This window comes from Tachypleus tridentatus, chromosome 13 (assembly GCF_004210375.1).
Source record: "Tachypleus tridentatus isolate NWPU-2018 chromosome 13, ASM421037v1, whole genome shotgun sequence".
NCBI lineage: Eukaryota > Metazoa > Arthropoda > Merostomata > Xiphosura > Limulidae > Tachypleus > Tachypleus tridentatus.
Genome location: NC_134837.1, coordinates 131,547,389 through 131,835,746, shown reverse-complemented (window position 1 = coordinate 131,835,746; position 288,358 = coordinate 131,547,389). Strand labels below are relative to the sequence as shown.

General features: G+C 34.3%; 3 protein-coding genes and 1 long non-coding RNA gene across 6 annotated transcripts in view; all 4 read left to right on the top strand.

The window, feature by feature from the left end:
• LOC143236299 (muscle calcium channel subunit alpha-1-like) overlaps positions 1-87,090 on the top strand; it is a 100,144-nt gene extending 13,054 nt beyond the window's left edge. Inside the window, exons 2-10 of the mRNA XM_076474569.1 lie at positions 25,268-25,377; positions 33,554-34,025; positions 71,594-71,699; positions 81,016-81,155; positions 81,569-81,675; positions 82,291-82,449; positions 85,400-85,599; positions 86,200-86,303; positions 86,943-87,090. Of these exons, the coding sequence (XP_076330684.1) occupies positions 33,565-34,025; positions 71,594-71,699; positions 81,016-81,155; positions 81,569-81,675; positions 82,291-82,449; positions 85,400-85,599; positions 86,200-86,303; positions 86,943-87,090 (1,425 nt within the window). The 5' untranslated portion in view covers positions 25,268-25,377; positions 33,554-33,564. The remainder of the gene's footprint in view (positions 1-25,267; positions 25,378-33,553; positions 34,026-71,593; positions 71,700-81,015; positions 81,156-81,568; positions 81,676-82,290; positions 82,450-85,399; positions 85,600-86,199; positions 86,304-86,942) is intronic.
• Positions 87,091-97,942: 10,852 nt separating this feature from the next.
• Positions 97,943-124,281, top strand: LOC143236298 (muscle calcium channel subunit alpha-1-like). The gene is made up of 9 exons (XM_076474568.1): positions 97,943-98,030; positions 99,085-99,195; positions 99,580-99,673; positions 105,155-105,315; positions 110,597-110,822; positions 112,238-112,448; positions 113,030-113,174; positions 114,079-114,164; positions 124,144-124,281. Exons 1-9 carry the CDS (start codon positions 97,943-97,945, stop codon positions 124,279-124,281), a joined length of 1,260 nt encoding a protein of 419 aa, XP_076330683.1.
• A 7,173-nt stretch (positions 124,282-131,454) lies between these two features.
• Positions 131,455-231,090, top strand: LOC143237828 (voltage-dependent calcium channel type D subunit alpha-1-like). Of its 3 annotated transcripts, none has more exons than XM_076477470.1 (29): positions 131,455-131,546; positions 131,993-132,077; positions 145,784-145,985; positions 146,377-146,506; positions 147,293-147,352; positions 151,959-152,065; positions 153,798-153,885; positions 159,211-159,318; positions 168,143-168,195; positions 174,166-174,312; positions 175,896-176,097; positions 176,709-176,867; positions 177,487-177,597; positions 179,758-179,841; positions 186,215-186,337; positions 186,912-186,977; positions 189,506-189,597; positions 192,019-192,175; positions 194,151-194,278; positions 194,628-194,724; positions 195,366-195,468; positions 195,865-195,966; positions 196,136-196,260; positions 198,747-198,857; positions 199,755-199,975; positions 200,636-200,956; positions 201,381-201,727; positions 203,981-204,054; positions 212,913-215,574. In XM_076477470.1, the coding sequence occupies exons 1-29, from the start codon at positions 131,526-131,528 to the stop codon at positions 213,228-213,230; spliced, it is 3,942 nt and encodes a 1,313-aa protein (XP_076333585.1). In that variant the 5' UTR covers positions 131,455-131,525; the 3' UTR covers positions 213,231-215,574. The 3 variants fall into 3 exon arrangements, 1 of the variants encoding a protein (XP_076333585.1); XR_013020281.1 differs by lacking the exons at positions 131,455-131,546; positions 131,993-132,077 and adding exons at positions 132,682-132,758; positions 225,022-231,090 and having other exon boundaries at positions 212,913-213,977; XR_013020282.1 differs by lacking the exons at positions 131,455-131,546; positions 131,993-132,077 and adding exons at positions 132,692-132,977; positions 225,022-231,090 and having other exon boundaries at positions 212,913-213,977.
• Positions 231,091-261,563: 30,473 nt separating this feature from the next.
• On the top strand, positions 261,564-277,096 carry LOC143239041 (uncharacterized). Its single transcript, XR_013020987.1, has 3 exons — positions 261,564-262,068; positions 268,667-268,898; positions 276,124-277,096. It is a non-coding gene; the product is annotated as an uncharacterized LOC143239041 (long non-coding RNA).
• The last annotated feature ends 11,262 nt before the right edge of the window (positions 277,097-288,358 follow it).

Genomic DNA, 288,358 nt, shown 5'->3' with positions numbered 1-288,358 from the left:
TAGAATTGTATTACTGACCTTCACTTACTTACTTGTATGTAACCCGTTTAAACAAGTATTTATATAATAAAATATATATCCGTGGCGACATGGTGAAGGTTTGCTATCACTCTCATCTTTGTACGTAATTTTCACTTGTTATTTTACAAGAAGATGGGCCAGTGATTAGCGTTCTCAACGTTTAGTTCTTTCGTCTTTGTCGGGATTCTGACCATGTTTTGGACCAGGAAGGGTCAGTTTCACTGTAATCTTTCTCTGGAATTGTTACTCTGCTTGGTTTACTACTGAATCCTAGTTAATAGCCCTTGTTACGTTGTTGTTGCATTGCTTACAGTATGTTACATATTGTCCATTGTCCACAGTTTCAATTAACTCGGTTCATGGTTCGCGCTCTATTTCTGGAAAATGTGCCTTGGACTTTGATTCAGTGGATAATCTATAAGAGTAACGGTAAAATTCCACTATTCGGTCATGCTAGAGAAGCCCAACAGTTGGCGGTGGATGCTGTTCACTATTTGCTTTCCCTCCATTCTATCAGTTTAATATAAAGTGCAGGAATATGTGGATAGCCATTGTGTAGCCGTTCGCAAAAGTTTCACGTTGAACGACAATAACGTATTTTGTTTGCTCCGAGGTTGAAAAGGAAAACCCACTGAAAAAGATGTACTGAAAATAATATTTAAGCATTATGTTTCATATGTTTACATTCTACGCATTTTAGGGCTATCGTCCATCCTAATATACGAATTAAATTTTAAAATAAGTAAATTACTGAGACCGAGAAAAGGATGACTGTAAACAATAACTATGAAAAGGATGACTGTAAACAATAGCCGTTATACTGAAAAAGTATGACTGTAAATAATATAAACTATACTGATAAGAGTAGGGCTGTTTTTCACACAGAAGGTGTTTTTGATTAAATATCATGACGTTTTCTCAATACACACGAACAAACTACATCAATTAAGAAAGTGACGCTCGATAGTAACCCATATTTGCTGTAGGATCGCAATCATGTTTTTTGGAACAGGCTTTCACTTCACAGAACCAACCTGATTCTTTAAAATATATATGGTGGTAGTTTTCTCTTTAAAACAGTGTTAATAGCTTCCTTCATAGTAACACAATGGAATTTAGATTAACAGTTTCTTGTCATTACCAACCGTGCAATCGGTATAACCATATCAAACATTCTCATTTATGCTAATTGCTTAAGCTAATATCATTTGGTGCCAAACGCTCTTTAGTTAAGATAATTTCATAAAATTTAGTAAACTGGTGCTGAAAAGTTGACAATCAATAATAACCGTCCACCCATATGATTCTTCTGAAAATTTGAGCTAGAAACTCCTAATCACTTTACTTGGCCTAACCACTACTTATGTATCAGCACGTCCTTTCACCGTATAATTTTGCTGTTATAAATAATCCTTCTTTCATTCGAATGACAAAAAACAACAACAACAAACTAAAAACGGTCCACATTTACTCTTAGATGAAACTCTAGTAAACATTTTAGACGATAGCTCATGTGATTTTTTGCGTAGGCGTGCGATAAAATGTGTCAAATTTGAGCCGTTTTTTTTAAATAACTTTGCCCATATGGCTATACTTACGTCAAATGAGAATTCTAATTATAGGTTGAAAAATTTATTAGCGTAACATGTTTGAGAAATAATTCATAAAAGTCAAGTATATTTTTCTAGCGAATAAGATTTCAATACTTTTGGTGTGAAGGGGGGGAGGAAGAAATTCGATCAAAATTGGAGATGTTATATCTTGGTTATTTCTCAATAGATTGACTTGAAGCTTGGTATATTTAATAGATTGACTTGAAGCTTGGTATATAAAGTAAGAGTTTAGCAGATCATATCCACTAAAAGTATTCGAAGTTTAGATTATCACAGTCTGAGATATGGAAGGTGGAACATTGTTAAAATTCACTCCTGTTAATAACACACATTGTATTTTGCAGCAGGCTGTTTTATCCTCATGACACACTACTGTTTATAAACAATAGCAAATATACTAATAAAATTATGACCGTAAACAACAAGTACTATATTGAGGAAAGTGTGACTATAAACATTAATTGAAGAAAAGACGAATATACATAGAAGCGAATAGCTGTAAAAACAGTTGCTATACAGAGGAAACAGTGATTGTAAAGAATAACCGAAAATAGGGTGTACGTAAACAACAGTTGAGGAAAGGGAGGCTTGTGACGAAATTACAAATAATTTACCAAGTACACAAAACTTTCTGACTGACCACCTCTTAAAAAAACAGAGCAAAAGCGTCAGTCGAATTATCTATAGTGTGTTAGGGTGATAAACCTTAGGGGGTATTTAATAAACTTTAATTTTTGTATCAGTTTTTCCAACATCTACAGTTACGTCAGAACGTGTTCGTACCCCTGCGTCGTGAGTAGTTTTTCTTCATAACTTAAAAAGTATCACGATAAGGTTAATGAAAGTATAGTATATTATAAATATGATATTAACACACATCTACATAAATTTTTATGTAAGTTGAACGACAAATAAACTGTTTATAAACAAATAACCAAACATAGGAGGAGCAGAAAGTATTCGTGTCTACTTTAATGGTCAGTTGTGTAGCCTTTCAGGTGAATTACTTGGCGCAATCTCTCCTCATAGCCCTCTATGATCGTTTGACAGTACTCAGCTGGTATTTTCTTCCATTCTTCTTTACAGAAGGCCTCCAACTCTTGCAAGTTTTTCGGATGACGCTGATGAACCCTGGTCTTCAACTCATGCTAAACGTTTTCAATTGGGTGGAGATCGGGTGTGCGATGGCCACTCCAGAATGTTTTATGGTTTCTCTGCAGCTAGGATTGCACACATTTCGATGTGTGCTTAGGGTCACTGTCGTGCTGGAAGATCCAACGACGCCCAAGGCGCAAGTTCCGAGCATCATTCTTGATATAAGTGCCTAATATATGAACCTACTCTTCGTTTTTCATGATTCCGTTGACGCGGTGAAGGCTGCCTACACCAGAAGAGCTGAAGGAACCCCATAGCATGATCGAGCCACCTCCGTGTTTAACTGTAGGGACGATGTTCTTTGGAAGATTTCGTTCCCCCTTTTTACGGAAAATACAGCGAACATCATTGTGGCCGAAAAGCTCGATTTTAGTCTCATCTGACCAAAGAATACTCTTCCAATAGGTAAAGGGTTTATCTACTTGCTTTCTTGCATACCTCAATCGTGCTTCTAAATGAACAGGCTTTAAATATGAAGTTCTACGAGGACGGCATGCTTTGAACCTAGAAGAGCGTAACATGTTCGCTTACTTCAACCCCAGTTTCCCTTACCAGTTTCTGTATGTTATTACGTGTTAAAAGAGGGTTCCTACTAACCTCTCTGGAATTTTGGTGGGGCGTCCGGAACGAGGGAGGTTAGCAGTTGATCTTGTAAGCTTGAACTTGGCAATTATGCTTTAAACAGTAGATTTTGGCACATTAAGTTGTGTAGCAATACCGGAAAGAGACACATGAGACTTGTATTTTACAATAATTCGGTTTTTTAAATCACTGGATAGTTTCCTGTTCGTCATGATGACCAAGCAGATAATGACGGTGACAGCGCTAAATTTCCGGAAGTACAGTTTATGCTGGCTAAATTCCAATAATTATGAACCCAGTGTCTAGTTCTGGAATAGTATAAGGTAGTTTATTCGCCAAACTAAAATTTTTTTACGGGAATATCAGTATTTTGAAATGTACGAACACTTTCTGTTCCTCCTATTTTTGGATATTTGTTTATAAACAATTTATTTGTCGTTTAATTTCCATAAAATTTATGTAGATGTGTGTTAGTATAATATTTTTAATATAATGTACTTCTATTAGCCTACTCGTGATACTTTTTAAGTTATGAGCAACAAACCATTCGGGACACAGGGGTACAAACACTTTCTGTCGTAACTGTGTATCCGATGTTATTTTTGCTTGCAGTTGATGGTTTTGCAGAAAGTTGAAGCAAATGTTTTTTAACCCTTGTTAAGAGGGCGTTTAATACAGATACAACAGATGCATTTTCCACTGTTATAATTATTCACGCTCATTAATGAAAATGAAGCTTACAAATAGAAACGACCAAAGGACGAAGAGGAGAAATATACCAAACATTAGGTAAGAAACGAAGACCATGTCATCTCAGACCGTCAAAGATTTATGGTAAACCAATATACACAAAGCAAGAGGGCCGGCATGGCCAGGCGGTTAGGGCGCTCGACTCGTAATCTGAGGGTCGAGGGTTCGAATCCCCATCACACTGAACGTATTCCCCCATTCAGCTGTCTGAATGTTATAAAGTTACGGTTAATCCCAGTATTCGTTGGTAAAAGAGTAGCTTAAGAGTTAGCGATGGGTGATGATGACTATCTGCCTTTCCTTTAGTCTTACACTGGTGAGTTAGGGATGACTAACGCAGGTAGCCCCCACGCAGTTTTGTGCAGAATTTAAAACAAACGAAACAGATGTTTGAGATCTAAGCATCGTTTCATTGATTACCTTTTTATATTTTTAAATTGTATATGTATTACTTGTATGTGAAGTAACTGACTTCATTACCAGTTTATGTATGTTTAACAAGTTTGTAAATCCATGTAGGTAGACTTGAATGATGATCATGTCTCTATATTTGATGGGCGCCTTAGAAACAATATATGTATGATCTCGAGATTTTCTCGCACGTTTTGTTTCTATTTTTAATTTTTTTCAGTTAATATTGGTATTTCACCAGATTAAAAACACTCTTAAAATCTGGAAGTCTTGTAGGTTAGTAAAATCTGACATTTTTAAAATGGTACTTCAAACTGGAAATTTCTTTATACATCAATATATCCACGTTTAAATGATATTAAAACCAAAATGTTCACATTCTATAATGAAGAGAAGGTTGTCAAATGCTATTATAAGAACCAGAATTTTTTACACTTACTAACGAAGAGAAGGTTGTCAAAAACATATATTATAACCAGAATTATTCCCACTGTCTAATGAAGAGATTTTAAATACACATAAAACAACCAGAATTACTCAATAATCACTAATATAGAGAAATTTGTCAAATACCATTATTACAACTAGAACTGTTCATACTCATTAATATAGAGGAGGTCATCAAATACATAGTAAACAACCGGTTTTTTACACTATTAGTTCGAACACGGATTGCAGAGATAGCTGGGCCGATCGAAGTACCAGCGGTTTATGCACCAGATTGTGGATCTGAAGATATGAGGCTCGAGTCCCATGACTGAAGAATAAAGTTGCGCTGCCTACTTTGGGGTCGTCAACACGTTATTAGAGTGATGGTCAAGTCGCTCTGTTCGGTCTGCGATCTGAAAAAAGTATCATTAGAGTTGGGTACTGCTGATTTGGAGCTTTTTCTGTAGTTTTATAATTCAAAATTAAGGACTGCTAGTACAAATAGTCTTTTGTGTAGCTTTGCGCGAAATTTGACAAAAACCATTGCTAAAACAACATTTGTTCACACATATTAACGAATAGAAGGGTATTATATAAATGCAAAACAACCAAATTAATGAATAGAAGGGTATTATATACACGTAAAACAACCAAATTAATGAATAGAAGGGTATTATATACATGTAAAACAACGAAATTAACGAATAGAAGGGTATTATATACATGTAAAACAACGAAATTAACGAATAGAAGGGTATTATATACATGTAAAACAACCAAATTAACGAATAGAAGGGTATTATATAGATGTAGAACAACCAAATTAACGAATAGAAGGGTGTTATATACATGTAAAATAACCAAATTTTTAGCGGCGTTATAGAGGCTTATAGAACGGCTTTGAGCGTTTTTATTTTTTAAAGTACAAACTTTTAGCTCATAACTCCGTCATCTTTTGACCGATTTGAGATCTAATTACACTTTTGAACTCAGGAGGTAAAACCCTTTTGATTGATGTACTTGATCATGCCCAAAGTCTTATAAATTAATTTATTCTAATCCTGCCTAAAATAATTTCAACTTGATGGTAGACTGGTAGAGGTCCTGATGAGTAATCGAATCTGGTATACGCGCACCCTACGCTTTTTTATTACTAATGCATAAAAATATTGCTAATAATAGGTTTTTGTTTGTTTGGAATGAAACACAAAGCTACACAATGGGCTGTCTGTGCTCGAGCATTGTGAGTTCGTAGATATACCGCTATGCTACTGGGGGACTAATAATAGGAAAAGAAATGGTTTCCTAGATTAATTTACACCAATGCTACCTAAAAGAATCTCAAGTGCCGCGGCTATTGAAAATCCTCTTTTGTTACCTGTTAGTCAGAACTAAGCTTGTAGAAACAGCTACAACAACAACATTTTTGCACATTCATTTGGAGATTTCCTGTAGTGTTAACTCAGATAAATCGATGAGCTTAGAAGTAAATCAATAACGACTTCAGTAGTGCAACCTTTCAAAAGTAAGGGTCTGTAGGTCGTGGTAATTCTAACAGCTGTTAGATTATGATTTTTTATATTTCTATAACGCGTAGAATGTACAGGGCTAACAATTCTAGCTTAGGAATCAAAGTAGGCTTAGACTATCATTGAATGAACTGAATATGAGGCGTTGACACAGATAATTTGAAAGAATACTAGATAGTAGGTAAGACATTTTTTGTGCTACATTTTCATGTTAGTACTTATTTATTTTAAGGTACTTGTTTGTCTAAAATAATTTATTTATTATTATTAATACGAAATAATAACTATACATAATTAAGAATACGTTACTGAAATTTTTCAGATTTTTTTTGTACTCTCTATTTATGTAGTCAAATGAATAGATGATTTCTTTGATGTGTAGTAAGAAGTTCTACAGTGTTCGATCTGTGACGTGAAAATCGATCTTACTTGCTGTAGAGTGTTCTCATTATGATGACGTATCATGAAAAAGAACTAATTCCAGTCTTGCTTTGTGAAGTTCTCTATTCTGTTACGAGATGCAACGACCATTTAGATTCGTCATCATCTTTTGTCTTTGTCTTTATCGACCAATGAAAATTGTTTTCAAAATTAGATATTACTGTCTTGTAAAACGCACAAAACAACTTACAGTTTTTACACAAGTCTGTCTCCCTGTATTGTTTCCGAAATTTAAATAAAAAATACATTAATATATAGATAATATAATAATAAAAACTAATCCAAGTTTAAGAAAATACTGCAAAATGTTTTCTTGGATATATGAAAAATGTGAAGCTGTTATTTAAGTCATATGAAGAACTAATTGTGCACCAATAAAACGTTTTCATAATCACCAGAGGCATGCATAAATACGGTTAAAAATAAACTTTCTTTAATTTACTTTAAGTGTAAAAATCGAGCATTTGAAAGGGTTTAGTTTTTTTATCAGCATTTTCCTTTGTGTTTGTTTTGATTGTGTGTGTTTTTCGTATAGCAAAGCCACATCGAGCTAGATGCTGAGCCCTACCGGGGAATCTAATCTCTGATTTTTGCATTGTAAATTCGTAGACTTACCGCTGTACTAGCGGGGGGGCTATTGTTTTGATTGTTTTTTTGAATTTCGCAAAAAGCTACTCGAGGGCTATCTGCGCTAGCCGTCCCTAATTTAGCAGTGTAAGACTAGAGGGAAGGCAGCTAGTCATCACTACTCACCACCTACTCTTAGGCTGCTCTTTTACCAACGAATAGTGAGATTGACCGTGACATTATAATGCTCCCACGACTGAAAGGGCGAGCATGCTTGGTATGACGGGGATTCGAACCCTTGACCCTGAGATTACGAGTCAAGCTCCCAAACCACCTGACCATGCCGGGCCTACCCGATTTTTAGCGTCGTAATCCTACAGACTTACCACTGAGCCATGTGGTCTAATGATTGGTTTTACTAATAGAATAAATAGGGTCTTTTTAATCTTTTGTCCATTCACATATGTTTTCAAATTGTTACAAAACCAGCTACTTATCTTGATAATCGCTGTATTTTTTTTTTTAAATATAGCTAGACAATGTATTAATACACACACGGTTTGCCTTAATACATTTGTTTCTATTTTACTTTTCTGAATAAATTCAGAGCTTCATTGGAATGCAAACTGTTTTACGTTTTGAAAAAAAAATATATAATTATGAGATTATGGTATATTTCTACAAGTTCATATTGTATTGAATACTACTATCGTGTGTTCATACTCCACAAATTCTTATGGATACGTCTTCCATACCGAAAACTTGTATTATCACACCGCTACTTTTTGTTAAATCTTATACCACTTTTTCAATGAATATTACACTAATTCTTCACTTAATATTACATAATTGTTTCAACGAATAATACTCCAGTTATATGTGTGCATTTTCTTATAGCAAAGCCACAAGACGCTTTCTGCTGAGTCCACCGAGGCGGATCCAACCCCTGATTTTAGCGTCATAAATGAGGAGACATATCGTTGTACCAGCGGGGAACTACGCCAGTTCTTTCTTGAATCTTACATTATTTCTCTAAAGAACATAAAACCTGTTCTTCATTGAATCCTTTATCACATCTGCAACGAATATTACACCATTTGTTTAGAACTGACTATCTTCTATGCGTGTTTTTTCCTTCGGTGATTGAATAACACTTCCAGATACGATATTTAAAAAAAAATAAGGTAGTGCATTTAAATTTTTCTTACTATTTTGTGCCTTTGGCCATCTTTTTTTTGTAAGATATTACATTTTTATGAAGTTTCTGAGCAATGGCGCTGACAAAACGTAAAAATTATAAATGTTAAGAAACTGGCTAACATTACACTACAGGGAAATCAGCGTTTGGAAGTAAAAGAGTATAAATGCATTTCAGGCTCTACTAGCTGAAGATATAAAAATCATTTCAAAGATTTTTGTAACTTTCTTTACAAACCTTTACAGCCACTGAAGCTTTTCTCAGGGATGTGAAATAGATATCGATTCAAGGTCTTACTTTAGCAAAATGATTAAATAAAATCTCTTTCTATCTTTCTGTTTTTCACTATTCCTGATTACAAGTAGCAAAATACAAAATTTTTATGACAAGAAAGGAATAAGCTTGAATTCAATTTAAAAAAAATCTTTATATTTTATATACTAATAATTTATAGAAATTATACAATACTTTTGTTTATTAAATATATGTTTATAGCCTTTAGTGTAATTAAAATCGTATTATGAAAGTGCTCACTGTGATTGCAAAATAATTATTTATTGATTTCGCTGACGATCTGCGCAAACTCAGAAGGTGAATGTTTGCGCAACTGTATACGCAGACTCATTGCGCCATGCTTTAAAAGCATTCTCGAATAACAGTCGTGTCTGGGTTTTGAACCAGAAAGTTTACGATTCGAGTCCCGTTATAACACAAACGTGCTCCAGACTTTGGGGTCGTGGGTGTGCTATAATAGTGACAGTCAAATTCCATTATTCGGTTAGACAAGAGTAGCTCAAGAGTTTTGGGTGAGTGCTAAGAGATAGCTTCCTTCCCTCTAGTCCATCAGCTCAAAATTAGGGACAGCTATGAACAAATATACGGAAAATATTTATTATATAAATAGCTACTACAGTAGCTCCACAGCGAGTTAAATTGAAAATAAGTAGTCGTTTATTAAAAAATTGAAGATTAGAGGCGTTCAACTCGTAATCCGAGGGTCAAGGGTTCAAATCCCACTCGCACCAAACATGCTCACCCTTTCAGCCGTGGGGGCGTTATAATGTTACGGTCAATCCCTCTATTCGTTGGTAAAAGAGTAGCCCAAGAGTTGGCAATGGGTGGTGATGACTAGCTGCATTCCCTCTAGTCTTACACTGCTAAATTAGGGACGGCTAGCGCAGATAGCTCTCGTGTAGCTTTACGCGAAATTCAAAAAACAAACAAAACGAAGATAAGAGGTCGTTCACGATATGAGAGGAATAATATGTCGTATACTCAACTTGAGAGACGTAAAAGATATACTATAAAGTGCAAGAAAATTATTTTGAAACGGTGAATAGTTTGTTATGTTTTCGAGGGCAGAGCTAAGAATGCCCACACCTACTAATGTTATTTACGGAGATTAACCAGGTCATTTTTTAAGAAGCCAGGTAAGAGCTGAATTAAAAAAAATCATTATAGTTCTAAGCAATATATTGTCGCAACGGCATTAAATAGAATGTTTCACCTTTAATTTCGTAAGAGACTAAATAGCTTTTAGAGTAGTGTTTTCGAAACATTCTTTTTACAGTGAAGTCTGTTTACCTATGCATGTAGGCATTTCTAAAAATTAATGTAAATATATAGGGCATACAGGAGCGTTGGAAGCACTTTAAATATATTGATAGGGTGGGGAACCATTATTGCTATTTGTAATTTAATCTTCATATGTTTTTAATTTTTTGATTTCATCAAGTAAAAAAAAATAAATCCATTTCTTTTACTCCTTTCTATACCCCAGTGACACAGAGGTATGTCTGCGCTTTTGCAACGCCAGAAACAAACAAACAAACAACAAATTTTCTACGTATATGTTTTGGATGTGGTATAAATATTTCCAAGATGTGTTTTGCAATTACTTAATTAAGCTTATATAACTCGAAGTAAACAGTATAAAAGTTGTATTTTATTAGTTTTTAAAGCTCGAGTACGAATAATAATTATTATTGATGGAAATAAAAGATGAATTAACTCAAGGTTTACACTAAAAAATAAACATGCTTACTGTTGATTACCACTTGTGGAAAAAAACTCACCGTCTAGCACTAGAGTGAAAACTCATTAAACTAAGGAAACATTTTTCATTATGTACTGGGATACAAGTATTATACACGTATTTTAATTTATAAAAACAGTTTATAGCCTATTACGTTCATTGCTGAATATGTAATATGTGACTCACAATAGGGGCATATGACATACAAATTAACAAAGACCAGCCGCAGCACTATCCCTTGGCTTAAAAATAATTTGTCAGTTGTAATGTACAGTAAATAGTAAAGGTGAAGGTACAACGTTATGAAAATAGTTGTTGAGGGAGCTTTCTGTCGTATATATATATATATCATCATCATCATCATTCACAACTCGATTCCATCAAGGAACATAGGGCCGCAATCGCTTGCGGATTCTTCAACAGGTATTTGAGTGAGTAGGTTGTTAGCCCACTGCACCGAGCCGTCCCTAATTTAGTAGTGTAAGACTAGAGGGAAGGCAGCTAGTCATCACCACCCACCGCCAACTCTTCAGTCGCGCTTGGCCATGCCGGGCCCATATATATATATATATACAATTATTAATTCCTTAGTACGGAAGCATGTGACTTTCAACTCTACACACGTGTTGAAACGGCATTATATTAATACATGAAGTTGTAGTAATTTTCAAATAGACAACCTGCCGTCACACCAAACATGCTTGCCATTTCAGCCGTGGGGGCGTTATAACGTGATGGTCAATCTCACTATTAGTTGGTTAAAGAGTAGTCCAAGAGTTGGCGGTGGGTGGTGATGACTATCTGCCTTCCCTCTAGTTTTACACTGCTAAATTAAGGACGGCTTGCGCAGATAGCCCTTGTTTAGCTTTGCGCAAAATTATAAAACAAACAAACAACATGCAACCAGGAAAGAAGTAAAAATAAACACGCTCCAACATAAAATTATAGTTCAGCCGTAGTAAAATAAAAGTGCGTAACAATAAGATAGAACGTTGATCAAACTTTATAAACAATAATAATAAATTTAGAGTTATTGAGAAGGTGAACCACGAACAAGGTGACCACGAAACTAATGTTCGTGTGAGTAGAAGGATCAGGTCCATTTGGAAATATGGTAATTAAATATTTATATAAAGATGACGCAGAATTAATATTTGTGTTTAAAGTTGCCCAAAGCAACGAAAGGAAGACTGAATACTTAGTCTTATAAAGGTATTTCAACAAATTACATTCTATTTATAGAAAATTTCTAAATTTTTAAGATGTATAATTCCCCAGCACACTGACCAGTACCCACTAACGTGTCTAAATCTCTAGCAAAAAGGTACAACAGTGACCAATATTAACTACCTTTTCTATATCTCCAGCACAAGATAAAACACTGACCAATATCCACTAACTTGTTTAAATCTCTAGTAAAAGGGTGCAACACTGACCAGTATCCACTGACTTGGCTAAATCTTTAGTAAAATGGTACAACAGTGACCAGTATCAATTACATTCTCCATATTTCCAGAAAAGGGTTCAATAGTGAGTATGATCAATATCCACTAACTTGTCTAATTCTTCAGCACAAGAGTATAGCAGTGACCAATATTCATTAACATTTCCATGTCTCGAGCACAAGGATTCAGCACTGAACAGTATCCACTAATGTGTTTAGGACTCAAACATAAAGATTCAGTTCTAATCAATATTTACTAACGTGTCTAAATCTCGAGCGCAGTAGTCTGATACTAATTAATATTTTCAAACATGTCTAAGTTTCCATCACAAGTCTAATAGTAACCAATATCACGAGCGTGTAAAAAGTTTCTATACAAGGGGTATACCAACATTTACTTATAAATCAATAATTAAAAAAACAAAATGAAGTCCTATTTTACTCCCTAAAATAGAATTGTTTTTGGTTATATAAGGAAAAATAATTAATAATAAATCTTTAGGTTAATTCAGTTGAACAAACATTTCTTATTTTTGATTGGTTGGTTTGGTGTTTTATGGCGCAAAGCAACTAGGCTATCTGCGCTTTTATTTTTAGTACGAAACAGGAATTTCTATGAGTCACAAAATCTGTTATTTCTCGTGCAAAATTTTGGCGCTTTGCTTTAAGAAACTACGAAGTTTCAGAACCATTTGTAATAAATAATAATAAAAACAACTTCAATGACTAAGAAACGTGTGGCAGACGATTTATCCATTTGGTTGGTTAGTCAATAAATAAAGAATGCTTTAAAAAATCTCCAATGATTTATTCATAGGCTCAACACAATAATTTGTTGGCTTGCTATTCTTGCATGTAGGTGAGTTATTGCGAGAAGTTTGTCAGAAAGCGAAAAGTTTCTTCTGGAGGATGATAGATTGTTCTTTTATAACAACATATAAAAAGAATCTTGAGAAGTTTAGAAATTTCTTATGCGAGTAAGAGTAAAATTTTTGCATGTAATAAATATTATTAAGTTTTGAAATAGGTTATGCTCATTCCAAGCACTTTTAATGCTGTAAAGTATTTGGTTTTGAGCCACTCCGACTTAATATTTACAGATGCAATTCTTCTTTCCAAATAAGTGACTGGAAATACTTAAAATTTGGTAAAATTCATTGACCCAGGTTCCCATAACAATTTGATTTTTCTAAACTATGAGGCCGATATGGTTTGACATAATAGTTTTCTCAATGTGACACGCTCGTCGCTTCTTACAAAAACAAACTGGATGATGATGATTTATACAATGTTGGATTTAGATTTTTCGTATAAAGCTACATAAGCGTATCTGCACATTTTGCTTCCTAGCTTTGGACTGATAGACGAGAGAGAAGACAGTTATTCAATGACACTCACTACCAACTCTACGGATTCTCTGGTGAGGCCAAATAGTAAGATTTGACCATCATTCATATAGCACCCATGAAGCCAACGTGCGGGGTGAATTTCTGTGCTAATAATGCATGAACTACGAATCTTCGGACCCATAGGCTAGGATTCTGATACTTAGGCCACACCCGAGTCCATGTAGGAAAGAACTACTAATTACAAAATGAAACGTTTTGAATTGTGAAGTTTTTCATTTCTACAAATTTAGTTAGTACCACATAGCGCTCGTTTTATTATATCAAAATGACGGAGTTTCAGAGTTGTGGTACAACAATGAACAGAATAAAGTATTACAACACTCAATTTATGTCTGTTCTGAAAATGCGCGCGCACCTTACTATCTAAGCGCGCTTGTAATAGGCGGATGTAAATATTCATTAGTAGACATTTTGTACATCAATATATCAAACTTTATTGAACTTTTTAAAGAGGTCTAAAGTTAGGTCGTGAAATAACGCTATGAGCTTATTTATTGAATAGCATTAAGCACAGTAAGTTTAGTCCTAACTAAACTAAAAACGTTACAACGTTGTCTCTTTGTCGAATCCCCACTGGTATAGCGGTAAGTCTACAGATTTATAGCGTTAAAATCATAGGTTCGATTCTCCTCGGTGGACTGAGCTTTGTTATAAGAATAACACACACACTCTTCATCGAATATTGGCTGGCCTAAAGGCTTAACGAATATTAGAGTTAAGACAAGATTTTGGTGTCTGCGATTAGAATTATTTTGTATCATTCTGTAATTCCTGTATTTAAAGAAGTATTGCTGTAATAACGATACTAATTTGACCACAAATATTTTACGTGCCTCTGCTATCAATATAATATTACACCAACGAAGTAGAAGTCGTTTAACAATGCTATAATTGTGTATTAATACTTTATGCAAAGTTGCGTTAAATGAATATTGAAATACAACAATAATTGAACATTCTCTGACAATGCTATAATTATTTAACGATTATACCTCATGCACATCTGTTTTCGTGGCTTACAATGATACGAGACGATATAGAACTACTTGTTAAAACAAACTGAAGACGTTTACAATGTAGAACAGACATAAACCTTGTTGATTATTCTTATTTATTTGGGTTTAGCATTATTTCTAACCCAAACCTAGAATTGAATAAATACTTAAATGAAGTAAGCGGTATTTGGAAATTCGTAATCCATAGCTATACATTAATTAGAGCAGAAGTAGATTGTTCGTTTTTTGCTGGATAAGTACCCAGGATTTTTCTAAGTTTTTGAAACCAGATACTTCATCCGCGAGGACTATTCTTTTATCATAGTTATTTAGTTGTTGCTTTTCTATTCTGTTTCACTCAGAATACGATCGTAAGTCTCGTACGTATGTTGAATTTCTTTAACTTGACGTAGACTAGAATAACATAAAGAGTGAATTTTTTGAGAGTTGTTTTCTTTTTGTGTGTTCCACATCAATAAAAGATGAACAATGAAAAAGTGTTCGACATTTTACCCAATCTTGACGATTCTGTATACGCCTTTCTCAAGCATCAGAGACGACAACTGTGGTTTGATGAATGGAGAACCAGAGGTGGTTATCGTGCCTAGAATTTAAATCCGAGTGGGAGTTAATGGTTTCCGTCCCATTGCTGTAACACCTCAATCCACACTTTGGTACCATGGATGCGCTATAAGAGTAACAGTCAAATTCTACTATTTCATCACACTGGAATAGCTCAAGAGTTAGAAACAGATGCTGTAACTATTTGCCTGCTCTGTAGTTTATTAATTGAACGTTTGGGGCTTCTGTGCTCATTAGGCCCGGCATGGCTAGGTGGATTAGGCACTCCACTCGTAATCTGAAGGTCGCGGGTTCGAATACCCGTCACACCAAACATGCTCGCCCTTTCAGCCGTGGGGGCGTTATAATGTTACGGTCAATCCCACTATTCGTTAGTAAAAGAGTAGCCCAAGAGTTGGCGGTGGGTGGTGATGACTAGCTGCCTTCTCTCTAGTTTTACACTGCTAAATTAGGGACGGCTAGCGCAGATAGCCCTCTAGTAGCTTTGCGCGAAATTCAAAACAAACAAACAAACTGTGCTCAGACAGCTTACGTAGCTTTACACGTTAATTCTATGTAAAGGAAGTACAACAGCACCTTGTCATTGTAGAAAATTACAACAGAGTTATTTCACTCGCTATTTTATATAATTATCTTAATTTGTTTCATGGTTAAGCAGGATCACACGTTTCTATATCGGATTTACTAAGGAAATGTGTGCATTTAGAAGTTCAAAGGTAACCATATAAGATTTTACATAGTAGGAAGTCTGGTGGTGGTCATATAAGATTCCACCAGTAAGACCTACAATAACAAGTTCAATGGTAGCCATATAAAATTCTACAAAGTTAGAAGTACAAATGTATTCATATAAGATTCTATAGTAAGAAGTCCAATATAGTCTTATAATATTTTGTAATAAAAAGTCCAATATAGTCTTATAATATTTTGTAATAAAAAGTCCAGACGTTATCGTATACAATTGTAGATACTAAGAAGTCAAGAGGGCAGTTGGTTTACCGAGGAAAACTGGCACAACTGAAGGATAACTGTCGATCTTACAAGAAGAAATATTTACCTCTTAGTGACAAGTATCTGTAATGTTACAAACTTAACCTTAGAGTTAATGTGTCTGGCCGTGGATCGAAGATATTAGGGTTTAAGATTCGGTGTTATTAAATTCGCCTTACACTTTAAAATAAAACTTATGGCAGCGGGTTCTACTGACTGTATGTTCTTCCCTCTAGTTAAAAGTTCGCAATGAGGGATGGCGATATCTGAATCCGAGGGTTTTTTTTTTAATTGGTTGCTTAGTCCATACGAGCATAAGGTGTGCGTTCATGTTGAAAATCCCATTTCTCAGAAAAATACATTTTTCATAATTTACCTGCATGCCATTAGGAAACCGATTTTTAGTTGAACTGATAAACATCTAAGTAATTAACACTTGTAAGCTATTAATATTTAAAACCAGGTCAAGCAGTATCTTGATGTTGGTAAGGGTGATTTTGTGAGATATTATTAAAGAAGAGTTTGAAACAGCCGCACGATTACAAAATAACCTAATACAGGTGTTCAAAATATAGGGGACGTAGACCACTCGAGGCCAGGGGAAGGGGAGTCTAAATCAAGGACATATATATATATATATATATTATAACCATAAAATATTCAAGCTATAAACCCAAACAAATTAACGTGAAATTTCTAATTGTCTTATGTGAGACTAGCGAATTGGAGGCTAAAACTGATAGACGGTGTACCCCTACTGCAATGTGGGTCCTACTTCTTCAGTTACCTCCAAAACCTTGGATACATTTTATAATTCCACGTTGTAGCTTGTATCCTAGGGTCTCTTTTTAAAAATGTGTAGCATATTTTGTTTAATTTTAACATGTTTTGTTTATGGCTTTAAAATGTATGGCTGGTATATGTGTATATTTTGAGCGATTATCAGACGGACTGACAAAAAAAACAATTCTCGAAATTGCAACTTTAAACTTATCTCACTGTACGCCTTCCATATACTCGTAACTTTGGTTTGAATTTGCAGTATAAACTTTGTATTTCAGCTCTGCGAATGCTGTAATGCTTCGAAACATTATTTGAAATGAAACTTAAAAGTAGGGCGTGTCAAATAACCATACAACAGGCCTGTTTGCTCGTCTAGATATGTTTAAGAGTCGAATTTCAGTGAGTGGTATATCATACTTCTGATCTAAGTAGACTGTTGAGGGCCAATGTTTGTGGAAAGCGGAGTTTTCAGCTCGTTACAATATGGATTTAGATTCCATCGAGTATCTTTCTTCTGTTTATTGTTCAAGAAAGTGATTCCGTTTGTTGTAGTTCAAGATAAATATGATGTGACCTAACTCTTTATTTTTTCACTTTGTTATACACCTTAAAAACTCTAAACGATTTAGAATCACGTGAAATCGATGAGCTTCAGGATTAGTAGAATCGAATTATTATCTGTGTTCTTCCCCAAACTTACCACGAATGATTTTTAATACTATAAGAAGGAAAAGTTTTATAATCTTGACTGGTAGTAGATTGTTCTAGACAATTTTAGACAACAAAGATTTGAAAGTCGACAACAACTTTGAACATTTGGAATCCATTAAATCTTTTTTTTTATTATACTAATAAAACTCTTACCATCCTAAAGTAAGCATTTATTAAAACATGTAGGCCCGGCATGGCCAAGCGCGTAAGGCGTGCGACTCGTAATCCGAGGGTCGCGGGTTCGCGCCTGCGTCGCGCTAAACATGCTCGCCCTCCCAGCCGTGGGGGTGTATAACGTGACGGTCAATCCCACTATTCGTTGGTAAAAGAGTAGCCCAAGAGTTGGCGGTGGGTGGTGATGACTAGCTGCCTTCCCTCTAGTCTTACACTGCTAAATTAGGGACGGCTACCACAGATAGTCCTCGAGTAGCTATGTGCGAAATTCCAAAACAAACAAATAAACAAACAATTAAAACATGATAAGAATTTGGTTTGTTTTGAATTTCGCGCAAAGTTACTCGAGGGCTGTCTGCGCTAGCCGTCCCTAGTTTAGTGGTTTAAGACTAGAGGGAAGGCAGCTAGTCATCACCACCCACCGCCTACTCTTGAGCTACTCTTTTACCAACGAATAGTGAGATTGACCGTAACATTATAACGTACCCATGGCTGAACGAGCGAGCATGTTTGGTGCATAATAAGAAAAAGCAATTTAACAAACTGTGTAAAAAAATCAAAGCTATTTTGTTATACCATTTGTTTTTGGACTTCTACTTGTGAGAAACGTTACGGGACATCAGTGTATTTTTCGTAAAGATAAATCTACCCAACAGGCTATTCAAGTTTTATTTGAAGATATTATTAATAAAATGTGGAAAAGTAAATTTGCCATAATTATGACATAACAGTGTTTTTGGACTTGTTTAAAGCATTTGATTGTGCAAGCCATAAATTATTGTTAAACAAAAATAATATATGGGAATAAGAGGTAAAATGCATAATTAGTTGGAGTGTTATCTAAAACACTGAATCTCAACAGCTAATATGGGTAAAAACTATTCTGTTGAATTAACAAATGTAAGAGGTATTAGTGAGGGTTCTGTTGTTTTTATGATATGTTAATGATATACTGGATTTATTGTATGATATAAACTAAACTTTATTTGCAGATATTGCTTTAGTTTTAACTCATAATAAGATTTAGAGAACAGGCGGCACTTGCGCAATACACATTTAACGATATACGTTACATGCATTAAACTTAAACAAACATAGATATTAAAATAAATGTTTAACAGTAAATCCGTTACACATCTCACTTCAATCTGGAGTACGGCACATTTCACTTCAGTATGAAGTAAGTCTTCATTTTGATCAGTTTAACACAATAGGAGTGGGTAACATCACCTATTCGATTTAAACCAAGGTCTATTATACCAACGTAAAGAAACACCAGAGGGTTGTGTTTTGTGGTCCCTATGAGGTGTGACATTAAATTAGTATACTCCTTATATTTAGGGACGGGGTTAGAAGAACATTATATTACATGTTGCTGCTCCACTGGATACACTTAAGTGGGTTTGTAAAGTTTGTTTCTAGCCGTCTGTTTCCTGTTGCAGTTCCAAACATTTTGTTGAATCTCGAAGGCCAGAATTGGTGGATATCAGTGATCTGTTAATGGTTTGACTTGTTCAGGTACACAGAGCAACCGTACAACTGGTTTGGAAGAGGTTATACATCTTTCTAATGATACTTTAAAACACATGTAGACAGTTCCCAACATCCTCTGATTGACGTCTTTCCGTTCATCAGATGGAACTCCACGTGAGTACTGTCAGAGATCTAACCATGGTTCAACAGCAGTCTAGAGTAAGTTAAATTTGGTGCCTAACTTTAAAGCAACAACAGATACATACTGTGCGATGTGAGATCATTACATACGCCATTTGTATTTAAAATCACGTGACTGACTATTCAATGAAGGGGCTGACATCATTTTGTAATAGGGCAGACTTTATCAAGGAGGCCAAGTATGCAGATGCCTAGAGTGGTAAAAGTGAGAGGGCTACAAATTATCTTACAATGTTCGTCCTACTTTCATAATATTACTTTCTCTAGTTGAGGGCAAGTGTTCATTTACCATTGCTATGCAGTAGAAAGTTTTATTTTTTTTGGGGGGGGGTATGTACATTCAAAGCACAAAAGTAGAAACTAGATCACTGTGGACTGTCAGCGTGTGTTAATAAAAATATTCTATACAATAGAAGAAAGTACAGTAATTTTATGAGGAGATGAGATGCAGACCGAAAGTGAAAACACATGATTATTTTATTTGAATGATCCGGTTAAATGGTTTCGACTTATAGATGCGACAACTGGAAGTATAAATTGGTCAAGTAGACCTAAATAATTTGACTTTTTCAGAGAAGACAAGGGAGAAAACTTAAAACAAATTACAACTGGCGACAATTTGTAAATCGCGAAAATGGTACCAAGGCGATGTTTGTTTTGCCACAAGACTTTTAGCACGGCTGAATTTTCACTGTATTCAAGGAGGAAGGAAGAAAAGAGAGCGAAAACGTTTGTCAGCACTTTTAAATCCACACGGAAAGTTATCAGATCATGTGGAAGAGTTCCAGAAGTGGACAGAATTGGAATATTGGCTGAAAATGAACCAAACGATCGACATGAAAAAATCTGCATCTCGCTAAACAAACAACAGAGTGTTAGCAAGCTGCAGTTAGTCATCACCACACACCGCCAGCTTTTCGGCTACTCTTTTACCAACCAAAAGCGGGATTGACGGTCACATTATAACGTCCCCACGGCTGAAAAGGCGAGCATATTTGGGGGGTTCGGGATTCGATCTAGCGACTCTCAGATTGCGAGTCTAGCGCCTTAATCACCTGACCATGCTGTAACACTTCTTGAAACTTTAATAAAAAATTAAACTTAATTTATTTATACTTGTAGCCCTAAATGTTTTGAATGATAGGAGCAGATTTAAAGCTTGTTCAAAGAGGTAAAGTATCGAACACTGGGTCTGTTTAACAATAATGGTTGTATCTCGGTCTAGGGATTTTGTTTATAACGAGTTTGTTAGTCAAATGTTTTATTAATGGTCTATCTAGTGAACTGTTTCTAAGATCGAGTGATGTAATATGTTTTATTCCAGGTAATACATTATCAACAGTACAGTGTAATGGACTATTGCGAAATATGGTGAAAAAGAGTCTGTTTATGAATTTTTATTATTAAAACGTGGGAGACACTTTGTCAACAGTCTAGCATAGTGCTTCATTATTAGCTTGGTGAGATACATAATCGACGGTCTAGTTTAGTGTTTCATTAGTAGCTGTGTGAGAACACTTCAACCGTCTCGTGTAGTGTTTAATTAGTAGCCGTGTGAAGCAGTTCATTGACAGCTTAATGTAGTGTTTCATTAACAGCTTTCTGAGATACAAAACCGATAACGTAGTGTGGTGTTTCATTAGCAGCCTAGTGATACATTTCATGACAGTCTAGTTTAGTGTCTCATTAGTTTCCTTGTGAGACACTTCATCGAGTCTAGTGTACTTTCATTAATAGTCGGGTGATACAAGTCATCGACACTTTAGTGTAGTGTTTCATTATTAGATTTTTGAGACATGGCCAACGACAGTCTAGTGTACTGTTTGATATTTTCTGGCTCGTGGATTTATCTTAAGTTAGTGCGAATTAATTTGATACTCGAGGATATTGAGCCACGGTGCTTCATTTTATTCAGACTCTAACTGGATTCATCGTACACTAATAAAATAAAACAACACGACAGTAAAACACAATAAAATATCAAAGAAGAATATGTTTTCCTGGACGTGTAGTGCTGGTTAAAGTTGTATGAATAACCACCTTTAATAGTTTATTTTCTAGTTAGAATATGATTCCTCGTGTAGATTAAACCAAATATATAATTATATAAAATCGAATTGCAAAACAACCCTGACAAGTTGAAAGAAGACAGAGTAAAAATACAATCCAAGTTTTTAACTTGGATTTACCAAAAACTACACTTAAAGTAAAACCAATACTAAGCCGTTTTAGTTTATACAAACTTTACCTTTCTCGGAATTAGGGTCTATGCTTAATTCTTGTAAATAATCGCTATTTCCTTTCAGGTTAATGATTGTGTAAATCAGTAACTGTCTTAACTACTAGCTTTTTATCTCAACCAAGTTATCACCAATCACTTGATCATATTAGTCTCTGGGTCATACAAATTCAGTTTCAGTGATAGTATTGCCAGCTCACAAATGTGTTTATTCATGCAGTGGCATGTCTGGAATCATCCACAAGTCTTTAAATGGCTTCCCTTTCACCTGCTGGGGGGGATAATTATACTTCATCTCTACCATGGACTCACGTGGTTTACGTATTGATGTATAGAAACATTCAAGTTATCAGGATCTGGAAGTCACACATTCAGATAGGTGTCAGCTCTTGATCCCTGGGTTAACAAACAATGGGATATGGACCACTTCTTTTTCACAGGTTCTAATGGGCCCATGTTCGTCCTACGGCCTGTAGTTGTCTCAGAAACTCACTCTTTCTTTAGATATAGGAAGGGCTCTCCTGCACCACCCTTTTACCTTATCATCTGCAGGTACTCACTACATCGTAGTCTGGTGATTCAGTTTACATTTGCAAATATCATCCACCAGTGGTTCTTTACTCTTAATTATCGGGGTAACTGGGTACCTATTTTCATGAAGAGACTCTCTGCCTGCCCACCAGTCACTATAATTATTAGTAATGGCTCACTCTCTCATCTTATGATGTTGATGACTCTCATTTTCCAATGATCTCTCACTTATTCAAGGAGGGTTCACATCTCACACTCAATCGTTGTCTTCATCTTCTTCCGTGCATAATTGCTGTCTCATTTTTGGTGAAGTGGTTCACATTGGTGTAGCCCATCTTGATCCTAACCCTAGGAAGGGCAAGGCGCCACCTTTCATGGAGAATCGTCCTATTATTCTAATGACCATCAGTCTTTTGTATAAGGGTTCACATTCTTGCTAAACAGCTCCTGTCTGGTGTAACTTATCCACCAACTGTACATTATGTCTTGATCTTGGCTCGGCTAAGTGCCTCACCTCATGAAGAGGCTTCTTTGCATCTCATTGAACACCTGTTTTTTTGTTAAGAGCTTCATGTCTCTTCTGCCAGTAAACATCTCAAGTTAGAGGAGCTCCTCCACCACTAACACTTTTCTCCTGTGGGTAACATCGATTAGAAGTAGAGTTCTGACAGTGTGGTTGCAATACATGTAAGAGTCATATAGAGAATGTCCCACTAAGTTTCAGTGTTCTTCCCTTACTATTCCTAGTCGTTCAAGTTCCACTACCAAAGTTTCACTTAAGGGTAAAATTTTCATCAGTCCTTTTGGTTGCTCCAGATAGCCCTCATTCTTCGCTCCATGCTTGCAGTTGCGGTGTGATGATTGCCAGGGACCTTTGCAACAATTGAAAATACTCGAGGTTTAGAAGAAGGGCTAGCCCTAGTTCTGACCATCCTGTCGTGGCTCATGAACCATCATCTCCCAGTTCCTATGCCTGTTGTCCTGTAGAAAATGACATTTTTATGTAATATGTGTACTCACTGGAACGCTTACAAGCCTGGTCATTCAACTTTTTCAGGAATACCACAACAACTCTGCAAATATGACATATCTTGGTCACATCCAACTTTGATATCCCTTGGTCACAGCCAACTATGACATCTCTTAATCACAACACCAAACTTTTCTTTTTACTCTTCAACATTTTCTAGTTCATGGATTGACCTCGTAGCCAGTTACGATCTGCTAACTGGAGGCTCAAGGAAATCGAACTGTGACATGGGGTACTCTCCGTACTCAAACTGAGATAGTTGTGAAAAAGAAAACTAGAAAACAAATTTAAAAATCTAAACTGTATTTCAAATAAAAGCAAAAATTAAATAAAAGGGCAAGTGTTTCTCGTACATCTGTAAAACTGGTAAGAGGTGTGCGAAAAGGGGGAATCCTTCATTAGCTTATTTTACAGGTTCAAATGCGACCCCCCGTAAATTAAACTAAAAACGAAATGAGCTAAAATTGAATTGAAAAATAATCTTTACAAGATAAAAGAAAATATAGTAAAAGTAAGATTCAAATCAAGCTTGGATTTTATTAAAAACTACATTTAAAATAAAACCCTTGCTTAAACTTATTATTTTAAACATACCCTATCCTTCTTACAAGCCAAAGTCCATGTTAAATCTACTCATTTGTGTTAAATCAGTCCAAAGAACTAAACGTTAATTATCTAACTTCCGCAAAAGCTAGCTCTCTTTATGGAACTTGTTATATAGAATATAAAGCAACGTCTGTCAAAATTCAAGATTCACGTGGTAAGACTAATTTTAAATAATAAATAAAAAAATAATAAATCACTCAAAGCCAAGTTTGCACCTGACTATTTTACAAGTGTTTTTTTCTTGTAAAAGAACAGGATAATAACATATTACGAATATAGTTGTAGTTCTAAATGCTCCAGTGAAAGTAAAAGTCGAATAATTTTCGTGCGTGTCTCACTGTATCCAAACCAACGATGAAAAATGCAATATTATAAGGATATTTACATAATAACTCAGAGGGTAAGAAAAATAATATGGTTTCATACTTAAAGTATTTAATGAATAGAAGGATTTTCAAACACTATATCGACAGCGTAGGTAAGTGTTTCATAATTAACCATAAAACATGCCATTGACAACCTTGTGTAGTATTTATTTGGTAGTTTTATATGTTGTCTAGGCTATTATTACAATCATATTTCATTATGCTATAATAGCCCAGTGAGACATGTCATTGACAGCCGATGAGTGGTTTAATTAGCATATTCGTAGTGCAATGTGTTGTGAGTTCGCAGATGTGTTGTTGTGCCATTCGGGGGGCCTGTGATCTAGTTTAACATGCTGAAGTGTAAGCAGAGTGAGCAAAAAAAATGATTTTAGTGTTGAAAATAAAATATTGTTGTAAAGGTAGCACATGGAAACATTTTCACAATCATTCGTGAATATTCGAACCAGCAAATGCTTGTTTCAAATGAAAACTAATATCTTACACGTTTGATATTTCTAGTTATTTTTCTATTTCTAATTATCTGACACAACGTACACTTTAGGTATCTGTAGTTTATTTTTATTTCTAATTATTTGAAGCAACGTACACATTAGGTAGCTACAGCTATCTTTCTATTTAATATTGACATAAATAGGTGCCATTTTGGTTCCCATTACGGTACCGTTAATTTGAAAGTAATGTTCGTTGTTGAATCCTGAGTTATTTAGAGATAAGATAAGACAAGACCCTCAGGATCGGTTAGTTTCTTAGATTCTGGGAGACTGGAAATGTTGTTTGGTTTAAGATCCTTTAAAGCAGTTCTTCTTCTTTTTGGTATAGATTATTTTAACATTGCTTGTATTTTAAGTTAACTATTATGTCATATTCTACGATTTAAAAATAACTTTCTGAAAAATTGTCTGATACGATCTACACGTTACGTATCTCATGATATATTTGTCTGTTTAAATATCTATAGCAAGTTTTTTTTATTTTTTAGATACAATCACTTTGGGCAACCTGCTGTGTTCGTCGTGGGGAATCGAACCTTGGATTTAATCATTGAAAGTCCGACGACTTACTACTTTCTCATTGGGTGAACTGCTAAAGGTATATTTTAAGTATCTATAGATGCCTTTTTTTGTGTAGTTATATCTGACAAAACGTACACATTAAGTACTATTGAAACCTTTCTTTCTCTAATCAGTTGACTCAACGCACATTTTATTTACCTCGTAATATCTCTCTCTGTCTAATTAACTGTCACAACTTACACGTTGAGTACCTCTTTATATATTTTTCCTTCTAATAATCTGCTGAAAAGTATACGTTAAGTGTCTAATAATATTAGGTTGAGGAATAATTCGTGAGCGTTTTTAAATAATTTCATTCAAGCATTACATGCAAGACTATACAATACTTCAATGCATGAACACATTACACCCAAAACATTTATTATGATACTTTATTTCATGTAATACCTGGGTATATAGTATGCATTGTTTTAAACGAAATTGCAAGAAATTAAATGCGAAAAGTAGATGGTGTCGAAAATGCTCGAATTTGTCCACTTGACATTCCATTTAATGAGCTGAAAATGAAAGCAAAAATTAAAGACATATGAAAATCAAACACACCATCTATTAGAGCAAAAAATTATCTACCAAATGACATGAAATATTTTGCGAAAGCGTTTCATTTATGAATATATTTTGTTAACTTGAAAAAACGCTCACGAATTATTTCTCAACCTAATACATTTCTCTGTCTAATTAACTGACACAATGTACATATTATATATCTATTGATATTTTTGTTTCTATCTTGAGTATTTGTTTTACTCAACAATCTAACTGTGCTGGTTTAAACTCTAACTATGCAATTATTGTCACATTTAATAAAAACGGAAAGAAATACGGTTGTTATTGCCATTACGGCTTCTGTTTTTTATTTTTAATTTATTTGTGACAACGTATGTTTCCACAATGTTTTCACGAATATATATGCCGGAGAGTGTTAAGGTATCACTCTATTGTGTTGATTGTTTATTGTTTGATATTCTGATTGTATAATTTCATTATCAACATTTATTTTTGATGATAAGGCAATTATTTACCTTATTGGTCCGATTATAGGGCGATCTCAAATATTAGGTGACTCCCATTTTCAAAAACCATGAGAAAGAAAACGATTAGAGTTTCGTAACGTTCGTTTTAGGTATGAAGAATCAATACTGTAACTGAACAGTCTGCAGGTGGATTAGTTTAAATAAATGCTGATGACCCTGAGCAAACATTTGGTGTGCATACGTAGACGGATGTGATTTAGACATCTAGGAAATGTGACAGGCTAGAATAGGGGGAAGAAACTTGTAGTCGGCTGCGATTATAAGGCATCTATGAATTTCTTAGTGTAATTATTAATCTAAAAAACATCGCCCTATAATCGGACCAATATATTTGTTTAAGTTTTCACACGTGATAACTATGGAGGAAGGATTTAAAATTTTTCCCATCTTAACACGTTTAAGAGAGAAGAAAAAAAGAGTAACAGGTTTGTCTTATACATAGCTAAAGGTACAATTGTATATAAAAAATCCATAAATGACATATTTAGCCTAATTTTACAAATCAAACAGCATTTCTTCCTTAGACCTCTTGTATAGTTTATATTACGGCTACTTTGCACGAGGTTCATTTTATAATAAGCGAATTGTTGTTTTTTACCTGGTTGGCCTCCAGATTCCTAACATTTTATAAACTTTACTGAGTACGTACATTATTACCATTTCACGTTATCACTTTCCAGTATCTTGAAATTTTGCAAACTTGAATTCAATGTACACATTTTTGTCGTTTTACCTAAACGTTTTGTAGTTCGCTGACGTTTTAAAACGTTTGTTGAATATCTTCGCTGTTGCCATTTCATATAACTGGTGTTTAGTTTCTTAACATTTTACAAACGTGTTAAACATCTGCGTTGTTGTTTATTTAACAAAATAAACGTAGCATACCTTTAGTTCTGCATCTGATGCAAGCTATTAGTATATGGAATTACCTCATTCTTAAACCTTATAATCTATTCTGTCATTTATTTAAATTGTCTTTTGCGTTTGTCTGCTTGGAACTTTTCTCGCGCATTTCTCCGTTAAACGCCGAAGCGTTTGGATTGCCTACTGGGTTTTCCACTCAGAGTCACCTTACCTATATTCTTGGTTTTTCAGTTTTTTTAAATGTAACTGGTATGCTAGATGATGGTAGGATCTCATTGTCAACGCATGATGATTGGCTTCGATTTCAACTTTGTTTTTTTTTTATTTAAAAAGTACTTCAGGTAGATAACACTTAAACCCACGTGTTATTTTCTAAGAAGATGAATATTACATTAAATACAATTTCTTTGGGTTTTCTTCATTTATTTAGATCTAAAGTACGCGTGCGCAGTTCGTTGAAACCATATGCTTATCACTCTGTGACAGGCATTCAGACATTTCTGCATATTCAGCTAAGTTAGCCTTCATTGCAACCTTACATTTGCTTTACTTTGCAAAAATTTAGTTTTGGTTCGTTTAATATACTGCTATAAACACACTTTTAAGCTTTTTTTTTCTTTACTACGTCTTTTATTTATCGTTTTCGTGAATTTCTTGTTTCAACTTATAAAACCTGTCATATACTGAATGCTCATAACTGCTTCATACTATTTTCACTATTATGCATACCAGTATTTTATTTTGTTGTTTACGTTCAATTTTATTAAATTAAGTTACATCTACGTGTAGTTTTATTAAATGAAGTTACGTTTTGAAGGCAACATGTGTTGATGGGAGTAGTTCAGTTTTTTGATAGTTGATACGACTGAAAACAGAATATGTTGATAAGGGAGTTTAGTAGTAGGTATGAAAAAGGTGTTACGTAGGTACTTGGGTTTAGCACAAGATATGTCGAATTTTTTGCGTTAATGCTCGGGTTTAGCACTAGATTTATCGAATTTATTGATGGGTGTTTGAGTCTAGGACTAGTTTTGTACAAATTTTTGCGTAGGTATTCGGGTTTAGCACTAGATTAATCGGATGTTTTGCGTGAGTACTTGGTGTACCAAAGGTGTTGCTTAATTATTAGGTTTATAATATATATATATATGAGAAAAATGCTGCTTGGGCAGTTAGCTTTAGCACCAGATATGACAAAAGTGCTGCTTGAGTAGTTAGGTTTAGCACTAGATATGACAAAAGGTGCTGCTTGAGTAGTTAGCTTTAGCACCAGATATGACAATAATGCTGCTTGAGTAGTTAGGTTTAGCACCAGATATGACAATAGTGCTGCTTGAGTAGTTAGCTTTAGCACCAGATATGACAATAGTGCTGCTTGAGTAGTTAGGTTTAGCACCAGATATGACAAAATGTGCTGCTTGAGTAGTTAGCTTTAGCACCAGATATGACAAAATGTGCTGCTTGAGTAGTTAGCTTTAGCACCAGATATGACAATAATGCTGCTTGAGTAGTTAGGTTTAGCACCAGATATGACAATAGTGCTGCTTGAGTAGTTAGCTTTAGCACCAGATATGACAATAGTGCTGCTTGAGTAGTTAGCTTTAGCACCAGATATGACAAAATGTGCTGCTTGAGTAGTTAGGTTTAGCACCAGATATGACAATAGTGCTGCTTGAGTAGTTAGCTTTAGCACCAGATATGACAATAGTGCTGCTTGAGTAGTTAGCTTTAGCACCAGATATGACAAAATGTGCTGCTTGAGTAGTTAGGTTTAGCACCAGATATGACAATAGTGCTGCTTGAGTAGTTAGCTTTAGCACCAGATATGACAATAGTGCTGCTTGAGTAGTTAGCTTTAGCACCAGATATGACAAAATGTGCTGCTTGAGTAGTTAGCTTTAGCACCAGATATGACAATAGTGCTGCTTGAGTAGTTAGGTTTAGCACCAGATATGACAATAGTGCTGCTTGAGTAGTTAGGTTTAGCACCAGATATGACAATAGTGCTGCTTGAGTAGTTAGCTTTAGCACCAGATATGACAATAGTGCTGCTTGAGTAGTTAGGTTTAGCACTAGATATGACAATAGTGCTGCTTGAGTAGTTAGGTTTAGCACTAGATATGACAATAGTGCTGCTGCTCTATCAGTTATTTCAGTGTAAGGTATATAAAATGTAACTTTGTGTTAGCTTCTGCCAGGGTTGAAGTGTTTTATTGGTGAGGCTACAGATAAATCAAACAGATTATGAAAGAGTTAACAGACATGCCTGCCTGTACGTTGAACTATTTGTTTCTTTAACATAAGTTTCAAGATTGTGATCTTAAAAAGTAACATTTTAGAAACACTTCTACTCTACTATTGTATTACTTCGTTGACCTCTCCACATTTCCGAACGTTACAGCAATACTTGCAGAAGTACGCAGTAATAAAAGCTTATCTGTTAAAGAATTTAGACATCTGAAATAATTGCGTTACAAGAGAAAACGGAATTATGTTACTTAAAGCATTCTTCGTCAATAGAACATTAAGGACGTACCTCTCCAAAAACATATATTTCGTCATCAGGACCTTAAGGAAGTACCTGTCCCAAATCTAAATTGTTTATGTAATAATTTATAAAGAACGGTTAGAAATTCTTAACTAGTTTCTATAAAGATTCCTTTTGTTCCTTGTATTCCAGCATTATTTTTCTTCTTTCACCTACTGAATTGTACTGTTATAAAACTTACCTTCTGGTACATGTTTACAGATTACTGAGACGTATTGTTAGATATATGGCATAATTGTTTTGTTGTGGTTTGTTTGAAGTTAAACACAAATACCTGTGTTTTTCCAATCACGGATATCGAAACACGTTTTCTAGCGTTGTGAGGCTTCAGACATACCACTGTGCCATTAGGGGATGGGGCAAATTTGTTGTGGTTGATTGGAGCCACAACGTAAACAAATTATTTAATTAAGACTATCAAAAAAAAAAAAAAAAAGAAGAAAAAGTTCCACAGTTGGTTAGCGGTAAGCTTATGGACTTACGATGTTAAATGTAGGACTTGATTCCCCGCGGTGGACACAGCAATGTGGCGTTACTCTAAAACAACTGAACAATAATCAAGACAAAAAAGATCTTTAAAGAATCTTTAAATATTCAGCTTTATAATTAAGTACCTGCAACTGGATCGAGCATGGCCAGGTGGTTAGGGCATTCGACTCATAACCTACTGGTCGTGGGGCTCGAATCCCACAAAACATACTCGCCCATTCAGTCGTGGGGGCGTTAGATTGTAACGGTCAATCACACTATTCGTTGGTGAAAGAGTAGCCTAAGAGTTGGCGGTTGCTTTACCTCTAGTATGTTACTGTTAAATTAGGAACGGCTAGTGCAGATATCTCTCGTGGAGCTTTGCGCGAAGTTCAAAACAAATCAAACTTCCTGCAATTAATTTTTTATAGTGGGTATAATGTTATTGTAACAGGCAATATATTTGTTTAAGTGAATAGACGTACTGGGTAATTCAGAAGTTTAGTAACAGGCAGATTATTTACGAATGAAGAGATAGTGAAAAGTAACATCCCCGGAAGGGGGTTGAAGGCCATTTGGAAGGGTCACCTGTTTTAACCATTCTCACCACAATACAGTAGTATGTTGTATATCAGTCAGCCAATAGACATTAAAATAACGTCACGTAAGATACGTTTAACGATACAAGTTGTATTGTTGTGATGTCAGTAAAAAATGCATATGTCATAAATCACGAGAAGAATTATGCATTCAGTAGGCTACAACACAGCTTGACATATGAACTTCAGAAACACGGTAATATTATTACAAAATGGTGGCAAGTAACTATGTTGAAATGTTGTCCAAATGTGATAACTACCAATATGATGACTACATTGTCGATACTGGCTACTTGATAACTACCAATATGATGACTACATTGTCGATACTGGCTACTTGATAACTACCAATATGATGACTACATTGTCGATACTGGCTACTTGATAACTACCAATATGATGACTACATTGTCGATACTGGCTACTTGATAACTACCAATATGATGACAACATTGTCGATACTGGCTACTTGATAACTACCAATATGATGACTACATTGTCGATACTGGCTACTTGATAACTACCAATATGATGACTACATTGTCGATACTGGCTACTTGATAACTACCAATATGCTGACTACATGTCGATACTGGCTACTTGATAACTACCAATATGATGACTACATTGTCGATACTGGCTACTTGATAACTACCAATATGATGACTACATTGTCGATACTGGCTACTTGATAACTACCAATATGATGACTACATTGTCGATACTGGCTACTTGATAACTACCAATATGATGACTACATTGTCGATACTGGCTACTTGATAACCACCAATATGATGACTACATTGTCGATACTGGCTACTTGATAACTACCAATATGATGACTACATTGTCGATACTGGCTACTTGATAACTACCAATATGATGACTACATTGTCGATACTGGCTACTTGATAACTACCAATATGATGACTACATTGTCGATACTGGCTACTTGATAACTACCAATATGATGACTACATTGTCGATACTGGCTACTTGATAACTACCAATATGATGACTACATTGTCGATACTGGCTACTTGATAACTACCAATATGATGACTACATTGTCGATACTGGCTACTTGATAACTACCAATATGATGACTACATTGTCGATACTGGCTACTTGATAACTACCAATATGATGACTACATTGTCGATACTGGCTACTTGATAACTACCAATATGATGACTACATTGTCGATACTGGCTACTTGATAACTACCAATATGATGACTACATTGTCGATACTGGCTACTTGATAACTACCAATATGATGACTACATTGTCGATACTGTCTACTTGATAACCACCAATATGATGACTACATTGTCGATACTGGCTACTTGATAACTACCAATATGATGACTACATTGTCGATACTGGCTACTTGATAACCACCAATATGATGACTACATTGTCGATACTGGCTACTTGATAACTACCAATATGATGACAACATTGTCGATACTGGCTACTTGATAACTACCAATATGATGACTACATTGTCGATACTGGCTACTTGATAACTACCAATATGATGACTACATTGTCGATACTGGCTACTTGATAACTACCAATATGATGACTACATTGTCGATACTGGCTACTTGATAACTACCAATATGATGACTACATTGTCGATACTGGCTACTTGATAACTACCAATATGATGACAACATTGTCGATACTGGCTACTTGATAACTACCAATATGATGACTACATTGTCGATACTGGCTACTTGATAACTACCAATATGATGACAACATTGTCGATACTGGCTACTTGATAACTACCAATATGATGACTACATTGTCGATACTGGCTACTATTTTTGATCCGTCTACACTTGTCTATGTGTAAATTGGCCTGTACTACACAAGTGACAATATATATTTCCTATCATCTGGTGTGATGAATGACGTCCATTTGGAAACGGGACATCTTCGTCATTCAACATGTTCACGCTTTCAACTCTGAGGGCGTTATAATAATACGGTCAAAATCATTATACGTTGGTCAAATAGTATCCCGAGAGTTGAAAGTGAGCGGTGTTTCAATATCTGTCTTTTCTCTAGTCTGCCACTATTAAATCTGTGACGGCTAGCCTTCGTGTAGCTTTGTACGAAATTAAAATCAAATTAAACGATTTGGAAACCATTCAGAATACAACCTGTCAGCAACCTGGACATACTTGTAACACTGCCCATACAGTAGAACCATGCTCTTTAACTGGTGACTTGGAAACAGCTGCACCACAATGTTTGTGTGCTACCTTACATTATGTTATTATAATATTTTTTAATCGTTTGGAGCATTCAAAGATTTATTGACTAGCTCGTGCAAATTCTGATACTTAGGTTTGTATAATAGTCTTTACTATAGTCGGATTTCGATATTCTGTGGTCCAGTTTCACATTTATGGGTTCCTTTATAGGTATATATTTTGGTGTAAAAAATTTCATTTGTTATTGCTCACTCCAGTGTCATTGACATTTTAAATATACGATGGATATTGATAAAACTTAGAAGGTTGTCATGAACATCGCTGACAAATATTTCTCTATACCTCTCAGGTTTTGTATTGTTTGACTTTCAATAAAATTCTGATTCATTTTTATATTTCTTGTAAAAGAAAATGGTGAATAATTTCTTTTTTTTTTCTGCAATTTTTAGACGAACAACATATGGATGAGCCGCTGACACAATGTGAACTTCCACCTAGTGGAGAATATTGGAAGCACCACCAAGCATCTAATGGACGTTTATCGTCTTCTGCCTCCTTACCAGCTCTTTATGATTTTTCTTCAGAAGACGTTACTGTTCCTATTCCAGAGTTCAATCATTGCCAAATTACCCCATCTGGTGGTGAGGCGCGTTCACCTTGTAGCGTTGGTTACTCACAAACTGGTATAGGCATCAACACTGGAACCGGAAGCATCCATAGTAAAGGAAGTGACATCAAACCCCTGTCTAGTGCGTGGAAAACAGCCCTTGGTGCAGCTTCAACCCAAACAGCTCTGAATCGTGAAAGAAGAAAACCTTTCCGAAAAGGCCTAAAAATAGTAGAGAGACCAGTCCGTGCACTGTATTGTTTATCGCTTAAAAACCCCATAAGAAGAACGTGCATTGACATCGTGGAGTGGAAATATCCTTTTATGAGAAAACGTTTTTTTTTTAATTAATGTTATTTAAATCAGTATATCTTCTCTAACTAAATGTTAAGTAAGGAGGCCCACGATTAATTATTGATTTTACTATAAGGATACAAATAATTTTTCTTACTACACTGTTCTAAAATGTGGGATCTAATGTAGAAAAGTAAAGATGAAGTGTTTATTGTTACTTAAGCAAATAGTTTTTGATTTTAATTTTAATCTGTTTTTAACTAAAAACACACGAGAAAATGTATTATTCTCATTCAGATTTATCTGAGAAATACAAGAGTATTTTAAGGAATAAAAGTACCGAAATCGATGGTTTGAACTTGAGACCTGGAAACTAGGGTATAAAATAGATTGGTAAGAAATTTCACATCCAATCAAGACACACGGTAGTGTGATTCAACCAAAACAAATGTTGCTGTGTTATTAACGTGAGTGACAATTTAATGATTTTCCACCTACAGAATCTCGGACTTGGGTGATTTAAACTCTCATATGTTTTCAGTGGACATGCTGTATTTGTCTCTTTCTTCATATACTAAATTTCAAGGCAATCCGTTAAGAAATACCTGAGGTATAACATTTCAAATTTTGTTTGAGTTTATTTGTTTATTTTCATTTTCGCACCTAAAGTACGGAAAAACGGAAAGTAGAAAAACATGCTTAATTTTATGGATTTTTTTCAATTTGGTTACACTGATAGATCTTTACAGCCTACAGTTAGGAGCCTCATTTAGTGTACATATAAGCGACACGTGCAAAGATATTCAACAAAAACCGTTCATAATGAACGATAACTTTGGCGCACGTCTACGCAAAACGTTGGGTGAGCGATCGGTTTAACATCGTTATTAGAGTTTCACTTAAGACGGATTAAAGACATCTGATTTAGAGCAGCAAAATTTATAAGATGAAAGATCGTGCAGATATTTATATAAGTATTGGTTAAGCCAAAGAAACTAAATTACCAGTTTCTAGCTCAAGTTTCAAAAGAATCGTACGGGTGGACGATTATTTGTTATTGCTTCCTTTTCAGCCGAATTTGCAAAATTATAATGAAGTTCTCGTTCGTTTGTTTTCCATTTTCACGCAAAGCTACGCGAGGGCTATCTGCATTAGTCGTCTCTACTTCAGTCATTACCACCTACCGCCACCTTATATGCAAAAACGGCTCGTTTGGGTTGAGAAAATATTTTACATAGAAGAGCGAACAACGTTTCGACCTTCTTCGGTCATCGTCAGGTTCACAAAGAAAGAGGTAACTGACCGGAAGCTGACCACATGTTTGAAAGAGGTTGTGTAACTGAGTGTCGAAATGTAGAGGGCGATATTAGATGTTTGAATATATAATTTTATTTATTTTATTATATTAATATAGGTATAAAGGCGTTCCTTTATATTGGTTTATTTTGGGTTTAAGTTGTTGTATAAGTAAGGCTTCTTTAATTTTGCGTTTGTTTATGTTTGTTTCTTTATTTATTATTTGAGTGTTTTCTATGGTTATGTTGTGTTTATTTGACTTGCAGTGTTCGAAAACGTGTGAAGGTGACTTTTATGTTCTTTGAATCTGGTTTCCATTTTCTACTTGTTTCTCAATATAGAAGTCGTGGCAGTTATCACATTGTATTTTATAAATAATGTTGGTGTGGTGTTTGTCAGTGTAGTTTTACATAGTATAGACCTCAGTTTTGTGCCTGGTTTTGAATAAATTTGGTATTAACTGGAATGTCATATTTTGTTACTAATTTTTGCCAAATGTTGGTTATTTGTTTGCTGATGTCAGGAATATATGGTATACAGCAGTATATGGTTTAAACGATTTTTTCAAAGAATTTTCTCACAAAACCATCAACATAATTTCACAAAACAGAAAACTAAAAACAACCTTACAAAAAGAGACATTAATTCCATTAAAAACCTAAAACAAGACAAAAACATAAAAATTCTAAAAGCAGATAAAGGTAACGCTATAGTAATAATGAACACGAATGAATACATCCAAAAAATGAATAACATCCTATCAGACACGAACAAATTTAAACCAATGCACACAAATCCAACAAAGACACACGAGACGCAACTGAACAAATTACTACTACAAATGAAAAAAGCCAACACAATTTCACAAACACTTTATTCCTACCTACGTAAAACCGACTCACGCACACCGCAAATATACGGCATCCCCAAACCTCATAAACCAGATTGTCCATTACGACCAATAATGTCCGCATATGAATCGTTTAATTACAATCTTGGTAAATACATAGCATGGGCATTCTCCAAATATGTAACATCAGCCAGCTCATTCATCAAAGACTCTTTTAAATTCAAGTCTAATCTAAATCAACTTAATCATAAAGCCTTAATGGCCAGTTTCGATGTTATATCCCTCTTTACAGAAGTTCCAACCACTGAAGCCTGCAAGATAGCCTTAGAACTCTATATCCGAGACCCTAACCCAACTATAGAAATTCCCAGTAACCAGCTAGCAACCCTCATAGAATTCACCTCGATAAAGACAAACTTCATGTTCAACAACCAAAACTATATGCAAACAAATGGCCTAAGCATGGGCAACCCAGTATCACCAGTTCTAGCCAATATTTTTATGACACAAGTTGAAACACAAGCAATTAACACAGCATTACATCCACCACTATACTGGTACAGATATGTAGATGACACGGTTGCGGGATTCAAATCTACAGAACACATACTTAATTTTTTTCAATCACATTAACTCTATACATCCCAACATTAACTTCACATGTGAACAGGAAGAAAGCAATCAAATATCATTTCTTAACCTCAAAATTACAAGAACTGACACACAATTCAAAACAGAAATCCACCGAAAAATCACCCATACTGGACTATACATTCCATGGGACTCAGCACATGAAACAAAACAAAAACTCAACATACTAAGAAACCAAATAAACACAGCCATAAAACTATGCTCACCAGATAAAATTAACGATGAATTAGACAAAATAAAACAATACTTCATCAACATCAATAAGTTTCCTCCACAAACCGTAGAAAACATTATACGCACACACCTAGACAGAAAGCAAAATCAACCAACTAAAGTAAATATATCTCACGAATCGAAAAACCACGAAACCATATACTGCTGTATACCATATATTCCTGACATCAGCAAATAAATAACCAACATTTGGCAAAAATTAGTAACAAAATATGACATTCCAGTTAATACCAAATTTATTCAAAAACCAGGCAGAAAACTGAGGTCTATACTATGTAAAAACTACACTGACAAACACCACACCAACATTATTTATAAAATACAATGTGATAACTGCCACGACTTCTATATTGGAGAAACAAGTAGAAAAATGGAAACCAGATTCAAAGAACATAAAAAGTCACCTTCACACGTTTTCGAACACTGCAAGTCAAATAAACACAACATAACCATAGAAAACACTCAAATACTAAATAAAGAAACAAACATAAACAAACGCAAAATTAAAGAAGCCTTACTTATACAACAACTTAAACCCAAAATAAACCAATATAAAGGAACGCCTTTATACCTATATTAATATAATAAAATAAATAAAATTATATATTCAAACATCTAATACCGCCCTCTTCATTTCGACACTCAGTTACACAACCCCTTTCAAACATGTGGTCAGCTTCCGGTCAGTTACCTCTTTTTTTGTGAACCTGACGATGACCGAAGAAGGTCGAAACGTTGTTCGCTCTTCTATGTAAAATATTTTCTCAACCCAAACGAGCCGTTTTTGCATATAAATTTCTCTACAAGTGGGTTTCTCGACATCACTGATTACTACCGCCCCCTCTTGGGCTATTCTTTTTACTAACGAATAGTGGGATTCACTGTGACATTATAACGCCCCCACGGATGAAAAGGCGAGCATGTTTGGTGTGACAGGGATATGAACCCACGAACCACAGATTTCGAATCGAACGCCCTAACCACCTGGCCATGCCCGGCCTATTCTTCTAACTAAAGAGCGTTTAGCGTCACGTGAAATTAGCTTAAGCAAACAGCATGAATAATAATGCTTAATATGACTGTACCAATTGCATGGGGGTGATAACAAGAAACTGTTAATCTAAATTCAATAACGTTACTATAAAAGAATCTATTAACACTGTTTTAGAGAGGAAAACTACCACCATATATTTTAAAGAATCTGGTTGGTTCTGTAAAGAGAAGGATCTGTTCTGAATAATAGGATTGCGATGTTAAATCTAATGTGGATTATTATACAGAGTCACTTTCTTATTTCCTGTGGTTTACTGGTGTGTATTGACAAAAAGTCATGATATCTAATCAAAAACACCTCAGGTGTTAAAAACAGTAGGTGAGGCCAAAAAAGGATTGATTGTGTGACTTGAAGGAAGGAAATCAGCACTGGCGATCAAACCGTTAGTTACACTTATAACATTGATAAACATTATACAGTAAATATTCATTCATTAGTTAGTCAAGCCGCGTATCTTGTTTAGCCCACCATCATCCAAAGGTGAACAAAAACGGCGACCTGGCTAACCAATGAACGAATATTTACTGTATAATTCTTAACAGTAGTGTAAATGTGGCCACCATTTTAGCTACCAATTTTGATTTAATTTCTTTAAGTTGCTTACTAAATCTTGTGTTGGCTATACAATTTTTCTAATGTCTTTTTGATTAGATATAATTTACATGTATTGGTCATGATTCAGATTCACTGGTATTTTAATTCTTAGAGGCATAAAATTGACAGGAAAAGTGTTGTTATTATCGTAAATCGATAAAGTATCGAAAAACTAACTATTATGAAACGCACTGTTGCACTCATATCGAAGTATCAAAAAATATCAACATACCGAATGTTCTTCATTCAATAAGTTTTAAAATGACTGGTCTTGTAAAATATCGAGTAGTAAATGATTTTTCGCGGAATTATGGATATAAAGGATGTAAACATATTCAAACCGAAACATCCAAATTTAATGAATACGTGATTGTAAACATCAACGTGAACTTTCTTTTCTAAGAAATGTTTTTTTTTAGTTGTGTACAAAAGTTAAATCTGCCCCATTCGATAACGAAGCGCTGTAATAATAAACTTTCCACAATCAAGACCGAGTTATTGAACTGATAGTACTGGGATACTGATATCTCTGGAAAAGAGTTTCTGTGCTGACGAGCAGAATTACTGTGTATTTTGCCTTTCTGTAAAAGTTATCAATATTTATAATTTATTTTTGTCTAAAGCTCCAATTAAATACCTTACAGAACGTTGTAAGGCTTAGCTGTAGAATCATGTGTATTGAAAATCGTATTGATTCTTGTTCTGCTGCACTTATATTGTGATGAAATAGACCAGCCATTAGCGTGGTTCGTTTCACACTTCAGTTCCTTGTGCCAAGTGTTTTGGCACATTGCAAACATTTTGTTTGAAATTTCTGCACATGCATGATCTGCTATTAAAATGCAGTCCGAAGTTTACATATATATATATTATGCCTGGTATTAGTAGGACTTTTTTTTACATATATATATATTTTATGCCTGGTATTAGTAGGACTTTTTTTACATATATATATATATTATGCCTGGTATTAGTAGGACTTTTTTTTACATATATATATATATTATGCCTGGTATTAGTAGGACTTTTGTTTACATATATATATATAATGCCTGGTATTAGTAGGACTTTCGTTTACATATATATATATTATGCCTGGTATTAGTAGGACTATTGTTTCTCAAAATATTATTATACAGAATGCATTCCTTTTAAAAGTTGTTCTGTCACCACTACTGTTTTCAAACATTTTCTTCCCATTTAGAATCTGGCAATGGTATTGGCACTGGTACCGGAAACATTTGTAGTGAGGGAAGTGACATAAAACCCTTGCCCAGCAAGTGTGAAACAGCTCTTCTTATAGCTTTAGCCCAAATGGATCTGAAACATGAAAGAAGAAAGCTCTTCCGGAAAGGCCCATAACAGTAAAAAGGCCAATCCATGCCCTGCATTGTCTATCATTGCGTTATTTACATTGTGTGTGTGTGTGTGTATATACAAGGAAGTGCCAGTTATAAAAAAAACATTCAAGAAGAAAGGTTTATTTCTTCACCATTACTCGCAGTTTTCCAAAATATAATTTATTTCTTGTTTATACGTTACACATGGAGACCGATACAAGAGAGCTGACATTGGATGGGATTTTATTCATATTTATAGCTATAAGTTCCTAAGTACATCGAATTCTTCTAGTAATTTGTTTCGGTGCCATTGAAACTGAGTGTTAAACGTACAGAATAGTTGTGAAATTCTAGAGTTGGATCACTTACTAATTAGTTATGTCGGTTGTCGTGAGTATTCATAGCGGATCCAGTTGACGATCCGCATGATATGATACTATTAAAAAAACTCTGTGGCGTGACTTACAAACACAACTCATGGGGTTGGATCAATTCGTATTTAGTTACGTTTGTTATCGTTAACATCCATGGGCGATATACGTGATTATTCAACACGCTGGTGTGACTTACGTTTTCAGCCGGGTGCTTTTGTACGTTTTACTGTTATCCGACTTAGCGCTAATCATCATAACTTCAGTTATGCTCAGATATACGTAAGAATGGTTTGGTTTGTTTTGAATTTCGTGCAAAGTTACACGAAGGCTATCTGCGCTAGCCGTCACTAATTTAGCAGTGTAAAACTAGACGGAAGGCAGCTAGTCATCACCAACGAATAGTGTGATTGACCGTCACATTATAACGCTCCCACGGCTGAAAGGGCGAGCGTGTTTGGTGGGATGAGGATTCGAACCCGCAACCCTCAGATTACGAGTCGAGTGCCTTAACCACCTGACAGCCGAGCCAGTAAGAAGGGACAACTGAAGGTTGTTTCAAGTTGAATATTACCGGATAAATGCAGCCATTCCCGAAAGAAGAATATAATTGTGATAAGTTAAGTGTTAAAATATTTAGTGTTGCAATCTGTTCCAGTTTTAACATCTAGTTTAATCAAAGTGTTTTAAAAGAAATCCTATATTTAAACTGATGAATAAGATAAAATATCGTTTCAGTGGCACAGCTGCACGTCTGCGGGCTTGCACACTAAAATCGTGTTTCTATACCCGTCGTGGGCGGCACATATATTCCTTTGTGTTTAATTGCAAACAACCACGATATAAAAGAAGTTTTAGGCAATAACAAAAATAATATACTGTTAATGGTAAAACTGGAATTTATGAATTTAACGTAAGTATTGAAATATTTATATCGGACACATAAAACGTAATTTAAAATATCGTTTAGCAGAACGTAAGGGATGTGTAAGAAATGAAAGGACTGAAAATTCAGCCATAGCAGAACATGTAGAAAAAAGTACAACATACGATATTATGGGGGGAGAGGAGTAATATTGGCTCAACATAAGGAAATTATAGACAATAATATTCGCGAACCTTGAGAAACAATACAGTTAAAAAAAGATTATAAACTATCAAACAGATACGGAGGTTTGATTAATGTCTGTGTAAAATGATGATGGTAATTTATTTCAGCACAATAAGTTATATGTGCTCTGCCCATCACATACCCGCTGTACCACTGGGGAGTCGTCCGTGTAAGAATGTGGCGAGAACTCGTCTGAGGTTCTTGCAGAAATGTATGCGTGTGTCTGTTGTGTTTTAAACTTTTGCGCAAAGCTAAACGAGGGCTATCTGCGCCAGTCGTCCATAATTTAGTAGAGTAAGACTAGAGGGAAGGCAGCTAATCATCACCACCCGCAGCCAACTCTTGGACTGCCCTTTTACCAACGAATAGTGCGAATGAACGTCACATTATAACGACCCCACGGCTGAAGTGACGATCATGTTTGGTAGGCCGGGGATTCGAACCAACGACCCTCAAATTACGAGTCGAGTGCCCTAACCTCCTGCCCATTCCGGGTTGCAGAAATGTAAACTTGCACACAGGCCACATGATCTAGCTAAGAAGAAATAAATATAAATACACCTTACAAGTTCATGCCTGTTGATAACATGGTGAACGTCGAAATTTGTAGATCCCACAATTAAGAATATAAATGTTCTTAATTGTGTGCACATTTAACATAGTGCGTTGTTTATTTATAAATATAACATTATACAGAGATGCCAATAAAATAATGTGTAAGTAAAGTAGATAAGTTTCAAGTACCTGACACTGTTTCAGCTGAATGTGGTATAACTTATAACGATTTACACAGTTACAATTAATCATACGGTTAGCAACAGAGGATACTAGTCACTAAAAGTAACAATAATAGAGACCTGTGTGCTTATTTACTGACTCATTCGAACGATGCAACGTCAGCACGAGACTGTTATACATAAAACACTTAGAATTTTAATGTAGGGACGTTATAATGTGAAGGTCAATCTCACTATTCGTTGGTAAAAGAGTAACCCAAGAGCTGGTTGTGGGTGGTGATGATTAGCTACCTTCTCTCAGGTCTTACACTGCTAAATTAGAGATGGCTAGCGCAGATGGCCCTCGTGCAGCTTTGCGCGAAATTCAAAACAATCAAACAAATTCAATGTGCAACAGGAAAGAGGTGCTGTTACAAAAGTTCTCAAGTCGCCACATTGAGATTCATGTAAAACTGTATGTATTTTTCATATAAATGCATCACATGTCATTTAGGATATACTTCCCATTAAGACTTCTTTTGTCACCACTAGAGGCTGTATATCAAATATTTAATTAAAATAGCTCTAGAAACTAGTTCGTAAAAGTTTTAGTAAGTTTTTTTTATACGTATAAATCATAAAAGCATATTCAATAAGAACATAACTCATAAAAACGTATTGAAGAAGAATCACAATTTTCCAGGATAGAATTTACTGCTACTGGACTGACAGATTATTGTTATTATTTTTTGAAGAAAAGAGATCTGACATTGAGCGGGATTCTATGCCACGAATATACTATCCAAGTAGATGTAACATCTTGAATTACGCCACTCTAAGGTTTCACCTCATTGGTTAATAAAGAGGAAACTTCTGAATCTTGTCACTAGGAAGAGACATAAAAAAATGAAGAAGCGACTACGTTAAAAGTTCAACATAACTAAGGCGATTATTGATCGAAAAGTTGTGATTTTTGTTCACACCAGTAGAAGTTGACTACTAAGAAGTAGTGAATAAATGTGTGCTGTGATATTGGCAACATTTGAATATGCGTGTGTATATATGTATGTATGACATCGTGCTGAGGTATTGATATTGTTTGTATGTGTACGAGAACGTATTGCGATATGACTTATGCCTCTACACTTTAATTAAATCATTATTAATAAGTGGTAGTAATTGAACCTACGAATCATGACCTTGATGGTTCAATAATGATTTATTTTAATTAAACGCCCACTGTCCTTCCTACTAATGCAGAAATATATCGTTTTTATTTCTGATATAAGGTTATATAAGGTTAGCAGTGTAAGACTAGAGGGAAGGCAGCTAGTCATCACCATCCATCGCCAACTCTTGGACTACTCCTTTACCAACAAATAGTGGGATTGACCTAACATTATAACTTCTCTACGACTGAAAGGGCGAGCACATTTGGTGTGACGGAGATTGGAACCCGCGACCCTCAGATTATGTGTGGAGTGCCTTAACCACCTGGTCATGCCGGGCTTTTATGATTTGCTTTCCACAACTGGCTGCATACAGTCAAAGGCACTAGGAGCTGTGGGTTGAATACTGAACTTCTAACCCCAAATTTGATCTTCCGTAATGACTACCTAGTTTAACATTTATGTTTAGATCGTATCTAATACATGGATGCCAGGTTTTAAGTGTGGGCCGGCTTCTTCGCAATAGGTGTCTGTGACCTGTTGGCCTCAAATCTCAACAATAAACAAGCAGCACGCAATGAATTTTTTTGAAATTATATATTAAGACAAACCAAATGTACATACAAATGTTCATTACACCGTTGGTTATCACAGTCGAATCTAGAGTTTGAAATAACTGTCTACTTTTCGTTTGGGCCCATACAGACTTATTCATTCACTTTGGAACGCAATTTGACAAGACGAATTATTCTTCCTTTTCTGCTATGACGATACAGTTTATGATAATTTATAATTCATCTTATAAATCGCCAGTATACACTTTTTGTGGTTAAATTCACTTTCATGCAGTCTAGATTTAGCTATCTATCGAATTAAAATTTTTAACGCGTATTTATATCCCAACAGAGGTCTAGTACATTCCATACATTACGAGATAATATGATGCAATAATGCTCAACTAAAATAATGAGAAAAACTTAGAATGTTATATAACATTACAGAATAATATAAACACCACCAATTCATAACAGTTTAGCTACACAACATATAATTCGTAAAGAGTTACATTAAACAAACTTGAGATGAACCATTGATTCTGAAAGTCCACTGCTGGGACAGTGGTAATTTTACAGATTTACAATGATTTACAATGCTAAAAGAAATGACGGAGCTATGAGATGAAAGTTTGCACTTGAAGAAAACAACAACAACATGAGGGAATCTGCAATAGTCGCGGCAAATTAATCTATGAGACTAAAACCAAGCGGGTTTGTTTTTATGAATGACTTCATCATGAAAGATACACTTAATATTTATTTTATCTTTTTTTGTAAAGAAAATATTTGGAATTATGTGCTTGAAAGCGTTGTTTGTAAAGAACGAACGAAATTTAAAGAAAATCACCTTTTGATTCATTTGAACACTGTTTGGCCATTGTTTTTTTTTCTTTAAAAGTATTTTGGGCTTTAATCTATCGATGATATTGAAATGTAATATATACAGATATATTTTTTAAGTATTTGTGTTTCAAGAAATCAAAACCACTTTCCAGGCCGAAGTAAATAATTTTCATCGTTGTTCTAGTTAGAAATTTGGAGTTACTTGTGATAGCTGTTCAAAGACAAATTTAATAAATACAACTTGCACATATTCTTTGTATCTTACAAACATGATAATCATGAGTTTGCATTATCTCAAATAATGTGAATTGTAAAATATTAAAACAGAGGAACTAAAACACATTATGGAATGAGCTAAAATACGTCTAGTGCAATGACTAATCACATTGAAATTATCGCACACCTATTGTAAAATATATAACAAATTAGCAGAAACCTGCGAAACATTTGCAGCCAAATTAGAATATTAATTGCAACAGTACGTCTTTAAATAGAGGATTTCTAGAATAATGCAAAATAATTTAATGAGTTCACTTTCCGTAGGCCCAGGCCCGGCATGGCCAGATGGATGAGGCACTCGACTCGTAATATGAGAGTCGTGGGTTCGAATCCCCGTCACACCAAACATGTTCGTCCTTTTAGCCGTGGGGGCGTTATAAAGTAACTGTCAATCCTATTATTTGTTGGTAAAAGAGTATTCCAAGAGTTGGCAGTGGGTGGTGATGACTAGCTGCCTTTCCTCTAGTCTTACGTTGCAAAATTAGGGGCAGCTAGCGCAGATAGCCCTCGTGTAGCTTTGCACGAAATTAAAAAAACAAAAAACAAACAAACCATAGGCTTAACTTTAGTTAAGCCTTTATGAAGTTCGGCTTTTATTCAGTAAATATCACGTGATAGAAATTTACGCTGTAACTTTTGTGTATACGTTTTTCGCTTTAGTATAGTTAGGGCTAAACTTTACCGTACTTAATACTATCAGTAAATAAACTTATAACGTTATTCTACGACCCTTTTTTTGGCCTTTTTTAAAAACCTTGATTAGCATTTAATATGTTGTTGTACAAAATGTCTGTTAAAGTATAATTACGTCTGCCTTTTGTTTACATCCGTTGAACTGAAGTACGCACGCACACGTATATAGTTTACAGAGTCATTCACTGTACTAGTTTTCCGAGCCACTCACCATCCTGGTTTACTGAACCATTCACTCGACTGGTTTACCGAGTTACCTACTCATTGTACTGGTTTACTTAAATACTGCAAAACATGAGGTATATTTATGAAACTCTCGTCAACTGAGTATCTAGACATTCTGAAGGTTAATTTATTTGTAGTGTATCAACTTTTCTCACTGTATTCTTACTACTTTCATGTAAAAAACCCACAATCCTCTCTATTTTTAACCTGAACTGTTACGCGTATTGCTAGTTTGTACTCTCTCTATAAATTTACAAGAAATGTTAATCGTTTTTTTCCCCATTGTATGAGTTTTTTCTCAGCTCGACATTTCCACGAATTAAAACTTTTATCTTTTCGAAATCATTCTGTGATGATATTTTATTATTCCTTATTTTATTTAAACTAATAATTGACGAGTGTACGTTTCTGTTAACTACATAATCAAACAAACCAGGAGCATATAAAAAAACACATTTTCAATAGGTAGGGCCTGATAAATACAGCTTTGCGTGTTTTCCCAAAAGCAGAAGCTGAGTATGCTGCAGAGAGGAAAATCGATTTCGATTTTGAAGACATAAATCATCGGCGATGCTTGTGATTTTCCATTATGGGAATCTAAGTGTAGTAAGTAATGGAAAATCAGTTGAACAAGTTTTCCATTGAGATTAGCGCTCCTTTTTTCAATGAAGCTCAACCAAGCTATACAATCGGCTACACGCGCCGTCCGTCCACCATCGGGTCTCAAACCTGGGATTTTAGAAATGTAAGTTAAACGTAATGCTGAACAACTGGTGGATAAAATTCAGCGATTTAAAATATTACTCAGTCCACGTCCGGTAAACAACAGTTGGCCCATACTATATGTTGTTGTTGTTATTATTATCTATTCACGTGCGAAAAAAGTTAAGCCACATAATCCGAACCAAATTATGACCACGTTAGTTTAGGTTAACATGAGCTTTTTTAGGTATAGCGCTAAACGGATTTCAATTTTTTGCGAGTATTTTGGGTAAACATGAAAAATATTATTTGTAAGCATATTTTATTGACGACGATATTATGATAGATCTACATTGATGTATTCTAGTCCAGCTTTATTAGACGTGGACGTCCTGTTCATAAACGTGTTGAAGTATTCTAGTCCTTATTAGACGTGGACGTCCTGTTCATAAACATGTATTGAAGTATTCTAGTCTAGCTTTATTAGTCGTGGACGTTCTCTTCATAAACTTATATTGAAGTATTCTATTCTAGCTTTATTAGTCGTGGACGTTCTCTTCATAAACTTATATTGAAGTATTCTAGTCTAGCTTTATCAGTCGTGGACGTCCTGTTCATAGACATGTATTGAAGTATTCTAGTCTAACTTCATTAGTCATGGACGTCCTGCTCATAAACCTATATTGAAGTAATCTAGTCTGACCTTATTAGTTGTGGACGTCCTGTTCATAAACGTATATTGGAGTATTCTAGTCTAACTTTATTAGATGTATTCTAGTCCTGCTTTCGTAGTCGCTTTAAAGAGACATTAAGAAACAGTTTTCATAACTGGGTTTTGTAACACTAATTGTTATATATTCAATTATTTCTATGAAAGGGGCCAAAGGCCGTCTGGAGGTGTCATCTGTTTTAAACACTCATTGCAATAATTTAATTTTTGTCAGTCAAAAGACTAAAATGACGTCACGATGCGATTTGTACTGTTGTGATATAAGATAAATATGCTCTTGCCATGAATTACGAGAATAATTATGCAACACCACAGCTAAAACTAAGCATGACATAAACTTCAAAAGTACTCTTAATTTTAGTGTTATTTACTCTCCAAACATAACATTTTCGGGCAGGGGCGTGGTTTTTTTACACCCGATGGGGGGATGATTTTTGCAATCACTTATGTGGACTGTTCAGTTTGCAAATTGGTAATCTATGATTATGTGAACCTGAAAGCTGTAAACATGCAGTCAGAGTAATCTTGTTACCACGATACATGGATGTATACTTAGGCCTACTAACTGATACATACGAAGTTACGAACTATAACTTAGATCGAAAAGCTTAGAAGCATGCCCATATTAAAGATGCACATTTCGGCTACTGAAAAAGCCTACATCTAGGGCCAATTATGTAATTCGATTGGTAAGAACACGAGAATCACAAGAACAAACACAATTTGTAGGCCTGTGATGCAATAAAACAATTCAACAGACCAAACTATAGGGGGGATGATTGTATGCACCATACCCCTCACCTAAAATGAAGGGGGGATGTATACCCTCCATCCCCTCCAGAATCTACGCCCCTGCTTTCGGGGACCCTGCGAAGGTATAACTGTTTCACAGACACACACACACACATATATAGTACTGTATAAAAGTGTTAGTAAAAGATAATACTTTGTGATTCTTTCCATTTTATGGAGCTGATTCTTCCATGGCTTTACAGAATATGAATTTTGACACTGTGGTAATACCTCACTAATCCATGTTGACAACTGAATGAGTTAGGGTGAGAATACTTATCATTCTTTAGAATTTTCATGTACTTGTACCAAGGACATGTCAACATGTCATAACGGTTTTACTTGCATGAGTGGTTTGGTTTGTTTTGAATTTCGCGCAAAGCTACACGAAGGCTATCTGCGCTAGCCAGCCCTACTTTAGCAGTGTAAGATTAGAGAGATGGTAGCTAGTCATTATCACACACCGGTTACTCTTGAACCACTCTTTTACCAACTAATAGTGGGATTGACCCTAACATTATAACGCCCTCATGGCTGAAAGGACGAGAATGTTTGGTGTCACGGGGATTTACTTGAATGAACATACTGATCAAATTTAGGGTCTGAAAGAACTGTCATGATACCCCATTCAGTGTCTTAACTATACAAAAATAAACTAGCATATGGTACCAGTATATGCTAGAAGAAATCAATTTAATAGCACTTCTCAAATAAGTCTTGATAAAAACAATGTTTAATATTATATATTAAGTTTTGTTGTCATGTCACGGCCCAAAAAGCATAGAGGATTGTCAGTATAGCAGAGAATTCACATAAAAGCTTTACATGGTGCTGGTTGGACTCTCCAACTAATTGCTGCAAACTTGAAATGGTTCCTAAACACTGCCATGTACATTGTAGATCATGATACCGAGGCAAGTATATTTAAAAATAGGAAAGGAAAAGGTAGAATATTTAAACTCAATGATACTGATGTTAAGTATCTTCGTTCATGTAGCCTTCAGGACAGAAGGAATACTGACACTGATCTCAAGTATGACATGAACAACCATACAAGACTTCTGTAGTGAGGACTTACAACACTAGAATTTGGATTTCGATATCCGTGGTAGGCAGAACATAGATAGCCCGTTGTGCTGCTTTGTGCTTAACTTCAAATAAACCTCAAATGACAGAAAAGTGTCCAGATCTACAGAATCAAGAAGACTTAACAGAATGAAATATTTGTTCGTGCAGCTGTTTAAAAACCTCTATTTCGATGTTTATATATTGGCAATAGACTGGAATTTGCTAAAATTGTTGATGATTGGAAAATGGTGTTATGGACGGATGAGTCCAAGTTTGGAGTATTAAGTTCAAAGTGTAGATTGTACATCGAACGGAAGAAAGGTGAAAGATACTTACCTCAACGGGAAGCAAGGTGATGGTTTTAAGGTGTTTTTCTGCTGAGACGACAGAAGATACTTGCAAAATAGACGATATAACGAACCAGTGCAAGTACCATTAGACATAATCTGTCATGATCTACCCAGTGGTTTGCGTACTATTGGTAAAGGTTTCTACTGTCAAGAAGATAATAACCCCAAACACCCATCCAACCTATACAGAAATTACGTAGTTAAGAAAGAAGCTTTTGAAGTTATTCAAATAGTGCAATGACCCCCACTCAGCTTCAATCTCAAACTAATTGAGCAGATCTTGGATTTGATGGATCAAAAACTTGACAACTCAAAAGTTTCTTCCAAAGAAACTTTATGGGAGTGCTTTACACATTTAGAGTAAAATCTCAAAAGTCGCTTTGATTAAATATACTGCAACAATGCCTCAAAGACTGTCTACAGTTATTCAAGCAAAAAGGGGACACACAAAATATTAACTGTTTACTGAATTCAAGCACTTTCACTGAGATTCTGTTATACTAAATATGAAGATTGATTAAAGTTTGATGTTTAACCTGTGATTTACCTTCAATTGTTTTTTGAAAGTAACCTGACATTTAATTTTTGACTCTGTCCTAACACTTTTGCACAGTGCTGTGTATATAAAGGTAACTCAAATCAAAATTTCGATCTCGATTGTTGTTGAATTATCTATGGCAGATTCAACTTGCACGCAGTATCAATCACATGACTGTGAACCTGCTCATTTCGTCAGCTTCGAGTGACAGGTTTGTTTAAGAACAAAACAATGATTCTTTGTAACCTAGTAATGCCCATTTTAGCAAACTTAACTGGGTTCTGGTCCTATTCAGCAAATAAAATGATTACAAGGCGCATAAACAGAGGTTGCACTAAAGGAGAGAGGGCTTATTGGGGCTGAATCCACTCTAAAATGTGCCTTAGCTTCTCCTGGAGCTATCACACAAAAGTCCTTACTGATAGAGCTAGTTCACATCCTAACTACTACAGTATGTATGTCCCCTCATTTGACTTTTTGCAACCCACCTCAGTCCCTTTGTTGGCTATTCTTCCAAATAATATAAACTTTAGCACAAAAACTGCATTTCAGTGTGTTTATTCAGAAGAAATTAGTCGCACATGCTATTTTTGTTCAAGATTTTCTTGCATAATATTATTATATTAGTGAACCAGTGGCCTATGGTCCACATTCACGCGAATTTAATGCTTAAACACACGTTATGAACGATAATTCGTAGGCCTACTCGTTTAGGCGCTATAATGTAAATCAATGCGAAGTTTGGAAAATGTTTTCGTGAAATATTAGGGCTCCCCAAAGGATTGGGTAAAACGTTTTTCCTTTGTGCAAATCTATGGGCCGAGACAAGCCGTTTGTCGACATTTAGAAGTTTAGTAGAAGGGGTTTTCGAGAAATTCCCGGGTTCCCTAAAGGGGAGGGAAATCTTACCTTTGTGCAAACCTCGGGATTAAGACATTTCGTTCGGTACCACTTACAGGTTGTTGCAATCAGCGAGGCCCGGCATGGCCAAGCGTGTTAAGGCGTGCGACTCGTAATCTGAGGGTCGCGGGTTCGCATCCTGGTCGCGTCAAACATGCTCGCCCTTTCAGCCGTAGGGGCGTTATAATGTGACGGTCAATCCCACTATTCGTTGGTAAAAGAGTAGCCCAAGAGTTGGCGGTGGGTGGTGATGACTAGCTGCCTTCCCTCTAGTCTTACACTGCTAAATTAGGGACGGCTAGCACAGATAGCCCTCGAGTAGCTTTGTGCGAAATTCCAAAACAAACAAACAAACAAAGCAATCAGCGGTTTAAGAGGATAAACATGATACACACTGAATCTTATAATTATATGACGTAATAAAATTATATCTTTTCTGGGTGGTGTTATTTTCAAATTAAATTAAAGTTTATAACGCTAAAATTCGAGATTCAAATCCTGAATGGACACGACAAATAATTTGACCTACTGCTTAGAAGGGAGGTAGCTAATCAGCAGTTCCCAAGCTGCTCTTAAAAATTACAGCTTAACGTCAGATTAAATGTTTTGTACTATTGCATGCATTCGAACCTAGTTTACCAACCTCAGATTTCAGAGAGCTCTACCCAAGTGTCTACTCGTAAATTACAATATGAATGAATATGTAATAAATGTGCGGCGTTTTGAAACACACACACAACGAAAACAACGTATAATTTAAGCCTATAAATTGCGGTTACCAACAGGCTTAACGCTTGGTGTACTATGTTAAACAGTGAGAGATTGGTGTAGCATATTAGAGAGTGAGAGATTCATATTTTGGTTGTGTACAACATATTATATTAATTCATGTTATGTGTTTGTGTACAACATGTTATATATTTGTGTATAACATCTTATATCACGTTGTGTCTTTGTAAAGTTGTTTGTTCACGAACTCCCGCCACGGTTTTGCAGCTAGCAGCTCTACTCTAATAACTGCACTCACGATGACCCGGGAGTGTTCTTAAATTTATATGGCGTAGCCCCCTTCCAAAGTTGGAATAAACACTACTCACAGTATCACCCTGGTATTAAGAGGGAGTACAATTGTGTTTTCTGTTAGATGACGCTCAACGTGTTGTTTATCCACCAAATATTCTGTATAGGAGGAGGTCGTGGTCTAAACTGTGTTCATACACCAACGAATAAACTAGGGGGACCAACCATGGGACTAGTACTCAGGTACACGATTTAGTGTCCTAACGGAATTTTAAATATGTGCCCCACACCCCTCGCTTAAGGTTAGCCATAAAAGTACTTGGAATTAATGTAAGTGCTTGATCGGTACGTTGGGGCCGCTGTGAGTCATGGAGGGGCGCGTTGGAATACCACAGCAAAGTACGGGTATTTTATGCTAGTTAAGTTGAAATCAAAGAAAAAAAAAAGGAGTTAGCATTTTGTACGTGTTAAAACTTACTCTTTGACAACAGGGAAGAACATGGCAGACGCAGACAAACAAGAGTGTTCATATGTATGACAAACACATGGCCGACCAGAGGTAAAACTTCTGCTCTCTATTATCTGTTGTTCAGTCATTCAAATGTTCGTAACAACTTATTATTCTCGCACGTAGAGGTGCTTATGTATATATTTATGTATATACGATTTAGCCTTGCGAGATCTGTCAAAAAATAACTGGTTAGAGTTTTGTAAAACAAAAAAAAACAACAACACACGAACGAAAAAGAACACCCAAGGTTTCTCGCTCTTCCTTCAGTGAACTTTGTTCACTAAACTTTCGTCCTTCATCATAAAGGAAAAAACAAACATGAAGAAAATAAAAAAATATTTTCAAGTACGCTTTCAAAAACCCAAAAAGAATGGTGCAACTGAAACTAAATATGACGAATCGTAGGATCGTTACTCACAAATCAAAAATAACAACTGTTTTTTTTTTTTACATTTATATTATCTTCCAATCAACGGGAAAAGAGTTGTACCACACCACAGTTCATGACCTTTATATAAATTTATGAAAATCTTATAAATATTTTATTTAATTTTTTTTTTCAATTTTACTTTATTCACTACATAACTACTATATCAATCACGGATCCATCAACATTTCACATATGGTAGACGTATGTTTCTAATTACGTCATATAACGTAAAAATGACCGTTTAAACATCGAAACAAGATAAAGTACTAGAGAAACAATTTAAAGTTTATGATCAAAATTCCATGAAATTAATATTAAAAACCATCATTAGTTAAGACTAGCGGCAATACGATTGGGAGGGAAAGAACGAACACAAAGTTTTATCCATAACAAAAATAATAAAACTGAGAAACTTCACGAAAACCTAATAAAATCATAAGAATTACGGTAACTAACCTCTAGCGTAAATGCTCTTTTAAACCCGACAAGAACTTCGAAATGTTTATGCCAAGCTAAAACGTAAAATGGTCTAAAGAACCATTGCATAATGTCCATCATACAAACCGTAAAACTATCCCTTGCTAAGAATCCAAAGTAGTGGCGGTGCATTATTTCTGTCACTTTCGGTGCTTTATGAAAAATGTTCAAGGTGTTTCCTATCTTGATTTGGACCATTTAAGTTTTATATAACATTTTACCTGTAATTACGTGAGGTGTTAGAGGATTATGTTGTTTAGAGCTGATGTATCGGTGTCTAGTGCAAGTCTTAAATGGGAGTAATCGATCTGTTTTAGCTTATTTGAATACAACGTTTATATGATTTTGTACTTACAATCTTAATTCTTTTTATCGTGTATAACAACCTTAATCTCTTTTATCTATGATTTCCTGTTTGTCAAAACTGGATTTCACAGCTGTTAGTTATGTGAACTTTTACCCGGCTAGTTTACGTACGAAAAAATGTCGGTCTTCTTAATGTTTATAGCATGCGGTTTCCATAGTGATTAAAGGTAGACCTTTGATCGTAGTTGTTATAACCAACAAAAGGGTATGATAGCTTGGAATACTGCATATGTAGTCTCTTTTAATGTAGAAACTTTTTTGTCCAGTTTTCGTAGAAGACTCCGCAGTTTTTAATATAAGAATATATGTATGTGGCGCCATCTAGTTTTACATATTTAACAACAATCTAAAATCAAACTTAAATTCACTACTACTATTAAAGCATGAGTTATTATGAATATAACAAAAAGTTTCATATGGAAGAATAATCTATACAACTTATTGTATAACGAAAGTTTTAATTTGCTTTAGGGTATGAGGTATCAGAAAGAGGAACAATTTAAATTGGCTTTCATTGGATTTAAATTTGTCAGTCTTTGGATTAGTCAACTTTTTGCAATTATTCCTTTGACGTAATATTTAGTTTTATTCACTATTGTACCTGGTTTGCAGTGGACTTGGTGATCAAGATTCTTCATTTGAAAAAACACAACAGTAATCGTTATTTGTTTCACCATTTTTAACATCCTTTTTCTGCGAATCTGGTATCCAAGTTTTTTCATGTGCGTTTCACCTAAAAATAAGGTTTTTCTTACGCTTGGCACCATACTCAACCCCGGATTAAGGCATGGGCTTATCGGGCTGAAGCCCAGGGCCTCTCACTAATTAAGAGGCCTTAAACTATGACTGTAAATGTATTGCACGTAGAGGTTCTGAGTAGAAGGGGTCTCTATATGTTGAAAAGCCTAGGGCCAATAAAACCCTTAATCCGGCCTTGACAGTACTGTATAGGTACCCTACTCTTTATCTTGACTTATTAGAGGGTAAGAAGGTTTTTTTAATAATATTGGGATAGTTATGCGAAATCGCTGTCTTCAGATATTATTTTGTTTTCTACTTTAATTTATATATAGAAACGTGGTTGATTCTTATTCTTATAAAAGAATTAACACGCTTTCAATTTACTATTCCCAAAGTGATTAAGAACAAAATTTCCTTTAGAAGTACAATGCTAAAAAACAAGTTTCGATACTCGTGGTGGGCTTAGCACAGATAGCCGTTTGTATAACTTTGTGGTTAACTAGAAACAAACTTAAGTATTTTCGCATAAAAAAACAGCATTTTCTAGATTGTTTAAATTGGATCAAATATGCGGTTTTTACAAGTTTTCATTCTAAATATATGTTTGATTACATTTTTACAGTAGATTTTCTTGGTTCTCACTTTAATACATGTGTTTTTAACGCTTTACATATAACTTATACTTATCGGAAGTTATATATCAGGACATCCCTTAAGTAATGTCCGATTTTAGGTTCAGAAAAAGAGAAAGGATTTCAAACGCTTTTAATTTTATTTAATCAATAATGTGTGTTCCATCTTTGTTAATTACTTCCTGCCAATAATTCACAAGCTTCTGAATGTCACTTCTATATAAAGAGGGTAGTTTTGACATCTTCATGTGTTCCAATCTCCTTTCCATCAAGATAGTTCTGCAAACTTCGGAATAGATGATAATCAGATGGGGCAAGGTCTGGAGAACAAGGAGGATGTGGAAGTTTTTCCCAGTCTAGGTCTTCAGTCTTTACAGATATGATCCTTGCTGTATCTGGTCGTGCATTGTCCTGGTGTCACACCATACCTCTACGATTGATCAAAGCAGGATTTTTTCTTTTAGTGCAACATTCAAGCGATTCAACTTTTTGACAATAGAAGTCTGATGTCATCGTTACATTAGGCGGATCACGCCAACAATACCCCACCAAACGCCTGACAAGACTTTCCTCTGGTGGAGGTCCTTTTTGGGCTGTGCTTTAGCCAGTTTACCTGTACTGACCCATTGTCTGCAGCGCTTAACACTTTTACAACCTATACATTTTTCATCTCCAGTCACTAACCTGTCCAAAAAAGATGAGTTACGTTCACGAGAGTTCAGAGAAGTGCACATGTCCACTCTTGCCCTAAGGTTGGCTTCTGTCAATATCATGGGGGGACCGCTTTTTCCAAGTTTTGACATCTTTACAAGCTGTTGCAGATGACGGTTAACTGTTGAGTAGGTTGAATTAAACTTCTATGCTAGTTCTTTAACTGTTACAGCACAATCGTCATCAACTGCAGCTAGTAGCAACTCTTCATTAAACTCAACAGGATGACCTAAACGTGGCGTATAACTTAAGCTGAAACCACCTTCGACATTTTCTTTCACCGAGAGATTCCGCACCACAACATCTTGAATATTTCGTGTAGTTTCTGTTGCACTGTTGCCTTGTTTAAAGTCATAAAGCATTATGTGCCTAATGTGCTCCTCAGACACATTCATCTTCATGAGAGTTTATTTGATTAATGATCTGAAAAAGTGGAGTTGGGTTAGTTTTTATTTGTCTGAACATTTTATACACGTCCTACTACATAGTTTAATCATTAAAGCAATCTACAAAGACAGAAATAATGATGCTCTTTCTGTATTAAATTTTCGGACATTACTTATAGGATGGCCTGATAGATTAGACTCTTAAGGGGTTCTGGACCTCCATCTGATTGAATTTTTTGCATATTATGTTATTGTTGAATGTACCTTAGTGCCCATCCACGTTCGTTCTTTAGCTTAAGACAGTCCTGTTGTACGTATTATAAAAGTTGTGTATTAAAGAGCAGTTGGCCCAGGAGCTAATAATTTTTGTGAGCCCTACATGCCATGTAATTTCAAGTGTTAGGGTTTTCTAACATGTCGCTTAAGAATCAAGGCAGTTTTTTAAAAATAATTTTCCAGTTGTTGTTTTTTCGTTAATTGAAAATGATTTCTATTGATTAAATTTAAAACATTTCTGGACCAGTTTTTATTCCAGCGCCTTCTGGCGTGCTCATATGACTACAGATCGACTCCTGTACTGCAGGTTAATCAGGTTATGAACTTTCACCACAGTGAAATTTACTGAATATAATAATATCTAAAGAATAGTTAACAGCTCTGCTTCCATTTGTTCTCGTAATGTTTGCTTGTAAGTTCATCTGTCATACATCTACTCCACATTTTAACTCGTTTGTTGTTTTTCTTACAAATTTAATTTTTAAGTTGTTAGAATGGCAGGCGCTCTAACAATCACGAGCTGCTGGACAAATCCGCTCTTCAGGCGTAATCATTAATTTGATTTCGCTCATCCTGCGAAAAGTTGCTCTGCTGAAAATCTCGTATTCTTCTCTAAATCAACCGAAAGGAGCTTGATTATTCACGAAGAGATCTGTACCGTTTGTATTCTTGACTAGAGAAGACAATCCACTTATTTCTAACGAGACCGTCCTTGGTCTTACATTCAACTGCTTTCAACCTTTCGTATGTGTAGGGCAAACATTAATCATTGTTGCTGCAAAACTAAAAGGTTTCACTGCTTAAATTTAATCAGTGGTGAAAAAACATAACAAGCGGTAGAAATCATAACATTTGAACGCAAACACTGAAACACTCGCTGTTTCAGATTTGACATTAACGTCTCTTTTTTTCTACTCTCACCTTGAGATATAACTGAATCAATGTTGTTTTTTTTTCATCTAGATAAGATACTCTAATAACAGGAGGAATTAAAGGGAGGTTTTCAGTGTAACTGAGCTTTTAGCACTATTCTACACCTCCGCACTGGATTCCATATCTTGTATTAAAGCTTCAGGAATTCGAACTTCCTTGTTTGTAACATTGCTTAACTGTGTATGGGATCTCTGTAACTCTGTTTATATATATAAGAAAATTGTGAGTTAACAGATTTGATTGAAAATGTTAGGTTAATTCTGTAACGAGTGTGACTTCTGTAAGGCATGTAGCAAATCATATAATTACATTAAATAGTGATTTTGTATGAGATCTATGATTTCTTATCGTATCCTTTCTTTTCATACCTTGTTTATATGTGGTTACTGTTTGGAAACTTGAGGATGTATTTTTTTCTAAAATCTTTATTCTGTGAACAAAGCTGATTTTGTTTGGTTGAGTTTATGTAAAGTAAACTTCAACGTAAACACGTAAGTATTACTAAAAACGATGCATTTGTCTGGAAAAGAAAGACCAACACTCACAGAACATACATTTCAAAACATAATCATTTCATTCATAGGTCAGATGTAGATAATTGGTTAGGGTGTTGGACTGGGAAACCGAGAGCTCGTGGCTCACTTCCCCTTGCCACAACACTGTTCTCCGTGCTTTTGGAGTTATAGTAGTGACGAGCAAATCCCACTATTTGATTAGAGTAACCCATGAGTTGGCGATGGATGCTATTGACTGTTTATTTTCCCTCCTGTCTATTAGTTCAGTACTAGGGACAGTTAGTTCTGTGTACTTTGCACGAATATGAATATCCGAAACAAAAAAAAATGAGTTGTAATTTCTTTTTCTTTTTTTAACTGTGAGTCAACTACCACCGTTTTATATAGGTCTATAATATCCGATTGGACATCTGAAGAAAACAACCCTTAAACGTCAGTTCAACCATACTAATGTCGGACAGAACAGCAACTTTCTGGATTGTTCTCAGTACAGAAGAATACACAGCAACCAAACCATTACACAAAATACACGTTTTGAAAACAACTTTTGTGTTGAATTGCCTAGGATAGCTAGGGTGTAAATAATTTCTTCTGATAAATTACAGAGTATCTCATGTTCTTGGCAATTATAAACTTTTTTTTTTTTTTTTTTCGAAATATGTATCTGCCACACGCTCGAGTTCTGCCGAGAAGACGCCATCATGGCTATGTGCGTAACGACGCAGAACTCGTGAACAGACTAAATTGTTTACTGGGGTTTACACGAACAGATTTCGGACAGCGGGAGTTAATTTCCGCGGAAGTAAATGATAATAAGAATAAAGAAAGAATTAACAACCCAGAAGATGCCCTAAATCTCTACTTTCTGTGTAATATGATTTTGGTTATGTGTAGAATAAGTAAATATGCTCTGAATCACTGTTACTAACATTGGTTCCTCTCTACGTTGTGTTAAGAAAGATGAATGGGACGTTAAGACAATATTTTGAAATATTAGAAGAGAAACATGTCAACAACAATGAAAATACAATTAACTAAAATTAGTAGAAAAATATTATTTCAGCAATAGTATAAAACGAAAAAAGAGAAGTTGTTGGTAATAAAAGAAATAATGAAAGTAAAACCTGATCATACTACTAGAAGAGTAGAGTGTACAAAAAATAATTACAAAAGAGTAGAGGATAGAGGAAAAGAAAGATAGGAATAATAGAGTAGAGAAAAATAACGAGGTCAGTAGAATAGAGCATAAAGTAATGACAAGAAGAACAGAGTATAGAGAAAATAGAATACAAAAATAGTGGAGAATAGAGAAAAATAATATTAGGAATAATCAACTATGTGGATTGTTTGTTTGTTTTGGAATTTCGCACAAAACTACTCGAGGGCTATCTGTGCTAGCCGTCCCTAATTTAGCAGTGTAAGACTAGAGGGAAGGCAGCTAGTCATCACCACCCACCGCCAACTTTTGGACTACTCTTTTAGCAACGAATAGAGGGATTGACCGTAACATTATAACGTCCCCACGGCTGAAAGAGCGAGCATGTTTGGCGCGACGGGGATGACTCAGATTACGAGTCGCACGCCTGAATCCACCTGGCCATGCCGGGCCAAAATTAGGAATAAATAAAGCAAATGATAAGAATAAAGGATACATTGAATAGTCAAATAGTTACGTTGGGATGTTGTTGAAATAGAAAATGTATATTTTGTGTAACGCACCGAGAAAAGTGGTTTGAATGAATAAGTGAAGATCGCCCTGACCAAAATATTTCAACAGGAAGATTCTCGCGTGAACCAATGAAAATAGAAAGCTTAAAAATACGGAGAAAGTGAATGAAGTCTGTTTAAAGATAAGTTGAAAGTATAGGGAAAACACGTAATTTGTGACATACTGTTATAATTCATTCTTACACACATATTTAAGTCTTCCTATATATGTAAAATGATTCTTGACGAAATATATATGTTCTGATAAAGATAAAGATTGGAATATCTGTATACATGCTTAGATCGTCATCGAATAAAAATATCAACTCTGTTGTTACACAGAGATGCCAACCATTACGATTTGAGCGTAATCATTACGAATTTGGTGTATACATTACGACTATACGCTCATACAGACAAATATTACGACTTGTTGCAACTCCCAAATTGTTGTATATTATATAGGCCTATACAATAAAGTGATAAATTGTTCCCCTAGGGCTTGAAAAGGGTGAAAAGAAAATTTCTAGTGAGATACAAATACATTTTGATAATAAATAAAAGACACAGTCCAAATGGCTACTTGCGATAATCATGTTTGTGCTTGAAATAATAAAAAATATTTGTATCTTCGACGTCTACCAATAGTTTGTGTGCGGTGCTTTTCCATACTGGGTACGAGGGAATCCATAGTTACGTCATCAGTGCTTGTCAGCCAATCAGCGCTTGCGTAGATGGGTATTTCTCGTTTTCTAAGCGGCATAGAAACACCAATGCGATCGTTCACAAGTTGGAAAAAAGAGGCCTCGTTCACCAGATTGTCTTGTTTCTGGCAAATCTAAAAGGACTAAACTGTGAATCAAAAATTTAGGAAAGAGTATAGTGCAAAATATGCGGTCATTGCATCAAAATTCAGTGACAGTCATGCGTTTTGTACAGTTTGTCACATCGATTTTTCTTTGGCGCATGGTGGGATAAACGATTGTTCCAGACATACAAAATCGGCATCTCACCAACAAAAGGCTGAGGCGAAGACAAAAACGATGCAGATAACGACACTTATGAGTAAGAATTAAGAATAGTTAGTTATCACCATTAGATTCCATCTAGGAACATAGGGCCGCTATCGCTTGCAGATTCTTCAACAAGTATTTAAATGAGTAGGTTGTTAGCCCACTGCACCGAGCCGTCCCTAATTTAGCAGTGTAAGACTAGAGGAAAGGCAGCTAGTCATCACCACCCACCGCCAATTCTGTGGCTACTCCTTTACCAACGAATAGTGGGATTGACCGTAACATTATAATGCCCTCACGGCTGGGAGGGCGAGCATGTTTCGCGTGACGCGGGCGCGAACCCGCGACCCTCGGATTACGAGTCGCACGACTTACGCGCTAGGCCATGCCAGGCCAAGAATTCAGAATATGAAACCATAAATGCAGAAGTGATGTTCACGCAATTCGTCATTGCTCATAATTTACCTCTAGCTTTAGCCGATCATGCAGGACATCTATTCTTACTAACAGTGTTTACAGTTTACCCACAGATGGATCCACAGGCATGGATGACTCAAAACTGTATCCAGTTGTTGTACGATATCTTGACTCTTTGCTTGGAAAAATTGTTTGTTCTTTTTTGACAATGGTGGAATGCATAGAAGCTTCAACGGGAGAGAATATTTTCAAGCTTTTGGACCACAAACTGACAAAGAGGAAAATTCCATGGGAAAACTGTTTTAGTTTGTCTTCAGACAATGCCTCAGTTATGTCTGGTATGGGTAAAGGTGTGATGGGACACATCTCAAGATGACAGCCTAGCATTTACTTCATGGACTGTGCCTGTCACCTCATAAATATTGCTGCCCAGAAAGCTTCCAGAGAACTGCTCTGCCCAGTTTCTGATATATTGATAGATATCTACTATTTTCTGGACAAAAGTACTAGCAGAAAACAACATTTCAAAGAGTTTCAAGGATTGTATGACAAAGAAACAAGAAAAATTCTACAACTTTGTTAACACAAGATGGCTATCACTTGGGGTGTGCCTCAACAGAATAATTGACATGTGGAAGCCAGTGAAGAAGTATTTTCACTGTGAAAAGGAAAAACTAGATTCAAAAGGATCTGAACGTGCAGCTCAGTTAGGCAGCAAGACTGTAACAGTCAGTATATCCTCTCAGCCACACAGGGACACTGTCAAGACATCCTTTCAGCCACACAGAGACACAAGACAACAGTATCCAAAAGCAGACAAAGAAACATTTGATGTAACTCAATATATGTTTATGCAGTCTGACCTTGAACTAAAGAAGAGACAATCAGTGAGAAAAGAGAAGAAAATGAAAGGTAGCAAGGAAGTAACCAAGAAAAGTTATGTGCAGAGCAAGATAGATAAGTTAACAGTTTTCTTGGACAACAAAATGAACTTGTTATTTTGTCTTTTTCTTCAGTCTGCAATTCTTCTATTTGAGCAAGCCAATTTGATATTGCAAAGAAAAGAACTTTGCATACACATTATGCATAGAACTCTGATTACACAAGTTAAAAATATACTTGTCAGATACACCAAGCCAAAATATCGTGAAGGCAACATCACTGAACTTGACTACAACAATGAATCTTTACACAAATCTGATGAGGCGGTTTCTATTGGAAATGCTGCCAAGGAATACATTGTTAAATAGGAAAAGGATCTGGACCTGATCAGTTTCTATACCAGTGTCAAGAAATACTATATTGCAGCTACAAATTACATGATGAAACATTTCCCTCTAAATGATGAACTTCTGATTCACGCAAAGGTTGCTGATCCAAAACTGAAAGTCAGCAAAGATTTCTCTTCTCTACGCTTCTTCACAGACAGGTATGTTGTCCTTGTCAATACACATGAGCACAACACTATTGACAAGTTGGAAGGGCAATATTTGAACTATCAAATTGACACTTTCTCAGAAACTGTCCTTCAGTTGAATGTTGACAAGTTTTGGGTTCAGCTGTCTACAATTAAGGATGGAAATGGCAACCAGAAGTATGACATTCTGTGTAGGGTTATGCTTGAAATTCTCACAATCTTCCATTCTAATGCTGACAGTGAAAGGATATTTAGTTTAGTGACTGGAAACAAAAGCACGTTCAGACGAAACTTGAGCACCTCAGTTTTGAGCAGTATTATAACACACAAGATGTGTATGCAGTCAAATGGACAATGTTGTTATAACTCCCAACCATCCAGATACATTCTCATGAAAGCAAAGGCTGCAACAGCTACAAAACTATTACAATAAGTGTCATAAACATGATATAAACTAGTCCTTACACAAAGGCTTTTTTCTGTTTACTGTTTGTGCATGTTCAATATTGTTTTACTAGTATGTTTGTTACTTTGAACTAAATAAAAGGTATAATTTCAAAATAATTTTTTTTAAATTTATTTATTAAATACACAAAACACAGTCATAAATGAGCAATCTATAGCAGTAATAAATGATAATAGTTATTATAATAATATAATAATAAACACCTTAGAGACATTGGTTAGGCCTAGTAGCCGCAAATGAAAAAGTGTTTTGTCTACAATCATTATGCTCAGTCATTTGAAATAGTTGGCATCTCTGGTTACATGTGTATCATTGTTAAATGCAGATACAATGCGTTGTTACATGGATTAAACTCTTAATAATACGGATGTAAACCGTTGTTATATACATTATGTGTGTAGTGGTATAAATCGTGGAGTAAAATACTTTAATCTTGGTAATATTATTTTATTACAGAATATTGACATCACTTCTCGGTGGTTTAGGATTAAATTAATGGGCTTAAAATGCTAACATCAGCGTTCGATACCCGCAGTGGCCAGAGCACATATAATCTATTGTGTAGCTTTGTGCTAAATAAGCAAACAAACAAACAAACAAACAAACACAGCTATTTTTACGTGAACCTTTAAGAATTTATGTTCGGTACAATTGAAGCGAGATGCGACTATAGCCTGTTTTACATCGCTGCTGTATATGTATGTAGTAATACCTCGTTATTTTGAAAAATAGTTTATTTTTATTACTTTTATTCTGCTTTGTTTATACATAAAGTTCAAATGTTTTTATGTTGTTTTTTTTGTAATCAGTAACCATGTAATTTTGAACAATAGTGTTAATTTTAATGTAAAAAGAAGTGAAAAGTGAACACTAGGTGGCCTGAATCAGACAGTTACTTAGAGAGGTTTCTCCCTAACTTCCGAGATTTCAGAAATATGCTGTTTTTTAAATATTTGTCTTGGTATCGCATAGACAGCTTGGTGCAGATATGCAATAACTCTCGTTAATAGCCTGGTTAGGAAATTTGTTCCATTTCAAAGATAATGGTATGTGGAACACTGTTATTATTATTATTTGTTTACTCATCCCCTGCCATAAAACAAAATAAAATTATTCTGGTCATGACATTGCTCTGAAACTTGTGTTTTTATGTAACTTTGATTACAATTCATCTTAGATTTGCACCCATACAAGAAAAGAACTTGTACCTTTAGGCTTAAATACACAAAGTGTATCAAAAGTTATAGGTCGACGTTTTTTCACACCTTTACAATAAAAAACTTGTACCTTCAAGCTTAAATACACTAAATATATCTGAGTTTATACGTTTTGTTTGTTTAGAATTAAGCACCAAGCTATACAATAGGCTATCTGTGCTGTGCTCACTACACGTATCAAAACCAGGATTTTAGCAATGTGTGTTTGCAGATATTCCGCTATACTACTGAGGGGGGCGAGTTCATAGGTCAACATACATTCACACCAAAACAAGAAACTGATTGCAGTGTGTTGCTAGTGGTTCACTGAAGACCAGCGAAGTTATAGTTGGACTTCCAAGTGTAACGACTACTGAGGTTTTACAAACCCAGTATTCATAATTCCAGTAGTTTACTTAAGAATATTATAAGCTGAGTGTGAAACAGATGCTTCTTTAAAAACAATATTTACATATCAAGCTGTATACAGATTTCATCTTATCGTGAAGCTTCACTAAATACACAGGAATATGGTAATAACTTATTTTGTTTTGCTGTCGTTGTTGTTTTAGCTACAAAATGAGCTATCTGCGCCTTGTCCACCGTGATGAGTAGAATCCAAGATTTCAACGGATCTATTCTTGTTCAAAAAGAATTTTTACGTGAATTATCTTTTGTGCACACTTATACAGTTTCGAATACAAAATTCTTGAATTATAGCTAATTTAAATTGAAGACATGACACCAATTGATGTAGTTGTCCAACGCTGTATCGGCGGTAAGTTTACAGTTTCAAAACGCTAAAATTTGAAATTCGTTCTTCACTGTGACCAGAGTGTAGAAAGACCACTGTGTGCCTTTGCTTTAGAATATACAACTATGATGGCTGTCTGGTTATTTTTTTATTTATTTAACTTGCATCTTTTTTAAACAAAGCACTTAAAAATATAACCAATCATTATTAGCATAACTGGATGAAACTAACCGATCATAACTAGAACACCTGGTTGAAACCAGTTTGTTTTTTGTTTGTTTTGAATTTCGCGTAAAGCTACGCACATGAGGGCTATCTGCGCTAGTCATCCCTAATTTAGCAATGTGAGCCTAGAGGGAAGGCAGCTAGTCGTCACTGCACACTCTAGAGCTACTCTTTTACCAACGAATATTGAGATTGACCGTCACTTATAACGTACTCATGGCTGAAAGGGCGAACATGTTTGGTGTGGTGGGGATTCGAACCCGCGATCATCAGAATACGAGTTGAGCTTCCTAACCACCTGGCCATGCTAAGTCCGGTTGAAACTGATCAATAATCACAAGTATAAACCAATCACCTATATTGGTAAATTAAAGATTATCCAACTGATTCGTGGTTTTAAGCAATCAGACAAAAATGTAATATACACACTGAAACAACGAATCACTGAGCAAATACGATAAATATGAGCGTACAATTTCACGATCATAGCATGTCACCCTCTCTTCATTGGAAGAATAATGTTGGAACGGGTTTACTCGATAATAAAAAATTCTTGGTGAGTCCATTAAATGAGTGTTGTAAGAGGGAATACCGTTTAAACTTATATGTGGACCATTATCAGTTAAAATTGATTTGAAAACAAATTAATGTTTAACAATGAAATATTTTTACATATTAAATCACGCCTATTGTAATATATATATTTACCTATTAAATAATGCCTGTTGTGTTTTGACTAAATAATACTTCATTAACGCCACGAAACTCCATTCGAACCGCTGTCTTCAAGTGCAAGAGTGTTTATCGGTGAGAAATTTGTTAATCGGTTTGAGGCGGATATTGAAATACGAGGTAAAGCAATTACATCATAGTACCAAATTATAGTGGCTGTAAACTGATGGATGTGGAAATATAAGGAAACATACCACATGTTTTCGTTAGCGCTATTTTCTCAAATGAAGCCTTATTAATTAGTGTTATTATCGGTGAATGAAAATTTTAAAATGTAATCAGGGACAGAGAAATCGATGAAAAATTTGTCCTTCATTGGTACGTGTTTTATTTAAAAGAATAAAGATCTTATTTCTTTATTTTTAATGAGCTGCGAGAATTTTAAAATGTTCCAGTTTTCCACACAAACTCTGAGCTTTCTGACTGCAGATCAGTTTAATGTTTTTTTTGTTTTGGAAACTGATTTCTTAATTTACAAGCGACGTCTGATGATTGGCAAGCTCAGTTTATACGTTAGCTTTATTAAATACTTACACATCTACGCTGGTTTGTCAAATCCAACGATTTTGCATTACAGCCAGGAAATGGAACAGGAGCAAATCGGTTACTCTTGTTTCTCGAGAGAATTAATTTAAGAAGTAAAAAAATAAAAAACTAATTACCCATTTGTGTTTCTCGTTTTTCCTATTTGCATTTCACATCAGATACGCTATTTTGAATGCTATTAAGCGAAGACAACACGACCGCTTTTTTAAAGAATCGCGTATTGTTCCAAGACCACGATCACGTTATGGAAATTCGTCTTTGAAAATGACTTCGTTTAGACTTTGTGTGTACTTTCTCTGTAAAATGTTTTAGCTGTAATCTTCTGGTAGATATGTGATTATGGAATGCCATATGTTTGGGCAATTCAGGGCTAACGTATGTTTCATATAATGGAGACTTTATAAACATTAACCATCAGATAAAACAAAACAGACCTTTTTCATTACAGGACGGTTTCTAACTTTCGATAAAGTTGAAATTAAAGTCCTACTTTTTATCCAAATATCTGCTATAATGTAGGCTTCATTTTCATTCAGTTATTTCAGTACTCAGTATTTATGTGGGATGATTATTTGTTTTAGTAGAAGGATACACAACAGGCTTCCTGCGATACGTCCGCACCAGAATCCATACTTGAATTTTAACATTAAAATCCTTTGAAAATGACTGTTGCATCACAGGAGGACAAACGTATGTAAAATAAAAATATATTAATCAAAAATGAATTGGTAATTTCATCAGTATCTTGGGCCACTATGGCCAGGTGGTTAGCGCACTGACTCGTAATCTGAGGTTCGCGGATTCGAATCCCCCTCACACAAAACATGCTTGCCCTTTCAATCGTGAGGGCGTTATAATGTAACGGTCAATGTCACTATTCGTTGGTAAAAGAGTAACCCAAGAGTGGGTGGTGATGATTAGGTGTCTGCCCTCTAGTCTTACACTGCTAAATTACTGACAGCTAGCGCAGGTCGCCCTTGTGTAGCTTTGTGCCAAATTAAAAAAACAAAGATCAGTATCTAGAATAACTAAACCGACTGCTTTATTATTAATTATAACTTAAATCTTTTATGTAACTGGTTGACTTTATATGAAGTAAACTTTATGAAAAAACCAAAAACCTTGGACTTTTCGCTTAGCAAACAAAAAATTTAACCACCAGGATATAAAATTTCGGTAAATTTGCAAATTTAAAATATAGAAGTTACCCCACCCCTACCCCTTACCAAACCCCACACGCACGTATACACGCTCGAGCAAAACCATGTAAGTTGTTTTTTTTTTGGGGGGGGGATATGAAAATTAAATATCTGGAAATATTTTAAACACAGATACTAAAAGATACTCCAGTTACTCTTGACCTAACATAGCCAGATGGTTTGGGCGCTCGACTTGTAATCTGAGGGCCGCGGGTTCGGATTTCCATCACACCTAACATGCTGGCTCTTTCAGCCGTGGGCACGTTATAATGTGACGATCAATCCCACTATTCATTGATAAAATAGTAGTCTAAGAGTTGGCAGTGGGTGGTAATGACAAGCTGCCTTCCTTTTAGTCTTACACTGCTCAATAAGGTACGGCTAGCGCAGATAGTCCTCGTGTGGCTTTGCGCGAAATACAAAAACAAACAGAACCTCAATACCCTAAGAACGTTGAGGTTGGCCTAAAGGATTTGCACGATAGCACAGAACAAGAGCTCAAATCCTGATGATGTGATTGAGTTACCTCAACATACTTCGTCTTTCTCCAAGACACCTTGCATTCTGCTGGTATTGCAACATTCGATTAAACATAAATCCCCGGAGCTCGGTTGTTTTGTCAGCGGAGGAGACTGGAAATTACTTTTCTGAGATTGCGAGCTGGAATTATAGCTACCTTTCTCACATAACAGCAGCATATTAAAGGAAGCGCTTCGTACTATCTAATTCAACATTGCGTTGATGTAGAATGAAACCCAATAAAACTTTAATGGTAGAATATCAAACCTTTCATAAAATACCATTTGTTCGTTTGTTGAATTTAGAACAAATCCCCTCGAGGGCTGACTAATTTTGTTTGTTTTGAATTTGAATTTCGCGTAAAACTACGAGAGGGCTCTCTGCGCTAACCGTCCCTAATTTAGCAGTGTAAGACTAGAAAGAAGGCAGCTAGTCATCACCATCCACCAATTCTTGGGCTACTCTTTTACTAACAAATAGTGGGATTGACCGTCACATTAAACGCTTCCACAGCTGAAAGGACGACCATGTTTGGTGCGACCGGGATTTGAACCCGCAACCCTCGGATTACGAGTCGAACGCCTTAACACACTTGGTCATGCCGGGCCAGTTAAAACTCACTGGTGTACAAGGAAGACAGATGGTCAACACCACCTACCGTCAGCTTTAGGACTACGCGTTATGAACGAATAGTGGGATGGACCGTCACGTTCTAAGGCCTTAAGACTCAAGGAGCAAGTGTGTTGATGAAGGTTTTCGAACCTGCGATCTGTGGATTGTGATTCGACGGCCCTAATTACTAGCGCATGTCAGGTCACGTTATCAACGTTCTAAACAATTTCTGCAACGACAACAAAACTATCCGTTCTGCTAATTTGGAAAACTACTTCGTGTACAAGTTACAATTATATAAGTGTTCAGGTTGATATTACATTTTCAAAGCATCTTTAAAATGAATATTTGAGATATTAACTTCCAATGTAGATTATAAAGCTGAATTTGTTTCGCAGTTTAAATTTTATACATTAGAAGTGAGAACTAAGACTGATATATTGTAGTAGGGGCTCAAACCAACCAAACTTTTCGAATACCGCAAGTCTCGTGTTTTCGCTTCACCGGTTTTGTAAGGACGAAGTGAAGAGAAAACTGGAATATGCGGCGGCCACTTGCCGGTTTAGTACATCAACCGCTCGATATAGAGACTCGTGGGTTTGGTACGCCCTCTCGCTGTTGGAGGTTATTCCTTCCTTACAAGTGTATTTTAGCATATCGAACATTGTCTCATTATTACAAGCAATTAGTGGTACGTGGTAAAACTCAACTCCTTTGCTCGTGGTGGGCAGAGCACAGAGAGCTCATTGTGTAGGTTTGTGCTTAGCTACACACAAACTTAAAGCTTCATTAATTTCTAAACTATTGTAATATGTCGGTGGCTCAACAGTAAGCAGCCATATAACACTAAAATTGGGTTCGATTCCTGCGAGTGAGAACAATGTAGTTAACCCGTTGTGTAGCTTTGAGCTAAAACATGCACTTGCACGTGTAAATTAAACTCTGTGATTTGTATTTTATCTAATATTTCTAGTATATTGTGCGTCATAGATATGTTATTTTATGACTTGAAGTTAGTTCCGCTTATGCACTTTTGTTTGTTTCAAAAAGTTTGCACAAAGCAACGTCTGCACATAGCCGTATTAATTCTATTTCTTTCTTTTAAATATCACTCAAAGCTACACGAGGGCTATGTGCGCTAGCTGTCCCTAACTTATTAGTGTAAAACTAGATGGAAGGCAGCTAATCATCATCACCTTCCGCCAACCGTAGGACTACCTTTTTACCAATAAATAGTGGGATTGGTCGTAACATTATAACGCGCCCATGGCTGAAAGAGCGAGTATGTTTGGTGCGAAGAGGATTCGAACCCCGACCCTCAGACTACGAGCCGAGGCGCTCTAACTACTTAGCCATATGGGTTATCTTTAATTTTGAACTGATAGATAAGAGGGAAGGCAACTTGTCAATACCACCCACAGAAAATGCTTGAAATACTCATGTCTTGTAATATAATGGGACCAATGATATTCACTAAGCCTCATCCGGCTTGTGTATTGGTTCAAATTACAATTATAAATACATATACATAATTAACCGCATAAACAAAGAAAAAAGATATCAAAGTTAAATAATAAGTATTTTTTACATGCTTATTTGAAATACTTGACGATTGTTTTGCTAATTTTTCTGTTTACGAACTACGATTAGCTTATGATTACATAAGATACGACCTGTACTGATAATTTTCATTAATTTCCCACGGCTTAGTTTTCACTCTGCTCAGTTTTGTGTGAATAATGTTCATAAGAGTAAAGAGTGAAGGTTCATTTTTTGGTTAAAGAGTTAACATAAAAGTCATTTCTACATTCGGACATAGTTTATTTTACAAGATGTTTAAATTTTAATGATTTAAAACGGGTTTTCAAAAGTGTTGTTATTGATATTGTAATTAAGAAAAGGAAACACATTCTTAATTAAAGACATTGCGAAAGCAATGTTTAAAGTCCTATTTACATTTCTATATAAAGGTATGTGTATGTGCTTTTCTTTTTCAGTCAATGTTCACCTATAAATAAATAACGTAACAAATCTGTTTTACGGTTTCACTGGGTACATTTCAACCGACAAACTTATTTGTTTTTTGTTTGTTTTTGAATTTTGCACAAAGCTACTCGAGGGCTATCTGCGCTAGCCGTCCCTAATTTAGCAGTTTAAGACTAGAGGGAAGACAGCTAGTCATCACCACCCACCACCAACTCTTGGGCTACTCTTTTACCAACGAATAGTGGAATTGACCGTTACATTATAACGCCCCCATAGCTGAAAGGGCGAGCATGTTTGGTGCGACGGGGATTCTAACGCCTTAACCCACCTGGCCATGTCGGGCCTCAAACAAACTTACCAGAGTTAAGAAATTAAATACTTAACAACTGAGTTTTTAATTATTAACACCTATAAAGCTTAATTTCTGAAAATAAATGTTATGCTTATGCAGGCTGGGAGAAACTATTGCGTGTTTTTTTAACTTTCTTTATTAACATCGCATTAACATACTGCGTATGTCGATTAACTCTTGTTGTGAATCCAAAACAAAATTAAAACTATTCTAATTTTGCTTCTAGTGTGTTCAAAACCTTGAAGTTAAGCCTTTTTCGACAGGTATGATGAAGGAGGGACGAATAGATTTTTTTTTCTTTTGGTGCTTCTCCTGGGTTTATTAACTATCCACGTTTACCAGTCATAATGATTTACTCTTGCTCGTGATGCCTTAACTATTTCCACACCGTTTGAATACCTAATTCTTCTGACAATCTTCGCCAACTGTGTAGCATTGGCTGTGTATACTCCATATCCCAACAGTGACTCGAATACCATCAACCATTATTTGGTAAGTATATATCACTTTGAAATATATTAATATTAACTTCCTGTCAGGGCAAGCTACCTCGACTGTTTTATATGTTTGGAATATATTAATATTAACTTCTTATCAGAACAAGTTACCTTAATAGATCGAAACTTGCAATGCGTAGAACGAATTAAGAATGCTGTTCTTAATTATAAACGTTAGATGGCGTTGTTTCTTCAGATAGCTACACCTTAATATTGGGAATATTTTCCGCCTTAGCTCAGTAGTATCTCACGATGTTCTGTCAGCTTATGATATTTAGGTTAGGCCTGAATCCATGTGCCAAGTTAGCAATGCAAAATAATCTTTGTAACAAAAATATAATATTAACAATAGATATACTGAATATTGTAACTAATACTGTTGATGAAAATTACGCCAAAGAAAAAAAAGAGTATATTTATCTATTTATTCACATATCAGACAAAAGCTTTTTCCTTTATTTCTGAAATACTGTGAGTCGTTTTATACGACTTACCGAGTGCAAATTTTCTACTATGAATGTCGAAGAGAAGCTATTAACTAATTTATTACTTAAAATGTCAATAACTTAACATTGCTACTAATATAAACAAATAACGCTTATCGGTGAAAGTAAATATATCATCTCACGTTACTAAGGTGAATTTGAAAAGAAAAACAAAAACTCTCAACAAGTCCTAAATCAAATTGAGTTACGATCGTATTTGTAATTTAAAACATCCAGAGTTCGTGATGTCAATGAGTTGGTTCGTGAAGATAGTTTTTGGTCAGACCCACTCCACCAAAAATATCCACAAGATCCGCAGAGGTTGAGAGATTTATGTCAGGCTTAAGTCAGTGTAAGAAACGTTGTGAAGTGATATAAGGTGTTGGTATTATCCACCTGAGCGGCGATTTATGTCACAAACCTCATGGTTCAGAGATAGCTACTCCTAATCGAATAAAAAAGTGGACTTTTATAATGCCCTCACAGCTGAAATTGCAGAGAGGTTTTAGCTATATATCGTGATTTGAATCTTGGACTTTCCGATTCACAATCCGACACACTAAACACTATATCAGTTCCAGGACCAATATGGTGTAATAAAAATAGAATTAATAGAGATTTTAAGAATATTTTTGTTAGTTTATAGACAGTATGTCGACCTTTACTGGCGAACGATTTTATGGCAGTTTAAGCCTACAATATACCACTATATTCTTAACAACTGAAATCGAAGCTCACGGCGCAGTGACCGAGTTGTATTGACCCAGAATATTTTGGTCTTACGCCAAGTCTTTTTTCCTTTATTTATCTTTTTGACAGTAACATGGCAACATTAGCCAAACAAACAAACAGAGAGAGGGACTGGCTTTAGAAGTTGTACATATCGATTTGTAGAACAAATGGTATCATGGGCTTAACTGTAGTAGACAGAAAGATACAGACAGAATATGACACATGATTGACCTGGTCACTAAAAGTTAGATTGTAATATCTCCTGGGAGTTAGCGTCACTATTAGCAGCTTTATTCTGAAAGAGCAAGGAATTTATCTTAGTATTTACAAATTCAATAGGTTATTGAACCATCTTGTTTCCTCTTTAGATAAGTAATATAATCATTTCATTTCATCAAAAATAAGAAAGGTGATAACAAATTCTTCTATTCAACCATTGGTAGTGAATCAATTGTTATTGATAAATCTTCTGTAGACGTCGGAACCATCCTTCTGTCGGTAATTTTACGGACTTGCAAGTCTAAAATCTAAGGTTCGATTATCCGCAGTAAACAGAGTAGATAGTCCAATTTCGCATTCTTTAATAGTCTCAAGCAAATAACCAACGATGAAAACAAGGAGGAACGTGACCCTTAAATAATTAAATTCAGTTGCCCGAACATCATCCCCCCTCAATAATTTTTGGACTACATTTTTTTTATTTAGTATTTTTCTGTGTAGACGGCTGACTTTGCCAGTCGAAATAAACAAAGGCTACAAATCTTTGTTTAATTCTAAATATTACGCTGATAATAAACTTTTGTATCTTATCCGTAAAATGTGTATACTGGTTATTTTCTAATACATTCTTATTATTTTACTTACAATGTTTTGGTACAAGACAAACAGTTGAAACGTGCCATACAGCGCTTATTGTGTAAAATTATGAAAATATTTTAAATCTTTCTTATCGATTGTCTGACAATTTTTATTGATTTATGACATGCTTGGCTGTGAGTCGTACGTTTCGTTTCGACATGTCTGTCATCTTGGTTTTTTTTTTTCTGGGTAAGATAGTAATGAAGTATCTGTAATCATTTGATTTCACTAAAACTAAGAGTGAACGTAACAAAATACATACGAATCACATGTTTCCACTTTCATTACTTATAAATCAATGGTATTTGGTCTTTTTGTTATCGGTGCTTGTGTCTATATTGTTTATTGTTGTGTGAGTGTTATCATGAAAAATATAGACATGCTTGAGTTGCTTATTATATGTTGTTATTTTTACACGTGCACGTTTAGTCTTCCTTAGATGGTATGTTACACTTCTTGTTATTGTATAGGTAAACCAAATTAATTATATCATAATACTGGAAAAATAATCATATTCTGACTATCATAATAACCTCAAACTAGGTTAGAAAAGAAAAGCCATTTAATTCTCACAGGTGTAAACTAAGTAAACTGTTACGTCATGTCATGTTATCACTATAACGAACAAACTACAACTGGCCATTGTAAAACTCAGCAAGTGTAACCTAAATTTATTTAGTTGTGCTTGTAAATGAAACCAACTTGTTGCTTGCTTGTCAGTTCAGATGTGTAAACGGTACAACACACGTGAGGAGTCCAATATTTTTCTTTGTTATCAGTCTTACCCCCAAAATAGTAATAGTTAGATACATTTACCACATGTGTGATGTTCTTTCTTTGTAAAACTGTAATATATTTTTCACAAATATATCAGAAACCGTTTGGAGGATTTTTAACTTTCAGACTTTACTTGAACTGGAGGCACTTTAAAATTAAAAAAATGTATATGTGAGATGGTTCAGGAAATTTTCATTATTTCACAAACTCAATGTATAACAAATTATTTTGAAATTTTATATGTTTTCTCATAATTTTTATATAATTTTAATGCATACCTACCATAACGGTTTAGTAGCGGCAGGGTGATAATTATTTATAAAGTTAAGAGTAACCAAAACGAAAGTGACAGTGCTTAACATTACAAGCCCCCCCCGCTATTACAGCGGTATGTCTTCGGATTTACAACGCAAAATCAGGGATTCGATTCCCCTCGGTGGGCTCAACAGATAGCCCGATGTGGCGTTGCTGTAAGAAAACACACACTAAATATCATGACTTATCTGTGATGCGCCCTCTACAGGTTTAAAAGCTAAGGTTTTAGCATTAGAAATCCGCAGACATAAAGCTGTGCTATTGAGGTGCTTCTATTTTATAAATGATAAGATTCCGAGTTATTGTAATATATCAACATTCTTATAAATTCTGACTACATTTTTGAAATCAGCACCAACAAATTACCCTAAGCCACTTGATTTTTTTTGTTTGTTTCCAGTAGCATACAGCTGTGTCAGTGGGGGCGCTTCTAAGGAAGTCAGTATATTTGATTTTGTCAGGAATAATAACAAATTTTAAGCAATGTTGAAAACACAATGGCTTATCTGTACTGTGTCCACTACGCAGGGATTTGTTTCTTTCATTTTCCAGACCGCTGGCTAATTTCAGGTTTTTATTGTCCAGTTTACTAAACCTTAGGATTATATTTCACGCTTTAACATGCAAATATGAAGGACGTAATTCAGAAGATTTTCATCATTTCAGAAACTCAAGATGTAACAAATTCTTTTTAAATTTTATATATGTTTTTTCAACATTTTTATATAATATATTTCAATATTTTAACAATTTTGGTTACGTATTTGGAATCAGCACCAAAAATCACCCCGAACCACTTGAGGTTTCACCAGTTTATGTTATTATAAACCACACAGAGACATATAAAATTAAACAAGCTAACTTCATTCCCTTCAAATGCAGCAGTGTATCTTCAGACCACTTTGAATATAACAAATTCGTTTGAAAATTTATTTATGTTTTCTCAGCACTGCACCTTCTATGCAAGATTTTTCTTTGTTCAACAAACAGTTAATATGTTGTGTGCCCCCTTTAACTTTAATAACTGCAGACAGTCTTTCAGGCATTGTTAAATGATATTTAATTAAAGTGTCCTTTGATATTTTACTCTAAATGTCTCTAATAAACTTCCATAATGTTTCTTTGGAACTAACATTTGATTTGCCAAGTTTTGATCCATCAAATCCAAGATCTGCTTAATTGGGTTGATATAGAGCTCTGTGGGAGCTATTGTATCATTTGAATGATTTCAGAAGCTTCTCTCTTAGCTAAGTAACTTCCGTATAGGTTGAATAAGTGTTTGGGATCATTATCTTTTTGGTAGTAGAATTCTTTAACAATAATATACAAACCACTGTGCATACCATGATGGATCAGTATCTGGCGGTACCTGTGCTAATCCATTATTTAATCTATTTTGTAAATATCTCCTGTTGCTGTAGTAGACAAATCACACCTCCAAACCATCACACTTCCTCCCACATGCTTCATGGTAGGTGCTATGATGTAAGTACTTAGTATTTTTCTTGTGCCGGACGTACAACCTACTCCTTGAACTATATCTATCAAACTTGGACTCGTTTGTCTATAACACCCTTTATTATTCGTCGACAATCCAGTTTTTGTACATTTATAGGAAATTTCAGTCTCTTGACAATATTTTGAGATTGGAGTAAATGTTTTTTAACTGCTACAAGACTAAATATTTCATTCCGGTTGAGTTTACTAGATACTACTGTATATCTGGACACTTTTCTCTCATTTGGTACATGGTTGTTTATCTCATGCTTGAGATCAGTGTCAGTCTTTCTTTTGTCCTGAAGACTACATAAATGAAGATACTTAACATCAGTATCATTGAGTTTAGGTGTTCTGCCTCTTCCTTTCCTATTTTTAAACATACTTGTCTCAGTCTCATGATCTAGGGTGTACATGACAATGTTTAGGAATCATTTCAAGTCTGCAGCAATTAGTTGGAGAGTCCAACCAGCACCATGTAAAGCTTTTATGTGAATTCTCTGCTATACTGACAATCCTCTATGCTTTTTGGGCCGTGACATGACAACAAAACTTAATATATAATATTAAATATTGTTTTCATCAAGGCTTATTTGTGCAGTGCTTTTAAATTGATTTCTTCTAGCATATACTGGTACCATATGCTAGTTTCTTTCTATACAGTTAAGACACTCCATGGGTACCATGACAGTTATTCCAGACTCTAAATTTGATCAGTATGTCCATTCACATAGAACCTTTCTGACATGTCTTTGATACAAGTATATGACAATTCTAAAGAATGATAAGTGTTCTCACCCTGTCTCATTTATTTGTCAACAGAGGCCAGTGAAGCATTACCATAGTTTTAAAAGCTACATTCTGTAGTGGAAGAATTAGCTCCATAAAATGGAAAGAATGACAACATTTTCTCTTGTCCTAACACTTTTTACACTGTAATGTATATGGATTGGTTTAAATTTCGTGCAAAGTTACAAATGGGCTATCTTTATTAGCCATCCATAAGGTAGCAGTGATAGACTAGACGAAGGCAGCTGGTTAATGCCACACTACCTATTCTTGGGCTACTCTTTTACCAATGAACAGTGGGATTGACCTTTACGTCATAATGTCCTCACATTTGAAAAGACGAGCATGTTCAGTCAAGGATTCCAACCTGTGACCCTCAGACTGCAGGTCGAACGCTCTGGCCACCAGGTCATTCATTGATGTGTATACCAAAATACACAGTTTTTTTGCTATCTTTCTTTGAATTTTACTTTCTGCATGCTGTAATCATCATTTTCGTGTTAGCACATTGACTTACTGGCAGGTTATATTGGATCATGGAAATGAAAAAAAAATAGCTGAAAAGACAATTCTACAGGATTCGAATGAAAATAATAATGCATATAACGCTGATGATTAAAATATTGGCAGGTTACTGGATATGAAGGAAAACTGTGAGAATGGTTGGAATACACATAAGTGTACTTTTAAACACTACTGTTGAGCTCTTTTATAGGGAATTAGCATGTAAAACTGCCTTTCTTAGTTTTGTTCATAGCCTGATTGTTGACAGTAATCTGAGAAGAAATGAACAATCATATTATGGAAATAAATTTCTCCTACTCGGTCAAATTAAGAGAAATGTTAATAATGGACGACTTTTAAATGTTAAAATTTATTGCTCTTCCGGAACATATGGACCATGTTGGGATCCCTGGGTTTAAATGCCTGTGTACACCATGTAAGTTCTCGTGTAGTACGGCTATAAAATGTATAAATTATGTGTGTGTTTTCTTATAGCAAAGCCTCATCGGACTATCTGCTGAGCCCACCGAGGAGATACGAACCCCTGATTTTAGCGTTGTAAATCCGTAAACTTACCACTGGGGGGGGGCTTATAAATTATGGCATACGGCACTAAAGATTTGCCAATAGTGTCTGTTCCTTTTGTTTCCTGTTGTTGGCTGTCTTCTTAAATTCTCGTGTTAATTTTTCAACCTCAACAGCTAGACGGTATTCATACAGACTGGAAGCCTATGAGTATGTTATTTCAACGTATGGAGACTGTTGTGAATAAAGATTGTGTTGTTTGTATGTCGTTACGTTGTTTTCCATGTTCGATTTAATATTTACTTATCAGTTCTGAACCTGGATTTTGTATGTACTTAAGACTTTAATCATATGTCAGTGTACCTAAACACCACAAATTAGTGAAAAACTGAGATATTGATACTGCTACCAAAGGGTTGCATCAGTGGCTATGCTATAAACATACAGTACTATAGCACTCAGAACTGAGTTTCGATGTTAAGTGAAACATGAACATCAAAGTAAAACAAGCAAACATGTTTTTAGCTTTTTCTTCCTTCTGATTAGGGGTTTTCCTTCCGTGATCACAACTTTTGCATCTATAAAAATATTTGTGCAGTTGAAAATTCACCTGTATAAATAAGTTCAAGTGGATGAATAAAAAAAAACATACTTAAGATTTGAAAATCCCATTCTAAAGTTAATAAATAAATATACTTATTAGAATATTTTTCATTTTTGGATCATTTGTTACCAGGCCTGTATATATGAGGTACAATGAGATGCTATGCATTAAAAATGATAAAGTTAAATATAATAGTGCAGTTGAGAAATACTTAGGAAAATCTCTGCTTCTGGTTTTATTCCTGCTTTCGACAGTAGTCACACAGATTAGAAGTTAGCCAGTAGGTTGTATGAACATAAACAAATGTTGTGAGTAAAAACTGCGTCCATTTGCTCTCTTGTGTTTGATTCCCTATCCATGTTTGACTTATTCTTTGCTTAATAGTCCTGAACCATCATTTTGTGGATACTTTAAAATTTTCATATGTATGTTAGTGTGCTTGAATACACCGCACTATAACTGTTTTGTTTTTTTTTATTTCGCGCAAAGCTACACGAAGGTTATCTGCGCTAGCCGTCCCGAATTTTGCAGTGTAATACTAGAGGGACGGCAACTAGTCATCACCACCCATCGCCAAATCTTGGACTACTTTTTTACTAACGAATAGTGGGATTGACCGTCACATTATAACGCCCCCACGGCTGAAAGGGCGAGCATGTTTGGTGCGACGGGGATTCGAATCTGCGCCATGCAGGTCCATGCAGGGCCCTCACTATAACTATAGGCCTAAATTTGTGATTCAAGAATACTTCAACAGCTTAAAGTTACAAATCAATATTACTTTTCAGTGTAAGTCTAACTAGGACGAAAATTACACCAAGTATTTCTATTATTATATAATGCTCATCTCTTATCTTCTATAATATACAGAATCTTTATTTTTAAATGAAACTTTTATAATTAAAATGTTTCATTGAACTGAAGATTTCTGTTAAAGAACTAATTTCATGTAAGAAAGTCGGATATTAAAACGTGACACTATATAATGAGTCGGAATAGGCTTAACATAAATACAGCCACTTTGAACTATTTATTTGCTCTTTTCGTTACGCAGTCGTTAATATTTTATCAAAGAAAGCGCTCAGGTAGAATACAATACACCCTTTTGAAACCAATAAATCAGTAGAAAACCTTTTCGCGCTGATTTGTTTAATATCAATATTTAAGTTTTTTTGTGTGTGTTTTCTCATAGCAAAACCACATAGGCTATCTGCTGAGTCCACTGAGAGGAATCGAATCCCTGATCTTAGCTTAAGTTTTGTAAACTATTAAGAGAATGTGTATAAAACTCTAAGTGAGTTTTCACGACCACCATTTCTTTAACTTTCAAATACAATAAATTTATGTCAACAAGAAAGCGATTTTATGAAGCTGTGATGCCTAAGTGATATTTTGTCCAATCTCCAAAACATTTGAAGATTGGTTTGTATTTTACGTAAAGCTACACGAGGGCTATCTGCACTAGCCGTTCCTAATTAAGCAGTGTGAGAATAGAGGGAAGGCAGATAGTCATCACCACTCACTGTCAACTCTTGGGCTACTCTTTTACCAATTGCTAGTGGGATTGATCGCAACATTACAACATTATAACTCACTGAAAGGGCGAGCATGTTTGATATAACGAGGATTCGAACCCGGGACCTTCAGATTAGGAGTCGAGTAATTTAACCACCTGGCCATGCCGGATCGACTTTTAAAGAAGGAACATCTACATGTGCTAAACCATATGTGCATTTTGTATGTATGTGTGTGTTTGATACTAATAGTAGAAGTATCAGAGGTGTAAAAGGTATACTAAAAGTGGGAGGGACATCATGTGTAATTGATTGAGCGAAGCAAGGGAATGCGCGTCATAAGCACACCCATTACCCGCAGGGCTCGTCTTAGGACCCTAGAAGATCTTGGGCTCTGGATTAAATTTTAAGCATTCTTCTGTTTTTCCCCAGATAATTTTTATAATTTTGATGCATTTTTAATGGAACAAATTAAAAAGTGGCGTCTTGTCACCCTATGCCTCTGAATAAACTAAACTAAAATAAACAATACCGTATTTTGTTGTTACTATTTCTTTATGTGAAATACTTTTATTTCTGTCGGTAGAGCAATAAAATTATTTTGCATTAAAAACAACACAATACTTGGAATAAATTAGATGTGCATTGTTACAGGTAAATGATGGTTTATAAGTTTTAGTAAACCACTAAGACAGATAATGATTTTTCTAGGAAAAAGTGGAATACCTTTTCCTCGTGATTTTCACCATTGAGAGTGTCATGAAGATTATAGCCTATGGTTTCCTGTTTCATCCTGGTGCCTACCTTCGTAATGCGTGGAACACTTTGGATTTTGTTATAGTTATTATTGGGTTAGTATGACAATATTCATGCCTAAACTTTTATTGCGTGCTTTATATGGATTAAGCGGTAGTTGAGTGTTCAACATAGTTTTTTAAAGAGATGTTTACTTGTAAAGTAGATTGTGCATATCTTATTAAAAAAATAAAATACTTAGAAAGCAACTGTAAAAGTTTATGATTCGCGATTTTAATTTAGTTTTTAATACATCAGTGGTTATTATAGTATTACATATAATTTAATTCTAATGCTCCGGCTAAAACAAACAAACAGAGATTACAATGTATGTGAATTGTTCAAAATATGTTTTGATTTTTTTGTGTTTGTTTGGAATCAAAAATAAGCTGTAGCTATGTATTTTTCGTTGCACTGAGAATATTACATACATCATATTTAAGTTAGGGTTGCTTTCCATTTATTTCAGAATGATTAGTACAGCACTATCAACATTCATGAAGGAAGGATTTGATGTGAAAGCCTTAAGAGCATTTCGAGTTTTACGACCACTTCGTTTAGTGTCCGGAGTTCCTAGTAAGTACGATGATTTTTGCAATACGTACATTGACTTCTAAAATTATACTGTAAAACATCACTTGTAACTTGCTATGTTATTTAAAGAATCAAATATTATTGTTGTTTTTCGTGTTGAAAAATAATAACCCTTAATAGAAAAGTATATAGTAATTATATAAAAAAGTATATAAAAGTAATTACTTTTATAAATCATTTCGTATCCACGAAACTGTGATATGAATGTCACGATGTATTTAAATCGTATGTGCGGATGTAGATTTTCTTACCTTCTTTAATTATAAAAAGTTTTATTATTAGCGCAAGTTTTGAGTTGTTATTGCGAATGACAATTACTATAAAATAGTGTATTATATATTCTTGAAATGAAAATGCCTTTCTTAATAGTTTTTTTTCTTATGCACAAGTCTAAAAGATATTCAAACGAAATTTTTGTAATACAATTTTTAGAATTTTTTATAAATTATGTGTAAGGTTGTGAAACGCTATGAACATTTTTGCAAGAATTAGTTTTGTTCATGTTATGATAACATTTTATTAAATAAATCGTAAAGGCTTTGTCGCAATACTTCTAATTTTGTGTTGTACTTTTATTACTGTGATTTTTTTCTTCAGGTTTACAAGTTGTGTTGAATTCTATTCTGCGAGCCATGGTGCCTTTATTACACATTGCCCTCCTCGTGATTTTTGTAATCATTATCTACGCCATCATAGGCCTTGAACTATTTTCGGGAAAACTGCACAAAACGTGCTTTCATATGATAACAGGTATGCGTAATAAAAATTTTAAAGTTTGAGGAATCTCATTGCATTTATAAGTATGAATATTGTTTTAATACATTTTTCGAAATGAAATTTCTATAACATAATATAAAATATATTATAATAATACACAATTTTTGTTGTTTTCCGAGGCCCGGCATGGCCTAGCGCGTAAGCCTAAACATGCTCGCCCTCCCACTACATGTTAAAAACTTATCAAAGTAATTAAAACGGCCTAACTTTAGGTCATAAAATAAGTTTATTTATTAAAAGTATTAAATACAGTAGAATTTATCCCTAACTAAATTAAATAACAACGAACACAATTTATGGTGTTAACTTATCTTTTTGTCGAATGTGGGCCATACTTAAAGGCTTAACTAATGTTAGATTTAGGACAATTGGACTATCGTATATAGTGTCAGCGATTATAATTATTTTATATTATTCTAGAAATCTTGCACTGAAAAAGTATTATTACAATAGAAATACTAAATTGAACGCAAATGTTTTGTAGGTTTCTGCTAGTATCTATTTATTTTCATGAGGCTGTGAGGTATAGCTGCGTAGGTCCTGCGATGTGCATTGGAAAGATAAAATATGATGCGAAATTTTAAGTTTTTTTAATGAAGTTATTATATTTGTTGGTGAATATGTTAATACATATTTATTTATTACAAGGCTTGCTTTAAGAGCGTTAGTAATAAATAACTTATTTTTATTTGCAGATAAAACAAGACCTAATGTATTTTCTGTAATATACAAAAGGTCCATACCTCGTGAATGTTTCTAATCTAAGTATTCATTGACATCATAATAAATTATCACTAATTGTTCACCTTTTTCACACAAACATGTAATTAACTTATAGTATTTAATCTACTATCGTGATTCTTATTTGAGGATGCGTCTTTTTTAACAATGTAACTTGTTATATTTTATTGCAACTTATGAATTATCAATACTTTGAGCTGTTTCTTAATATTTGTTTTAGAAATTAGATAGGTTATGCTTAGCATCTTATCATTTGATTAGTTGTGTTTTTGTGGGGTAGGGGGACGAACCTAAAAGGAACCAGAATCGTAATTATATTTATAGTGTAATAAATGTAGGAAGTCAAATTGCTTTTTTTTTTTTTTTTTAAAGGCCCGGCATGGCCTAGCGCGTAAGGCGTGCGACTCGTAATCCGAGGCTCGCGGGTTCGCGCCCGCGTCGCGCTAAACATGCTCGCCCTCCCAGCCGTGGGGTGTATAATGTGACGGTCAATCCCACTATTCGTTGGTAAAAGAGTAGCCCAAGAGTTGGCGGTGGGTGGTGATGACTAGCTGCCTTCCCTCTAGTCTTACACTGCTAAATTAGGGACGGCTAGCACAGATAGCCCTCGAGTAGCTTTGTGCGAAATTCCCAAACAAACAAACAAAGCTTTTTTAAATATATTTATGTGGGAGCATATTTTGTTGTTATCTCATTGCATATTATAAACATTATTGACTAATAAAAATATAAAAATAAAAAAAAGTTATGATAGACTAGTGAACTATTGTGAAAATGTATAATGTTAAATCATTTATCTACTGTTTTAGAACTATATGATTTTCTTTGGTTTTCAGTGTCTAGACTAAAATATTTATTTACAAAATAACGAAAAAAAGGCTATAATTATGTAAGCATGGCTGTATGTTTTCGTTTTATCGTATTCTGTTATTATATTACGAAAATACTTAAGAAGGGGAGCTGAGGTTTCAGTTAGTATCATGCAATAAATGAAGGTTATAATATCTGTAAAACCTGGAAAAAAGTTGAACTTTTGTTTTTGTTATCAAAATGAGTGAACCATTACTGAATAATAAAGAACAGAGAAGAAATTTTTATGATGTAATATTCTGGTGTGTAAACATACCATACATTTTCTACCTTTTTGTATAGGTATTGCATTATTTTAAATTTATTAGGCAATCAAAGTAGCCAGGTTAAACGGTTAAGGTGCTCAATGTAATCTGAGAGTCGTGGGTTGAAAACCCCCTCATACCAAACATGCTCATTCTTTCAGTCATGGGGGCATTATATAATGTAACAGTCAACTCAACTATTCATTGGTAAAAGAGTAGCCTAGGTGCCTGGTGATCATTAGGTGCCTGCCCTCTAGTCTTACACTGCTAAATAAGGGACAGCTAGTGCAGATAGCTCTCGTGTAGCTTTGCGCGAATTGAAAAAAACAAACAAACATTCAAAGTATGTGCAGTTTTCACATAACACGTGGTTAAGAAATTTTTAAGTTTCTTTTGTTTCAGCTGCCTTTGTTTTTGGTCATTCTATTCAATCTGTTCTGCCCATGGTAGGGATTGTTGTAATAGAGTATGTTGTGCAATAATGTTTACAACAGGGTCCTTTATTGGTAGATCAGGTAGTATGTGAACATTTTGGCCTCGCCTGTGTTTGAAAGAATTATTAGGCATGTGAGTAGTAGTAGTCGCTGGGGGTAAATCAGTTGTTATCTGTGAAGTAAGGAAAGCTCAATTTGAAAAATTCGATGAATAATCTTAAAGTTATTAATCTTAAAGTTATCAGTTGGAAGAGATAACAGTTTCAATCCAGAAAAAGCAGCTGCCAATCACCTAAACATGTGTACACACTATTTTTTGTTATAATAAAGATTGCACATTGACATTCAGTCTTTTTCTTTTGATGTCTTGAAATTCAGGTATTCTGAGAAACGTAGTAGTAACCTTTGAAAAATACTTTGTGAGATATGTTAGTCAGCAGACCTATATCATTGCTCTAAGAATAAGCAGTTTTATATGAATATACTGTATTGTTTAGTTAGATATATGAACCTTATCTATTCTCTTATATATTATTTGATTACCTGGCTACCTTTGTTTTGTATGTTTTTGTAAAATGTTTGTTTGTATAGCAAATAAAGAACACAATGTGAATTTATCTATTTTTATTTTTATTATAGGAGAGATTGCATTTGAAAACCCACATCCTTGTTCAGATGGGTCAAATGGCTACCACTGTGATGCTTTCGAAAATCTCACATGTAAAGAATTCTGGGAAGGACCTAACTCTGGCATAACAAATTTTGATAATTTTGGTCTGGCCATGCTTACTGTATTCCAGTGTGTGACCACTGAGGGTTGGACAAATGTGTTATATGATGTGTGTATTTTTTTAAATTTATTATTTCCAAAAAACAAGATTTAACAATAATGATTTTTTATCATTGCTATATGTGCTTCTGATTAAGAGTTTATCATCATTGTTGTACTGGATTTTGTTCATGCTGCATAAAAATAATTCATTTTGAGGTCTATTCCAATTGTAGTATAAGGCATCATATTAAGATGGTGTTTCAGCAAGTGTTTTTTTTCCTTATTTGATCTACTTTTTAACATCATATGTTTGCATGTCTTTCACATATGCATTTGGAGGTTTGAGGGGATTTGGCTGGATATATGAAATATAAAAAACTGTGCTTATGGTGTTTAATATTTTTATGTGGCCTTCGTTATTCTGATGAAGCGTTAACGTTATTTGGTTTGAAACTGTCACATGCCTGTAAATACGTTATACACATATAAATAAACTGCACTTAACTTACCAAAATAACTTGACCCATATGAGTAGAGTGTTAGAGACCCCTACTTGCTTCCCCACATTGTGCATATTCCTGATTTAATAATGTGTAATCAGGTCTTTGAAGTATTAAGTACCACATTACATTAACAGTACTTGTAATGGTTTGTTTATAATTTTCAGATCAATGACTCCATGGGAAATGAGTGGCCCTGGATTTATTTTGTCAGTTTGGTCATCATAGGGTCTTTTTTTGTGCTTAATCTTGTTTTAGGTGTCCTTAGTGGGTAAGTTAATTTTTTTTTGGTTAGTGGAAAAAAAAGAAAATATAGAGCTGTATGAATGTTTTAACATGATTCTTCCTTCTAACAAAAAATGTTTTTAAATAAATTAACTGAACAACAGTGTATTTTTCTAAGATTACTTTCATTTCTATGGTATATGGATTTTATTTGTATTTTCTTTCTAAAGATATTTTTCTTGATGCTATATTTGTTGAGTTATATCATTAGTATATATTAACTTGCTAGTTATTCAATGTTTGTACTCGATAATTACTACATGATTTCATTGAAAGGTAGTACATGATGTTTCATTCAGAAATGTTATCAGAATATTACAGATGGGATCAGAGTATTTGTACCTTTTATAAATAGGATACCTTTGATTGGAGAGTTGTGAATTTCTGCTTTAAATATGCCTTTTAAAAATAATTTGAAGTTCAGAATTTACACAATTACAGAAGAAATGCAAAAGCAAGTTTTGTTGCAAAAGTTTTCTAACTTGATACTGTGGGTTGAAATGCTGTAATTGTTAAAATCAGAATTTGCTTACTGTGAGAGTTTTGGTTATTGTATTTTTTCAATAAATTATTATAATAACTTCTTATTTCTTAAGAATGAGATTCATTTTGTTATACTCTCCAGGGAGTTTTCTAAAGAAAGAGAAAAAGCAAAAGCTAGAGGTGATTTTCATAAACTTCGAGAAAAGCAACAAATAGAGGAAGACCTCCGAGGTTACTTAGACTGGATCACCCAGGCTGGTCAGATATTCATTGTTGAACTTATGACATGAGCTTATAAATGAAAACAAGTGTTCAAGTTAAATATTTATCACAAAAAAGCTTTCTTTAAAATCTAAAGGTTAAACTGTTTCCCAAACCATAGGGTGTATTACATAATCTTAAAGAGTTTCATAGTCATATATACTTTTTAACAAAAAAATGGATTTATATTACATTGCTGCTATGAGTTTTAAACTTTACACCTTACTATTCTGAATTATTGCTCTAATTTAAAATTTAACTATTAGCTATTGATTCCCTAAACTTGAAATTTTATACACTGTACCATTGTCCAGGATTTCAAAATATATGTTTTTTCTTATGTAACGTACAGTTTTCCTGCAAGGCAGTAAGAATAACTAATGTTATGACAACCAATATGGCTTAACTTTGTTCCTATTAAGATTAAAAAACAGATATTAGCCCAGTACACCAAATAGTTCACATTTCCCTGCAAAACTACAGTATCTTTAGTACCATTTGAAACACCCATTAATTTATTTTTAGTCTACAGAAGTAACAAACTCACCATTTATTCATGTATTACTACTACTGCTGAAATAAGTAGTAACAAAAGAGCCTTCAGACAGAATCACTTCTGACATTAATCTATTCTAACTTCACCTGGTGCAAAATCATGAAGTACACTGCTTGTAACATTAAAATATTGTAATTTCACCTAGTAAAGATTACCAAGGCTCACTACTTGTAGCATTAAATGAGTGTGACTTTAACCCATTTATAGTAAGTTTTGCCTTTCTCCACCCAAACAATTCTCAACCAAATTAATTAGTTTTTTGTCTGCCAAACAGGTGCAATTTTTCTCTGAATTTTCTTGAATTATGCCATCTTATCTAGAGATTTTTTTTTCAAAGTATAAAAGTACAAGAACTGTACTGCATTATTCATTTCTAGATTAAATATATTGTCAAAGAAAGTTACCAAATTAGATGTGATTTTCATTTTCTGAATCAATTCTTACAATATGTGGTAATTTGAAATCATGTGTATAGAATATATTTAATTATAGACTCTAAATTATGTATGGTCTTGATGCCCTGGATTTAAAACTTAACCGTCTTACATACTTGGTGTCCTGGAATTGATATTTTACTGTCTGATGTGTATTGTCTTGTACTTCATAGTTTATTGCCTAATTTGTGTATTGTCTTGATGACCTGGATTTGAAATGTTATTGTTTTATACTCTTGATACATTGTATTTGAAATTTTACTGTTTGCCTTGTGTATTGTTTGATGCCTTGAATTTCATATTTTCCTGCCTAATTTATTTAGTTGCCCAGGATAAGAAATTTACTGTATAACTTTCGTACTGATTTGATGCCCTTGATTTAAAACTTCTGATATGGTCTTATTTCTGTCACACAGAGCTATTTCAGTGTTCGTCTGCCATCTAAGCATTGTTAAAAAAAATCTTTTAGTGATTAATGCACCAGTCCATATATACCACCAATCTTGTGTAATGAGCAGAAATACAGGATATAGCTGATAGAACATGAGAGATAGTTAAGTGGTAATGCAGTTTTTATGGTACATGTTGTAAGGAAAGATGAATCTCAGTAGTTTGTTGATAAGTATAAAACATTGATAATAGCATTTAAGGGAGGGTGAATAGCTTGATTTTGTCAGGAATATTGCCAAGGATAAATTGTGAGATGAGATATTAATTAGGTCACTAGGATTGAATGCCAATATGAAGGGATGATCATTTTGGCTGGTTGGATTTGTGAGATAATTTTAATGGAAAAATTAATCTTTTTGAAATGTGTGGTTAACACTTAAACATGGCAGGGGCTAGCATAGTGGTTGATTTAAACTAGGGCTAGGTAGAGGTAAGAGCTATTATATTAGTAAAATGGGAGATGTAATTGATGAGATAATGTGTATACTGGGCATAAATAATGAATGCATTTTAAAATATATGAATGATTGCCAGGAGGGTTACAAATGAAACATCTTAAACAACCACCTTAAATGTAGAAACTGAGGATTTTGATAGTATGAATATCACTAAGACTTGATTGGATTTGAACAATTATGATGAAAGAAATTATTTTGAAATATCAAATTACAGATTATTTACCAGAGATAGAGTATTGAAAAAAAGGAGGAATAGTTTTATACATGAGAAATGAATTGCATCCTGTTGAGTTTGAGTATATTATAGAGAATAGCACTGAGGTTGAGTCAGTTTGGCTTAGTGTTAGTGGATATAAAGGGAAAAGTCTTGTAATTGGGATTTGTTATTGACCACTAAACAGAATATGGAAGTTAATTATAAACTGTGTAATGAGATCAGAATGGCAGCTGAAAAAGATGTTGTTGGAGATTTTAAGTTCAGAAGTAATGTTTGGAAAATTCTGAGTGACAGTGATGGAATAGGTTTTTGGAAATTGTTCAAGATACTTTTATAGACCAACTGGTGGTGGAATGTACAACCTATATTAGATATAATATTAGTATCTGATGTGAATATGATACACAGAGTTGATGTTGATGAGCATTTAAATACAAGTGACCATTGCATTATTAGGTTTAGGATATTACTAGATGTAGAATTGAGGAAGAATAGTTATCTGATTCCAAATTGCAGGAAAGTCAATTTGATGGATTAAACACAATCTAGTTTCTGTAGATTAGACCAAAGAGTTGGGAGGGGATTTTGAACATGTGTGGAGAGCACTTGGGAAAACACTGATATGCATACAGGACAAACATATTCTCTACAGAAAAAAAAAGGGCAACAGAACAGAACAAGACAGTAAGTATGAGGGATAAACATAATAAATTCAAGAAATTTAAACTTACTTGAAATAATAAGGACTTGAAGAACTATATGAAATCAAGAGAGCTGTTTAAAAATGTAGTTAAGAGGACAAACACTGTATATGGAAGAGAGTTGGCTGAGAGCTAAATCAAACAAAAAAAATTTAGGTATGTAATAGGTAAGTAAAATTTTAGTATTGGGATTGGGCCTCTTAAAAATTATAGTGGGGAGCTGATCACAAAAGATTATTGAGACAGCAAACTTATTAAATTACATGTTCTTTTAAGTTTTTATGAAGGAAGGTACAAGTACTGTGTTTCAACCAGAGCACTTAGTATATCGGGAAAGATATTTTAACTTCTGAAATTGTAAGAGAAAAGTTGGGAAACCTGTAAATTGATAAGTTCTCTGGAGCAGACAACTTTTGTCCTAGAGTTTTAAAGGAACTGTTAGCTAATATTTTTATAAGACATTGAGTAGTGGAAGAGTATTAGAAGATTAGAAGTTCACTGGTGTTATTTAACTCTTTTTCCAACGTTTTGCGGCTAAAGTTGCCTAACATTTTTCTTCCTTTTAAGTGTGTAAGTTGACAAAAGTGCACAAAGAATAATAATTTTGTCTGGTATCATGTGAGATGCTTTACATCAAACGATTGTTATAGACTGATGCAGTGAAAGCACAAATTTCTTCTTCTTTGTGGGCTTTTATTGACTTATTCACTTAAAAGGAAGAAAAATATTAGGTGACTTTTGTTACAAAATGCAGCAAAATGGTTAAAGGAGGTGATAAACATTGTCCAGGTAAATATAGGTTAGTTAGTCTTACATCAGTAGTTGGAAAGATTTTAGAGAGTGTGATTAAAGATGTATTGCAGAGTAAAGCAGTTTAATATAGTGTTAAATAGCCAGCATGGTTTCACTAAGTGAAAATCTTGTTTAACAAGTCTTCTGACATTATTTGATGATGTTACTGCAAGAGTTGATGAAGGAAATAATGTGTATTTGGTTTACATTGGTCTTTGGAAGGCATTCCATAAGGTACCTCACAAAAGGTTTGTTACAATAATGAAATTTGTAGGTGTGAAGGAAATGCTATTAAATTAGATAGAAAATAGGTTGGAGAGTAGAAATTGGAATATAGTAATAAATGGAGCTACATGTGACTGAATCACAGTTACAAGTGGTGTGCCTCAGGGCTCTGTGCTGGTTCCTAAACTGTTTGTGATTGATATTAATGATATTAACTCTAGAATGACTAACAGGATATTGAAGTTTGCAGGTGACATTAAGATTGGGTGAGGGGGCTAACTGTATCAAAGGTTTTGAAGACGTATAGGGAAATTTAGATCATTTGATTCATTGGTCCTATATTTGCCAGATGATGTTTAACTATTCAGAATGTAAGGTGATGCATGTAGGTTTTCACATTTCAATTTATTGTTACAATTTAAATGGGAATACATTAAATAGTGTGGTTAAAGAACAAGATCTTGGTGTTGTGATTGAAAAACCACTTAAGCCATCTAAACAGTCTGTTGTAGCTAGCAATAGAGCTAATAGGATTTTGAGTAGTATCTATAGAAACATTGAATATAAGACAAGGGATATAATCGTTTTACTGTATAGATCACTTGTTAGGCCTCATTTAGAATACTGTGTAAAGTTGTGGGCTCCCTTCCTCAAGAATGTCGTTGAATTGTTGGAGAAGGTTCAGAGATGAGCTCCTAGGGTAATACCTGGGATAGTGGGATTGTCTTATGACAAAGTAACTAAAATTCCTAAACTTGTTTTCTTTGGAGAAGAAAAGGGTCAAGATTTGATTAAGGTATTTAAGATTATTAAGGGTAATTTAGGGTATTGATAATATGCATCAAACATTTTGTATTTAGCAGTGAAAACAATAGGACAAGGGGTTATAAATCCAAATTTTGGTAGCACAGGAGCCTTCTGCAGTTTAGACAGTATTACTTTTCAAATTGGGTGGTTGGCTTCAAGGGTGGTGAAGGCAGAAAAATTAACTGAGTTTAAAAGATTGGATGAATACATGAGTGTAAGGGGTGGTAATAGTTTGTAGTGAAAAGGGAGATCCTTAGTGGGCGAATATGCTCCTTTTTGTTCTTATAGAATTTTATGGAAAAAAATCTCCAAACATGTACATATCATGTGACAACCCTCACCAGTAGTCGTGTGTCACCTTTACTGATACAGCCAACTCCCTCTGCTCTTTCTGCTTAATCCTCATTTTCACAATAGGCACAGCATTGTTTAGACATGTGTCTTTTTGCACATAACTACTGTTTATGAACGTGCTTCTTTGCACTTAGATTGTTTCAAACAGTTTTATTTTACTGTGTTTACATTCACTTCTTTCAACTACTTTTTTGCATTTATTTTTTGTTGCTGTATTACAAGAGCTGTATTATGAATCTGGAATCAATATATTGACTACAGAAGTTTCCTTTACAATAAAAAATGGTGCAGGTATGACTTTCCAAGAATTGGGTTCAACTTATTTGCAGAGAAAGTACAGGCCTTAATTTGCAGGGAGCTTGATTCATATGTTCAACTGACAATTTTTTCTTCCTTCCAACATTCAGTGATCCTGAGGAAGAATATATCATTGAGTAGACACTTTGGAGTTTCGTTTCCTAGCACTTCCAAACCAGTGGCTGTCCTGCCACTTTATTCACTTTGGTGGATAATTGTTCCTCTTCTCCTTTCTTTCTATTACTTCTGGTTCTCCCAGCATATTTGTGGTAATTTTTCAACATGTACACTTCACATCAGATTGATATATGCATAGTAGGCTTGGTTCAGTTGCCCTTGTTTGGCCTTGCCTTTATTTACACACTGAAAAATTATGTATTTCATGTCATCAGTGTTCAGACTTGGTAAGTAAGATATTTATGTGTTCTTTGTCGCCTAAGTTACTTTAGATAAATCGTAAATTAAATATTGAGTAGTGCTTTGTTTATTTGGTAGCTTTAGTTGTTTTGTTGCATAGTTTGTAGACTTTCAAGTGTTTGTGAGTTTGGTATTAATAAGCACTTTACCTTGGAATATTTAGGTTTTATGTCAGATACATATCATTACTAGTAGTAACATATAATTCATTGTTCTACTGGAATAAATTTTTATTTTGTCATTAATAATGTCGTGCCTTCTCATGGCCATTATGGTCAGTATAGGACTTAATTAAGTGTCCTTGGTTAATTCAGAGGAATTGTAAGTTAGGCATTGGCTATTAATATGTTTTATAGGTGTTTTTGTTAGTTTGCATGTTTATTATTATTATTACATACTTTGTGAATAAGGTATATTTGGTTGGTTTTCCGTTTCATATTTATAAGTTCTTCATTAATTGGGTACACTTCGATAGTTTATACCTTATATATCATTACTACTAGTAAGATATAATTTATTGTTGTATCTGAATAATATTTTTGTAATTTTTAACTGTGTGGCTTATCACACTAATTTTTTGTCAGTGTGGGTCTTCAAATATGTGATTTGTTGCATCACTCAAGGGCTCCTTTATTTCCCATTTGTATGGCTGAGTTGGGTCTAGGCTGCTTTTCCTATGTTTGTGATCCAAGAAATCTTAATTTCTCCTCATAATCTACAATTCTGTGTTCCTTCTCACAATGCCCAATTTTTTCAATAATTATTTTTTGCTCTAAATTGAGTTTTCCAGTTTAGGGTTCTACCACTTGGATTAACTTTGATTCTATAAGTGATCTGTCAAGGATTATAAAATTTTGCCCAACATATTCATTCAGTGAGTCTTTGCACTCTTCCTTCTAGGGATGCTTGGCTCCCACCTGCTTCCTCCTGTTCACAGTATAGATATAACACATTTCTGTAGAACAAATGGGATTCCTGATGAAAGTGGAGAAGCCCATCATTATCCCCTTCCAATACCATGTTTATTTGGGGGAATTTCTTCTTTCTAACCTCTGTTGGGTCCAGCTTTCTCTTCTTTGTCTTTAGGTTTGGAGTGAGCAGTTCACATGTCCCTCACCTTTTCTCACAGCTCAAGATGTTCTGTCTCTTTGGAGATGTGGGCTTCCTTTGAAGCTCTCATTCCAATGGGTCAGACTTGTATGGTTCCCTTAATCAGTGTAACTTCTTACATAGACTCCATACCACAGTGAGAGTGCTGAATACTTTACCTTGTCTGGATTTACATTTGTTCATGAACTGATCTTTAGATGGTTGGGGTTCTTACCTTGACTCCTGAGAGATTGCTGATTTCTGGTTGATCAAGGAGTTTTCTGCCCATATCACCTTTCTGAAGCCTTTGGGAGTTTGTCATGTTTTTCTCATTTCCTTCCTCTTCTGTGGGGGTAGTGACTGTTATACGTTCTGACAGCTCCACAGTGGTCACTTACATCACTGAGCCAGGGGATAGCAATTCCCAGTCTGTGTGCTTTCATGTCCTGGATCTCCTTTCTGGACCTACACTCACCACAATGTGGTCTTACTAGTCATTATCTTGGCTCCCTGAATTTGGTGGTGGACTGATTACCTTCTTTCAGCAAGATTATTTTCATGGAGTGGTCCATCGTTGTGCAAATTTCACCACTCTCTGTCTTCACACGTGGTTTTTTCAGGTCCATTGGCTTAGCCCAGGGATTGACTCTGTGTGTTGCATATTTCTTTTCCCAATCCCTTAGACCTTCTTTCACATCCATATACCACTTAAAATAGTATATATTTCGACTTTGGTCTCTTTGCAATAGTTTCTGTCTTCCCCACCCTTCTGTTCCCCATCTTTTCTTATTCTTTACTTGTTTGTTTGACAAATGCTTGTCCACTTTGATTGTGTCTAGCTATTTGGTGGTCTTGCCAACCTTCTTTTGTTTCTCTGTTTTTCATTTAGTTTTCTTTTCTCTGTTGCTTGAAATGCCTCTTGGGATTTTATTATGATCCTTCATGCCTTTCCTTGTTCTCCATTTGAACCTTTGCCTTCATTTTTCATATACCTTCTCTCTCTCAAGACCTATTTCCTTTTCCTTCTTGCTTACAGTTGTTGCCATTTCAGGTATTTATGTCATTAATGTTACCTGTATCCATTTCCATTCCTTCTATATTATCTTTTATCCCAACTTGTCCTTTTTTGCCAAGATCTATGCTACCAGGTTATGTGCTTTAGTGTTCCTACCCATTTCCTTACTTTCTCTCTTCTATCTGTATTCCCATTTATATCCTGATCAGCTTCTTTGTCTGCCTCACTTCTTAAGGTGACATGTGACACATACTGCCTCTTTTTGGAATTAATGTTTCTGACTTTTTATTTCCTGGAACCGATCAGTTAGGTTTGTATATACTCATTAAGCTGGTGTATTTGGGTGTCTCTGTGGAAGGTCGCCATCTCCCTGGCATTTCATCTCATCAGATTCATTACATGACTTTGTTCTTGGCTGCACAACTTCAGGTACTTTGGAAGAAGTCATTCAGGACAGAATGTGAGTTACTCTTAATAATTTCTTTGCACACTATCTGCATGACCTGGCTGTATCTTCCTCTAGTGGATATTGGATTCCTGTATGTTGATTCTATACATATAAATTCACCTTTGATTGAGGTACATCTTATCACTTCATATACGTTTTTGTTTCAGAAACCCTAGTTTTAACAACTGATAATAGGATCACTCTTGGACTTAATGAGTGAAGCAGAAGAGAATTCTTGCTCATCCATGCTGACCCACTGATTGAATAACTTGGGGTAGGTCTGGTTTTCAGACTATGGGTTTATGGACACTATTTGCAGTCACCAGTGTAACATTCCTTCAGACACACAATACATTTCCTTCCCTTTTCCTTCTAGTGGAGCATGGGTGTCCCTACCTCTTTCAAGTTACTGGGATGATGGTCCATCGAGGCTTCCTCCTGAGTGAACTTAGAAATTTGTTTTACAATTCATACTCATGATAATCCTTTCGCTGAGAAGAGGGCAAAGCTGGCTTCTTTCCTTCCCTTTCTCCCAGTTGCTTTTTCCTAGCTGGACAGCAATGGACAGAATAATAAATTAATTAGTTATAGCACATCCAGCCTAAATAGGATCCTTCCTGTAATGCCAATTTCTGGATGACAACACCCTGTCTCTATGGTGGAATGTAGTAAAAGCCTCTCTTCTTGTTAATTCCACCTGCAGAAGGTTCTTTTCCTGCTTCTACTGTTGAGTTTGGAAGACTTTGCCTCATAATATTAGCAGCAGGAAATCCTTGCTCTGTTCCTGTAGGTGAGAAATTGTTCCTTGCCCTTCTTATCATTCTGGACACAGGATGTCTCCACTCTGCATTTATGGTTGAATGAGTTATTATTTTTGCCCATAATATCGGTTACAACTTTATCCTGTTCTTACAGTTGAGTTGAGGCAATGCCTTGTTTGGTTTGTTATAGTTCTTGTTTCTACAGAGGTTTTGGAAGTTTGTCCAGTTATGACTAAAAGCTCACTTTCTCTTTATAATTCCAGTTGCTTGACATATGACACTCTGTTTACTTGTGGTTATGGTTGTTGGGTGTATATAACACTGTCCACATGTCCTAGTTACAATGTTGTTATTGCAGTTTTTTTTTATCTTCAACTTTATAATGCCAAGGTTGAGGTTGAGAATGTATATATTTTGTTCTGTTCATTTGTTATTATAGTTTGCATCTATCAAATCATATTCTACTCTTGCAAATAAGCTCCTTTCCTGCCCATTTTGGGTTTATTTCCTACTTTTTGGACAAAGAGCATACCTTTTCCAGAAGTAGAGTGGTATCCCATAAGCATGCTTCACTTTCATATCCAAACACATCTGTTCATTCTGGGTAGTCAGTTTCCACTTGATTATACTTGTGCACGTACACCATTCTCTCCACCTGTGCATTGTGGGATTCTAGCTTTGTGTGAGAGGAGTTAAGACTGTATTGGAAGTTTACATCTTTCTCACAAATATAGGTACTTGCATTAGCTCCCATTCGTCCTGCCTACTGCTGGTGTTCTCTCCATGGAACCTGCCAATTTTTAAAAGTGAGGATTAAGTGCGAGTAGCAGAGGGAACAAGCTGTGCCAGTACAGGTGGCACAGTGCTATTGGTGGAAGGTGGTCACATGATATGCACGTTTGGAGATGGCCCAAGATTAGCGGGGTACATGGAGCAGTGGGTTGATCACAAAAAGTTTTCTTAGCAATGTTTAAAAGGCAGTTAAATATCAAGATAGCTTTGTATGAGGAAAGGACCTGTCAGAAACACGTTTTCAGTGTAAGAAAAATGTTAGCGATATATGTATGTATGGTCTTGATGACCTGGATTTCAAATTTTTATGTCTAGTTTGTGTATTGTCATGTTGTTCTGGATCTGATATTTTTTGCATAACTTATGTGCTTCTTTGATGGTGTGTAGGTAAAATTGTACTGTATAACTCATCTACTGTTTTGAAGCCCTGGATTTGAAATTTGATTGCCTAACTTATGTACTATCTTGTTGCTTTTAACTAAAATTCATGTGTTTAACTGACACCTTATCAAAAGCCTTTTCAAAGTCCAAAAGTTTTTGTTTAATGATTTCTTTGTTGGAGTGGGATGGAAATTTTATGACATATCTTGTATGCTCTGTTCTTGCTTCTTTTTTAAAAGCTTTATTTTTATTTACTAAAATAGTGCAATTAACTTTATAATTTTGATTTCCCTTTTCAAGTACATTGTTTCTCTTGGTTTTACAATCATTGTTATCTTTTTTGTTTCTCTTTTTAAAAATTGTATTGTCTTTTTTATGTGTGTTTATGTGTTTATTATATGTAAAGTGTACAGTCTTTGCTGCATAGAAGTGTCTTTTGGCTCTTTATGTATTCAACGTTTTTCTTGTCTTCCACACTGTATTAAGCTCAAGTAATTCAAATGAGTATTATCTGCTAGTTTGTAGAATCATTACTGATTTTGGCTTCTGAGATTGTGGAATTTTACTGTATTTTATTTTGAACATAAGTTATTTAAAATAATATTTTTATTGTTTAAAAAAAATAAATCTTATATGATCTAACAGGAAAAGGTTATTGAATTTGAGGATTTTTTAGATTTTTAATTAATGTTTATACTATTTATTGACTTGTTGCCTTTACATTTAGAGGATATTGAACCAGATGAAAAAGAAAGAGATGAAGATTCCAGACATGGTAAGTATCATTAGTATGAAGACATGCAGGAGGTGTTTGGAAACTGTGTCTTTAGTTTTGTGATCAAATTATTTAATGTTGTATAATGATAGATACGTTTATACTTACCAGTTAAGAGTGCATTTTCACTACACTACATTTCAAAATTCTTTTAATTAGCACAGATTAATCCATTTTGTTTTAAGCCTGTTCATGAAGTGTGCAAGAAAGCTATATAGCTCACCTAGGAAAATTTCAAAAACATCCTAAAACCCTTTAGGAGTTGTTGTCTATTTCTTTCCTGGCCACCCTTTTCTTCTTGGGATTTTTCTTTCTTTACTCTTACAAATTGTGTTAATTGTCTAACCCAGCTGGCTTATTTCTTTTTGTGCCCTTCCTAATTTACATTATTCTGTGTTATTTCCCATCAAATTCACCACCTCACCCTTTTTATTGTTTCTTGTGTTGGTTGACCTTTGGAGGAGATTCAGCATTTGGCATGTGGAACACCACTCAGATGTTCATCTTCCATCATCTCCATCACATAGTGGTTTCTTCATCTTTGTGGTATCATCTATCACCTGCAGCTATACTATAGACTTTGGTGTGGCTGTAACACTAAATAAATAGTTATTAATGCTTTTTTTCTTTCAGTGGCTCTTGCTTTTAATTTTATCTATTGGTTCCCACTTTTTGGCAAGTGGTGCCTGCGTTATATTCTTTGTATGCAAATCTTTGCTGTTCACCATATTGATTCATGCACTCTTTCCATAGCTCTACACAATCACTTTTGAGCTAGGGTGTTTCACAAAATCGCTGGAGAGTTAATAACCTTGTTATATTTATTTGCTTCATAAATAGGCATGTTCCAGACCATATTCCCCATGGAAGGTATGGATAAAGCAGAAGGGTATAACTGCCCCTCCCTGCCATTCCTCAATTGAATAAATTTGTTTGGTTTACTTTAGAAAATAGGGTTTCATGATCACCCATCTCAATCACATAGGTTGAATGTCTTGAATGTAGCAGTCCCTCTGAACTCTGCAGTGCATTTTCACTCTCTTTTTTTTTCTAGTGGAGTATGGGAATCCTAACCATTATCAGTTCTTATCCTCTGGGGTGGTTGACCATGGAAGTATCCTCCTAGATGGGTTCCATATAGATGGTTATAATCATTTGTATGAGGGTTGGAGTGTTCTGCTGGTGTAGAAGACCACCACCCTTCTGGAAGAAGGTTTTAGATGTAGTTTGAGTTACTAAGTGTGGTCACCTGCATCCTAGCCATTCTACACCATTTGTTTTTATATATGGAGTTAGAGAAGTTGAAAAATATTCATTCCCAGTGAGTGGACTGGTCTGATAATGTAGCATTCTGGGAAGTTACATCCTGAGGTCAGTTGCTTTTATGATTGGAGACTACTGAATTGTTACTATACCTTGTCATTTTATTTTTTAATATATAGGTTTACTTTTCTTTTTACTTGAGTCTTTCACAGACATTTTCAACTAATATTAACATTTGTACAGGTCTTACCAAGTTATAACACAAATTTGATTGTTTTGTAATTAGGAAAAGTGGAAGAAACCAAATCTTGTCATAAAGTGAAAGGAGAAACAAACAACACAAAAATTTTAAAACCTCCCTCCAGGTGGTCATTGAAGAGGTGAGTTTTATGGTTAATGTATTATCAAGTCAGCTTTAAAGTTTTAAACATTAATACTGTTGGTCAGTCTTGTGGAACTTTATAGCTTTTCTGGATTTGTTACCAAATCAAAATTAAGAAAGTTGAAGGTTAGTGTTTTCATCATTGTAGTCAGATGAAGGGAAGAGACTTACTGATTGCTTGGTGTGATAGTTAAAATAAAAACCTCATTAAAACTGATAGTTCAGCTTCATGACAGCAGCTTCCTTGCGACTAAAATGTGTCTCATTTGATGTTTAAGTTGTATTACAGTATTTCTCATTGAAAAAAAAATGTGTTTGTATATGAAGGGAAGAATTTCTTTTCAGAATACAAGGGTTAATTATTATTCATGCTGTTTTTATTTTAAAATATGCCTATTTTTGTTTTCATTGACTAATACTTGTTTTTTATTATTATTATATTATTTTATTATATATATATATATATATTTATATGTAAACCAGCCATTTTTATGTATATATTTCTCTACAAGTGGGTTTTCTCGTCATCACTGATTATTATTAGGACTGTTTGATTATTCTTCTTGGCAGTATACAAAAGTATGGTATTGATGCATGTATGTACAGGATGTTCTCAAAAAATTATCCACATTTTGAATGCCTATATTTGAAGTTGTTGAGAAGATTACAACTACTTTTGGGGTTGACTGTGCTCCTACAGATATTGACACTGTTCATCGTATAGGAAAGAAAACAACTGAAAATAAGAGTCCGAGACAGATTGTTGTTAAGTTTTGTCGTAAGCAAATTAAATTTGATCTGCTTAAACTTAAGAAAACTAAATTTCGCTCTCTTAATACTAATGATATTAAGGTCTGTAATGAATCTTATCCAGTTTATGTTAACGAACATCTCTCCCCATATTATCGTGATATTTTCATGCAAGCAAAACGAAAACAGAAAGATCTTGGCTATAAATTTCTTTGGGTATCGAATGGTAATATTCTTATTAGGAAATCAGAAACTACTCAGCCCATTGTTTTACGTTGCTTGATTGATCTTAATAATTTATAAATACTGCAATGGCTGATGATTTTGATGATATTGTTGGTGTTACACCAACTTTGTCTTCTTTTCTGATTTACCAAATGTTTTTCTGTTGGTCATTTAAATTTAATACATGTTAATATTCGAAGTCTTACTCAAAATTTTGACCAATTTCTTGTTTTTTTACAATCAAGCATTGTTAAATTTCATATAATAGCTTTTTCTGAAACTTGGTTTGTTGAGGATGGATTTGTTTCCTTTTCGATTCCAGGTTACTCCTTTTATTCTTCATCTTCTGGTCTAAATAAGGCTAGTGGAGTGGCAGTTTTGTTAAATTTGAGATACTGACTATGATAAAGAAGTGCAGTACATTAAGTCTGATGCTTTAATTTTATTTTGTATGATTCAAAATAAGAAATTTAATCTCTTTGTTGTTTATCGATCTCCTAGATTGCCTGTATTGAAATTTATTGATGAGCTTTCATTAGAATTGAATTTATACAAATATGATATTAATATACTTGTTGGTGATTTTAATATAGATGTTTTGGCATTTGATGATGTTTGTTATAAAAATGCATATTTTAAGTTTTTGTCTGAGAACAATCTTCGTATTATTATTTCTTCTCCTACACGGATAACCAATGTTACTAATTCTTGTATTGATCATTTTTTAATTAGTGGAAATACTATTAAAATTGTTATTCTTATATTGTTGAGAGTTTTTTGACCGATCATTTTCCAATTGTTTTATGTATAGACATTTTATCGGATCTAGAACATGTCTCAAATGTTCAAAAGATTAAGTTTAATGAATTGAGTTCTTGTTTGAATTTTTCAGATTGGTCCTGTGTTATGAATTGTTCTGATGTTAATGTTGCTTATGATAATTTTGCTGAAGTGTTAACTGATTGTATTCAAAGTTGTACTACTACTGTTTCTGTGTCACGAAAGTTTAGAAAAATTAAGCCATGGATTACCAGTGAATTGGTTTTGTTAATGATTAAAAGAGATAAGTTAAAAAGAAAGTACATCAATTTCCTGATGATATTTATCTAAAGATTAGATTTAAGTGTTTAAGGAATTATGTTGTTAGCTTGACCCGTAAGACTAAATGGACTTATTATCATAACCTGTTTAAGAATGCTAAAACTATTAAACAGAATTGGAATATTGTTAACTCTATTATTGATGTTAAAAAAAAAAAAAGAAATTTTGTAATTTTGGTACTACTGATTTATCTGATTTGAATTATTTTTTTGTTAATGTTGCTAAATCTACTTGCTCCAATCCTAAATTTTGTTCTCAGGGCATGCCTCCTGCTCCTTCTTCTTCTTGTTACCTATATCCTGTTACTGTATCTGAAACTATGAATAATATTTTCTCCTTATCAAATTCAGCTTCTAATGGTGTAGATGGTGTTTCGGTTAAGATTTTGAAAGCTAATGCTAATCTTTTGCACCATTTTTGACTTTTTTAATTAATTTATCTTTTACTCAAGGGAAGTTTCTAATGCTTTAAAGTTATCATTGGTCATTCCTATTTATAAATCTGGTAATATTTCTGATTTTACGAATTATAGACCTATTTCCTTATTAATACATTTCTCTAAACTATTTGAAAAATCTATGAAGATTAGAATTTTATCATTTCTTGATAGACATTCAGTTTTGTCTCCTTCTCAATTTGGCTTTCGGCCTGGGCTTGGAACGGAGGTTGCTGTTGCTAAACTTGTGGGAAGTATTACAGAAGCTTTAGATTCTGATCTTCATCCAATTGCTGTTTTTCTTGACTTAGCCAAAGCTTTTGATTCTGTTAATCATAAAATATTGTTAAATAAATTATCTTATTATGGTTTTAGAGGCATTGTTTTTGATTGGTTTTTTCTTACTTTCACAATAGAAAGCAATCAGTTTGTATCCATAATAATTATAGTGATTGGCTTACAATTAATGTTGGAGTACCACAAGGTTCTGTTCTGGGTCCTTTATTATTTCTCATTTATATAAATGATATTCTTTACCAACAGTTTTTGAGATATCCAAGCCTATGCCGATGATATTGCTGTTGTTTATAGTAAGCCAAATCTAATTAATGAAGCCATTATTTCTAGTGATCTTAATAAAATTAAAATTGGCTTTTCTGTAATGACTTATCCTTAAATATATCTAAATCTTTTCTTCTTCAGTTTAACCTTTATGGTGTCATTCCAGCTTTTCCTTCTATTTTTTATCATTCTAGTGATTGTTATACTTACCCTAATTGTAAGTGTCCCAAATTGACTCAAGTTTCCTCTGTTAAATATTTAGGAATTATTTTAGATCGAAAATTAAATTGGCAATTTCATATTAATTCTTTAGTTAATAAATTAAAATATAGTTCTATGCTAATTTTTGAACTTAGTCATTGTGCTCCTTATCATATTTTGTTAAGTGTATATTATGCTCTCTTTCAATCTTTCTTACAATATTGTATTTCAATTTGGGGTGGCACATATAAGACTTTTAATTCCTATTCACAAGTTGCAAAAAAAGTGTTTTCTCTCTTATTTTTACTCATAGGCTTGATACTGATTTCAGTAAATTTAACTCCCCTCTTTCATATGATAAACTTTATTTATATTTTTTAGCTTTATCTACATTGCGTCACTTCATATTTTACACGACTTCAATCTTTTTTTCAATTAATGTACCCACACCACGTAAAACAGTTACACTTCATCAATATCTTTATTTGGCACCTCGTATTCATAATTTTATTCCTTATAGTATAAGATCTTCTATTAATCGTGTTAATCAAAAGAAATACTTAAAACAATGGATCTTAAATACTGATGATAATATTCTGGGAACTTTATATTGATTTTGTAAGTTTTGATTTTACATTATTATGTGTTTAACCATCACAGGACGAGTTAACTCTTTGTTGATGGTTTTATATTGATATTTGATTTTTTGTGTCTAATTTATTGCTTAATAAATTTATTATTATTATTATTATTATTATATGACTGTAGTGATTGTAGCTACAAGCCAGAAAAACGTCTTTATTACAATTTCACACAATAAATCCACTTCATGTACACTTCTGTATTATTTGAGATGCTCAAACCGGGCTCCACCAGCATTCAAACAGTGACATATACGATGGAGTGTCTGATGTTCTGTTACACTGTTTTCAACTTTGATTCAATGGAAAGCATTTGTAATCTGTTTCTTTAATCTGGTAGTGGTATTGGGTTTTTTCTTTGACATCCTTCAACATGATCTGAAACAAGAATAAACTTATAGAATCAGTATACAGAAGTTGCATATCTTAAAGGAATGGTATATTTTTTGGGATACCCTATGTAACTTATAGTTACACAAAACAAGTAACCTCAATTATATCTATATCTGAAATTTCAGAAATTTTTAAACACTTAGAAATTGTAAGTAAACCTTAAGAAGACAAATTATGTGACTTATCAGTGTGAGGTTTAGCTAGTATAGATTATACACAAACCTGTTAAAGAATTTTATAGACAGGTCTGAATAATGGTAGTTCGTTTTTAGTATTAGATGTAATATTACGATACACTTTTTTGTAATATTTTTCATGCTTTTAAATTATAAAACGTCTCTAAAAGTCACAAAGGGTGACATCAATGTGTGTATAGTCTATTGGCTGTGTAACTTATGTTGACCTTAGATATTGTCATAAAAACTTACTAATCTAACATGTGTATTTGTTTGTTCAATGCTAGACATAGCTTGAGACCCAATTTTGTCAGTAATGGACAAACTAATCATTAGTATAGTAATATAATGCATAAAATGTTAAAGGGACAAAAAGGAGATTATTAGCTCATCAAGGATGCCCCATCCAGTTCTTAATTATAACCACCCTTTAGTACTCATGTGTTCATCCAATCTTTTCGTGAACTTAGTTAAAGTTTTTACCTCCACCACCCTTGAAGATGGCTCATTCCAAAAGCCAACTGCTTTGTTTGGAAATTAATACTGTTTAAACTGCAGATGATTCCTGTCAGAATTTTGATTTATAACCCTTTGTTCTATTGTTTTCACTTCTAGACACGAAAAGGTTTGATGGATCTATATAATCAATACCCATAATAATCTTGAACATATCAATCAAATTCCTTCTGACTCTTCTCTTCAGAGAAAACAAGTTTAGAGATTTTAGTTTCTCCTCATAGGGAATTCCATTATCCATTGATAAATGTGGTTTAATTCTGGTTGTAATTTTTTTCTCATATTTGCATTTAATGCTGTTTGGTTATACATCATATGCTGAGAAAATGAACCAAAATCATATTCACAGTCAGTTCCTTTGATATTTTAGCTGAAGTTCTCTAGTATTAACTAAACATCCATTACTCTAGAACTTCTCAAGATGTAGTGTAATTTGTTTTTAAGATAGTTAATGTCTATATGATTTTGTTGTTTAACAGGAAGCAGTTTGGCAGACAAAATAGGAAGCTGAGAAGAGTTTGTCGTAAGGTCATTAAATCGCAGACTTTCTACTGGATTGTGATCATTCTGGTCTTTCTAAATACCTTAACTTTAGCTTCTGAACACTACAGACAGCCACGTTGGTTAGACCACTTCCAAGGTACAGTACAAGCATACCTTAATCTGCATTTGAGTGTGAAATACAAACTAATATGAAACTTGAAGAATAGAAACTTTAATCTTAGAAGTACATCTTTAAAGGGAAATCAAATAATAGTAGAGTAGGGAATAGATAAGTTTTAAAGAAACACTTTTTAGCATTTGTGATACATTTCAGATCCCTATGATGATAATTGAGAGTACATTTTTGTTTCTCAGAATGGCTGGTATGAGGAATAACACTTATTGATAAGGAGAGAACAAAACAACGTTTCAACTTTCCTAGGTCATCATCAGGTTAAGAAAGAGAGTTCTGAGATACATTTTTATTTCAAGTGGGTTTCTCATCATCAAGGAGTACATTGTTTGTTTGTTAAACCAAAGCTGCAGAATGGGCTATCTGTGCTGCACCCACCATGGTTATCAAAAACCAGTTTTTAGAATTGTAAGCCTACAAAGCCACTGCTGTGCCACTGGGAGGGAGGGCATAATTACGTGAGATTAACACATATATTTCGGATTGTACTGTTTAAACAATAAACAAAACACTTGTATTGTCCATGTTACAGGTGTATTGATAAATCAACAGCTTCTCTTTTGTTTGAACTAGATTTTTATTCCATGTATTACTTTACAGTCAGAGAAACATGTTTTTTCTTTCTTGAAACTGTTATGATTTGCACATTATATACTTACAATATTATTTAGAGACAGTAATGCCTACAAAGCAACTCCTTGTAAACATTATTTTAGGGGAAGGGGAGAATTTAACTGGTGGACAGAAAAGGAGAAATATGTACGTGAAAAATTATCAGTTGTGATATTATGTTTTTTTTAGTTATATCACAACTGGAGGGTTTGTAGTTATTGGAGAGTAAATGCATTTTCTATAATGTTAAGTGTGATGCTATAGTATGTGAACATAGGACTAGTAGATTTGAATCTTAACTTGTTTTGATTTATAAATTAATTAAATTTTATGTTTACTGCAATTATTTCCAGTGGTTTTCAACAAAACTTACCTATATACATGTCCACATTGCTGGTTTTTCATTACTTGTCAACATTGTTATATGATATATGGAAAACACTTTGAATTGGACACTTTTAAAAAGAGAAATAAAATACAACCTGATATTCCAGCTAACATAATTGGTTTTATTTAAACCAATTTTTCACCACTGTGACTTTATTGGGGCAAACAAAACACATGCTCACTGATTTAGGCTTATATACAAAAGATTTAAAAATAATTTGAGTCTGTGCATTAAGGTGAATTTGCCCAAGAATATATAAACAAGTTGAAAGTACATGCAAACAGACAAGATTATAGTATTCTATTATTATATTATATCCCATGTTATTACAATAATTAGATACAAACAGAGTAAAAATTAAAAATTCTGGAATGATGTTTTCTTTAACTCTGGCTTATTTTCTGAAATTAGTAGAGTTTCTTTGCATTTTCTATTTAAAAAATACAGTGGCAGTTGAAAAGATTGTTTACAACTGTGGGACAGTCAATATCAGTTATACTATGTTAGTCCACAAAATGTTCAAAACCTGCATGTCAAATTATCTACATTCCTGTGGTTTCAGTTTCCTCTTAAATCTGATTTACAACCTGCACATTTGTCTGGCTGTGATGACAGGTGACTGTCCATCATGGTGTTTTTGATTAGATGCTGATGGCAGTTTTCTGCTACACCCTCTGCCCATTTTCTGTTTTTTCTGTTTAGGCTGATTTTAACAGATCCTAGTGGCACCAAATGTTTATTCCTCATGGGATCTATTGAGATATGTTAATTACCATTTACTTCACTGATGGCTTCATAACACCCATTTACCTATGACCATCTTCTGAGGTGGTTTATTCCTCATGGGATCTTTTGAGATATGTTGACAACCATTTACCTCACTGATGGCTTCATAACACCTATTTACCTATGACCATTTTCTGAGGTGATTTATAGTCAATCCATGTTTAGTTGGTGTCTACAGGGTCAGTATGGACCTGGAATGTCCCACTTGTAAAGGGCATTAATTCTATGATTGAATGCATTGTCTTCAGACTGAAAGCCATAGTGTAGAATTTTACTTGTAAGCACTGTTTGTGTCCTCTGATAATGCTTATGCTTTTGAGATGTAATATAGGGCCCAAATATGTTTGGATTAAGTGCATCCTTTGACCAGAATGTTTTTCAATCTTCTTCTGCTGAGTTGCACTCATTCTGATCATTGGTAGTGCATAATCCATGATGAAGTGGATAAGACTTAGATAAGGCATAAGAAAGGGACATTCTTCAATTCTAATTCTTGCTGGGACTTACAATACATTGCTGCCTTTGGCAGCTGTGATTATCCTTATTTTAATGTGGCTGATGAAGTTAAGTTGTCCATCAAAGGCTAACCTAGGTATTTCACTGTTTTTCAAGAGGTCTGTAAGTGCTAATAAGGGATGATAATGGTTTTCCTTCATTAGAATAACTATTGGTGAATGTGCAGAACATGACTGTAGTTCTGACAGGATTGATGATATTCCATGTTTCATCATACCATATACTAACTCTGATAAGGAATGTTTACATCTTGCTTTCAGTTACAGCTTTTTAGAATCTTTGTTTTACACTAGAATGTTATAAGTAATAGTTAGCACTTAACACATAGCATATGTTTGGATTGTCAAAGTTGGCTAAATTCATAGTGTAAAGGTTGAAGAGGAGTGACAACAGTGGTTATTTTTGAAGCAAACTGATAGTAATGGTGGTTTAGTCTAATTGTTATTTACCATACTTCACAATTCATCACAAATTAGTAGTAAATGCAGATACGATTCTTCTAATACACTTTTTTAAAACTCATCTTTAAAGATATATATTTAATACATTCAAATAATTGGTTAATCATAAATATGTTGAAAAACAAAGTGTGTTATGCATCTAAAGTGATCGAGGTTTTGATTTTTCACTTTATGCAGATATGCCAACCATTATGATTTGAGCGTAATCATTACGATTTTGGTAATATATTTGATGTATAGTATATAGGCCTATACAATAAAGTGATAAATTGTTTCCCCAGGGCTTGAAAGGGGTGAAAAGAAAATTTCTAGTGAGATGCAAATACATTTTGATAATAAATAAAAGAAATAGTCCAAATGGCTACTTGCGATAATCATGTTTATGGTTGAAATAATAAAAAATATTTGTATCTTTGACGTCTACCAATAGTTTAAGTGCAGTGCTTCTCCATACTGGGTACATGGAAGAATCCATAGTTACGTCATCAGTGCTTGTCAGCCAATCAGCGCTTGCGTAGATGGGTATTTCTCGTTTTCTAAGCAGCAAAGAAACACCAATGCGATCGTTCACAGGATGGAAAAAAAGAGGCCTTGTTCAACCAATTGTCTTGTTTCTGGCAAATCTAAAAGGACTAAAACTGTGAATCAAAACTTTAGGAAAGAGTATAGTGCAAAATATGCGGTCATTGCATCAAAGGCAGTGACAGTCATGCGTTTTGTACAGTTTGTCACATCGATGTTTCTGTGGCATGTGGCGGGATAAATGATTGTTCCAGACATACAAAATCGGCATCTCACCAACAAAACGCTGAGGCAAAGACAAAAACAATGCAGATAACGACATTTATGAGTAAGAATTCAAAATATGAAACCATAAATGCAGAAGTGATGTTCACGCAATTCATCATTGCTCATAATTTACCCCTAGCTGTAGCCGATCATGCAGGACATCTATTCAGAAAAATGTTCCCAAACTTTGATATAGCGAAATATATGGCTGTGCTAGAACCAAAACTACAGCTATTGTACAAATGTTGGGTTGTGAAGATGACAAAATGATTTCAAACGTACTTACTAACAGTGGATACAGTTTTGAGTCATCTATGTCTGTGGATCCACCTGTGGTTAAACATTCCACCATTGTTAAAAAGCTTCAGCGGGAGAGATTTGGACCACAAACTAACAAAGAGGAAACTTCTATGGGAAATCTGTCTTAGTTTTTCTTCAGACAGTGCCTCAGTTATGTCTGGTATAGGTAAAGGTGTGATGGGACATATTCAATGTTGTTTTATCAGTATGTTTGTTACTCTGAACTAAATAAAAGACATAATTTCAAAAGAATTTATTTATTAAATACACAAAACACAGTCATAAATGAGCAATCTATTGTAGTAATAAATAATAATAGTTATAATAATAATATAATAATAAACAGCTTAGAGACATTGGTCAGGCTAAGTAGCCACAAATGATAAAGGGTTCTGTCTACAATCATTACACTCAGTCATTTGAAATAGTTGCCATCTCTGTTTATGTAACAGATTAAATCTTTGTCTTTCAATTCTGTACTTGTCATACTATGTTTCAGCATTTTTTGCATGGTTAATCAAATTAATACCAAAATCAGGCATTGTTAAGTATGCTGTTTAGACACCTGCCTGTAAAAAGTATTCCAAAGGCAAACAAGTTTATATTATTCATTATCTTATTTCTCAGTGAATTTTTCTGGTAGGAGAGCTGAACATTTGCAATTAATAGAAAAATGTGTAATGTATATAATAGTTTATGTGTACTTTGTGTATAGCCACTTTTACATTTTACACTGATGCCTGTTCTGAGAATTATGTAAGCAGGCATAGCCAGTTGTACTCTACTGTAAATATCTTCCAGATCTAAAGTTTATCTTCCACCATGATAACTACCTCATGATGAAGGTAGCAGTGATTCAGTCTGATAGGTTAGTTTTTAGCTACAGTCCTTTGTGGGATTTGCCATCAGTAAGTTTTTCAGTGATGCTGCCTGTGTCTTAGCTGTGTTGATACTCCAATACTAACCTCTTCAGGTTGGCTTCTGTAACATCCTTAAAAGTAGAGATTCATATAACATCTGGATGTGGAGCTCTATCTATCTTTAGATGTAATTATATCTCTGTTAATACATCCAAGCTAAGATGGGTTCCATATTTGCAAGTAGTTTGAGCCAGTATTACAGATCACCTGGGTCACATCGAATAAAGTATTTGTGTATAAAGGAAAAAATAAGAGTACTGTATAAAAATACTTTTTTTTGGTATTTATAAAATAACATAATGATGAATCAGTCAACTCTTTAGTGTTTTAAGCAATAGGTTTATCTTGTGAGTAAAAGAGCTTACAAAATGGCCTCTGTTTTCTACATTCTAAATATAAAACATGTTCTAGTGTTGCTTATGTCAGACAGAAATTGATGATGTCACATGTGGTTACATTACTTTTATTCACAGAAGTTGCCAATATGTGTTTTGTTGTCCTGTTTACCATGGAAATGTTACTGAAAATGTACAGCTTGGGCTTCCGAGGATACTTTATCTCTCTTTTCAATCGTTTTGATTGGTTTGTGGTGGTCAGCTCCATCATTGAGGCTATCTTGATCTATAATAAAGTGATGCCTCAGCTGGGCATGTCGGTGTTGAGATGTGTTCGTTTGTTGCGTATCTTCAAAGTTACCAGGTAAGTATGAAATTTTGTAAATTTTTTATTATTATTAAGAGTCATTTAGGTTCAGGCACATTGATAAAAAAGGGAAACTACGTCAGAAAAATAAAAGACTATTTGAATACTAAAGTTTATTTTGTCTGTAATGTGGTAACATTTTAGCATTTTAATCTTTCAAATTAAAGAAGAAAGAAATTGCCACAATGTTACATGTTAATATGTAATATTTGCATAATCTAGTAAAAAGTCATTACAATAATGGTTTTTCCAGTGTAATGGAGTTTTTAAATGACTATGTAATTTGTATGGCAGTCCAGAGGTTGATGAAGAAATATGTTTTGAGTGTTAATAATGCCTGTGTTTACAAAAGTTTTCCTAAACCAAAAAAATGTTTCAGTCATATTCAAAATGAATGCATTATTTTTGCTTTTGATTAAAGAAACATGATGAACTTAATATGATCAAACTTTTAAGCACATCTCTTAAATGAGTAATACAATGCCTCCAAACTGTTGAACTAGAATTACTAAAAATGTCATTAGGGTATGAAAACCATGTATGTGTGATTATCTCTAAAGAGCTGGAAGAAAAAATTAACCTTAATTGTTAGATACAGGATACTTTCTTAATCATGTGTCTATTTTAACAGAATATTTTAGAATCAAGATTATCAAATAAATATGTTGTACAATTAAACACCAGCAAAAATTGCATTTAACTTCAAAAATGTTAGTTAGAAAATTTTATCTATTTAAGGTGAGTATAACCTTAAGTATAACTATAATTTACTTATCTCTTTTGAAATCCCATATTTAGATATAATGAAAAAGGTGTGTAGAGAAAAAAAAATTAAATCAATTTGGAAAAGTTTAAAAGCAACTACAATTGTAATAATATTTACAAAATGCTACATTTTTAATGTTCAAAGTACATTTAGTACAGTTTCTAAAATGTTTAAATACTGTTTAATTGTAATTATACCACATATGGGAATGGACTATGACATGGACTCGCAGTCAAAGAAACAAATCACTATGTTTAACAATATATGAATAAAAACTATCAAGCAAAAATAAGAACAAAATAAGATAGAATCAGGCTTAGAAATTTAGTCAACTTGAAAAATAATCTCAGCAACACTAACAACAACAAAAAAAGGACTTCTAGAACTACAAGATACTGTGATGTAATAAATTTCAAACAAAAGCTGGATATTATAAAGAAAGAAATGTTTCATAATTTTAGTGTTTTTTTGTGTGCGTGTAAACAAATCAAGGTGTTGTAATTTAGCATTAATCTACTTTCAAAATCTAGTAAAAATAATACAGTACAGTTTGGAGTTTTTTATAAGCTTTTATCATTTATTTTGAAATATTATAATATATGATCGAGTACTTGTTTTGATGTAATGATTATATTTTTACCTTCAGGTATTGGCCATCTTTAAGGAACCTGGTAGCTTCTCTCATCAACTCTATGCGTTCTATAGCAAGTTTACTTCTTCTGCTCTTTCTTTTTATCATTATTTTTGCACTACTGGGCATGCAGGTCTTTGGAGGAAAGTTTAACTTTGACAGTACACATGGAAAACCTCGCAGTAACTTTGACTCTTTCTGGCAGTCACTATTGACAGTATTTCAAGTATGAGTTTGCTACAATTTCTGCTTGTAACTTCCTTTAAAGTTTTAAAATTGTCAAGAATGTCACTAACTGCATGCATACTGGCAATACTAATCATACACCAAGGGTTTAAAATATGTATGGTTAGAGCTTCAGGGACTGATGCATTTTTTAAAATAATGAATAGTACAGGATTGTTATTAGGCTTACACAGACTAGTAATGTTAAAAGCCAATTAATTTATACATTTATGTGGTTACACACTATTAATCAATTCATCTTTTTTTTTAAACTTCTGTACAAACTTAATGTGAGTGAAAACTGTCAAGTGACTTCAGTATATTACAACTTTAAAAAAATATTTCAAACAACAGTTATATCAAAATGAAAGAGATTAAGATTTCAACTGGTCCAAAAAATAACATTTTATGAAGTTATTATTTAAAAACAACTATTTTTTTATCTTACAGTTTAATAGTTGAATTTGTAGAGAAGAGTTTTACTCACGTAACTCGGTATCTTAAATTTTCCTTTACAATCTGTTTAGAACAATTTTATTTAAATGTATGTATTGATAATTGGTCTTGTGGTTGTTGTTTCAGATTCTCACGGGTGAAGACTGGAATCTTGTAATGTATGATGGAATAAATGCTTATGGAGGTGTAGGTTCTCCTGGCGTGTTGGCTTCTATCTACTTTATCATATTGTTTATTTGTGGTAACTGTATCCAGAGTACTAAAGTTTATTGTAAGCATAGTGTTAATACATGCTACTAAAAATGTGATGCTCCAACAGCTGAGGTATTCTATATCCAAAGACGTACTATAAATATTTTTTGCCAACTCTGTTGTTTTCACAATACAACTGACATTTCAACTGTTAAAAGATAGTTCTGCAGAATAAAAAGAACTTTTACATCAAAATCATTCAACTATTTCTGAACTATAATCAAAGCATGGATTTCAATCCAGTATGAGCTCCCTTTTTTAACAAAGAAGAGAATGAACATCAAACCATATGTTTACCAAGCTCCAACTTCGGTTCAGATACTTGAGACTCACAACTCTCTTTTCCATCTGTATTTTACCTCATTTCAGTCCTTAATTGTTTCAGATCAAACTTGTTTTGGGATTCCATTCACTCAGCTTACAAGTATGGTCATGTTTTTTACAATAATTCATTTGCATAATTTAATAAGTTGAACTTAAAGAAGATTTCCTTTAGCAGATTGTTCAGAAATGTCAAAGGCAGATGTAGTCTACACAAGTCACCAGTCAATTTCTCAATATTGGTTTCTCATCTTTATTAAAAACATTTTTTTTTATTTGTGTTGTATCTTTGTTGAAAATATTTCATTAATGGTAGGACATCTTATTTTGGATGGAGTTCAGTATTATTGTGACACATTTTATAATATTAATTAGGTATCTTTTTGAAATGTTATCAGTATTGATATAGTATCATTTATAAAATTAGTTTAGGAGCAATAATTTATAGAAAGCTGTTGATTTGCATATTGAAAACTAATTCAAAATAAGTATTTCTAATTATTTAGGCAAATCTTGGAGAAAACCCAGTTACCTTGCATATATAAGATATTTATATTTTGTTTTAATGATTTTGAAATAAACAAGAAAAGATTCCCTAACAGACTCCACAGATATTTTACTAAATGTATTTTTGGCCATTGCTGTGGATAATCTTGCTGATGCAGAGAGTTTGACTGCAATTGAAAAGGTAAATTTCTCTCCTTTTTTTTGTTTTAATGTAATTATGTTTAAATACAACAAAGAGTGGAACTTCATAATATTAAAGTTGAGTTAATTAATTTTCTTTTTTTTTGTATTAATTTATCCATTGAAGGAGGAGCCGTGGGTAAGTTTTTCTAATGTTGACATACGCAAAACTGTGATTGATCTGATTGAGCTTCTGTCTTGTGTCATGTATTTCCGAACTTGTATTAATGGGCCTTGTGTTGAAGCACGTTTGTTGTACTTGGCTGCAAAACTGCTCAGCATGTTGTAGGTGGAAAATATGTTTTAGTTTATCAAGATATAGTTGTTACATTTTCCCTTTGAAAAAACTATAAAGGTCTGTTCAGCATGTGATAAAATATGGACTAATAATTAGTGTTTAAAGTTGTCATTAAAACAGTCAGTTTTTCTTTTCTGTTCCTAAACAATATTTTAGGTATACGTACTTAAAAACATTTTTCTGTTTTCCAAGAATCATAATGAATTGTTCTTTATGAGTTGAAACACTTTATCTTTTCAAAGATGAAATTTAAAGTACTGTGTTTTGATAAAATGACCATTTGTAACAAACAAACTGCAATATGTAGATGTGTTTTTTATTAGTCTTAATCACCCCATAACTTAGATCTCAGAAACTCTCCATCCTTGAAGAAAGGTTTCAAATCACAGTGTTTTGGTTTTGCAATTTTGAAATTTCTAATTCTAACTGAAACAACAACAAAAAGGTACACGTAGTTTGTCCTCTCAGTAGGGTGCCCCAGTGGCACAGCACTATGTCTGTAGAATTAGAACACGAGAAATGATGTTTGATGCCTGTGGTTGGCAGAGCACACATAACCTTTTGTGTAGCTTTGTACTTAACTTCAAGCAAACAAAAACTTTCAGTAGGTGCACAGAATATCATTCAGTTAGAAAAACTGGAAGGTTGTTATTTGTTTTTAGTCAAAAATTGTTTTGTGGATTGCAATTAGAAATGATGAAACTTACATACAATTGATGAACAAGCATTTATACTTATATACAGTATTTACCCATTTTCTATTTCACAATGTTTATGTATAACAAGATTGCAAAAAAATGTATTTTGACAATTTCTTTTTATTTTCAGGTGATATAAAATTATAACTTTTCAGTTTATTCTACTTGTAGAAAAGGTAAAATAATGACCATTTTTAGTTTGTTTTTATGTTATTTAGAAAATAACACTCATAAAGTGTGGATTTACATAAGGGGTTGGAGGAGATAATACAAGAATAAAAATAGGTTGCAACGTATGAACATTTCAGTGCATTCAAACATAAATATCTGAATAACATTAAGTACCTTTTGTTTCTCATGTAACCATTATGTACAAGGAATTTTGTTCATTACTATATTTCATTATCTTATTTTAACCACAACAGTAAACGTTAAAAAGAGACATTTCTAGCTTCATTCTCCTGCACATTATTACACATAATAGTGTATTATGATGCAATTGATCAAAATCAAGATCAAACACTTGTTTTAAAATTGAATACAAAAACTAAATAATGTGTGTTTGAGATTGATTCTTCAGAAAAGTACATATCTCTCCTCACACAAAGCTATCATGATTTTTTTTGCCATCTAAGCACTGCTGAAAACCTTTTTGCTGCTAACAACATATACATCTGGTTGATATACTCGTAGGCACAGCTGAGATGTTCCGTGTATCATTTTGCACTTATTTATGTATGGGAGAGTTACATATTTCACAGTGTCAATACTTAGCTCTTGATGAGTTAAATATTTGTGTGTCCTTTCTTATGTAAGTTACTTTTAATGAATTGTACATTAGATGTTTATTATTTTGTATTTTTGGTCAGTTTAATTATTCTGCACATTCGTCAATGGTATGTACTTTGTAGACTTGACAAATTTTATTATTTTGTTATTAATAAGTACTTTACCAAGGTATGATTAGAATGTGTGCCAGTTACATATTATTACTACTTGTAACATCCAGTTTGTTATCCTATTTGAGTAATTTTTCTCTTCGCTGTTCACTATGTGCATTCTCATTCTCATTTTCGTCAGCATAGAACTTACATTTTAAGTGCTCTATGTCGTCTTAGTGAATTGAGAGGAATTGTAAGTTAGATATTGATTATTAATGTGTTTTCAAGGTAATTTTCATCTGTTTGCACATTCTTTATTATTACTTACTTTGTGGACTAGGTACATTTAGATTGTTTGCCCTTTTCTTATTTATAAGTCATTTGTTAACTGTGTGTTTTTAGATTGTTTGTACTTTACATATAATTAATACTAGTAACATAAAATTTATTGTTCTATTTATTTTTGTTTTTTCCACTGTTAATTACAGTCATGCGAAAAGGTTAGGACACCCAATGAAAGCCTGTGTATTTTTGTAACATTTTTGGATATATAGATATTTAATCTAGCCCCCCGCTAGTACAGTGGTATGTCTCCGGATTTACAATGCTAAAATCAGGGGTTCAGTTCCCCTCAGTGGGCTGAGCAGATAGCCCTATGTGGATTTGCTACACGAAAAACACACACACAGATATTTAATCTCAATTTTAATAATACTGAAAAATTATAGGAATATAACTAAACAATTAAAACTGAAGAAAAGACTTTTCAAGATCTTCTGTAAATCTAGTTCTACAAAATGCATATTCTAACTGAGGAAAAAGTTAGGACACTCCCACATTTATTTCCACTTAAAATGGCTCAACTCACACACAGGTGTATCACACCAGGTACACATGATTAGAAGATCGTAACTCAGCATTTTGAATGAGGCTTGCTCGATTTAAACCTCAGACATTTAGGTTGGTGTGTTCCTGACTGTTGAAGTGAGAGTGAGCACCATGGTGAGAGCAAAAGAGCTGTCTGAGGCCTTCAGAAAGAAAATTGTAGCAGCTTATGAGTCTGGTAGGGGATTTAAAAAGATCCCAAAAGATTTTGAAATCAGCCATTCCACTGTCCAGAAAATAGTCAACAAGTGGATGGCTTTCAAAACAACTGCCAATATGCCCAGGTCTGGTCTTCCAAGCAAGTTCACCCCGAGAGCAGACCGCAAGATGCTAAAAGAGGTCTCCAAACACCCTAACATGTCATCACGGGACCTACAGCAGGCTCTGGCTACTGTTGATGTGAAAGTGCATGCCTCTACAATCAGAAAGAGACTGCACAAGTTTAACTTGCATGGGAGGTGTGCAAGGAGGAAACCTTTGCTCTTTAAGAGAAACATCAAGGCCAGACTGAAGTTTGCCAGAGAGAATGTAGACAAAGACCAGGACTTCTGGAATAATGTTATTTGGACAGATGAATCTAAAATTGAATTATTTGGACACCAGAACAGAGGACATGTTTGGCTTAAACCAAATGCAGCATTCCAGGAAAAGAACCTCATACCAACTGTGAAGCATGGAGGTGGAAGTGTCATGGTTTGGGACTGCTTTGCTGCAGCAGGACCTGGACAGCTCACAATCATAGAATCCACCATGAATTCCACTGTGTATCAGAGGGTGCTTGAGGATCATGTGAGACCATCTGTACAAAAATTAAAGCTGAAGTGGAACTGGACCCTGCAACATGACAATGACCCAAAACATAACAGTAAATCCACCAAAGACTGGCTGAAAACTAAGAAATGGAGAGTCCTGGAATGGCCAAGTCAAAGCCCAGATCTTAATCCCATTGAGATGCTGTGGGGTGACTTGAAACGGACTGTACATGCAAGAAACCCCTCAAACATCTCACAGCTGAAAGAATTCTGCTCTGAGGAGTGGGGCAAACTTTCTTCAGACGGATGGCAGAGACTGGTAGATAGCTACAAGAAGTGTCTCACTGCAGTTATTTCAAGGTAACACTAGCTATTAGGGGATAGGGTGTCCTAATATTTTCCTCAGATAGAATATGCATTTTTGTAGAATTACGTTTACAGAAGATCTTGAAAAGTCTTTTCTTTAGTTTTAATTGCTTAGTTATATTCCTAAACATCCACCCACGTGTTTGCCGTGCATGGCAACCCCTGAAGGGGAGGAGAGGATTCTGGTGGTTGAGGGGTCCAAACCTACTACATCGCTTTGGCGTTGAATTCCTGTAGATGGGTGGCCCCTAGGGTCAGTCGGCTGGTCCACTCGGGCTAGGGTCAACCAAGTACCAGTGTTGGATGTTCTCAACAGGTGTTGTGAGCATTGTTTCTGATGCTGGTGTTTGGGTATAGTGCTCACGAAACCCTGGTGTAACTGCAGTGCCCATGTTTGGCATTGTAGTGCATCCCCTCATAGTACTTCATGGTGGGTGAGGTCAGTGGCACCAAAATTTCCCTTTCTTTATTATGGATACTCCAATTAAAAATCTCAATAAAATAGTGAAAAAACAGTCTACAGGAAAATGACCACGTTTTGAAGATCCTGAGCAGCAATCCTCGTCATCCATACCACCTGTTGTACCTCATTTTCTTATATTGCACTCACTTTCAAACAAACCTTTAGGGCATATGTCTCCCTTTTTCATTCAGAAGGGACGAGAGGGACTTGCTGACTCTCCAGCATCAGTAAAAAAGCTTCGATCTAGTGACATATTGGTGGAAACATCCACATCTCAATGTAGTGAACTCCTCTTACATTCAAAGGTGATTGGGGGTATTCCTATTGAGGTTATGCTTCATGCTACTTTGAATTCATCATGAGGAGTCATTCTTGAGAGGGATTTGAAGAAAATCTTCGAATCAGAGATTCTTGCCAGTTTCTCCACCCAAGGAGTTTCAGCAGTGAGACATATCTCCATTCGCAAAGATGGAATTATGGTGCCAGTCAATTCCACATTCTGAGATTTATGTCATTATGTCCACCTGCCACCATCAAGGCAGGTTATCTCAATTGCGGAGTATGGCCATACATTCCAAACCCTCTGATGTTTCCAATGTCAATGGTTCAGTCACTCAAAGACATCATGTCGTGTTTTATTGACTCATGCTCGTTGCAGTGGCAAGGACCATGATGCCTATGAGTGTGAAACAGACTTTCATTGCATCAATTGCAATTGCTCTCACCCATCCTACTTTCGTTCTTGCCTTTAATGATTGGAAGAAAAAGAGGTGAAGTATTTAAAAACGATTCATAACATTACCTATCCTGAGGCTCAGAAATTGCTGTCCACCACCTCATCTTGGATGCATGCTGCTGCACTTTGTTCTACAGCTACTGTGGGAGTGCAGACAGATCTCTCTGTGCCTCCTAAAGAATCGTTTTCCAAACAAATGAGAAGTCTTTTGATCTCCATGGTTAAAAAAGTTGATGAATCAACTCTGACACCTATCTTTGTCCCTTATATGCATTCTACCAAACCTCAAGATCCACATCCTTTGGTTCCAGGTACTGCCATTTTCTTGGATCCATCTTCCTCTCTCACCCCAAGATGCAAAGCAATTATTCATTCATGTCCTCAGTCTCTGGAATCCCCTTCCAACAGCAAAGACCTGTCCAATCAACCCAGGACAGGATCTATGGAGGTCGTTAGGCTCCCTCAAATAATGAAAGTAAGGAAAATAGACGTGGTCATAAATGGAAGGGTTTTCCACCCAATCCGCCTACATGTAAATAAAAATGGCCATCCTGATACAATAGAACTGTCGAGGTTTACTTTCTAATCTGGATGACATAAAACACTGATTGCTTCCTACCATTCTGTTTGTCTTTCCTTATCTGAAACCTGCTGATACAGTCATCTTTTGGCAGTTTTCTTTACACAGAAATGACAGGCTGTGTGATGGACAAGTTTATGGAGAGGTGACACTGTTGGTTGATCAGCATGTGCCTACCTTGTCTTTGCCACTTGACACACCCTTGGAGGCTATAGCCATCCGTGTTTCCTTGGGTCATACCATCACTGTTTGTTCTCTCTATCTGTCACCTGGAGAGACATGTGACCAATCAGACGTTGATGCTCTCATTGAAAAGTTGCCATCTCCCTTTTTCATCTTGGGGGACTTTAATGGTATCATCCCTTCTGGGGAAGTGCTGATATTGATAGGAGAGGGTTGCTCTGTGGAGTGTATGCTCTGTGATCACAACCTCTCTCTTTTCAGTACTGGTTCTTCTACTTATTTCCATGCACCTAGTCTGTCCTTTACTGTTATTGATCCCTCAATTTGCTCCCCTTCACTATTCTCCGACTTTTCATGGAAGGTTGACAATAATCCACAAGGAACTGATCATTTCTGTATAATTTTGAGAGTGTGTGTGTGTGTGTTTTCGTATAGCAAAGCCACAAAGGGGAATCGAACCCCTGATTTTAGCATTGTAAATCCAGAGACATACCGCTGTACTAGCGGGGGGGCAATTTTGAGAGAGACTGGCTGTGGTTGATGCCACCCACCCCTGTGCTCTGGTGAAAGCTGGATCAAGCAAACTGACCCTCTTTCACTTGATCCTGCCATCGTCTGTAAGCCATCAATAGACGACTGTGTGGCAGCATGTATTTTATCACCAGTTCCAAAGTCATATGGGACAAGATTGGAAAGGTCAGTGGACAATATAATTCTGTCCCTCTCTTGATCTTGTCCTCTGATGGCCAGAAAGTAGCTGATACCCAGAGCATTGCTGATACTTTAGGTAAAAGCTTTTGCCAGGTATCTAGTACTTCTGCTTCTTCCTCCACCTTCTTAGCCATCAAGACTCGGGTAGAGCGTTCACTTCTTTCCTTTCGAACTGATTATCTCTTTGACTATAGTCGTCCTTTTATACTGGTGGAACTGAAACTGGCCCTTCATTGGTCTGGCAGTACATCAGTTGGACCTGATGATGTACACTATGAAATGTTGAGCCATCTATCTCCTGCTTTTCTTGCTATTCTTCTGATTGTTTTTAATATCTGGCAGGAGAATGTTTTTTTCTGATGCCTGGTGCCGGGCTATAGTCCTACCTTTCTCTAAGCTTGGGAAGGACCCCAAGATTCCTCTAAAGAACTGCCCAATTGCTTTGATGAGCTCTAAGACTTTAGAGAGGATGATTAATGCTCATCTTGTTTGGTCCCACGAATCAAACAACCTCCTCTCGCCCACCCAGTGTGGGTTTTGATGACAGCGCTCTACCGTGGACCACCTGATTCCACTTAAAACGTCAATCAGAGAAGCCTTTCTCAAACGACAACATCTTGTATCAGTATTCTTTGACATTGATAAGGCTTATGATACAACATGGAGGTATGGAATTTTGTGAGACCTCCATAGATATGGATTATGTGATCATTTGCCTATTTTTATTAAAATTTTTAATGGACAAGAGATTCCAAGTTCGTGTGGCTTCGACATTTTCCTGTTCTTTTCTACAGGAACTTGGAGTCCCTGAGAGCTCTGTTTGAGTGTCAAACGTTTCAGTTTTAAGGTTAATGCCATCAAAGAACAACTCCCTTTTACTGTTGCAAATGGTCTCTATGTCGACGACTTTCACATCTCGTGTCAGTCGTCAAACTATGTCTACGGATTTACAATGCTAAAATCAGGGGTTTGATTTCCCTCTGTGGGCTCAACAGATAACCAAATGTGACTTTGTTATAAGAAAACACACACACACAGTCGTCAAACATGAGGTATATTGACCGGCAGCAACAGACTGCCCTCAATTGTTTTCTGAAGTGGACCACAGCAAAAGGCTTTACCTTTTTTTTCTCTAAAACGATTTAAATGCACTTTTGCCACCAACTTGGTATTCACCCTGATCCTGAACTCCGTATTGGTAAAGTTGTGCTGCCTGTAGTCTCAGAGACTACAGTTCTTGGGGGCTTATCTTTGACTGTAAGCTAACCTTTATACACACATCAAGCAGCTATGAGTCAAATGTACAAGAGCACTGAACATCCTCCATGTCCTCTCTTTCACCACTTGGGTAGCTAATCGACATTCTATACTAAAGATATATCGTGCTTTTATTCGATCGAAACTCGACTATGGATCACTGGTCTATGGCTCCGCCAGACCATCGGCCTTAAAGATGCTAGACCCTGTTCATCATCAAGGACTTTGGCTCTGCACTGGGGCTTTCTGCACTTTCTTATGTCAGAGTTTATACATAGTCTCATGAACCTTCTTTGCACCTCTGCCATTTACAGCTGTGTTTACTATATGCTTTAAAACTTCGTTCCTTACCAAAGCATCCCACCAGGGATTGTGTTTTTTTTCCTCGGTAGGCTTGCTTTTCAGACTAGATGGTCTGCCATTGCTCCTTTTGGTGTTCGTTTCCAAGTGCAGTTGGATGAATTGGGTCTGTTCTTGGATAACATTTCTGTATCCACTGGTCAGCCCATCCCACCATGGCTTTTACTGTCCCCAGTTGTGACCTATTTTTAAGTCATCTGAGGAAAGTAGACACTCCCAACTGGAAATACTGTCTGTTGTTTGCTGAACATCTTTCAAACCATCCTTCCATTCCTATTTGTACACATGGTTCAAAATCAGGTGACTGTGTGTGGGCTCTTCCATGGGTTGTTGTGGTTCAGTGATTGCGTGCATAATCCCTTCTACAGCTTCTGTGTTCACTGGTGAACTGTATGCCATTTTTCTTGCCTTGGATCACATAAAAGCTAAGCAGTATTCAAATTGCACTATTTATACTGACTCGCTTAGTTCTCTATTGGCCCTGAAATCGCTTCACATTAGTTCACACCCTGTTCAAAACCAACTGGCCCATTTCTCTATAACATCTACTTCTATCCAGTTTTTCTTGATATCAGGCTATGTTGGTATTTGCGGGAGTGAACTTGCCGACACTGCAGCTAAGTCTGTCTGCTCTGGCACTATCACCACTGTGCCTGTCCCATACATGGACTCTGGTCCTGTATTCAAGGCTCGGCTTCATGCAAGCTGGCAGTTGACTTGGGGTGAGCAATGCAAAAACATGCTTTTCCAAATAAAACCCTATATTGGACTTTGGCCGTCTTGCTTCTGTAAGGATAAGAAAGAGGAAGTTGTTCTAACTAGACTAAGCATTGGTCACAGTTATTTAACTGATTGTTTTCTTTTATCTGGAACTGATTCATCAGCGTATAGTTTGTGTAACACTCAGATCACAATAAGCCACATTTTACTTTTTTGTCATTGTTACAATTCACAATGACGGCACCACTTTAAACATGTTCTGTCCCTAGGTTTGTCTGTAACGTTAGACAGTGTTATTGGTGATGGTGACACTGTTTACCTTAGTAATGTTTTTAGTTTTTTTAAAGGCCATTTATCTTTTAAGTTTTTTTAATTTACATATTAAGCCTTTTTAATGTGGCTCCCTTTTAAAAATCACAGTTCATTTAGTTCAATTTGAAATTAGAAACTGGCCATAACATTAAGTAACTTGAAATAAGGACTGGAAAGGCCAACTTCAGGTGGTTGATGGTGGTTTTTTTACTTACCTGTTAGCCTTCCTGGTGAGTTATGATTATTACATTCATGCTACAGAAAGTCCTTTCTAACTTGAATTACTGTAGTTTTTTTCTTGACATTGTATACTAAATGCAAACATTGGTTTTATGCTATTTATGTTTTTTAACTTTGTTTTGTTTTACCTTGATTTCCTTTTATGAATTTTACTAAATTTACTTTTACCTTTTTACTGGACATTTGGCATAGATAGCCTAGCTGTTTTGTGCCATAAAACACTAAATCAACTAATTAAACAATTAATTAATTACTAAATTTAAATTATCACTTTACGCAGTTTTATCTGTTTGAAATTGTAAAATGTAACATAATACTGAATCAGGGACAAATTTTTATCTAAATTCAAATCATAATTCAGTTTGTATTTATCAGTGTATTTGTATTTGATCATGTCTGATAATCAACATCTTGAATCACCCTCCCTCTAACAACTAAAGAGATAACAGATGGGAATTGCTCAAAATTGCCAAAGTTTTAGAACTGGAGGTTAAAATGTATTATTTAAGTATTAGTTGATGATGATTTATTGTTTAAGGAAATATTATGGGAATATTGTAGTGTCCCCATTGGCCCGGCAGGGATGAATGATGTAGGTGAATTAGAGATTCAGCTAAGACTCAGACAAATTGATTGTGAGCAAGCTTGTATCAAAGCTGAAAAGGAGAAAGAATAAATTTGTTTAAAACCTAAAAGTGAAAAAAAATATCTCAGGGCCATAAAAGCTCCCATTGAAGTCGAAAAAGAAATTGAGCTGAAAGAAATGGAAATTAGATGCAACTCTGATCGACCAAGGCAAAATGGCAATTTTGGAATGTAATCAGTATGTTACATTACAACCATTTAATGAAAGTGAAGTTGGTAAATATTTCCAACATTTTGAGGAGGCTGCCAAAACCATGGAATGGTACACTGAAAAAAAACATTAGTATTATTACAGTGTTTTAACTGGTAAAGCACAAGAAGCATATGCTGTTCTCTTTCTAGAAGATTGTATGAATTATGATAAGGTTAAAGCAGCTATTCTCGAAGCTTACGATTTTACCACCAAACATTTTGAAGTTGTCTCAAGCAAAGTAATCTAACTTGTATGGAATTCACCCACAAAAAAAAGGTTTATTTTGATTTATGGTGTAATTCTATTTGTATTGTCAACAGATTTAACAGAATAAGAGAATTATGCCTAATTGAAGAATTTAAATGCTGTATAAGAGACAATTTCAAAATTTGTCTGGATGAAAAGAAATTTGAAAAGCTACAGAAAGCAGCTTCTACTTCCGATGATTACATTTTAATACATAAAATCATGTTTCATAAAGAAGACATTCCTCCCATCTCAGTAAAAACCTGCATCTGTTCAATTCAATAAAGTTAAGGATTCTTTTAAAAAAATCAACTCCACGCCAAGAGATAGTATTATATTATTGGTTACTACAATTGGTATACCATAAGCCTTAGATGTTATAACTGTGATTAATGCTTATTAACCAGAAATTTCGTATATTTGACCAAGAACATTTATAAATTTTAGACATCACACACTGTTCAGCTTCAGAGGATTCATGTCAGGTATTAGTATTTTTTTGAAGACATCAACAAAGTATAAATCAACAGAGTGTAATCAACAAAGAATGAAGAGCGAGCTAGCTCCCTATTAAATGAATTGTACCTACATTAACTCCAAATTATCTTGCTCATCATGAACCCTCAATAAGACATCAAGGAAGTTCCAGACCAAAAAGAAGACTCGATATGATTTATACATTTGTAAAACTTTGATACATAGATTATTATCTGTGATAACCATTATTATAAATTGTTTTAGTGTTCGTATACTAAAATATATATGTATTTAAAAACGAAACTGTATGTATCAATCCTGTTGACAAGTGTCATAAATTGTATACATATCCACATTTAATTAACCACAAAATTTAGTTTATCATTTAACTCAGTTTTAGGCTACTTGAAATTGTAATACATAACACATCTAATCAGATTTCTTTTTTTCTACATCCTGTGCAGCCCAGTTAAACTGTTCACTTGTGGCCACTGTGCAGACTGATATGCAAACCTTCCCCATTACCTTTATCTTACATTATTTTTCTGATCTGGTAGTCTCTTCATTTGAGGATTTTTCCTACTTTGGTAATGTTAACTATTTCTGTCAGTTATCTAGTAGGGTGAATATTTTTTTCTACCTTTAATGTAATACCTTACTGTGCTGGACTGCCACCTATAAACTAAAGGGGGATCCTGTCTATTAATAAATCAGGATTGATTTGATTTTAAAAATTTGGGGAACTTGGTTCACTTATTGCATTATTTCTAGAATACTGTTCCCCAGGGCTCCTTACTAAATATAACCTTTCAGATTCTACTCGTGGAACTAGGGAGTCTTTACCACACTCAGTTTCCAGTCTCTGGAATAGTGGACACAGGCTTTTCTTCCAAAGTGTTCAAGTGAAGTTCTCCACTCTTGGAGAAGAGGGCAAAGACGGGGACCCTCTGCCTGGTTCCCTGGAGGTTTTTCTCAGATGTCAGTAGGAGTGATGCAAGTGTAACTAGGTGTCCATTCATAATACTGGTTCAGCTTTGATGCTCTGCTATCCAGTAGGGGTGTGTATGACTCTTCTTTTTGATCAGTATTGGTTTAAGAGTTCCACCATATCCTTGTAATTATGAATGTAATGTGGTTCTATCCTGGGTTTTTGGCTGAGTACAGTTGTTCCATGTCCTTCCCATAATTCTGGGGCCAAGTGGAAAGCTTTTTGCCACTTGGTTGGAAAGTGAGAATGAATGTTCATAATTCCAGAGTGAATTAATTCTGTTCCTTTGGTTGAGTGAGGCAGACATAATCCCATCATTTGGAGTTTTTGATGTTGCCTTTCAGGCTTCTTAAGGTGGTGGAAAATTTGTCTGCTTTAGTGTTGCTTAAGTTTTCATCACAATTCTGGTAGTTTGGATACATCATTTTATGGCTACAGGTCGGGATTCAATCAAAATTATATCTACATATAACATTGTGGTTTAATTGCTCTAGTCACTTATAGACAAAGTTGATTGTGCATTTCTCCTGAATGATTTTACTAAGTTGGACCTCACTCGACAGAAAAAAACCTCATCCATTGACAAAATCAAATAACTTTTCTAGAATTTTCCATGGATGTTTTTGCCAGCTGGGCCTTGATAGAACAATTACATTAAATGGTTGTTGTTATTAAAGAACTGACGTTTGCTTCCCCTGGATGGAATGCTATAGACAGTTTTTTAATCAGTTGATATCTTCAGGTATTAATCACATAGTCCTCTGCCCTAGCCACATGTTATTTTGTTTTTCATGCTAATACAATAACAGACACAATGCTGTGACAATAGTTTGTCCAGTTCTGTAAGTATTATTTCCACATTAACTGTACCTGTTAATCCATTCTGCCTGTTTTACATTACTTTCTTGTTTCCTGGATGAAGAGTATACCTGTTCCAGAGAGAAAGCAGTACCCCACTGGTGTGCTTAATTTTCATTTCATAACACACACATTCATTCTATGCAGTTGGTTTCCATTTGATTTGATATTTGTACACCTGAACCAGCCCATCCACCTTTCCAATATAGAGTTCTAGCCTTGTATGAGATGTAAGACCATTTTGGAAGTCAACGTTTTTTTATGCTGAAAATGTATTTCTGATAAGTTCTTACCTCATCTCACATAGTTTCTACCCTTCCTTTCCACTGCCAATTTTCAAAAGTGAGGATTGAATGGGAACTAGCTGCACCACTATAGATAGTGCATTACTATTGGTGGAGAGTAGTCACATGATATGGACGTATTCAGAAATGGCAGGAAATTGATGGAATAGAAAGACTGGTTCCTTGGAGGCAAAAATATTTTTAGCAGTACTTATGGAGCAAAGGAGCATCAAGATAGCTTTTTATCACTGGAGGTAATTAGCTATCAGAAATACATTTTTAGTGTAAGAAAATGTTAATGTTTGAGATGTATTCCATATGTAATAGAATTGTCTGAGATATATTGTGCACTTTGTTTGTTTTATTTTGAAGCAATGCACAAATACAAATGTTACTGATTTACTTAGGAAGAGAAAGAGTCTGGAAAAGAAAATGACCCACAGCCCCAAGAACCTTCAAGTGGACAAGACAATGAAGGCAGTGAGAAGAAAGATACAAGAAAGAAGAAAAAGAAAAAATTTGATGAAGAACACGATGAAAGTGAACTCAATAAAATGGATACTTTCTTAATGAATCATACATCAGGTTTAGGAGTGTAAGCTTTATTAAAAACGTATTTATTGATACAAGCTTGTTTAGGAGATGGTTGAGGTGCATCACAACATATTCCAACAAAAGAGAGAAATATAAATGCTAACGATAATCATTCATTTTAATTATATGAAAATAAAATAATACAAGGAATGTTTTCAATATTTTTTCAGAAGGATGTGGATAGCAGAATTCTAAAACAGCGTAATATGTATGTATATATAGTTAATCTGTAAATTGTCAGTGTTAATTTTTACAATAATATTTTACTTAAGGATAACTTTAGATCTATAAATACGGATTTTTACAGTGGTATTTCGTTGGAGAAAACTTAAGGAAAGAAAATTAGTTAAGTTAAATAAACATGAAAGAAACTGAAAACCATATTTTAAGAATAAGTCACTTCATTCAAAAGTTCAATGCTAATATATATGAAAAAAAACAAAACTTTAGCTCCCCCAATATGTTTGGATTGGGCATGTCCTAGTTGTTTGCAGCTCCAGACTATGGTCCTGGAATTTCATGATTTATTCCCTGTTTATTATTTTTGGGCTGGATATAACTTAATGGTTAGCATTTTCATACTCTTAAATCTGAGGTTTCGTGGTTCTAGTTCTGTTGCATTACAGAAATGACAGTCAGGTCTCACTGTTTGATAAGAGTATTTTTGAGAGGCAATAAGAGTTATTGCCCTATGCTAGGCTGCTTAAATATGATTTCTACCAGTTTGTCATCTGGCACTGAAAGATTCTTTTCCAATATCACTTATGTTATTCTCATCAATCCTTCCTTTCCTTAATATCTGCTGCCTGGACAGATTGTTTGGCCTTCTCCCCTATTTCTTTACCTTTCATTTCCCATCTGTACTTCCATTCAATTTCAGGTTTATTTCTTTGTCTGGTTCATTACCTGAGATGTTATGTGGCTCGCACTGCCTCCTTTCATGTTAATGTTCCCAATGATTTGTTCCAAGCATTCCCTCTGTGTTCCATAATATTTCCTGTATTGCACTCACTGGTTGGATTTTTCAATGCATATGATTGGTATATTCTGACTTGTACATAGAAGGTTTTCATTAGCACAATGTTTTTGCACCCAGTTTGCCAACTAACTATATTTTTAGCTGCTTGCCTTCACCAGCATTTGAAGGAGATTGTCCAAGCTGGGATGTGGACAATTCTCAATATATTTGTTGCACATTGTCTGCATGACCTGGCTGTGACTTCCTTGGATAAGTATCTTCTTTCTCCACTGGTGATCCTATACACATCTGTTTGTCTTTGACTGAATTAACTCAACATACTACTTTATCTATATATTTTTATTTGATATATATCATATTTCAGGATCCCACATGGTGGCAGTGTTGCGTGGTCATTTATATTTCATGTTATAATTGCAATAAATATGAATAATTCCATAATGTTCACTGTTGAGATGGGGTGTTTTTATTAGACCATTAGTAATTTGTCCAGTGTTATGTGTATCTGTATTTATGTATTGCTAAAAGTTACTTGTTTCATTCATAAAGGATCATCATTCATGGACCTCAGGAGAAAAGCAGATGGAGGTTTTTGCACATTCCTACTAACTCATGATTCTCACAGTTTGCATCTATCTGTTTTTCAAATTAGGAATTGCAGACACCTATTGCACTATTTCTTGTGGGTCACTCTACAGTTCAAATTCTCCTCTTCTCTTTTAGTGGAGCACAGCCATTCTTACCACTTCCAGTGAGAAAAGGGCTATAGTTTTTATATTCATTACAATACTAAACAGTGAATTATATGATAATATTCAGTATTCAAGGTGCTTTCATGGGTGATTTTCTTTATACAGACTGCACTTGTTCATCATGTATTTATTATGCAAGGTGCTTCAACAGGAAGATTTTTTGTCCAGATGGACTATACTTGATATGCTCCAATGTAAACTAATGTGATTTCCCTGAATACATTTTGTCAAGGCAAACTGCACTGGTCCTAATCATGTGCATTCGAAGTGTTTCTTTCGAGGTGTTGTATGGGTGGACTGCACTGTGCTCCCAGTGGATGTTTTTACCCAGGTGAAATGTGCTTAATCTATATATTATATATTATAGTCCTTATGCCCTAGCAATCTATTGTTCTTGAATTTTTCTCTCTAGCTTATTCACTGGAACTTTACTATGACTCTATCACTATATTTGGTACTATGTGTTCTTTCATATAGTTGCTCATTATGACATGAATCTGGACTGTGGGATAGTTGTGATCACCTTTGAGATTGCACTCATAACATTAATTTATATCTTTCATAGTTGTGTGTATCCAAGGATATCCCTGGATGTTTTTGCTCAGATGGGCTGGACTTGGCATAAATTGATATAATCCATGAAACTTTCCTTGGCATATACATTTAAGGGAAAGTGGTTGCATATGCACAACCCTTTCCATGTTTATTAATACTGTTTTATGTCATAGTTATCCTACACTAGCTTATTGTTTTAAATCTCTGTTAACCTCAGTGGGTGTCTGTCAATTCAGTTCTGCTCCAAATGTGTTTCTGTATTGACTGCTGGGTGAAAAGCATACCTTACCTATTACAGAAGGTGTACTTTCCTTCTGTATTATAGCACACCTGTTCTTTCATTGTTGTTTTTTTCTGTTCTGTTTGAGATTGACATGCCTTCACAAGTTCCTCCACCTTGGCAGTGTGGAATCCTAGCATTGAATGAGAGGAAGAAGTTCTGTTTCAGAAGTTAACATTTTCTTATTTTGAAATTGTATTTCTGATAGGTATTTACCTCCTCTCACCCACTTTCTACTCTTCTTTTACACTGAGTTGTTGGTATTCATGATTTGTGCTTACCATTTATCGAAGTGTGGATTGTTCTAGAATGGTAGAGGGTAGGAATTTGCACCACTATAATGTGATTGGTGGAGATTAGCCACATGACCAGCACATTCTGAAATCTTGCAAAACTGATTGGATATAAAGGCTGGTGCATTGTAACAAAATGTTTTTAACAATGCTTAAGATGGCAGACTAGGATTAAAACAGGTTTGGATGAGAGGAGGTAAGTATATATTGGAAATATATTTTAATAGTAAGAGTATTTAATGTTACATTTTCAGCAATTATATTTGAATATACCTGTGAAAACTGTTATTATTTTTAACTAATGAATATCTTATGCTTCCTCTTCATCTTAACAAGAATATAGTTTGTTTTATTCTTTAAAAAGTATTTTTCCATAGACTTTTTTTATTAATTCATTAACAAGAACATGTCAAATAATATTTACATTTCTACACAGTAGAAGCAGTTTCTAGTTCAGCAAATTCACTGTAAATAAGGTTTGCAATTAACCTAAGTTACATGTAATGGATTATTATTTATTGTTTGTGAAATAAAGTGGTTAGTCTTTGTTTCACATTACTTTATTGAAGTAAAGTTCAATGAAGTTCAACTAATTTAAACATGAAATATGAATGAAAAAACATCTATTTTATATTTTTAATAGTAAGATTTAGAACAAATAAATGGTAGGTTATGTATGATGTTATGATGAGCTACATTTGTAATTCACCAGAAATGTCTTTCACTGCTTATATTAAAACAACACTGCATAATTGTTTTCTTTCTCTTCTAGTTCCATGGATAAAAGTAGAAAACTTGTAAGTTTCCTTTGAGATTTTTATGTATAAATACAATATTTTCATAAAATCATGGGACTTTTGGTTACTACTAGGATATAGAATAAATATGTTACCAAATCATAAGCTTGTGTAGTAAATGTCCCAACAACAATTTGAACAGATATTATTTGAAGTGTTAGGTGAATTACTGAGAAAAGTAAAGATTAATTAGTTTTAAACAAAAGTGATACATGAAAACAATAACCAAAAATAGTATTTCAAGGTAATTGTAAATAAAGTCCTGATTTCTAATATTCTTTAAAAAAAATCTTAATTATTCTTTTATTGTGATGAGGTTTTGTGACTGTTACTCTAGTGTTTTTATTGTACAAGAAATACTTTTTATATTTATATTCTAAAACAAAGCTTAGTTATTAGTTTTTCATCATTTTGTAGTGAGGCATAATGTATTTTATTTTATGAAGGCTCACATACAGATTAAAATAGATTCCTGCAAAGATGAAATAGAAGCTGATACTGATAAAGGAAAAGTGGATGAAGATAGTTATGGTAATACTGCTGTTTAATGTTCTGTGTGGGGAATGAACTTATAGCCATTTCTGAGCTTATTGTCCTTTAATGTTAGTGTTCTGTTTAATATATTTATTTCAATCTTACTAAGTTCATAATATAATGGTTTGTATTACTTTAGGTCAGACTATGAATATTTAAGTATATAATACATGAAATATAAATTTAAAGATCTTTGGGAGAGCTTAATATGCACATTCTGTTTAAACATATTTAATAGATAGGACTAAAGTACACATGATGACATAACCAGTTTACTATAAGAGACAAACTGAAATATAATTACCACAAGAAAATAAGACAGAGTACGTGAGTTTGATGTCAATAACAGATTAACTGTTTGGTATTTCTGATTATGCTATTCTAACTCCCTCCTCTCACAAGGTCATCTATGCATGTTCAGTACTGCCATCTTTAGGTGAATTTTATCTTTACACATGTCACAAGACTTGCACCACCCCCATGTTGGAATTAGTACATTCCAGTGTGTCTCTCATGGAAATCATGTGTCATCTATTAACCAACAGTAGCATAGTATACACACGTGATGCATGTGACTCCCTCTATACACCTCTACCAAATCTTCACTTTGAGCTAAGGTAGAAGGTGTGAGTACTGGAAAAAGAAAAGGGGTAGAAAGAGTGGAAAATATGAAAGGAGGTAAGTACCTGTTGGAAATACATTTTAAGTGTAGGAAAATTACTTCCAATACTGTACTTACCTTCCCTCACATTAGCTAGCATTATACATTAAAAAGGAGGAGGTACTGGTGCAAGTGAATAACAGAAGCACCCCTTAAAGTACCTGAAAGATACCACTGACAATGAGAGAAAGAGATCCAGAAACCAGAGGAGGGGAACCACATCACTTCTGAGCCAGGTATACTCTTCTCCTATGTGTGTAATTCTTAAAAGAACTAGAGGGGAAATCACAAGGTATAAAATGTAATCTCTAAAACCTTGTAAATACATTTCAAGTATTTGTTTTCAACTTTATATTTTGTCTGTTATTTTTTCCACATTAACTGTATGGGATCTGTTAGTATTATCGACCTCATAACCACCATAGAAAAATAGGAAATATATATAAAAATTATGTTTTCTTCATTCCATAGTGACTGCAAATTATAACACAAACATGCAAATGTTTAGACTAAATAGCTTAAATCTGATAACATTATACATTTATATATATGTATATATATTTATTATTTATATTGTATTGCCCTTCCAGTTGTACCTACCATTACAGAACTTGCACAGACAAGGTACACATGCACTCATGTTACTATATTCAATAATACAAGACTGATCTTTTGTCTTTACAAAGTAGACCATCTTGACTGTGCTTTATTGGATTAGTATGTGGTATAAAAACAGCCACATTTCGATTATTATACAATATGTACGTGTATAGATTATTAGTATATACAAATAAGGTCTTAAAAACATTTTATATATTTATTATAAATAACCAAATCATCATAAATTACTATCAGTACCATAGAATTTCACTATAATTCATCAGGCTTAGTAACTGAGCTGTATTTTGTTGAAAAATACATAATTTTGAGCAGACTGAAGACACAACTTACCTCCTTGGAATCTTGGTTTGAAAGCACAAATTGGCTTTCTAGCATTTTAAATGGTTGGCAAAGACACTAGGGGCCAGTATGACCTGGATATTGTTTATTCACGTGTTATGTATTAAAATAAGTAAATGTAAGGGACTGTTCTCAAAAATGGAAAGAGGTGAGTAGGCCACAACAAACAAAACAGATATAAGGTTCTTATTTTAAGGCTTGGTATGGCCAAGTGGTTCAGGCTCTAAGGCATAATCTGAGGATCACATGTTCAAATCACTGTCACAACAAACAAGCTCATCCATTCAGATATTAGGGTGATATTATGTGATGGTCAATCCCACTATTCATTGGTTAAAGAGTAGCCTAAGGGTTGGTAGTAGGTGGTGATGTTTATTTTCCTGTTAAATTAGGCATGGCTTGTGTAAATGACCCTCCTGTAGTTTTGTGCAAAATTTGAAAACAAACAAACAAATTCTATTTTAAATTCTAGCTTGTTAATATCCTTAATTTCAGTTCTTATTTGTATGAAATTACATACTTTGCGTTTAGACATCATAAACATATAATTTGAACTAATGCTTTATTTAACATACTACATGACACACAAAAATATATATTTAGGTGTATACTTTCAATATTCATTTTTAAATTAAAGAATTAACTTTATACATAATACTGAAATTTGAATTCTGATTTACAATTTCATAACAAAGTTATTGATATAAATTCGTAAAATTATAGTTCAATAAAATTTTGATATATGTCAACAAACAAGATGAAATGCCCTTTGATCTGTAACCTGCTGCAATAGGGTTAAGAAGGTATATACATGTCATCCAGTAAGGTGACGATTCAATTCCTGTGATTGTGTAAATGTCATCATGAGTCCAAGATCACAAGCAAGGGGAAGGATCTACTCCTGTAGAGGCCATATCATATCTACACCTGTGAAATACCCTACTCTTGACTAAATGGTTATAGCCAGTTTTTTAGTGAAATCCATCCAGGAGGGCACCTCCATAGTCAACCATTCCAGTGATTTGGAACTGAAAAGTGTTAAGGACTTTCATATTCCATTTGAAAAAAAAAAAAAAAAAGGAGTTGTGAATACATTGAAGAGTCCAGAGGAAAATCTTCAATGGAGACAGTGCAATGGGTACCACAAAACCATATTTGAATAAGCAGACCATGCAGAGATATTCATTCAAGGCATGGCAGGGATGAGCAGCTGTTCCCTTCTGCTTACCTCTGTGTGGATTCCTATACGTGGTGTAGGGACCTCACAGGGAAGGTTCTGTTCTTTCAGGTTACCTCCTCTGGGATCTAAACATCCACCCATGTGTTTGCCATGTGTGGTGACCTGTGAAGGGGATGAGAGGATCCTGGTGGTTGAGGGGTTCAACCCTTACACACCACTTTGGCCTTGAATTCCTGTAGATGGGGGCCTTTGGGTGGTCCCACTTGGGTCAGTCGGCTGGTCCACTTGGGCTAGAGTCAACCAAGTACTGGTGTTGAAAGTTCTCAATGGGTGTTGTGAACATTGTGTCTTATGCTGGTGTTTGGGTATAGTGCTCACGAAATCCTGGCATTGCTGCAGTATCCTTGCTTGACATTGTAATGCATCACCTCGTAGGGCTCCATGGTGGGTGGGGTCAGTGGGCAGCGAAATTTTCTTTTTTTCCTATGGATCCTTTTAATAAAAATTTAAATAAAATAGTGAAAAAACAGTCAACAGGTAAACGACCACGTCTTGAAGAATCTGATCAGCAATCTTCAACATCTGTACCACCAGTTGTATCTCATTTTCTCATCCTACACTCTCTTTCAGAAAAACCTTTAGGGCAAATATTCCCCTTTTTTATTCAGAAGGGACTGGAAGTGCTTGCTGGCTCTCCAAAGTCAGTAAAGAAGCTTTGGTCTGGAGGCATATTGGTTGAAACATCCACATCCCAACACAGTGAACTCCTTTTGAATTCAAAGGCAATTGGGGTATGTACTTATTGAGGTTACCCCTCATGGTATCTTGAATTTATCACGAGGTGTTATTGTTGAGAGGGATTTGAAGAACGTACCTGAGTCAGGGATTTTTGCTGGTTTCTCCACTCAAGGAGTTTCTACAGTGAGGCACATCTCCACTCGCAATGATGGAGTTACACTGCTGACAAATATCCTCGTTTTGACATTTACATCATCCCGTGCATCTGCCACCATCAAGGCAGGTTATCTAATTTGCAGGGTACGGCCGTACATTCTAAACCCTCTCCGATGTTTCCAATGTCAGAGGTTCGGCCACTCAAAAACGTCATGTTGTGGTTACCTGACATGTGCTCGTTGTGGTGGCAAGGACCATGATGCCTATGAGTGTGACATGGACCCACATTGTGTCAACTGCAATGGTTCTCACCCTTCCTACTTTTGTTCTTACCTTAAATGGTTGGAGGAAAAAGAGGTGCAGCGTTTTAAAATGATTCATAACATTTGTTATCCTGAGGCTTGGAAATTGCTGTCTGCCACTTCATCTCGGACATATGCTGCTGCACTTTGTTCCACAACTACAGTGGGAATTCAGACAGATCTCTCTGTGCCTCCAAGAGAATCGTTCTCTAAACAAATGAAAAGCCTTATGACCTCCATTGTTAAAAAAGTTGATTAATCAACTTTTACACCCATCTCTGTTCCTCTCATACATTCCAACAAACTCCAATATCCACATCCTTTGGCTTCATATACAGGCAGTTCTTCAGATACATCTTTTTCTCCCACTCCAAGATGCAAAACAATCATTCGTTTGTGTCCTCAGTCACTGGAATCCTCTTCCAACAACAAAGACCTGCCAAATCGACCCAGGGCAGGATCCATGGAAGTCGATAGACCTCCTCTGAATAAGGACAGTAAGGAAAAAAAGACGTGGTTGTACACAGAAGGGTTCTCCAGCCACTTTGCCTAAGCATCATTAAAAATGGCCACCGTGATACCATTGAACTGTCAAGGTTTGCGTTCTAATCTAGATGACATCAAAACACTGATTGCTTCCTACCATCCTGTATGTCTTTCCTTACAGGAAACATTTCTGAAACCTGCTGATACAGTCACCTTTTCGGCAGTTTTCTCTGTACAGAAATGACAGGCTGTGTGATGGATGAGTACATGGAGGGGTGGCACTGTTGGTTGATCAGCAACCCCACTCTGTCTTTGTCACTCAACACACCCTTGGAGGCTGTAGCCATCTGTGTTTCCTTGGGTCATACCATCACTGTTTGTTCTCTCTATCTGTCACCTGGAGAGACATATGATCAATCAGACCTTGAGGCTCTCATTGAACAGTTGCCGTTTCCCTTTTCATCCCGGGGGAATTTAATGGACATCATCCTCTCTGGGGAAGTGCTGTTATTGATAGGAAGGGTCGCTTTGTAGAGCATATGCTCTTTGATCACAACCTTTCTCTTTTCAATAGTGGTTCTTCCACTTATTTTCACGCATCTAGTCAGTCCTTTACTGCTGTTGATCTCTAGGTTTGCTCCCCTTCATTATTCTCCCATATTTCGTGGAGGGTTGACAATAATCCATGAGGTAGTGATCATTTTCCTATATGTGAACCTTATTTGCACCTTCTTCGTTTGCATCTGTCTTTACTATATTTTTTGAAACTTCGTTCCTTACCAAAACATCCCACCTGGGTTGTGTTTTCCTTTCTCGGTGGGCCATACTTTTTCAGAACAGACAATCTGCCATTGCTCTTTTTGGTCTTCATGTTTAGTCTCAATTGAATGAATTGGATCTGTCCTTGGGTAACATTGCATAATCCACTGGTCAGCCTATCCCACCATGGCTTATTACAGCCCCCAAATGTGACCTCTCTTTAAGTCACCTGAGAAAAGCAGATACTCCCAATTGGAAGTACAGTCTTTTATTTACTGAACATCTTTCGAAAAATCTTTCCATTCTAATTTATACAGATGGTTCCAAGTCAGGTGACTCTCTGGGCTCTGCCATGGTTTGTTACAGTTTGGTGGTTGCACGTAGAATCCCCTATACAGCTTCTGTGTTCACTGCTGAACTGTATGCCATTTCTCTTGCCCTGGATCATATTGAAGCTAAGCAGTACTCCAACTGCACTATTTATACTGACTCGGTTAGTTCTCACGTTGGTTCACACCCTGTTCTCGCTGATATTCAATACCAACTGGCTCATTCCTCAGTAACATCTACTTCTATCCATTTTTTCTGGATACCAGCCTATGTTGGTGTTTGCAGGAATACTCTCAATGACAGCACTATTTTAAACATGTTCTGTCCCAAGGTTTGTCCATAACATTAGACAGTGTCATTGGTGACGGTAACACTGTCCACCTTGATAAAATTTTTAGTTTTTTAACGGCCATTAATCTTTTTAATGTCATTTAAGTGTCTTCTTGGTGGATTATGATAATTACTATTATGCTATGGAAAGTCTTTTACAACTTATTTTACTCTGGTTTCTCTTTTAACATTGTAGACTAGATGTCAACATTGGTTTTATGCTATTTATGTTTTTCAATGCTGTTTTGTTTTACCTTCATTTCATTTTATAAATTTTACTACATTTACTTTTACCTTTTTACATTTTTTGTGTTACATAGTGTTATACTCATCCACTATAATATATATAAATTAATAACATGCCAGTTAACCTATTCTTTTATTTGGAGTGGCTAAGTAAAACAACTTGGTAAACCCTTCTACACCTCCATAAAACACTAAATCAACCAACCATCTGCTTTACCCATGCAGTCCATGGATGATGTATGGTCTGGAACTGACATGTTTATGAAGAAATTATCATGAAGTTAGATAACCTTCTAATGCTCTTGTGGAACACCCTGTTTCCATGCTGAGCATTTGGAGCCATGGAGAAGAGAGCATAAGTTTATGTGACATACAGTGTGGATTTTAAGAATATCTGGTCAGGATCCAATTGCCACAGAGTAGGATCTGTGTGATCACAAAGAACGATAAGCCCCTGAAAAATGGGAAAATGTATAAAACTAACCAGTTAAAGTCTCATCAAAGTCTGAAGCTCAGTGACAGTTGGAAGATGAAACACAGACACAGAGAAAAGTATGATGTGATGAAGGTAGCAAGAAACATATATACAGTGTGTGATCCACATACCATTATGAAGAACCTCCTCAAATGACAACAAAAACAAGAAGTGATGGAAAACATCAGAAGACAGAATAGATAGGAGAAAACATGGAAAAAGGTAAAGAGAAGTAGGCAAACAGATCAAAGGTAGACCCAGAGTAGAAGGGGAAAGATCATAAAGGGAGGAGAACTGCCAGTGAATAAAAAGATAGTTGCATTGTACTATGGAGGATAGCTATAAATGCAAGATAATACCTTGGGACCCTTATTGGATACAGCAGTCTATCAGAATCTGGATGAGGATAAAAATGAGAGATGAAAGGTAGATAAAGAAGAGAAAGATTAATAAACATTCAGAGCCACCATTGTCTTGGGTAGAAAGAGGGGAGTAGACATTAAGTAGCAATAAAGGTATTTGAGACCAGTCCTGGCAGAAGGCAGCAACAGTCAGAGTCTGTAGATGTGGTGCAGGGAAACAAAAGAGCAGAAATTATATATTACGAGGTCCATGGCAAAGGCATCTGACTGAATATAAACCACAGAAGGCAAAGGCCCATGAAAGTGAGTGGTCTAAGGACCACTTCAAGGGAGAGATTGGGCCCAGATGTGAATGAAAATCCATGACTAGAGTGAAAGTACCTGGTAAATGACGTGATAAGATGATTACACCCAGTATAGAAGTTTCAAAGTGTGTAAACAGAGATTTCTGAACCAGGAGCCCCCTTTGTGGTTGATAAGAGCCACTGCCATAGAGCTGTCTGAATGAATGACTGCAAGACAATGATGGGCAAGAGAAAGGGAGTGAGGTAATGCCCAATGAATTGCAAGAAGATTGAGAAATTGATAAGCAAGACAATTTTATCAGCAGACCAATGGCCTGAAGCTACATTGTGATTAACTCAAGCTCTCCATTCGTGAAGGAAAACAGCCATGAGCAGATTTGTAAATAGATGTGGGGGACAAAGTGGAACACATGTACGAACATAGGACAGCCACCACTGCAGATAATCTCTCAGGGAAAGAAGAAGGTAAATGATGGCAGAAAGGGATCCAGTGCTGTGATCCATTGTACATGGAGTGTGAATTTCATGGATCTAACATGAGCATGACTGAGAGAAAGCAAAGCAATCATGAAGGATCTCATCTAATTTGTCTGTGCAATAATGGAATCACATTCCCAGAGCCAGAAGATGGTGAGTAAAAGCTTATATGATGTGATAAGACACCTATGGAGCCAAGGTAAGTCTGAAGGGAGTGCCCAATATTGGTAAGCCATCCCAAGATGGACAAATCAAAGAAAAGAGTGGAACTGGAGTGCTAATGGGATGTGGAGGTAGGCAATGAAGACATTCATTATCATCACAAACTGCCCAGGAGAAAACACCTATCTCAGGGTGAGAAAAGACACAATGATGAAGAATTTAAAGGGTACAATGAAGCAGTTGAGCAGAGAAATTGATGAATGGCTACCAATTCACAGTTGTCTTGGGAACAATGAAAAGATAGGAAGAAAAATCCCAAGAAGGATGATGTAAGAAAGAAGGAAGGAGGAGGAAAGGAAGTGGGTAAGGAGAGACAGAAAGGGTGGGGAACTGGACATTGAAATCTTAGGAAAGAAACATTATCACCCATTGATTGTGATGAAAGGAAGCCAATAAGGAAGAAACATTAACAGTTGAGCTCTCATAGGATTTGAACTCTCAGGATAGTCACAAGTACTGGTGGTGACAAGTGATACTTTACTAAGGAAATTTACAAAAAAGAAATATCCACATTTGAAGGAATGGACAAGAATTGTGAGGATGTAAGACAGAAAAAGAAATAGGTGGTGTGTGAGGCTGTGGTCAATATGAACAAGCTACCAAAATTGTAAGGGTAGACTGCTGGTGGGCCGATATCTTCTGAAACTTGATAATGTCAGTGGTTGCATCAAATATATGAAGACTCAGAAAAGAAGCAAGATGTAAGATCCTGAGATATGTGGATGGAAAAAAAGTCAAAACTAAGTCTCTACCTAAAAGGTCCAAACAACAACAAAAATGTGTCTGTAAGACCAGAGCTAAATTTCTAAGGGTATCTGTGGAGATCCTTTTTGAGCAGAGGTAAGGAAGAAGGATACCATAAAGAGTATAAGACTAACAGTGTATTTAAGATCCACCCTTCAAACAGGTTAAAATAAACCAAATAGTTCACCTTATGGTAAGAAAGTGCAAACTGATCAGAAGTCCTCGGGGGGGGATCTCCTCTTGGACTAATAGAAGAAGAGGTGATAGTAATAAAACAATGCACACTTGAGAGAGAAAATTCAAGAAGAACAAATTAGACCTAGGAGAATAGAATCCCTAGGCTGTTTTATTGTTGTTTGTTGTTAAACACAGAGCTACACAAAAGGCTCTCTGTGATCTGCCCACCACAGGTATTTAAACCCAGTTTCTAGCAGTATAAGTTTGCAGACATACTACTATGCTGCTGGAGGGCAACCTTAGGTTGGAAATGGGAATGATTGGCAAGTTTGAGAGGTTGAGAAAGATGAACAAAGTCTTCATCAGCCAGCAAAGGCTCAGCAGTATCAGTAGGAATCATGGCAAAATCTGAAGAGAAAATTTGGACCCTGTAACATTCAATCTCATGACACATGAAAGCAGATAATTCCATCAGGTAACCCATGTCTGAGGCCTTGAAAAATGTAACCCTCAGAGTAGTAAGGCTACCTTCAGAATTCATTACAAAGAAAAATTTTACAAAACCCAAGTGCGGAAATAAAGCAACATAACTTAGCAGATAAATACGAAAAATGACCATAAAGCATAAAAAAGTGTGCATAAATTTTGCCAAATGAGAAAATAAAGTTTAGTAGAAGAGTGTAGGAGTCACATGCATATACTATGCTACTGTTGGTTAATAGATGATGCATGATGATTTGAAAAAGACACACATGGGAATATTGTACCATAAAGAGAGAGTGCAAGGCTTGTTATATGCATAAAAAATTTCAGTTATATAGAGCAGATAGTTCTATCTCTGGAATCATGGTAAAATTTCCCTTTTCTTGGAGAATCTATTCCTGAAAAAGAAAATTTGGACAGCCTTTCTACTGACTTTGCTTTTCCTTCCTGTTCTACCCCTCTAGATCTACACCATCTTTTTTCTGCATTTTTATACATTATTTCTTAAGTATGTTAACTATTGTTGTTTCCCCTGTGTATTATAATTCCTCCATCTCCATTCTTCATTTTGCCATGATATCAGATTATTTAGTTCCCTTCCATCTGATATTTGAGTTTATGCTGAATAATTTCTTACCAAATTATGTTTGAATGACAACATGCCTTGGTTCTCATGTTTTGACATTTGAGAGGTTAGAATTTCTACTTTGGGTTCTCACAACTCAAAGTTTCTGATTCAAACTTGGGACTACATCCATCATTTCCCTTGCTCCTTCATATATAACTTCTTTGCTTCAGGAATCTCCCTGCCAGAGATTCCTTTTTCTTACTTGTGCATATGTCTGCTTTCTATTTATGCAAAATTTGTCTTCTTTTTTTGTGCCAGTCTGTTTTAGAATCTTCTTGATACTTTAGATTCTTGGTTAAAGGTTGCACATAACTCCTCTCTCTTCTCCCTTGTTTCAATTTTTATCAGTCTTTTCCTGCTTCTGTGCCCGTGTCTTTCCACCAGCATTCTCCCCTCTACTGATGCTACCTTCCTGGGTTTCTGCAGCAAAGTGACAAATTGTCTATCATCAGAGTTTACAACACCAGTTTTGTTGTGGTCACTATCTTGTGGGTTCCCACACTGTGAGGGGTGCATATGGCCAGATTTGCTCATCTGTAGTGCCTTATCACAGATGTTTGGGTTCTTTAGGCTCTAAAAGGAGAATTGTCTCTTCATTTTTCTGCTCCTCCCCCTTATAGCTACATCTTATTTCTTGCTTCTCATGAGAATTCACTTTCTTGCTGGTGTCTCTGTGGAGCAGTTCATTGTTTCCAAGAAAACCAGGTATTAGCATTCTGTTTTCAACCTCACCAACCATAAGCACTTCATTGACCTCACACAATTTACCATACATTCTGTCTTTGCTATTCAGTAATCACTCAGTTAAGATTTGTGGATGATTGTGGTCGATGTTTTAGATGTTTGCCTTCATATACCAATTTCTCTAGCATGTAGACATTACCTTCAGTATGTTCACAGGGATTGATGGTTTCAGTTCTGCACTGTATCAATCAGTTTGGTGTCAGTGTGATCAGAGCCTTTTCCCACCATATTTACATCCAAGGTTTGCTGTTTCATTATCATATGTACAGCTGGTTCCCTTTAGCTCCTTCCCAACAAGTCTCTCACAGTTATACCCATTTTCTTCTACAAAATATGGCTCATGTGAGATGACTTATTGAATGGAGAAATCTTATCTCATCCCCACACAGTATCTTGTTCATCTGGGAGTGTTTTCTACCTCTGATGGGTCCAGCATACTCCTTTGTGTTTGAGAGGAATGAAACACTTGATTTTCAAAGCCAAATCTTCTTTTCTCTCCTGTTCATGAGTTTCTCTCTTTTCCATGGAGCTCTTCATCCATTTGGGTTGTGTACATGTGTGTTTCCTTTAGTGAGTTTTGCATGATAAATAGAATCTTGCAAGAGATTCCTTGGTCTCTGCCATCTTCCTCCCTCCTTCCCTACAAGTCAACTTTGCCTGGTTATCATTCTGCCTCCTCCTTGTCCTGATTTGTAGCAGAAGCTTATTTTACAGATGGAGTGTATTTGGATTTTCAGGAGACAGTCATTAGCTGATGCTCAAATATTTCATACACATCAGTATTTTGGAACTTCTAGCTCTTTATTGAGATTTGGATCATTTCTTGTCAGTAGTACAAGGCCTCCTGGTCATAATATCTTCCAACAATTCAACCACTACCTGGTAAATCAATCATCAAGGAACAGTTCAATCCCATTCACTTTGATATCAAATGCTGGATATTCTTTTCTGAGTGAAATCTCAGCAGGTTTGTCTTTCTTCATGTCTCATCATAGTTGCTTTAAACCTTGTGGCAGATTGGCTATCTCATCACGACAAAGCAGTTCTTATTCCTTAAGTGTTGTGATGTTTTTGGTCCCAGTTGAGTACCCTCCTTCTGGATGCATTTGCCAGCCAGTTCAGTAAAAAACTTCCCATCTTCCGGTCTTTAGTTGTGCATTTTTCAGCTTTAGGTCTTCTTTTCTTCTATCACATTTTTTCCTCTACTGTCCTATCCCTACTGTTTTGCTTCTTTCACTTAATTCATCCACCCTGTCAAGTTGTTCTAACATACTGGAATTTCAGTGTTGTCTTTCTTGCCCTTACACTTCCTCTCTTTGAACCTTTACAGTTGATCTCTCTGGCTGGTTTTCTCCCCCATTCTACTGCCTGAATTTTAGTTAGTGGGTATTATTGTGTTGGAGCATTGTAGGACCAGAAAACATAAGGCCTCGCATATGTGGTCGTTGGTCCCTCTTCCTATTCCAGAAGTTGGAGTTGACTCACCGTATTTGCATTCACCTTCCTAGTGTTACCTGGATGTCAGGTTTCCAGGTAGCCTGGTGTTGGTTGTGTAATGAAAGTACACACTTGCCCTGGCTTTGTTGTCAAAATGACAGTTATTTTATATTTTGCTTCCTGGTTTTGAAGTGAAGATAGTTGAAGATTGATACAGGTGGTGTGTGGTTTCCCATGAGTGTGACCGAGTACACTAGGGTGTTACACTACATGAATTCTCTTCAAATAGCTTCTAAAAGAGTGCTCATCTGCATAACTTTTAGCACTGGTTCCTCCAGCAAGTCACTGTGGGATTCTAGCTACTATGTGAGAGGAGGTAAGGTTCTACACTGAAAATGTATTATGATAGTTACTTGCTTCTTCTAACACTTCCCACTCATACTTCCCAATTTCAATTCGTTTTTTTTTTTTTTTAATACTATACTTGAAGCGATGAGAATGCTGTTCTGTGAGAGTCTGTTACACATATATTGGTGGAAGGTTGTTTTATGTTCGTGTGCACAGTACAGTGAAGCTATACCATCTAAAATTATGTGAGGATAAGTGGAAGCTTCAAGACAAGTTGTGAGCAAAAACTGTTCAAATAGAGGGCAGTATATGTTGAGTAAAGCTATTATGTGAGTGAAAGTAAGTATCTATCAGAAACACATTTTCAATATAGGAAGATGTTAAGATTCATATTAAGAAAGTGTAATATATTTTGAATTTCTTGATATTGTCATGACCTAAACCTAGTCATTATGAAGAGAATGTGAAAAGGATGGTATGAATATAATTTGTTTACACCACTCTGACATGACAGTGTTTAACATATTCATTTGATTAGTATTTTATGTGTTTGTAAATGTATGTAAGAAATTCAGAGCGATTCTTTATTAAGAAACTAAAGAACGACATTGAGTATATTAGTAAGTACCTGGTAGAGGTAAAAATAATTATTTACTAAAAACCAAAGAACAATTACTGTGTTATTATCATTAGTAGTAAAGAACTGTTCTGTTATTTTAATAAGTTTTACTTACTAGATGCTGATAAATGTTTTTCCACCTGCAATATATTTTGGGTCAAGCTAATAACTGAGCAAGATGTTTGTATGTTATAGTAGAGAAGAAGGAACATTAAAAAATAAAAAGTTGAAAAATAGTTTGGAGTAAAGAATGTTAAATTCATGATGATGAGAAACCTGAAGATGACCCAAGAAGGTCAAAATGTTGTTCTCTGCTTTATTTTGGTAAAAGTGTTAATACTCATACTAGCCATCCTGAGATACAAAGAATAATAAAGTTGTAAAAAAAAAGAATTATTGCAGAAAATTATATTAAAAACTAATGTTGTAGAAAATTGTATCAAAAGGATTTTGAAGAAAATATTTGTGGAAGACGTTTAATCAATCTGCTTTTAATATGTGTATATCTATATTTAGTGGTCAATTTGTTTTTAGAAGAGCTTGAAGTTGGTGATGGATATGATGGAGATGACGAGGATGCTGGAGAAGAGAAAAGTAAACAGGATGGCATAGGGGAAGAAGAAACAACAAATGTTTCCAATGCCCGTCCACATTGTCTTTCAGAAATGAACATCTCTAAAAATGTCTATCCTATCCCAAAAAATTCATCATTTTTTATTTTTTCTCATACAAACAAGTAAGCTCTTTGTTTGGCTTGAGACAATAAGAATACAAAATTTTGAGAATGAGAACTATTATACAGTAAAATATGTGAAGTCTACAAATTTATTGTTGCATAAACTGTTACACAAGTTGTATTAATCTATAACTTTTTGCATTCAGACCGACTTAAAAGATTATTTACAACTATTCAAAATAAGATTTCAATAGCTGTAATTAGCTATGTCAAACATATTTGATATATTGTCCTCTTTGTCTTTAAGACAAATATTTATCTTGGTCAGTGGTTTTTTGTGACATCCAAGGTTTGGCTTAATGAAAATAAACTTTTATTTCATATGTTGCTGGAATTCTGATATTTCTACTGGTTTCACCACAGTACCTGTTTACTGTTCTAATAATTGCAGGTTTCGAGTGCTTTGTCATCAATTGATCAACAATACATACTTTAGTAATGTTATCTTACTGTGCATTATGATGAGTAGTTCAACGTTAGCTGCTGAAGATCCCCTTCATGATTACTCTGATAGAAATCATGTATGTATTAATTTTCTCTTCTTTAATAATTATAGGACTTTTATCAAATTTCTGAAATGAATATTCAACCTCAAATTTTATCTTGTTATCTCTTAAGGCTACTGCTGAGTTGAATACATTTAAAATGAAAATGACACTAATTGTATAATTCAATAATTATAAAAGAAAATCAAATTGAACAGTACTTTGTGCTACCTACAAATGCTATTAAGGTTAAAAGCTTTTTAAACTCAAATTAAGTGTACCTTGAAACTCGTGTAATGAACTAAATTCTGGAAGAGGGAGCACAGCTCGGTGGTATTAGAGTTTATTATCGAAAGGTATATGGTCATATCCAGGTAATGAAAGATATTGAACATGAAATTACAAATCATTGTCAGTGTGGATGATTGAATTTTTTTAGTAAAGAAATTCATTCAGTGTTTTATGTCACTAGTAACTAAATTTTAAAATGTTGCAAGTAAAACTGGTGTAGAAGTTTGAAATATACTAGTAATTGTAATGAATATCATAGCTAATAGTTCCAGTTCATTTGTTGAGCTGTAAGGTTACCTTGCTTAGAAAAACCAATGGGGGAAGACTACCAAAATTATTCATTCAAAATATAATTTTTTTATTTATTTATTTGGTCAAACAACACATTTTTTTTTCACATTATTCTGGCATATTGTTAGATTTCAGTTTACATTAATGTTAATGGTAAAAAGTAAACTTGAGAGAAGCATGTTTATTGTCTCTAAGTGTCTAAGATTATTGATTTATTTAGTAACTTACTTCTGTGTACAGGTCCTGAACTACTTTGATTACTTCTTTACTTCTGTTTTTACTATTGAAATTACATTAAAGGTAAGTGTGAGCTGTACTTTTTTATATCTCATATCTTTAAAAGTACTTAAATATACATTTTATTCTGAATTGTCAGTAAAATTAGTCACATATTGTTCTAGTTAAATGGTACTGTAGAAGAATATTACATGTTCTGACATGTTTTTGTAACTCATTATTTGGATAACAATATGTCAAGTTCCATTTCTCAAATAAAATTAATTTTTCAACATGTAACCTCTTTGTACTCATTCAAAGTATTTGTACATTTGATACTACTAACCTTTAATGTAATGCATTTATCTTCATGAAATTTGGCATTCTTGCAACAAACATTACAAGTCTTTCACATACAAGAAATCATACTTTTGTAAAGTATTTTTTATAGCCTAAAAAGGATTTGTCCTTGAATATATTGAATATTTATTTTGAATAATGTTTATGCAAAGTTATTTTTATGTTAAGAATAAAAATACTTTTCTTCATTTCAAAAATCCCAAATTTATTTTGTATAATCTCTAAAACTTCCTATATATATATATTTAAAATGTTTGTTTTCAATGAAACTTTATAATTTATCTGTTATTTTCTGAACCATAATTGCTCCAGTGGCACAGCAGAATGTCTGTGGACTTACAGTGCTAGAAACTGGGTTTCATAATCTGTGGTGGGCAGAGCATAGGTAGCCAATTGTGTAGCTTTATATTTAACATTAAACAACAAACCAATCTTTTCTACTCTAACTCTCTACAAGGTTAGTCAGTTTGACTGATCTCATATTTTCCAACCCCCACATACACACACAAAAATAAAAATAAATAAATCTCAATGTAAGTTGCACTCCATTATTTTAAGAATGACTTCAAATGTAGCATGAAACTACAATTGTTTATCCTATGTAGCTTTAGGCTTGTAATGGTACACATCTATTTATAATTAAATTTTATTGTTTTATTGCCATTTGAACCAAGTCTAACTACCATATGCACCATTATAACTTGTAAAATCACTTAAGGAACATGCAGCTCATGTTACACTATCAAATTGCCTTACCCACAAACTACTATGAGCTGCTTGCATGTGTGCCTTGTAAAATATTTTGATTATTATTATTATTCATTTCATCTAATTCGACATTAACTAATTTAATATCATCAACATTTTATTTACTTTTGTAATAATGAGTTAAGAATAAAGAATTAAGAACATAAAACAAAAAACAATCTGTTTTTATTTAATCTTTCGTAAGTGTGATTTGGCTGCTTTAATAATTAATTACATAGGCCTGCAGTGGTTTTATTGTCTTGAAATTTTCACATGTTCTACAGTGATTCCAGTATGCTGAATTCAAACATTATATTCATCACATTCAGATTCTTTATAAAATTCCACATGTAGTTTTAAATAAGGGAATCATTTTCATTGAAATTGGGTCACATTTTATTATGATTAAAACATTTACTACCACTGTTTATAGATTCGTAAAGACCAGTCCTGACATGAGACTCTTATCTGTTGTTCTAAAACCCATAAGAAACACACCATTAGTATATAAACAGTTAACAGGCCACTTGACATGTCATTTCTAGACAGTATTTGTCTGAGTTTACACTTTGACATTATTTTTTCTTTGCAATATTATTTATTGCAACGAGTGTTGTGTAAATGACCCAAACATATTCTGCTGTATCTGTGATACATTTGTTGTATGAAAAAGCAGTGACCATGCAGAGTCTTCCTGATACATTAAATATAAAAGTTTGGTTGACATAAAGAAAGTTCTATTACCTCCACTTCACTTAAAACTGGGCTTTAAAAAAGAATAATATATAAAAACTTGCATAAATTACAGATTTCATTCTGCTAACATTACAGTACCTTTGGCTTGGGGAATTACAGAAAAAGTTAAAATAGATTAGTATTCAGTATAAGCTCTGAGTGGAGTATACAGTGGTTTCACTGTTTATTTTGAGAAAACATTATCAGGCCACATACACATTTGGTCTTATGGCTATTTCCTGAATATTGTTAAAAGCTGTTGGTATTGAATCTAGACAACCTTTTACAAAACGTGCAAACTCTGTGAAGTAGATTTATGTAGATACTAAAGCACAGTTTAATATGAATGGCATTCTGTCATCATTCATAAAGTAAAAAATAGCTGTGGTAGCTGAGATCCACAGGATGATCAGGAACTTTGTGGAAAAAAAATTGAATGATAAATGAGCTTGATAACTGCACAGTTGAAAATGGTATACTAGAAGTCAGAATCAACACAAGAAGAAATGTCTGGTGAAGTAGTATTCTAAGGAGCTTTATGAAAGCAATTAAGCAATGAGTTCAAGTGTTAAACATAGATAATGTTTGTCAAGTTTGAATAATCAATTCATCAGAAATTGTGAACTCTTTGCAAACAGTTATTTGTTCGATCTTCCCAGTTACGAAGAAGCTAGAAATCTAACAAACTTGAGCTACATTCCTTTGCAGAAGGTACTTGGGAAGCTATGTCACACTGTCTGTGTTGCTCATGAAGCTCAAAAATGTTTTGCTGAACCTTTAAAAGTAAATGGTTAGCTTAGTTCTGATGTGGCAAAAATTCAAACAGTATGCTGTATAGCACTGTATTCAATAATCATCTGCAAGTCCAGCAGAAACTGAGTTTGCTATGTGTATTCATTTTTATATTGAGATAATTTAAGGCAAACTATATATGGTCTTATTTTCAAAACTTGCAAAATGTTGTTGAGACTGTTCATGTGTCAGGTCATTTGTGATAGCTTTTCAACTTTAAAACGAATTAAGGCTGCTTCACAATGCTCTTTATTCACAAATATTTGGAGTTATTTAGATTATTATGTGTGGAAAAATATATTTTAAGAAACATTGATTATCAAAACATTGTTAACATAATTGCTGAGAAGTTTTCAAGGACAAAACATTTTATATTAATTGGTTAAATTGGTACTTTAGTACTGCATTCATTTCATATTTTGTATTATGATTTTAGGTGTGGAAAATAAGTTGGCTGATTGGGTAGAAATTTGGTTTAATATAAGAAAGCACAGAGTTGTTCTAAATGGAGTTTAACCTAAGTCAATCAGTGTCAGTAGTGAGGTACCTAAGAGCCCATTTCTAGGACTTTTGTTCTTTTTGACTTACATCAATGACAGATAAAGAATGATCAATACAGAATTTAAATGGCATTAATGTTTTGAGTGTTATTAGCTATGAGGAGGGTGCTATAGCTTTACAAAATGATATATGGATTATTTGGTGAGTTGTATGGAAGATAACTTCTAGTTATAATAAATGTAAGAATGCATGTGGGATATCAAAATTTGTATTATGAGTATAAATTTAATGGGAGCAATCTTAACAGTGTTATGGAAGGGAAAGATCTTGTAGTTCTGGTTAATCAATCTCTAAAGTCGTTCAAGCAATTTACTGTTGCTGGTGGCAGGGTAAGTAGGATTTTAAGTTGTATCTAAAGAGGTTCTAATATCACTGTATGAATTATTGGTTAGGTCACATTTAGAGTATTGTATTCACTCTTGGGATCATTACCTTTAAAAGGGCATTGAATCATTGGAAATGGTTCAGAGGAAGGCTACTTAGACAGTATCTTGTAAGATTTAGAGAAGATCTGATTGAAGTGTTTAAGACTGTTAATGGAACTTGCAAAGGTGATGTGTTCTCGTTTTTTTATTTAATAAAGAGAATGATAAAACTGTGGGGTGTGAGTATACATTTTGGCAAGGTAGGAGTCATTTTCACTTACGAAAGCTATGTTTTTCCAAGAGGATGGTTAATCTGTGTTGCAAGCTGCTTTCAAATATGATAGATGCATATAATAGAAAGAAGCTTAAAGAAAAGCCTGATAGATGTTTAAAAGGGCTAGTTTTGAGTTTTTTTGTTTTTTTTTAGTTTTTAGTTCACTTTTGTGGGTAGGATAGCCTAGATGAACTAAAATGGTCTCTTGCTGTCCTCTAATTACATTATATTAAATAAGATACATTAAAATATTTTCAAAAACAGAAATATCACATAAATACTATTTTGAAGTAATTTTTTGATAAAAATTTGAAGGAGATAGGCAAATATTTCCAATGTTTTAACCCTTTCAGTACTGCCTTTTAAAGTATTAAATATGCTTCATCATAGAATCTGGTTTTCATGTGCAAAAGCCTTGTAATGTTTACTAAAGTCCACCAAATTTTGTGATTTTCACTTAATATATTAGAAATTAGTAGTATGTAAACTGTAACAAGTACAAATGGTCCAAAGGGTTAAATAGCAATTCTGACCATGTGTTTTGTTTGGTGTTTATGGAACCTCTCATAAAAAAAGGTACTCTCATTTTAAATGAAATTCTGAACCCTTCTGAAGAGTTATTGCAACACTGTTGACTGTAGTTGCATAGACATATGACACTAAGAATTTTGGACTTGATTGCTAAAGTGTACACAGCAAAGATATTGCAAAATGAAGCTTTGGTCTTACCAACAAGTAGAAAAAAATATATGTTCATTGAAATTAAATTAGTTTTATATATGATATAAGTAATTTATTTTTTATATACTTCTTTTTTTGTGAATGAATTTTAACTTTTTAATATTTTTTTTTGTAGGCTGTGGCATATGGTCTTATTCTTCACAAAGCTTCCTATTGCCGCAGCACCTCCAACATGTTAGATGTCTTTGTGGTCTGTGTGTCTTTATTCTCTCTTGGTATTGAGTAAGTGTGCTGAACATTCATATCATTGCTGTTAAATATGTTTTTTTATTTATGGTGTTTTAAATTGTCCTGAATAAAATGAAACTTAAATATATATATAAAACTTTAGGACAACCAAGAACCTGCTGGCCCATCTAAACTGTCCCATCCTGTATACTTAACTCTAAAATAAAAATAAAACACTCAGAGTCAGCCCTTATCATTCAAATACTTATCAAGTCTTCCATTCAACTCAATTAAACTAATTAGATCTATTAAATCTGAAGCAACCCATTTAAAAAAAAACAATTGCCATACTAGAAAAATAAAGATGTATTACGTGAAGATGTTTCTTTCTTAATTATCTAAAACTGTTGAAAATGCTTTATTTCAATCTATTATTCAATATCTTTATTATTCTATAGCTGAGTACTATTCTAGTAGTTACTTAAAAACTAAAAAAACAATGCCAAAGATTGAGTATTAAGCCTAATGTTGTAACTTTCTGCTTTGTTTTATCTTTAGTAAAAGAACCTAAGTCTGTCCAACTCCTTCTCAATTAAGTAAAATGCACTTAGATAACATCTCTGTACTTTAAAATATTGAAACAATGCTTATCTTCTCGAGAAGAATGCTGTGGCTTTCAGCTACAAATATATCCTTGATTCAGAGTTCAAATCTTCCATCCGTTAATTTCCACAAAAACTCCTTAGAGCCTACAACTATAAAATGCCTAGGCTTTAAAACAACATTTATATAATATGCAGTCCATTACTATAAAAGGTTTATTTGTTTTGTATTTAAGCACAAAGCTACACAAAGGGCTATCTGTGCCTTGCTCACCATGGGTATCAAAACCCAGTTTCTAGCAGTATATGTCAGCAAACATATGACTGTGCCACTGGGTGGCCACTGTAAGAATCCTAGTCTTGAAGATGCCATACACATGGTATACAATTCACCATTATATGAGATCAGACTTGAAAACAACATACATATAATATACAGTCTACCATTGTAAAAACCTTTGTCTTGTTTTTTTTATTTGACTTAGTCCATAGCTATTGATGGTGGTTGGCATCTCCAGAACTGGTTTAACTCAGTGATAAGTGATGAATCAAATGATATATCAGGCTTCACATTCATTTATCTTTCTCAGATTTGAATGTTTAAAAATACCAAGTTTCACTAAAATTAGAACTCTTCTAGAAATAAACAAATTTACCAAAATCACTATCCTTTAGTGAAATATATTTTTCAGAATTAATTTAAAATTTAGCAAAATTGTCAAAATGAAAAAAAAAATCGAAGCTAACAAGTATTAATGATATTAATAGAGATAGGTTGCTTAGAGATAAATCTGTGGGCTTCTTTGGCTTAAAATAAGTTGTTTTTTTATACTCATAGTGGGCACAGTTCGGGTAGCTTATTGTGTAGCTTTGTGTTTAATAGTGAACAACAAACATTATAAACTGTCTAATAAGTCGAAAGTTTAAAAATATGTTGTGAAATGTAAGGACTTGGTAAACTTGGAAAGCACTGGTAATTTGTAATGACTGGTAAATGCTCAGCAAAATGAAAGAAAAACAGTGTTATTGAATACATGTTTTTGTTTATCTGTGTGGATTAAAATTACTGAGGGAGTTAAAATATAAAGAATTCCCCTCCATAAGGTATGTATTTTGCTACTAGATTTTATGTACATTAACTTTCAATTCTGTATTATGATTTGCTGTTTTTTTTTCCCTTCAAGTAATGACGCAATTTCTGTCGTTAAAATCCTTCGGGTGCTAAGAGTACTACGACCACTCAGAGCTATCAATCGTGCCAAAGGTTTAAAGGTTAGTATGTTTGTAAAAGTCCAAGGGACAATTACAGATATTCAGTTTTAATACTTAATAATTTTGTTAAGCTAGAAATTTACATTGTAGATAGATTTTACCAGGATTATCTGGTGTTACTGTTGAGTTTACTGGTAGTAACTAGTTTTATTGTAGATCTTACTAATGTTACTGGTGTTATTGTGGATCTATTACCATCAACTTTACTACTGCTATTGCCGAGTTTACTATTTGTGATTAATGTTATTTTCGAGTTTACTTGTAGCTATTAGTAATATTGTGGATTTGTAAATGTCAAATTGAGTAGTGTTATTGTCAAGTTTAATAGTAATGATTTGTGTTATTGTGGGATTTGGGCTCTACTAAAATCCTTCCTTTAAAGGAAATTCATGTAACACTTCACACTTGGAAGTGTTACATAGATGGCATATTTTTCATTTGTATAGCCAATTTGGAGTCACTTAAAGACTATATTTCATTTGCTAACACTTTTCACAAAGCAATCAAGTTTACCTTTCATCACTTTCCTACCCAAATTAATTTCCTCAATGGCACCATCCATTGATACGATGAAATTTTACATCTTGATGTCAAGATATTTGAATGGAAGAAAAAAAATATTCTGATGATACATATTACAGAAAACACATAAAGGACGTGAAACAAATTATATTATAGAGAAGCTATAACAATACACAAACTAATGTACAAATTGAATAAGCTAACAACACTCAGTGAAAAACTATCCTTAAACAGTAAATTTGTGTTTTCCTTATATCAAACCCACATTGGGCTGTCCACTGTGTCCACTGAGGAAAACCAAATTCCTGAATTTAGCATTGGAAATCCATAAATTTACCACTTTCTCAACATGGGACTCCTTAAACCAGTGTATCCCAAACTTTCTTGGTTCACAGCACCTTTAGTGTCTCAGCACTTTTTTCATGGTGCCCCTAGGCAAAAAGTAAAACCTAACAGTTCCATTTAATAAGTAGTGAGGTCCAAACAACTTAATATTTAATAAGTATTTATGTCCTAATAGCTTAGTAGCCGTTTGAAAGAATAATATATGAAAATTGAAAATTAAAAGAATATTTGTATTTCATTTTTAAATAACCACAATTACTTGTGGGATGTGTGTGCTTATTAGGCACACGTCTTCTCAAACTTTGGAATCAGATTAAACACTGTCATCCTCATTTCCTGTTCTACATTGATTTTTGCATGGTACTTGCTTTTTATCACAGCAACCTTAGAAAACCCATATTCAAAGGTATGTGATGTCGCAAATGGAATTAGGATTCACTGAGCTTTAGCACTTAACAGTGGATATTCATCTTTTACTGATATCCAAAACTAAGTTAGTTCCATGCTGCCAAATTTTATTTTTAAAGTCTTGTCACAAGCCAGCTCAATAAGATTTTATTCTTCTGTACAGGTAAATTTGGATGAGGCCTTAACTCTGAATGGCTCTTGGATCCATGCAAACTTCTCCATATCTTCTGGAAAGTAATTTTCAAACCAGTCACTGAGCTTTGTTAGGTGCTCCTCAAAAATAGATTTTAGTTCATAGATCAAATCAACTATATTGATGTAACAAACTGCTGTAACAGAAGGAAACGGTCTTTGCTACCATCTTCATTCATTTTTCTTCTCCATAGTAGTAACTTTTTTCTGAAGGCTGAAACCTTCTCTATTGCAATTCGAACACATGGGACAGTACATTCCCATGGGAGAACCATTATGAGCTACAGTAGTACAACAAAGATGTGTGCTCAGATCCCATATCCTTATACTGTTTTTTTAAAAAGCTCGTCTTCTGTGGCCAAGTTTTTATAAAGTTCACCACTTTCAACACACTTTCCATGACTAAGTTCAGTGGAGGACTGAGATACTTTGATGCAATGGCTTCCCTGTGGTTATGCAGTGGGTCCACAGTGCATCAAGAGCTCTGCTTCATATGAGTGCCTGCAACCTTCCATAATAGCTGGAAATAAGAGCGACCTCCATCAGTACAGACGCCAACATACTTAGTCCAGTCTAAGTTGTTTTCACGCATAAAAGTGTCAAGAATCTCAAACAAGTCTTGAGCCTTTATACCTGCAGTGATAATTTTACAGAAGAGAAGGTCTTCCCAAATTGTGTCACCATCCATAAACCGTGTGTAGCAAATCAAATGAGCATTCTTGTTACTATCTGTCACCTCATCTAGCTGTAACCCAAATACCTTTCATTCCATTTTTCCAATTAGTTGATCATTGAGGTCTTTGACCAAGTGTTGGATTCTGTGACTGATAGTATTGTTGGATAAAGGCACTTTTAAAAGCAGTCTTCTTGCAGATTCACCAACTAGGTGGTAAAATCAGTTCTTCTGCAATGGTATGAAGCTTTTTACATTTTGTGACTCTATATGACACATTGTAGGATGCTAGCAAAGAATTGCTTGGTATTGATGCTTGTTTCAAAAATGTACCTTTTTGTTTTTTCAATTCTTCTAACTTTCTGGTAAAATAATCACGAGATGTACTAGTTATATTAGGATGATTGGTCTTTAAGTGGTGTTTTAGTTTATTTGGAAGCATGCACTCTGGAGCCAAAACTTTTAGACATAATACACACTGCAGACACTCTTCATGATTGACATCTACCGAAGTAAAATCTAAATCAAGATAAGTTTCATCATATTTCTGGTATTTCTGTTTCTTCACAACTTTGCCACTGGTCTGTGGTTCACCATCCCTTTCTTTACTCCCACACTTATTAATGTTCAAAATCTTTCCATGTTTATGCACAAGGACTAAAAATCAATGAAATAATTCACTGAACATCACTAGACCTTGCATACACTTAATCACAAAACCCTTCAGTTACTTCAATTACTGATGGACCCTGAGAGTCTACAGGCATTTATGTACAAAATATAACAAACTAGAAAGTTTAAGAAGTCATTAGTGTAGCCAAAGTACAAGGAAACAAAAACATACCTCAAACATTTGAGAACATCATTGAAAGGAATGTTGTGTGATCTAATGTTAAAACTGTGAACTACCTCGAGCTAGTAGTTTGCACGGTATCCGACAGATGTCAGTATCACTGTGTTTCCCTCGAAATTCTGAAATATCAGGCACACAGTTTGGGAAACACTGCCTTAAACAGTAATAGTAAAGAATCAAAGAGGATTCCTTTTGTTATTAAACTTAGAAACATTTCATGTATTTTGAAAAAGCATTTAATCTACTACAACCGAATGATCACCTTACACAAACCATTCCTGATGTTCTTGTCATCTTCTGTTGGAAGAGCAGAAGTCTTAAATATATCATTGTTCCTGTAAAAATGTATTGCACCCCACCATATGATGGTTTTCACCTATGTAATGAAATTCATTGTGTAACCTGCAAGTTCATAAAAATTACTGAGTTTTTACTAAATAAGTAACTTGCATGGCAACATTTATCTTGTACAGTGTAAAACATTCAATCAGCACTATGTAGGATAGACCCAAGGGATGCTTAGAGAGCATTTTAACAAACATAAATCTTGTATTAACACCAAAAAAAAATCTTCTTACTGACCAACACTTCAACCAACTTGCTTATTTTTTTATGTGATTTTCATCAGCACTGAAACTGGTTTCAAAACCAAAACTGATAGAGAAAATTCGAAGCCTATTAGATTATCACTTTAAACACTGCCATTTATGGTAATTTTTCACATTTATTTTTAATCTTTTCAGTTCTGTCTTCTTAACATTTTCTTTTTTAATCAATCTTCAATTCACACCTTTATCACTTCTCAGAATAGTTTTCCTCAATATTTTTTTCTTTTTTAAAACAAAATTTCTTTTATTTCTTTATATAAAACTTTCTAGTTCCTTCAGTGATGTCGAGAAAACCCACTTGTAGAGAAATATAAATGTAAAAATGGCTCGTTTGGGTTGAGAAAATTTTTTTTTACTTAGAGGAGTGAAAAACTTTTCGACCTTCTTTGGTGACCAAAGACGTACACAAACAAAATTTAGGAGTTAAGTAATTAATAAAATACTGCTTTCATAAAGTAAATCAATATTCTTAATTAGAGTTCTAGTTTTGCAATATATTAAAATGCATGTTTACTTAGTCTAGCATTACTTTTGTTTCTGACAGCTATTGTCCCTCGTTTGTACAGTGGTAAGTCTATGGATTTATAATGTTAAAATCAGGGGTTCAATTCCCCTCAGTGGACACAGCAGATAGCCCATTGTGGCATTGCTATATTAAAACACACAGACACACATTGTCAAATATTAAGTATTTCATTTTTGTGAAACCAGATACCTTCTTATTCTGTAAAGCTGTTTTGTCATGTTAACAAGGTTTGGTCTCTTTTTGTGGTATTGTACTTTAACATATGATTATTCTCATAACTGTATTTAAAAATGTAATCTTTATACAGAATTCCTTAAAATTTTCTAAAAATGTGATTTTTTATGTAGCTTACATTAAAACAAATACATAAAACTGTTTGAGAGTTGGGCCTATTTTCCTAAAGGGCAAAAAGTGAATGATGTAATGGAGGGTAATGTGAAGATATGAAGTGAAATACTCCCAGTCAAACTATGTCCTATTCTTAATCTTATGTATACACATATCATTTCATTACGTCATTCTAACTTTGAAGATAAGTTCACTCAATGAAAGAAGTGGAATTTTATTGGAAAATGCATTTTGATTTAATAATTAATTTTTCTATCATACATTAAGTTTCTAATCTAAAGGTTTTCGTTGACACATTAGTGAGAAGTGTGGTACAAAGCTATATGTATTTATGTAAATAATAGCATATTTTATAGGCACCGATTTATTGTTATGATGACTTAAATGTTTTTGAATGTTGTGTCCTAATTACTTAAAAGTTACGAATTTTAACAGTACAATATTTTCATAAGACACCTTTTAAAAGATAAATGAAAGTATGTGTGTTTATGTACCTCTGTATGGCTTTTGATGAAACAAAAAATCCATTTTACCTGCTGATTTATTGTGGAATATGCAATATTGTTTTGTAGCAATTGTTTGAGAAGTTTTGCATTGAGAGACAGTAAAAAAATAAACTACCTAAGTTCATTATCCTACTAAAAACATTATTTTCTGCTATGACTATTGGTTGTCTTAAGTACAATTGTTAAGACAGTAGCTTTTTTAGTTTGGTCTACCTTTTACTATAATTTCACCTACAGATTAATGTGGAACTTTTATTTGTTGTACTTGTGACATTTTTTCTTTTTCTCTTTTCTTGGTTTGTGATATTAAATGGTGTGTTGTATCTTTTATTTATATTGTTTAGCATGTTGTCCAGTGCGTCATAGTAGCAGTAAAAACTATAGGCAACCTCATGTTGGTGACCTTTCTTCTAAACTTCATATTTGCTGTCATTGGAGTACAAGTTTTTCAGGTAGGCTGCTACTGCCTTCAGTCTATGATGTAGCCAAAATTGTGGCTGGTGAGTTAACAAGAAAGTTAAAGAAAGCCTGCAGGAAAAAGAGAGAGAAAAAAAGAAAAATTTCCCATGGAAAAGCTGTTTTTTGTTTTACATTCTAAGTGTGTCATAACTACACACTGTGCTCAAGACCATAGGGACAGGCTCTCTTTAACAAATTTTCTTCCTTACAGCTAATTCATTAAATTTTTTGATATATTAATTATTTCTTATTTTATCTCTAGTACGTAGTGAAGTGCATCATTGTTGCCGTCAAAACAATATGCAACATCATGTTGGTGACTTATCTTCTTCAGTTCATGTTTGCTGTGATTGGAGTACAGCTTTTCAAGGTAACCCACTAAATAGTAGTGGTGACCCTTTTTTGTTACATCATGTTTGTGTTCTGTGCTGAGCTTGAATGCATTTTCTATGCCTTTTCTCTCTACACTTGAAGAATCTTTCAAGATGTCTTTTGTGTTTGGTAGAGCTCTGTGCTAGTATTTTGTTGCAGAATTTGAAGAACACAAGTGCTAAGTTCCTAATATATTTCTCTCTCACTTCAGCTACTTTCTGCTTCTATAATAACAGCTTCATCATGATGAAGTTGTATATACTTCTTTCCCTGTGTAGCTTATACCATAATCAGCATATAACTTAATTCCTGGTTTAAGGTTTATGTTATTCTCTTCTTATATTGCTTGAATATAATAAAGTTTTTTCTTCTACTTTTTAAATGCTACTATATAGCAAGTTTTAAGTTTTTTTGAGAAATCCAGTATTTTGATAAAAAAAGCTGCAGTAATACTGAATAAATTGTTTCTGGAAAATAAGGTATACATTTTTATTTCACTAATTAAGCATAAATGTATTGTGGAATTAACTAGACTACTAGTTTACAATGATTTAATAACTATATGTGGGTTAAAAATTATAGTGAGGTCAATGAAACTGTTGGATTACAGTAAGGTAGTGATTTCTATGTTAAAAAAAACAAATATGTATTTGTCATGAAAACAGTCAGACTACAGCTACATGATAGAATGCTAACAACATTTTCAAAACTGAAACTAGTTCACAGATTTAGGATAATGGATAAGCATATATTTTGCTAGTTTAGTGAAAGCAGTTTACAGTTCTCGGGAAAAGATAACCCATATATTACTAGTTCAGTACAACTACCTTGCAGATCTAAGGAAAAATAACCCTTATTTTACTAGTTCATTGCAACTAGCTTGCAGTTCTGAGGAAAGGGTAACTCATATTTAGCTAGTTGAGTGCAACTAGAGAAATGAATAACCCATGTTTTACTAATGTAATTCATGCAGGTTACAAGTCCATGGACAGGATAACCCATATTTTATTAGTTCAGTGCAAATAACTTATGGAGCTAATGAAATGGATCGGTCCTATTTTGCTGGCTTCAAACTGTCAGCCGTAAGACTCTCAATTCTTAGTTGAATTTCATTCACAAGGATCATAAGAAGAGATGAATGTTTGGTAACTGCTAATTTGAAGCCACTGTTGAACCAGTAAAAGGTAGCTTATCCATTCTCCCAAAACAATAAGTCTTTTCCAGTTTTCAGTGTCAGTGCTTACTTTTGTGAGGTCAAAACTTGCAGTAGCTAGTTTGAGGAAACTAGTTACTGTATGATGGGCTTGTTTATTATGTCTTAGTGAATCAGATGTGTCATCTTTAGGTTAAGAGTTCAATCTAGCTCTCACATATATAAAAACCTTGCATGAAGTGTAGTACTTGAGCTATTATAGTTGACGTTTTTGTTTTATCAACTTTGTATCTTTTTACTATAATAATGTATGGTGTTAATTTTAGAAACATTTTATTATGTGTGTGACTTAGAATGTTATCAATATAAGAAGTAGAAAATTCAAGGTATAAATCATATAAATTGCTAAATGTATAATAAAATGAAAAGAAATTGAGTAAAAATGTGTGATTTACTTGTTTTAGTTTTTTTAAGTTAAAGTGAAAAGAAAAATACATGCACATCTTTTTTAAAAAAGAAACCTTTTCCAGTGGCTGAGTGATAAAGTTGAGAGCTCAAAACTAGTGATGCAGGTAAATAAGGAAGTGTTAGAGTGTAATATCTGCTATGTAATTGTTTAAAAATAATACAAGTATGCTCTGCCTACGTGTTTTAACTTCACCACATAGCTGCTTATAAAACTAAAATTTCAAGTTTGATTCTTTCAGTGAACATCAGACAGAGAAAAAAATTATACTGTGCAGCTGTATGTATATTTTAAATTCACAAACATACCAGCATCTGTATCATTTAGAACATTAAACCATGATGTACTTCTGTGTTTTTAATTTTCATAAAAATTTAAATTTTTTTATAAGTTGCTATTTTCATAATATTAATATGAGCTTTCATTTTCAGGGTTTATTGTTTTATTTTCTTAATTGATATATTTGGTATTATAATAATATGTTATTTATGAAATTTAACAGGATTGAGAAATTCCAGGTTCTGATTATATTTACTATTTATGTTTGTGTTAAAAAATCCAACCCCCATTTAATAGCCATTTTGGAGTATAATCAAAATATTATGATTAAACCTGTTGCTGGGAGGCAGTGAGAATGAACAGTTTAGACAAACTTCCCCCACTGTAAAATGCTTGAAATCATCAAATGATCAAATTCCTTTGCTTCAAAGAACCACAATTCATGTTAACTTTTTATAAATTCATCAATAATTCTGATCAAAGCAGTCTAAATCTACAGAGAAGAACTAAAAATAAAATTAGTAAGTAATGTAGCAAATGTAATATACTGGTCCAACAAGTGTGTGTGCACTGCAATAAAACAAAATTTATTATTGTAATGTTGCTCTTTCATTGGGAAAATTCTTTTAAGTTATTAGCTGAAAATGATGGGAAGTCTAAACCATGTAACAATAACAAATTAGTTTATTTCTTAATGTTGACTATAGGCTACTGTCATTTTTAAGATTAAGTTGTACACAGTTGTAGACATAAGTTCATAAATGAAATTTTCACTGCCAAAAGAAATTTACTCACTTATGTTACTGTGATTAACATACAAATAAACGTATTTGTACTGCTTCATGGCTAATCAGTGCTAAGAAAGGAAACTTGTCTGAATACTTCACTAACTTTTCAGTCTGAATGAACTGAAATTGATTCAGTTCTTTACTTGTTCTGGTATTTTATCTTTGATGTTAGATATTTTGCAATTCTCTCAATCATTAACATTCTAGATATTCTAGAAATACTATTAAAAAGTTTTAAAAACCATTATCGTTTTGGTAGCCTCTTTTAACAAAGAATTAAAACTTAAAACATCAAACATACAGCTTACAACACTTCCCTCTATCTGGATTGTGAAGTCACTTGAACAATTCTAACAGTGCACTAAATTGTCAATTCTTGAAGTTTTACTGTGTTTTTCTCTTCCATGACCCATGGTATGCAGATGGAATGGGATGGAACTTTCACTGTTATTGTCACTGGTTATCCTGTGACTGGAGGAGTTCATTATTGGTAAATTATTAAGTAAATACACTGATGGTTCCATCCTTGCTGATTCTCAGGATGTAGTCTTGGCAAGAATCTTGGATTCATTAACAATTGCCTTTGTACTTGCAGATTCTTCTCTGAAGTTACCTAGTTGGCTTTTCTTTTACCAACATACTTTCACATGTGATCACAGTGGATTGGTCTTTAGATTGGACCAACTTTATAAATTCTGTAAATAATATCATTGATTTTTTACAACTGCTTAATTTTAGAGTTTGCCCTTTCTTGAGGTTGGGATTGTACACCAATACCATAATACGTAAGTGGAATCCAGTCTTATTAGCAGCAGTATCATAGTGATCTGTAGCATCATTTTATCACTAATTGATTTAAGTCTTTCTTGGGTAAAGTCATGTATGACATCAGTGGTATTCCTCATTCTCCCTACAGATTCTGTGTAAGACTCTGCAAAATGACAGTGCTTGGGATGTGAGTACAGAGGTTTCAGTGACACTTTTGTGGTTTTACAAACAAGAGTGATGATGTAGTGTTTCCTGTAGCTTCATGTACTGTCATAAATAATAAATAACAAGTGGAAGATCAACTGGATATAATTCAATAGGAGTTTATCTTAATTTCTCCAATGCCTTCTTAATGCCTAAGTGTCAACCAATTAATGTAATGTGAATGGTGGAATGCTTCAGAAAACAGAGATTGTAGAAGTATCAAATGTAGCCATTGTTTCTGTTCATTGCTATTTTCCAATTTTCAATATAACAAGCTATCTTATTTATACAATGAATCCTACTGTGTCCAGTACACCTTTGTCTTTGATCAGTATGGAGTGACTGTTTGCATGAGGGTTTTTCTGCACTATTTGTGATGCTCTAAAGAGTTGGTTTTAAACTCATTTCTTTTGTCTTAGCATCTTTCGTTTAAATATTTGGTTACATTAGTTCTTCATTGCAATCAGCAGTCTATTAAAAGTTATTTCACATATGTAGAGGATGAACTATGTTGGAGAATAATGTTCATAGCAAAATTTTGCAAGGTTGATACACCTCTTATTTCTTCACACCACCATAGTCTATATTTTTTTACTTCATATATAACTTCCAAGGTGATCATTGGTGACATAATGCTCAGTGACTTATATGTACTAAGTATATAAGTATTATATATACTGTATTTTAAAACAGAATACTTCCTCGTGTCATTATCACTCTGTGTTTTTTGAACTGCATTTATAATGTATACTATCTACTACAAAATGCTGAATTAATTTCTCCATGCAGTTGGCTTGCCAGAACAGTTGTACAGAGAACAACACAATCAACTCTAGCTTCAGAGTGATGAATCAATTATAGCCACTTTGCACATTTGTAATGACTCTAAAAAGTATATCTGTCTTGTTGATTCTCTCCATATTGAAGTATACAGAGGCTAATGCCTGGAGACTACATTTCCATGTATTGCTACTTATGCATTCATAGCATCATAACTTTATTCACTTACTTTTAACCAGTGGCCCACTGGTTTCTTTGCTGCCCTTTCAGTATGTATACCATTAAATCTGGTAACTTTCCTTATCTTCATCGTAGTTAGTTGTACAGGTGCATGAAATATGCTGGCCAAGGGGATGGCCAAGTTGAGTAACAGGATTTTGGCCAATTTTAAGGTTCAGGTCTGGTATATTGACAACATCCTAAGTTGTGAATCATTAATTTTGAGTGAGCAGCATATGGAAACAAGAGCAAGAAAATACATGCTATTGCTGCAAGAACATTTCTGTTGATTTGCTTGGTATGATACTTCTGTTGCTGCTCAACTGTACCACCTTTGATGGCACTGGGAGATTTCTTTATTTCAGAACAAAATTAATGTGGAATGAAGAGACTTTACTGTGGAGGAATTCTTGATGCTACATGCTCCCAAATCTGTGCTTTCTTCATTCTCATCAGGATACTGAATCATAGCTACCTGTTCCTCAAAGACTTAGTATCAGTTGCTGAGTTGGATTTTGGTTGGCTCTTGTGAATATCCCACTCACATACTATGTGAACAAACCATATTCCTGAAACTGGTCTTAAACAGCTTTGGAAAAATTGAAAGTTAGCTATAGAACTAAATGAGAAGCTAAACAAATTGTTACCAAGACCTTTCTTATAGTTCAAGCCATGAACCGTAATGTGTGCTTAAAGTGGTAGAGCAATTTCTTTATTTCTGCCATGAAACACACTGCAAGTCCAAGATTTGTCTTTTATATTTAACAAAACTGAATTTCACCAGATAAACAGCAGAGTAGGCTAGCTTATTCACTACATTAAGTGTCTGATTTTTAATGTTAGGTCCCTCAATATTTATTCTTACAAGTACAAGCAAAGGACATTGTTTGACAGTCTGGCATAAATTTTCCTCTGAATGTTGTTCTTTGTTGGAATATATTTTTGTAGACTGCTTGTGTTACTCCTGTAATGCAGATAGCACTCTGTGCCAGTATTCTTGTTTCAGGCATCAGCAAATACTTGTCCTTAGTACTCCTAAAATTTGGTAGAATATCATGTCCTTTATTTTTTGTTGTTGTTGCTGTAAACCCTAATATACCCAGCACAGCTAGGTAGATAGGGCACTTGACTCGTAATCTGAGGGTCGTGGGTTCAAATTCCTGTTGCAACAAATATGCTTGCCCTTTCAGCTGTGGAGGCATTATATGTGATGGCCAATTCCACTATTCATTCGTCAAAGAGTAGCCCAAGAGTTGGTGGTGGGTGATGATGATTAGCTAGCTGCCTTCCCTCTTGTCTTACACTGCTAGATTAGGGATGGCTAGCATAGGTAGCCCTATGTATCTTTGTACAAAATTAAAAAAATAAAGTAAACCATAGAATGTGTGGAACATGTATCCATAACCTGCAAGATTTTTTATAAGTTAATTCACATGGAGATCTTGCTGTTTCACAGAGGAAGTACATTTTATTACTTCAGGAGACATACATCAAATATGTTTAGTGATGTTTGAAGCATTTCTTTTGACTCCTGATACTTTGATTTCTTCTTCAGCACTCTACTCAGCTTAATATTGTTAAAACTGTCTCTGCATATTTTGTATGAGGAGTTTTTATTGTTACACAGTATCACTTTGCTGCTTGTTGGTCTGCACTGATTTCTGTATGTGGGTTGCTCCGACAGCATGAGGACCAAGAATATTCTTAGTTTGTGTTTTGACATGACATTCTTTTTTGTTGAATCAGTTGGGCACTTTGAAGTTTTCCTAATATATTATACATATCTTTCAGTCTACTTAAAGATGTCTAGAGGAGTTTGAGTGCTTTTTCAACTTTAAGAAGTTTACACTGCTTAGTTATTTTGAAAATTTACCATCAGGTTTTTCATCATTCACATTTACAATAAAACTGAAAGATAATAAAGTAAGAACATAGAAATGGCTCATGCAAAGAACTTTAGTTACATTTATTGCAATGACTTATGCATATTCTTGTTCATTGTGTGATACTTTTTAACATATAGCTGTAAAACATGCTATTTTGTTAGAACATTCATATGTCTCATTTATCCTAGCAATAGTGGCTAGAGCAGTATAATAAAACCACATTTATAGACAGAAATATCACCCTATCAATAATATCATCAAGTCTTTTGTTCATTTTGTGATAAATACATAAGTAACAAAAATGTGGTATTCAGGCTGATGCTACATCATAAAATAAACTCTATATTCCAGTAATAAAATTGCAGGGCATAATAATTCTATACCAGTGTTCATGATTTTTACACTATGCACTCCACTAACAGTAATGTTTTTTTTAAATTGTTTCTGAAATTCACTATTATAATGCTGTGTAATTCAGATTCAAAGAGCCAGCTATGCATGTTATGTATGAGTGGGAATGTGAACTACTGTTTGATGTGAATATGTGTGAGTAAAGATTTACTTACAGAGAAAATTAAATGGAAGATGCATATCAAACTCTACCATGTTTGAGAAACTGATGACTTAACCATTTACTTATTTCATGTGAGCGAGTGTTATATTGTTCGAGAGTATTTATCTGGGCATGATTAGTTTTTTGAATTAAAGGAATTTATAACTAAAAGTATTTGTGGTTGGTGCTTAAATAAAAAAAAAAAATAAAAAATTAGCACGTTTTCACTCATAGAGCTGGTTTATGCTAATTAATTTATATAATTGATGAGTTGTTAAATCAGGCTGTAGTGATCAAATTAAATTCTTACTAAATATTATCCATTATTATGAACTTCCTCTACAGTGTCGTATGTCATATTACTTTATTATAACTCTGTTTTTCCATTGAAGTTCTGCATGCTTTCTAAAGTTAACACCAGTATTTTATTCATGAAAAAAATCTGGTAAAGCTGTGTTGTCATGATATTCTGAGAGAAAACTGAGAATGTTTGTGTAAGGTTTTTTTTTAATTTTTATTTATTTATAAAAAATGAGTATCTAACAGAATGAATATTAGTGTGGAAGCCACAAGAGCTTCTACAAGTTTGATAAACTTTTCAAACCATTTTATGTTTATTTTTCTTTGATGTTTTTATATTGTTAAGAGATTGTTTAGATAGGCTGTGCTTCAGTGTTTTATTTTTAATATTACTGTTGTTTGTAATAATTAGTAAAAGATTAAAGTTAATTATAATTGTAAGGTCTGCCCAATTAACCAAGATTTCTTGTGGGAACACTTTCATTTCTGAGATTGTGAGTGACAAATTACTGAAATTATCACAGTTCATTGTAAACTCACTTGTATCTCACAGTTTTTCTACTTGATAATTAGAAATTAATCCACTAGATTAAGTAAAAGATTCTCTACTTACTTGTTCCTTAATGTCATCATCATTTTAAATGTTCCAGTTTTAAAAATAAACTCTTTGTGTTTTTAGTATATTGTCTGGTTGTGAGTGAAAACTAGCTACATAACATAACATTACAAGGACATACATTTTGTTATGTTCTTGTAATTCCTTATAATGAATGTAAACAATCATTGTGTTTTGAAATTTCATTTTAATTTTTTAGATCCAGATGGTGCTTTAACTTTCAAAAATTGACTATTGCTATTACTGTTTCTCAGTGTTTTGAAAATATCATGCACTTTAAGGTAAAAAGATAAATATTAAATTATAGGCTCCAGTAAAATGTGTCATTGTTATATAAAAGAATACATTTACATTTATGCTTGTGACTCATTACAGTTAATCTTTTTAATATGTGAAGACAGAATCGTTTTATAATTCTGACTATTTGTCCTAGGGGAAATTTTTCTCATGTACTGATCCTTCCAAAATGTCAGAGGAGGAGTGCAGGTAAATTTATTTGGTTAAGCTCAGAATATATAAGTATGTACAGTATTGGTTCTTATTAGATGAGATGGATTGTTAGAACATAAATTTCAGCAATGCATTATGGGCATAAAATCACAGTGAATTTTGGAATGTACTGTACAGACACAAACAACCCTTTTAACAGGCCTAAGATTGTAAATTATAATAATTTTTAAGCTGTTTTGTTCGTTTACAAAATAAGTAAACTATGCTATACATTTTAAATAGTATATAAAATGCACTTTGTTTTGTAGGACCTATCCAAAACTCTTTGGAGCCCCTGGACTTATGCTTGACAACCGACATAATGTAGTAGTTATTTTAAAAACTAATAAATAGATCTATACGATGACTTGTAATAAAGTGAGAGAAAATAATTATTTTGTTTAGACATAATACCCATGAATTTAGAACACAATGACAAGATTACTTATTCATCCCTGCTTTGTTATTACAATACTGTTTGTGATAATTTCACTTTAAAAATCTGCTATACTCTTTATGGCAAAATTCATAATTATATAGTTTAGATCTATCTTTCAAGCTACATTTTTGATGTGTGTTTATATCCAGACAGAGAGGTCTAGAACATTTCACACACTACTAAATGTAATAAAGCTCAATTAAAAACAATGAAAAAAAGTCAGAAGACTCTAGTTACATGATGCAATAATAGAACAATCAACAGTTCATTACTATTAAACTACACAATGTATAATTTATAAACAGTTACATAAACAAACTTGTGATAAACTATTGCTTCTAAATATAGCTAACTTTAACACTCACACTGTATAAACTTTTAAAATCATAACTCTTGCATTAAACTGAAACAGTCGTGTATATCTAACATTCTATAAGGTGTTCAGTTGTTTTACAAAATGTATGCTAACTTAGAGAATTTCCCATATCCCAATGATTAATTTATGCCAGATTTCTTTAAATCTGAGATTTAGAACTTGTTTTTTTTCAATTTAAAGATGGGAACATAACCATTAGATTTAAGATGGCCTCAGTTGATATAAGAATTGATATTTTACTGATATCATCAACTATTTTGCTTCCTCCTAAATTAGTAAACTCGGTAACATTTCAATTGTTATCCTCCAAAACTGTCAGCAGGGATCTGGTATCTTTTTGTCTTCAAATAAAATACTGATTTCCCATAAACAAATCATTAATGTTTATTTTACCAGACTGTCGTATTAAACTCGTTTAGAACATGTAAGATATAGTTTTATATATTTGGTAAGGTTTTATAGGAATTTAGTTTGCCTTATGCATTTTGTAAAACATCTTGAACGTAATAAGGTCCTGAAGGAAGTTAGTTTGTAACACATAATAAGGTTCTGTAGGAAGTTAGTTTGTAATATATTTTACTTGAATTTATAGAAAGTTATTTTCATACATTTCTTAAAACTTTTTTAAACCTAATAAGATTCTAGAGGAATTTATTTTATTCTTTACATTCTGTGGTACATCTTATCAGATTGATGCATGTCTTATGTTACACATCTGCTCACAGGGGCATAGATTTTTTTACACCTGATGGGGGAGATAATTTTTGCAACCACTTATATGGACTGTTCAATTTTCAAATTGGTAATCTTTGATTACATGAACCTGAAAGCTGTAAACATGCAGTCACAGAGTAATCTTGTTGCCACGATACTTCAAGGTTTCCATGTTGGTTTGTATAAGTGAGGTGTTGTGATCAGTTTTCAAAATGTTAATAAAATAAAGACAAATGTCTCACAAATTAATTGCCACATGAATTTATTCCTGCATACTGCACAGTATAAAAGATAGCCATTATACTTGACAAGGTTACTAATAACTTTCATTGCATGAATTACGTTTTCAAATATTAATAAAATTAGTAGTTACTCATGATAAGTTTATATCTACTGAAAAACTGTTCATGTTGTTTAATAAAAATAATTAAAATGTCTTTGCAAACTCTTGAAAATTACACATCAATACAATGTAGCACATAATTATTCATACTTTTCATTGAAGTAAGATTCATTTAGTCCTCTAGTCTACATGTTCCCAAATGTAGATCTCCTTTGTCATGATCTGTTTATAAATTCTTTCATAAGCTCTTCTATATTTATCTTGTTGACCTCATCTTTGTGAGTGTGACAAACTGCCTCATGGTTGAGGCAGTACTAAGACATAGTTGACCTTAACCACGTCATCAACTGTCTTAATGCACAAAAGCTGCGTTCACATTTGCAGCTGGATACTGGACATACAAGTAAAATTTTCATGAGAAGAAACACTTCACTAAACATCTGCTGGCTTGTTTCATGTATTTTACAGTAAGCATCCTTCGCACCTTTCAGAGATACTGCCTTTGTTGTTCCTTTGAACATGGGCAACTGAAACTCGAGCCGTTGTGCAGAGATTTCTGGATAGAAGTTTATAACTGAGTTGTCAATCTTGCTAGATGTGATCATGTTCTCAAGTGCCAGATATTGCCTCAAGTCATTGTTGTCTGCATTGAATCTAGTGATCAGATGTTCTAGGACTGTGTCCACAAATTCAAAATATTGGCTTCTTTAGTAATCTCTAGCTCTTGCAGAATGGTGTGCTGAGCCATCACCTGTGATCCTTCTGGGGGGCCTGCAAATGCGTGGAAGTTCAATAGGCACCAGATCTAGGGAAGTTACCTTTTTCTCAGCTTCATCAAGTATCTTGTAATTTTCCTCTGTTTGCAATACCTGCAGTTGCTCAACTATCATTGCAGATGCTTCAATCATGCCAGATACTGTTGCTGATTTTGCTTGGAATGCACGGTTTAGTTCCTCTATTTCAGCTAATGGATGCTGAGCCATCAACAATCCTAAAACTGTCTTTCCTTTGTCAAATCTGTCCAGCAGACCTCGTGCTTTCACTGTTACATCTGATTTTTCATTTATTCATTCAGACAAAGAATCAACAATGTCACTGTAGTGATCATAAGCACATGTAATTGCAGATAGGTGACACAACCAGTGTGTTGGACATAGTTGGTGGATGTATTTAACTGGATCATTGTGGCTGTCTGATGATACAATGTTTTCGAAGATTGTCTTGTATTTGCCTGGCCTCTGAAGCAAGACACCAAGTTCATGTACCCACTGGATAGAATCTCGAACACATTCACAAGCTTCAACTGCATGTTGCTTTATTAAATTAGCCTTGTTTGCTCCACAGTGAAAAAACAAAGCTGACGATTGCTTCTCTTTTATTTTTTCCTGGCATCCACTGTACGCACCATTCATGTTAGCAACTCCATCATAAGTTTGTGCTCTTAATCCTGACAATGGTAAATTGAGTCTAATCAGTACATCAAGTATAGTTGCAGATATTGTTTCACTAGTTGTATTGGAAACACTGTACAAACCAAGAAATGTCTCATGGACATTAAGGTTCTCATCTACGTATTGTACACATATTGCTTCCTGTTCACCACCTGTAACATCTTGAGTGCCATCAATTAATGCAAATATTTTACTTTGCTGCACTTCGTGTGCTATGTTTCTCAGTATTTGATGGCTGAACATCTCCATTATTTCATTCTGAGCCTGGGGCGATGTGAATGTGGTTTTCTTTGACAAGTAGGCCGTCAACTCTGGAGCTTCCTCTTCCAGGAGCTTCATTAACTGCAGGAAGTTATCCTCCGTATGTCCACATAATGCTAAACCTTGAAGCAGTAAGAAACGTAAACTTCTGAATATTTTGGCTAGACTTTTTTGCATTCTTCCTGCTGCTTCTTTTTTACCATCATGTAGCTGGACAGTCACTGGAGTTACATCAAGTGAACTTTCTGGAGATATAGTGAATCTGTTCTGAGAGGAGGATTGGTGTTCGTTGAATTTCTGTTTTGCCTTTTTCCAGTTGCAAAACCGGTGGATATGAAGGTATACTCCACTAGCCTCTTCAAATTCCTTGTAAAAAGGCCTCTATTTTCCGCCTTGGCACAATGAAAGCATATGATTTTTTTTTAGTCTGATTGTCAAAGTGCAGCCATGGGAACTCATGAAACCACTTGTTCTGGAAGTTGATATTTTTGAGATTTTGCTTTCTGTCGTGGTATTAATTGTGCGTCTGGATGATATGGCTTTCCACACTGTATCTGTGGAGTGTCAGATTTTTCATTACTGCAGAAGCTTGTTTCACAACTATCTGGTGGTTCTTGATGTGCAATAGTTACACAAGCATTTTCAGACTCGTCCTCTGATGAACATGTTATTTCCTCTGTATGGCAAGTTTCTATTCCTTTGCTTGGGGTTGTTGGATTATCTGCATCTACATTGTCACTTGTAGTACTAGTAACTGGCTTGCAGAACTGCCTAATATCGGAAAGTTTCAGACGCTTGCTTGTCACAACTGGAATTTGTTTCCCAGACGTCTCAACAGGCTAAAATACAGTCTTTATTGAAAAACTCTAACGTACAACAAACAAAGATAGAACAGAATGGAAGTAGGACTGAACTGTACAATGTATTTAAGTCAAACACGGGAACCTCACAGTGACTACTGAGCCAACTGACCGCCTGGGCATTGCTGGGACAATAATGTGTGCTAGTTACAACACAAGTAATTGCAAGTTTCTCGAAAATACTTAAACAGTCACAAATATATTATATTCCTGTTAAAGCTCATCAAAAGGCAAACACGTTGTGATATAATGTCTACAAGCACGCCTATTAAATAAAAACACCTAAACAAAAACTAGCAATACAATTCAAGTAGAGGTTTCAGGCCATTGAAATTGCTTCTTTTGTATTCTAATTATACAAGAATATACAATATTTTTACTATCTATGATAAGAGAACATATTGTTCTTTTACCATACAGCACCAGCACTTTATTAGAGGGCAGTGATAATCTGAAATTTCATGGACTAAGAAGGGCCACAAACACAGGTTTAATGAGCCCTGTTGTAAACTCAAGGCTCAGATTAAAGGGAGCGGAGGGGGGCGATGTAGGTCACATCTGGATCCAAGCGGCCTGAACCTGTCGTTAACTGTACACTAAACATATACTATAATCAGTGACCTCGGCAGCTAAGGAGATTAAGGCGTTCAACAGTAAAACCGGCTAGACATGCATAAGAACAAATGGTGTAGGAAAACAGCACAATATACACATAAGATTAATGCAGCTACAAGCTACAAATGGCCTGCCAGATATAGATCACAGGAGTTTATGCTTGGGAGTAATATTTTCGAATTTCATGCTCTGTTCAATCTGTTGTGATGAAAATTTTACTTAATCTTACACTACATACAAGACATAGGTAGATTCTGTGATAGTGTTTGCATACCTTGCATGTGAAATTTGGCCTACTGACTGATACTTACAAACTATCGCTTACATCGAAAAACTTAGAAGCACGCCATATTAAAGATGTACATTTTGGCTATTGAAAAAGCCTACATGTAGGCCTAATTATGTAATTTGATTGGTAAGAACGAGAGAATCACAAGAACAAACACACAGTTTGTAGGCCTGTGATGCAATAAAACAATTCAACAGACCAACTTGTTGGGGGGGATGATTGTATGCACCATACCTCCCACCTAAAATGAAGGGGGGTGTATCTCCCCCATCCCTTCAGGATCTACGCCCCTGTCTGCTTACTTTCTTAGGAGTGATATGGGGTTTTGAAAGGCAAGTTTGTAAGGGTACAGTTACTTACCTAATCTAGCATAAGCTGTTTCACTTAAACATATGAACCTCAGTCAGCCTAAAACAGTCCAATTGGGTGACCTACACAACTTACAAAAAATATCAAGTGATATTATGTTGATATATTAATAAGAAGTTTCAATGACTAGTTATTGCTCCTTTATATGTGTGTGCTTAATTAATGGTACCTGCAGATGATAATGACAAAGGAAGAGAGAAACAAAAAGCTTTGCAGGTAACATGTAGTTATGTATACAAATTAATTTCAGAGGAGTTTTCATTCATTATATAAACGGAGACATATCGAAACCAGTAGTACAGGAAAGAAGTTGGAACAACAATCCGTTTAATTTTGATGATATTGCTAAAGGCATGCTCACATTATGTACAGTCTCAACATTTGAAGGTTGGCCTGGGTAAGTAAGCTTTAAAGCTACAATTTTCAAAATTTTATAGATATAATTTTAATGTGTTGTAGGTTCTCAGTTTTTTTTTTGTTTACTTTTGTTTCGCTTAATTTAAAGATTGTAAATTAGCCTCTTTAAAAGATTTTCTAATTCATTTGCTAGGAAATATAACTTTGTAACCTACTATGGAGTACCTATGGTCTGATTACTGTTGACATTTACTTTAGCTTTTCTTACAAATGGACAGCTGTGGTGAAGTAATTCTTGATAATAAAAATCCACTTGAAATAAAAATACATCTCATAACAACTGGCATGGGCATTAGCACTTTTACTGATGGGCAGAGAACAATGTATCAACCTTCTGAGGTCATTTTCAGGTTAACAAAAGATGTACTAGGAAGGTCGACACATTGTTCTCTGCTCATCAGTAAAAGTGTTAATACCCATACCAGTTGTTCTGAGATACAAATCGACAGCTGAGATTTAATTCTAGTATTTTTACTTACATGTGGAAAAGCCACATATACCACAACTCCTACTTTTAAGGCTTAGGATGTCTACCATTGGTATCATAACAGAATAGCACAAAAGTACATGTGTTATTTCAAGTATTATAACATCCCAACCAATTACTTTAAAAGGAGAAGAAGAAACAGTTAATGAAATACAAACATAACTTAGAAAAGTCATAACAGTGAGTGATTTTTGCATCATGCTATGTAGTACTTATGTTGTGCATAGCAATGACCTAAATGTGAAATTGTCTTTACATTTTGGAGCATTATAACTTTACTGTTTGTCCCAGATATTGTCATTATTCCTTGCAGGGTTAGTATTGTTTCAAAATCTGATGTAGACACTACTATTGGCAGGATTGTAACTTTGATATTTAACTTTCTTATGATATTGTAAGTTTTGGTCCACTAATTTATTTGTCAAATACTCTTAATTATGTATTTCACAAAAGGTTATAGTTATACAGTCATGAATAAATAAAAAAAAATTCATAAAAAAAAAGAAAGACCCATTTTTCTGTATAATGAATAAATATGGTCAGATAATTAAGGTGCTTAACTTGGAATCTGCAGGTTACAGATTTGAATCCCTGGCTAACCAAACATGCTTGCCCTTTGAACTTTGTAGGTATTATAATGTGAGGATCAGTTCCATTATTCATGGGTAAAAGAGTAATGAAAGAGTTAGTGATGATTAGCTGGCTGCCTTCTCTCTCATCTTTCATTGCTAAGTTAGAGATGGCTTGCACAGGTGGCTCTCATGTAGCTTTGTGTGAAATTAAAGCAAACTCAATTGAATAAATTTGAGGATATTATATTAAATGACTGTATGTTTAGCTGTATCTTTATATATTTGGAATGTACGACTTCTGGTATCATGCTTTTCTAAAACGCAAATAACATGCATCAGATAAACGGTGAAAATTTGATTTTGTTAGTAATTTAAAATATTAATGATTAATTAATTATTAAATTAATTTATTATTAAACTTTCAATTATTAAACTGTTGCTATTTTTAATTAGAGAAAAGATTATTGGAAAATATGCTATCAAAGTTCTACTTTTTTCTTCCAGCTTATTGTACACAGCCATCAATTCAAACGTAGAAGATCGGGGGCCTGTCCATAACAATCGTCCTGTTGTAGCTGTTTTCTTCATTGTATACATCATTATCATTGCATTTTTTATGGTAAACATCTTCGTAGGTTTTGTCATCGTTACCTTTCAGAATGAGGGAGAGCAGGAATTTAAAAACTGTGAACTTGATAAAAACCAGGTATTTAAGTGTCAGCTGATCCAGTTGAAGTTGGAATCTTGATTTCTTTTATCTTTTTGATCTGTAGATATTTAACTTGCAAAAATTATCACTGCCTGATTATTGATTTTACATTACCAACAAGTGTTAACTTTATTTGTTTTAGATATTTCTCAGAGAAAAGCCTTCTGATTTTAACATGTAAAACAAAATGCACGTGTTTGGGAGTGGTAATTTTTAAGTAAATATTTTGTACTATATGGCTTCACTGTAGGTACATACATACTGATATCATGGTTGTTTTTGTTGTTTAAACGGTATTCATATTTACCTACCAAGCTCACATGTAAGATAACAATATAAAATGTTTTACCTCAAGGAGTTATGATACATCTATTTTAAGCCTTAGCTTATAATAAAATGTAAGCCAATCTATGAGAAGGCATTCTTCAACTATTGCAACTAAAATGGATAAAACCACTTAATGTTTATGTCCAAAAGTTAATCAAAATCTGCCCCAAATAAATAAAGTGGTAATACTTGCTGTAACCTTTTTCTTTATTTATTAGATAACACCCTAAATATATTTAGGGTTAATGCTGGTTTAAATATACTTTTGTTTTTTTCTTTAGAGAAACTGCATAGAGTTTTCCTTAAAGGCTAAACCAGTGAGACGATACATTCCTAAACAACGTTTTCAGTATAAAGTTTGGTGGTTTGTGACATCGCAGTACTTTGAATATGCCATTTTTATCTGTATTTTAGTGAACAGTATTGTTTTGGCTATGAAGGTAAGTGAAAACAATAATAGCAGGATTTGAATTAAGTTGATGTGATTTTAATAAACATTTGACCTGTGTCAGTACTAGTGTAGCTAATGACTTACATTATATCTCTTTTTCCTCAATTTTAACATGAAATGAAGAGATACTTTAGCTCAGTATTTCTTAAGTTGGGGTCCATAAGTCATGTTCAGAATTTGATAAAAAAAATTAAAAAAAGGATTTATTGAATAAAAATATGTTTTGTAAAATGAGATTTATATAAATTAAAACATTTAATTTTGGAATACAGCTTTTCTTGTAAATGGGATCTTTTTGTTTAAAAAGAAAACACAGTGTTTTCTTTTGGGAGGGGGCTCACAAAAATTGTTTTAAATTTAGAGAGGCTCTTGAGTTACTGAAGTTTGAGAATTACTGCTTTGTTTATCTGTTAAGTTAAATGTTTTCAGTAAGTTAACTGTATGTGTATTCACCTGGTTAGACTATATTTTTTCTGTATAAATTGAATTGTTTAATATTTTGCTGTGAATATATAACCAGATGTACCATTAGACTGATGTTTAGTCTAAACTTAGCAGCCATTATTTGTACCGTAGTTTACTGACTCTTGTTTTCTTGCTATTTGTAGTATCACAACCAGCCTCTTTCATATACTGCAGCTTTAGACATACTGAATATGGTCTTCACCACGGTATTTGCTCTTGAGTTTCTCCTCAAACTTATAGCCTTCAACTTCAAGGTAAAACTAGTGATAATTATTGTATTATTTTAAGCTTTTTATTGTGTTTAAAAACTCAGATGTTTCAAAATGAGATTAATGCTTCTGTGAGGTTTCCTTATGCCAAACTTGTTGCTGCCAACTTTTTGATTACATTAATATTTCCTTAATGGCCATAAAATAGTGGTTTGTTATGTTAAAGATGTTGGCTTCAAATCCTAAACGTCAGTGTATCATTGACAATGAAGAAATGATAATATTTCACTCCTTGCTGATAGAATATTTTAGATTGTATTGAATCATCTGTGAGATACCTTCTTTGTTAACGATGTTTTAACTGTAATCTTAATGATATGTTTTAAGTCTTAGCTAAATTAGAAGTTTAGGTTACTTCTAAAATCACCAACATTCATAATAAAATTATATTCATCTAATATAATAGTAATTGAAAATATCTTATGAATACTATAACCAACTGAATTTAAAGAAAGCACCCAGAAAATATGAAATAAGGTATTCCTTACAAAATGTGTCGCGCTAAACATGCTCGCCCTCCCAGCCGTGGGGGTGTATAATGTGACGGTCAATCCCACTATTCGTTGGTAAAGAGTAGCCCAAGAGTTGGCGGTGGGTGGTGATGACTAGCTGCCTTCCCTCTAGTCTTACACTGCTAAATTAGGGACGGCTAGCACAGATAGCCCTCGAGTAGCTTTGTGCGAAATTTCCAAACAAACAAACCTTACAAAACCTATAATTACATAAGTTATGGGCAGTTGGTTCCACACAGCTTGTAAATGCATAATATATATATATACATACATATACATGTTTACAGATATATTTATGAGTATTTATATATTTTAATATATAAATAGTGCAAATTTGTAAACAGATATTTGGGAAATTATATTCTGTCATAATACGTGTGATACCAGGAAATTTGTACAATTCTCCCATCCAACTGACAAATGAAAACTGATTTATTGAACATGCTTCTGTTCCTCATGAATGATAAATGTTTTCTCACTCATGCATGTGGTAGAGTTAGTTACACAAATATACAATAACAACAGCCAATATATTATAAAGTATAATAACTTTGTGAGATAGTAAATTCTGGCCCAGCATGGGCAGGTGGTTAAGGCACTCGACTTGTAATCTGAGGGTCATGGCTTCGAATTTCCATCTGATCAAACATGCTCACCCTTTCAGCCATGGAGGCATTATAATGTTATGGTCAATCCCACTATTCATTGGAAAAGAATAGTCCAAGAATTGACAGTGGGTGATTATGACTAGCTGCCTTCCTTCTAGTCTTACACTGCTAAATTAGGACTAGCACAGATAGCCCAGATTTAGCTTTGCACAAAATTCAAAACAAACCAAACTAGTGAATTCTACTTTTATTTTGTTATAGTTTTGCCATTCAATTATTACTTATTCTGTCATTTAGTTCAACTCTGAATTTTAGTTGTATTAAAGTGCTACTTCACCTTCTAGCTAGTGCACGTTAATTTTGAGTTTCTACATAGTATGATATGAACTTCAGCATTCTCTACCAGTAATGTTGTGAAAGATTATGTAAATTAGTTAGTCACATGAAGTGCAACCTCGTGGTCTAACCACAGTTAGAATGAATAACTGATAATTATTTCTCAATATTGTTATTTACCTTAAAGTAGTTTACTTTTAGAACACAATATTTTTTATTCTGTTTATTTATTTCTAGTTCTTTTAATTATTGAAATTAATTAAATTGAGATTTATGTTCTATTATTCATTAATGTTTGTACCAAATTCTGACCATATACAGATTTACCAACTGTTTTGTGATAAAATTTGTAGTTGTTTGAAAATTTTGTTTTGTATTTCTGTTCTATTTTAATAAATTGTTTACGTTTTTTTGTGGCTGCATTTTGGTTTATTCTGTTAGAACTTTAATTAGATTACTTGATGGAAAGTTAGAGTTTACTATATGCAGCACAGACAAACAATGTACCAGCCATGAAAACCACATATCCTACATGCATGATTTTGTTAATGTAACTACATTCTAGGCCTAAAAACTTGATATAAGTTATAGTTAGATGCATTTATTAAAGGTTGCAGAAAACACATCATGCATCAGTTTGTTTATTCCATTGGTTGGATCTATAGTTGATGACATATCTTATCTTTCAGAACTACTTTGGAGATGCCTGGAATGTGTTTGATTTTATTATAGTTCTAGGAAGTTTTATTGACATTGTCTACTCTGAAATTAATGTAAGTTTGTTCTTTGTTTATATTTAGATGGTTCTGCAGTTTTATCTCTTCCAGTAAAAACTACTTATTAAGACAAGTAGAACTACAGGAAATAACACAAATATGATAGAGTATTGAGAAATAACATGTAGGAAATAAAAAAATGTTTTGGTAAATCACATTAAAAATACAAAATTAAAGGAATATGATAGAATGATACAAAATAATAGGTTAATAACATAAAATACACAAAAATAATAAGTTTATGGTAAAATAATATGTTTATGACAAAATACTAAAAGCAACAGAACACAAAATAAGGGGAATGTGGTGGAGTCCTATGAAATAATGGATTTATCATAAAATACTACACTGTATATGGTTTATGGTAAAGTACTGAATGTTGTATATTCATACAAAGTAATAACATTATGGTAAAATATTAAAAAAATGAAAGAGCACTACAAACTAATAGGAATATGTTAAAATACAACAGAGTACCAAGAAATAATATGTTTAGGATATAATACTACAGTTAATACAAATATGGTAAAATACTGTCTCTTGTGTTTGAATTATGTAATGAAACACTTCCATGTAGTAAGGTTATAATCAGAGAAATTAGAGCATAATTTATATATTTTATATGAATCAAGGGCAGATTGTGTAGTTAAGGTCACATAATACTGCAAACATTCAAGAAAAAAGAACTTATAAATGCCATAACGTGTTCAATGGAGGCATTTTTCAACTACATGGTTGGAATTATTTTTATATTATAAAAATTGTGTTTTTTATTGTGTATTGTTATTTGATTGTTGTAAAAGTTATACTTTACATATACTGAAATGGTATTTCCAGTAGGTATTTACCTCATCTCAGATCATTAGCAATTCCTGTTCAGTGCTATCTTCTGTATGCAGACGTTTTTCTTTATGCATGCCACAAACCTTCAGCTCCCCCATGTTGGAATTACAAAATTCCAATACATTTATCATAGAAATAATCATGCATCATATCCTTAACAATAGGAACATGACATGTTCATGTGATGCATGAGACTCCCAATACTAAACTAGCACTTCAGAGTTTGGTAGAAGATGTCTGAGAAAAGTGGGAAGTGGGAGTCGAAGAAATGCATATTCAATATAGCAAAATTATAACTTCTGATGCAGTATTTCCTTTGATCACAAGATTAGCTAGAATCTCACGTGAAGAAGGAAGAGGGACAGATGTGAGGGAATGACAGAAGTATTTCCCAAGAGCATTCAAAAGATATCCCTGAAAATGAGAGATTCAGATTTGAAGATCATGATAAGGGGACCACATCACTTTTGACCCCCAATATATTCTTTGTCAATTTGTAGGGTGTGTAAGATATAAGGGTAGAAATGAGTGGAACACATCTGAATGGAAAAGAATGTGGCAGAAAAGTGATCCTAACTAGAGAAAAATACTGCAAATCAGTCCCACAGTGAGAAAGTTGGATAAACAAGGATGTTCCCCTGGGTGTAGAGTGGCTAGGGCATGGTGACCTGTTCTTGGTAACTCAACTGCATCCAAAACCTCCTTGCAGGGTAATGACATCTTCATGAGAGTAAAATGAGGATCATAGTCTTTACCTCAAACCCAAGAACAAGAGATTAAGAACAACTCCAGTTGCTGGGTATGACAAAAGGATTATCTCTGAGCTGTTGATCCAGGAACTTGACATCTAGTATTAAAAGGATGTCCATCACATGGAATCAACTTTCTCAACAGGCTGTGACAATCTAAATGGCAATAACATCCCTGTTAGAAGATAATGAGAAATGGTCAAGGACAGAACCATAACAATCCCATATACCACCATTGTGACTTACAATGAATTGAGGGAGGAAAATAGACAACATGAATTCATGGACTTATGTTTATTGGTTCATTCTAATCCAAATCCTCCTCACATGGTGTTTACATCAATGTGAGGGTAGGATGAAGTCTCCCAATCAAAGGGGTTGAACTGCATTCTAACATTTCACTCTGTTTTATTGGTTATTACATCATCTACATGTGATAAAGAGTCCAGAAGAGCGTCATCACTGGAGACAATGCAATGCGTGATCACAAAACTTAGTTTTGAAAAGCATACCATGCAAAGTTATTCACTCCAGACATAACAGCAATTCCCTTCTGCTATAACCACACAGTCAATGCAGTTTGGTACAGGTATGTTTATGAAGCAAAATGTTGTTAGTGATGTCGAGAAAACCCACTTGTAGAGAAATATATATGCAAAAACGGCTCGTTTGGGTTGAGAAAATATTTTACATAGAAGAGCGAACAACGTTTCGACCTTCTTTGGTCATCGTCAGGTTCACAAAGTGAACGAGCCGTTTTTGCATATATAAAATGTTGTTAGGTTATTCATCACCAAGTGATCTTGTGGAACACTTCATCTCCACAATGAGCATGTGAAGCCATGGAAGATAAAACACAAGTCAACATGGCTGGACAGTGTGGATTATGAGATGAAGAATATGTGATCATGCACAACTTATTACAGAATGGGGTCCATGTGATAAAAGTAGGTAAATTACCCATAAAAGTGAAAATATAAATAAAATTTTACAAGTTAGAGTTGCACTGAACTCTGAAGGATAGACAATGGTGGTAGACGAAACCACAATAAAGAAGAAGCTGCAATATGATGGAGGTAGTGGGACAAGAACGTACTGGAGTGGTCTACATGTCAGATTCCCTCCATTGAACGATTAAGATGAGAAGCAATAAAAAAAGTGAGGTGTTACATCTAAAGAGAGGACACCTGAAACAAGGTCAGGGAGTAAGAAGGGAGGGAAGAATAGGCCAGTTGAACTGAAAGGTGGATCCAATTGTTAAAGGAAGAAGGTGAAGAAAAATCATGAAGGGAGGAGGATTACCAAGAGATAAAGAGTTGGGAAAGTGTGCCCCAGAAAGTAGCAGCATAGCCTATGTGATAGTGAAGATCCCTGACTAGACACAGTAGAAGGAAGAGATATAGAAGCAAAGGAGAAGCCACCCTCCTGAGCTGCTGCAGTCTTCAGGAGAAAGGAATGATCCAGATAAATAGTAATGTGAAATGTCATTGGCAAACAAATCTGACCTTCAGTGTCCAAAGACTAACAGAAGAAGGAAATATGTCTTGAGGGAAAGATAAAACATGAAACACAAGGAAAGTAGTTCAAACAGAGGTGATGTAAGGGAATATGGAACCACATTGATGTCCCAATCCAGAAGGGCAGGATGTCCAGGAATACTTGAGCATGGTATTAACAGAAGAAGTAAAAACCCTATGGTATCAGGATAATTATAAAGGTATGGGATGAGACCACCTGATATTCAGAAAGTGAGGAGAATGAAGACCCACAGTTGAAGAGCCAGATGAGAAATTCCACTTCATGAGCCACAGGCGGTTTGTCAGCAGGAAACCCCCTGGTAGTGGATTAAAAGTGGAATACCTTTCCCTTGCATTAATACATTTTAAGAGATAAAGAGATGGAACTAGCTAACAAGGAAATGACTCACTGTGTGAAATTTGATTGTCTTGCCAAGGACCAGACAAAAGCCAGGTGTAAAGACTTTGTATGTGGAACATGTGACTAAAGTTGATTGAAAGGGATGCAAGAAATTGGAATGATCCAGTTGGATCATTCATGAAGCATCCACTGCAACGACCTCATATAGGCATGAACAAGAGGACCAGTGATGTCATGGAAGTTCACATCCCCAAAAGTGATAGAACCTTGCAAGCAGTAAGTGACTGAGCCAAGAGAGAGGAATGTTGAAACAAAAGTTTTATTGAATAAACTTGTAAAGGAGAAAGCATTGCTTGACTGATGTTTTTGTCAAAAAAAATACCCTCCAAATGGATAAGGTATTGAGTGGGTCTGAGGAAAGACTTCTCTAATTTGATCAACCAGCCCACTCAGTCCACCACAGAAAATAACTGCTAAGTGTGGTTGGGTGATTTCTGTTTGCAATGAGCCAGAAGAGGCCAATTGCCCATGTTATATTTGAAGTACATGAAATGACATGCAAAACCTTGGACTATTTGACAAAACATGTAAGGTACCAAGCCAAGTCTAAAAGGAAGGTCCCAAAATTGATAGACCACCACAAAATGGACAAATTGAGGATAAGGAGAACACTGAAATGATATTGGTATGTGTCATGCCAGTTGGAACATGACATCCATCTGAGCATTGGAGACATCCATTTTTGTCATCCACAACCCTTGAAAAAATGCCCATCTCACAGTAAGAAATGTCTCATATGGTGAACTTTGGTAGTGAAGTGAAAATGTTGAGGCAATATAACTTGAATACTGGCTGCCAATTCCCAATATTCTTAGGGACAATGAAAAGCAGAAATAAAAACCCCTGGAAGGATGGGGAACAGGTTCAACTGGCTGCTGCAAGAGCAATTCATTAATCACTAATGATAGATGCTGGCTGGTCACAGGATTTTGAGGAGTACAGAAAGAAATGAGAAAAGGAGAAACCAGAGGTGAGAAAAGAAACTGGAGAATGAATCCTTTGGATGGAACTTGAAGCACTTCTTGAATATCAACAAAAGGACACTAGCATTGAAGAAACTCAAACTGTTGAGCTCTAACCAGACCTGAACCCACTGGGAAGCTACTGTTACTGTTGGCAACAGGGGTTCATCATCGAGGAATGTGACAAAAAGTAGTACCTCAAGTAGAAGGAATGGGTAAGAGCTTGCAAGGTGGAGGATGGGAAATGGGAATTGGAGGCATATGAGGCTCTGACTGAATCAAATGTGCTACAACATTTGTAAGGGGGGATTATTGGAGGATCTATGTTACTCGAAGCTTGATAATTTTCAGGACCACATCAAGATTGTAGCATCTCAAGAATGGAGCCATAAATAATTTACAGAGATATGTTGAGAGTAAATGGGTCTAAATCAATAATGATCTGTAAGGTCCTAACAGCAAAGGAACTATATTTGTTGTGCCAGAGCTGAAGATGCTATGCAGGCTAAAGTGGAGGTGTAAAGGGCAAAGGTATCAGTAAAAAAACTTCAGTATTTCTGGGGAGAGCCTCATATAGGAGGTGTATGGAAGAAAGATACTGTGAGAAGTTGGTAAAGGTAAGATGTAAGCAAGTATATTGGACATGGGTAAGACTGAAATGTGATTTGGGAACTGCCCTCCAAATAGGTAACAAGAATATAAAACTGCTGATATAAAAATGGATAGTCTGCACAATGGTAAAAAAGGCAAAATGATCAGAATTCTTCAGATGATGCAAAATGCTAATCCCTACACTTAATTGTGGGGCAAATTAATTAGCATGAACCCGAATATCAAGGGAGGTGGAGAATAGCCAATAAAGGGCTGGAGTGATAATTCATACAATAAGGAAGGATTAAGTGAATAAGAAGTAGGTAAAAAGGATAAAGCATCACAAACCTAAGACAAAAAATCCATAAAGACCGAATTAAGCTTAGGAGACTCTTCAAGTTGGGAATGGGAAGGAATGGCAAATTCTGGAGGAAGAAAAATTATCAAAGTCCTTGTCAGCCTGTAAAAGCTTATCCAGCTCAAGAGGAGAGTGAATCTGTCTGTGGACAAAGGTTGTCTCATGTAACATTCAATCTCTTGACATAGAAAAGCACCATCAGATTGATCACACCTGAGGCCAGAGAGAAAATAATAATGTAACCTCTGAAGTGGTAATGTTAATTTTTGGAATTCATTGCACAGAAATAAACTGACTTGAATTAACTGATCTATAAAAATGTAGGAACTAGGTTGAATGAAAGCAAATTAAGTAAAAAAAAATAACCACTTCATGAGGAAAATAAAGTTGAACATGAGGCATTAAGCAAAAGAGCACACTCAAACTCAAATGCTTCCAAACAAGAAATAATAGTTCAGTAGAGTAAATGTTGAGGATGTGGCACATGATTATTTGCAGGAGAGACATGTTGGAATCTTGAAATTGCAATAGGGGAGTGGGAGGCTTGTGGCATGCATAAAAAAAAACAAAACATTTGCATATTAAGGGCAACATTGAAGAGGAATAGCTATTTTTACGGTGAAGGTAAGTACTGCATTGGAATTTATTATAATTTATTCTTCTATTAATTTTATGTGTAAAATCTAAATATGTTCCAAAGGCATAGATAGAAGATATGCAGTACAGAAATACAATATCAACCTGATGCTATTACCTATAGAGTTGTACAGTGTTGTACTTTTTCTACAGAACGTTTGTTATTGTTACCAAGAATTAATTACTTACAGGTAATTATTTAAGTCCTATTAGGTGTTTTTTTTGTTAGTTTGACCAACAGTGTGTGAGATGAAGAATTATTATTTTAATCAAAGTATTGTGTTTTCCTACAGCCTGGCTCCAACATTATCAGTATTAATTTCTTTCGTTTATTCCGGGTAATGAGGTTGATCAAGTTACTGAGCAGAGGTGAAGGAATTCGTACTCTTCTCTGGACATTTATAAAATCATTTCAGGTAACTTTGCTTCCTTTTTCAACTAATTCCATATTTTAAACCATATTACTGCATTTTAATGTTGCAACTGAGTTACTTCTGTTAATTAAAAGTGTTGGCACACGAGATGGCCAAAAGTGCAATGAAATGAGAAAAGAAAAAAAAAATCAATATTCAAGCATTTTTAAATAGGTTATCCATTGTTCTCTTAAAAAAATAGTCAACTATTAGAAAGCACTTAAGGTTTTGGCCTTTTTTCTTTTTTGTTGAAAGGTAAAAGACCAAACATGCTTGCCTTTTCAGCTGTGGGACTATTATAATGTGTCAGTCAATAACCACACTGTTTTCTGAGAGTGGGCAGTGGGTAGTGTTGACTAGCTGCCTTCCATCTAGTCTATCACTGCTAAATTAGGGAAGGCCAGCACAGATAACCTTTTTATAGTTTTACACAAAATCCAAAACAAACCAATCTTATATTGTTTTTTTTTTAATATATTCCCGAGATACTTCTTGTATTTAGAGTAACTTAATATAAAAAAAAAACACTTGATAAATATTGTATGTTTATGAGTTTGTTGTTTGTATCTCACCCCAGGCATTACCTTATGTTGCACTTCTCATCGTGATGGTCTTCTTCATCTATGCTGTGATTGGGATGCAGGTAGTCCACACTTTATTCATGTCTTGTATAAATTGATTTGCATCTTTATCATTTTCACATATATTTTTTAAACATATCCCACTCTTATGTTTTTATATACTCTTCAAAAAAAGAAATGCAAAAGGCAAAATATGATACAAATTGTTAACAAGTTTATTCCGGGTAGTTCTGTATGACATGTGTGAAACTTTGCATATTCACTGCTGAACATCCAAAGTCTACAAAGGCAAAGTCCACGCTCACAAGGTGAAGTTTAACGTCACTCAACGTCAATAACAAGTATGCCCCCGTGAGCATCAATAACTGCTTGGCATCTCCTGCCCATGGAAGCGATGAGATGACGAATCACATCCTGTGGAGTGGCTGTCCACTCAGCCAGCAAAGCTGCTGCAATCTGAGGTAGAGTCTGCAGTTGAGGTTGTCGCCATCGAAGACGTCGGTCCAACTCATCCCAAAGATGTTCGATGGGGTTTAAATCTGGTGATCTGGAGGGCCAAGAAAGAACGTTGATGTTGTGGTGTCTCAAGAAGACAGTGGTGAGTCGGGCTGTGTGAGGACGGGCGTTGTCATGTTGAAAAACATCGTTGATGTTCACCACGATGGGTTGCACATGGGGCCTAAGAATCTCGTCGACGGATCGTTGAGCCGTAAGATTCTCTCGAATGCGCAAAAGGTCTGTTCTGGCGTTGTAGGCGATGGCAGCCCACATCATGACGCTGCCACCACCATATCTGTCAACATCCTGCACACAGTTTGCTGCAAAACGTTCACCTCGGCAACGGTAAACACGGGTCCTTCCATCTTGCCTACGAAGCATAAAACGTGATTCATCGCTGAACCAAACATGCCTCCATCGTCGATGAGGCCATACCTGATGTGCCCAAGTCCACTGCAGCCGTGCTTGACGATGTTGCTGGGTGAGGATGACGCCTCTGACTGGACGTCGAGGTCGGTTTCCTGCATCTCGTAGATGGTTGCATACGATCTGATTGGAAATCCTACGCAGCCCTGGTATGGTTGAGGCAGTAGACGTCGCAGTGGTGGTCCTATCCCGAAGGTGACGTAATCGGAAGTAGCGATCTTGTGCGGGCGTGGTCACACGAGGTCTGCCAGATCGTGGACGGTCACGAGTTGATCCATGTTGTTGGTGACGATTCCATAGCCTTGTGATGGTGCTTTGGTGGACATTCACAGCTCTGGCAACATCTGATCGAGATTCGCCTGCTTCCAAGCGACCAATGGCGTTGTTGAGTTGTGCTTCAGTCAGTCTTGGTGTAACTGTATTGCATATCAGTGGCTTAACACTGAGCTATGGAAACCGAGAACCCGTCACTTTTATAGGGATTTTGCACATGTTGCACTTGCAGAACATGCAGATCTCTCAAACAAATTTATTGGACACACATGCGTTTTGGCGAAAAATCCGATGTTTTCCCCCGTTTTCAAACAGCACAACTTTTATTGTCATTTTGGTCTGAAATCAGTGCCTTAACACGTGTAACATCACATACTCTGAGCTTGTAACGTTATTACATATATTTCTCTTTAAAATAAAAAAATATCCCTTTTGCATTTCTTGTTTTGAAGAGTATATTATGATACGAATCAAAATGATAACTATTACTGTAAGAATTTATGTCTTAACCTGAATACATTTTTATGTGAACTAGATAGATGTTAACGTTGTTCACATAGACATTTTTACAGAATATTGTAGGTGTGAATACACTAGAAGAAATATCTGATAGACATTAAACTTAGGAAACTGTTTCAAAAATAAATGTTTTCCTTTTATCAGATATAATTTTAAATCGTTTTTTCCCCCCACCTACAGTGAATATACATTATTTTATCAAAATTTATTACTACATTGGACCTATAGCTTTGTCTTTTGATTAGGATTAAAAGATAAAAGTTTACCTGTTAGTAATTCGAGGCTAGTTTTATATTTAGTAGTTCTTATTCTAATACATACATGCATACATGGGAAGCTACTTGTTGTTACAGGAATTACTAAGACTGCTTGCTTATCCAAGCAATGAGTGTAACAGTACAAACACTCAAAACAATGATGTAAGGAGTGGGGGGGTTCATTCCCACTTTTTAAATCTGCCTCAGTAAATCTGCATCAAAATTAGAAAAAATATTCGTAGAAAAAGCAATAAATGCATATATTTTAATCTAGAACCCAAGAGCTTCCAAAGCTCTGAGACAAACCTTGGATATCAGCTATAATAAGATCACCTGTAGTGCATATTCTCTTGCTTCACTTAGTCAAATAAAACTTGTCTTTCACTTTTAATTTGCTTTCTACACTTCTGCAACATGAGTTATATATTTGAAATACTGAAAAAATAAATACTCCATAAACCATTACAAATAAATTAGAGATTAGAAATTAAAGAGAAATCAGATAGAGATTAGAACAGAAAATAAAATGTTTAGTTAGAAAGAAGTCTGTGGTTGCAGAATCATTATTAGATATTTTATACATTTCTGTTATATTTCATCTATTGATATGTTGACAGGTGTTTGGGAAGATTGCCCTGAATTCTGAGACTGCTATTACCAGAAATAACAATTTTCAAACATTTCCTCAAGCTGTATTAGTTCTCTTCAGGTAATCCAAAAGTACTTTTTGTAATTTATATTCTGGTTCTTATAGTTTGTTTCTTATTATTTTGTGTATATCTTGTTTTTATGAACTCATCAAGGCATTTGAATTAACTTTTTATCCTGTAAGTCTTGTCAGATGTTTATTCTGAAATTAGTTAGTAATAAACCTTTTCATGATATTATTTTTTGTGTTAGTTTTACAGGGGCCAAATTTTATGACTTGTTGCCAGTGAATTTGAACAACATACAATCTACTTCGTTTAAAATAATATATATTCAAAACAGGTTAAACATAAGTACAAAAGTTTTTTACACTTTTCACAATTCTTTCAAAAGCTTTAAATAACTCTCTTTTCTTGTCAAACGTCCACACAGGCTGGATCAATTACTTTAGAAGCCAACTGATGAGATGAATTGTTCTTCTCTATCTCTGTTATTACAATACAGTCAGTGATAAATTTGCTTATGTTACTCTGTGGGTATCCAGATTTTTAAATAATTGTATCCTTTTTGTCAAAGTCCACACATATGGGTTCAATCACTTTAGAACACCTTTTGACAGGACAAATTATTAATATTTATTTCTGTTGTTACAATACCGCTGTGAAACTCAACTTTAGATATTGTCCATTACAGCGAAAGCAACGATCATGCAGTCTGATTTCACTTTCACTAATGTAATTTTTTACTGACTTCTCTATCATTACATATTTATATCATATGACAGAAATATCTAGTCCTCTAGAAGCAACAACATTACACATAACAAGGGAGATTGGAAACTTCAAGGAAGATAATGTCAAAAATATTACAAAAGCTTTTTACAGCATAGTACATACTTAACAATGTAAGATTTGTACAGAGTTACATAACAAAACTTGTCAAACATCACTTTTTAAAATAATTAACTTTTAAAACTAAATACTCACTAAATATGAAATTAGTAAATAAACTAAATAATAAATTTTATACTGAATGATCTTGTATATTTAACATTTTGCTGTGATGTTATTTGAGGTTCCTGATAAAGTGTCCATTCAAACACTTAGATTTGAACAAGGGAAACTTTTGGCAGTGGAAAGTATTAAAATAATACCATACATTTATTTTTGTTCTTCTCCAGTATGAATAATCTTCATAAAGTGAATCATAACACTTGTGACATAAATCATATAGTGGGAGACTCAGCAAAGGTTATGGAGCTATTAGTGAAGGAAATGTATCCAAGATAAGTTATTGCATTTAAAGCTTAAAAAATAACTCAAAATTTATTTAATACACAATTAACAAAAAGGAATATCGATATTATTTATTTAAGTTATTAAGTAATTTATGCTACATACAAATGATACTAAAATAGTTTTTTACACACAAAAATAAAAAAGTAAAAAAAAACATATGCAAGTTAACTAAAATTAATTTACAAAGTATTCAGTTAATTGATTTATATCAATTAGTTTGTGCTTTTTACTTTATTTATGATTGGAAAAATGTTTATTTTAATACCATCTCTATTATTTATTTAGATGTTTCATTAAAGAGGCTGTAGTTATGAAGGTTTAATGAGTAATGTCTATACTCATTTTTCTGTCCTGCCACAAACAGTTATTTTATTAAGAAAGTAATATGAGTGTAAGTGTAAAAGTAATGGAATTGGGAATTCCAGTTTTGTTCAGCACTTGTGAATAGCAATATCATATAATAATTTCAATAAGTTCAAATCATTATTACTTGATCAGTGGCAAAGGTAGTGATGGGGGCCTGGTCGCCCTGCATTTTCATCTATCTAAGTAAAAATGTATAAACATTAGGAAAGTTACTCTCAGGAAAAACAGTAGTGTGCCTAAAACTTAATCAAGTGCAAGAGCCCTAATATGAGCATTGGACCCTGGTCCTGATGGGGGTGCCTGTAGCATACATTCCCTCACTTTGCTTGGTGAAATAAATCTTGACCTCTCCCACTTTTAATTAATGTCCTACACCTATGTTGTTTATCATATTTATGTATCTTTTCTCAGTTCTGTTTCAAATCACTTGGCATGGCCAGGTAGTTAGGGCACTAGACTAGCAATTTGTGGATCACAAGTTCAAATTCCTGTCCCATCAAACATGCTCACCCTTTCAGCTGTTGGAGCATATAATGTGATGGTCAATCCCACTGTTTGTTGGTAAAAGAGCAGCCCAAGAGTTGACACTGGGTGGTGATCATCAGCTGTCTTTCCTGTAATTTTTCACTGCTAAATTCGTGATGGCTAGCACAGATAACTCTCTTGTAGCTTTGTGTGACATTCATAAAAAACAAACAAACATAACAAACTGTTTCAAATGGAAAGAATAAAAATATCAGTACAGATTTCTGGGTCTAATCACAAGTGAGTCTCAATTGTCATTTTGAATTAATAAAAATACCATATTAATTTTTCAGGTGTGCTACAGGAGAGTCATGGCAAGAAATTATGATGGACTGTTCTAATAAACCAGATGTAAAATGTGACAAACAATCCAGTACTCCTTTGGAAAACTGTGGAAATGATTTTGCACTGCCTTATTTCATCTCTTTCTACATTCTGTGTTCTTTTCTAGTAAGTGTGCATATTACTAAAAGTAGTTTGATAGCTTGATAGTTGCAGCTAATTTTAAAACTAAATTAATAGGTATTTGGGAAAATCATATCTTTAGTATTGGCAATTTCTTGTTTTACTACAGAACAAAGCCAGATATTTAGTATGAAAGATTAGTTTAATGAATTGTGTGCAATGACAAAGATTAGATAGTGTGAAACTTTGTAAGTTAAAAAAGCATGTCACAGTAAACAGTATGCTTTGTTACAACATACAAAATTGTAGAATATGGTGTATAAAGCAGTGACTTACAATAAACAAAACAACAATCTACATCTTATGAAAGGATTATCTACACACACACAAAAGCAATGATGTTGCTGTAATATACACTGGAATGATCTACAACACACACAACAATGGCTTATAACTCCATAAAATCCAAATATTAAACCATGTTGAATACATGATTTTATTATTTCATTTGGTTCAAAAAGTGGGAAAATGTGTTTAATTTTTCAGTAGCTTACTCTACTTTCACCTTTTTTTCAGGGAATGATTACTTATAAAGAAAGATTAGATTATGAAAATGTAAAAATCATCTAAGTCTTATGGTATTGTACATGTGAGCATTATGCAGTACCTTTGTTTTAAAAATGTTGAGTTTTGTTAAAAGCTAAAACTAATTCTGTCATGTTCTATCTGATGACCGTGTATCTTGACAGTTACCCTGCAGCGTAATTTCCAATATAAAGGCACCATTTCCAAGGCTATTATATCCAAAGCACGACACTTCTTTCTGCATGCTTTCCATAATCAGTTTAGCATACAAGGATCACAGTTTCCCTGTACTTATTTCAACAATCTGATTGTGCAGAAATCCATGTATACTGAGTCTGACAACTTGATTAATATGTATTCTTACTGAACGTCTGCAAAATCAGTAGTGTAGGAGAAAATTAATGGTTGATAACTCTAACTACAAGTGCATAAAATACCATGTTGAATGATGCTCTGTAAAAGATCTTGGTATACACATCCTGACTCTATGGGCGAAAATAGGGTTAAAATGATTTTGAAAAAGTAAATCAGCAAGTTATATGACAACCACAACAACCACAACCGGTTTAATATTTTGGTGAAACAGAGTGTATGAGTACTACATTTGGGCATTGTATACTATTTTGTACTTTGTGTTATGCCACCAAATATTGTTTTAAGGAGGATATATGATAGTCCATTCTGGTGTAAGTTATTCATATATTTAAAGCATAAAGATGTGTTGAATTCAAGGATTTGAATTGTCAATACAAAGATTTCCTGTGTACTTGATGGCATTAGAAAGAAAAGGAACGTCTGTCAACTTGGAGAACCAGGACCTTCTAGAGAGAGAGATATAAAGCTGTAACAATTTCTATCACAGCTTTGACAGGCAAAGTGTGACACCCTTGCAACACAAAGGTCATTGACTTCAGCATATTGGTGTGTCTCAATCAAGGTTATGCAATATAATCAAGAAGTATCTGCATCAGTTATATGAGTCAACATATATAGGGCCAGTCATACCTCTCTTTCAACTTCTGCATACCTCAAGCAGCTGCAGAATGAAACTAATACCCATGTTATTCCATACAAAGTCATAATGACTAAGTTATTGGACACTGCACAAATGGATTTCTGTGCAATTGAACTTTTCAGATTGTCCTTGTATACTAGATGGATTATACAGAAACCTAGCAGTGAGGAGTAGTGAGTGTTGTACTTTGGGCATAAGTCTTAGAATGCAGGGAAAGTGTCAAGGGGCATGATCATCAGATGTAGTGGCATGGACAATATAATGAGGCTCCAAAATCATTTTGATTTTTAATATAACTTACTCAACCTCCTGTAGATAAATACAGTAACAATTTTTGTGTTGCACTAAGATTCTGAATCCTAAAAGAGTGTTAGCTACTATAATTAGTGCTTATATTTATTTTTCCATCTTATTCTGTAGGTTATAAACCTGTTTGTAGCTGTAATCATGGATAATTTTGATTACTTAACACGTGATTGGTCCATTCTTGGTCCACATCACCTAGATGAGTTTATACGACTTTGGTCAGAATATGATCCAGATGCAAGGTTAGTGGGTAATCTTTGATGATGTAGTTTCTGTTAAAAAGAACTTTTTTACAGACTTTTTTACATTTAATTAACAAGGCTCAATTGTTACACTACTTAGAATTTCATTGATCTTTGCTAATATTAAAATTATTGTTGTGGAACTTTACCATAGCCAAGAGTATTAAATATTCCAATTTTGTATATTTTAGATAAATTCAACACTTTTAGTGCTTTACTAACAAATGTTATAACAATTGTTATAACAATCACTTTGTTTCAAACTTTTCATTTGCTGTTCTCTAAACTGTATGCTGTTGTTTTTTCATGGGTAGAAAATGTAAATTTAACATATTGACATTATTTGTAGGGGGAGAATAAAACATTTGGATCTTGTGACCTTGTTAAGAAAAATTTCACCACCTTTAGGGTTTGGTAAACTTTGTCCTCATAGAGTAGCTTGTAAGGTAAGTATGGTTTATAAACCACATAACTTTACAATATTTTGTTGTCAGTTGTTTTTAGGTTTCTGTGAAATTTTCATTACCTTTAAAGTTTAATAAACCTTGTTCTCATGTAGTATTCTATAAGATAAGTACAGCTCATATATCACAAACTCATGTTATACATTGTTGCAAAATGGTTCAGGACTCCATTACATATTTCTATACATCTTTGTAAACCATCATAGAAAGTGTTGTAAAGTTTGTATCTCAGAAGTTGTGAAGTTATCAGGGAATGTGTTTGGTGAAAGAAAACTGTTTGGTTGCTTCATTCTTATTATAAAGTATTGTGGTCTTGATGAAGAACCTATACAATAATTAGTTTTTATTAATTGGTGGATTTGATAATAGATTCTTGTGGTCTGAAATCAAAGGTTTTTATTTACCAGAATTAGTGCTTGTATATAGCTGTGGCATTAATTAATTGAATCTTGTTTTGAAACCACTTCTGTTTGTCTTGCTACATATGTATTTTTGTTTTATTATATGGTGAAAAATAACGTGATATCTTAAGTGTTTGTATGCAGTATTCGGCAATTTAATTCTGAGTATTTTTATAGTTTGGTACTTTTACTGTTATTTAACAGTCTGTTAATAATTAACAGAGGCTCGTGTCAATGAACATGCCGCTAAACACCGATGGGACTGTGATGTTTAATGCAACACTGTTTGCTCTGGTGAGGACTTCTTTACACATAAAAACTGAAGGTTAGATCTAGTTTTATGAATACATTATTGACATTTAACAATCTATAACACAGTGCACTAACTTAAAAGTTAACTAGTTATTTTGTTTCTAGTTATGCTTTATATTAGTTTATGAATTAAACATTTCTTATACATTTAATTCAAAAATACAAAACCTTGTAATCTAATAATTTCGAAAGGTGGACCTTTCTTTCTCAGGGACAAACTAGGAATACCCCAGTTTTTCCCTTAAAAAAGAAAGGTGCATCTTTCAGAAGTGCTTGAGTTATAGGGTTTTGTATCATCATGTTAAATCCATTTGTTGAATCTACATGTATTTTCAAATGGATGTTTCTACATTGAATTTATAATAAATATTTGCTGTTCAGTTAACACTTTTCGTATTCTATTGCCTAGGTAACATTGATGATGCCAATACAGAACTGAGGGCTATAATTAGGAGGATTTGGAAACGTACAAGCTCAAAGCTTCTTGATCAAATAATTCCACCTTCTGGAGGTTTGTTTTTGTGTTTTTTTTCACGTATTACACTTTTCAAAAAGTATCATTACAATATATAGTCTTGGAGGATATTTATCAAACTTCATATTTTTTTTAATAAAAAATTTTCATTAAAATTTATAAGCCTAAAAGTAACACTGAAACCATTTTATTTTCCCTCACTTAGCTGATGATGATGTAACAGTGGGCAAGTTCTATGCAACATTTCTGATTCAAGACTACTTTAGACGATTCAGAAAGAGGAAGGAAGAAACATCTGAACATGATCCATTGAGTGCTATGACTTTAACTGTAAGGATCAGGAGCTTTCAAAAGTGATTGAAGAACCCATAAGCTCAACTCTTTCAAAATCAATCAGTTCAGTTAAACATAAATCAAGCTAAATACAAACATTTCAGTATGGATTTAGAGTTTAAATGTATAATCTGCCATCACATTCTACATTACCAATTTTACAGGCCAGACATTGACTCAGTCTGAATTCAATAATATTGTAACATGAAGTCATATCAGTACTATTGTTTTCTCTAATCAGTAAGACAAGTTTCAGTTATTCAGCTTATTTGCAGAGGTGAAGATGTAACAGGATTATATTTCTTCACTTGTAAGGAATCAAAATTTTTAAACATAAATTAAATACAGTATAGCATCTCTTGAACAGCTAGTCAAGAGATGAAATCATTTTAACCATTTAGCAGAGAAGGCTGGTGAACAGAGTAAGTACAATAGAACATCCTTTAAGCAGTGAGACAAGCGATGGAATCATTTTGATTGCTTAACAGAAGTGGCTGCTGGAAAGGGTTAATTATATACAGTATAATATCCTTTAAACAATCAGTCAATGAATGAGGTCAGTTTGGTTGTTTAGCAGAGATGGCTGCTGGAAAGGGTTAAATTAATGAAGGGTAGCTGCTTTTTATCAGGTTGTTGAACTGGGGTTGGTTACTGTTAACTAAGATAAAAGGAAAGAGGTTGTTGTAAAGTGTTTCAAGGACCAAGTAAATTAAATAGAGAAAACAAATCTATTAAAAATGTTTATTGTTATTTTTATTATTATTTAGTTTTTAACCACTTGTTCTTTTCACACTTGCACTACATTTTAGTGATAAATCAAAACAATGTATTACTGTTTTATATTTTTGTCTTGCATGTAGTTTCTTTAATTTGCATTTCTTTAGCACATAAGAAATGCGTACCTCTTTACTGTGTATACTGCAGGGTACACACATTTACAAAATACAGGCATTCTTGCTTGTCTAGTATCAAGGTAGTAATAGTTAGTAAACTATATGTTAGCTGTATAAGTAAACAAGCATCTATTTCTGAAAAATATGGAAAATATACGGTTTGTTGTTTTTGAATTAAGCACAAAGCTACACAATGGGCTATCTGTGCTCTGTTCACCATGGGTATCGAAACCCGGTTTTTAACGTTGTGAGTCTGCAGGCATACCACTGAGCCACTGGGGGGTGGAAATTATTCAGAATTCCATTCATGAAATACTTCTAACTTACTAGCAATTTTAGTTAAGTATTGTAATAACAATGAACAAAATATAATTTAAAAAAGTAAAATATAGTAATAATAATCCATAGTTGGTATCCAGGTATAATGACTAAATAAATGATAATAATAAACAAACAAATTAGTAATCACGATAACTGTTAATATCCAGTTACCACAAGCTTTACTGTAGGTATCTGCGTATTCTTTAAAGTATAGTGACCAAGGTATATCTGATCTGGCATGGTCTCGTGGTTATGGCACTCAATTCACAATCTGCAAGTGACTGGTTTGAATCCCCACCACTGATGATGCTTGCCCTTTCAGCTGTTGGGGTATTGTGATGTAATGGTCAATCTCATTATATGTTGTCAAAAGAGTTGGCAGTTGGTAATGTTGACTAACAGCCTTCTTTATAGCCTATCACTGCTAAATTAGTGATGACTAACTTAGGTTTGTGCAAGTTGTTGCATGATATTCAAAGCAAATGAAACCAAATTGATGTACATATGAATTGTGGGTATTTCTGTTTTATTATTCCAGTGTCAAAATCCAAGACTAATGTAGCCATATAAAGAAAGGTTTCAACTCAAGTTTGAAGAATTTAAAAGCTGTTGGCTAGATATGAGGAGTGACCAGTCAATGGAAGTAAAATATACACAAAACAGTTGGGAGGGGATAATGTTTTGATATGAGAAGTGATTGTTAATTTAGATGAATGCACAGTATCCTATTGTGTTTTAAGAAGATCTGTTTACTATGCTGAAAATGTTTATAAATAAATCTTTGATTCCTATAAGCATTTTCATTACATTCAGAACGATAGTTACCAGAAAGACACAGTTTCGTCACATCATGATTCCAGGATTTCATGACAAAATAAGGATTTAGCAATAATCCAGTTATATTAATCTGTAATAAAAACTAGATTTTGATGTTCTTGACCCCATTTTGAGCCTAATATATATGTATGTATGCATGTTGTTTTAATGTTAACTTAATATAGCTTTATTATTAATATATTAGAATATTTGTCAGTATTCTTTCTGTAAAGATATCTTTTTGGTTTTTTAGATAATAAATGATGTAAGTATAAAATAAATTTTGAGGACTTCATCCATCCAGCAGTCTGTTTATATTTTTTACTTCAAGCATGTTGCCAACCAGCCTCTTTAGTTGCATATATATTCCAGTAATTAGAAAACCACATATTTTATTATCAAAATCATTGTTTTTTATGCAGATAATTATAAAATATTATTTTGTGTATACAGGCTGAACTTCGAAAATTTCATGACCTTGGGCCTGAGATCCGGCGAACGATTTCAGGGAGTTTAGATGCTGATGGATATTTTGATGGTGTAGATAAAGAACCCACACATAGAGTGAGCCTAACACTTACAAGTTTTACTTTTTAACATGTTAATACAATGGTTCCATATTTTAGATTAATCTTATTATGTTTTGACCATGTTATTCTTTACAACATACAGTTTCTGTCATAATTATGATGATTGACATTTAGCTCTTAGTGAAAATAAGTGTTTTCATCTGGATTTTGTGGTTATGATTGTTATAACGATTTCTAATGTCCAGTCTCCACTGCAACATTATTAATTAAAGTGAAAAATGCCATCTATCAACTTAGAATACCTCATTTCTACCATTAATATATTTAATTTGGAATCATTCAGTTCTCACTCTTTTGAACTGAAGATTGTGTGTTGAATTACATTTCATGAAGATATGTTTGTTTCTTCTATTTGCATTTATATATGCTAAATCAAAAGCAATGCTAGAAAACCAATTTTATAAAATAGAGCATATGCTTGAGATTGCAGAAACAAGCTCAGCTAGTAGAAAAGCCTGGCATGGCCAGGTGGTTAGGGTGCTAAAATCATAATCTGAGGGTTGCAATTTCGAATTACTATCACACCAAACATGCTCACCATTTCAGCTGTGGGGGTGTTATAATGTAGTGGTCAATCCCACTATTCATTGATAAAAGAGTAGCCTAAGAGTTGATGGTGGGTGGCGATAACTAGCTGCCTTCCCTCTAATCTTACACTTCTAAATTAGGAATGGCTAGTGCAGATAGCCATTGTGTAGTTTTCCATTATTTTCAAAATAAACAAACTTAGTTGAAAACTATGTCAAAGTTAAAGAAGAATAAAGACATCTCTGTAATTTTTTTAATCCATCTTTGGTTATATTTATGTTAATGAATAGGACCTATTTCTTTAGAGCTAATCATTCTAAGCAGGTATCTGTATTCATTTCAGAGGTATCATCCATTATTTGGAAGCATTTGGACCACTGAACATGCAAGATATCCCAAAGAAATTCAGTTGCTCCATGTTGGCCATTGTCAGCCTCGAGCTGGAATATCTCCCATTCACTCACCATTCTCCCACTATATACAGACGAAATTATACACTGTTAATCATATCAAATTACCACAAGACAGATATCTTAACTCTATTTATGGACCAGATTTATCAAGGTTAGTTCATAAAAGTTTTGCCATGTATGTCATTTTTTTAAGATGCTATACACAGCAAAATTTTATTTTCTAAAGCATTGTTGGTTAATCTTCTTAGATAAAATAATGGTTTGATTAGAAGTCACCAAAGCCATATGGCACAGCCTTTGTCATGACACATATGGCTGAATTAGAGAATTTAAAGTAGTATCCACTACACTGCTATGATAGGGAGAAGGGTTGGAAGGGGTTGATCAACAAACCCAATATTTTAGAAATCCTGAAAAATTCACTATATTCTGATTAAAAAAAAAATTAACATTTGAATTTCATATAAATCAGTTAATTTTTTGTGTAGAATACAAATTCCACTTAAAAAAAATCCTTTTCTTATTCTGTGGTACTGGATATGTCTTGTTAGAGAAGCTACTGTACTACTGGCAGTCCCACACAGTTATGGATATAACCCATGTGCAGTCTCTTCTACCATGGTGTGAACCTTTGTCTTTATTGGCTTTTCTATCACAGGCTCCTAAAACTGCTAAATGTCTCAATGTTGAAATTCAAACGTATTTCAGCATTATGTTTCAATAACGCATTTAATTATATTATTGCTGTTTTGTTATTACGTTTTTTTTTTATACTGATTTTAGTTTCATATTATAACATTCTTCTTTCCAGCTCTTTCTCAGTAGATGATGTAGAACTATACAACTATGGAGTAGTTTCTTCATTACCAAGTTCATCTGGGTCAACTTTACCTCTTCATCTAACCATTCCATCTGAGGGGTTAACAAAGTACAATGCCAGCTCAGTGAGTGAAAATTTTGGAAGTGACATCTTTCAGCTTAGAGAACTGTATCAAAAGCATGCTCCCAGCACCTCTTTTATGAATAGCAGTTCCAGTTTTGAAAGTGTTCTTCCTCCATCTAGCTTTCTTAACCAGGAAATAGTCAGTATCGACCAAAGTCCAGTCTTGTCTTTGTTGCACAACAAGTTCAGGTACTTCATTTCATCACTTTTTACTGCATCATTATCACTGTGTTATTCACAAGAAAATTAAATAATCCCACATTTGTTGCATGATTTATTTAACTAATACACAATGTATTTGAAATCTTGTTTTCATTTAGTTCAGTTCTAAACAATATTATTAAAACTGCTATATCAAAGATTTATTTCATGTCTTAGAAAAGATATTCATTAGATACCAAACTTATATTTCAAGTGTTCTTTGATCCTCATGTTTATTTAGAATTAAACTAACCTGGCTCACTTGAAGATGTTATAGTACTTCTTGGATACAGGCAGATTATTTCAATTAATATGCTTTTTTTCTAATTTGCTGATATATTTTTGTAATTTATCACAGGTGCTTAGCAGCAACATAGCTTGATACTAAGCAGTATATTATTGTGGTATTTAGTCTTTCTGTAGGAGATTCCAAAGACCAAGAAGGACCCCAGCCTCCCACTCCTCCACCTCGAAAATTTGCAAGTAGGAGTGGGAAAAGGAATTTTCGTTTGCCATGGGTATGGAAGCAGTACAGAAATGAGAGTCCTTTTTTTGTTGATAGATCTTGTTATCAACAGCAGGAATCTTATAACCAACCTCATCAGCACTCACTTAGTCACATTGCTACTTCACTTAAGCTAGCTCAATTGCCAGCAATGGCTGTTGCAGGAATAATGCCAGGTACCAGTCATAAGTCAATCCACAGAAGTAGCAGAAAATCTTCCAGTATTTTACCAGTTCACCAAGCTTCTTACCATGGTAAGTGTTAATCAACATGCACCTATACTTTTGCTTTTTACTGATGAAAGGAATAATTACACAAACATGTAAATGTGTATGGATCAAATTATTTTCAGTACACATTCATGTATTCTGAGCATGGCCATAAGTTTCAGCATTTTCAGCCACACCAGAATACTATAGCTTGAAATTATTTTACAAAGTTACAGTTGTTGTACTATTAAAACTAAATTTTAAAATTATTCTTAAAGTTGCTACTGGTGCCTATTGTGTATAACTTGGAAACACATTATACATTTGAACCAATTTTCATTTCACTACGAAAATTGCATTAATTACAGTTGTGATATATGATTTTCAAACAATGCACTGTATTTTTCTTCCAGGTGTGGCAGTCTGTTTCTAAGGAATTGGGTCTTGTAAATATATCATTGTTAAAATTATTTTCATGCAAATAGAACTACTGTTAGCTATAAGTGTTCCTACCAAATTCATTCTACTAATTTAATGCATAAATTAAACATAACTTTCTTTATTGTTCCTTGAAGATATTTGGTTTCTGTGATAAAAACTGTGCATTAACAAATATTCTATTTACTTTTGTATTTCACAAGGTTCTCTCTTTCATTTGTATAATACATGCATTAATGTGCCCTTGTGACTGTCATGTTGGACACGGCTCTTTGCTTTAGTTGTGTAATATATGTATTGATGTGCTCTTATTATTCTTATGTTAGACAAGGTTGTTTGTTTTAGCTGTATAATACATGCATTGATGTCCTCTTATTACTCTTGTATTGGACAAGATTCTCTGTTTTAGTTGTATAATACATGCATTGATGTGCTGTTATTTCTTTCATTGTAGACAAGATTCCATGAATAGTGGTAGGTACCATAGGATTGGAAGTTATATAATGTAACTTCTCTTTTCAAAGAGGTGATAAAATGTGTCCCTGTAATTACAGACCCCTTAGTCTTACATCAGTTGTGGGAGAAAGTTTGGAAACTTTAATAGAAAATGCTTTTCAAAGCCAGTTATCAGCAATCTTTTGAAAGAAGGTCAAGTGATTTGTAAGGCAGGATTTTCTCTTAGTGAAACCATGTTGACTGTTTATGTAGATGAGGGTAGGGTGTAGATTTAGTGTATCTGGATTTAAAAAAAAAACATTTGACAAGGTGCCACATAGAAAGATTTAAAAAAATTATTTCTACAGTCGTGGTGGATTAGTTAGTAAATTGGATAGAAGAGTGGCTGAATGAATGTAAACAGAGGGTTGTTATAAATGGGTTTCAGTCAAACTGGAGTAATGTTACAAGTGGGGTACCTCAGGGCTCAGTGTTCAAACCTTTGTCTTTTTTTTTATTTACTTCAATGACATCGGGGAAAAAAAATGGTTACTAAATTATTTAAGTTTTTAGATGTTATCAAGGTGTTGGGTGTTGCTGAATGTGAAAAGGATGCTGCTGATTTACAGAAATATTTAGATCATTTAGTGAGTTTGGCAAGTAAAACATGCAATAATAAATGCAAGAAACTGCATGTTGGTTATCATAATTTGAATTGGAATAACATTAACAATCTCATGAAAGAAAGGGGTTGTGGTGTAATAATCGATCAGTCTCTAAAGCCACTGAAGCAGTGTGCTGTTGCTAGTGTTAGAAAAAAAGATATATTTTAAGTTGTATCTACAGAAATATTGAATATAAATCAAAAGAGGTTGTAATTTAAATGTACAGGCCACTGGTTAGGTGACATTTTGAGTATTGTATTCAGTCTTTTTATCCTTCCCTGAGGACAGACATTGAATCATTGGAAAGGGTTCAGATGTATCTATTATTAATGAACTCTCAACTTGGAATAATAACACAGCTTTGCTACAACTAAGCCTGTTTTGAATAACTCATATAATTTTGTAAAAGCAAACGTAACATTATTACACTTGATGCACTAACCTATTCTTCTTTATTTAAAAAATTAATTTCATCTATTTTACTCTGTATTTTAATTTCTATTCAGAAGACATTGGAACTTAAGAAATTTTTATACCTAATATTTTACCATGTTTAATATAGCATGTCAAAGGTGGAATATATAAGTTTCAAAATGTTCAAGAATTAAAGTTTGTTATCATACACATGTGTCAAATGTTTGTTGCTGAAATGACTTGCTGTATTGTGGACACATGTAAATTGGAAAGTACTACTACAATGAAATTATTGATGTTTATGTATCATGTACAATAAATGTGTATTTTACATTTTGTATATTAGGTCATCAGTATTATGATTCCCCACTGAGGAGAACTCGACAGTTATATGATAGTGCAGAAAATCTTATTGGTCGAGTAGGTAGCTTTATGATTGTATGTTAGCTTTTTGTGGGTTTAATATTCACCAAAATTATTGAAATGGTTATAATGTAATTTTAGTTTTATCTGATTTTTTTTATTGCATTTAGTTTTATTGTTGGATGTTTATTTTTGAAAACATTATACATTGTTTTAGAATTTATGTCTAAGAATTCCAAGATCTTTATTTTGCTCATTGTAAAAACTTGAAACAACATTTAAATTTAAATTCAATTATGTTTTTTAAAACCTTATTTTTGTTTGAACCATAAGAGAAAGTTCCACACCTCATTAAAAACATAACAAAGAAATTTGAGGTTATAAAATGGTAATAAAATAAAATTTCTTTAAGATTCATACAAAGTATCAGATTTATGAATCACCATGATATAAAAGAAACTGCATAAGACTTTAGAAACATGATGTTAAGACAAGCTACTTTAAAACATCAGATACCAAACACACAGACATACATCTTAAATATAAAAAAACCTTTCATTTCTGAGATGCTCTCATGTCATCAATAAATGTGATTAAACTTCTGAATGTCCTTAATGTAATTCAAAGCATGCATCATTGCACTCATAATTCTCTGCTCTTCCTCCTTTCTTATGACTTATTGCACATGTGTTAAGAAGACACATTAATAAGCTCTGTTTTCCTGCCATAATCAAGATTTTTTGTGTGCAATTATCTGGATTTACAAGTCAGTGTTTACTACTGCTACAAATGTTTTACAGGGCTTGAATTGAGTAAAGGTAGAGCAAACTGGAGCACCATTCCTTTTTTAAAAATGCTCCTGTTGTTAGAAATTTGTATGAAAACATTTCTGCTGTAGAATGTCCAAGCACATTCATAAGTTAAATCAGTCTTATCAGTTCATGTCATTTGTACAAGTCTACTTTGCAATATGTCATTCTTCTACATTTGAGTTACTTTTCTTTGTCAACATACCATACAACATCATCAAATAATAGAAATAAGACACTATTGCAGACTTTTTGCAAAATTTCAAAATGTCAGAAAAGCCTTTGGTGAGGATGTATTTATTACAAGCATATTCAGGATACAGTGAGTGCATATGCATAACTTATTTAGTATAAGTTGTGGTTTAATTTTCTGTCACAGGACCAATTTGGTAAAACTGATTATCACCATCTACTCATGCCATCTTTGCACAAGAGATTTTGTGTTAACTTTCATTTAGCTTAAGTGTAAAACTAAATTTATTACTCTTTTTAAATCATATTCACTCACTTAGTTCACCTTCTCACTTCAGTTATGCTACATTACAAATTAGACTTGTGATTCTGGTAGGTAAATAACTCAGAATGCTTTTCAGAGCATCTCAAATCCTTGAGCTCCAGGGAGCCTTTAGCATCTCCTGAAATTTCCCCTATCTCATATGAATTGTGAAACTGAACTCCAATTATTAACTTTATGCAGCTCAAGCCCTAGATTTCTACCAATACTGGAATTTATACACCTGTTTTTTTTTAACATCCAGCAAGTTCCTATAATTGTAATGTTGGTCTAAATTTTTCTACATTTTCAAACTTATATATCGTATTGTATACTAGTGTTTCTAATAGGTATCACTTTCAAGTGTACTTTCAGTTGTGAAAAACCTGTCTTTTTCTCATTATAATGATTAAATTAAAAAATAAAAATTTGATTTGCCCTGGCTGTACTACTTCATTGTCTAAAGAAAATGACTTATTAGTGATATATCTTTCATAAGAAGTTTCTGCGTGTGTAATTTTAATATTTTTTCTTAGGTATGTTTTATTTTAAATATTGAACTAATTTTTTTTACACCTGACAATATTAATATCATGTTGAAAGATTCAGTTTGTGGATCATTACTGATACTTTTGATAAATTAATTAAAAACTAATTACTAATCTTTAGTTTGGCCATATAGTTTTAATTTATCTTACTTTTCAAGCTCTTCACCTACTAATAATGTGTTCTTTTTTTTTTGGTAATGGTGATGGTGGGGGCTCTTCCACCTTGTACCTCTTTTAATTTTGACCCATTGTCAGTTTTTGCCCAGGATATTGTTTTGTTTCATTTGGGGACTTTTATTTTTTACAGTAATTGTTAATGTTTAGCTGCTTTCATTTTCTTGATTTTTTTAGTTAGAGGGAAAAATGTTACCTTGCTGTCTGAGAACAAACAAGATGACTGCATTAATTTTGAGCTCATTAAGAAAAAATTGGGAAGTTTAAAACAATAATAAGTATCTTGGGCCAGATAATATTTCCTCAAGGGTTTTGTAGGAGGTTAAATATTGGATATGTGAGCCATTTACTACTATTTTTTTCTGTTCATGAATAGTGGGCAGGTATGAGAGGATTGAAAGTTAGCTGATGTAACTCCTCTTTTCAAGGGAAGTGATAAACATTGTTCCAGTAATTATAGACCCATTAGTCTTACATCAAATGTGGGAAAAGGTTTGAAAAATCTATTAAAAGGTGTTTTGAAAAGTCATTTAACAGATCTTCTGATGTTCTTTGAAAAGGTTACTGATTATGTAGATATATTTGAATTTTTAGAAAGCATTTGACAAGGTGCCATATAGAAGGCATGTAAAAAAATTGTCTGTATCTTTGTGGAGGATAATTTAACAAACTGGATTGAAGAATGGCTGGATGGAAGAAAGCAGGGAGTTATTACAAATGGAGATCAGTCAAACTGGATTGATGTCACAACTAGGGAATCTCGGGGCTCAGTCTTAGGACCTTTGCTCTTTTTGATTTACATCGATCACGTAGATGAAGGAACAGTCAATAAATTACTTAAATTTGCAAATGATATTTAGGTCTTGGGTGTTGCTAGCTGTGAAGAGGATGCTGCTAATTTACAAAAGGATATATATCACTTAAAGAGTAGAACAAATAAATGGCAGGTGGGTTTCAATTACAATAAATGCAAGATATTGCATGTCAGTTATCATAATTTGAATTATAAATATAATTAGGATGGGAATGACCTTAACAGTGTTATGAAAGAAAGGGATCTTGGTATAATAGTTGATCAGTCTCTAAAGTCATCTAAGCAATGTGCTGTTTCTAGTGGTAAAGCAAACAGGATTTTAAGTCGTACCTATATAAATATTGAATACAAGTCTAAAGAGGTTATAATTTCATTGTACAAGTCAATGGTTAGGCTACATTTGGAATATTGTGTTCATTCTTGGTCTCCTTACCCTTAGGAGATACATCAAATTGTTAGAAAGTGTTATTAGAATGGTTCCTGGGATGGAAGGACTGTCATATGAGGAGACAGTTGAAATATCTGAAAATGTTTTCTCTTCAAAACGAAGAGTTATGGAGGATGATTGAGGTGTTTAAGATTATAAGGGGAATTGATGGTGTTGATGTGTCATCTTATTTCACATTTAACAGTGAAGATAGCAGGACTACGGCACACAAATGTAAATTTGGCAGAGCAGGAGTAACCTTCAACTAAAAGAGTTTCATTATTCTAACAGGGTGGTTGACCTTTGGAATTGGTTGGTTTAAGATGTTGTAGAGGTAAGAAGTTTAAATGGGTGTAATAAAAGGCTTGATAAGTATATGAATGATAAAGGCTGTTTTTAAGTTAATGTAGTTTAGAGTGTGGAACAATCAAGATGTACCAATGAGTCTCATACTTTCCTAAAATATTATGTTGACATTAGCTACTATTGCTCACTCCACTTGACCCTACAAAATGGCCAAAGTAGTAATAGTCAAGGTGGGCCTTCCCAAACAACTCAATGACTTTCTTTTGTTCTGGACAAATCTCCCATCTAAACTACTGGGGGGGATATCTGAGATTTCTGGTTCATCTATGTAACTCTTGGCTCTGAGATCATAGGGTTTTATTGGTCCTTCAGTCTGGTAATAACATCATTTATTCTTCCTTACGTTATAGTTTTTTTATAAATTCTTGATTGGTGAGTCTCAAACTTCTGTTAGACAAGTGTAATAAAAATAATTAATGTGATTATCCAGATTCTTGCTCTTATCTCTTTGTGGTTCTGAAGATATCAGGTGATTAGAGACCTGTTTCAACTTATATTTTAATATAGAAATCTCAGTTTCAAATAGAAAACATAAGGTTGTCAGGAAAGATTCTTTATGGAGGCCATTGGAGGCCAATGATGGGTATTCAGGATGCTTATTTTTATACCCATGTTTATCAGCCATCCTTTTATTTTCTATTTCTTCTTTTTGCAATAAGGGAATAGTTGTCACATCACTGGCCTTACTTTCAGCTCAGTACATTTTTTGTGGGTATCTGATCTCTGTTCAGTCTCTTATGCACACTCATTTGACCACCCAGCAAAATACATCTCTTAGGTGCATCGTCCATATCTCCAATTTGTATTTTAGAATTAACACAGTATTTGCTATAAATATGGAGTTTTGGATCAACAAGCTCAGAGTACACTTCTACTGTCTCCTATGGTGCTGCAAGCTAACAAGTCTTGAATATATACCTTTATGTCTTTCTACTGTAATGAAGTAATGCTATTTAGGACTCAGAGGTTCACTCCAATGCCTATTTTTTCCATTGGTTTCAGGTTTTGTGCAGATTTGTTAAACTGACACTTGTGACAGTTGGGTCTTCTTTTCTTCGTATTTTAATCTCCTCTTGGCATAGGCTCCATGTTAGGGAATTAGTCATAGGTTGGTTTCTGAATTCTTCAGGAAGTAACCTCTCACTTTCATATGTTAGAATATTGGGCCGTTTTGCATGCTTATTTTGAATTTCTGCTCTTTCTACACTACCATTCAGTTTTGGTTCATATAAACACTTTCAAAGTGGTAAAGTACATCTACAGTTATGCCAGTACTCCTTTTTCCATCCTTTTCTGCAACTTTACTGCTTTTTATCTTCATTCTCAATTTGTTCGTTTCTTTCTTTAATTCAATGGTTTCTCTCCATGAAGTTGATTTCCATCCTTTGGTTTTTCAATGGCTTTCCAGAAGGCTGATGACGTGATGATCAGTGCCTTGAGATAATCTTTTCTTTGTACCTACTCTTTTTTTCACCTTCTTCCTTAAGTACTTGCTAAGATCAGTTACTTATATTTCAGGATTCTCAGTCCAAAGATACACTTTGGACAGCTGAACAATGATTTCTGTTGTTACATCTAATTTTTCAATGGGAGTTAGTCCCATTACACCATGGAAATACTATAGCCATTTTAGAATGTCTTTTTTTTTTATCACAATGATTTCCAGTGTCTATGGCTTAATGGTTGACTGTTGTTCATCTCTTTGCCTGAGAAGCCTTATTCTTTTTTTGGGTGGCTCAGTTATTAATCCATCCTTGTTAACAGTTTTTCCCTGTCTTTCAGTCTTATTGGGCTACCTTCAGGAGTTTGTGCATTAAGTAGTCTCTTTATCTTCAACTTCTCAACAATTTTTTTTTCCTTCCCTATATATTTGTTTTGTGATCATAGCTTATCAACTTTTTCCATATCTGGTTCTAGAACTGCTTCACCTTCCATCTTCTAATGGCCTGGAAGTTGTCAGTCAATTTTGTTTCCACTCTTCAGTGGCCTTTTTCATACCTTTCATCTTAATAATCTTAAGTACTAACATTGTTCTAAATAAAGTTTGGACTTAGCTTTACCTTTCTTAGCTTCTCCTGCTATTGAACTCTTACTGACTTGATGATCTGTCATCTTTCCCAAAATCACATTTTTCTTTTATTACTTGCAGAAGACATTCTGACATCTATGTCATGATCCTTTACTACTTAACTTTTCTGAAATGCCTTATACCTGCACCATATCAAGTTTCAGTACATACAAGTTGAGCTATGAGAGAAGGTAAACTTCATTTTTCACTTCTTTTTGTTACCTGCCATGACTGATGTTGCTTCTCATTCAAAGAAACTTTTAATATCATATCTGCAACAATTGTTACTATTTAACACATAGTGAATCTTTCAGAGTTTCAGAAAAAAACAGTGTACACAGCCTTGGATAATATTTTGGCCAAATTAACAAATTCTTGGTTGTACACTTGATCTGTGTTGTTTACTCCTCTTGCCAGCATATGAATGAATTTAAATACACTCAAGAACTGTATTTACACATTTTGTTACTGGATGTGGTTATTCATGATAGTTGAAATCCTCAACAGATGAATTTTTTTTTTTTACCTTCTTAGTTAACTCTTGAATCCACACTGCTGCTATGCATAGCAATTTCTGTTTCACTATATGACTCAAAACCCTATATATCAATTACAGAACATCTCAGATTATGGTATGTACATAAGTCTCCTTATAGTGTGAGACTATATTTGAATGGATTCGTCCAGTTTGGAATTTTACATGCTGCATATATATCTGCTTGTCTTATACATAAACTCCATCCCCTGCAGTGGTATATTGTGAGAGAATGATGCCCTCTGGAAGTGGACAGAAGATGTCATATGGTTGTTGGTGATTTGTCATGGTGGGAATATTTTCCACCTCTGTGTTCTCGTCCTTATGTATGATTTGAGGCATCAAAGACAAGACAGTTCTTCTTCAAATGACACCTTTTAGCTCCAGTCTTGTTGGTGAACAGTTTTATTTTTATTGCTTTTAATCTGTTCATTGTTTCAATTGAAATTGTCAAGCCAGTCTTTTGGTCTACATTAGTCTCCAGTTGTCAAGCTCATGCTCAAGTTTGTCTGGGTTTTTTCAGTTCTCCCAAGTACCTACTGACTGGGTAAATCTTGTGCGCTACTAGCATTTTTTTAGATGTAGATGTGTGAGACTTTAGCCTCGGAAGCATGCCCAATCTCTATTTATTACTGGTTTACTCCTCTGAGAATCTTCTACACAAATACAAAACAATGTATACTAATCTGACACCACCTGTGAATATGGTGGTTCCTCAGGTAAATAAAAACATACTGCCTGACTTCACTTTTTTATGTCTTATTTAAAGATTGGTGAGGGCAAGCAGGTACTGTACTATGAAAATGCATTTTCTGAATGACATCATTTGGTATAATCTTTGGTGAAGCCAGTCTGCTCCACACATTTTTCCTGTGAATCCAGTTCACTGAATCTGTTCCAAATTTGTATTTTCTTCAGTTCTGTTTGATCACATTCTCAGTTGTTATGGTCTTGGTCATTACCTTCTTGCCTCAGTCCCTCAGATTGGTTGAACAACTGGCCCTTATGGCTCCCTCCAGCTTCCTTCTCCATCTCATTGAAAGTATCCTATTTTTTGTTTGTTTTTTATGTCAGAAGTAAGTTTACCTGTTTTGAATTTTACATTTTTAGAACTAAAATGAAATTAAAACAAGTGCTTAAATCTTGAAATATACCACCCATCTTTGTCCAATCAGGAGATATGTGGTTCCATCACAATTATAACTATGAAAGGTGGATTATGGCTGGAAAGCAGAACTTATACAAGTCCTCCTGATGCAAACACAATAACTGATATAGCATGTGGGAAAATGGGAAAATAAACAAACAGATAGACAGACATCAGAAATGCTCAACAAGAAAAAACTTTTCAAACTTCAGAATTAAGTACCTGTTTGAACTAGAGCAAATTGTAAAACATTGACTAAGAAACAAACATGGTACTAAGGCAAGGTAGTATAAAATTATTTTTAAGAACTGTTTGTTTGTTTTTTAATTTCACGCAAAGCTACATAAGGACTATCTGCACAATCCATCCCTAATTTAGCAGTGTAAGACTAGAGGAAAGGCAGCTAATCATCACCACCCACCACCAATTCTTGCACTACTCTTTTACCAACGAATATTGGGATTGACCGTCACTATGTAATGCCCCCACAGCTGAAAGGGCGAGCATGTTTGGTGGGATGGGGATTTGAACCCATAACCCTCATATTACTTTTTTAAGAACTAACACTGTATTAACTTAGAATATTAGGTTTAAGAAAATACACTGAAAACGTCTATATAAAAAAAGCAGGGTATTAGGAAATTATTGTTAGAATTGACCTCTCATATTTCAGATTTGAACTGTATACAGTGTAATTTAACGATATAACTTCATTCAACCCAAGTTTATCATTCCTTTTGTTAATAATATTGTAGTATTCTAAATAAAGTAATTATTTTCCTGTTATGTATACTTGTTGCCTATTTGATTATAGATAATATAGTTTAATGCTTTCAATAGTAATAGTAAATTTACAGACAAGAATTTCTAAGTGTAATGAAATGGTTTTATTGTTTGGTATGTACTACTTGTTCCAACAGAATAGAAGACAAACCCTTGTTCTATTGAAACAGGAGTATGTCTCCCTCCAACATCACTTGTGCTTGTAAACCGTTGTTTATCAATTCACTATTATGTTAGCATAAGTTGCTGCAATAACAGTTTGTAAATTTGTTTCTTTATTGCTAGATTCTGTATTAAGGTAAAGTTTAAAAATTAAATTGTTCAAATGTTAAGTGTTGTTCTCGCAATGTCAGTCGTAAAGAAAATGTTTTTAACAACAAAAAAGTGTGAAAAAATGTATTTAAGTTACTGAAGTTGTTAAACATTTAGAACTAGAATTTCAACTTATTTATATTTTGACATTATTGTGATAATTATTTTATGCGTGCTTGAGTGGTGGTGATTGTTTTTAGGAATAATTATGTTTTTGTTTTTAAATTGTGATTATTTTTACCATGTTAAATGCTCATCTAATTTTTGGTCAATAATTGGAAATTGTTGTATTAATATACATAATCTGTGCATTTTATTTCTGCCCCTTGTTAACTGCATTCTTTTAATAACTTAATTGTGTTTTAAATTTTGCTTCTGATTAAGGTTATTCTGCTCAGTCTCTCTCTCTCTCTCTTTTTCTTTATCAAAACAATTTCAGATCCTCCATGAACAAAGTTTAGGCAAATTTTGTGTCCGTGCTGCACAGTGTGAACGTTCTGAGGCAAGAGAGATGACTGAAGAAGAGATAGATCATGAGATCCTGCAGGCTGAAAGGAAGAAAAGTACAGGGTTAGAAGACTGTGGTTTACAGATTCAGATTGATGATTATAGCAAAGTGAGATCAGAATGTGCCAACATGACAAATCGTGGATTTAATGTACCGGGTACAAGCCATCCATACAGAAATAAAAATAACTCTTTTAATGCATTGTCCAGTAATTGTTTTAGTGAATGTGAAGAAGATACTAAGCTATAGCACTGAGGGCTACACCAGATGTGAAAAGTACTGTTAAATGTGAAAGTTTTATGTTGCATGAAAACATGGTTCCTGGGTAAGCCAGTGTTTATTGCAATTATACTAGATTTCTTAATTGTTGTGGTATAAGTAAACTTCTACAAAAAGGCCTTAACTGACCAACAATAGAATAATGGTGGTGTGATAAGCATTGAGTGCCTTCTATATCCCCTTGTGATTTATGTAGTCACAAGTTATCTTTGTGATGACCCTCGTGAGTTTGTTTATTCTATGGTGAAATACTGACTGGTGTTTCCTGATCTCACAGTTCTCTCATCTCTTGTGACACAGCTATCCTGCAGAATATGAACTATTATCATTCTACATACCCAGTACAAATCACAACTGTTGATATTCCAAATAGGTCAGTATTTGGTCAGTGTCAAGTCTTCCTTTATATTCATTGTATTACACTGTTTCATCTACTCAAGTGCAAAGTACAAATCATCATCTCAATTAGCTCTGTCTCATTGTTATTTCTAGACAATGGTAGAAGTATTTCATCCAGCATTGTTCATTAAATTATGCTACTGTATTAAACCTAAATGCTGGTATAAAGATTTTTCTAGCTGTTATCTAGAGAAAAGTAAAACAGTTTACTGTTACTTCAGAATAACGTTTTCTGTTTTCTCACCTGCAAGTTTCAGTTTTTACAGCCAGCAAGATGTATCTTAACAGACATCGGAGTTGTCTGTTGCTGCTCTGAAGGTAAGTTTAATAATACAAGGTAATTACTAACATTAGTCTAAATAACAGTTACAATGTATCAAAACAATATGCAAGTCAGACATTTTGAACACTCATATTTTATTTTGATGTTTTACCTAAATATTCAAGTGAGGTTGAATTAGTTAGTTTAGTTTCACTATTTCTTCCATTATCCTTTAGGATATGTTTGTATGGTATCTTGTGGTAGGATGAAATTATTTTTCTTCTCTAGTTTTATCTTGAATATTATGATAAACTTAACAGCCTTAATTGTATTTAATCATGAAATTACAGGTGGAGTCCATAAGACTTTGCTGTTCACTATATTTTTCCCAATCATATGAGTCAAACAGAAAAATGTGAACAAAAATTACTGTTAGTTGCTGCTTCAACAACCTATTTTATGTTGAAAATAAATTAGTTAATCCACTTTTTATCAGTTCTTTATATGACCATGAATGATTTTGTGAACTTTTATGTTTGTTTTTTCATTTGGCTCATTATAGAGATCAGCAGGAAGGAAGGGGTCAGGGTCAAAGTTGGAATGGTCAGGTGCTAGGTTCATCATCTTGCATTACTTCTTACCCATTGTGTCTAATGATAAACATGTGAAAATGGAATTTACATCAACATTTTATAAACTGTCACTTAATTGGACAAAAATGTCTTAGTTGGGGAGAAATGAGCAAATCAGAGAGAAGTACATAAAGTGTTTTACTATTAATTTGCAATTTTACATTTTTTAAGGTCATTGTTTGATAGAAAATGTCTGGACTAATGTGATGCTTTAAATATCCAAGAACATAAAAAATAATGGAGATAGGTATAGACAAATTTTATTGATGAGATAAATAAAGGGCTGAAGAGAAATTCAGATGGATCTAGTTGGAAAGGAGTATTAACACATAAGTGGAGTTCCTGGTGTAGGATATTGTAGCTTGCATGATTAATGGGCACTTATGAAAGTGTATACTGTGAGAAAGACCCTATGTGGTTTTTGTAAAGATCTCATAAGCTACTTTAACCATTTTTTGGGTTAAAAATTGCTGTTAAAATTATACTTAAAAGGTACAGAATATAACCCAACACCTAAGAGAAACTAAAATCTCATACTTATGGGACTCTCTGGAACTTGAAAACATTATCAGTTTTTTCCTTTAAAGCCATTCTGATCCCTGTATTGAATTGTTATAAAATGATGAAATATGTAGATTCCACTGGTAGGGAATAACATAAAAACAAGTTATGAAATCTGTTTGTAAAACTTCAATTAAACATGGTGGTAGATCCTATCACCAAATAACCTTAACCTTTCAGCAATGGGAGATTGTTAGGTGATGGTCAATCCACACTATTCATTGGTAAAAGAATGCAACCCAAGAGTTGAAAGTCCATGTTGTAGTCTAGTTACCTTCCTTCTAGTCTGTCACTGCTAAATTAGGGATGGCTAGTGCAAGAAGTTCTTGAATAGCTTTGTGTAAAATTCATAACAAATGAAGCTAGGATATTCAACCTTATTTTACTTTTTATTACTGTGCACAACATAAAATTTATTAAGGATGTTTAGGATACGAAAACCTGAACATCTTAGCCACTGTTGCTAATTAATTTGTTTCCTTTTTTAGCACATTTCTGACATTAAAGCTTTTCTAGCACTTTTGTGTTATTTGTGACTTTTTTTAAGGTATTATTATAATGACCCAGGGTTTCTAGTTATTTATGATGAATACATGTTTTATTATGATGTTCCAGGACTTTTATTTTATTTTTTACATTAAAGGGTTTATTATAGGGGACATAGGTAATGTTGGATTTATGCACATTGACCAGCTCTATCTGTGTCATCTTGATACCATCTAAATGACCACAAAGCTGTTGATCTTTGTGCATGATGTATGGAGAGACAAGGATTATCTCTTTATAATGAGAAAAGAAGAAAAGCAACTAGAAGGAAATCATATGTTGTGTGAACCTGGCAGATACATGAAATAAATGAGATATTCAGAATATGTTACATTTAAACAATATATTTTATATACATCACTTTGCGAAAAAATTTCACTATCATTTTAATGTTCATTTCATCTCTCATCAGCTGAGTAGAAAAAGTGTAGATTGCAAGTAACTGTATAGGGTTCACAATTTAAACTTAATAAACACCAACAAGAGACTTTCAATAACTTTGGTATCAGAGAAAGACACTTCTTGTGATCTGTTAGATATCTAGCGTAGAGTTGCATAACCTGTGCAACTTTCATGTCTGTACCTGCTATGACTTACCACAGCACTAAGTAAAATATGCACATTGAAGGGTGTTCTATGAGATCAAAGTCAACTGCAGTTAGGCCTCAGGATCCTTAAAGTTTTCTTTGGCACTTCAACATATTTACTTTATCATGACTGTTTAAATAAGACTTGGAGAACTAAGTACACAAGAAAGGCACCCTGTTGAGGAAAAAGGTGGCCAGAAGTCAAGAATTCCATGCTAAATAGCCAGAGTCCTGAGTGAAAACAAAGGAATCAGATAACTTCCAAATAATGAGCTGTGCTGTCCATGTTAACATTCTCATAACAAAGGTGAATACACATACCTTTCAACTCAGATCTATTTCATCCACTGTCATCCAGCTGTCACATAAACAGTGCAAAGTTACAGTAGGAAAGGAATGGAGTCAAGAGTGCAGAACTGAATCAGACAAACTTGTTGACTCTAGCTAGGAGATACCAAACTATACTTCTGACTGTTAGAATTTACTAATACTTACATTATATGTCTTTTACAACTTTCTTCTAGAAACAAACTTAGTACTACTAAGAAGTCATTTTCAAAGTCTCACCATGCAGATGCTACTTTTTAGCCCATAAAACATTGATGGACCACATTTCTATTTGTCTATGAACTTTATTCTTTACTACTGTGTTTTCCACATTATTCGTAACAATAAAGAGTTTATTTCATACCATTGGTTCTTCTAAATTATTTTAACAAACTTTATTTGATACTGCTAAGGTTTCTGCATCACTTGTAGTGTCACAGACTATTTCATGCTCCTGTTTTTTCTACATTATTTCTAACAGTACAGACTCATGGAATTTCTGTATTTTTTCTAGCACTTCAGACTTTATTTCATGCTGCATGGTTTTCTACACTGTTTAAACACTATATAATATATTCCATACTACTTTGATTTTTACATAATTTTAAAGAGTACATGATTCTGGGTTTTCTACATCATTCCTAATAGTACAAATGTTATTTGCATGTTACTGCATTTGCTACATCATTTTAGTATTATAGACTTTATTTGATGCTCATGGGTTTTTCTTGTAGTATAGACATTATTTGCATATTTTTGGGTTTTTTATATCATTTCTAATAGTACATATTTTATTTCATATTACTTTGATTTACATCACTTATAACAATACAGACTTCACTTTATGCTCATGGGTTTTTTCTACATAATTTCTACCAGTACAGACTTTATTTTATACTATTATGTTTTCTACACAATTTCTATCAGTACAGACTTTATTTCATACTACCATGTTTTCTACATAATTTCTACCAGTACAGACTTTATTTCATAGTACTTTGTTTTCTACACAATTTCTATCAGTACAGACTTTATTTCATTCTACTATGTTTTCTACACAATTTCTATCAGTACAGACTTTATTTCATACTACTATGTTTTCTACACAATTTCTATCAGTACAGACTTTATTTCATACTACTATGTTTTCTACACAATTTCTATCAGTAGAGACTTTATTTCATACTACTATGTTTTCTACACAATTTCTATCAGTATAGACTTTATTTCATACTACCATGTTTTCTACATGATTGTGCAAGAATGTTACAGAATGTTGGATTTTTACATTGGTGGCTAAACAAGATTCACATGTTGGTGGTTGTCCCATTTTCTCCTCCTTCTGATGTTTTCTACATAATTTCTAACAGTACATATTTTATTTCATATTACTTTGATTTACATCACTTATAACAATACAGACTTCACTTTATGCTCATGGGTTTTTTCTACATAATTTCTACCAGTACAGACTTTATTTCATACTACTATGTTTTCTACACAATTTCTATCAGTACAGACTTTATTTCATACCACTATGTTTTCTACACAATTTCTATCAGTACAGACTTTATTTCATACTACCATGTTTTCTACATAATTTCTACCAGTACAGACTTTATTTCATAGTACTATGTTTTCTACACAATTTCTATCAGTACAGACTTTATTTCATACCACTATGTTTTCTACACAATTTCTATCAGTACAGACTTTATTTCATACTACCATGTTTTATACATAATTTCTACCAGTACAGACTTTATTTCATAGTACTATGTTTTATACACAATTTCTATCAGTACAGACTTTATTTCATACTACTATGTTTTCTACACAATTTCTATCAGTAGAGACTTTATTTCATACTACTATGTTTTTATACATAATTTCTATCAGTACAGACTTTATTTCATACTACTATGTTTTATACATGATTGTGCAAGAATGTTACAGAATGTTGGATTTTTACATTGGTGGCTAAACAAGATTCACATGTTAGTGGTTGTCCCATTTTCTCCTCCTTCTGATGTTTTCTACATAATTTCTAACAGTACAGATTTTATTTGCATACTCCTGGGTTTTCTACTTCATTTCTAACAGTGCAGACTTTATTTCATATTACTGGATTTTGTACATCACAGAAATAGGTACTCTCCTTTAGTGCTGCCCTCCATATACAAAATCTTTTTTGTGCGTGCCACAAGCCTAGGATCTCCTACTCATTTGGAATTGAATTGTTCTAATGCATCACATTCAAATCATAATATGACAACTCTGCATAAATAAGAGTGTGAAATAGTTTCTTTATGCATGTGATACCCTCTATTCTACTGAACTCTATCACTTGTCCTTCAACAGTACTTATGTTAAGACAATTTCTGTTTGATGCTTTTCAGATCATTCAAATTTGTAACTTTTATCAATTTATTTTCCAGAGTAGAATTTCTTCGTTAATTTTTAATTACTCAAATTTAATATACATCAAAGATTCGTGTTTCATTTCAAGTATGAATTCTGAGGTTAATATTACCACTTTGAGTATCATACCTCCTGCTAGCACTTTTTCACAAGCTGCAGGTGGTGGAGACTTATCTTTGGATTTATTTGCTATTAGCACAGTGAGGTTGATTGTTATATGGGCTACCTCTTTCTCCTGAACTTGCTCCAGTTCCTCCTGAACAAACTGAACCTTTTCAGATCAATGAGGATTTTAATAGCCTTTTTCTGACACTGGATTTTATGGAATCAGTGATGCCTAATACTGCATTTTGAGACATGATTTCTCAGGTATGTTATGTTTTGTGCATATCCTCAATTTCCTATGATCCCCATCATACTTTGTGGGATAATAGTTCTTCATCTCAGTATTTTGTTTTCTCACCCTTCATGCATGTTAGAACTCATGCTCAGTCGTTTGTCTCCTTAGGCTTCAGATCAGTTTGCATCAGCTTACCATTATAGTGACTGTTTTTTTACTCTTAGAGCTTGGATTCAGTGTTGAAGCAGTTCCAAAATTTTCTATGCATTTAACTCATGCTTAGTTTTCTCACTTTTTTCTTACCCTTACTTCCCTTCTACAGTGTTTATCTATTATCCATCTACTTTCTGAGGCAGCCCCAAGTTTGTTTACCGCCCCCTTATCTTTCATACATTTTCTTCAACAGTATGGTTTTGATAATGTATTTGAAACTTTGGATTAATTTGTTGCAGCTGGACCAAAGACAAGCCCCTATTCCTGTTTTTTTGTTCTAGTCCTTCTCAGTCTTTACCATGTTCCTCCATCCAGGTTTCTCATCTTGTTGTTTTATTCAATATAGATGGACATATCACCTGTGTACTCTGATGCAGTGTGAGCTCGCTTGTATGAGCATGTTGCCCTTTGGTGACCTGTCACCACAGATCCATGGGTTATTTGAGTTTTACCAGTGAGACTTCTCTCATAATTTCTTTCCCTCCTTTGTCTCAGGTATCTGTTTCCTTCCCCATGCCTCAGGATCTTAATACCAGTCATCATCTCTCTGAGGCAGTACAAGATCTTCTGTCTCAAGAAGACATTGAACTTGCTGTCATTTTTCTCCAGGCTTTTTTCTAGTCTTTTTGCCATCCCCCAAACAATTGGAGACAGCTATCCTGTTGTAGATTTGTCCCTTCTCATTCACTTTCTCATTCTGCCCCTTTTATACTTTAGTCATTTCTCACCCTCATAGGGGCTTTTTCTTTATGCTTGTGGATGACAAAGGTGAATGTCATAAATAGTTACTTGCATATCCCAATATTTCATCAATGGCCACAATATTTTCAGTTTGCTCACCACAGTGTGGTTTATTTGTTTCACATACTGCCTTTTGGACTTATTTTGGCTTTGTATATTTTTTGTCAGGTGGTTAAAGTGTTCATTTGTCACTCACATGCTATTGAGTTATGCTTTTATTATTACATGGATGACTGGCTACTGTTACCACTTTCCTGAACAAGAGTCTACCTATAACATTCATTGACTGCTCATGGAGGTTGGTTACTCTAATTGAAGAAGTCATTCCTTCAGCCTACCTGATATCTTGTCCATTTGGGTGTTTTTCAACACCCATTTCAATTGGCTCAAGCTTCTCTTTGACTTCATTTGATGGAGATTTCAGTTCTTCATGATTTTACTGCTCCCCTATTACAGTACACAGGATTCTGTTGCTTTGGGAATGTGTTCTTCAGTGCCAGACTTTATCCTCTTAGGTCCTGTATATATGTGGGCTCTTCATGACCAATGGAATTTTGCATGAGATTCTTTAATTTCTCCTGTATCCCTTCCTCCCAACATTGTTGGCTTTCTGCATTGGTGGTTGAACAAGATTCACATGTTGGTGGGCATCCCATTTTCTCCTCCTCATCCAGATTAACACATTTTAATGGATGCATCTCTTCAGGGCTGGGGAGTATATGTTGATCAACAAGAAGCTTTGGGATGTTTGTCTATGGCTGAGAAGTCTTATAAATATCCTGGAGCTTGTTGGTGTAGTTTGTACTTTGGTTTATTTTTTTATATTTGACCTGAAATTGTATGGTAATGACCCATTCTGACAATTATACAATGGTTGCTTAACTCAGTTACCAGGGGACATCAATTTAAATCCCCATGTTTTCACACTTTGGATCTTTTTTGTGCCTGTATGCTAGACATCCATATTATTAAGTGTCATGTTCCAGTAGCTTTAGATCTTCTAGAAGATTGGTTTTCCCCTCCAGACAAAGCTTATCCGACAACGTGGTCTCTCAATTGTCTTGTTTTCCAGTGGCTTTTACCCTCTTTAGGGTACTCTTCACATAGATGCATTTGCCACATTTCTCAACAACTAGTTGTGAGTGTTTTAGTCTCCAGTCCATCATTCTCTTGCTCTGGCTTTAGATGCTTTCAGTCAGGATTGGACTAACAAATACCTGTATGTCTATCCTGCAATTTGATTTCTTCACAAGGTGATTTTTATCATCCATGCCACTCTGCTGGGCCATTCTGATTGCTTTTTACTGGCAAGCTCAATTGTATTTTTCATGGCTCCAAACTACTCCCCCATTACCTCTTTCTCTTAATTCATCCCTTCTTCAGTCACTGGTGTTTCATCCAGCCCTTACTGTCTTTCATCTTCATGTTTGGATTTTATCCAGTCCTTTGTGAGGAAATCCAGCTTGTCTCAACAGGTAGCTTCTTTTCTAACTTGTTCCATTCACCCTTTCTTCAGGGAGGTATATCAATATAATTGGAAAGTTTCCATTGTTGGTCTCTGGATCATAGGATTCTGCCTGATCTACCAACTGTTCCTCATATTGTGGATTTCCCAGCTTGGTTTTTCAATGGGGATCTTTTATCTCTTAGATCTCGGGTTATTGGATGGCCTTGTCCCACAAATTTTGCTTTTCTAGATAGAGTAAGTTGTTTACCTCTCCTTCTTTTTCCCTTTTGATATGTTCCTTCCAAGTTCTTTTTCACTTTGGTGGGCTGTTTTTTGGGATTGAGATGTTAATATAGTCCTTCACTGCCTCATTTTGCTTCTGTTTGAACCACTCTCCACACAATCATTGTTTCACCTTTCTCATAAGGCCTATTTCCTTCTCCTCTTAGCCTGCAGACATTGAAGGTCAGACATATTTGCCATCAATGTCTTACATACTCTTTTTCATTCCACATATATTCTTTTTTGTCCAGACCATTCTTTTCCAAACTTTTGGTGACTCAAGAAGGTTACTCCTCCTTTCCACCAATTTTCCTTCCTTCCCTTTCCCACCTTTATCCTTAGTCTGATCTAGATAGGCTTCCCACTTTACTCTTATACTGCCTGCACCACTTCCTTCCATGGTGTCCATTCCCACCTCTTTATTCTGCAGCAGACAACCTCTGTTTCTGATCTTTCTCTTTCCACCCTCATCAATTAGTTTCAGTTTTTAATTTGATTGACTTATTCTTCTTTATCACCTTCTTACTACATCTTGTTCTGGATATTTTCTCATCAAATACAAAACTTTACTTTTTCATTGGCTTTTCAGCTTCATCATCCTTTGGAGGAAATAGTTCAGTTGGGATGTGGACTACCCCTCTTACATTCATCTCTAACTATTTGCATAGGATTATGGTGTCTTCCTCTATTTGGGTTATCATCTTTCACCTGTAGCTATTCTTTAGACTTCAGTAATACTTTGACTGGGTAAATTATCTTTTATTACTCATTTCTTCCTTTTTGGGGGCAGTTTTTTATTAATCATTGTCTGGATCTCACTACATGGTGAATGGTGTCTGACCAAATGTCTTTAACCATTTAAATTCACACTGTAAGACCATGTCAACTTACATGTTATAATTCCATGGCCATGCAATGCACACTTTGGAGATGGGGTGTCCCACAGAATGACTTGTAGGTTTATTCTCTTGATAGGTTTGTTTTGTAAGTTTTCCTGTCCCAAACTGTACTCATCCATGAACTATGTTTGTATAGCAGAATGGGATAGTTGCTCATGCCTGCCATGCCTTGTATTGAATAAATTGGTATGTTCTGATTTTCCAATTAGGTTTTATGCTCACCTGTTGCACTGTTTCAGGTGTGGTCGTTGCTTCATACTCTCCATTGAGTTTCCTCCCCCCCTTTTCTTCTAGTGGAGTTTGAGAATCCTTATTACTTACCAGTTTCAAGCTGGTGGAGTGGTGAACTATGGAGTCATTTTCCTGAATATATTCATGAAGGATAAATACTACAAGGAGTTCGGAAAGTCACTGTGCACTTATATATTTATTGAGATGTGGAACAGGTGTATCTGGGAATTTTTCAGCAAATCGCTGTCGCACCACATCTGTGTATCTACCACCTTCTTGGAATATGTGTTCGATGAGCCATACACATTCTTCAGTTGTCAAAACCATATTGGGATCAAAATCTGAAATACAATAACATATGATTACAAAACTGCACAGTGACTTTCCAAACACCCTGTATATATAAAAGATTATAAAATCATTCAGTTGAGAGTAGGGCAGAGGTGTAGATGATGTGATATTCTCCAATATGTAAATTGTGAGTTAGCTATCACAATTCCAGTTCACTCCTTTGATTGGTGTCCCTCATCATATCCCCACATGGATATTGGTTCCCATTGGTTGGGTTTTTGATTTACAGGTCAACTAATAAACATAAATCTTCACACATGTATTACAGATATCTCTGTTTCCTCCCTCATTTATACTCTTGTCACCCCAGTAGTGTTATGGGTCATAACATAGGTATTTGCATGTTACTATAGATCTTCCCCATCCACTATCCCTCGATGCTTGTTATTCCAAGGATGTTACTGCATTTGGAGTAGTTCCTGTAAATTTAAAATTTTAGTGAGATGCTTGATGTGAATCATCTCACTCATATTATGTTCCCCACTCACAGGTCAGATGATCAGAAATTCTCTCGAGTAACATGAATTTGAGGTGAATATAATATGACTCTCATTCTACCTTCACATGGATGCCAGTTCCCAGTGCATGAGTTGTGGATATAGCTCATTTGCCATTTATGGACCATCGTGCCCTAGAAATTCTACACCTAGGGGCACATCCATTTAATCATTTTGGTGTTTTTGAAGGATGTTTCTTCTTTTGTCTTGCACTAGTCCCTCCACCTGTTCAATGTACCACATTGGAAGTTATAATTTTTCTCTATGGAAAATGCATTTCTGATAAGTACTTACCACATCTCACACTTTCCAATCTACCTCACCACTGAAAACCAGTGTTTCCATCTTCTGTCAAAACTTGAAGTGATAGCTCAGTAGAATTGAATAGGAGGAGTAACATTGATCAAGAGAGAATGTTGCACTTTTATTGGTGGAGGGTTGTTGCATGATGATTTGCAAGTGAAATGCATTGGAATCAGTCAGTTCTAAATGAGTGGGGAATTCAAAGCTTGTGGCATGTGCAAAAATATGTTTTTGCAATATAGAGGGCTGCCATGAACATGAATAGCTATTTCTATGAGAGGAGTTAACTACCTATTAGAAATACATTTTCAATAAAGGAAAAATTAATACTTTTAACTATGTAGATTTTATTTTTGTGTTTCAGAGTTGTTGCTTTGGCATTATTGTAGTACAAACTTTGCTTCTAAGTTTTTTTTTTATGTAAGTTCAGCTGTAATGGATTCATTTGTATTTAGCGCTTGATTATTAATGCAATGTAGTTGTTTATAGATTTTATTTAATAAAATAAAATATTACTACATTTTTCTTTTAATTTTACCCAAACATTTTAATGTTATCAATCTAACTACTTATCCATCATACTAAGTTTAGGTATTGTGAAAATGTTTTAATATTTAACATTTATTGTTTATATTTACATACTTTCTGCTGAAGAAGCTATAATCATTGGCTTTTACTTACCTTTATCTTTTTAAACAGTTTTAATACTTTATGCTTTTTAGATGATTCGGAGTTCTAGAGATATGCTGTGGAAACAAGGCCTTCTAAAGTCCTGCACATGTAGGCTTTTATTCTGTGTGTGTGACTGTGAATACCATTGACACAGCAGCTAACAGTAAATAATGGAAGTACAATTGATATTGAAGACCACAAGCTATATTTTATTGGCTCAATAGTTGTGAGAAATGTGTAATATTTTTTGCAAACATCTTGCTTGTTTCTGTTGTATAAATAATCAACTTTTATTTCACTAAAGCAGTTAGCTAATGGTTTTTGAAAATTTGGCAGTTAGTTTGTACTGGAGATGGTTTGAGGCAAAATTTAAAAGTTTTGCGAGCCAATGGGAAAATTCATTTGTTGTTGAAATGATTATCATTATACATAGTTCAAATTTCCTTTACTGCAATATTTATTAGGTTTAGCTCTAAGTCAACATGAAGATATTTAATAGCTGGATAATTAAGATTATCTTGGAATTTGGGAAAATGTTAAGACTTGAAAAAATAAGTTCCACTTACAGAGTGACTAGGCTATCAAATCATGATGAGTTACTCTATTTAAAGAGGTGGGTAGAGATTAAGTGAAGTATTCTTCATTTAAGGTATTTTGGAAAAAATATGAGACATTCTCTTGTAATTCATGTATCTTTTGTGGTCAGTATTTGTTACATACATGAAATAATAAGAGGTGATGAATTATCTATTAACTGTTCACATTCCATAGGCTTATACATACCCCTTTAATGATTACACCAACAAATCATGATGACTTACACTATTCAACTGACTAGAGTAACAAATCATAATGTTTATGTTAGTTGACTAATTAAATTAACCAATCATAAGTCACAGTTGACTGATGAGACCAATAACTTGTGATTGGTTACATTAGTTGGTTCATTAGACTCTTAAATCTTGATGAGTTAAATGAGTCAATTGATTATCCCAACAAATCAAAATGAATTACACTAGTCGATTGACTAAACTAAGAAATGACAAGTTATGCTAGTTGATTGATTAAGTGAACAAATCATGTTGAATTACATTAGTTGATTGACTAGACCAACAAATTGTTAAGTCATGCAATAAGTCCTGAATCACTTTCTCATGAAATTTGCATTTTTGCCTTGATCAACACTATAGAGAAAGTATAAAGTTACCAGGGCTACTTTTCATATTTTATGATAGATGGTGTCATGTAACTTTTCAGCCTAATGAGGAAATGTAAAAATTCCATGTGTTTGATCCAGCATGTTGTCAGATATACATATATTTCAGCTGTTAAAGATTTCTCAATTTTTTGTGGGTTCCCTACTTAGCTCTAGCACAAACTTGTTTAATGGTAGTTGAATTGCATTTATTAGTAGATTAAAACAACAAACCTGATGAATTACAGTAGGTGATTCATTAAACTAACAAATCCTGATAACTTGCACTAGATGATTGATGAGATCAACTGTTCATGATGAATTACATTAGTTAACTTATTAGACCAACAAACCATGATGAAATACATCTTAAATGTATAAATAAACTAAAAAATCATGATGATTGGCACGAGTTTTGTCAATTAGACCAACAGATCATGATCAATTATAGACACGTTTAGATTAGCTAACAATTCATGATGAATTACACTTGATGATTGGTTGGATCAAACAATCATAAGGAGTTACACTAGTTCTTTAATTACATTAACAAATCATAATGTATTACACTTGTTAGTAGATGAGACCAACAAATCATGATGAATTACACTAGTTAGTTTATTAAACTAACAAATACAAATGAGTTACACCAGGTAAGTTATTAGACCAACATCCCATAAAGTACTACATTAATTTGTTGATTAGACCAAAAAATTATGATGTATTAGACTAGTTGTTTGATTAAATTACAGTAACTGATTGATTAAATCCTAATGAGTTGTACTGGTTCATTGATTAGATCAAAAATCATGATGAATTACATTTGTTCGCTCATTAGATGAACAATTAAATCAAGATTGTTTATGGTAGCTGATTGATTGATCCAACAAATACTGTTGAATTATACTATTTGGTTGGTTAGACCAACAAATAATGAGAAATTAAACTTGTTTGTGGATTAGATCAACAAATCATAATGAATTACATTTGTTGGTAGGTTAAGCCAACAAACCATGATGAGTTGCAGTGGCTGATTGATTAGACCAACAGATCTTGATGAGTTACACTAGTTGGTTGATTAGACTAACAAATCATGATGAATTACACCAGTTTATTTATTAAATCAAACATCTAACAAATTATGATGAATCACACTAATTTACTTATTCAGATAACAAATTACAATGTGTTACAATGGTTGGGTGATTAGACCAACAAATAATGACATTTAAAAATAGCTCATTCATGAAACTAAGAAATTATGACTTTCTTTACCAGCTGGTTTATTAAACTTACAGACTATAGTGGCTTGCACTTGTTACTTAATTAACCCAGTAAGTGATTAGTTACATTAGTTAACTGATTAGGCTGGTCAATCATAATGTTTTCTTTTTTATGTTTTTGAAGTAGTCATCTTGTGACTTAGTTGTTCAAACTTTTTTCAAACGTTTAGGTTTTAGTTTCTTGCATATTATAGTAGCAACTTAAGCCTTGTTTATTACTTGTATTTCTTTCTTTTCAGATATCATAAATAGATATTTTTTTCATTTCATTAACTTTTAATAGCACAAATGTGGTTACTGATTTTCTTGTCATATATTCTATTACTTATATAATTCTTGGTTTATTTCTTGTAATGAATACAACACCTAATTCTCAATTGATTTAAGGAGATGTGATGGTAAAGACACATGATGCTGATACAGTTATATGTGAGAAAAAGTTACTGTTGTATGGAATTTTGATAATTAAGATGATAAACAGTGGAAAGATTTTTTTTTTCTCTTGGATAATCTTGTTTTCATCAGTTACAGTAGTCGTAGTTGTAAATAAAAAAATATTTTTCAATGTGTTCTGTAAGTAAGAAAATTTTTGTTTGAAGAATCCATTTTTAACTTATGCACTTTTTTAATTTCTTTACACTGGCTAACAAAAACAAAAAACTGCTCTTACAAACCTTATTATTATTAAGCCTTATAATTACTTATTATTTGGTTTTTATTGCTATTCGTGGACTCATAATAAACCTGAAAATCTTATTCAACAAATGCAGAAATGTTTTTTAAAAGTATTTTTAAAGTTTATTACATTTCTCCTGTATTAAGACAATTATCAATTATATTTCCTAAAGCTACAATAGCCCCTTAAATACATTTTGCAGTAATTAAAGATCCAATAATACTTGTTTAGTGCATCACTTTATAGATACTTTCACAGTAAGTTTGAACTTAATATTAAGCATTAATAATTTCTTTTGTGCAATTCATGTAAGTTGACTCATCAACTTTTATGCTGTATGCTGTATAAAATATTTCATTTAGAACATGGTATTATGTTCACTTTAATATGAAATGGTATCAACCAAATGAAAGGCTTCCTGCAGCTAGGAAGTTTTGATTTACCCTGAATATTTACAGCTGAATAGTCACTGAAATGTTATAAGTTATACTAAAATCTGGGTTGATCAGATTTCATAGTGGACTTAAGTCTTTTTTGTTTAATTTCATTTGCATCAATCACAACATTTTATACATGTTTACTGTACATAGATATGGAAGATAATGAATCACATGTATGAGTACTATTTTCAGAGAGTGTTTTCTGTTATCTATCTTGAAAGTCAGTAGTCTCATGTAAGTTGTTAAACTTAAGATAAAACTGTTTACACCTTGTCATTCCTTCAAGGTGGCCTGACATGGCTGGGTGGTTAAGGTGCTTGACTTGCAATCTGAGGCTCACTGGTTTGAATCCCCGTCCCACCACATATGCTCATCCTTTTAGCTGTAGTTGTATTATAATGTGATGTTCAATCCCACTATTCATTGGTAAAAAAGTAGCTGAAGTGTTAGCAGTGGATGGTGAGGACTTGCTGCTACATTACACTGCTAAATTAGGAATGGGTAACACAGATAGCCCTCTTGTAGCTTTGCATGAAATTCAAAACAAACAAACATGATAATTCAAATTGTTGGTGGATATATTTTATAAGTACTATTACTTTAGTGTAGTTTAGAGGTTAGAAATGATTGTGCAAAAACATGGTTACAAAACTAAGAAGAAAAGCTTTATAAACATCAAACAGTTCAGTTTTTGCCATTCTCATAGTTAAGGGTTAAGATGTAACATATTTATCCATTAAGAAAGCAAAAGCTAAAATGGTGGGTATTTATGAAGTTTTCCTTCTCAATTCTGTGATCATAATTCTAATTATATTAACTCAAGTTTTCACATTTTTACATTAAGCTTTTAAGTACACAGGATATGCATTAAAATAACCAACAAAAACCAAGAAAGAAAAGTAAAATAAAAACAAGTAACCATTGTCAGAATTACAAGCTGCCAAGTATGTATGTCTTTCTCTGGAAAATTCATTCGTGTTAGTTCTTTCACTACCTCTGATATAAGGACTCCATTAAGGCATACTGTTTTCTAACGAGAACAACAGACATCTATAAAGATATACAAGTTTCACTAAGAAAAGTTAGGTTATCTAAATACTCAAAAATATAGTTTAAATGTCAATACTGACATATTTAATTTTTATGGTAAGAGAATATTCAACTTTTAAATAAAAAATAATAATTTATTTTTATTTTTTCTCACAAGTATAAACTCTCTTGAGATTATTAGTTATCTATGGTCAAGAACTTAAATGTCTTGTATTTAATTCTTGTCAGTTGATGAATTGAAATTCACTGTTAAACTAGTAGTGCATAATTATATACTTACCAAGGTGATGTATAAGGGAATATGAGCTGAAGATCTGTGACTTTATTTGATTCTTAGAATTTATTGTTCCAGATTTTAGAAAACAGTAACAAAGTAAAACCTATCATGTAAGATTTCTTCCATCAACTTGTATATATTCTCATTGAAAATCCTGCCATTCTAACTGTAATATAAAAGAAGTTTAAGAAGCATTTTTATGCTGCAAAAATATTGAATATACAGTTTTAACTGTTGGTTTATAAAAGCATATTATTTGTTTGTCATATGCTGGTAATAATTAGTATTGCTAGAAAAATAACTGAACTCAATTCTCATTGGAAGTTTGGTAATATAAGAACACAGTTGTTGATAAAGTTTGAGGAAAGTTATTTCCAGTAATAACAACTAAATTAATATGCTTAGTAAGTAGTGGTTAACTAAAGAAAACAGTAACTAGACAAACTAAGTGTTTGTAAATGTTTTGGTTTTCTAATCAATTTTCTGCACTACAGTTTTATAATTTTATTTCCATAGACATAGATAGTATCATATTTCTCATCATGATCAGATGACTACTTTATGGATTGCCATGTTGCATTAAAATGTTTACTATTTTTATTATTTTTCTATAACCTTTTTTCTATTTAATTTGTTTTTGGTGTTTTCAATTGTTTTTTTGTACACTATATCTGTATGTTTAAAATTAGGCTTTCATATTCTCCCATTTATTACTAGACAGTATGTACTTGATGTCAGGTGTATACTTTATTAGTAGTTTACATAATAACTGACTAACAGAGTGCCCTCCAGTGGTATGATGCAGATTTACAGTGCTAGAAACTGGGTTTCAGTACCAGTTGTTGGCAGAACACAGATAGACTGCTGTGTAGCTCTGTGCTTAATTAAAAATGAGTGGCTTTGTAGAGCAGTAGTAATAATTATTTACCATGACTTCATAAATTGATTAAGATTCAGCAAAATTGTAGTTCTCTATATCTACCATGACTTCAAAAACTGAGTAAGATTAGGTAGGATTATAGTTTGTTCTGTATATTTCAAATGACTTCACAAACTGAGTAAGATCCAGAAGGATTGTAGTTTGTTCTGTATATCTCAAATTATTTCAAAAACTGAGTAAGGTTCAGCAGGATTTTAGTTTGTGCTATATATCTGCCATGACTTCAAAAACTGAGTAAGGTTCAGCAGGATTTTAGTTTGTACTGAGTAAGGTTCAGCAGGATTTTAGTTTGTACTATATATCTTCCGTGACTTCAAAAAACTGAGTAAGGTTCAGCAGGATTTTAGTTTGTACTATATATCTTCCGTGACTTCAAAAACTATATATCTGAGTAAGGTTCAGCAGGATTTTAGTTTGTACTATATATCTGCCATGACTTCAAAAACTGAGTAAGGTTCAGCAGGATTTTAGTTTGTACTATATATCTTCCGTGACTTCAAAAACTGAGTAAGGTTCAGCAGGATTTTAGTTTGTACTATATATCTTCCGTGACTTCAAAAACTGAGTAAGGTTCAGCAGGATTTTAGTTTGTACTATATATCTTCCGTGACTTCAAAAACTGAGTAAGGTTCAGCAGGATTTTAGTTTGTACTATATATCTTCCGTGACTTCAAAAACTGAGTAAGGTTCAGTTGGATTATAGTTTGTTTTATAAATTACTTAATAAATCCAATAAGTAAGTAAGTAAGATTTTATAGAACTTAGTCTTTTATATTTGATGATACTTTTTAAGCCTAATAAAATTGTATGGAAAATTAGACTGTCCTATACATATATTTCATATGACTTCCAAAATGTTAACAGGGCATCTGTTCTGTAGTAACAACTACTTTCTAATTAACCCAGTATTTTTACATGATATTTCACCTGCTGTAGCTGTGACTTATTACTTTTTAGTTAACTTCAAGTGTTTACATGACATCAACCTGTAACAGCAGTAACTTTACTACCTTTTGATCAACTGCAAATGTTTACATGACATCTAGTTTGTAGTAACATTAACTTTACTGCTTTCCACTTAACTCCAAATATTTATGTAATATATGGCCTGTAGTAGCAGCAAAAATACTAATTTCTAGGTAAATGTAAATGTTTCTTTTATAAATTTCTTAGAATATCTTAAACATTATTTATCATATGCATTTCTTACGACCTATAGGAATTTAATTTGTCCTGTAAATATGTTATCACTTCTTTAACAGTAAAGATCTGTACAAATTTCTTTCTTCTTATGGGATTATGACATGCTACAGGTTTCATGCTTTCCAAAAACCTTTATATCTTAATGGTGTCCTCTACATAGTTCATAAAATTCTGAAAGAAACTGCTGGATGAAACCCTAACAGTTCCGTTGGAAGTGAATAAGATCATATGTAATGCTGGGGATTGATTGCAGTTATTTTAATATGATTTTTCAAATTATTTTTACCTTACATCATTTTTACCATTAAAAAACATTATTCATTCTTTAATCTATAATCTAAGATTTCCCAGATTCTGTTTTGTAATAAATGACAGTAATAGATGAAACCTCAGTACATTGTAGTGGACCGTAAATATTCAAATAATGATTTACTTTAAAGTAGTAATGTCTTAATTACTTTGTAGTCATCTGATGTTTGACCTGTATCAGAAGTAGCTATATGAAGTTAAACTCAGTTACTAATATTTCAGTATAACATCTAGTCTGTAGTGACAGTACCTCTACTACTCCTTAATTAACACCACATGTTTACATGACATCTGATCTGTAACAGCAGATTTTAACTCTTTTCTAATTATCTCTGAATTTTTAATATATCTGTTCCATAGAAGCAGACCTTTATGTACTTCCTACTTAACTTCATATCTACATGACATTTGGCTGATAGTAACTTTTTTGTATTAAGTGACTACAAATGTTTACGTGACATTTGGCTGATAGTAGCTTTTCTGTATCAAGTGACTACAAATGTTTACATGACATATGGCTGATAATACCTTTTCCTTATCAAGTGACTACAAATGTTTACATGACATATGGCTGATAGTAGCTTTTCTGTATCAAGTGACAACAAATGTTTACATGACATATGGCTGATAATACTTTTTCTGTATCAAGTGACTACAAATGTTTACATGACATATGGCTGACAGTATTTCTGTATCAAGTGACTACAAATGTTTACATGACATATGGCTGACAGTATTTCTGTATCAAGTGACTACAAATGTTTACATGACATATGGCTGACAGTATTTCTGTATCAAGTGACTACAAATGTTTACATGACATCTGGCTGGCTGACAGTAGCTTTTCTGTATTAAGTGACTACAAATGTTTACATGACATCTGGCTGGCTGACAGTAGCTTTTCTGTATTAAGTGACTACAAATGTTTACATGACATCTGGCTGGCTGACAGTAGCTTTTCTGTATTAAGTGACAACAAATGTGTACATGACATCTGGCTGGCTGATAGTAGCTTTTCTGTATTAAGTGACTACAAATGTTTACATTATATCTGATCTAAAATAACAATAATTTTATTGGTTTTCAGTTAAGTACAACTGGCTTACAGTTGCACTAGACTGGAACTGTTTTATTTACTGGAATCATGTTTAGAGATCTTGTTGTTTTCCTACTTGTTGGAAAATATTATAACTTTGTTGAGCTATACATTACTGTTAGTCTGTTTACATAACAAACAGCTTTGTTGAAAAAAAGAAATTTTATTTAGAAAGTACTAAAAGTGCAATGTGTTTCAAATTCATTTTTAAGAATTCTGTAAAGATGGAAAAGTTATGTTTCTCATTGCTGTTATATTTTTTTCACTGTGTTTATTATTATCAAGGCTTAAATAAAGCAAGGAACTGATAACCCACTTAACACAGCTGGCTAGTGTTATATTTTGGTAAGGCTTTATTGTGGTTAACAGTTGTATAGTGTTATATCTGATGGAATTCTGTTGTTATTCAGAACTTACTATTGCTATATTTTATAGGGCCCTGTTGTGGTTATGAAATTACCAGGCGTTGTGTTTGATAGATTTCTGTTGTGGATAAGGCCTTCAGAGTGCTATATGTGATAGTAAGAACTACCCAACATTAACTATGTGTGATATTTAATAGTGTCTAGTGTGGCTATAAACTGACCATTGTTATATTTAATAGAGCTCTATTGTAATTATAATGTGAGTAGTTTTATGTGTGATAACATCCTGTTGTTGTTATTAATCAGTGTTATGTTTAATTGAAGCTATGCTGTGAATAAGAACTGTATAATGGCATGTTTGATAGGGTTATGTTGCTTTTTGGAGCTGGCAAGTGTTAGGTTTGATAGAGTTGTGTTGTGGTTATAAGATGACCTGTGTTATATTTGATAAAATTCTTGGAGATAAGACCTGTATGATGGGTTTGTATGATAGTTCTGTTGTGGTAGTTAACTGACTTTTCCTACGTTCGATTGAGTCTTGTTTTGGCTGTGAAATAATTGTTGCTGTTTGATTGAGTCCTGTTTTACCTGTGAACTGACTTCTGCTATGTTTGATTGATTCTTGTTTTGGGTTGTGAAATGACTTTTGCTATGTTTGACTGAGTTCTGTTTTGGACAAGGCCTGTATTGTTTTATGTATGATAAAGTAGTCAAGAGTTGGTCATTTCTAATATGGCTAAAGACTGACCACAGGCTCAAAACACTGAAACAAAAAAGGCATCTTAACTTTAACATTTTTCATACTTCTAAAAAATAAGTGATGGAAATATGTAATGAGTCCAAAAAGTGCTTAATATTTAAAAATATTTAGTTACAATATTTGTTTATCAGTTTTGTTTTCTAAATTTTTGAATCTTTTATATCTCTTTTAGTCTATAAAAGAACATGAGCATTAATGCATTAGTCTTCTAAAATGGTGTTAGCAAAACTTTGAGATGCCAATATACAGTAAATAGAACAGAACCCTGATAATCTAAGAAGTCAAACATCTTCTTGAAAGTGTCTGTTTCATTCACTATTTTGTTTTTAATTGCACACAAGCTATCCTGCTAGAGTAAATATCTTCTCTCGTCTATAAATAAAATATTACATTCAACAGTGCATTATTTTAGAACTTCTTTATTAGAGATAGTTCTTTACATATGAATATAGTACTTGTTTTGTGTCTTTTACACCTTTTGTTATATTCAGCTTTTGCTTGAATACAGGAGCATTGTTTAAGATTTATTAACAACATTTCATATTGTGTGATATGCTATTTGTAATGTTTAATAGGCCTAAACATTAGTAAAATAACTAACTTAATGACCAACTTGCTTTCTACTTTATTGTATTTTAAGCTTTCTTTTTGGACTTGTCACTTTTAAAGTAGAGTTGTAAGTTTCATTCTTTCTAAGAAGTTTCTATGTGGTTTCCATCTGTGAAATAGGCTAATTTAATAATTTTTTTTTCTGTAGTTATCTATAGCATGGAGAATAAATTATTTTTTGAATAAAAAATAATATTGAAAAGCAAATTTAATATGGCTTTATGTAGTTTGATATAAAAATACATGTTCTAGTTTTTCAATAAGTAATGATTCTAAAAGTGCATATTTATGATAAGTTATAGAGAGAAATTTGCCTTTCTAATCATGCAAAACTCAGAAAGTTTACCAATCAAATGTATTTATTACTAAGAATGAAACTGCTTCAACTGGCAATATGAGCAGCCATTATTTCCATGTTTTCTGTGTTAGTGCCCCAACATTTATTAACCCCTGAATGATGCTTAAACATAATCAGATTCACTAACTCAAACCTTTTCCAAAATAGGAATTAAATAATTATGTATTGTCTTGATGTGAAAGATGGTAAACCTTTCCTTAAAAAAAAAAAAAAAAGATTTAAACAGTTGTGTATCATTGTGATGTGAAAGATGAAACTGTCAAGTAAGAGTCCTTTTTCTCTTTTCATTCACTGGAAGAAAGAACCTTTAGACAAAGGGGTTCTTTACTCTTGCTCACTTTGTAAAGTTTATAAGTATTGAAGTTTATGAAATGTTTTACTTGCACAAAAATCACATATTTTTCTTGAAAATTATGTTGTGCTAATAATGACAGCAAAAATTTTCTGTTTTTAGACAGACTCTACCAACAGATAAAAAAAGATTGCCTCTCATTGGAGTAGTGTTTTCAAAAAGTGTACTGACACATCTAGTTTTTATAAAATACATACACTGTTTAGTACATACTATCTAATTCTCTCTTTGTCTTAACAATCACTCAATTCTCTAGCATAGCTTTAGTTTTCTCAACTCTCATAAGTTTCAGCAAATGTTTTCTTGATCTTCACTGATGTTTCTATACTCTTTAATGTTCTTTTGTATGTATTACCCATAAACCTTTGTTTAGAATAAATCATCGCCAAAAACTGATGTGAATATGTCTCTTTTGATAATACCGTAACTTGTTTTATGGACATATATACTTCAAGAAAATGTCAGAACATCCATACATTCATTAGTAGGTAATATTCAAAAGACTACATGGTTGAGTGTGATATGTTAAAACCAAAGTAAAGTTTCAGTTTACATGGCATCTACAGCTGAAGTAATTGTGCACCTGATTTTCATATTAACATTGTTTAACTTTCAAATATTGCACAGAAATGAGGAATCCCCTGATAGGAGAATAAATAAACTCATAAAATGGCTACAAAGAAACACGACAAAGAAGAAAAAAAAAACAAAAAACGTTTTGACAAGTTTAGTTATCATTGTCACGTATAATGTAGTGGTGATTTTTATAAATGAATTGGTAGAGTTTAAGTAGACCAATCATAAAGCTTTTGAGAATGGCCCGGCATGGCCAAGCATGTTAAGGCGTGCGACTCGTAATTTGAGGGTCGCAGGTTCGCATCCCGGTCGCGCCAAACATGCTCGGCCTTTCAGCCGTGGAGGCGTTATAATGTTACGGTCAATCGGCTTTGTGCGAAATTCTAAAACAAACAAACAAACTCATTCCATTGGTCAGATTTTTACTGTCGACTTAACTGATTCTTTACTGACTTTGTACTTATCTGCTTATCTTTCAAACAAATTCCACATATTTGATACACTTTTCATTTTCTTGGAGTGTCGCTTCTAGTCCTCGTGTAGCTTTGCGCGAAATTTAAAACTTACAGTTAGTGCTTAAAATTTATTGTTTACAAATATATATATCCAAACACCAGAGAGAGAGATTTATTGTAGTGTGATAAGGAAGTTGTTATAGTAAATACCTACAATGTATTGTGGTAGGATTAGTAAAGTGTTGTACAAAACGACTGTAACGTATTTTGACAAGATCTGAAGTTTTTATAGCAAATACCTACAATGTATTGTGGTAGGATTAGTAAATTATTACAGCAAATGCTTGATATTTTCTATAAACAGTTTCAATATAGAATATTATTTAAACTTACTTAACACATTTAGAAAGTTGATTATATATATATATGTACATGCGTTACACATTTATAAGTTTTCACCGTGAAAAAAAAGGTAGATATTCTTCCAAAATATGTTTAAAAACTAATTTTGTCAGGGTTTTAATTTGTAATAAATTGACAGGTTTTGTATGATTGGATAATTCTTCCTTCAAGTTATAGAAATTCGGCCGGGTATCCTAAACGTGTTTGTTTTATTTTGTCTCACCGCATAACTATTTTAAACTTTATATTTTTCGTATCTTTATTATAGCGATATGCTTGATGTTCGTTTTCTTTGTTTTTTACTTATACATGTATTGCAAATGTGCTTTTTGTTATAGACATCAACTATCAACCTAGTACATCTTGTAAGATAGATTAATAATGATGTCCAATGGGAACGGTAACTAATCGTTTGTATTCAAACTTACCACTCTTATGACTTTGTACAGAAGTAAAGAAGCTGTTAGATCGAGGTAGTCAACGAGAAGTTAGCTTCCAGTCATCAATAATTTTAAAATACCAGTCGGTAGAAGAATTGGCCTGTCCCATAATTATGAAAGCTTGTGCAAACAAAATGCTTTGTTAAAGTTATAAAAAAACTGAAGGGTATATACTTTATCTGTTTTGTGAAACTATAACCTGTCATATATTAGGCCTAGTCCATGATATATATCGCATGCTTCACTTCCCTCATAATGTTCAGCTTTCAACAGCGTAGCACATCCCTTTTAGGGGTCAGTGGGCACCGATCTTTCTTATTCTTTTTATTCTGGCTTTTAAAACACACTATCTCGTGTAGTTTGGAAAGGCTCCAAATTAAAGGCTATTCTCATAACAAACTTTTAAAGAATATCTCGTACCTCAATTTTCTGAAAATTCTTTTCGTAACTGATAAACCACTGAAGAAAATGTTACATTTCTTTATCTAGAAGAACGTGCAGCTATCACAGATAAGTTGAGAAACTCCTTATTAAAACATGAAAGCCTGAGAACAATGTCTCGCCCTGAACTTCTCCTAGAGGATAGTTACTATTATGGATATTTTTAATATTCCAAGGGAAGAAATTCTGCTAAGAGTTGAAAAATGAAAATGTGAGAGCTGAAAGATAAAATAGAAAATATGAGCCGAATACTTCAAATTCTCATCAGTTTTTTAGACTTTCTGATAATCATAAGGTGTAATATTGAATTGTCTCGGTTAGCCCTATATTCCATATTATTTGGTCATAGAAGAGCATAGATGTGTATATTCTACCGTTGCCCATTATGGTGGTAGGGATCATGATAGATCCATGCAAGCTTGTAAGTTCTGATGTGTTAACTGCCAGGGTTTGTGTATTGACGATCATACTTTCAAGTGAAAGAAAGAAAAAGGTACGGTATCTAAGAGTGTGCTGAGCAAAACCTATAGTCCTTACTATAGGAGTTGATCAACCCCATCCTACACACACAGAACGAAAGCACAGTTATGCCTTTAGTCTCTGTTCCACTCATTTTTTTGAAATTCAGAGCAGTGGCGGCGCCAAGGGGGAGCTTGAGCCCCCCAAATGAGCCAAGCCCCCCTCAGCCCCCGATATTGTTACCTACATATATTCATAAAATATGGAAAACACAATCGTCGTTGTTGCTTAACAATTAATATCAAAGAGACATAGATCTGTAGAACTCAACGTCTTCATTAAGTATGAGTTTCCAATGAAAACTGCGAAAATATCCTGGCGCCGCCACTGCTTCAGAATGATATTTGTTTGCCATCAACAGTGTCCTTTTTTCATTTGCCAAAGCTCTGTCTTCCTGTGAAGACTGACCGGAAGAAACCTTCACCTATAACCCCGTTACTTTGTTTATGTGCAATACTGCAGGGTGACTGTGTCCACCCCATCAAATCCAAAAATGCAAGACTGTTATGTCTTACTCGCTTTTCCATGGAATCACATTAATACAATAATGACTATTTTCCCATTCCAACAAACTAAGAGTTTATTGAAGTAATTAAATTTCGATTGCATAGAAGAAGACTAAACAGAAAAGTTCTGTCAGGAGGATATTGTGGAGATCCAGTGACGTTAGGGGCCATACTGTAAGTCTTGAATACAAGTATCCCTCCGATTTCTGGGTTCCAGCGGATATGCTTTTGAGGTAGCTGTTAAAAGAAAAAAATATTTGGTAGAGATAACGTGGTTCTGCTACATTAAACACCAAAAGAACAGACCAGTGTACACAGTTATACAGGTAATTCATCTTTGTTTTCTTCTGCTGTCCTCCGATGGTTTAGAAAAAAAAAATGTATTTATAACGCTAAAATGCGGGATTGTTTCATGTGGTGGGTAAAGCTGATATATGTTTTGTCCTTCTGTTTAGATTAAAAAATAGCTTTTAATATGAGTTATACGCACTAGACGACAGTATTTTAATTTGTGCATGCTATTTGCAGGCCCGGCATGGCCAAGCACGTTAAGGCGTTCGACTCGAAATCCGAGGGTCGCGGGTTCGAATCCCGGTCGCACCAAACATACTCGCCCTTTCAGCCGTGGGGGCGTTATAATGTTACGGTCAATCCCACTATTCGTTGGTAAAAGAGTAGCCCAAGAGTTGGCGGTGGGTGGTGATGACTAGCTGCCTTCCCTCTAGTCTTACACTGCTAAATTAGGGACGGCTAGCGCAGATAGCCCTCGAGTAGCTTTGCGCGAAATTCCAAAAACAAACAAACAATATTTGCTTTTTTAAATAATTAAATATCGTTCTTACCTGCAAAATGAGTAAGCACATTACAATATTAATGGCTACAAAGGTGACGATTTAGCCTATTTTTAGCTTCAATGGACCATTATGTGCTCTTAATCAATGGATCAATATTGTTAATTAGTGTTTCAACAACTGTCAAAAAATTGCAGCTTTAGTTCAAATATAGAAACTTTATTTTGCAACTGTAAAAAAACCTCGCATTCAAAATGCTCTTGTTGAGATTGTGAAAGTAATGAATTATTAACCTCTGCTAAGTAGATAGGAGACGTGGAGAAGAAAAAGCCAGGAAGGTAATGAATTATTAACCTCTGCTAAGTAGATAGGAGACATGGAGAAAACCAGCCAGGAAGGTAATGAATTATTAACCTCTTCTAAGTGGATAAAAGACGTGGAGAAAAACAGCCAGGAAGGTAATGAATTATTAATCTCTGCTAAGTAGATAGGAGACATGGAGAAAACCAGCCAGGAAGGTAATGAATTATTAACCTCTGCTAAGTAGATAGGAGACGTGGAGAAAAACAGCCAAGAAGGTAATGAATTATTAACCTCTGCTAAGTAGATAGGAGACATGGAGAAAACCAGCCAGGAAGGTAATGAATTATTAACCTCTTCTAAGTGGATAAAAGACGTGGAGAAAAACAGCCAGGAAGGTAATGAATTATTAATCTCTGCTAAGTAGATAGGAGACGTGGAGAAAAACAGCCAAGAAGGTAATGAATTATTAACCTCTGCTAAGTAGATAGGAGACATGGAGAAAACCAGCCAGGAAGGTAATGAATTATTAACCTCTTCTAAGTGGATAAAAGACGTGGAGAAAAACAGCCAGGAAGGTAATGAATTATTAATCTCTGCTAGATGGATAAAAGACGTGGAGAAAAACAGCCAGGAAGGTAATGAATTATTAATATCTGCTAGATGGATAGGAGACGTGGAGAAAAACAGCCAGGAAGGTAAGGAATTATTAACCTCTGCTAAATAGATAGGAGACGTGGAGAAAAACAGCTAGGAAGGTAATGAATTATTAACCTCTGCTAAGTAGATAGGAGACGTGGAGAAAAACAGCCAGGAAGGTAATTAATTATTAACCTCTGCTAAGTAAATAGGAGACGTGGAGAAAAACAGTCAGGAAGATAATGAATTATTAACCTTTGCTAATTAGATAGGAGACGTGGAGACAAACAGCCAGTAAGTGTGCAACAAACAATAGAATAAAATTACTACAGCCAACTTACAATGATTATATTGTGAATATTAGTGACAAAATTGCACATGATGAAGATGACGATATAGATGATGACATTTTGGTCTTAATTGAAGATATTGATGATAAGAAAGAAAATGACCACTTTATTATTAAAAAGTGCAAAAAGGTACATAGATGATATCGAAGATGTTTTTGGAATAGAAAAATAAATTTACCAAGTCGAAAATTGTGTGAAAGTGACACATTTATTTCTATTAGTACAGGATATGTCGTATGATTATCTTCAGAATTTCAATATCAAAGAAAATGTGCTCGATTATCTCACTAAATAGTGCAGACCAATTACTGCTTAATACAAGTAAACAAACTGTAAAATATTGCAGAGAAACCAAAGACTGGATCCAGTAACAAATTAATGTAGAGTATAAGTGAAGTACAATCGAACTTCAGCTACATTCTGTCCAGAGAAGCAGGCGGATTTAAGGTTATCTGGGCCCTACATCCCAAGTAGTTTTACACAGAATAAAATTATCAATGGGTCCCCATTAAAACCATGGATCCTGGGGCTGATCCCCTCCAGCCTCTACCTAAATACGCTACTGCAGAGAAAGACGATATTAGCTCCTCTGTGTACTTCACTACAAAACGACTAAGTTTTCCGTTTGAGTAAAATCAATATCAAAACCCAATAGAGTACACAATATTGTAACAAGGTGGCGACAGTGGGTGCGGATGGTCAATAGGAAGAACTGGACTCATTCACACCATGCAAAGCTTTGTTAAGATCACTTTGAACTTTTAAATATGGAAAAGTTTGAAGAATTCAATTTTTCAAATTTAACATTTCTAGATAAATTAACTATTCAGACTGCTACATCTAGTTTGATTTTATAGACAGAATTATGACATATAATTGGAATTCATTTTGTTACGAGTAATAAATACCCGGTACAATGATTGTGGGAAGGCCGAGTATTAGTTACCATAGTCGGCAAAGTATAAACAAATAAAACCCAGTCTGTGATACCAATAATTTATAAACACCAAACATGTTTCGAGATGCTTAAAGTTGTACGTGAAATAATACAGACCATATTTCTTGTCATGTCTTACGCTTACCATTCTTACACTGGAGGTATGACCGACTCGCAAGCGGTCTGGGCGCTATCAGTGTCACTCACAGTTCCGCTGCTCTCGCTCGTGGAACTGTCCTTATCACTAGAACTTGCCAGATCTGTGTCAAAAGTAACTGTTCTAGTTTCGTTCAGAGGTTCGAATTGATATGGCGCCACTCGACACTGTTCAGAACACACAATCAAAACAGAGTCCGCCTGCGTTTCTCCGTATGCACTGGCCATATTTATTTACATTCAACTCGCTGGCGTTGGCGGTTTGTTTGGCAACTATTACGTCACAGTACTTTTCCTAGCGGCAAACGTAAAAACTAAAACGTTTGGATTGCCACTAGGAAAGAGCTCTTTCTGCACTAAGTTCTATGTTTCATTTATTAGTACATATTTTTTATAAAAATGTGAAGTTACAAAATTAATTAGTATGAGTAGTTTTTTGACTGCAAAGTTTTCTTTTTTCTGTAAAATTCACCTTTAAAATAGCTATATATATTGTATATTGCTTACAACAGATGGCAGCACTAACAACATCGTCTTTTGTATGTCACGATTAAGATAGAATAATAAAGCTAGTGAAGTGAAAGCCGTTTTTTAATTTAAAATTTTATATATTTAAAAAAATAGTAATTTATTTCTTTAATTTTAGTAGCTCATCTAGTGAATTTGATTTTATATCTTATGGTGTGTTTTTAATCTAATTAATGTTATTGTTCAGAATCAAAACCGATTAACATACTAACAAGAGTTATATATTGACAAGATTACTTACTCAAACAACCTTAATAAATGGTTACATCATAACCCAGCAAATAATAATAAACACGCGTTTGATTGTCTCAAAAATCTCTCAGTTTTCCTCTTTCTATTTTTTTAATATGACTGTAATGCAACACTCACTATTGCTTTGTTGTTTTTAAAAGAATATTGATACACACTTTATTCATTTACTTGCCTTGAATGTGATAACTGTTTTTTCTTGATCTTTTCCATCAGTTTTAAAGAAAAGGATAATATAATACTTGAAAAAACCCATCGAAATATATCAAACGCAGTAGATGATAAAGTTATTAACCAACAACAGATTGCAAGCAGACTTTTTTTTTCTTGTTTCCATTAAAAAATACGTTTGTATTTGTAACCTAAATACGTGGGATATGGACAAGTCTACGGACTTGCACAATACTAAAATCAGTGGTTCAAGTCTCCGGGATGGACACAACAGATTTTTCAAACGTAACTTTGTTCTAAAACAAACAAACAAAGCTAAAGACGTGAGAGACAGTTAGTGTTTTTGTATTGTAGCAACAAAGAAAAGCGGTAAAAAGAAGTAATGAAAAATAGATTTTTGTGTTTATCTCAAAGATTTATGTTTTAGAAAGACCAACTAACTTGCTGCTCGATAAATATAACTCAATGACACAAATGTTTGTCATTTAAACGTGACATTCAATACGTTGTTGAAATACACCGAAAGACTACCAATGCTACTTCAAAAAGGCCACTTTTTTGTTGTTTTCTCGTTACATCTTCCCTGCGTCTTTTTAAACTGTCCCTTCCATACATCAGAGAAATTTTCACGTTCAATCACAACTCCACGAAAGACGCAGATATACATATTGACACGTTTATTGTCCAAAGTCAACCGACGGCTTAAAGAAGAGAAGAGAATGGCAGGAAGTTAAAAGATATCGAAACTTGGCCTGTGAGATAAAGTAGTAGGCCAAAGGCACCTGATGTGGTGGTCCGAATACGTTATTTTATTATCATAAAGGATAATTTTTTTTTTCATTTTTCGCTTAATTGTCCTCTGATTTGTTGTTATACTTTAAATATTTACACTAAAATACCTAAATGTAAACTATTTTATTACCGACGCATTCTATTATAAGATTCCTAAATAAAAGAGGATTGAACAAATAAGTTATTCAGTTAGAATGTGTGTGCCTGATTTTTCTAAAAATTAGCTTGCGTTTTATGTGTTATTTCTAGATTTAAGTGTCGACGTGAGGCTGTAAAGTATTTTGTTTGTAGCTTGGGGTTTGAACGACAGGCATGAACAGCATTGTGCCTATCATAGGGATCAAATCTCAATTTTAGCGTTATAAACCAACGAACTTTGTGCCAAAGTTGTGCCAATGAGATGCAAACCAAGATGGCGTTATGAAATGCATAACAGAGATTTTAATGTTACAGGTTCATCACATATTAGGAATATTACTTTTCACCTACAATAGAAAGAACACTGCTCTTGTTATTACCCATTGTACAATGTCTGTAAAATTCACACAATCCTTTTATCTCCCGAGTTTTCGGTATCCACTAATTCCAGCGTCGAGAAAACAACCAATACTATAATATAAGGAAACAATAATTCTCTCTCACAGGAAGGCAAAATAGACCTTTCAGAGAAGGAAATATCATTAGCTGTAGTAACGTACTAGTCATCATCTACAGGAAGGCAGCTATATATCCTGATGTAAAGGAGCTATTACTACTCGTAGGAGGAGAATCTTCTTATGTAGAGTTATATCAATACTGAGCAGGTTGACAATTTCTTGTAAAAGGACTCGGACCCCGAAGTTGTGGCTATGAAAGTCAAATAGAAGTTGCCTTATATAACACTAGAGTATCGTTTTTTACTTCTTCTGTTTCATTTCTTGCTTAGTATTCTATTTTCAAAGTAATAAACAGAGAGTGTAGAGGAACGTTAGGCTTAAGGCATATTGATAAGTATGCGAATGATTTGTGCAACTATTAGTGAGCATTTCAGTGAAGTGCAAGGTGGTTATAAGGGAACTGTAAATTTAATAATGATTATAACTTAAGAACTACATTACATGTACTTGAAATACGTCATAGAACCATTTCGTGATATATTTCTGTAGGTGACAATGCGAATCAACCTCCTATATATTGTGAGAATGGGTCTCTGATATGTTTTGATAGGCGATTCCTAATTTTTACACCCTTTTAAAACCACATTAAACATGTCATCACTGACGGATCTATCCTTTAGCTATTTTACTATTGGGGGTTATACTATATAAATAGTCATCAATGAGGGTTTTATTTTTTACGTACGTTATTACTGAGGTTATACAATATTAACACGTCAACAGTGAGGGTTCTATCCTTTACATAACCCATCACTGAAGTTATACCATATTAACATGCCCTCGGTAAGGGTTCTATCCTTTAGTTACATCATCACTGTGAGTTATACCATATAAACACGTCGCCACCAAGTGTCGCATACATTAAATGATTTTTCTCTGTGTCATGATGTATGTGGTAAGATAAATGTACACCTATAGCAGACCCCTCTACATCTTATTTTAAAAAGAACACGTACCACTATATAAGGACTATGTCCGTGTAGCCGTTCCTAATTATAAACTAATAGACTAAAGTGAAAACAGTTAATAGACCCTACCGTCAACTCTCGGGTTACTCTTGTTTAACTAAGTAGCAAGACTTGTTGACTGTTCTTCGTGTAACACACTCATGGCCTAAATCAGTAGGTGGGAAGATCTAATAGCATTGATGAGTAGGAAGGAACATTAACAATATATAACAACAGTAGATCAGGTATACTTGAATTGATGGGAAGAAGGGAACATTTAGAATATATAACAACAGTAGATCAAATATACTAGAACTGATGGGTAGGAGGGTACATTAACAATATATAACAACAGTAGATCAGATCTACTGGAATTGATGGGTAGGAGGGAAAATAACTCTAAAATGTCATTGATTACATAACTGTTCCACCATCTGAATGACATCACAAATAATTGGAAACAAAAAATTAATCATCAGACGTTATTTCAGGAGTTACGATGATGGAGAAAAACGTTTATATGAGAAATGTAAATTACAAAAGCAAAAGCCAAAAGAAGCATCTGTTGTGTTTTTATGAATTTTGTTACAACTGAGAAACTGCAAAACTAGAGTATTTATATATATTAAAATTTGTTACTTTACGAGATGTAGGTTGGTTGTACAGTTAAATTGAAATCGAACGGTTTATTTTAATTTGTTTGTTTGTGTGTGTGTGTGTGTGTGTGTTTATGAGGGCTCTCTCTTTCTGTAAGCAGCTACATAGGGAACGTATGATTTACACAGATGAATTAAGAACCATGAGCAAAACCCTGCCAACCAAGTAAGGCAAAACCAAGCCCTTCTCATGTGAGCCTCAACTGCTTCTCTCTCTCATAGGCTTGGCTTTTGAATTATGGATGTTCTTTTAGGATCCAGTGTTAGAACAGTGAAAAAAAAAGTGACTGAGCAGTCAGGCCAAAAAACCGGTTCATTCTGGAAACATCCCAAATTATTAAATTGTACTCGTGAGAGATGTTGGGTGCTAAGAGGAAAGTTAACCAATCGTATTAGGGTCTATTCGATTATTAAACCCAAAAGTAACAGTTAAAGAAATGTTTTCAAAGGAGTTTGTTGTATCCACTTATTTAATACTTAATATTTGTGTTGTAGCGCATCCTATAATATCTATAATGAACAGAAAATTTGTGATTTGCATTTGAAATTAAATACAATACACTTACTATCTAAGAAACGACAATAACATAAGTTACTTCACTTCACTTTTTAAATGTTATACGATGTTTGAATCGTGAATAATTTACCCTAAGTCAAAATAATAGTAACGTTTTATCCAGTGTTTATTTATATCTATGAAAACGAAATGTTTTGGTGCAGTCCAAAGATTTGGACGAAACTGTATAGTAGTTCTGGTGATGAAAGATCGAAACTGCAGCACAAAAGTTTTGTTTTTCTAGAATGAAAGTTATTAGACTAAGATGTAAAACAGGATTAGGTTTACAGGCTAAATATAATACAATAGCAATAATAAGTTACACACAACATGTTACATTTTAAATACACGGAGAAGGTGGCTGTAATCCAACAGTAGTTAATACGTTATATATTCATCCATTGTCACATATTTACCGAACATAAAGGATGAGTGAAATCCAACACTAATAACAGTAAGATTTTCATTTCTTGTCACACTGTAGCCAATAAGAGAGGCTGAATGTATGAAACAAGTAACCACAAGTTAAACATTCACCTCTTATGATTATCATAATCCCAATATTTAATTTCGTTAATTCAAAAGTGTCGGTCTTGTCGTTTACTAGATACCCTTCACTCCATCAGATTAGTTAAACTGTGGTAGAAGTAAGTAATGTAGATGGCCTTACATCGCCAAGTGGTTAGGGCGATCGACTCTCAATTTGCGGGACGCGGGTTCGAAATCCCGTCGCACCAAACATGCTCACCCATTCAGCTGTGGGGGCGTTATATTGTGACGGTCAATTCCACTCTTCGTTGGTGAAACAAGAGTTGGCAATGGGTGGTGATGACTAGCTGCCTTTCCTCTAGCCTTACAATGCTAAATTATGGACGGCCTAGCACAGATGGCCCTCGTGTAGCTTTGCGCGAAATTAAAAACAAATCAAGCCAAATTATTTGAACAAAATAAGTCATCTAATAAATAATAAATACGTTACTATTATTGCTATAAAATTTGTTTAGAAACAAACACAAAGCTTTGCTCACCACGGGTATCGAAACACGGAAACATGGTAAGTTTGCAGACCTTCCACTGTGCCATTGAGCCTTTGCTGTAAAGATGTTGATTTGTTAACGTTTTTACTTGTCCGAATGACATGAGCCATTTGGTTGACCTAAGTCTAAATTTATTATTTTTATAAAGACTTTGATTAAATAACTTCTTGGTTTGGTTTTAATTTTGCGCAAAGCTACACGAGGGCTATCTGCGCTAGTCGTCCTTAATTTTGCAGTGTAAGACTAGAGGGAAGGCAGCTAGTCATCACCACCCATCACCAACCCTTGAGCTACTCTTTTACCAACGAATAGTGGGATTGACCGTCACATTATAACGCCCCCACGGTTGAAAAGGCGAGCATGTTTGGTGGAACGGGGATTCGAACCCGCTACCCTCAGATCACGAGTCGAGTACCTTAACCACCTGGTCATGCTGGGCCATACTAACTTCTTTACTTCTCTGAATAACAATAGCCTATCGATCCGTTGTGCATTCTTTTCTTCACTGAATGGCATAAACGTTTGGTTTCTTTTTTTCTCTCTCTCTCTTTCCTTCTCACGATGATGTAAATGTTTTGATTTATTATTTTATTTGTTTCAAAGTAAAATGTTTAATAACTACTTTATGAGAAGAACCTAATCTAAAAGTTATCGCATTAATTCCTCACATTCTACCAATCAAAAATCATGTATTGAAGTTCCTTTCGCAAAACAGTCAGCCATACCAGGATGGCAGATGCGTATTTATTAACAATGCAGATTCAAAGAAAAGCGATAAAGAATGTAGAGACAGTTTATCTTTTTCTAGAATTCTTTTTATACATGTACCAGTGGGTTTTGACAAATATTTAAATATTTAGTAAATACGTTTGAAGAAATATCAGTAAAACAGATCATAGCATCATAGATTACTGTAGGTACTTTCTGATTGTGCTCTGAAATAAATGATAAAATGAGTAGTGTAATGTAAATGGTTATATGTATATTCTGGTTGTGTCCTGGAATGACTGGCAAAACGCGTATTCACCTGGTATAATACGTATACAGTTTTGGTAAAGTAGGAATATAAATGAGATACACTACGAATAGGCCCTGTATGGTCAGGTAGTTAAAGCAATCGATTCGTAATCCGAGGGTCGCGGGTTCGAATCCCCCATCACACCAAACATGCTCGCCATTTCAACCGTAGTGGTGTTATAATGTGACGGTCAATCCCATCATTCGTTGGTAAAAAGATTATTCCAAGAGTTAGCGATTGGTGGTGATGACTAGCTGTCTTCTCTCTAGTCTTACACTGCAAAATTAGGAACGGCTAGCGCAGATAGTCCTCGTGTAGCTTTGCGCGAAATTAAAAACAAACACTACGAATAGCGCCACGGTGGATTATTACAAATATCTTTAATTGAGTCATTTAATACAATACAGTTAGAAGGAGAAGCCACAGTGTTACTTAGACTTTTGCTTTTCCTTTCAAGGATACATGATAGCCATAAATTCGTTAAACAACGTGCTTTCTTTGTTAATTGTTCGTACTCATGCAGTAGTCACTAAGCCTAATATCTAGTCAGATAAAATGCTCTCACAGCATTTTTTACTTCACTTCTCACATCAAGATTTGTAAGCCTCTCCATTTTTTGTTACGTCAGTATTGCACGTCTTGTCACAACAGTCGTGGAGAAAGTCAGAAGAATAGACTTAAAAGTTGGTAGCGAGGGGACAAAAGAACGTTACTTTAGAACATTAGACGTGTGGGGGCGCTGTTGTAAAACGCTAGTCTGTTACTGGGAGAGATTTTTTTTTTAAGTCTCATAATATTGTGAGTGATCCAGTCCGCTCTCAGACGCGATTCCTGGTACATCTAATGGTAAACAGTCACCGTTCACATGGCAGTCCTTTACCTATTATGCGCGTCATTGCACGAGCTTCCTACGAAAACACGCATAGAAGGCCAGCTATTGTGTCTGATCTCTCCCTCCTTCTCATATCAACAGGGTTTAGTAGAGTAATGCCGATATCACACGCTGTATCGGATCGAGCAGGTTTGTTTTTTTCTCTCCCGTATGGCACCACTCCTAAAAATCCCAAGGCTTCCCACGGTAGAGTGAGGGGAGACTGCGATCCTACCCGTTACATCTGACAAGAAAACGACCGTTTGTTTAAATAAAATTTCCTCTCATTTCACTTTTTTTTTTTAACACTAACCACTTTTTGAGTGGATCATTCATTCTGTTTAGGAGGCGATCGGTGACTATGATACTTAAAAAGGTTTTTTTTTTGTCCAATGTAATTTCTATAGTAATTCGGAATTTTGGCTTCATATTAGAAAAGTGGGAACAACTAACTGTTTAGGTTATTATCGAAGTACGTTACTAACGTCAAAGATAATAAACGCTCAATATACAACAGTAATTGGGGTGGAATGATTGTTAGCCCCTGTTATATGCATCTAGTTCCGGTTATAATTCCATAAAGTTTGGCTGAGATTGGCCACGTGACCGAGGAGTAGTTAGATAACAAACAAACAGACAGACACGCAGATTGCTGTGCTTTACATACATATACTGCTAATTATTTTAAGTGCCTATGATATCAACGTCTCTGAATATTCCTTAGAACTAATAGGAGAATTCAAGTTTACCATCGAGATTAATAATTATGGTGTTCATCTGATGAGTAGATTACGCACTAGTGTAACCTATGTAACCACTTTCTTCGTCATGTAATGAATCGCTTTATTCTTGATGACGAGAAATCTACTTAAAATAAAAAGATATCTCAGAACGGCTGGTACGTGTATTAACGTTTCGACCTTCCGAGGTCATCTTCAGTTTAACATACACTCTCGTGTAATAGCTTTCCTTGGCGTGTGATGCTTCATTGCTACATTAAACCCTATGTAAGAACTTTCCTTGATGGACATGTTTCATTGTTACGTTTAATCTTCCGTAAGAACTTTTCTTGGCGGTTATACTACGTTGTTAAATTTACGTACGAATTTTACGTAAGAACAATTGAAGAAAATGTATAGTTTTCGTGAAACCGATTTTAGAAATACCGTTGATCTCATAAACAATAAAATATCGTGACAAATACACATATATAACTAGTGATCGTAAGAGTCTGATAAAACGAAGAAACGACTTTGGTTCATACAATATCTTGGTTTGTGCTATTTTATCAAGTAGCATCTTAAGTCTTCTTGAACACTATCTGAAGAAAGTAAAGCTTTCAGTAAACATATTATATATTTGTTTTACTTATTTGAATTTTATCACACGTACTTTCCATTTTATAACACGAACCTTTCATTGTACCACACGTACTTTCTATTTTAAAACACATACCTTTCATTGTACCAAAAGTACTTTTCATTTTATAACACATACCTTTCATTGTACCACAAGTACTTTTCATTTTATAACACATATCTTTCATTCTACCACACGTACTTTCCACTTTATAATACGTACTTTTCATTGTACCACACGTACTTTCTATTTTATAACACATACCTTTCATTTTACCACACGTACTTACCATTTTATAACATGCACCTTTCATTGTACCATACGTACTTTCCACTTTATAATACGTATTCATTTTATAATACGTACTTTACATTTTGCACGTACTTTTCATTGTACCGTACGTACTTTCTATTTTGTAATACGTATCTTTTATTTTATCACATGTACTTTCCATTTTACAACACGTACCTATTATTTTACCATACATACTTTCCATTTTATCACACGTTTTTCCATTTTACCAGAAGTACCTTTTATCTTACCACACGTACTTTCCATTTTATAACATGCACCTTTCGTTTTACCATACATCCTTTCCATTTTACTGCACATACTTTCAGTTTTACCATATGAACTTTCGATTTCACCACACCTACTTTCCATTTTATCATATGAACTTTCCATTTTACCACATGTACTTTCCATTTTAGACATAAGGTGAAATACTCTTGAGTGAGTACCGTTTGTGGGTGGTAGATAATGCTATAAACCTTCTTAAAATTATTTCGCAAGATAGTAGTGGATTTTGGCTCTTCCATTCCCATTTTTAAGTGTTTCATGCTTCCTTATTTGTTTTATATTTTCCTATGAGTTTTATACTTTTACCCACGTTTCTTTAGTTCCTTGTGCATTTCTTAAACTTATCCATAATCTGTGTTATGTTATTTCATCGTGTTTCCTGTGTATTTGCATATTTTCATGTGTTACTAACCTCTAAGTTGCCACATTTCTTCGTGTATTTCATTATTTTTTATGTGTTTCAATACCGTTTTCCTTGTTTTCCTGTATCTAGTTGCGTGTTTCTGTATCCCATTTTTCTCATACTTCCTCGTCTGTTTCTATACTTCCTTGTATTTTCTGTATTCCCCAATGCTTCCCTCCTCTGTTCCTATATCTACTTGCGTGTTTCTGTATCCCATTTTTCTCATACTTCCTCTTCTGTTTCTATACTTCCTTATATTTTCTGTATTCCCCCAATGCTTCCCTCCTCTGTTCCTGTATCTACTTGCGTGTTTCTTTATCCGATTTTTTCCCATACTTCCTCGTCTGTTTCTATACTTTCTTGTATTTTCTATATTCCCCCATGCTTCCTCCTCTGTTCCTATATCTACTTGCGTGTTTCCGTATCCCATTTTTCCCATACTTCCTCGTCTGTTTCTATACTTCCTTGTATTTTCTGTATTCCCCCCATGCTTTGTCCTCTCTGTTCCTGTATCTGCTTGCTGTTCCTGTATCTTTTTCTTGCTTCCTCGTGTTTCTATATTCCCATTTTTCCCATGCTTCCTCGTCTGTTTCTATTGCTTTTCCTTATCCCATTTTCTATCGTCTGTTTCCTTCCATGCTTTCTCCTCCTCTGTTCCTCTGTTCCTATATCTACTTGCGTGTTTCTGTATCCCATTTTTCCCATACTTCCTCGTCTGTTTCTATACTTCCTTGTATTTTCTATATTCCCCCCATGCTTCCTCCTCTGTTCCTGTATCTACTTGCGTGTTTCTGTATCCCATTTTTTCCCATACTTCCTCGTCTGTTTCTATACTTCATTGACTTTGTCTATATTCCATTTTTCTATGGCTCTTCCTTTGTTCCTGTGCGTATTTCCGTATATATAGTTGGCCATACTTCCTCGTCTGTTTTTATAATTTCGTGTGTGTTCCGATATTTCTTTATATATTTCCGAATTTCTTCCAGTGTTTCCATGTTTGAATAATTCCTCCTCCGTTTCTTGTCTTAATGTTATTTTCTAATACATTATTTGAAAATTGTATATTTTATTTGAAAATCCGCTCCTCCCAACAGAACAGCGGTATTCTGCGGACTTACAACACTAGAAATCGAATTTCGATACCCGTGATGGGCACAGCATAGGCACCTCATTGTGTAGCTTTGTGCTTAACTTCAATTGAACAGAAAGCGAACACCCGCTACCTTTATATACAACAATAATCAATACCCTTAAGTATCACGACTCTTTTCTCTTTTCAATATAAAAATAATAACTAGCCACATACAGGTTCATACAAGATACGTAATAAACCGTATAATACAACACATAGGTAGGGTGTTACGTATGGTAATATATCTCGGACAAGTCTCCGATTTATTATGTTGCGGCCCCCCAGTGGCTCAGCGGTATGTCTGCTGACTTACAACGCTAAAAACCTGGTTTCGATACCCGTGGTGGGCAGAGCACAGATAGCCCATTGCTATCTACTTTTACGATTCGTAGAATTGGCTTTGTGCTTAATTCAAAACAACCACAACTTATTATGTTGCGTACATTATATATATCATTTCAAACAGCTGGAAATTTTAATTCAGAAGTTAATTAGATGTCGATATTTATGATATTTGCCAACAAAAGTGATACAATTTTCTTTCTTGACACAAATATATTTTAATATACAAACAACAATACAATTTATAATAACGGTTATTACAAATAATAATTTACATATAAAGAGTTTTACAAAACTAAAAAACAGTACCGTGTCTTCTATCTGGTCTGAAACTCAATATTTTATAGGCGGTTCGCGAAGAGCGAATTACTCCTATGTTTATACGTAGGTAAACTTCACTTGATGGGGAAGCTTGATAGCCATTTCTCAGGTTCACTGCCGAATATATCTAATGTCGTCGTAGAAACACTAACGTCCGAAGTTAAATTACTGAAGTTAAACGGGTTGTAAACGTTCCTGGTGAAATATCTGTAGTTTTCCTATTTATAAGTGTTAATCACAAGTATAGCTTTTGAGGTTTATAGTAAAAATATACCGAGTGTAGCGATCCAATAATATTATATTACTGTCTCTCTATTACTGTGTTGCGATGGCTATCTTTAATACTCACTACGCGAGATTTTCGAAAATTCACTTGGCAACAATATTTGAAGATATGTTAGTGTTTCCGTAAAACATATATTGTCGATTCTTGCACTCGAGAATCTTCTACAAATTTAGAGGACAAACGGTACTTGCGCAATACACATTTAGCAATATAAGTTATATGCGATAAACTGAAAGAAACGTAAATATTAAATTAACTGTATAACAGCAACTCCGTTACATTGGGAGGCACATGTTCTGACAATTTTTTTTGTATCTTTCATTCCGTCAGTAAGTTTGAAAACTATGTGAGAAATACGTTTTGGTAGAGTCTTAGAGTTGTTACCAAGCTGCCATTTTAAATGTCATGGTTACATGCATTGGATTGGTACATGTTTTTCAGTTGGGTTATATCGTCCATAATGGCACCGTGTATGATAGTCTAACATATCCGTTGCTCTGAATGTGTATAATTTTTTCTTGTGTCATTTCTGCTGTATTTTTATGGCAATATTGTGTTTATCGCATTTAACAACAAATCTTTAAGCCAATCAGACGATTCGTAAAATTTTATTCTAATAAAGTTAGATCTACACAAGATTTGGGAAAGTTGGAATAAAATATAGGGATCCGTTTTACTTGATGTGAGAAAACTTTAGCTTTGAATTTTATACACTGATATAGAGGTCGGTACGGTTTTTTTATTTCCCCATGCTAAATACTTTCACTGCTGGTCATTGCTGTCCACGTACTACGACGGTGTAAACACACCTGTTCTGTAGGTAGACGCGCTTCTTTTTGGGCGTTTGATATTTTTATTAGCAACAACACAAATCATTCTCTGACCTCTTGTACGGCGTACTTTCTTTTTAACTAAATCCACATCTGCACTGGTAGCAAATCGGGAGTCTTGCTACGTTACGTTTAGTAGTTTGTTTGTTTGTTTGTTTGTATTGAATTTTGCGCAAAGCTATACAAGGTTTTGGTTTGTTTTGAATTTCGTGCAAAGCTACACTAAGGCTATCTGCGATAGCCGTCTCTAATTTAGCAATGTAAGACTTGAGGAAAGGCAGCAAGCCGTCATCACCCACCGCAAACTCTTGGGCTACTCTTTTACCAGCGAATAATGGGATTGATCGTTTCGTTATAACGCCCACACGGCTGCTACGGCGAGCATGTTTGGTGTGAAGGGGATTCAAACCCACGAACCTCAGATTGCGAGTCGAGCGCCCTAACCACCTGGATAGCACGCTTACAAATATGTTTTGAATTTTATTATTTTAAAAGCTATCTTCGCGCCCCCGTCGCGCTAAACATGCTCGCCCTACCAGCGTGGGGGTGTATAATGTGACGGTCAATCCCACTATTCGTTGGTAAAAGAGTAGCCCAAGAGTTGGCGGTGGGTGGTGATGACTAGCTGCCTTCCCTCTAGTCTTACACTGCTAAATTAGGGACGGCTAGCACAGATAGCCCTCGAGTAGCTTTGTGCGAAATTCCCAAACAAACAAACAAACAAAGCTATCTTCTGAAATATAGCTTCAGAAGCTATATTTTGTTCTGAATATATAGAACTCTTGTTCACTCTTGACAGGAAACGTACTGGCTCTACCCATAGTTCCTTATTATTGCTGGCTTCGCGAAAACCTCTGTAGACATTGCGTAGAACGACACCTTAATCTCAGGCACACTTTAGTTACAAGTTTCTCCATCTACTCATAAAGAAAGTCATTGTATGTATCTCCTCCAGTTCGATTCACTTTTTGGGTTGACGACATTGTTGGCTTCCTTATACAACAGTGTATATTCCATATTCCATTTGAGGAAATATCGCATGCCTTATGTTCCAGAAATACGTGGTCTGTTTGAATCATAAATTGTTGCTAAAGTTAATTTGACAGAACCTGTTTTTTCATTTATAAAGAGAAATTGAGACATATTTTTCTCTTGTCTTTGTGGTATTTGTTTATTACGTACAAAGTTTCTTTAGAATCGTTTTGTCTTGTAGTTTCCCAAATAAATACTTTTTTAATTTCATTTGTTAATACATTTCAAACTTTGATTTTACATCAAGCTAGGAAATTTCTTGTTTATAATATTGTGACATTTCTTTTGTTGTCGTTGTTTTCAAATAAATTATACTTTATGGTTCTACTTGGGAACTATACTTTTCTTAAAGAAAGGTGAAACAAGTTTATAGTGAAAACTTCAGGATCCAGCTTAACGTGTTGTATAGAGAACTACACGATTTATCTACTTTTTTTTCTTTAAAAAAAATCGTTCCCCACCCTCGCTTCAAAATATCCTGTAGTAGTTCTTTTCAAGTGTATCGAGCTTTGGAAACGTTTCAATGCAGGCTTCAAGTACGGGTGGCCTAGCTGGCAGCGACATCTCAGTGCCTTATCTCGTTTACTCTGACAAAAAAAAGAAAAGAAAAAGAAAGACTCGTAGAACCGTCCGAACCCATTCTACTGAAGATATTGTGTTTTAACAATTATGTTCCTCCCCCGCACGATGTTTTAACGCATGCGCAAGACACACTGTTTAACGTCCAGAAAAGCTTTTTGTGTGGTGGTTGTTGACATTTCAGTTTCAATAGGTTGCAAAAGGTTTTGGTAAAGCTACCATCTGGTGGATAAAGACCATCTATAGCTCCTGAATGAGCTAAAGGTTTATTGTTCGTTACGTATGGGACTTGCGTATTAAGTACCGATATCTTGAAGATAAAACTTTTTTTTTGTCAAAAATACTTCAAGATGTTTGTGTCATGTTAATGTATTCTCTGCATTGATGCAAATGTAACATTGCGCACAATCTGTTTGAAACTAATCCCATAATGCTACAGTACTAACTGTCTGCTTTGGAACACATCTGATCTGTAAATACCGTCTGCTGTTAGACCTAAAGTTGGTTGTATGAGACGTTTTCACACTGAAAGCCCGTTTTCGTTTAAATGTTTCCGTGGACTCCAAACCTATTGACAGTTTTTGTTTCTAAAACCGAAAAGTAAAAAAAAAAATATGCGTAAGTGAAAAGCTGTATTCATAAATTAAATGTTTTATTTCATACAAATTCAATTTTACAATAAATAAAAAATAGTTTAAAATATTTTTATTAAATTTCAAACAAGATTTACGGTCCCTCTAGAGCACCCTCGCTGACGAAACACTGGTTTGTATAATTAATACGAGAAAAACCCAAAAGCAAGAAATTGACTGATACTGTGTTAACTTTTTTTTCTTGCTACAAACTAGCGCAGGTAGCCCTCGATAGCTTTGCGGGAAATTCATGTGTAAACAAACCCAGTTTGCAGACTGAGTTTATTAATAACATAATTGATCGGTAGGTTACTTTATGCATTGTGTCAACATTTTAAATCACTCATCATAAATAAGTTATCAATAATAACGTGACTAAACAGACTAACATGTTTCATATAATGAGTTAAATATATATTTATTGTCTCAAGTCTAATTCTATACATTTTCTTATACTAGCTCCTATACCGCATTCAAAACAGACTGAACGTAGACAGGTGGTTAGGGTTCTTTACTGCCTGGGTGTCACTGAACATATTATAAGTTACAGATAATATCTCCAATTGATTCAAAGAACTGGACAAAGTTGTTGTGCAGTGACGAGGGCTGCAGTTCTCCTTTAGGTCAGTTATTTCAAATTTGGGATGGCCTTAATTGAATGTAAATGTTCACTAACCTGGCCGTTTAACTCACGTGTGCAGGTAATATATCCAGTTCCAAATATTTATATTTTGTTTCTTCTTCGACCTTTTATTCTATAAATGGATTATTAATTCATTTAAATGATCTTCGCACCATTTTAAACGATTTATAGAACGACTATGCCCGTGACCTTATTATGAAAGAAACATTGGGAGAAGTGATATTAATTATAGTTACTTTTGCGCGCTACAGCTTTTAGCAACAGCCAAAGCGCATGCTCTTAGTCTCGGTACGTTTGTCAGTGTAAAGCCAGATAGCGTGGCGCCGTCTCTAATTTTGAGCCTCAGACTATCAGCATACGCAGTACCTGTGTGTGTTTTTCGTATAGCAAAGCCACAAAGGACTATCTGCTCAGCCCACCGAGGGGAATCGAACCCCTGATTTTAGCGTTATAAATCCGGAGACATACCGCTGTACTAGCGGGGGACTCGTACACATTACCTAAAACCACTTCTTCAAAGTTCATGCACAAATACTCAAATACACAAACAATACCAGATAGACTGCTACATAGTACAATAAAATATTTTGATAAAACTGGCGAAAAAATCAGTTGTTATGCGAACTAGACAGGTATTACATATATGATGAAGAGAGACCTAAACACCTCTCCCCGTTAAATGTGTACATCAGATCATTAAGATAAAAATCATTTAAAATAATAATAATAATAGTAATAATAAAACAGAACTAAAATAAAACAGGCCACCTACGTTCTATATTTATTTAAAAAAAAGAATTATATAAATGGACGTTGCCCTGAAAAGGACCAGTTTAAAGTTGATATTATTACATATTAATCAGTCCATTCCAACATTGTAATGGAAGGATGAAGAGGTCTGGTGTACCTGACCCTCCTGGATATACAATATATATACCCAAACACCAGAGAGATAGAGACAAATGGTCGGCGGCAAGCTACTGCTACTGTTTTATATATATATATATGCAATTGAGTATTTAGTAATTATATTATTTTCATTTATACAAATATTATTTTATTATTGTGTATAACTGTTTATACTAAAATTCCATATATATGAATTTAATGAGGTGACTGCACTTTTAATGTAAAAAAGTGGCGCTGTTCGACACTGTAGCAACAGGATAAACAAGTGTAGGCTTAATTCTGCATAAGATGATTATAGTTGCGCAGATTCAGCAAATTAAACCAAGTTAATTACTGAATCTCAAAATGAGTTGATATTTATTAGAATATTTATAATAAATTAAGAAAAATATTAACATAAAAACTACAGTCTATGATTGATATCTTAAGCTATAAAGACTTAATTAGGTAAAGCATATGGTACTTACATTTGTAATTTAATATGATGTAATAGAGAAAAATTAAATGCGTTAATAGTAATCAGGCTTAGTATTGTTCTTCTATTTTATAATTTTCCCAGACTCTAATATCTCTAATGTATCTGCTCAACGCTATACTGACAGTGTAAACAACGTAATACTTCTTTATTATTAATAACTTAGGGTAAAATTTAACAATTCAAGTATACTCATGTATTATTAGAATAATTTGTAATTAATTGTAATAAGTAAATAATAATTAAGCATTTAATATATATATATTTATCATTTAGAATTTTTTATTATTACATATTTTTATCAATAATATTATTTGGATTTATTTTTTAGTTTAGTATACAAATCTAAGACTAGCCTAAATCTCCTAACCTAGTTGAGATATCATTGGGATTACGGCCGAAAATATTGCTAAAAGCGACGATACCTAATATTGAAAAATACATTTTAATCATTATTGGTGAGTTAGTATTTAATTTTAGTTTAACGTAGGTGCCTTGCTTTAGTCAGAAGTTAGTACTAATATTAAAAGGCACTTTAAGTATTATCGAGTCAGTTTACAGCACAGAGTTTGATGTACCTTACAATATTGTGCTTGTAACAGAGATCCTTAGATCCGAGGTTATTTATTTCACTGTTTTATTCTGTACGTGCTATGAAGCCAACCTTTACTCCACTGAGGACTACAGATAAGTCATATTACCACTTGTTGATTGTATAACCGCTGTCATACCAATCGTTATTCTACTTATGGTAATGATATTATCACTTGTCAACATTTTGCTGAACATTTTAAGAATAGTAACGTGTAGATAGTGTACTGAGTTAAAATAATGCAACATCAGTGTTTGCTGTGTGCTTGGATGTGAACTATCGCTGTAAAATACCTATCAACGCAAGTTCATAAATTACTCATCACTGACAGGAATAAAGAAAACCAAAAAAAAACAATGCCCAAAACAAAGAACCCTTTAGAACACTGCCCTAAGCAATAAACCTTTAAAATACTGCCCAAAACAAAGAACCCTTTAGAACACTGCCCTAAAAAACCTTTAAAATACTGAACCCCTTTAGAACACTGCCTTAAACAAAGAACCCTTTCGAACACTGCCCTAAACAAATAACCCTTTAGAACAATTTCATAAATAAATAAAACATTAGAAGAACTACTGCTAAAAAAATAAAGAAAACAAATAACCATTTAGAACAATTTTAGAAATAAATAAAACATTAGAACTACTGCCAAAAAATAAAGAGAACAAAGAACCCTTTGGAACAATTTCAGAAATAAATAAAACATTAGAACTACTACTGCCAAGAAAATAAAGAAAACAAAGTCATTTAAAGCAGTCTCAGGAATAAAGTATATTCAGAATTGCTGAATACTGTAGAAAACGATAATTTTATATGTAATAACGAACTCTGAGTTTCCATCATATGAGAAATTTATGTTTTTCTTTATCCTTGTTATGCTCATTTTGACTAAAAAGGGCCCGGCATTGCCAGGTGGTTAAGGCACTCGACTCGTAATCCGAAGGTCGTGGGTTCGAATCCCCGTCACACCAAACAGGCTCGCCTTTTCAGCCCTGGGGGCGTTATAATGGTACGGTCAATCCCACTATTCGTTGGTAAAAGAGTAGCCTAAGAGTTTGCGGTAGGTAGTGATGACTAGGTGCTTTCCCTATAGTCTTACACTGCTAAGTTAGGAATGGCTAGCGCAGATAGCCCTCGTATACCTTTGCGCGAAATTCAAACCAAACCAATGGACTAAAAAGTGAAAAAGTTTTTCCCCTCCAAAAATCATTGAAGTAAGTAAGATATCTCTTTGATAATTAAATTAAATATATTTAATATTTTATAATTTTAAATACCTTAAACTGGTAAGGAGTTCAAGAGAAGTTCTATACAATGTCAACGGATGAATATTATGACTACAGAAACCCATATGTTTTCAGATTTATGATTTCGTCTGACCTTACTCATACACTATCTCTTTCTACATTCCTCCCTTCTGCCTCCCAGATTCGTCCTGTATGAAAATTAACGACCGATGACGAAACTGGCTCCCTCCCCGCACGTGGGAAGAGAAGACGTACGAAGAATACGTAATTCTGCGTTTTCTTGGAGGGCTGTAAAAAAGTCCTGCGGCTTAACCGTCCCACATCAGAAGGCCTTATGTTTCTTTAGTGTTAGGACAGACAGAATGCGATAGTATGGCAACTCTCAGCTTCCAGAGGTATGGCAACTCTCAGCTTCCAGATAACCTGATGCCAGCGTTGTATTTAGAACTTGTTTATATGTCAAAAATAAGAAGTTAGATTATATTGGATAAAACCAATGAAACATAAGGGTAAGAAAGCAGCACGAGTTGTAGCAGTTCGATTTGAACGTATTTGTACGTAAGTAAATCTGAAACTGAGAACGTGTTAAAACAGTTACTTAACCGAAAAATGTTCTACAATAATCGAATGAGATTTGAAGGAACTCGTGTGAAAATCAAATATCTTGACAGCCGTATTTAATATAGAGAAACTATTACAGACCACATTACGTATACCATCAAAAAATTCAATTGTGTCTCGTCAGTGTAATATGCCGTACCACCACTACCAGCCTGACAGATGTCCCACGCCACGTGTCTGTAGATATTGACTGACCTTAGGAAAACCTGGTAAGTAGTCTCATCTTTCGAACTGCTGTAGGTGACTTTAGTGCACGAGCACAGAACAATCTAGAGAAAACTACTGTACTGCAGATATGAATTCAACAACTTCACTTAACACGTTAAATATGAAATAAATACCTAACTGATAATTCCTCATCTAAGTAACAAAGTTTTGATATAATCATGCCTTTCAGTGGCACAGCGGAATGTATACGGTCTTATAAATCAAGAGACCGGGTTTCGAAACAGATAACCCGTTGTGTATCTTTATGCTTAACTACAAACTAATCGAATAATCATAATCTGGATTATCAACTTTACTTAATACTCATAATCTGGATTATCAACTTTGTGTGATTCTTGTAAGTTATACGAAACACTTTGATAAGAATCTTAATACTCATAATCTGGATTATCAACTTTGTGTGATTCTTGTAAGTTATACGAAACACTTTGATAAGAATCTAAATACTCATAATCTGGATTATCAACTTTGTGTGATTCTTGTAAGTTATACGAAACACTTTGATAAGAATCTTGCGCATGTGTTCGGTACATTTTGAAACCGAAGAAATTTTTATTCTTTCATTAACAGATTTCTTCTTCCTGTCTGCTGTTCAGTTTCTGTTTATATTTTTATAACTCTGTGTCAGTTCTTCCTAATGTGAGTAAATTGTTAACAATATAACTATATCTAACCTTTTTATTTTCTACGCAATAAAGTTCCAGGAAAACTGACAACCTTTCTAAATATTTAATGAAAGTTAACGTCATATCACAAATGTTTGTAAAAACACTGTTTTAATGTATTTTCAATTCTATAAATATCTTCAAGGCTTAACGTAAACCTAAAATTTACTTCCATTTCTTATGGTTTCGTTTACGAAACAAACTGTGAGATTCCTATAGTATTTACGCGACTCTGGGCATTTTGTTAAGTGAGAGTATACGGGGTTATATATTATGCGGAGATTCGGAATGATCATTTTTAGTTTTCTATTTATTTTAGTTATGTTCAGTAATAATTTTAATTTTTGTTTTGTTATAACTAATTTTCTGTGTATGTATCTCAAATAATTACCCTTAACAAATATTTCTTTATTATCCAGATAAGAATAAGCGTATTATTGAGAAGTCTTGAATCATTGATATATTTTTGGTTAGTTGCCCTCCATGAATGTGGATTAATAAAGAAACCAAAATGATATTCTAATTCTCAAAATGACCCGGCATGGCCAAGCGTGTTAAGGCGTGCGACTCGTAATCTGAGGGTCACGGGCTCGAGTTCCCGTCGTACCAAACATGCTCGCCCTTTCAGCCGTGGGAGCATTATAATGTTACAATCAATCCCACTATTCGTGGGTAAAAGAGTAGCCCAAGAATTGGCGGTGAGTGGTGATGACTAGCTGCCTTCCCTCTAGTCTTACACTGCTAAATTAGGGACGGCTAGCACAGATAGCCCTCGAGTAGTTTTGTACGAAATTCAAAACAAAATAATTCGATTTGTTCGTTACCGTGTGTGTGTGTGCTCGTGCCTGAGGGGGGCAGAGTGGGAGGGAGTTTATATACTGCATCATATTAAATAATTCTATGTTGTCTGTTATAACACTCAGTATGAAGAACTGGCAAAATAAAATTAAGGGAAATAATTTTGTGTGTGTATAAAATACGAAGTATTCTTTAGTTAACTAGTGGCCCCCTAGTGGCACTCCGCTAAAACTGGGTTTTGATACCCATGGTGGGTAGAACACAGATAGCACATTGTATAACTTTGCGCTTAATTCCAAACAAACAAATGAGCAACTAGTGTGATCAAATATGAGGGCTGTTCAAAAAATACGCGGACTGACGTCATAAAACAAAATGTACTTTATTTAGAAGTTACAGGTCTGGGACCCCTTCAAAGTACTCTCCTCCCCAACGCACATACTTATCCCAACGGTGTTTCCACTTGTTGAAACAGTCCTGGTACGCTTCTTTTGTAATGTCCTCCAGCTCCTTCGTCGCATTTGCCTTAATCTCGGGAATCGTCTCAAATCTTCTTCCTTTCAAGGGTCTTTTGAGTTTGGGGAACAAGAAAATATCTCAAGGAGCAAGGTCAGGTAAGTAGGGGGGGTGGGGGAGAACAGTGATCGAGTGTTTGGCCAAAAAACTCACGAGTTCTGAGGCACAAATTTCGCAGCAACGCGGTGCATCTTCAATTTTTCGGTCAAAATCTCGTAACAAGATCCAACGGATATCCCACACTCTTCAGCAAGCTTCCTGACAGTCAGACGTCGATTTGCCCGCACCAGGGTGTTGATTTTGTCGACGTGTGGGTCGTCAGTTGACGTGGAAGGACGTCCAGGACGCTCATCATCTTTAATGGACTGTCAACCATCCTTAAAACGTTCATGCCACTTGAAACATGCCGTACGCTTCATAGCAACATCACCGTAAGCAGTGTTAAGCATAGCAAAAGTTTCAGCCGCAGAGTTTACAAGTTTAACACAAAATTTCACAGTGAGTCGTTGCTCCTTCAGGTCATTCATTCTGAAATCCGCCAAACGAAAAAATCGCACTTCACTTAAAACCGCGTAGCTAATACACAAATGAAGATATCTGCAATCGGAAAATGGCGTCGTAATCAGCTGATCTGTGCGAACCTAGCGACACCAAGCGGATTTCCCTGGAACCAACTGGAGCCGCGCAATTCAAACAGTCCGCGTATTTTTTGAACAGCCCTCGTATGGTATTAATTGTTTTACGTTACAAGAATTCCTGCAACAAACTCATAATTCTATAAACAATGCTAACCCCATTAGCAGTTCTGAGATTAACGTATAGCTTTCAAATGTTTTGGGCTCTTTCGTTTTGATTTCACTTGGGAAAAATGGTAAGAATGCATCTTATAATATTTCAGAATTCTTAGATTTTAACGGATTCTATTCGTGAACACAAGTTGAATAATATTGGAAAGTCGTTCTCCATGAATATTAACTTATGTTGACTTTTTATTTTTTCTGGCAAAGCCACGTTGAGCTATCTGCTCCATGCATCTCAGGAAATCGAGCTCTAAACGAAGTTAAAACACGCTGTGGTGAGGTTATCTATTCCTGTTTTATCTTTATCTTGTTTGGTTTTAACAACTGAAATACCACTGTAAATGTGGTTTAAGTTAACTTTTCTTGACAATTGTTCAGTAGGGCTAATAAATGTTGGAGTCGGAGACAATTGTCGTTGACGCAGATAGCCTAGTTCTTTTGCACCATAAAACGCTAAACCAACCAACCAATCTTCTTGTGTCATATAAGGCAGACAAAAGTTAATTGGCCCGGCATGACCAGGTGGGTTAAGGCGTTCGAGTAGTAATCTGAAGGTCGCGTATTCGAATCCCCGTAACACCAAACATGCTCGCTCTTTCAGCCTTCGAGGCATTATAACGTGAGGATCAATCCCACTATTCGTTGGTAAAAGAGTAGCTTAAGAGTTGACGGTGGGTGGTGATGACTAGCTGCCTTCCCTATAGTCTAACACTGCTAAATTAGCTCGTGTAGCTTTGCGCGAAATTCAAAAACAACAACAACAAAAAACAAAAGTTAATTAAATAAACAGTTTTGTAATTTTCTCTTTTTGAAAAAGGTTAAAAGTGCCAAAAGCATATCCCTGTATTTAGTGATGTGCTTATCAGTCTATAGTGATTTTAAATTGCATGTCTGACGTAAGGAGCCAAAATATTTTGGTAGTTTCGAGTCTTAAATCAAACAGAAAAAAATATCTAAACCTTCAATTAAAGAGAATAAAATACTGAAAAAAATTTAAACCTTGTGTCACACAAGTAAAAACGTGAAACATAAATATTTAAAGTTACCATGGACTAAACAAGCGGAACAAAATAAAAACAAAACATGCCATAAAATGTTTTGTTATACGTTTGAATCCAAATTAAGAAATTCCATTTTTCAAAATACAAAATTATCCCTTATCAAATGGTTAACGTGCCGGAAATGGATCTCTCCTCACTGTGGGCCCGTGGGTGCGGTATATAAGGTTAGGTAAGAATTGGTGCTTTTTTCTCTGGTTTATCACTTTAAAACTACAGACATATGCATGCAGGTTACTCGCGTGCTTTGCACGAATATTCGAAATAAACAGTTAGAATACTGTTACACCAAGCGGTTAACCAAAGTACTAATTTTTTTCACTTGCAGCTTTTTTTGAAACAAAAGTTTCTGACTGTTGAATTGTGCCTCGAGACATTTTTATTTTCCCGCGGAATCTCTAAGTTGAAATACATTTGTCGAAAATCGGAGTAACATTGTAAAAATAAATATAATAACAGCTAAATACAATAATTTAATATAACAAGTAAAAACCAAGTAACATTTATATATATCAAGTAAAAAAACGGGTAGTATTTATATATAACAAGTTCGTTTGTTGTAAGTTAAGCTCAAAGCTACACAATGGGTTATTGTGCTCTGCCCACCCGGATGTCGAAACCCGATTTCTAGCATTGTAAATCCGTAGACATGTCACTGTGCCAGTGGGGGTATATAACAACTAAAAAACTGGTAACATTTATATATAACAAGTAAAATATAGTAATATTTGTATGTGACAGGTGAAAACTGGAAGTTTTTGTATGTAGCAAGTAAAAAATTGGCAATATTTATATATAACAAGTACAAACTGGTAACATTTGTATGTGACAAGTAAAACACTGGTAATATTTGTATGTGACAAGTAAAACACTGGTAAATTTAAGAAATATTACTGACATTAAAACTATAGTATCGTTATGTGATAGTAACCAAGCTATTCATCTGGTGTGTTAGTAGTGTTTACATACTTAGAATTATTAGCTGTGGATATAACTCTTAATTACAAAAATAAAATAAAAAACAACAAATTATCCCCAAGATTTGTAATAAGAAAAGTTGATTGTTTTGGGACTTGTTATAGAATGAGCTAGTTACATATTGCATACTTATTTCATGCCAGCTGAATTATAGTTCTTTACGAAATTAGAAATTACTTCACTATCTAGCAAACGTTTTAGTTTGTCGTGACTTTATGTTTATTGTGCTTGGTATTCTTACATTCAATACACATCCTACCAAACAAAACTTTATAAATGCCCCCCTTCAGCGATAAGTCTGATTGCTTATAAAGTTAAAAACGGCGTTTCGATACCCGTACTATAACCCGAACTATAAGAGACAGAATAACAGAACTTTCTCTCAAATATTATCTAAAAGCAGAAAATAGAAACAAACTAACGGCATCACTACACAAATTATCAAGTGCACCAACAAAATACATATCACCTTACAACATATTTCAAGAATCACAATCCACTCAACAAAGAATCTAAATAAATAAAATCTATGTTTATAGCATGAATTCCTTTTTTTTTCAGGTACAGGGCACACGACAGGCAAAACTTTCGGCGCCTGTCGTGTGAAAGTGGGTTTCCTCGGGGCACTCCCGTTTCCCCCCACATCAAATTCTTCAGGCATTGGATTTCTAGATCCCAGCCTAGGCAACCTTTTTGCCAGACCCAGAATCGGGCTGTTTGGTTTGATCTGAATTTGAATGAATTACATTCATGTTCACATCTCCCCAACTTTTTCATTTCGGGACAGGTCCCGGCCTTTCTTTCCACTGCTGCCTTTGCCTCCACCCAAAAGAACATTTAGTGAGACATTCTCCACCCAAAAAGTCAAGAATAATAACGATAATTAATTTATTAAAATAATAATAAAAAAAACCCACCACTTAATCTTAATAACAATCCGCGAAAGGGGACGAAGAGGAACTACAAAGTTCCTGAACACCCCAGTTGGAGAGAGAACTCTTCTGATTTCTCTCTCTCTAAACTGAACCCCTGCCACGTTAGTTTAGTTAGTTAGTTCGATACCCGTGGTGAGCATAGCGTATTTAGCCTATTCTGTAACTTAATAAAAAACAACAAATATCTATAAATGTTAAAAAGAAAATAGCGACATAAATCTTAAGTTAGCATTAATACCCGAAAGTCATCTTTAGTCATCGTTAGCATGAGGAAGATGTAGCAACCTTATCCTAAGTCACTATTAACACGTGAAAGATGTAGCAACCTCATTATAAGTTACTATTAACACGTAAAAGATGCAGTAACATCATCTTAAGTCACTATTAACACGTAAAAGATGTAGTAACATCATCTTAAGTCATCATTAACATGTAGAGCATGTAGTAACATCATCGCAAGTCACTATTAACACGTGAAAAATGTAGTGACATCATCGTAAGTCACTATTAATATGTAGAATATGTAGTAACATCATCGTAAGTCACTATTAACATGTAGAAGATGTAGTAATATCATCGTATGTCACTATTAACACGAGGAAGATAAGCAGAAGAACTGAAAATCAGTATATTGAGCATCTACGTGTAGTAAATGTTGTTACTAACGGTTAAAATCTTTACTATATTTGAATATTCTTTAGAATAAGACAGGTATAAACAAACTCAAATTTCTTATTTTGTTGTCGTTAAATTTAATACAATGAAATAGGCTTATTTTGATGAGCATGGTATGTTTTTTTATCACTTTAAAGATACGTTTTGTTCACAGATCAGAGACCACTAAATATTTATGTATAGCCGCCTCTCATTCTGAAGTAATAGCTAAAAGGAAGGAAACCTCCAACAGCACACACCGCCTCAATGATTTTGTCCTGCTCTTCAAATTGAGTGGCTGCCATTTTCACAAAACCGAAAACGCGGCACCATTTCTTGTACGATGAACCATTTGATTTCAAGTCCATCACTCTAACCACTAGGCCATGCCTGGGTTTAATGATTTCGTAAGTGTTAATAGGTTTATTTTTCTCTAAATAAACTTCCTATTAGTGGATTTAGCAACACTGGTTGGCTGCTTTCGTTGACTCCAAGTTTACTATGCATGTGAGAAACGGCGGGATTTCAGTGATTGCATAGATATAGTAGAATATAATGCAAACAGGTAGAATACCAGCCACCGGATCAATATAGTAATTACATATAACTACAATGATATTTCCATATTCTAAACTGAATATTTGTAGACTACATTCATGTAACTAATTAGGTTTCAATATTATTATTATTTTAACAATTAAATAACATACGACACATTTATGATGAGCCATTCCACAAAAAATCAAAAAATTTCGTAAAGATTTACCTTTTTTTTTTTTTTAATTTCGCGCAAAGTTACGCGAGGGCTATCTGCGCTAGCCGTCCCTAACTAAGGGAAGGTATATAGTCGTCATCATCATCCATCGTTAACACTTGAATCTACTCTTTTTTAACCAACAAAAAAAATGACCGTCACAATGTAATGCCCCCACGACTGAAAGGGCGAGCAATTTTGGTGGGACAGGGATTCTAACCCTCGACCCGCAGCTTACGGATTGGGCACCCCTAATTAGCTGACTTCACAAGTGATTTTCAACTGATTCAGAAGTACAAAAGTGAGTTCAAAGTACAGAAGTGGTGGTCTAGTGATAGGAAGATCCAAGATTCGAACCACAATATACCGCTGTGCGGGCGTTATAACTCTTGCAGTCAATTCCACTATTCATTTCAGACCAGCCGCATAAGCAGCAGGTCATACTGGTTCGCTTATTTAAGGATTTCTTCTTCTAACCTTCTAGCCCACATCTCTCACAGATTTTGTTATAAATTTAAATACTTAGCCCCTGTCCCTACTGCCATACAAAATCTTGTCCTGACATTTTGAAAAGGCAGTTATCTCATTCAACCAACTGATGATGTATAAGCAAAAACCTGCTGCACTACACACAAGGGATTGGCTGAAGGTCATACTGAGTTTATTATAATTTATGTGGTCTGTTATGTCGCATCTTAGTCTTACGTTTTCCTAGTACAGAGGCCAAAACGCAGCTGTGAAGGAACGTATGTTGTTTTTTGTTGTTAATTTTTTCTAATCGTTCTAATAATCTGTCATTTCTGTTTTATTACGAACAATTTCCTTCCCACGGATATCCACAAGATATAAATATTAGTTTAGGTGTATGTGTGCGGGGGGGAGCCGTTTTGGGTTTAATAGCTACTCTCTGTTCCTAAGTTTGATTTTAAATTAATTTAACCTGTTACGGTTGCTAACTGAAGGTACGTAAGTATGATAACTAGGCCAAAGAATACGATCAGAAGAATACATCCCAGTGAAGATACAGTTAACTTCCGATTGAACGCTGAAGACAAAAATGACGTAAATTCTTATCCTCACAACATCTCACGTGTAAAACGCCATTAGATCTTTTCCGATAGTTGTTCAGAGCAAACTACAGATGAACTTTTAGCAATTGATCGTTAGAGGGAAAATAATACCAAACACTACTAACAGGTTTTTATAGACCGCCTATCTCCTAACATTTCTTAGCCTCTTAAAATGACTTGTTTGCTTGTTATTAACCGTAAATATGCACAATAGCTATCTGTGGTGTGCCAACCTGAGGGATCGAAACCCAAATTTTAGCATTATAAGCCAGCATTATAAGCCCTCAATTCTGTGTTTCAGTCACCAGGACTTTAACAGTTACATTCTCCTTTAAACATAGTAACGGGATGTGAGGTGATTTTAATATTTACTAGTACATAAAGCACTCGAATAATGTAGTACTATTTACTACTACTACTAAAGCACTCGAATAATGTAGTACTATTTACTACTACTATGTAAAGCACTCGAATAATGCAGCACTATTTGCTACTACTACGTAAAGCACTCGAATAATGCAGCACTATTTGCTACTACTACGTAAAGCACTCGAATAATGTAGTACGTCAGTTTCCTGTCCACTTGCCATGCACAAACCATTGCCATTTCAGGTAGCCAAAAGTCTAAGAGTGGTAATGAATAAACATCAGACATGATATTAGAGTAACAGAACTTCCTGTTTTATTATGAGGGTTTTCACTTAAGTATAAAGAATTTATAAAGAATGCTTTTCAGAGACATTTTGTTACTTTCAATATGCATAATTCATTCTTCTATCTGTCTTGTATAGATGGTATGGAAATGATGACCAAGTTCGACATATTTGTTCTGAAGACCGTATTTTACCTTATAATCATGTTTCTCTTAACCATAGCTCTGCAGCAATGTTTCCACGAGAGTTGGAACACAGTCATGTCAATTTTATCTCGCACTTATTGTGCAGCTTTTTATAAACCGCGAAAGCTGATTGACCAAAGATGATCAGAGGAAAAATTTCACGGTTTGAGGTGAGAGATTTGAAAAGCATGTGGTTAAATGTTTTGCTACAGTTCCAGTTTTTAACTAATTTTCTCGTGAATATAAAAACTGGTTTCTATTCACGAATGTAAGCTTGTTAACTCTGATTTATGAGCCCTCGTCAATTAACAGTGCCAGCTTCATCGCAACGACTTACCGGATTGAATAATTCTCAGTCATAGTTACGGCCCTCAAGTTATGGTAAGGTCACTACTCCAGATTGTGCTGAGATCTGGCTTCAAGGCCATTAGATTTTGAAATTCTCTGGGTCGCAAGTTCTTGCGCTTCTATAGTGAACACTTCAAAATGTTGTTATTTGGTTCTGTAACAGTCTCGTGCTATACACTTCACGAGCCATCAGTCACATTTTGGAGACATTTTACATGCTCAATTAGCTCTCTTGGATTTATATTGTGAACATATTAACTGTAGGACTAGTGAAACAAACCAGAGAAACTTCTCAATCACAGCGCTATGCTAGTGATGCATAAACATACTGTTTACTACCTCAGTTGCCCCACAGTGGCACAACGGTATGCTTACGGATTTACAACGCTAGAAACCGGGTTTCGACATCCGTGGTGAGCAGAACACAGATAGTTCATTGTGTAGTTATGTGCCTAACTTTAAAACAATCAACCATCTCAGTTGACGAACCCCCCTGGTGACTCAGCTGAAGGGTTTATAATACACAAGTTTTGTTCAATACCTGCTGAAGGACAGTGCGGATATTACATCATCCAGTTCTACGCTAAAACGAACAAATATTAGTTCCAAAGCAAAAACTGGAAAAAATAACAATAAGGTTACGCCACAAATAAAAAAATACTTTGTTTAAATATTTAACTATCATCAACTCGTATAACATGTATACGAAACAAATAAAAGACACTGTAATAACTATTAAAATATCTGTAAATCTATAACGTGAACTTTCTAGAAACCTCAAACTACGTGCGAGAACGAAACTAAAACTGTCGTCTCTGGAGAAAATACAGTACCAGTTCCGATGCCCGGCATGGCCAAATGGTTAAGGCAGTCGACTCGTAATCCGAGGAGCGCAGGTTCGAATCCCGGTCAGATCAAACATACTTGCTCTTTCAGCCGTGGGGATGTTATAATGTGATTGTCGATTCCACTATTCGTTGGTAAAAGAGTAGCCCAAGAGTTGGCGGTGGGTGGTGATGACTAGCTGCTTTTCATCTAGTCTTACACTGCTAAATTATGGACGGCTAGCACAGATAGCCCACGTGTAGCTTTGCGCGAAATTCAAAAACAAACAAATAATTATAACAGTACCATGTATAATCGACTTTTACGGGAATAAAGATTAAAAAACAACATAAAACGAGAGGGTGTGTAGGAATTTCCTATGTTACAACATGAAGAACTGACTTTAATTATACGTATTTTATCGAGTAAAATGGCGTAATCACGTGAGGGTTATAGGTGTTTATAACGCATTACTTATTAATTACGAACATGAACATGGTGTGAAACCATGTTTAACCTCTGGTCAGTGTATTATACTGATTATTATAATAAAGTTAATGATGTGTTTGCTTTTGTTATTTCAGATCGAAATGGAACAAGAACGGTTATTTAAGAAGGAAACTGTGTGAAACTGAACAGTGTTTATTCACATATAAGTTACACAGGTTCTTAATACAAAACGTTTCAAATAGAGATATACAATATAGGAAATTCGTGTTTCATGTGTTTCTTAAGAAAAATATATAATTACGTGTCCATTTTACAATAATTCAAGACTTCACAAGTGTTACATGTTAATGTCCCACGACAAAATACGATTTTGAAGTCCCCTATTATTTTTATCAAAATTCAAAAAAGTTGACAACTAAGTTAAGACATTGTTAAATGTTTCTATTAGACTAAATGTAGGGTAACACATTCCGACACGAACATTATCTGACAGAAATGTAGTTGACAGCTCTTTGACCTCTGGTTGCTGTATGTATGTTTGTGTCTTTTTCTCATAGCAAAGCGAAATTGGACTATCTGCTGAAACCACCGAGGGGAATCGAACCGCTGATTTTAGTGTTGTAAATCCGTAGACTTACCGCTGTACCAGCAGAGGACTGGTCGGTGTATGTTAAAGTTATTTTCATAATAAAGTCACTGGTGTAGTTGTATACATTATTTTCGATATGTACAGCTAAATGGAGGGTTACACATGAGAACAACTTAATTACTACATCGTAAAGTGTGTTAGATTAAATGGAGAGTAACACATGTGGACAGTTGAGTTACTGTATTATTACGTCGTTCAACTATAGTGAGTTTAAGCCCATACTTTATACTAGATGGACACTACAGACACTTAATTCCCATCAGTTAAAACACTAAATATTAATCAGTTTCGTCCTTAACTTATACTACATGGACACTATAGACACTTAGTTCCCCTCAGTTCAAGCACTAAACATTAATCGTTTAGTCCTTAACTTATAATAGATGGACACTATTGACACTTAGTTCTCATCAGTTCAAACACTAAACATTAATCAGTTTAGTCCTTAACTTATACTAGATGGACACTGTAGACACTTAGTTCCCATCAGTTCAAACACTGAAAATTAGTTAATTCAGTTCTTAATTTATTCTGTATGGGCACTATAGACACTTAGTTCCCATCAGTTCAAACACCAAACATTAATCAGTTTAGTCCTTAACTTATACTAGATGGACACTATTGACACTTTGTTCCCATCAGTTCAAACACTAAACATTAATCAGTTTAGTCCTTAACTTCTACTAGATGGATACTACAGTTACTTAGTTCCCATCAGTTCAACACTGAAAATTAGTTAATCTAGTTCTTAATTTATTGCCCCCCCGCTAGTACAGCGGTAAGTCTCCGGATTTACAACGCTATAATCAGGGGTTCGATTCCCTTCGGTGGGCTCAGCAGATAGCCCGATGAGGCTTTGCTATAAGAAAACACACACACACACACACACACTTAATTTATTCTGTATGGGTACTACAGACACTCAGTTCACACCAGTTCAACATTGAATATTAGTCAGTTTAGCTCATAGCGTACACTAAATAAGTGTTATAGACACTTGGTTCTAAATCAGTTCAACATTAGATAATTTGGCCCATAGCTTATACTATATGGGCACAACAGACACTTAGTTCTCATCAGTTTAATACTGAATGTTAGGCTGTTTAGTCCATAGCTTATACTAGGTGGGCACAACAGACACTTATCTTCCATCAGTTCATCATTGAAAACCAGTCAATTTAGTCCTTTACACATTCATTTCTCATAACTGGCAACTCCAAACGATGTAACTTATCTCGGTTCAACTCTTAAAAAAAAGTTAGCTCATCTTAACCTCAGTCACAGAAACGGTGAGTTCAAAGGTAACATTACTCAACTATAAAACAATGAGCTTCTAAGACAATACATAAATGCAGTTGAACCCTGTTGCCGTGAGAATTATGATCAACGGCTATAAATTTTCAGTCATGTAAGGCTCATTCTCTCTTATTTTTTTCCTTGACCGTTGACCGTAGATCCCTAACTAAATTATTTAAGATCTAGTAAGTCTCGTGACTATTGGACTACAACCACCACTCGATCATAAGAGGGACGTTTTACATTATGTATTAGTTATGATAATAAGATAAATTATGGAGCTTACGTAACAAACAAATTAGTGGGTGGCAAGAATCACCGGACCGGAAGTTTGTGCCCACGTGGGAAACAAACATTTCAAGCTAGACCTGATCTTCCACTTATTTATCTATTCTCCACGTGTAAGTTGTTCAAAACAGATTGGCAATTTTGAAAAACATGACTTGGGGGCGTAGTTGAGAGTACCACCTACTTCATATTCCCCCTTTCACTAAAACAGTAATTTATATTTACGTATGGTTCATGAAGTCCTTTGAAGTTGTAGTTTGTTGTAGAATTTGTACTTTCTACTATGACAACATTCAATTTCCTCAAGTACATATCTCTTGTTCGTACAAGCCAATAACAGGAGATTCTATTGAAGTCAAACCTTTGACAAAGGTTCTGAAAAGGCGTATTGAAAGTAATAAATCTAGGGGAAATGAATTCTGCTTCGAGAATTCAGCATTCATAACACTTCAGCTGCTGCTCCAATGTCCTTACATTTTTTGTTTCTTTTAGGGATGGTGGGGGAGTTATTGTAGGAAAAGCGTTTTATATTGGCAAAAAAAAAAATATATATAATAAAATCCAGCGCAACGTTTTGGTACCGTTAACGTCACTTCAATGGTGTGTTCTATTTCGAATCCACTTCTTTATCCAACAGCTTTTCGTCACAGTTACTGCGGTATCAGTTGTTTTTTTTTGGAATTTCGTTCTTTTGACATCTTTTCATCGCCGTTAACGTGTCATAGTTGTGTTGTTGTGTATTATATTTGGAATCCCGTTAATTACTGTTCATATAAATCATGAGAAAACTTAGAAGGTGGACGGAGGTTTTGTTTCACCTCGTGTGTGTTTGTCAACAAGATTTCTCGAAAACAGCTGAATGTATTTGTATACATTTGGATTATGACCTAGTTTAGAAGTTTTCAGTTTCTGGAAGATCAAGGTCACGAAAAAAAAAACCCAATCTTTTAAGATGGGAACTGATTTTCCACACTATTCTTGCCCTATAATTTAGTAAAAAAAGATCTGATTGTGATGAAACTTGGTGGACATATGTAAAATAATGTGCTGCCAAAAATAGTCCGTGCCTGTTGATAACTATGGACATACAGAAATATTCACTTGTTTTTTTCAGAGCCCAATATGATCAACACTGCATGGCAGAAGTATGCCCTCTTCCAAGTGCCCTCTGGTTGCAAGTCATGTACCACAAACATTTAGATTTTTCAAAGTTAAATAGTTCGAAACGAGTTGAAGAGCGAACTTTTGCTCTTCATCGTCTTGATAAAATATGTGAAAATACGCAAAATATGTGAAAATATGTTTGTTTTTGAAATTCGCCCAGAGCTACATGAGGGCTATCTGCGACAACCATCCCTAATTTAGCAGTGTAAGACTAAAGGGAAGGCAGCTAGTCATCACCACTCACTGTCAACTCTTGGGCTACTCTTTTATCAACAAATAGTGGGATTGGTCATCACATTATAACGCTCCCACGGCTGAAATAATAAATAACAAATCAGTAGATGAGGGGTATTTACTAAATAACAAATATTTACAACATGTATGTCACTCATAGAAAACAAAGTAATTGTTTTAAAGATTTGGAACTGGTTTTGAATTTTGCGCAAAGCTACACGAGAGCTAACTGCGCTAGCTGTCCCTAATTTTGCAGTGTAACACTAGAGGAAAAGCAACTAGTCATCACCATTCACCACCAGCCCTTGGGCTACCCTTTTACTAACGAATAGTGCGATTGACCGTAACATTATATCGACCCCACGCCTGAAAGGGGGAGGATATTTGGTGCGACGGGGATTCGAACCCGCGGATTACGAGTCGAGTGCCTTAACCATTTGGTCATACTGGGCCCTTTTATCATCGTAATCCGAGATATTACTTCAAACAAAGTATTAAGATGCACCCCAGCGGCTCAGTGGTAAACTTATGGTATTATACCATTCAAATTAAGGGTTGAATTTCCGCATTGTGCAGTTGGTCCTTACCAAAACAAAACGAAAAACTAAAGAAGGTTCGAATGAAGAACTTAAATAAAAAAATTGTGATTGCACTTATCACATAGCTTTCAGATCTAATTCTGTGAACATAAAGACTTCTGAGGTTGTTATACTTCACGAAACTAATCATTACACCTTAATACACGTTTTAGATGTATGCTTTCTATGTCCTAGACGGGGGGGGGTCGATTCCCCTCGATGGGCTCAGCAGATAGCCTGATGTGGCTTTGCTATAAGAAAAAAAAACACACACACACCCTAGACGGGAAAGATAAGACATGCCCTTTGTGTAAATTGTTGAAACTGATAAAATGTTTAAACTCGATTCGTTGGTCAGACCTTTCAGATATTAACCATTACCAGTGTGATAAACAAAACTGCATTATACTATCTTCATTGTGATAACATCCAGACATTTCGACATTTCAATATAAATATCCATTGAAATCAAAACAGGTTGAATAGGTTGATGAAAGGAAGTCAAAGGGTGCCACCTATCAGGAGGTCACGTGACGTTACAATTCTACGAAGTGGTTTCGAGGGGCCGAGAGTTCAAAAGTGTGCTACTAGGGGCGGATAGCTACAATGTGCATTACCTTAGAGCTAATAGTTTCAAAATGCATTGCTAGGGGGCGAATAATTCCAAAGTTCGTTTTTGGAATGACCGATGAGATAATATTCGTGTGTGGGCACATGATTTGTTACGCAGTTCGCTCGCGAACTACATGCTAGTCTGATCATGTCTGAACATGAATGTCAAACTATGCTATTCATATAAAGCGCAACCAGATATCAACGTGTATCAACGGAGATCACGTCATAACGAAATTTGTTTTGACCGCAACGATTCGGAAATTCTCAGGCACAAAATGGTTATTCTCTTTGGTATGATGACATCACTAGTTTTTGCAGCACACCATGTATTACAGTTACAAACATATATCATGTAGTATTCTTAACCATAAATACGTTGTTCCAATCCTTAGTATTCAACCTAATCATCGACCTGATGTTATTTTACCACCCGAAATAAGAAATGATGAACCAATCTGAAAACGTAAGTATATCATGCTGTTATTTACTTATAATTTCATTTATCGCCATGTTTCTGTCTTGTTATATATTATGTTAAATATCTGTCCCTACAGTTATTATCTTCACAAATAATAATGTTTTTTACTAATTTCTCTCTCTCTACGTTATATTTTTATTTTATATCTAATGGAAAAAACAAACATGTTTTTGCTGATAACCAGGAAGTGAAAAAGGACCAGAATCAGTCGTCAGTCTACACTATAACCAGGCTTGTCAACCATTGTATGACTTAAAGAAGCTCCAGGTACATCTCATGCCTACTGTAAATGACTGCTACTTCACTCTAGCAACTTACAGTAACAGTTTCAGTATTCATATTCACTAGTTCAAGGACGATGGAAAAATTGAAATTATATCTAATTTAATGGTAGAAAGTTAGTGAATTTCAACCGTTAGGATGAATCTAAACCGTTACAGCCCCGGCATGGCCAGGTGGTTAAGGCACTTGACTTGTAATCCAAGGATCGCGGGTTCGAATCCCCCGTCACACCAAATATGCTCCCTTTTTTAGCCTGTGGGCGTTATAATATCATGGTCAATCCAACTATTCGTTGGTAAAAGAGTAGCCCAAGAGTTGGCGGTGGGTGGTGATCACTAGCTGCCTTCCCTCTAGTCTGACACTGCTAAATTAGGACGGTTAGCGCAGATAGCCCTCGTGTAGCTTTATGCGAAAGTCAAAAACCAAACCGAACCAAACCTTGTGTATAAAACTTGGAAAATTGTAATTTTTTATGACCTGATTACGTTTATCACGTTTCGCTACGTTATCTATAAAAGTGTGTGTAATGTCTACTTCGATAAGCTATAGAAAGACCAAATAAAGAACACAAATCAAGCAGTTGTCTTTTATCTTTTGTGTTGTTCTTTGGTATAAACTTTTAGGTAAATAGGTTAAAAACATATATGTTTTAATGTTGTCATGGTAATGCTCCTTAAGAACCAAAAGGATTAGTCTCTTGATTAGCCTGCTTCGGTATTAATCTTTTCATAGTGCTGTTTCCCGATGTTAGATTTGACGTCAGTCGAATTAGAAGTTCTTTATTGTCTAATTCTGCCATCTGGTGGTAAGAATTAATACTGGGAAGCTACTATTGTTATTTGTCTTCTCGCCTTTTGATTGTCGCTCAGAAGGCGTGGACTTGACAGGCTTTCGAGCAGCGATCAAACGCTGAGGAGATCTGATACCACAAGTTTATCTCCTAACACTAATCCATCACAGGTAACCTGAAGAGATGTGATACTATAAGTTTATCCCTAACACTAACACATCAAATGTACTTTGAAGAAATCTGATACCAGTACTTCATCCCTAATACTAATCCATCACAGGTATGCTGAAGAGATCTGATATCACCAGTATATTTGGAGAATGATCCATCACAATTACGCTGAGGAGATCTGATACCACTACTTTATCCCTGACAATAATCAGTCACAGGTACCATAAGGAAATCTGCTAACACAAGTTTATCCATCACAGATATCATGAGGAGATCTGGCCCCACCTCTTTATCCCTAACATTAATTCATACTATTTATAGAAATGGTTGAAATTTCTTTCCGTGGTAAGAATCGGGGTATATAACGCTGAAATTCGTGGCTCGATACCCAAACTGGACACAGTTCATAGTCAATCGTATATCTTTGCGCTGACACATGGAGAAAATTTCCACGAGTAATTGCGTCTGTTTTAACATAATATCGATTGTAGAGAGTGAAATATTAAGAAACTCTATCACAACATTCATAGACAGAAGTTCCAATACATTTCGTCAGTGGGCAGCACAATATATATAAAACACTATCAAACAAAACTGGAATGTATAGCGTATGGCACAATGCCATCAAATACAAACTAAATCACCTGCAAATAAATCCCACGATAGTTAAATGGATTTCAAATTTCTTAACCAATAGAACAGCACAAGTAAAAGTCAATAAAACTATATCCAAATCATTTAATATAACTGCAGGAGTGCCCCAAGGATCAGTCCTCTCTCCACTTCTATACATAATTTTCGTCAGTGACATACCTTTTCCAAAACTAACATACACACACAATTCATAATACGCAGACGACATCGCTATCTGGAACACCTCCAGAAACCCAGTGATGGCCATGTCTCGCGTACAAGAATCACTAAATAACATCTCAACATGGAGCAACAAGTGGAGAGTCGTGTTAAATCCAACGAAAACACAAGCAATCACCTTCTATAGGAAATTAAAGAAGCAAAGAAATAATCTAGAAAAAATAAAACTATCACTCGGAAACACAACCATTAACATGAGCAAAAACATCACATTCCTTGGCATCACTTTCGACACAAAACTAACATGGAAAAAACATATAAACAATATACACTCATCAATCAGAAAGGATTTCACATCTAATGACTATAACTGGTAAACAATCGAAATGCTCACCAAACACCATTATGCAAATATACAAGGCTTACATCCGTCCACTAATAGAGTGCGGATGTCAAGTAACATACAATATGTCAAACAACACACTCCAGAAAATCCAAGTTCAACAGAACAGAATATTAAAATCTGCATTCAGCCTACCATCATTCACGCCAACAAATTATATACATCAAATTAGCAATTTACCAACAATAAGAGATAGAATAACGGAAATATCACTTAAATATTATCTAAAAGCAGAAAATAGAAACAAACTAACGGCATCACTACACAAATTATCCAGTGCACCAACAAAATACATTTTACCTTACAACATATTTCAAGAATCACAAATTACACAACAAAGTATGTAAATAAATAAACCCATGTCATTAACATGTATTCCTTTTTTTTTCAGATACCGGGCACACGACAGGCAAAACTTTCGGCGCTTGTCCTGTGAAAGTGGGTTTTCTCGGGGCACTCCCGTTTCCCCCCACAGCAAAAAAACTTAGGCATTGGATTTCTAGATCCCAGGCAACTTTATTGCCAGACCCTGAATCGTGTCGTTTGATCTGATTTGAATTCTATTCATGAATTGTATTCATGTTCACATTTGCTTGACTTCTTCCTTTCGGGACAGGTCTCGGCCTTTCTTTCCGGTGCTGCCTTTGCCTCCACCCAAGACAATATTTAGAGAGACATCCTCACCCAAAGAGTTAAAAAAATAATAATAATTAATTTAAAAAACAACAAAAAAAACAACTTATTCCTAATAACAATTCACGAAAGGGGACGAAGAGGAACCACAACGTTCCTGAACACCCCAGTTGGAGAAAGAACTCTTCTGATTTCTCTCTCTCTAAACTAAACCCCTGCCACGTTAGTTCGTTTGTTCTGGAATGTATCTTTGGTCGTTTCGACCTTGAATGAACACAAGAAGCGCGAATCGTCGGAAAGAAAATATAACTAAATAAAACGCTATGGTAATTGGTAAAATCAACAACAAAGGAAACTGACGAGGAAAACTGTATTATAATCAAAGCTTTTAGAAATACTATTATAGAAAAAGTCAGAATTTATTTCCAACTTTCCCAAGCTGAATTTCGTTTCATAGTTACTCAAAAAAAACACCAAAAAACTATTATATTCTTATATTAGTACGAATGTGTAAATAATTTTATTCTATCTCCTTCATACATAAATAAGTGTAAAAGCAATTAGATTACGCATGTGTGTAAAAAAGGTCGATTCTGTCGCATATATATATATGTATGTATATGTATATATATAATTAGCTCAATATAGGTCGATTCTGTTTGTACATACACACATATATATACATAAATGACCGAACATACGTTAATTATGTGCTTTATCTATACATATATGTGTAAAAATAGATTGATTTTCTTTGTTGTAGTTGAGTGTAAGCTTCTTCTCGCTGGTGTAACAGTTGAGGAGTAAGGACAACATATAACTCCTACATAGTGTTACGCGGTTATCCAAAACAACTACCCAACAATTAATTTGAAATCTTTCTTCCCCAAAACTACTGATCATAACTAATGTCTTGTTTTAATGTTTTGCATTTAATCTATTAAACTCTGAATTACTTGAATCGTCAAGATACAACACGTTGTATTTCTATATATTTAAAAATCGATCAAAATTTACTTTGTACATATCCTTTGTTGTCTTGTATTTTAATGTTCCCTCCCCAGGTGGAACAGCGGTGAGTCTACGGATTGACAATGGTGAAATCCGAAGTTCATTTCTCCGCGATGAACACAACAGACAGTTCAATGTAACATTGCTCTAAAACAAAATAATCTAAAATATGCGCACATTTAACGCCCCTTGCGACAGTTATATAAAAGTGGAAGTCAAATAAATGGTCAAAGCCTAATTAGTTACCATGCAGGGCTGTGGACCCAAGTTTCAATTATTTGTTCCCTTTTCCACATACACACACACACAAAATAAAGATAGTAATGGCTAACGCAGAGAGTCCTTTTGTGGGTTTTCGCGAATATCAGAGAGAAAGAATATCAGTCCTCATGTTAGTTTTCAGAAATATCAGAAACAAACACTATCATAAAGCCTATAACTTCTACTAAACATTAGGCCTTTTGATAAGAGTATTCATACCTGAGTATTTAAAAAGTCTCAGAATTTCTAACCATAAATAAAATGTAAGTTTGGTATTAACAGTAAGTTACAATTCCACAATTTCTAGCTATAGATGACTAAAATAGTTTTGTTTCACGTTTATCCACTGATGTATATTAACACTTTTCTATTACGTTTAGCCATAGGTGAATAGAATAATTTCGCATTTATTATAGATGAATAGCATCTTTTGCTGTAGATGAATAGAACAGTTCTATATTATATTTATCTATAGACATATCGTAGTAGTTTCATATTATCTTTAGCCATAGATGAAACGAACAGCTTTTTATTATACTAAATGAATTACCCAAACCTGCACAGGTGTCTAAATTACTTGAAATATGTATTTAACAGCATAGTGAAATTACTTTTAAAATCATTTATTTAAAAAAATCAACATTCATAACATTCTATGTTTTATCTAAACCTTTGATTTTCAAAACAAAAGTTACACAATCTAAACTAATGGTTCTTGGTATATTACACTGGCTGTTCCTCCTTCTTCTGACAAAATAAACAGGTTTTGATGATATCGAATCCTTGAACATCCTACACAGAACTGACAATGTGAAAAGCAAGACTCCAATAATCTTTTACCTTGTGCCTTATTAACTAGCGTTGAAAAACAAAAGATTGTAACTGCGAATTGGAGCATTCTAAATCCATAGAACTTATCACTTGAGAGCGAAAAAAATTCTTGAAATGAAGACATTTCCACCCCTTTGACATAACCATTTGTAACTGCTGCTTCAACAATATTTGGTAGTATAGTGTTAACAACTAAATTTGTGGCATTATATAATCTTGAAAGATCAAGATTTTTTAACATTACTAGTGAACCAACCTTTAATATCAGAACGCGACCTGGCATTCCTGGTTGGTAAAGAGAATTTAGGAGGTCAGTTAGTAATATATAGCATCAATTGTAACTGGAATACTAACAGTTGAGCTGTATGTGGGCGAATTCCTATCCAGGAATTTTTTGCAATAATTGATGATTTATGTCATGAACAGTATCATTGTGAGATACAAAAATTGCTCTTTCAAAGAACCATTAATAATTTTGACAAATATTAAGGAACACCTATTCTATTAGGTCATCTGTATTCTTAACTAAGTTACCACATTCGTCTAGAATAACAATGTAGTTGTTTATTTGGAAACTTTCCAACACTAACTTAAAAATAAATTTCTGAATTAAAGTTTACTTTTATATCACTGAAGTTTTTACAAAAAAAAAAAAACAGAAAAGAAAAATAAATCACAAATTAACATGTATTTCACGCGTTCAACATATACAAAATTGTTGGCATAGCAACACTATATGGATAGATACTTTTGCTGCTAAGCGATGATGTATAGTGTCGAGTACTGTTAATAGGAGCGTGGCACGAAGATAAAAACTGAGTTAGAAGCCAAAATTAAATTTTGTGGGAAAATGATGGGAACTTTCCCCCTTCACGTTACTCCTGGGGATCGTTTAGTGGTGATCGGTGAGAGAGTAAGCGAGAAATTAGCGGACAAACATACAATTTCAAATTTACATATATAGATTTATTCATAGATGTATAGTAACAGTTTCATATTATCTTTAGCTTTTCATGAATAAATCAATTATGTATTTATCCACAAATGATTAGAAAGTTTCGTATTATATTTATCCACAATTTCGCATTTACTCACGATATAAATAAATAGTAATAAGTGAACCAAGTCTGACATAATTCAATAACAAGTAATTAATAAAACACGTAGCCATAACTTTCTATAATCTGTTAGAAACATTTTAATAGAGCAAACTGTCTTTGTCAGTAACTTTCTCGAATAAAATGTGTTGCCTTAAAAAAATAGCAACAGTTTCGTGTAATTTTTTCTTTATTTCGACAAAACTACAGCTTGGTTCAAGAACGCAAGCAAGTATTAAAACATTACACATGAAAGGTACAACTCTCACCAGTTACTATGTTTCCATTATTTTTAATAATTTTCATTTGGCTTAAAGTTGCAGCCCGACATGACTAAGTGGCTAAGGCACTCAACTCGTAATCCGAGGGTCGCGGGTTCGAATATCCCTCACATCAAACATGCTCACCCATTCAGCCGTGGGGGCGTTACATTATGTGACGGTCAATCCCACCATTCGTTGGTAAAAGAGTAGCCCAAGAGTTAGCGGTTGGTGGTGATGACTAGCTGCCTTCCCTCTTGTCTTACACAGCTAAGTTAGTAAATGACTATCTCAGATAGCCCTCATGTAACTTTGCGCGAAATTCCATCAAACAAAGCTTAAAGTTAACCTATTTTACGAAACATGTTTTACACATCCCGGATTAATTGACGTTTAATATGAGAATAGGCGTCACTAATTTCTCGAGTATTCGCATAAATTAATTTCTAATGTGCGGATAAGTGTCACTAATTTCTCTAGTAATTGGTATAAATTAATTGGTAACATACTGACAGATATTGCTCCTTCCCGAATATTTCTTATGAAGTAACCTATGGCATAATGATAGGTGTCATCCATCCACGTGAATTCTTTATCTTTTCCTAACCATTTTCAATACAACCTTTCTAAAATATAGTGGAATAATAAAAAGAAAAAAACCCTACTGCTCATACAAAGAATTTCTTAAAATTTGAATCTTTAATATTTTTACAAGCCTACAATGGTTATTGAAGAATTATCTGTTTTATACACTCAATGTTACTTGAGACCCGACATGGCCAGATGGTTAGGGTGCTCGATTTTCAGTCCAAGAATTACAGGTTTGAATTTCCGTCCCATCAAACATGTTTATCCTTCTAGCCGTTTGGACGTTATAACGTGACAATAAATTTCACTATTCATTCATAAAAGAGGAATCCAAGAGGTGGCAGTGGATGGTAATCACTAGATGTCTTCCCTTTAGTCTTAACTGCTAAATTAGGGACGACTAGCGCAAATAGACCTTGTGTATCTTTACGCGAAATTCAAAAAATAAAGTGTTTGTTGAAGACAGATGTAATGCAATCTATTAATAACATTAAAATATAAGGAAACATTTAAAGTAGTTATTACACTCGTTAACGAACGGCGTACATTCCTGATTTTTTACTCATTTTTCATTTTTCAACTTTAGTTTTATTTAATCAAAGTCTTTCACTTTAGATAGTTTAAATAAATGTAAAATACATAATACTCACCGGTTTCGGACGCCTAGGTTCTGCAGGGTAGAATATACTATTCATAGATTTAAATTCTACAGGGGCAACAATAACTGGAAAAATAAAATTGGTAATACATATGTATATTCAAAATTAAGGAACTAAATATGGTAATCCTCGAAAGTTTCATGTTTAGTATAATAGTTAGGTCAACATTAGGTGCAGGATGAGTACCTTTAACAATGTTTCCATCGGACAACACCTTCATTAGTTAGAAATTATTATTTCTCTAATTAACACTACTTAATAAATCAAACATAATAAGCTAGTAATATCACATTTTGTTTCGATAAGAACTCAACTACAATGTCGAAAATTTTTTGCAAAATAACGAGTAATGAAAATTTGGGACCAATCTTGCTTATTTGGTCATTAGTTTGACATTTTAGCACCTACTGTGACAAACATTTTAGATAACACTAATTTGTTGTCGATGTAGGGCATTGCAGACAGAAAGAGTACGCGCGTATGTGAAAAAGTTTGTTTTTTTTTGGAATTTCGCACAAAGCTACTCGAGGGCTAACTTTGCTAGCCGTCCCTAATTTAGCAGTGTAAGACTAGAGGGAAGGCAGCTAGTCATCACCACCCACCGCCAACTCTTGGGCTTCTCTTTTACCAACGAAGAGTGGGATTGACTGTCACATTATACGCCCCCACGGCTGGGAGGGCGAGCATGTTTAGCGCGACGCGGGCGGGAACCCGCGACCCTCGGATTACAAGCCGCACGCCTTACGCGCTTGGCCATGCCAGGCCCATGTGACAAAGACGAACATCACAACGATGAAATTAAGCTATTGGTCTGAGCTACATGTTTGACACGCGTTTTAGAAGTACTGGGAGCCTCATCACAAATTTTATAGACATTATAGAATACAAATACACACATAACAAGAGTAATCAATATTCAAGAGTATTAGCCACGTCCTAGAGGTTAATATTTTAGTCAGGCATGATACTGTGCTCACAGACTACAAACTGATTGACCTCAGAAGAAGCTGTGTTTAGTCTTTACTGATACCATTGGCTCGAGCCAACTGAACTAATTAAAAATTAACAATGTTCACCGCTTCCCATTCTCTACTGATCAACCATTCATCGGGATTTAGATCTATATGGGTCTGGAAGGGTCAGGGGCAAGCTTGACCATTTCCTCATTCTGCCCAGGTGTTATGGGTGCGCTGTCAAATGTTAAACGTGAAATAAACGAGGGCATTGATTTTACTAAAGTTTATAGCATGAATTCAATACTCCAATCAGGGCCATTTAGAAACGGTTATCATTTACATTGGGATAAACTCACTTTTAATAGTCCATATATTCCAATGTCGTTCTCATGTTTAGCCTATACGATGTATGTATTTACATATATACTTCATTAATACATTATTTTATAAACTACAAAAATGACATTTACAGTTACTACAGAAAGTGTTCGTACCCCTACATCCCGAGTGGCTTTTTGCTCATAACTTAAAAAGTATCACGATTAGGCTAATAGAAGTATTACATATTATAAATATTATACTAACACACATCTACATAAATTGTTATGTAAATTAAACGATAAATAAACTGTTTATAAACAAATAACTAAAAATAGGAGGAGCAGAAAGTGTTCGTACAGATCAGAACGCGTGAAAAAAACTGATATTCCCCTAAAAATGTTCTTTAGTTTGGCGAATAAACTACATTATACCATTCCAGAACTAGACACTTAGTTCATAATTATTGGAATTTAGCCAGCAAAAAATGTACTTCCGGCAATTTAGCGCCGTATCCATCATTATCTGCAAGGTCACCATGGCGAACAGGAAACAATTGTCCAATGATTTAAAAAACCGAATTATTGTAATATAAAAGTCTCGTGTGTCTCTTTCCGGTATTGCTACACAACTTATTGTGCCGAAATCTACTGTTAAAAGCATAATTGCCAAGTTTAAGCTCACAGTATCAACTGCTAACCTCCCTTGTTCCGGACGCCCCACCAAAATTCCAGAGAGAACCAAGAGGAAGGTTCTCAGAGAAGTTAGTAGGAACCCTCGTTTAACACGTAATGACATACAGAAACTGGTAAAGGAAACTGAGGTTGAAGTAAGCACTTCTATAGTTACAAACATGTTACGCTCTTCTAGGTTCAAAACATGCCGTCCTCGTATAACTCCATATTTAAAGCCTGTTCATTTAGAAGCACGATTGAGGTATGCAAGAAAGCAAGTAGATAAACCCTTTACCTATTGGAAGAGTATTCTTTGGTCAGACGAGACTAAAATCGAGCTTTTCGGCCACAATGATGTTCGCTGTATTTTCCGTAAAAAGGGGGAACAAAATCTTCCAAAGAACACCGTCCCTACAGTTAAACATGGAGGTGGCTCGATCATGCTATGGGGTTCCTTCAGCTCTTCTGGTGTAGACAGACTTCACCACGTCAACGGAATCATGAAAAAACAAGAGTACGTTGGTATATTCGGC

Excerpts from the sequence above, each read along its gene's own strand:
- LOC143237828 (XM_076477470.1), top strand. The coding sequence starts at position 131,526 with ATGGATAAAAGTAGAAAACTT. Across the intron at positions 147,353-151,958 it reads CTATTGAAATTACATTAAAG|GCTGTGGCATATGGTCTTAT; the intron begins GTAAGTGTGAGC and ends TTTTTTTTGTAG. Across the intron at positions 195,967-196,135 it reads AATAATTCCACCTTCTGGAG|CTGATGATGATGTAACAGTG; the intron begins GTTTGTTTTTGT and ends TCCCTCACTTAG.
- LOC143236298 (XM_076474568.1), top strand. The coding sequence starts at position 97,943 with ATGTTTATACTATTTATTGACTTGTTGCCTTTACATTTAGAGGATATT. Across the intron at positions 99,674-105,154 it reads TCCAGGTGGTCATTGAAGAG|GAAGCAGTTTGGCAGACAAA; the intron begins GTGAGTTTTATG and ends GTTGTTTAACAG. Across the intron at positions 105,316-110,596 it reads TTGGTTAGACCACTTCCAAG|AAGTTGCCAATATGTGTTTT; the intron begins GTACAGTACAAG and ends TTTTATTCACAG.